The sequence below is a fragment of the Mastigoproctus giganteus genome, chromosome 2 (assembly GCF_048544385.1).
Source record: "Mastigoproctus giganteus isolate SK-2022 chromosome 2, ASM4854438v1, whole genome shotgun sequence".
Classification (NCBI taxonomy): Eukaryota; Metazoa; Arthropoda; class Arachnida; order Uropygi; family Thelyphonidae; genus Mastigoproctus; species Mastigoproctus giganteus.
In genome coordinates, this window is record NC_143576.1 from 213,211,109 (window position 1) to 213,485,184 (window position 274,076).

Consider the following 274,076-nt stretch of genomic DNA (forward strand, 5'->3'; position numbering starts at 1 on the left):
GAAGACTGCAAGTGGAAATGGACATCGTTGAGATTAGAATTGAGACCACGTATATTTGTGAAATGAATTAGGAAGTCCTTGGGAGGTTTAGATCTTTTCACAGATAAGCTTGCTCTATTATTTTGACAATTCATGGTGTATTCAATAGTAAGAAAAAGTGGGTGGGACATGCTGTATGAAGTAATGAAATTTTTGGATATGGCGTACATGTGGTAAGAATATACCCAGATCCTTGACATAACGTGGCCTCGACAATGCTCCCCCGCATACACACTACTCGGACTCCCTCCAGTCACTATCTGGCAGAGTAGAGGTAGCAAGATTATACACTAGCTGATCCGGAAGCTTCCTAGAGAGTTACCAATAGGTTCAGTCCGGTGTACTAACTAGTGGCCAGCCTGCGAACACCGTTTTAGAGCTGTACCCTCGAAATGTAAGGAATATTGGATCTCGCCACGACATTCATCATAACCTCAAAAATCATCAATCATACTGCATGATAGAAGAGATAGGGAAGGGTTGGCCGGAACGTAGCTCTAGAGACTAAACATGGGTTCCACCACTTCAAGCCTCCAATAAGCAAAGTGGTGGTATTTCACCGGTTGATGAGAGTCATCTACCACCTAGTACTGCCTGGTAACATAGAGGGGCGGCGTTCCTCCATGTGGTGTGGGCGCCACACCTCGACCCCTGCTTACGTTGGTTCACACCTGGGTGGTCACCCACCATGTACTTGTGCATGAAGGTTATACCCAGGGTTACTAACAGTCCCACCATCGTGAAGGTGCAAGCAGAGGATTTGGCTGTCATAGACCGTCCGGACTTCGCCGAAATTGGGTCCACTTTGACTTGAGTGTCACCCGAATATCAGTTCCATCGGCGTTTTAGACTCCCAGGTAGCAAGAACAGCTTGTCTGGCATATCTGAGAGAATGTCTGTGACAACCTCAAGGACTCCTTTCTAATTCTGACTCGGGTAATTCAAGGAATTTTTTTTGACTGGTGCAGCATAAGCCTTGGGCTTCTTTGCACCATATGGCTAATAATAATAGTAAGTGTCATATTAGTAAGTGTCATATATTATCTGTGATCTTTTAGTATTAAAAATTGTAGCTAGTCCAATGTGAGTGATTAAAACTGTTTTATTTATAAATATCAGTTATCATGGATGAAAAATAGGAAAGTAATAAATTCATCTAATTTTCCAAGCAGTTTATCTTTTATATAATAGTCATATTTCAGAATTATAACTGTATAATTCTGAAATTCATTTGTTTCAAGAGTGTAATGCAAATTTATTTATTTTAGTATACAATTTCATGGGATCGTTTTTTTTTTTTTTTTTTTTTGTATGTCGCATATTTGGCTTATCTGCTGAAAACTAAATTAATGAAAAGATATTTGATTTCTTAATCACTTTATTGTAAACAATTTACATACAATATAAATGCTGTACCCCATAGACTTGCATGTGTTCGAACAATTCTTAGGCATATAATTTCCTCTTGAATCATATTGTTTTAGTTGTTGTTAATGGCTTCCCTCAGACACTGAAACACAACCAAAATTATTGAATCACAAAACTGGCACTATGAGTTTGCTAAATAATTCAGTATATGAATTTAAGAGACTATCGTACTATATTCTGATCACAGCAAACAATTTCAGCATGATAAAATTATTTATTATTATTATTATTAGCCATGTGGTGCAAGGAAGCCTGAGACTTATGCTGCTCCAGCCAAAAAAAATTCCTGAGTTACCCTGAGAGAGAGAGAGAGAGGCAAAAGTAGAAAGGAATCACCAAGAAAGAGAAGAATGATGATATCCAGCTCAGGACCCTGGTTATTATGCAAAAATTATAAGTTATAATCATTGTAATTAATAATATAGAAATACTGGTTCTAAACAAATTCAGACAACAGTCAACAATACCCAGGCGCCTCCGTAGCCAGGTGGGAAGGAGCAGCAGTGTGTAGCACATGCTTCTTGATTAGACCGGGGTTCGAGCCCATCACCACCAAATACGGAGGATGCGGAAAGGTCAGGGAATGACCACCGCATATCCCGGAGCAATATGGCCTTAGTTGCTAATGCTCCTAAAAACCAAAAATAACAATATCAACAATACCCAGTTTTCATATGAAGCTGATAATCAAATTCACAATTCTCAGTGAAAATTCCACATCAAATTTTTCAATAGAGTTATTTCTCAGTTTACAAACTTGTGTTACTCAGAAGTGGTTTGTAAATTTGGAGAAATTTTCCTGTACATATCATGATACCAGTGCAAGTCATAAATAATTTTAAATTTTTACGTTGAAAAATTACACAAAAAATAGTGTAATTTTTCAACGTAACCACCATAAACATTTATATGCATATCCCATTACTTTATCAAATTTTGGGAACCCACTGTTTAAAAAGATGTCTCTTTCTGGCATAACCAGTGGCACGCATCACTTTTGACCTCTGCATCATCGAAAAAATGTTTGCTGCTAATCTGTTGTTCAAGTTAACCAAAGTTCGTTAATAGTCTTTTAGGTTGCATATTCTATATGTAGTTGTGAGTTGCCATGCAACAATAGTACTCCTTACCTCAGTAGCCCAGGCAGCCATTTCCTGTGAATAAGCCCCTAAGTTTTTTTCAGAAATGTAGTGCTCAAGATACAGTGCGGCATGGCATCTCCAGCCTTTGCACAAGTAGACTCAACAGTTCTGGAATTGGGCCATTAAATCAGTATGTCTTATAATGGAAAATTTTAAATTTCCATGATTTGAGTGGTATTTGTAGGTTGGTCACTCATACACTAACAAGACCTTTGTGGATTTATTGGATGATGTTTTTCTACAGCAGCATGTTCGAGAGTCAAAAAGGCCTCTCGAACTGCTCTTGATTTGATTGTCAGCAACGATTCTTCATGCAGTAACATTCTGCAGGTAAAAGACTCACTAGGTGGCAGTGATCTCAGTGTATTAATGTGGAATTTCTTAAAGATATAACTACAGTCAAGAGCAAAGAGAAGAGCTTTTGTAAGAGTAACTACAGTGGTCTCAGACAGTTTTTAAATTCTATACAGTGGGACACCAACTAATGATATTACTAACAGCAGATTCTAAATATGAAGCATCCTAGGAAATAATCATAGAAGCTACTAGGTATTTTCATACCAACTAAGAAATACTGTTCAAACCATCAAGTTATAGTTTACAAAAGCAGTTAGGCTGTTGTTGTTGTTATTTGGTTTTTAGGAGCATTAGCAACTAAGGCCATATTGCTCCGGAGATATGTGGTGGTCATTCTCTGACCTTTCCTCCATATTTGGTGGTCACGGGCTCGAACCCCAGTCTAATCAAGAAGCATGTGCTACGCACTGCTGCTCCTGTCCACCTGGCTACGGGGGCGCCCAAGCAGTTAGGCAAGCTAAGGCAAATTATGAAATGACTCTGGCAAAAAATGCAAAGGAACTGGATGCAAAAAATAATTTTAATATTATATAATTTTTATATAATATATAATAATTATATATTATATATTATATAATATTAAAATTATATAATAATTTTAATATATATAATTAGATTTCAGGAAAGCTTTCAATGGTTTGAGCAAACTCAGTGCTGATGGAGTTCTTCACCTTGCTCAGATTATGCACTTGAGGAGCATAATAGATTCAAATTGAGAAAAGACAGTTGCAAAAGAGATGTGCAGAAATTTTCCTTTAGTCAGTGAGTAGTTGTTTGCTGGAACAAACTTCCATCTGTCATTGTGGAAGTTGATAGCTTAAATAAATTCAAGGAAAAACTGACAAACTTTTGGAGTGAATGGATAGGTGAAATGGGAATTTTTTTTGGCTGATGCTGTATAAGCGTACTCTCTTGCATTATATGTCACTACTATTGCATAACTGCAACAGCTAATATTGCTGTTGCAGTTATGCAATCTTGATTTTCATAGTCTGAGTTCATATGGGAAATTAAAGCCACATTTAGTGTATCATAGTAAGAATCCAAGGCTTTAAAAAATGTTTCCAAGTCTTCACTCCCAGTGATTTGGAAAGTGAATAAGAAAGTATGGGTTACTATCCTTTTCCAGGACTGATTTCTGCACTATTCCATTCTAGAAGGAAAAATCTTTATTGGAAGAACATGACCCCCCCCTCAATCTAGGCAAGAAAAACTCCTCGTTGGCCTCTTCCTCAACTTAATTCTCACACCCAGGTAACCTGAACTCTGTGACTGGCTCTGCTATGAAGTGTTAACTTTAATTAGGCTTTACTTGATTACATGGAACAAAAAGATGGCTCTATTCTCTGATAAGATAATGCCTTAAAATTTACATAGTACCATTCACATGATGGTAAACCAAGAGAATAAGCAAATTTCATTGTTTTCCTTTTCCAGTTTTTGAAAATCAAAAATAATTTTTGATTTCACAAAGAAAATTTATTTTCAACTGCCCTTGTGAAATGTGATGTTAGTAAACAATTTATGGACCATGCATGGTCCATAAATTGAGTAGGAGACTGGCAGAATTACTTAAAAAGTACAGGTCGCTGTTGAAAAAAAGCCGTAAATTAGGTGAATTTGAAAGTGTCTGCAATTCTGCCCAGACAAGATAGGAGGGAGTATGTGATGAGAGCCTTGTTGATCAATTCGACCCTGGAATGATTGTGCAAGGCTCAAGGGGTAGAATTTTTTTCAGCCTGGTCTGTACTTGTTAACAGAAAGGACTGCTTCTACAGGGATGGGATACATTTAAATAGAAAGGGTGCAAGAATATTTGCTGATGCTATCGAGGCAATGTTAGGTGGGTCAGAAAACTGCTAGCTTGAGGGGATACAAGGACTAATAGATTAAGAGTAGCCACTGGCAGAGGTGAAAGTGATTCTTGCACTGCTTCTATTGGAATGAGCAGAAGCCTGGAAAACAAGATGCAGGATATTTCAGAGACTGCTGGGAGTCATTGCGGTACAAGTAAACACATGGGTTGTATTAAGGTAGCTAAGAAAAAGAACAGATGCATGTATACTTGCATGTACACCAATGTTATGAGTTTGGTAAATAAATTTGATGAATTTGAGGTATTGCTCAAAGCATCAAAGGCGGATATTGTTTGTATATCAGAGACATGGTGTCACACAGATATAAGGAATGCAGAACTGGAATTTGGGGAGTACAATGTCTACAGAAAGGATAGACAGGATAGGAAGGGAGCAGGGGTTATGCTATTTGAAGTTCTTGGAGCAGTGCAGACGGGCTGAAAGAGTAGCTCATGGAGTATTGTCAATGATATACAGGAATTTTTCCAGCAGGGATAAGGAGGTGATTATTCCCTTGTATAAGGCAATGGTCAGGCCACACCTAGAGTACTGTATACAGGTCTGGAGGCCTCATTTCAAGAAGGATGTAGAGCTGCTGGAACGAGTACAGAGAAGGGCAACAAGATTAGTGAATGGAACAAAAGGGTGCTCTTACGAAGAAAGGCTTAAGTTTTGCAAATTACAGTGTCTGGAGACTAGGCACCAGCGAGGTGATCTGATAGAGGTGTATAAAGCCTTGAATGGTTTGAGCATGCTCAATGCTGTTGGGATTCTTCCTCTAGCTCAGAATAATCACCTGAGAGGGCATACATTCAAATTGAGGAAAGACAGATGTAGGATAGACGTGCGGAAATTTGCCTTTAGCCAGCGGGTGGTTGGTTGGTGGAACAGACTTCCATCCCTTGTAGTGGAGGTTGATAGCCTAAATAAGTTTAAGGCTCAGCTGGACAGGTATTTTGAACGAACAGAGGGGTGAAGTGGAAGTGGGTTTTTTTTTTTTTTTTTGGCTGATGCTGCATAAGCTTGCTTTCTTGCATCAAATGCCTCTACTAATGCTAATGCTAAAATGCTATTAGTTAAGAAACACATAAAATTCAAGGAAGTGAAGCCAGTCGATATCGCTGGACAATGCAGTGCCGAGTCAGTTTGGTGTGACATAAGCATTGGGAGATCAAAATTGAGAGTAAGAGTGTGCTATAGGCCTAATGACTCTGATGAGTATAAGAAACTGTACAGGGAAATAGGGTGGGCCAGTAAATCAGAGTCTTATAATGGGGGATTTTAATTTCCCAGATATTGACTGGAATTTGTAGGTTGGTCACTCACACACTAGCAAGGCTTTTGTGGATTTATTGGATGATTGTTTTCTACATCAGCATGTTCGGGAGGCAACTAGAGGGAGTAATACTCTTGATTTGATTATCAGTAGTGATTCTTCATGCATTAAGAATCTGCAGATAGAGAAACCACTAGGTGGCAGTGATCACAGTGTGCTGAAGTGGGATTTACTCAAAGAGGTAACTACCATCAGGGGTAAAGGGAAGGGTTATTGCTTTCATAAAGGTGACTACAATGGTCTGATACAGTATTTAAATTCTATACAGTGGGACCAATTGATGATGTTACCAACAGCAAATTCAAAATGGGAAGCATTCAAAGAACTGATCTTGGAAGCTACTAGGCTTCACTACCAACTAAGGAATATTGTTCAAGGTTTAGGCGTAAATGGATGTCAGATGAACTAATGAGACATATGGCAGAGAAGAAAAATGCATGGGATACATATAAATTAACACGTGACACAGAAGCCTATGATAGATATAATTCGATCTGAAACCAAGTTACAAAGGAGCTAAGGTAGGCGAAAGCAGATTACGAGAAATCTTTGGCAAGGGATGCAAAGAAAAACAGCAAAGAGTTCTTTACTTATGTAAACTCTAGAAGGAAGAGGATGAATCAGATTGATCCACTTGATATCGATGGTTCAACTGTTGATGATACTGCTCGGGTAGCTAACAAACTAAATGAATATTTTGCATCGACATTCACACATGAAGAGTTATTCAGCAAGGGGAAAGCCAGAGGTGTATTCAACTCTGGCAGTAAGCTAGATAATCTTGTAATAACTGAGAGTCAAGTGGAGGAGAAATTGTTGAAGATAAACACAAGAAAGGCACCTGGGATGGATGGGATCTATCCAGTTATATTAAAGGAAGTAAGCAAACCCTTAGCCATAATTATGAAAGCTTCCTTGGATTCAGGGGAAGTACCCATAGATTGGAGATGTGCAAATGTGACCCCAATTCACAAAGGAGGATCAAAGGCTGACAAAAGTAATTATAGACCTGTGAGTTTAACTTCTGTTTCAGGAAAATTAATGGAGGCACTGGTTAAAGAAACACAACAGGATCATCTAGACAAGACTTCAGTTATAGCTCGGCCACAGCAAGGTTTTGTTAAGGGGAAGTCTTGCCTGACCAATTTGATTGGATACTATGATGCAGTCACAAAAGGGAATAACTTTGATATTATATACTTGGATCTTAGAAAGGCTCTTGATACTGTTACACATGGAAGACTGCAGCACAAATTGGAGCAGTGTGGCATTGGAGGCAAATTGCTGCTATGGATAAAGGGGTGGTTGAGGGGGGACTAATGAGGACTAATAATATTAGTCCTCATCGTGGACTAATAGTGGAGTCCCTCAGGCTTCAGTGTTGGGTCCATTATTGTTTTCTGTATTTATAAATAATATTGATGATGGTATATCGAGCTTAATCTCCAAGTTTGCAGACGATACGAAGGTTGGCGGGGTTGTCAAGGACACTACTGACACTATGCTGCTGCAACAGGATCTGGAAAGGTTGAGCAGATGGGCTGAGAGATGGCAAATGAAGTTTAACATTGACAAATGTAAAGTACTACATATGGGAAACAGCAACCCCAGAGCAACGTATCAGCTCTGTGGTACTACACTGACAGTGGTAGAGAATGAAAAGGACCTGGGGGTAATTATGCAGGTTGATATTGAAGTTCTCTGAGCAGTGCAGACGGGTGCAAGAGTAGCTCATGGTGTCTTGTCAATGATATACAGGAATTTTTCTAGCAGGGATAAGGAGGTGATTCCCTTGTATAAGGCAATGGTCAGGCCACACCTTGAGTACTGTATACAGGTCTGGAGGCCTCATTTCAAGAAGGATGTAGAGCTGCTGGAACGAGTACAGAGAAGGGCAACAAGATTAGTGAATGGAACAAAGGGTTGCTCTTACGAAGAAAGGCTTAAGGTTTGCAAATTACAGTGTCTGGCACTGGCGAGGTGATCTGATTGAAGTGTATAAAGCCTTGAATGGTTTGAGCGTGCTCAATGCTGATGGGATTCTGCCTCTTGCTCAGAATAATCACCTGAGAGGGCCTAAATTCAAATTGAGGAAAGACAGATGTAGGATAAAGTGCGGAAATTTGCCTTTAGCCAATGGGTAGTTGGTTGAGGGAACAGACTTCCATCCCTTGTTGTGGAAGTTAATAGCCTAAATAAATTTAGGCTCAGCTGGACAGATATTTTGAACGAACGGAGGGGTGAAGTGGAAGTTTTTTTTTGTTTGTTTTTTTGGCTGATGCTGCATAAGCTTGCTTTCTTGCATCATATGCCTCTACTATTGCTAATGGTAATCATTTGTTCCCCTCACCAACAAGATTGGTGAGGGGGAACAAAGGATTGCTGTTACCAAGAAAGGCTTAAGTTCTGCAAATTGCAGCTTCTGGAGACTAGGCATCTCAGAGGTGATCTAATTGAGGTGTATAAGGCCTTGAATGGATTGAGCAAGCTCGATGCTAATGGAATTCTTCCTCTTGCTCAGATTACTCACCTGAGGTGGCTTAAATTCAAATTGAGGAAAGACAATTGTAGAATAGATGTGTGGAAATTTGCCTTTAGCCAGCATGTGGTTGATAGTTGGAACAAACTTCCATCTGTTGTAGTGGAGGTCAGCAACTTAAATAAATTTAAGGCAGAACTAGACAAATATTTGGAGTGAATGGATGGGTGAAATGGGAAGGGTATTTTTTTTTTTTGGCTGATGCTATATAAGCTTGCTTTCCTGCATCATATGCCCCTACTAATGCTAATGTTAACAATGCATTTCCATTATAAAACATACAAATCATTGACAAGATGATGCGTGGATGGCAAAACAATGGCCAGCAAAATGAAAGAAAAATATTTACAAGTTTTCTTTCAGTTTGCTGATTATCCATAAGAATTTATTTTATAGCTACCTGGAGAATTGTAATCTTAGTAAAATCTCACTGAGTGTCTGACTGTACTTTGCACCAGAAACAAAATATAGTTCTGTATTTCTTTTACTTTTTTGTGCACGTTTTGTGATCAGATTTCAGCCTGATAAATTAAATATTATTTCAGTCATATTTAATTTTTGTCAGCTGGAGCACAGTATCCAAGGCAACCAACCACTGTATCTACCAGATATCAGTTAGATAGACCAGTGGTTTCAACCTTTTTGAGTCTGATGCTACCCCACCAAGTATGATTTTCTGATCTTCCTCATAGAAAACAAAATAATTTTCCTGTATACAGCTAGTCAAAAAAATATTTATTACATAAAACCAAGTTTGAAGTATTTTACGAGTAGTGTATCCAGTTACAGATTTAATCAGTGTGTTTATATTATAACTACAGAAGAATTATTGGTAAATAAAAATATAAAGTTATATTTGTAAGATAATATGTATTTATAATATAAATACACATACAGGAACTAAATTTTGTATAATATGAGCATATTTATTTTAAGTAATTCCAAGATCCCTGAACTTGATGTGACTCGGTTAATTTACTAATGTTGGGTTCTGTAGTTGTGCTCCTTATATCACTGTGAGGAAACCAAATGTCTTCCCTTCCTTAGAAAGTGATGACACTCCTGTTTAGGAACCACCAAGATGGTCTTTTGGAAAGGATAGCATCACACCATCAAAGCTATCCCATAGAGAGATTAGTAAACATGGCATGGGTTAAAATCCTTTTTGAATTGCAACCTATTAAAATTTTGATTAATTTGTATATATTTCTATTCATCAGTCCTTATTACTGCTTGTAATTCAATGTTAATAAAGTTTTTTTATATAGTATTGTATTTAATTGAAGAATGAGTAATAAATTTTACAGATTTGATTTTTTTAAAAGTAATCAATCAAATTTATAATAAATTCATTACATCAATATTGAAAACTGATTTCTAGACTCTAGGTTTTTAATTATTATTTTTAAATCATATTGTAATTTGAAAAAAAAAAAAAAAATGCTCACCCGGCACATCCTATCTATGGCTTCTATTTTAATTTCCTAAAAATTAAAAGAAAGTATTTTAAAAAATTTTGGAGAATAGTGTAAAATAAGAGAAGAAACAGAATCTATGTGCAAAAATGAAAATTAAATAAAAAGAAAAAATTTAGTTTCTTGGTAGCATTGACTTCTTTGGGCATCATGTTTTTTTTATATATATATGAAAGGGGTATAGTTACCAATTAAAATAATCTTACCAGAGCCACTGTTTTACTCAACACATCTACCTGATCACTAGTATTCAATTTCACTCAGGGGTAGCCTATCTACATAAGTGAATTAGGTGGCTGTCTAGGATTCAGAATTTTAGGAAAACTAAACTCAAAATTACACTAATGGTGAGAAAAAAAAAATACAAATAAAGTAGCAAAGGTGTCATTATCTCAATTTCTGCATGTGTACAGAGAAAATATAAATTATTATTCATTTCTCTACATTTCTGAGAAGTTATTAATTTGTGCTGTTTGTTTAAGATGAACCACTCCACATATTTCAAAAACAATAACTCTGCAACATTGATTTGCAAAATGTTTACCAAAAGTCTTAGCCTACATCTGCCCTAGAGTTTTGGAAAAGAGGTTACTGATTGCATGGTTTGCTTAGAATGCCAGCTGTATTGTTTGCTAAGGGTGTAGTTATTGCCAACTAGTTTAGGCCCATCCCTAACTCCATAAAAATTATCAGAGATAATTGTCCTCATGGGTAGCACAATAGTTATGATTGCTGTCCTTCTACACGGTGTGGAAAAGAACTGGGTTTGAATCTCTTCAAAATGGGAATAATTATTTATTTATTTTTATTTTTTTCCATTTTATTGCCGAGTTGGTCAGTTTCTGGCAAGGGTTACATGAGTACATCCCTTCATCCAACAGAACTGGAAACTGACCATGGAATGCATACAATACAGATATGCAGTGCTTGAAAGTTAACCAGCTCTTATTATTTGATCTGATCCAATACGAAATACCAGTAGAAATATTTTGGATTATGTTTCCAATAGCATTCTGCTTGACATGCAACGTTTTGGAGAATATTTTTAAAATGTAGTAGTGGCATGTGATGCAAGAAAGCAAATGTATGAGCTTATGCAGCATCAGCCAACAAAAAAAAAAAAAAAAAAAAATCACACCATTCTCTCCAAATGCCTGTCCAGTTCCTCCTTAAATTTATTCAACCTATCAACTTCCACAACGACAGATGGAAGTTTGTTCCAGCAATTAACCATCCGCTGGCTAAAGGCAAATTTCCACACATCTATTCTACATCTGTCCTTTCTTAATTTGAATTTATGCCCCCTTAGGTTCGTAATCTGAACAAGTGGAAATATCCCATCAGAATTCAGCATGCTCAACCCATTCAAGGCCTTATATACCCCAATCAGATCACGACGCAGGTGCATAGTCTCCAGCCACTGCAATTTGCAGAACTTAAGCCTCTCTTGGTAAGAGGATCCCTTTATTCCCCTCACCAATCTTGTTCCCTTCTCTGTACATGCTAAAGCAAACCTACATCCTTCCTAAAATGAGGCCTCCAGACCTGTACGCAGTACTCAAGGCATGGCCTGACCATTGCCTTATACAGAGGGACAATCACCTCCTTTACCCTGCTAGCAAAATTCCTATATATCATTGACAAAACCCCATGACCTGCCCTGGCAGCCTGTCTGCATTGCTCAGAAAACTTCATATCTGACTGCACAATTACTCCCAGGTCTTTTTCATTTTCTACCACCTTAAGTGTAGTAACACACAGTTGGTATGTTTCTGTGGGGTTACTTCTACCCATATGCAGTACTTTGCATTTGTCAAGGTTAAACTTCAGTTGCCACTTCTTAGCCCATCTGCCCAAATTATCTAGATCCTGTTGCAGTAGCAGACTGCCATTACTGTCATTAACAACTAACAATAATGCTGGTTCTTGAGGTTGACACAGACATTCTCTCAGATATGCCAGACAAGTTGTACTTGCTACCTGGGAGTCTAAAACGCTGATGGAACTGATTTCGGGTGACATTCAAGTCAAGTGGAGCTAATTTTGGCGAAGCCCGGACGGTCTGTGATAGTCAAATCCTCTGTTGGCGCCTTCACGATGGTGGGACTGTTAGTAATCCTTGGTATAACTTCCATGCACATGCATACGGTGGGTGACCAGTGTGCATGTGCATGCCCACACAGATGTGAACCAACGTAACCAGAGGTCGAGGTGTGGCGCCCACGCCACTTGGAGAAATGCCATCCCTCTGTGCTAACAGGCAATACTAGGTGGTAGATGACTCATCAACTGGTGAAATACCACCACTTTGCTTATTGGAGGCTTGAAGTGGTGGAACCCATGTTTAGTCTTCAGAGCTAAGTTCCAGTCAACCCTTCCCCATCTCTTCCATCATGCAGTATGATTGATGACTTTTGAGGTAAGATGAACATCATGGCGAGATCCAATCTTCCTTACATTTCGATGGTACAGCTCTAAAACGGTGTTCGCAGGCCGGCCGCTAGTTAGTACACCGGACCGAACCTATTGGTAACTCTTTAGGAAGCTAACGGATCAGCTAGTGTATAATCTTGCTAACTCTACTCTGCCAGATAGTGACTGGGGTGAGTCTGAGTAGCGTGTATGCGGGGGGTATTGTCGAGGCCACGTTATGTCAAAGATCTGGGTATATTCTTACCATGCGTACGCCATACCCAAAAATTTCATTATTTCATACAGCATGTTCCCCTCCACTTTTTTCTTACTATTAAATACACCATGAATTGTCAAACTATTAGAGTAAGCTTATCTGCGAAAAGATCTAAAGCTCCCAAACATTTCCTAGTTCATTTCACAAATATATGTGGTCACAATTCAAATCTCAACGATGCCCATTTCCACTTGCAGTCTATCAAACTCCATGTACTTTTTCTGACAGAATCTCAGTTATCGGTTGATTCAACTACTGCTCATCTCAGTTGACCAAACTATTTGCTGTATGATTCCTTTCGTCTCAATGGTGGTACTTGTGCACATGTCCGTTCCGATATTCCCTGTCAGAGACTTGACAATTTGGAATCTCCTCTTTTCGATCTTCTCTGGCTTAAAATCTCTCTACCTCATTGTGTCAAATTCATCTGTTGCCTCTACCCTTCTCCAAATTCCACCAATCACTTGGAGCTCTTTGACTTCCTCTCTTTGCAACTTTACTTTCTCCAGTCCAACTTTCCTAACAGTGAAGTCATTTTCCTTGGTGATTTTAATGTTCACAACTCCAGCTGGCTTCCGTTTTCTAGTCACACTGACCCAGCTGGTCGAGATGCTGAGGCTTTTGCGATTACTAATGACCTTCCACAGATTGTTCATTTACCTACAAGAATACCGAACAATCCTAACCATACAGTTAATATGCTTGATCTTTTTCTCCCAAACAACACTTCTAAGTATACCATCGAAGTGAGTGGTCCTTTAGGCACTTCAGATCACAACTTTGTGATTGTCCATTCTCCAAAGGAGGCTTTATCTCATGGCTATTTCCATCCTCGTATTGTTTGGCATTACAAGATTGCAAAATGGGATGACCTGCGAGATTTATTTTCTTCTTTTCCTTGGTCGGATTACTGTTTCAAAATTTCTGATGTCAATGTTTGCTCACATCGTGTCAGTGAAATTATTTTTATAGAATGGAATTCTTTATTCCATACTTCACTTTAAAATCTCGTCCCTTATCTAAACCTTTGTTTTCCAATAAATGTGCTAAGGCTGGTCAAGAGAAGAACATTGCATATCGTAATTGGCTGATTTCCAATTCTTCAATTTCAAATTCTCCCTACACCAAAGCTCACAACAATTGTAAAGCAGTTATTAATCAGTCCAAATTCGATTTTGAACAGGCTAAGAGTAGAAAACTTGCTTCTTGCCCTAATGGTAGCCGAGCATTCTGGGCTCTTGCCAAAACTATTGGCTGCAACTTTTGCCCATCTCTGCTCCCACCTCTTTCAAAATCTTATGGTTTCGTTGTCACTTCAGCCAAGGATAAAGCTCACATGCTAGCATCTCATTTTTCTTCCAACTCGTATTAATGATTTTCGTAAAACACCTCCCACCATTCCCAAAGGCTCCATTTAATGCCTTCTGTGGCCTTCCGTCAAAAGGATGTCAGAAGGATTTTGAGCAATCTTGATGCTAAGAAGATCCAGGGCCTGATGGTATTTGTCCACTTAATCTCAAAACCTGTGCTCCTGAACTTTCTCTTATTCTTGCCCCCTTTTTTCACTTTCTTATTCCAAAGTTGTTTTTCCTTCTGCTTGGAAATTTGCTCATATCCAGCCAGTTCCTAAAAAGGGTAACAAATCCCTCCCATCCAATTAACGTTCCATTACAATTACTTCTACTCTTTCTAAAGTAATGGAGAAATCGATTAACCGCCAACTCTTAAACTGCGTAGAAACCTTCCGTCTGATCAACAATCGCCAGTATGGATTCCGTCGGTGTCCATCCACTGGTGATATTCTGGCTTATGTTACCCATTTATGGACTAATTCAATGGAAAGGTTCGGTGAAACACAAGTAGTTGCTCTTGACATCTCAAAGGCTTTCGATCGTGTTTGGCACGAAGGCCTTCTAAACAAGTTTCCATCTTATGGTTTTCCAACTGTTTTTTGTAATTGGTTATCCAGTTTTCTCTCTGATTGCTGACTGAGGGTAATGGTAGATGGCTCTCTGTCTTCTAACTTCTCCACTAATGCCGGTGTTCCCCAAGGTTCAGTTCTTTCCCCTACTCTTTTCCTCTTGTATATTAATGACCTTCTTCCATTGACTGAAAATCCTATCCTGCCGATGACAGCACATTGCATTCCACTTTCCATTTTGAGAAATCATGCCCTGCTCGATCAGCTTCAACTTCTCGAATATCCGCTACCACTTCCTTATATGCCGATCTCCAGGTAATTCTCCACTGGGGAAAATGCAACTTAGCTGATTTGAATCCTTCTTAAACACAGTCTTGTCTTATATCTCCCAAAAAGGATTCTTCTGCTCCTATGCTTATCTTTAGTGACACTCCGATTTCTAGGCAAAATGGTACAGTATATCTCTTTTGGGGATTACCCTGACTTCTAATCTCTCTTGACACAAGCAGATTACAAATATTGCTTCCTCTGCAACTAAAAAACTTGGTTTTCTCTTTCGCTCTCGGCGTTACTTTTCTTCCAAACAGCTGCTCACTCTGTATAAATCGCAAATCCGCCCTGCCATGGAATATTGTTCCCACAACTGGGGTGGTGCCCCTAAAACCTCTCTCAGGCTTCTTGATTCCATTCAGAAGAGGGCAGTTAGGTTAATTAATGATTCATTTCTAACAGAGTCTCTCCACTCGCTTTCTCATAGACTTATTGTTTCTACTGCATACCTCTTCTACAGATACTTTCATGGGCACTGTTCTTCTGAATTGGCTTCTATAATTCCCCCAGCCAACATCCATTTAATGTCCAACTTCAAACTCACAGAACCAACTTTTCATCTTCTTCGTTTATTCATTCAATTACGATTTTCTGGAACAACCTTCCTTCATTCATATTTCCTGAAAATTACAATCTACAAAAGTTCAAGTCCAATGTCAACAAATATCTTCTTTCGTCTTCTCACCCTCCAACCCAAACACGGTTCTAAGTACTATAGGTTCTAATACCTCTCGTGTTTGGGTTTTTCAAAATAATAATAAAAAAAAAAAAAAAAAAAAATACAGATTCTAACAGAATGTGGAAGTTAGAGGTGAAAATTGAACACATACGAGATTTGTGCATGCTCTGATACGTACATGGCCGTGTGATTCAGTATTTATATAGTAGACAGGGAGATGAGTGATTTTGTGATAACTGAGAGCAAAGTGGAGGATAAATTGTTGAAGTTAAACATAAGGAAGGCACCTGGGAGTGGAAGGGATCGATCCAGTTATATTAAAGGAGGCAGCAAAGGAAGTAAGCAAACCCGTAGCTATAATTATGAGAGCTTCCTTGGAATCAGGGGAGATCCCCATCTACTGGAGGTGTGCAAATGTATCACCAATTCACAAAGGAGGATCAAAGGCTGACACAAATAATTACAGATCAGTTAGTTTAACATCTGTTGCGGATCAAATAGTGGAGTTTCTGGTAAAAGATGCATTGCAGGATCATCTAGACAAGACAGCAGTAATAATCCAGACACAGCATGGGTTTGTTAAAGGGAGGTATTTGCCTCACCAGTTTGATAGGATACTATGATGTGATCACAAAGGAATTGAATGGCAAAAATAATTTTGATATCATATACTTGGATTTTAGGAAGACTTTTGACACTGTTGCACATGGAAGACTGCTGTACAAATTGGAGAGGTATTGCATTAATGGTCAGTTGCTATAATGGATAAAGGGATTAGTTGAGTGGGAGACGACAGACAGTGGTAAATAATGGACACTGCTCTTCGTGGACAAATGTTATTAGTGGAGAACCCCAGGGTTCGGTGTTAAGTCCATTGTTGTTTTGTCTATTTATCAATGATATTGATGAAGGTATATCAGGTTTAATGTCCAAGTTTGTAGAAGATACAAAGGTTGGTAGGGATGTTAACGACAGTAAAGACAGTATGCTGCTCCATCTGGATCTAGATAAGTTGGCAAAATGGGTTGAGAAGTGGTATCCGAGTTTAACATTGATAAATGCAAAGTACTGCATATGGATAGCAATAACCGAAGAGAAACTTACCAACTGTGTGGTACTACACTCAGGGAAGTGAAAAGCGAAAAAGACCTGAGGGTAATTGTGCAGTCAAATATGAAGTTCGCTGAGCAGTGCAGACGGGTTGCCAGGGCAGGTCATGGAGTCTTGTCAATGTTACATAGGAATTTTGCTAGTAGGGATAAGGAGGTGATTGTCCCATTATTGATAGCAATGGCCACACCTAGAGTACTGTGTACAGGTCTGGAGGTCTCATTTTAGGAAGGATGCAGAGTTGCTAGAACGAGTACAAACAAGGCCAACAAGATTGGTGAAGGGAACAAAGGGGGTGCTCTTAAAAAGATTGGTTTTAGTTCTGCAAATTGCGGTATCTGAAGAATAGGCACCTGCGAGGTAATCTGATTGTGGTGATAAGGCCTTGAATGGGTTGAGCAAGCTGAATGCTGATGGAATTGTTCCTCTTGCTGAGACTAAGAACCTGAGAGGACACAGTTTGAAATTGAGGAAATATAGTTGCAGAATAGATGTGCGGAAATTTGCCTTTAGTTAGCGGGTAGTTTATTGGTGGAACAGGCTTCCATCTCTTGTTGTGGAAGCTAATAGCCTAAATAAATTTAAGGTTGAACTGGACAGGCGTTTGGAACGAATGGAGGGGTGAAATGGGAGGGGTTTTTTTTGCTGATGCTGCATAAGCTTACTTTCTAGCATCGTATGCCTCTTCTAATGCCAATGCTAAAATCAGAGAATGTAAGCTCCTACCAGGAAGTTGTACGCATTTTATGCGGTATTCTCACATGATTTTAGAAATTCGATCCAACGTGCCCGAATAGTAGGGAATATAGGCGGTAGGCAAATTGTTATGTGGGGAGGACGGCCTCGGGCTTGACGTAATCTCTTGCTCTTGTAGCAAGCACTTGTCTAATATATGGATTGGGTAATCACAATTGACCAGGTCAGTTTTTACTCTGGAAATCTTGGTGCATCTAGCCTCCTCTGAGCTACAACGGCTCCAAGCTCGGGAGAATAGAACGCGGCCAGTGCTGTTTCGATGACAGGAGGCATGGCCCGATCTGTAGTTAGTAAACTGCCCGCACCACATTGGTTTACGGTATACCGAGGTTTTCAGGTGTGGCCCCACCTGCTTTACCAGAACGTCTAAAAATGAAAGATTCATTCACTTCTAGTTCTAAATGAACTGGATGAATAGTGACAGAGAATTGAGGAACTCTAGTTCTTTAATTAGGCAAATAAATTCCTCGGTGTTGGGGACAGTGTGGATTGTATTTCCCACTAGAAGTGTAAGAGTCACGCGATGTACTTAGACATCTCATATGTGGGCGCGTTGCAGCAGGACACAATAGGCCGGAGAGGAACGCCTTGCTTGTGAACCTTAGGTAGACCATAAAACTGCGGAAGTTGACAGCCCATGGCATGCAATAGCCATCGATGCAGGAATCTTCCCAGATTTTAACCATGCGTAGACTAGTTTGTTGACGTTTGACTGAAGGCGTCCCAAGACCTTGATAGGTGGATTAGCCACAGGTTCATAAACATTGGAGTCCTATAGGATGATGAGGCCTTTCTCCAGATATTTCTACCGGTCTAAAATGACAGTGCGACGTTCCTTGTCTGCAGGAAACACGACGATAGTGTTGTCTCTTCTGATGGACGAAAGAGCAGCCTGCTGTCGACGATTGAAGTTGGAGTGGAGTTATCGTGTGTGCCGGAGGACGGAGGCCATTTTGAAGCGGATGTCATTAGCAGCTTCTTCAGGGAGGTTTGTTATGCATGTCCCTACTCCCATGGTGATTTTTGTGACCGGTGGTCTCAATGGGAGGACAGCGAACTTCATCCTGGAGGTAAGAACGTTTAACTGTTCTGAGGTTAATTTCTTGTTGCTCAACAAAACGAAAGTAGCGTTATTAGTGGGGCGAGTGTTTGCTCTCGAGGAGTTGGCTTCTCTGGTTAAATTGATAACCTTCCGTTGTTGTCGGAACAGTAAGCGTCAGAAACACGGTTTTCTTGGCGACAAAGAGTATGAATAAGTTTAGAAAATACCGTTGGTGAGATCCTATCGCTTAGTTCCTGTAATTCTTGTTTTGTTGAAGCCTGCTCTCTGAATTTCGGTGCGAAGGTGACCAATCCAAACTTTCAACATTTGCAGGCTGGAGTTGAAGCAGGCACGGTCCATGCGAGCGTTGTTAAATGGACCCTTATAATGGAAGCCTTTGGGAATGATGCGGTTGGATTTGCATCATGTGCAAAGTGAAAAGCTGTCTGTTTCGAGCTAGCGAAATGAAAGTCTTCTGGAGTTCCTTACAAGGACTATATACGTTGTGACCATAAAATGAATGTATAAATGAAAAAGGGTCTGTGGTACTGGATTCCTTGACTAAAAGAAAATAACGATACAGTATATATCCATTGACAAATTTTAATGATTAAAAATGGAGCTCTCAGGGTAAACGGACCCTTTCTTCACCATTATAACGTATACGTAAACAGAATATGGACGTTAGAGATAAAAATTTAACATACAAGAGTTGTGCATGCTCTGGTGCGTACCTAGCTGCGTGATGGAGCATTTATATACTAGATTGGCGTTCATTGTTGGTACACGGACGTGTATGGATTTGCTACCAGCATTTATCCAACTTCAAGACTGAAAGGGTAGCCGTGGGGATAAGCACCGGACCACCAGTAGCAACGACATGGGTTCGAGCCTAGGTAAAGCAAAAATAAAATTTATATATTTAATTTAATGTCGAAAATGAGTGGCGCCATCTATCGGGCGAAATAAGAACTAAAATATTTTTCAGGGAATAACTTTGATATTATATACTTGGATCTTAGAAAGGCTTTTGATACTGTTGCACCTGGAAGACTGCTACACAAATTGGAGCAGTGTGATATTGGAGGCGAATTGCTGCTATGGATAAAGGGCTGGTTGAGGGGGAGAAGACAGAGAGTGGTAATCAATAGACACTGCTCATCGTGGACTGATGTTATTAGTGGAGTCCCTCAGGGCTCAGTGTTGGGTCCATTATTGTTTTCTGTATTTATAAATGATATTGATGATGGTATATCGGGCTTAATGTCCAAGTTTGCAGACGATACAAAGGTTGGCAGGGTTGTCAAGGACACTACTGACACTATGCTGCTGCAACAGGATCTGGAAAGGTTGAGTAGATGTGCTGAGAGGTGGCAAATGAAGTTTAACATTGACAAATGTAAACTACTACACATGGGAAACAGCAACCCCAGAGCAACGTATCAACTCTGTGGTACTACACTGACAGTGGTAGAGAATGAAAGGGACTTGGGGGTGGTTGTGCAGGCAGATATGAAGTTCTCTGAGCAGTGCAGACGGGCTGCAAGAGTAGCTCATGGAGTATTGTCAATGATATACAGGACTTTTTCCAGCAGGGATAAGGAGGTGATTATTCCATTGTATAAGGTGATGGTCAGGCCACACCTAGAGTACTGTATACAGGTCTGGAGGCTTCATTTCAAGAAGGATGTAGAGATGCTGGAACGAGTACAGAGAAGGGGAACAAGATTAGTGAATGGAACAAAGGGGTGCTCTTACGAAGAAAGGCTTAAGTTTTGCAAATTACAGTGTCTGGAGACTAGGCACCAGCGAGGTGATCTGATAGAGGTGTATAAAGCCTTGAATGGTTTAAGCATGCCCAATGCTGATGGGATTCTTCCTCTAGCTCAGAAAAATCACCTGAGAGGGCATAAATTCAAATTGAGGAAAGACAGATGTAGGATAGACGTGCGGAAATTTGCCTTTAGCCAGCGGGTGGTTGGTTGGTGGAACAGACTTCCATCCCTTGTGGTGGAGGTTGATAGCCTAAATAAGTTTAAGGCTCAGCTGGACAGGTATTTTGAACGAACAGAGGGGTGAAGTGGAAGTGGGTTTTTTTTTTTTGGCTGATGCTGCATAAGCTTGCTTTCTTGCATCAAATGCCTCTACTAATGCTAATGCTAAAGACAGTTGATTCCTAGATAGGGTGTAGGCTCATGCCCTTGCAGCAATTCAAGGTTCTTGAATTGCATGATATATTTAACGATTCTAGCCAAAGGCGGTGGCGGAAGTGCCGGGATCGGTCGATCATTGTGTAATCGCGTTTAGGGTTAAGGTCATGGTGAGTCGACTAGAAATGTTCCGCGATTGCGGAGTGGTCAGTGTCACCAAAGCGAATCGAACTGTTATGCTCAGCAAGGTGGTCTTGAGGGAGTCTCGAGCTCTACCCTATATAGTAACTGCCATAATCTTTGCAAGTTATGCGGTATACCACTCCGCTACGCAAAAGAGGGGTGACTGGGGTTTCACATTAGAAATCAGAGAATGTAAGCTCCTACCGGGTAGTTGTATGCATTTTATGCCGTATTCCCTAAAGATTTTCGAAATCCGGTCCGACGTGCCCGGATAGTAGGGAATATAGGCAGTAGGCATATTGTCATGTGGGGATGACGGACTCTGGCGGGTCGTAAGCTCTTGCGCTTGTAGCAAGCACTTGTTTAATGTATGGGTTGAGTAACTACAATTAACCAGGTCAGTTTTTACTCCGGTGCGCCCAGCTTCCTCTGAGCTACGTTCGGCGATTTCCTGTACAAGCAGGTACTCGGTACAGCTATGAGTGACCATGTCAGCCCCGTCATTTCCAACATCACTATGAGGAATTAGAAGAACAGATATTCCTGAGCCCGCCTGTACCTATCTGGTGCAGATACATCGATGACATTTTCACCGTCATCCAATGTAGTCCGGAGACAGCACTGCTAGAGTACCTCAATTCTATATCGCTATTCATTCAGTTCACTTTAGAATTAAAAGTGAACAGGTCTCTTCCATTTTTAGATGTTCTGGTACAGTGGGGGTTCCATGCCTGGAAACCTCGGTATAATGTAAACCAATGTGGTGTGGGCAGTTTACTAACTATATATCGGGCCACGCCTCTTATCATCTAGACTGCACTGTCTGCGCTCTATTCTCCCGAGCGTGGAGCCATTCCAGCTTAGAGGTAGCTAAGCGCACCGAGAACTCCAGAGTAAAACCTGACCTGGTTAATTGTGGTTACCCAACCCATACATTAGACAACTGTTTGCTACAAACGCAAGAGCTTTCGACCCGCCCGAGTCCGTCGTCCGCACATGACAATATGCCTATCGCCTATATTCCCTACTGTCCCGGCATGTCGGACCGGATTTCGAAACTCCTCCGGGAATACTGCAAAAAATGAGCACAACTACCTGGTAGGAGCTTACATTCTCTGATTTCTAATGTAAAAATTCCAGTCGCCCCTCTTTTGGTTAGCGGAGTAGTATACCGCATAACTTGCACTTACAAAGATTGTGGCAGTTGCTATAAGGGGAGAGAGCTCAAGACGCCTTCAAGACCGCCTTCCACTGTATGGCAGTTCGATTCGTGACGTTGACCACTCCGGAACTGCGGAACATTTCTGGGCGACCCGCCATGACCTTAACTCTGAACGCAGTTACAAAATGATCGACCAATATCGGCACTTCCGCCACTGCCTTTGGCTAGAATCGTTAAACATGTCATGCAGTTCAAGAACCTTGAATCACTGCAAGGGCTCGAGACTACACTCTATCTTGGAATCAACTGTCTTAAAGTTCGACAAACGCTGGAAGCAAACCTTCGCACGTTCGTGTACCAACAATGAACGCCAATCTTTTATGTAAATGCTCAATCACGCTGCCATGTACGCACCAGAGCACACATAACTCTTGTCTGTTAAATTTTTATCTCCAATGTCCATACTGATGATTCTGTTCAGATAGCAAACAGACTGAATGAGTATTTTGCATTTACCTTCACAAATGAGGAGTTATTAAGGAAGAAAAATGCCAGAAGGTTATCAAACTGTAGCAGGGTTTTTTTTTTTTTTTTTTTTTTATGAGAACCCCAAACACGAGAGGTATTAGAACGTATAGTACTTAGTACCGTGCTTGGGTTGTAGGTTGTGAAGACAAAAGAAGATATTTGTTGACATTAGATTTGAACTTCTGTAGACTTTAATTTTCAGGAAATACGTATGAAGGAAGGTTGTTCCAGAAAACGGCAGTTGAAGGAATAAAAGAGGAAAATGAAAAGTTAGTTCTGTGAGTTTGAAGTTGGATAGTAAATGGACGTTGGCTGGTGGCTGCACGTGTTCGGACTGTTTTGAAAGAGCGAGCGGGAATTATAGAAGCCAAATCAGAAGAACAGTGCCCATGGAAGTATCTGTAGAAGAGGCATGCAGCAGAAACAATACGTCTATGAGACAGTGAGTGGAGAGACTCTGTTAGAGAGGAGTCATTAATTAACCTAACTGCCCTCTTCTGAATGGAATCTAGAAGCCTGAGAGAGGTTTTGGGAGCACCACACCAGATGTGAGAACAATGTTCCATGGTAGGGCGGATTTGCGATTTATACAGAGTGAGCAGCTGTTTGGAAGAAAAGTCACGCCGAGAGCGAAACAGAAAATCAAGTGTTTAAGATGCGGAGGAAGAAATATTGATGATGTGCTTGTGCCAAGAGAGATTAGAAGTCAGGGTAATCCCCAAAAGAGATATATTATTTTGCCTAGAAATCGGAGTGTAACCAAATATAAGCATAGGAGCAGAAGAATCATTTTTGCGAGATATAAGACAAGACTGAGTTTTAGAAGGATTGAAATCAACTAAGTTGTTTTTGCCCCACTGGAGATCGGCATTTAAAGAATTGGTAGCGGATATTCGAGAAGTTGAAGCTGATTGAGCAGGGCAAGGTTTCTCAAAATGGAAAGTGGAATGAATGTGCTATCATCGGCAAAACTATGGATAGGATTCCCAGTCAATTGAAGAAGGTCATTAATATACAAGAGGAAAAGAGCGGGGGAAAGAACTGAACCTTGGGGGACACCAGAATTAGTGGAGAAGTTAGAAGACAGAGAGCCACCTACCATCACCCTCAGTGAGCGATCAGAGAGAAAACTGGATAACCAATTACAAAATACAGTTGGCAAATCATTAGATGGGAGCTTATTTAGAAGACCTTTATGCCAAACACGATCGAAAGCCTTTGAGATGTCAAGAGCAACTGCTTGTGTTTCACAGAACTTTTCCATTGAATTTGTCCATAAATGGGTAACATAAGCCAGAATATCACCAGTGGATGGACACTGACGGAGTCCATACTGGCGATCGTTGATTAGATGGATGGTTTCTAGGTAGTTTAAGAGTTGACGGTTATTTGTTTTCTCCATTACTTTAGAAAGAGTAGAAGTTGGAATGGGACGATAATTGGATGGGAGGGATTTGTCACCTTTTTAGGAACTGGCTGAATATGATCAAATTTCCAAGCAGATGGAAAAACACCTTTGGAGTAAGAAAGAGAAAAAAGGCGGAAAAGAACAGGAGTAAGTTCAGGAGCACAGGTTTTGAGAACAAATAATGGGTGCTTAATGATTTTGTAATAACTGAGAGGAAAGAGGAGGAGAATTCGTTGAAGTTAAAAATAAGAAAGGCACCTGTGGTGGATGGGAAATATCCAGTTATATTAAAGGAGGCAGCAAAAGAACTAAGCAAACCCTTAGCCATAATTATGAGAGCATTCTTGGACTCAGGGGAATTCTCCACAGACTAGATATGTGGAAAGTTTCCCCAATTCACAAAGCCAGATCGAAGGATGACACAAATAATTACAGATCAGTTAGTTTAACTTCTGTTCCGGATCAAATAATGGAGTCACTGGTAAAAGATGCATTGCAGGATCATCTAGATATGACTGCAGAAATAATTGAGACACATCATGGGTTTGTTAAGTGAAAGTATTGTCTGACATATTTGATTGGATACTATGATGTGGTTAGAAAGGAACTAGATGCCAAAAATAATTTTGATATCATATACTTGGATTTCAGAAATGCTTTTGACACTGTTGCACATGGAAGACTACTGTACAAAGTGGAGCAGAATAGTATTAACGGTAAGTTGCTACAATGGATAAAAGATTGGTTGGTTGGGACAGGACAGGACAGAGGGTGGTAATCAATTGGCGCTGCTCTTTATGGACTAATGTTATTAGTGGAGTTTCACAGGGTTCTGTGTTGGGCCCACTGTTGCTTTGTATATTTATCAATGATAGTGATGAAGGTATATCAGTCTTAGTGTCGAAGTGTGTAGATGATACAAAGGTTGGTCATGGTTGTTAATGACAGTAATGGCAGGGTGTTGCTGCAACAGGATCTAAAAATTTTCGGCAGATGGGCTGAGAAGTGGCAACTGAAGTTTAACAAATGCAAAGTACTACGTATGTGTAGAAGTCACCCAAGAACGTATCAACTGTGTGGTACTAAACTTAGTGTGGTAGAAAATGAAAAAAAGCCTGGGAGTAATTGTGCAGTCAGATATGAAGTTTTCTGAGCAATGCAGACAGGCTCCAAGAGTTGGTCATGGGATTTTGTCAATGATATTCAGGAATTTTGCTAGCAAGGAAAAGGAGGTGATTATCCCTTTGTGTAAGGCAATGGTCAGGCCACGCCTTTTATACTGCGTACAGGTCTGGAGACCTCATTTTAGGAAGGATGTAGAGTTGCTAGAACGAGTACTTCTGTACGTTGCTAGAACGAGTACAGCAAAGAAGGGCAACAAGATTGGTGAGGGGGAACAAAGGGGAACAAGAAAGGCTTAATAAGAAAGCTCTTAACAAGAAAGGCTTAAATTCTTCAAATTGCAGTGCCTGGAGAGTAGGAACCTGCGAGGTAATCTGATTGAGGTGTAAAACGCCTTAAATGGGTTGAGCACACTGAATTCTGATGGGATTCTTCCTCTTGCTCAGACTAAGAACCTGAAGGGACACAGTTTCAAATTGAGGAAAGGCAGTTGTAGAATAGATGTGCGGAAATTTGCCTTTAGCCAGCGGGTGGTTAATTGCTGGAACAATCTTCCATCTGTCGTTGTGGAAGTTGATAGCCTAAATAAATTCAAGGAGGAATTGGACAAACATTTAGAGGGAATGGTTGTGTGAATTTTTTTTTTTTTTTGGCTGATGTTACATAAGCTCATACACTTGCTTTCCTGCATTACATGCCACTATTACTATTACTGTATTCTGTTCGTACGTTTTAATGCTGAAGAAAGGGTTCATTTACCCTGAAAGCTAGATTTTCAGTCATTAAAATTTGTGAATGGTTATATACTGTATTTTCTTTTAGTCATGGAATCCAGTACCACAGGACCTGCCCATTTGTATTGGCGTAATTTCCCCGTCCTCTTCTCCCATTGGTTCAAATAAATACCACTAGGAGGAAAACTTTTTTTTAATATATATAGAGTACTATAGACGAGCGGTTTCCAACCTTTTTTGATTCGCAAACCCCTTGCAACGTAATATTTTTCATCGCAACCCCCTTTCAACATAATATTTTTAATGCAATGCGAAACACTAAGACTATATTCTCTGAAATTGTAGCCGATTGGGCTAGCCAGGTGGGTAAATTTCCTGCCTGTCAACCCAAAGGTCCGGCTTTGAATCCCACCTCGGGCTTGGATCAGAATAAAATGCAAAAAAAAAAAAAAAAAAAAAATTGCCATGTGCATTATTCAGTCCAAACTATATTTCGAACAGGTTAAGAGTACAAAACTTGCTTCTTGTCCTGAGCATTCTGGTCTCTTGCCAAAGCTATTGGTCGCAATATTTGCCCATCTCTGTTTCCACCTCTGATAAGACCAGATGGTTCTGTTGCCAAATCAGTCAAAGATAAAGCTGACCTACTAGCAACCTATCTTTGTTCCAACTCATGTATTGATGATCTTGGTAAATCACTTCAAACCATTCTCATTACACTCCATTCAATGACTCCTGTTGTCTTCTGTCAAAAGGATGTCAGAAGGATTTTGATGAATCCGATGCTAAGAAAGCTCCAGGTCCACATGATATTCTCCACTTGTTCTCAAAACCTGTATCCCTGAACTTACTCCTGTTTAGTTTCGTCTTTTTTTCACTTTCTTATTCCAAAGGTGTTTTCCTTCTGCTTAGAAATTTGCTCATATCCAGTCAATTCCAAAAAAGGGTGACAAATCCATTCCGTCCAATTGCAATTCTACTTTTTCCAAAGTAATGGGGAAATCAATTAACCGCCAACTTTTAAACTATCTAGAAATCATTTATCTGATCAACGATGACCAGTATGGATTTCGTTAGCGTCGTTCCACTGGTTATATTCGGGCTTATATTACCCATCTATTGACAAATTTAATGGAAAAATTTGGTGAAACTCAAGCCATTGCTCTTTATATTTCAAAGGCTTTTGATCCTGTTTGGCATAAAGGTCTTCTAAATAAGCCTTCCATCCTGTGGTTTGCTAGCTGTTCTTTATAACTGGATATCCAGTTTTCTCTTTGACCACTCACTGAGGGTCATGGTAGACGGATCTCTGTCTTCTAACTTCCCCACTAATGCTGGTGTTTCCCAAAGGTTCAGTTTTTTCTACCACTCTTTTCCTCTTGTATTTGTTCTTGTTTATACACTGTTGCTGAGTTAATCAACAATATGCTGACTGATAGGCTGTTTAGAGTAAGTTTAATGAGCAAATGGAGGAAGCTGAATAATGGTTTGCCTTAGGGCTCAGTACTGGCCCCCTCTATTGTTTAGCTTATATATTGCAGATATGCCTATAACAATGGCAAGAAAATTTGGATATGCTGATGACTGGGCCCTGAATACGAGATATAACAAGATAAATCAAACAGAACAAATACTCACAGACGACCTGAAAATATTAAGTGAGTACTTTCGAAAATGGAGACTCCAACCTAATAAAAACAAGATTGAGGTGACATGTTTTCACCTATGTAATAAAATGGCAACAACAAATATCCGAGTGTTCGACGGAGTACTCCTAAAAAATAGTAAATACCCTAAATATTTGAGTGTTACTGTGTCACATAAACAGCATTTGGAAAAAACTGCAGCAAAGATAAGAACTCGGAATAACATTCTTCAGAAATTATGTGGTTCGACATGGGGATCGGGGCAGAGACACTCCGCTGTACCGCAATAGGCTTAGTGTTCTCTGCTGCAGAATACTGCAGCCCTGTTTGGATAAATAGTTCACATGTCAAATTAATCGACACTCAATTAAACTGTACTATGCGGTTGATTACTGGGGCAATAAGATCGACCCCGACTTTTTGGCTACCAATTCTAAGCCACATACTTCCTCCACATCTACGTAGATCTGCAGCTCTTCTCCGAGAATATAAAAGGATAATAGAGATCCCACGTTTACCAATCAGCAATGATTTTGCTGATACCATAATGGAAAGACCTTCTAGGAAACCTTTAGTCAGAACAGCATTGAAATTGATAAGTGCAAATTTTGACCTCATTACTGAATGGAAACGGAAATGGAACTCCTACCGATCACTAGATATAGCAGCCTTAACATGCATAACCAAGAAACCTGATGGATTTGATCTCCATAGAAGAATATGGTCAAAAGTGAATCGAATTAGGACTAAACATGGAAGATGTGCAGATGCATTGTATAAGTGGAAACGGATTGACACCCCGGGATGTGATTGCGGTGACGGAAGGCAGACCATTGAACACATTATACAGGACTGCCCCCTTAGGGCTTACCAAGGGGATCCGAGAGACTTCCTGGAATTAACGCCCATGTCAATATATTAATAACTTGGACATACGACTATAATAGTCCATATATATTACACATAAATTTTGTACAAATGTTATACAGTTGTTAATTTTTTAATAATTCTTTTAATACTATAAATATGACTAATTGTGAACTTAAACAAAATTGAGTAGACTCGTGTGGTTTGAGATGTGAGATATTATAATTTCTTCTTGATTGATGCAGTGGTTGTTGTGAGATGTAAGAATTGCCATACGATAAATAAATAAATCAGCCCATGCACGGTACTTAGTACTATAGGTTTAAAAAAAAATATATACATATACATAACAATGATCCTTGAAAATGAAAAAAAAAAAATAGTATGGAAAACATATTTATTTAACATGATATACTGTAAGATAGTAAACTGATTATAAGGAATTGTGGGAGATGTGGTTTCTTCCTTTGACAATTTAATAAAGTGTAGTAATGATGCCCTATGGCAAACTTCGTTTGCTCTTTTCATGAGTTTACTGCACTGCCCAAGTTCTAAAATAACAAATAAACAAAATTAAATTAAAAAAAAAGATATATATATATATTTTTTTTTTTTTTCTAATTAACAGAATACTTACATCATTATCAGCAGTTTTCAAATTATCTTCAAAATCTTCTTTACACTGCACGATGTAATAAAATTAATTTGATATATGATTACTGAACATGATCTCAATTGTGAAGTGTTCAGATTTATGAATTAATCACGTAAATTAAGTTCACATTAAATTTTCTTTCTATCCTTTAACCAATTCTAGAAATAACACTAAATAATAAAGTCTACTTACATTGTGGATTTCCTCCTCTTCAGCATTTTTAAAATCATGTTGATGAGATTTATTGCATTCTGGCCAAAGAAAACGTATTCTCGTTATTGGTTTTTTTTTTTTTTTTTTTTTTTTGCGCATTTATCCATATTAAGTTAATGATATACTAATTATTGTATATAATACAGTATTAACGATATTATTATTGATATTTAAAATATTATTAATTACATTATTGTATGAGATTAGTATATTAAGTCATTTCAGTGGAGTAATTTCAAATATAATAATTAGAATTGAAATTATTCCACCTAGAAGTCAGAGGACTGTTTAAAAATTTGCATGAATGTTGTGCGCAAAGGATTTAAAGCACAATAACATTTGACCCATATAATCAGTTATCTTTGTGCTTAGTGCTCATTACAGGTGTTTGAACAGGGGTTCACATCCGGTGAGTATGGGCTTGGCACACCCAGGGTCCTGAGCTGGATATCATCATTCTTTTATTTCTTGGTGACTCTTCTACTTCTCTCTCTCTATCTCACTCAAAGTAACTCAGAAATATTTTTTTGGCTGGTGCAGCAAAAGCCTCACGCTTCCTAGCACCATATGGCTAATAATAATAATAATAATAATAATAATATTGTGTACAAGACAAGCTGAATCGCGTGTCTCGTGAAAGCATAATGGTGTATGACACTAGTTTGCAAGGGGGGCGTCCCGAGGGTGAAGGGGTGCACTGTACCCGAGCGCCAACGTTCAAGGGGACAAGTACAAAGAAAATTTTAAAGGGGGGGGGGGCGCCAATTTTTAATCGGCATCTGGGCGCCACATACCCATGAACGCCCCTGTTGGTTTGGAGACGTGAAATACACAGTAACAGAAGCTAAGTAGTCAAATTCAAATTATTATATTAGGGCCACCCGTAACCTCTTACATATACATATGTATATGTAAGTATTATATATATGTATAATAATCCATATATGTATTATAACTGTAAATTGCTTAATCGGCATCTGGGCGCCACATACCCATGAACGCCCCTGTTGGTTTGGAGACGTGAAATACACAGTAACAGAAGCTAAGTAGTCAAATTCAAATTATTATATTAGGGCCACCCGTAACCTCTTACATATACATATGTATATGTAAGTATTATATATATGTATAATAATCCATATATGTATTATAACTGTAAATTGCTTAATCGGCATCTGGGCGCCACATACCCATGAACGCCCCTGTTGGTTTGGAGACGTGAAATACACAGTAACAGAAGCTAAGTAGTCAAATTCAAATTATTATATTAGGGCCACCCGTAACCTCTTACATATACATATGTATATGTAAGTATTATATATATGTATAATAATCCATATATGTATTATAACTGTAAATTGCTTGTGTTCTCTGATCGATTTGCCTGTTTTGCTGGACGAAAAAATCCCAGTTTATGGGGGAAAAAAACCTTGCTATCTACGCCTGAGACCGACTTAGTGAAAAAAGCCCAATAAAGTTCCTCGCGTCGTTGCTAAGTAGTCAATGGGAAAATCATTGCTCATGTGGCTTGTGCTGCCTTACCTGCAGAATGGTACTGTCAACAGTTCTGGAGGCATCAGATCTTTTAGCCAATTAAGTCCATTGATTGGTTGTACAGCGTTTTTATATGGTGTCGCATTCTTCTCTGGAAGCATATTAAGGAATGGTTATACCCAGAGGGGTATTGATAAAAAACATTGTACCGGTACGCTCGTTCTCCAGAAGACTATATGATAACGTCACATCGACTGTACAGTAACTGAATCAGACTTCGGACTCACGGTTCATAGAACAACCAGTTCTAGTGTTCAGCTCATGACGAATCGAAATGCAGCGTTCGCACGCATCACAGTTTATCTCATTCGTTGGATCTCTTTATCTAACACATTGTACTTTAGTAAGAAACGTTAAAGTTTCATTGCGAAATTTATATTTTTGTTTTTAAATAAATTTTTAAAGAAATCTATTAATTTTAAAGATTACTATTAACATATATATTTTTAGTAGCAATGGATAAAATAGATATTATTTCTCCTTCCCCTTTGTTTATGCCATTGTTTCATAATATTAGGTGTATAAATTTAATGATTTTCTATTATGACATTTAGAAAAATGTACCGGAACGTCGATCCGATGCGTTCCGGCTCGAATATACCATTGATTATACATCTGGACAGCCGGTGCAGAGGGTTAAATCATCTGCACTTGCCTGTGCTGTTTTGTTAGCAGTGAGTCACGATGTGGAGAACCGTCATCATCGCTTACAAGAGTCGCACACCTCTGGGTATTACTGAATGGGGTTACATTTTTAATCACTTCAAATCCAGGGAGAAAATTCGTGCAATATAAAATACATTTATATAAAAACTAAACGTACTATTATGTTGTTATTATTTTAGTGTTTAGGGTCTAACAGCACCAGGGGTTTTCCCCATCACTGCGTAGTATAAATAAAAATAAATTTTCTGTTTATACTCCAGGACGACCAAATGGTCAGAGGAGTTCCTAAGATTCACTTAACAACACCGGACCCTGTGGGGTTCGGTGTTGTTAAGTGAATGTTTGAATGTTCTCACACGCAACAGTGCAACGACCGAATGGTTCTAAATCTCCCGAGGTAAGGTGTAAGGTATATTGATGTCATGCGGCACCAGGGGTTCCCCCCATATCCGCGTTGCTTTCATTGTGGGTGTACCAGTTTGCTGGGAATGCCAGAGATGTCATGTACCGTTGTTCATCTGGTCATTTAGCCGCTGGACCCCTGCTGGAGCCAAACGTTGCCCCACCTTCGCCCGTGGAGGCAGACCAGGAACCCAGTAGACTTAGTTACTCTGGCAGGTCCTGCCGCTTAGTTTCCTGAGATTTCGGCGGCTACTACCTATATAAAAAAAAAAAAAAATCATAATATGTATGTGTATATACACATGTAAACAACTCATTTCACTTGTCTGCATACACCATGCGTTGTATGCCTATACACATCGCTGAGGGGTTTGATATCACGTAGATGGATAGGCCGAGACTGGGCGAAGATTATTTTGAGTGTTGCTAAATTTAGTGTGTGTGGCGTTCGCATTGTATATAGATAGAGTAGGAGGGGAGACAGAAGACTGGGGGTAAAGATAGAAATATGGGAGCGATAGAGGAGATGCCCCCAGTTGGTCAGTGAGGCATGCCCATGCCTCACCAGAGAGGAAAGGGGAGGGGGGGTTCGGCGAGGGGAAACAAGGAGTCTCCACCCCGCCGTAGTAGGGTTGGAAAAGAATCGAGTCAGGTGCTCGATTCTAGTCCCCAACGAGTCTTGATGGCAGCGAAGCTGCATGGTTCAGGTCCGTGTGACCCTTTTGCAGATTCAGGGTTCAGTCAGTCGCAGAGTTGTAGACCATGTCCTTTTATTCTCGTTGGAGGTATGGAATTTACTGTGGGAATAGTAGCTTGTCCCATTTAGTTTCCGGTTGTGTTGTTATTTGCTTGTTGGGCTAGTGTGGCTCGGCGTCTGTTAAACAGTTTCTGTGCAAATTCGAATGAATGAATTGCTCCTGGTCCTTGGGTGAATGTTGTAGTCTTGTCACCAGCTGGCAGCGGATGTCGTCGTATTGGTGGCAGTCATACATTAGGTGCGACCAAGTTTCTGGAACGCCACAAGTGCAATTTGGATTTTCAATTATTCCCAGAGTTGTTAGTTTGGCATTTAAGGCACCATGTCCTGTGAGTAGGTACGTCACAAACAGACCAGGTGCGTACCAGGTTGGTATTTTAGGTTGGAATTTATCTATATTTGGAAAGAATTTATTTGTTATCCGACCTTTGATGGAGACATCCCATCTCCCGAGGTATAGTGTATAGTGTGTTTAGGGTCTAACGGCACCAGGGGTTTCCCCCATCTCCGCGTAATATATTGTGGTGTTATACAGAACACTGTAGAGGCAAGAGGTTTAAAAGTGTGTGGATATTGTGGCGTTTAATGTTTTGTACCGTTGTTCATCTGGTCTTTTAGCCGTTGGGTCTCAAATGAGGCCCACCGTTGCCCACACTATACCTCGTGGAGGCAGACCAGGTACACCAGTATTTTAGAAATTTACTATTTACTCTGGCAGGTCCTGCCACCTAATTTCCTGAGATTTCAGTGGCTAGGACCTAAAAAAAAATAAAATAAAATAAAAATAAATAAATAAAAAAAAAATGGAGGGGGGGGAGAAACGCTAGAAATTGGGTCAGACCGAGATATAAGTTATACGGGTTAGAGTTCTTTTTTTTTTTTTTTTTAATTTTAGTGTGAGGCTTGTGTAGTTTTGGCAAGGGTCAAACGCTAGTCGCAAGATAGCTAGAGAGGGAAGGGAGACTGAAGACTGGGGGTTGAAAGGCAGAAATATGGGGTCAATAGTGAAGATAACCCCAAAAGTCGGCGGGGCAGGCCCATGCCTCACCAGGTGAAGATAGGGATGGCAGGGGGGGGCTACAGAGTAACCATTCCCTGCCAAGGGAAGGGAAAGAAAGTGAACCAAGTGAGGGTACCCGGTTCAGATCGCCTAATGATGTTTCGGCAGCAAACTGCACAATGTCTTTGTCATCTCCCGAGGTGAGAATCTATCAGATCTGCTCATTCTAGCGCATCCAAATTGTATATAAGTGTTATCTAAACCAGGCACGTTCTGTTGTGGAGGATCGCCATTTTCAACAGTTTGGATTTCTGCCTTCTGAATTACAGCCCTTCGGTTACATACCCCCAATCAAGGTCAGAGAGGAGTGATTCTCCCCCCCGCGGGGGAGTCTCTTAAAGCAAACCTCATTAAAGAACCCCGCCGCAGGGTGGTGCATCATACAGCGTTAGTCACATGGCCTTAGCACAGTGTGTGAAGTGCCTAATGGAAAAGGCGGCCAGTGTCCCTGGGAAGCTTTGACGATCCTCCCCCACACATATTTTGTGGTTCAAAATGTCGAACTATAGTGCTCCAATTGCCGAGTTGTCTAGTAAACTGAACTTTTCTGAAGTTCCGGACACGAGTTTCATCAAACCCCTAGTTATGTTGGAGAAAAACCTGGAAGGCAAATTTTCCCCTATTCAAGGATCTTTAAACTCTACTCATACTTATAATGACTCCCAAGACTCTGAACAAACTGGAAGTGCAGCTATTCTTGACTATCTCTTTCGATTAAAAGCAAATATGCTAGATGCTTTTATAGAAGAATACACTTTGACATCGCTTATGGTAATTGAGTTGTCCAAAAATTGTAACAATATGGAAAGGTTAGTAATAGATCTAACTATAGAGAACGAAAAGTTGAGAACAAAATCAAATGATCTTAATGTTGAGAGGAAACAACAAAATGTCTTGCCAACCGTTTCGGTTCCCACCTATGTGGGTATGGCTTGACGCTGGCAAACAATCTTAGAGTTAAAGCAAATGCAGATAGTAATTTTAAAACTAGCGAGGAAGTTAAAGCTCAAATTTCTAAAAACCTTAAACCTGAATTTAAAAAATTAAGGATTAAATCAATGAGAAAAATAAGAGATAAGGTAATTTTAATTGAAACCGATAACGGTAAGGGTCTTAATAAACTTAAATCATGCCCCAAGTTCAAGGAGCTAAAATGTTTTGTGGATTCCCCTAAAAAATTAAGCCCAACAATCATAATTTATGACATACATAAAGATGTCAATGACCTTGATTTTCTGGAGGACTTATTCAATAAAAACTTTGTGATCATGGGATTTCCAGGAAGATTTCGAGTCTGTTAAGGTTCTTTTAAAATCAGATCCGGAACAAAAACAATCAACATTAGATCCACGAGATTCCAAACAAAGCATCAAATTGCAGGGTTTTTATCGGATGGCCCCGTCCATGGTACGAAGGATTTTACACAGCATCACGCTGTTTCAAATGTCTTAGCTATGGACACTAGGCTAAAAACTGCCACCAGTCCGAGTTTACCTGCGGACATTGCAGTGACCTGGGTCACCAAATTCAAGATTGTCCTAAAATGGAGGAACCTGTTGTTTCCCCAAAGTGTCGACTTAAGAGAGGAATGCGGCCTATTCCTTCAAGGAGGTTAAGTGTCCTGAATTTGTGAAAGCCCCAAGAGCTAAAAAAATTCGGACCGACTTTACCTAACTCTGAAGTGTCGTGTTTTCATACTTTACAGTTAAATTTTCAACGACCTTTATCGGTTCTAAGCGACCTTTCTAAGATAATGGTCTAACACAAACTTCAACTTTTAGAGTTATATTCCTATAAGGAATATAATGGTCAGGGGCCCTCTCAGCTATCGAATTATTTCCTCAAACTCTGTTACAGTCGGTGATCGGGGGAATGCGACTACCAGGGTGTGGGCTGCCCTGGTGGTGGCTGACACCCTCATTATTGTAACAAAAATTTCGAGTCTTTGTTGCACTCATGCCGCATGTGCATGCGTGGAAGGCTGTTTCGGAAAAAAATATGTGGTTTCATTGTATGCTCAATGCAGTTAGGCCGGACAGGACATTGAGCCATTTCTAAATTATATGGAAGACGTTCTGATCAGTTTGTCTGGTTTTCCCGCCATTTTTATGGTGGATGCTAATGCCCACTCTCGGCTGTGGAATGGCCCTACTACACATTCTAAGGGGGACTCTTGGAAGAGCTTATCCAATCCAATAATCTCACTCTGTGGAATACCCCAGGACATCTGCCAACTATCATTGTGTCTCGTGGTCAATCCTATAATAGCATTACCCTTTCAAACTCTGCTCTTGGTAATGGCATTTCCAGCTGGCTTAGCCATACAACGTGGTGCTCGCGTGACCACAATGTCATCACCTTTACGATTAGTCATAACAACAATCCTAGGGCTATCAGGTGCTGTTTTGACTTCCTGCGGTTTAAAACAAAACATGTTGATTGGAATAGCTTTGGTGTAAAAGTTAGAGAGCTTATTTCTGAAGAAATAATCGTCCAACTTGGCTCGCTTCCTGCCGATACGCAGGTTACCAGGGTCCAAGAGATTCTAAACATGATGTGTGAGACCACTCTAAAAAAGAAAAAAAGGAAAAATGAACTGTGTTCCATGGTGGACCCTAAATCTCACTATTCTTAGAAGAAACTTACAAAATGCTTGTCGTAATTTTCAGAGAGCAAAGAGAGCTAACAGGCCCAGAGATGAGATTGACAGACTTGCCGAGTTGTATGGAGAAATGGAGAAATGATTAGGAGTACTAGGCAGATAAATACATAGGAATTTATTTGGATGACCGTCTTAATTTTAATTGTCATGCAAAATATGTACTTCAGAAAATAAAAGTTATAACCTATAAAATTATTGAAATTACCAAGAGTTATTACCATTATTGAAATTACCAAAATTACGTAGAGTAATTTTGGTGTAAAGAACTCTTCTATTAAATTATATTACCCTTGTATATTTATACCAATTATGTATTATGCGGCTGGGGTCTGGAGATATAGAATTGGTAATTTCCATGTTCAAAAATACCTCACTCAAGCACAAAGATTTTTTCTTCTCGCTCTAAGTAGAGCTTGACGTACTGTCTCTACAGCTGCTCTCCAGGTCCTCAGTCATCGATTGCCAATCCAATATGAGGTAATGTTTCACTATCTTTTATATTGTAGAAGAAAAAATGTTCTTGCGGTTGTGAATGGTTTTACTTATAATACTGGCTTACAAGAAAATGTAGATATTAAAAGAATAATGAGAAATGAATGTTGTAGAGCGTGGCAAAATACTTGGTCTACTTCTATCTTGGGTAGGGAGACTTTTAGGTTATTGATAATGAACGACTTTAGGAAGTCGTTCATTATCAATTAAGATTGCAGTAGTAACTGCCTCCAGATCCGCCCATAGACTATAGATGCGGTTAAAGGCAGACTTAGTTATCTTGCTAGAATCTTTTGCAAAATCTCCCCCAGAGTCTTCCGTATTTTGGTAACTGTAGCATATACAATAGAAGCGTTCAAAGACTCACCCAGATCCAATCCTTCTGTTAGAGAAAAATCTTCAGATGATTCCGTTTGAACTGAGTTACTTTCGGCAATAACTATCGGAGGCTCGGACCAAGCCTCAGAAGCCAACGAAACAGAGGGATCCTCCTCTACAAAAAGGTTTTATCTCCTCGGACTTGAGTAAATTTAGGAGCTTTGGGAGAAGGGGTGCAGGGGAGTTCTTCCTCCTGCACCCCTTCTTTTTTCTTATATGAGTCCGTGGACTCTGAGCCAGAAGAATTCTCAATGTCAAAATCTTGTGTCAGTGTCCTAACTTGGTCATGGTCCATGTCAGATAAGTGTAGGTTAAATATCATAAAACACTGTCCTCTATGCTCTTATTGTTTTCTCAGTCTTATTAATAAGATACTCACTAGTACCTTAAAGACAAAGTTAAGTCAATATGCCTATGATTACTATGTATTCACACTTTTCCAGCTTGATGAAAAGTGGAAGCGAAGTTTTGAAATCTTTAGAAAGCAGTTTCTACGTCTCGGTCCCTGATAGCCTGAGAGAGCCAGAAAAATTCTTGAAAATAAGTATTTTCTCAAGATCCTCATTTACTAATAATGGGGTCCCCAGGACCAATAGATGAGGAGAAATAACAACTTTAAGATTACGGGGATAAACCTTCCTCTCCTCGCGTGAACCGGCTAACTCTTCTATGAAGTGAAAAAAAGTTCACGAAATTTCCTTACGTCATTAAGGGTATTCGAAGTCGCGCCTTTTCCACCTGATGTGGGAAGACGGTGATTATAACCACTCTGCTACCACGAGCACACAAAAGATGGTATTATTGATACTAATGATAAAGATGGTACGTTGATACTAATGATTTAAAGAACAGACGATCTGAGCATTTGTATGAATGAGTAAATGGTAACTATGAGAAAGAGTCTTGAGTTAGAGTTAAATTTCAACTGTAATTCTTCCCAGACACGACACAGAGGGAATGCAGGTGGGACACACTTCAATAGACGGGGTGCAAGAATATTTGCTGATGCTAATACCCTTGATGATACCGATCAAAACACCATCTAACGGAAGCATCATCATTATTATTTATTTAAACTCAAATACTGTTATCTACATATGACATGCTGCTATGTACAAGCAACAAAAGATACATAATGCTCCCTTTGAACTTTGCGCCATAAAAACCTAAATCAAATCAACTCCCTTTAAACAGCATAACGCATCAAGGTATTAGCATTAGCACTAAAGAGGAAAGCCTAATTTAAATGACAGTTTTTGTACACTGTTATGTACATAAAATTCGACAGGCAAATAAGTTTATTATAGCATTGCTGTGTGGTATATATATCACATTTAACAAAGGTACAAGAATTTGTTTATAATTTTCTTATATAAGCGAAATTTGTGATAGAATGGTCAGCTAATGGATTGTTCATTGTCCAACTGAAATAGAAAATCGTGAGAAGCAGAGAAGTTATTTTTGTTGCATTCGGTTGTTTGTTCTAAAATATCAGCTCTTTAAACATTTCCAGAAAAGAATTTGAGTCTATTTGAAAACGATATAGGATATGTATTACAGTATATTCAATGGAAACATGTTATACGGAATTTTCTGGTTGGTCAAGAAGAGATGGACAGATGACATCCCCATATTACCTGTCCATCCCTTCTAACAGTTTATCTAGTTCTTCCTTGTAGTTATTCAGACTACTCACCTCTACAAGATCAGATGGGAATTTGTTCCTGATCTTGTTATAGTAGCGTACCCTGATTACTAAATTTTTCTTTTTTACATCGTATCATTATTCACCACCCTGGCAACCTTTGTGTCATCTGCAAGCTTAGACCTGATGCCTTCATCAATATAGTGAAAACAACAATGGACTCAGAACTGAATCCTGAGGCACTTATAACATTAGTCCAAGAAGAGCAGTGCCCATTGATAACCACTCTCTGACTTTTTAGTTAATACACTGGACTTGTTGTTTGTTTGTTTGAGTTAGTTGTTGGCGCATTGGCTTCTGTGGCCATAATGCACCTCCCAAGGTTTTTGAAGTACTCTGATCCAAGCCCGAGGCGGGATTCGAACCCGCGACCTTTGGGTTGTCAGGAAGGCACCTTACCCACCCGGCTAGCCCGGTCGGCACACAATGGACTTAAAGTTCACTGCAGAGTAAACTTTACCTTCGCAACGAATTGATGTTCTCTGGCAATATAGCGGTTATAATCACTGTCCTCAAACATGCTGAGTGGAAAAGGCATGAGTGAGTTCGAATCCCATCAATGACTTGAGGAATTTTTATGGACATTTTTTTCACGACTTATTTTTATCGTAAATGGATTTTTCATCCAGCAAACCAACAGAAGCATACACGCAATTACAGATACTGTAGTACACTGACACCACATAGCCTTAGTTTGTTTAGTACTCTCTCTCTCTCTCTCTCTCTCTCTCTCTCTCTCTCTCTCTCTCTCTCTCTCTCTCGTGTTTTTCATTGCTACACATGTGGCAATAGCAAATTGCTGAAATGTCACCCAACAACTAATTCTGAAAGTTTATAATCATCGTATCATTACTCATTATTTTCATTCGTGATATCTCTGCTATTGCCCGATCATTTAAACCTGCTGCGACTTTTTATACATCTAATTCGCACCGCTCATTTCTTTCGAAAAGTGTTTTGGTTGGGTAGAGCACTTTAATAATTCCTTGTTCACTAATTGTCTATTCAAGACACACTAAATGAATTGTAAACCTAACTTCATTGTCTCATGACGAACAGCACCAATAGATAACCTAGCCAACATGATTTTTACCTCCAAGAACTTGAATGCAATTTTTTAACCAATTTTTATGCATAGATTTCGAAAATCACCATCATAATTTCACATCACGTCGCAGTTATTAAATATAGAGGGAATTATACAAAAATATGCCGATTTTGCATAATCCAGCCAGTAATGCATGACATACTGATTTTAAGAGATATGGGCTCATTCTCTTAATTTAGCAATCGATTCTGGCCTCGATTTTCTTGCGATAAACATAATCAGACTTCTACCTATGGTTCTTAATTTAAAATTCCGATGCAACAATTTATAATTTGAAGAGAGCACACTTAGCATTTTCGGTGAGGATTTTTGTAGGCTGTGCCAAGGTTTTCCAAATATTAACTGATCGTGACATGTTCTCAGGGTTGAAAATCTATCCTCCAAACATATGGTAGAATGTATAATATTTTTTTCTACTTGAATTATACGTATATATACCTTTATTTTGACATTAAACGTTGGTACATCTTTTGATGTGGACATGATAGAGACTTTTTATGATGATTTTGGGAATTAGCGCGTTTATTTCTTCCAGAATCACATATTTTCATTGCGGGGGGGGGGGGTACTACGAAATATTTTTTGTTGGCTAGTGTAATTAGGAAGATTAATACCATATTCATATGTCTGCAAAAACCTTATGTGTCTGTTGGGATCCAATCTCAGAATGGCTAGTCTCAATCAATTAATCTATAAATATTCTAAGTGCTTTATCGCATTCGAAACATCTAGAAAGTAAATAAATAAATTAATAAACTTATCAAGAGATTGTAGTGTATTCTGCTACGTAGTTTTAGATTTGTACCACACAAATAACTGTAATCAGCCCTTCATAAAAGTGAACATAATTTTCACCATAAAAACTTGGAATTTGACTTACCACTCAGAACAACAATACCCAGTACCATCAGGGCCACATAGAACTTAACCATCATTATACTGGCAAGATGCTGAATTTCTAGAGAGAAACGAGGTATAGACTAATAGTCCGATCGAAATTTATGCTTTTCCCGAATAATTGAAACCAATCCGGTTTATTTTATTTTTTATAGTTGTTCTTAGAAACACCTTTGTGTGTGTTTGATTTTTGTGGTACAACCATAAGTAAGGGAAATGTTATCATTGTTACCCAGCACCTGTCTAATCGTACCGTGGAAACACCTGTCAGAAGCTAAAGAACCTCAATGATTCCTTTTGTGGCAAAAGTTCACTAGTATTACCCAAATTTCTAAAACTGAGTGGGTATATATTTGTGCTGAATAAGCTGCATAAAGCATTTCTATATAGGGCCTTTCTTTCAAATGGGTTCAAGTGAAAATATACGAACGCAGTTTTCACGATAAAATATTTGTTCAGTGTGGTGCAAGGGCTTTAGTCTATTCGTGAGATGTTCCATGCCACGGTTTACAACTGATTAAATAGAACCGCTTCTACTCTGCTATTCTCCTATAGTAAAGCGTGACTTCCCAAAATGTACTTTACTCTAAAGAAATAATGTTTGCATTACACAACAGTAATAGAAGGAAACAGCTTTAGGCCTATTTTTAATTTTTTGAAAACTTCTACCTTCATAAGTTTTTTAGAAACAACACTGGTTCTTCTGTAAATCCTTTTTATTTATCAGCTATTGCACTGGTATTAATTGGAGCTAATAAAAGTGTACTGATATGACACGCACTGACTAGTCACTTTATTAGGACCATGAACTAATAGTCTGTTGGATTGCTGTTGCATGAATCATTTCTCCGACACGACCTGCCATGGAGTGAACGAGGTGTTGAAAAGTGATACATTGAAATCTGGGCCATTCATGTAAAATAAAGTCCTCGATTCTTAGAGTGATCTGAACAGAGGATTATGCTGATGGACACGCTTTTCCAGTTCATCCCACAGGTACTCAACAGGATTGCGATTCATGATCGGGCTGGCTAGGGTAGACGCTCGGAACCTTCCTTATGTTTCTCAAACTATTCCTCCATGAATTTGGCATGGTGTTGGCTTGCATTGTTATCTTGAAAGTACTCCTGTCCATATGGGTAATCACGCAGCATTTTCAGATACTGGATCTACAGTAATATTCAAATACGCCCAGGCATTAACAGTGCCCTCAAATGGGATCAGGAGACAAAGGATATCTTCCTCACCATATTAGTATTAGTAATAAAATTAACTATATAGTGCAAGGAAGCTACAGGCTTTTGCTCTACCGACAAAAGTAGATAAGATATTGCAAATGATGTGCTTCCCTCCTCACGTAGATAACTATCCAGTTGACCTTTGAATTTCTCCAAACTGTCAGCTTCAACTACCCGCGGAGGCAAATTGTTCCAGTAATCAACAACTCATTGGTTAAAAGAAAACTTCCACTCTTCCCAGGTGTTTTTTGAATTTCTGGTCCCTAGTTCTGGAATTCTTTATAACAATGAAAATTCCGCCTTCATTCATGTTATTAACTCTCTGAGAGCCTTATAAACCTCCATCAGGTCCCCTCTAAGGTGCCTGGTTGCCAAGTTGTGTAGCCCACATAATCGAAGTCTTTCTTCATATGGTCCCCCTTTTGCCGATCAACGAGTTGCTTGTTTTTGAACCCTTTCAAGAAGCTCAGTGTCTTTTTAGTGTCCTTAGTCTAACGAAGGACCCTTATAATGTCACTCGGTTGTCTGTCTGTCCGTCCGTCTGTCACAGCATTGTATCTCTGGAACCACTCAACCTATTGACTTGAAATTTTGCATGGGTTTGTATATCATGTGGGCCAACATAACGACATATTGATCGTTGTTGAAAAAAATTTGTCTGAGAAATGGGGGGGGGGGTAAAATGTGGAGAGTTGTCGACAACTTATAGCTTATTATACACCGTTGGAAAGAGCGAATGGCGGCGCCAGACAGGAAAATGTGAGTATTTTCGTTCCCCCCTCTATTTCCGTCCCTAAAAATCACATTAGCTATGCGTTATTCGATGCTTATCAAGGGAAAACTATTCCGATTGAAATCTATAATTTACTTTTTGCGTTAAAATTAAAAAAAAAAAAAAAAATTATTGCACTTCGATAGCGCGCTTCTTTGTGCTAAATAACTCTCCTTTCGGTGACAAAAAGGTTGGTAAATAGTTAGTTAATAATTCTATAAAGGTCATTTATAAATTTTACAACGAGAAGTATTTTTTAACAATTTTCAAAGCTGGATTTGTCCCGGCAAGGAGGTACTCAGAGAGCCAGTGTTGAGGCGGTGGTGGTGGGGAGGCGTCTACGCGGAGTCTTGCACGGCCCTCACCTGCCAGTCGCTTCTCCTCCAAGGCTTTAATCGCTTCTCCAAGAAGAAATCGGAGTCTCTTCTCCCACCCTTGTCACAACAACTGGAAAGACTCAAACAGACAAAGTTTTCGTTAGTTCCTCAGTTTTAGGCCAAGACGGGGTTCTAGAAACTTTTTTAAGTTACCATAAAGCTCTCTATTTGAGATACTCCACTTCATCCTGAGTGCTCGGCACTCAGTAGGTCTTACACCTTATACAGTAGGATTATAACCTCCTTATTTCTACAGGATATTTTTCGATAAATCATCGATAGGACACCATGGGCTTTCCTGGCAGCCTGTGTACATTGCTCAGACAACTTCATATCTGTCCCTATCGTAACTCCCAGATCAATTTCTTCCTGTATTGTTTTCAAATTGGCCAGCACAGGCCACAAACATGTTCTACAGATTCTGTCGAACAGGGCCCCGCACTCAAATGGTCTAAATAATAATATCATCCGCGCGTCTTTTCCGCATTTCTATCAACGAGCATACCGCCGTCTTAATGTCTAGTTACCTACATTATCGTCACTCCAAGAGCTGTAAAATTTAAAAAAATTTAAAAATTCGATACTGTGAAATTTGAAAAAAAAATTTTAAAATCTCCATTACGAAACTATCCCTATATAAAGGGCCCCGCAAGTACTACTTGAACAGAATCTCGCAAATTTTAGAGCCGGCCCTGAGTCCCCACCAAGTGTATAAATTATTTTAGGGTTGCTATTCTTCAAGTGTAAGTGACCTTGCATTTTGCGGCATTAAAACACAGCTGCTACTTTCCTGACCATTCTTGAAGCCTCTTCAAGCCGTCCTGAAGCAGCACTTCTTGGCACTGATCATTAAAGACTCTCAATAATAATAGGCTGGTTCCGGTTCCTCCTGTAAGATCCTTCATATGTGATATCTTCCATCGGTGGTGAAATAATTTCGATATATTTAGACATATTTTTGTATATTTATTATGCCTTCTATTATGCTTTGGTGTCAGATCTTTAAAGATCACCTCAAGCCCATATGTCCTTACTGATTCTTTTATTTTTTTCGCCATCTTTTGTGTACGAGATGACCGCAGCTTTTTTTTTTTGTAACCCTTATTGCGTATTGTGCTATTGTTTTTGTGGTTAAAATATTTTTCTATGGTCTTGATTAATATTACTTGGATGCCCATTATTTAACAATAATTCTTTAATAGTGCTGATTTACTCAGCGATGATTTTTTAAAAATTTTTTTTTTGTCTTTGTCACAAAATTTCAAACGTCTGTTTCAAGCTTCTGTTCACAAATATTTTCGGGGCGTTTTTTATTTTGTCAGCGACTCGAATGTTAATATTCGCATCTCTGAAATTCTGATTTAGAAGTAGTAATAATGGCAAATGATACAAGAAAGCTTGCTTCCTTGCGTCATTTGTTCACCCATCCGTACGTACCCTCCAAGAATTTGTCTAGTTCTCCCTTGAATTTATTCAACCCATCCACTTCCATAACAACAAATGGAAGCCTGTTCCAATAATCAACTACCACCTGGCTGAAGGCAAACTCCTGCACATCTATCCTGCAACCATTCGTGCTCAGCTTGAATTTATGGCCTTCCCCATCATATGTGCAGTCTCAGAAAGTGGAAGAATACCTTTAACATTCAGCTTACTCAATCCATTCAAGGCTTTAAACACCTCAATGAGATCTCCCCATATGTGCCTAGTCTCGAGGGCGCTGTAATTTGCAGAACTGAAGCCTTTCAAGGTAAGAACATCCTTTTGTTCCCTTCACCAATCTGGTTGCCCTTGTCTGCACCCGTACCAGCAATTCTACATCCTTCCTAAAATGAGGCCTCCAGACCTGTATACTCAAGATGCAACCAAAAAGTTAAATTCAGACACTATCCGGGTCATACACACACACCATGCAACATATCCGATTTACATTTATTGCTGTATACGGTTGAAACCTCCATGGTCCTAATAAAGGTGCCAGGCATTGTATAATTATTGGAACTTCTTCGAAACCCTTTATAGAAGCTCTGTGCTGTTTTTCAAGTGTAGTCTCCAGACCTGAACACGATAAATGCGGTCGTATGCTCGTCTTTTATACTGTATAAATGGACAATGACACCTTTCCTTATTTGTGATGATCCTGTGTATCTGAAATAACACCATCAGCCTTCCTAGTTACTTGCTTACATTTCATGGAAAATTCCATGCCCGACTGAACTGCAACCCTTTAGTCCTTTTCGTCCTGGGTTTACTTTTAATTCCTTTCCCAGCGCTTATAAGCAACGCATGGATTTCTGTTCTCTTTGGTACAAAATCTTGCATATAGAAACGTTAAACGTATTGCTTTGTGTGGGTGTGTGTGGGTTCGCCGACTGATTTGTACGTTGTGTTAGCTGAAAAACCGAGAATAGTTTGCAGGGAAAAAAACCGACTCATTCTCTCTCTCTGTCTAAGATAAGTATTTCAGCTCCGAGTGAAGAGTCCTTTATAGTCACTCCAGTCTCTGACGAAATTGGGCTTGTTGTAAACTTTACAACAGCGCATCCGCGACTTAAACCATATTGCATCTGTAAATTGCATGCGTTCTGTCCTCGCATGTAGTACAGTTAGTAAAATCACCGTCCTACCCACACCGGGTGGAAAAGATCTGAGTTTGAATCCCGTCTATGAGGTAAGCAATTTTTACTTTTCGTCCAGCAAACAGAAAGTCGACCACAGGACACATGCAATTTACAGACAGCATATACGGGGTAATATGGCCTTAGTTGCCGATGCTCCTAAAACCCCATTACAACAGCGTGCTTTCTGTGGTCGATTTGCTGTTTGCCTGAAGAAAAACCCGAGTTTCCGGGAGACAAAATCCAGACTACTCTCTTATGAGACCTACTAACTCATCCACATTGTGTAAAAGACCCATAAAAATTCCTCGCGTCATTGACGGGATTCGAACTGAGATATTTTCAAGGACGCTGATTCTACCAACTGTGCTACACCTAGGGATACCGAAACTGGGACTAAACCTCTCTAAATTTGTAGCATTGTCAATAGAATTGGTGAAAATGAGTGATGTCGCTTTTCTTAATAATATTTTGTCAAAAAAAAAACAAAAAAAACAGCATGATTAAATTAATGTTTTCTGGTTTTGATTGAATCCTTCTGTTGTAAATGCGCAAATGGACCGAAATGTGCTTCTTCTTCTTTTTATAATTGTCATCAACTTCTTCCAAAAGCAAAGTAATCATATCTAGTTCACTTGTTGAAAATGCTGCCTTTTTTTAAATGAAAAGGTCACTAGTGTATGCATGAGCATAGGACTAGTGTCTTTTCATTCAAAAATTCATTCGAAAACACTGACATTGTACGGATATGTCACTTCTGACCCATGTATATCGAAGAGAGAGAGAGAGAGAGAGAGAGAGAGCACGCCTAGCACTGACACGCAACAGATGCTGTAATGTGTAAATCGACACTAACAGAAAGGCTACAGTCAGTCAAATAACAACCAGTTCAATAGTAGTGACCAGGAAGCGCAGCTGTTCAAACCTTGCCACTGATGAAGTATATCGCAGCCAATGACCAAACCGGGTTCGTCCTCCTGTCAGCAAAAACAAAGCAGGTACAGCTATTGTAGACTCAGGGACGCCAACGCTAGGCAGTTGATTGGGAACACATTGAAGAACACATTGGGAGCTGGTCTGAAGAATCCTGATTTCTGCTGGTTTTCATGCTAATGGGAACACCAAAATATGCCCAAAGCAGCACGAGTCTACAGACCCTTCCTGCCGGATGTCAACAACGCAGGTTGGTGATTTAATGTGTGGGAATTGTTTTTGTTGCCCCTCCCCCCTTGATACCAGCGGAGCAACATTTAGTCGCCACAGGTTATTTGAAAATTGTTTCTGATCGAGAGCATCCCTTCATGGCTGCAGTGTATCTATCTGGGAATGGACTGTTCTAGAAGGATACTGCGCCATATCGCAAAGCCAGAATTGTACAGAACTGGTTCCAGGAACATGAGAATGAATTCAAACTACTGTGGTAGCTTTCCCAGTTAACAGATCTCAACCCAACTGAGCACCTGTGGAACTAGCCCTTCAGATAAAGATCCACAACTAGTCAATTTGCAGCAACAATGTGAAGCAGTTGAGCCAACAACTACCAGCATTTCTGTGGTACGCTTTCGACACCTCGTTGAATCCGTGCCACAACGAATCAAGGCTGTTATGGGGGCTGAAAAGGAGACCTACTCGCAATGAACTAGGTACATTTAATAAACTGGCCACTCAGTTTATATATATATATATATATATGTTTGAAAATATATTTATGTGGTCCCCTAATCATAAATTACAACTTGAATGAATTCCTAGTTTCGAGACAGGAGAAAAGGTATCCTAATCCAATCAAATTACACTGCTGACTAACTTGAAGATTGTTCTTCATCAATATTTTAGTTTTAATATTCAATGATGCAATTATAATTTACTATATTCATAGTCATATTATTTTCTAATACGGAATTTTACATCAAAATTTTCGAATACTCAATGAAAATTAACTCAAATGCTTTGTGTCGTAAATTTCTGAAGTCTATAAAAAGACAATCTACAAACTCACTTCATAAAGTCATTTTTAGACTCAGTTTGTTAAGGCATCGGTTGCCGTTCCACCTAAAAATGGCAAACCATTTTTGTAGAAGACTCCTACGATAGAAGGTACCAAATTTTTGGCAGACGTGTAATTGGAGGATTCCCCGAAACCCTTAAGAGCTCTCCCCTCTCTGCAGTCTGTGGCGTGGAGGCTCAGGATTCCTGCCCATGGAGATGCTCCACAAGGCCCAGGAGATGGATGTTGACTACAAAAAGTTCACAGAGGACAAATCCTACAGAAGACACATCATGGGGGAACAGCTTTCGTCTTCAGCTGAGTGACTACCATCGTTTTTTTCATTGCGCTGTATAGTGTGTTTAGGGTCTAACGGCACCAGGGGGTTTCCCCCATCTCCGCGTAGTATACATTGTGGTGTGATACAGAACACTGTAGAGACTAGAGGTTTAAAAGTGTATGGATATTGTGGTGTGTACTGTTTTGTACCGTTGTTCATCTGGTCTTTTAGCCGTTGGGTCCCAAATGGGACCCGCTGTTGCCCACACTATACCTCGTGGAGGCAGACCAGGTACACCAGTATTTTAGAGATTTGCTATTTACTCTGGCATGTCCTGCCACGTAATTTCCTGAGATTTCAGTGGCTAGGGCCTATAAAAGGGGGGGGGGGGAGAAACGCTAGAAATTGGGTCAGGCCGAAAGAGATATAAGTTATGCGGGGTAGAGTTGAAATTTTTTTGAGTGTGGGGGTTGTGTAGTCTTGACCCTTGTCAAAACCTCTAGTCGCGATAAGTACGCTAGTCGTGGGATAGCTAGAGGGGGAAGGGAGACTGAAGACTGGGGGGTGAGAGACAGAAATATGGGGTAAATAGTGAAGATAACCCCAAAAGTCGGTTGAGCAGACCCATACCTCACCAGGCGAAGATAGGTGGCAAAAAAAAAAAAAAAAAAAACCCCAAACTATTATATTTATTATTATTAATAAATATGATATAATATTTAATATAATATAATAATATAATATATAATAAATAATAAATATAATATAATATATTTAATATAATATAATAATATAATAAATAATAAATATAATATAATAATATAATAAATAATAAATATAATATATTTATAATAATAAATATTTATTATATTTATTATTATTATATTCGGCCACCCGAATAATTAAATTCATCTGCCGTGCTGTGTCTTATGTCTGTTAATTGCGTGTGTTATATGGTCGATTTGTCTGGACGAACCCTTGCTATCTACGCCTGAGACCGACTAACTCAGCCACAGAGTGAAAAAAAGCCCATTAAAGTTCCTCGCGTCATCGACGGGATTCGAATCCGGGCCTTTTCCACCCGGTGTGGGGAGGATGGCGACGATACCACTGTGCTACCAGCGCTGACAAATAGGGGGTGGCAGAGGAAAGGGTACAGAGTAATCATCCTTCCCCTGCCAAGGGAAGGGACGGAAAGTGAACCGGATGAGGGTACCCGGTTCAGATCGCCTAATGACGTTTCGGCAGCAAACTGCACAATGTCTTTGTCGGGTCTTCCAATGCCATGCCTGGGACATGTTGTCCCGTCCGTGTGAGTGGTCAAGTTCAGATAATGGCTCCAGTTTAAGCCAGTGGTCAGATCCAGTTTAAGTTAACGATTTGTTGTTCTTCAGATTGCAGTTGTTAGGTTTTTGTTTGGTGCATCTAAGGATCTTTATTCTGGATGACGAGTGGTTGATTTGTAGGAAAATTCCTGCTAAGGTTGTGGGTATGTCCTTCTTCTAGTAAAAAGATCCTGGGCAAACTGCGTTAAGGCTTTATAATTGTATTCGCTCTCCAAGAGATTTCTTGGAGAGCAAAGACAATTATTCTTGATTTATTGGCGAGAAACATATTCTGGTTATTAAGAAGCAGCGGAGGGCTTCGTATAGTTGGCAGTGTACATGAGGTGCTCCCACGTCTCTGGCTGCCCCACATACTCTGAGGAACCCTTCATATAAGCAGGTCGCCGCAGATTAAAATTGCCGGTAGAACCATCAAACTGGCAACTGAGATGAAGTATCTGGGGGTAATTCTCGACCGGAAGCTCACGTTTTACCCGCATCTAGACTACCTTCATCCCAAAGTCAGGAACTACACCGCCATGGTAGTGAGGATCAACAGGTCTGACTGGGCCTAAATCGCCGCTCACTGCAAATGCTATACAAAGCTGTATTCATTCCCACTATAACCTATTGTGCAGGTGCCTGGTATCATCGTGCACTCATTGTTCGTAACCAAAGGAAGCTCACCTCCATTCAGCATAATATCCTTCTCACTATCACCCGTGCCTGCTGCACAGTAAGCAACCCAACGCTCCAAGTCTTGGCAGGAGGTCTCCCTCTGGACCTGCAGATAGTTTGCAAAGGCGTGCACTACCAGCTCGCAAAGGGACTCCCTACCACCATCCTGGATTTCACTACAAACCCAGCAAACACCATTAAAGAAGAAAAAAAAGCGCCTTGCAGTCTACCTTCTTAACGCCTGGCAAAACAGATGGAATACCACCCCCAAAGGCTCAATCACTAAAAAGTTCTTACTTCAAATAGCCCAGATCTACCCTAAAACTCCAGCATGGTACAACCCAGGTTTATACACCACTTTCCTGATTACAGGCCATGGATCCATAAATCACAAACTTTCCTCTATGAACATCGTGGATGATCCTCGCTGTCTTTGTGGTGAAAACGAAGACTGGGATCACCTATTCTATGTTTACCCGCTTTACGAGGACCTGCGACCGTTGCTCATATCAAAAATACATGCCTTGTCTCGAGGAAATGAACATTTTCTGATCAATGAGGAAGACCAGTATGCTTTCTCTGCCTTCGCCCAGGATCTCTTCACTAGAAGATCACTGGTGCAACGTCCTGGAACTAATGCACATTGATCAACACCCTTTTCTCATATACTAAACATCTCCACCTCAGATTCGTCCAGATTCGACTGTGAACATCTTCTCCTAGATTTTGCCCACTTCTAGCTACTGGACTTGACACTCAGGTCGCTTGAATTGTTTCATCCGTGTCTCTCTTGATACGTGACTGTCTTCTCACCCTCTCGAGGGCCCTCTTCTTCCACGTTGGGAGAATTCCAACCCAACCTGCGGATAATGCCTTCCCTTACATCCTCCGTCGCTCTGTCTATACCTCCTTTCCTTTACCCTCTCCAGTACATCCTGTACTCCCTGGAAAGCGTTCTCGGGGGTTGGCGAGCAGGGGGGAAGCCCTATAGTTATTATTATTATTTTGTTTATTTATTTTAGACTGATGCCAAAAAAGTTCTTTTTCGTGCATCATTCTGCTTTACTGATACCAATCTAATACTAAATTATTAAACAAACTGTAAAATTCAATTTTTTGAATGTTTAATAATTTCTTCTTGTTGTAGTTCGCAGCAATTTCACGCGTGGTTTATGAGTAGTGTAATTTTTAGACACCATTCTTTACATATATACATATTACGGGCCAAAAACTTTTGGGTAGTACTTCATATGTTCAGAATTATTAAGCAAGGATGTCTGGATGCGTTCCAGATAGGAGAGAAAAATAAATCAAAGGAAAAGAATAACGGAATAGTATTTTATTAATCTAAAATCCCTGTACATATATTTATAAGCTTTCTTTATTCACAAGTAAATCAACACAACTGACGTAAAGTTGTTAATTTTTATCTTTCAGTCTCTGCTTCGGTGAATTTCAAAGGAAAACATGGATTGTAAACGGCCCTAACACACCAGTCCCCAAATATCGAACTTGCATGCTGTAATATGGGAACTTTGTGGGGACAGATGGTCGAGAGGGCGATTCTCCTTTCCCACCCAAAATTCGCAGTGTTTGCGAAAATCCTCAAATCCGAAAATGTTTCTCCTTCCATTTTGGAGTGATTAATTATCTAGCACGTATAATGTTCCATCTTTCCTTTAAAATATTGTGGCCACTTTTGTATGATTGGATATAGTTTGTCTCCCGGGCATTCTGTACATCTGGCATCTCTGTGACCATGGAGTTGGTAGTCTTCAGTGATGTAACCCTACAACGAGAAATATCGAAGATAAGTTCATTCTAAAAGCAAATGGAACAACTGAGATGGATGAAAAATAATAAAAATAACAAATGCAAGTATAATTTTCAGACATAGTGAATTATTATGAGAATATTCACACGTGGGAGACTTAACACCCACATTTGAGTGCGTTGATTGAGAAATGAATGAGTAAGTAACTTCAAAATCATTTTGGTTTGTTACTGTCCATACAATTTCCTCCTTGAATATTAGTTTTTTGGATATCTTTGTAGTCCATTCTTAGTGCAGTGAATATTAAAGAGATTCATTTCCGTATCCCAGAAATCTTTTTCCCTGAATTCTGAGAGAAGCGGCGCCTTTTAACGACAGAAATTTCTTCTTTCTGTTTTATTTTTGTAATTTTGAAAATAGCAGTCAAAGTTGCGATTTGTGTCCGCCCTTGACTTCAGTCAACAAATCAACAACAAAAAATAAATAAATAAAATAAATAAAAAAAATGCGACCACGACCTGATTCGGCGCTATCTTGTACGTAAATTATATGATCTATTTTTGTCTATTATTTTTAAAATTTGCTTCTTGTTGGACCGTTGATCATTATTCCATCCCACACGAGAACATTTCTCTGTTATTGGAGGGATGGTACCGCATTCCTCATTGACTCCAGATGTAGAATCTGAATCTGTTTGTCTGATAAAACTAGACTCATCAGAGAAGAAAACTGTACTCCATTTGTCAAGGCTCCAAGTCACATGTTTGTGGTTAATGGGATACAAATCACTGGCTTCCTTGCGTACAGTCCACTTGAACTGAAGGTTCTTAACCCTGTCCGGTTGGAAATGTTTTCACCTGTGGCTGCAGCAACCTGAAGAGACAGTTGATGGCAGGATATCATAGGGTTCCGTCTTGCTGTTAGAGCCAGATAGCGGTCTGTTCTTGTTGATGTAGTCCTCGGCGACCTTGGCCAACTCTTGTTGTAATGGTCCCTATCTCCTGAAACTGCCACAGTGCTGAGACGAAACTGTGCGACACATTAAGTCAACGTGCTATCTATGCCTGTGACTACCCGGCTTCAAATTGTCCAACGGCCCACCATCTCAAAGAATCATCACGATGACTTGCAATCCTGACTACTGGAGATATGTCTATCCCACTGAGCAAGTCAAAAAGCGGGAGTGAAGTGATTGGGTCGCAACCCGTGTTTTTTATAGGCATGAATAATTTGCATAATGTGCGGCTCTGTAAGGTGGTAGTTCGATTTATATTGGACTAGCAGTATCCATTGCGAAAATATGTAACAGAGTTTTTCTCTAGTTGTCCTAAAGAAATGTAGTCGGTAGTCGTGTTTTGTCGTTTTTATTGCCAGATATTTTCCCAAAATGTTTTGGACAATTCATTGTCATATCTATAAAATACTACTGAAAAGGGCAGAATATTAAAAAGTGCACTAAAAACTCGCCTTTCACTTTAAAAACTCGGTCAAACTTTCATTATTAGTGTTTCGTTTCTTTCGTTTTCTTGCAGATACTTCTATTGTACAGTAACTCTTCAGTATCCAACAAATATCAGCCCTGATGTTGACATTTCAACTCCCCTGGTACCTCATCTCCATGTGTTTAATGTCCTGTTTAAACCACCCACCCTGTTCTTCACTTACACTTCCAAACGTGGAAGTGTAAAAATGTACAGTGACAATCATGTTGCGGCCCAACTTCTTGAAGTTCACCAACGTATTTTCAAATGTAGTCTGGTAGTTCGGATCTTTATTGTTCTCTAAAAAATTCTCAACCACAGACCTAAAACTAATGCATGCCTGAATTTCTCTTTTAAATTTCGTTCCCTCATTGGTATGCGAATTTAAAGTTTTCTCTAGCTGTTCTAAAGAAATGTAGTGCGTGTTTTTTCGTAAGCAAGTAAGCCAGTACGCGTCGAATCCTTTGTCATTTATTCTATCTGAGGAAACTTATAAGTTTTCTTTGAATTCATCATTTCAGACCGATTCTGAATGCATTTGCCGAAACACGAAAGGCGTGTACATTCAACACCACCGATCATAATAGCATGGCGATGGACATGTCTTCCTGACTGTGACATAATTCTAAATCCTTAAATTATTACTCACCTTAAAAACAAAAAACAAATAAACTCGAGATTGATAATGATAACGATAAAATGATCACTTCTGATCGTTTTAAACGTATTAAACGTGACGAATGGCAATGAATGTATGAGTTTGCGTGCGCAACATGGGGACATATAGTGAGCGAGCAGTGCAATGGAATCCTAACGATTAGTTCTTTCTTTTAAGGTAGGCAGCGCTAGTAGAGAATTTATCTCTTCCTCGATTGGAATTTATTGATTCAATTATGATATTTTGTTATAATCATTGTTGTTATTATTATTTTTATTAATTTATTATTTTCTTACTATGTCTTATTATATTGATCCATGTGAAACCCCTGCCACCATGCTCTGATGGATACATTGTATCTACCTTTATGTACAATAAAGATTAATTTAATTATTATTATTATTATTTTCAGAACAAAGGACACGATTGTGCGATCGTGCAAATTGTTAATTAGAAAAAAATGCCTTATCAAACTTGGACAACTGTTTGTGTAACATTTAACATCTTCCTGTGGCTCCATCTATGAAATGAATGTTGAACTATTCTCGTTTGTTCTACAAAACTGGCCCATTCAGTAGAATAAAACTATTCGGAATTTTTAAATTTTAACAACTTTGTGCGCACTTAGGAAGAAATAACTTCAATTTGAGACCACTTCCAGCCCGATCGGTTAAGCCTATCGTTCACAGTGACTGTCGAAAGACCACTTCCGCCTTCCATATTAAATATATAGATAGTCGGAATTTGCATGCGAGGATGTCTATTATATCAAATATTAACGAAAAACATTTTGTTCTGTTAATTTTGTTGAGCAGTGTATTTAAATAACAAATTTTACATGAATCTAGTCAAAAATAAACAGAAATTATTACCATCCAAACTCCGTAATTGATAAGTTTGCGAGTTGCTCTTAGCATCTTTTCGTTTGGAGCTTCCTTCATATAATTACCCATGAGGGAAATTCCAATGGATTTGGCATTATACTTGGGTGTGTGGGCTGCGACTCGATCCCATCCTCTTCCTTCATAGATTTCACCATCGCCTCCAATCAGAAAGCCATAACCAATGTCTGCCCATCCTATCGGAAAAGAAAGCAAAATATATAGATTATTCTATTTTCTGTAGTTAGCATTTGCAAAGCAAAAGATATCATCAAGATGACCATTGTAAGAATAATTCTTATGATTTTTCTTCTTTTTTTTTAGCATAACTAACACAAAACTGCACAGATAATTTCCAGCGGATATATTCGTGGTCGTTTAACTGCTTCGCCTCACCACAGAAAGTCGACTTTGCATTCACTACATAAAAATCACAATAAGGATAAGTCAAGAACTTTGTTTCCATAACAACATATGCAGTTGATGTACCCATCACATAGCAATGGTGAAACCGTAATCAAGCACTGCTTAGGAAATGGAACTCAATCTCAAGTCCATGCAGAAATGTTCAGGGGATGTAGCATTCTTTCGTTAATTACTGAGGAATACGCAACTCAATAGCAGACCAGTCCGAACCAACATCGTTAAGAAGCAAAGCAACGATTCGCTATCCTACCTTCGCCATGTTGTTTATATTCAATTCAGTGCAAGACTAGGCAAATGTAAAGATTTAAACGACTTTTCAATTTGTTATGGTATTCACTGCTACACGCGCCCTTGTGGGAATCTCGGAAGCTGCAACTCAAGCTGGAGTTTTCGCGTACACAGTGTCTATTCTATCGAGATTGGTCCAATAACCATACATCCATCTAAAGGCGATCCTGTGGTTAAAAATAACTCGTTTATGCTAGAAGCCAATGGAGGTTGACAAGACTTGTGCAAGATAACAGAACAGCTACTATCAGTCAAATAACAACCCAGTATAATAGTGGTAAACAATTTAGAAGTTTAGAACGCACCTCTCGTTGTGCCCTGTCACGGACAGTGATCAGCACAATCGAGAGGTCATGATCGGAATAATCGATTATGGCATTTCCATAATCGATTATGGGCTTTCGATAATCGAATTGAAATCCGTAACACATCGTTAATTCGCCATGGATTCGCCATGAAATGACGAATCCAGGCTGTTTTGAGCGCTAAAAGGACTTAATTGCTATTAGGTAGATGTTCCTAATAAAATGGCCACTCAGTGTATATTTGTATTATTTGATTTCAAACTCTACAAAAATTGTTCCTGCCATAAATGATATGGTCGTAAAGGTTCTAGATGAAATTCTAAGATTTTAAGAGCGTGTAATTGGACTGTGTGGCTGGAGTTTTTGAAGGATATGTCAGCGTTTCTCTGTTGCAGAATGTTTCCAAGGATAGACCCATTGCATTCTGATAATGCTATTACATTTGTGATAATATTTAGAATATAAAATTATTTAGGATTGCTGCAACTGTGAACGAAAGTGAGCTGCGCACTAGAAGGGCTTGCTCAATTGGAAGTTGAGAAATACTTCTCGTCTGAACAATAAGCATTTTCAAAGGGTGTTTGATACAGTGGCTAATTTAGGCAGTCTCAGGCGAGGATTTTAATGAAGTTTTTTGGTTTTAATTTGGAAAAACATTCAAATCGACTATTGATGCATAAAACTTGTTGTTGTTGCTATTGGGTTTAACGACACAAGGGCTGCTGTGGCCAAATTGTGTCTGTTCATAGTTTATGTAGGGGCAACTTATTGTTATGGATGTTAAATTATATCCTCCTGTACATTCCAATACATTTTAAATGCCAAAAGTTCGTCTTTATTTGCTTCATTTCCTATAAAATGAGATGGATCATGTAAGATATTCAACGTGGAAAGTGATTGAAAGGTGGTTGATCGGATGTTTAAATGTAAAGGACGATCAACAAGAAAATGACGGACTGTAAGTTGTCTTTGACAGCATGAACACTGCGGTGGATTTTCTACCAATAATAGGAAGAGATAAGCACAATGAGTGTGTCCAATTCTGACTCTTGCCAATACCATTTCCTCTCGTCTGTTTCATCGGAAGCTAGAGAGCCACAGCTTTGGTTCTTGCTTTATCTGGTAAAGTTTATTGGTGGTGTTACTTTTCCAGATCTGTGACCATTTATCGTAGCACGCTTTGCGTATTACAGACTTATAATCAGTGTATGGAACCTGAGGATGTGAGAAAGTCGGTTGGGGATGTTTAGCGGCAAAATCAGCACTTCCATTCCCCGGAATGCCAGAATGGCCAGGGATCCAGAAAAAATTGATTGACTGATTGGACACACTGCAAGAGAATAGCTATTGCTAAGAGTGAATGTGTTTCAATGTAGGATGACAGGAGGAGAAATTCTTTCTTATATAGCAGAGACAGCACTGAGGGAGTCAGTGTAAATTACAGCGGATGAGATGGGAAGCTCTATAATCTTACCAAGTGCTAACTTTATTGCGTATAATTCAGCGGTGAAGGCGCTGCAGGCTAGTGGGCTGAGGCTGTAATTGAAGGAGAAGGAAAAAATGCTGCAGCACCTACCGTAGTTGCAGTTTTTGATCCGTCAGTGTAGATTTTACAGGCATGCGAGTTTAGAGTAGAGTGAGCTGAGTGCCACTGCCTGATATTGCAGGGAGGTATGGCATTCTTTCCCAATCGAAGAAGATGTACATCGTAAAAGGCAGAAATGTACGTCCAAGGAGGAACAGGTGCGCTTGTGTCCTGAAAAATATAATTTAAGTCGATATCCCAACTCTGGACAAACTCTAATCCTGAGTGAGGCCGGTTTGCAAAAGTGAATGGCAGTGCATTTCTTTTCTGATAGCCGCAAAGTTCAGGATTCTATTTTAGTTATGGCAAGTTGGAGCTGCCGTTCGATGGTATTGATACTTTGCGACCGACAGGAAATGGTAAGGTCGTCTGCATACTTATAGGTTTTAACAGTTTTTGGGATGTCTTTGGTCATGCTGCTAATTCGGATTGCAAAAAAGTGTTGAATTAAGTATTGATCCCTGCGGGACTCCTTCCTGAATGTGAGAAGCAGATAGTAAGTTTTTATATCGTACCTGAAAAGAGTGCAACTGCAGGAAATTTTGAATTATTTTAGGCAAATGGCCGCCCCTAAGTCCCAGATGGTAAAGATTCATAATGATACCATGAGGCCAGGTAGTGCCAAATGCCTTTTCAAGATCTAAGTTGACCATGACTAGATGCTGTTTCCTGACAAAGACATTGCGGATACGAGATTCGGCCTTGATGAGCACGTCTAGGGTTAATCTGAAAGCCATACTGATGATCTGGCAAGAGATTCTGTGACTCCAGGATCCAAGTGAGCCTTGAAAGTACCATCCTTTCGAAAGTTTTTCCCAAGCAGCTCGTGACCATTTGATTAAAGTGATTAAAGAAAACTTTAATCACTTATCAAAAGCACTCTAGAAATCACAAGAATATCGCTTGGCACCCGGGGCTGCATAAAACTTACAGACATGATACGAATAAATGATACCATATTTTATTTAAAATGGTCAACTGTCCTGCTATTTGCCTCAGTTTCTTCCACTAGAAATGTGGAAGAAACTGAGGCAAATAGCAGGAACAGTTGACCATTTTGAACAAAATATGGTATCATTTAATAGTCAACTGTCTGAAATAATCGCTGAAAAGAAATGGAATGCCCCATCTCATTTTTGACATCCATTGATGAATACAGAGAAGGAGACTGCTATAGTTTGGCAGTCTTCTTTGTATTTATCCTCCTATAGAATTCCTTGTAGGCATTCTCTAGGATGCCTGTTGCTGGTAGGTTCTTATGTATGCTTTTTGTTACCATATCGGTGGGGGACACGGTGATCTGGATGGTCGTTACTTGAAAATTTTGCCAAATACATTATCCTAACAAAAATCATGACACCTCCTCCTAACACATTTTGATCCACACTCCAAATTCGATGTGCCTTGCATCATTACATTTGAAGGTGTGCATTTGTTTTTATCTTATCAAAGACGTAGGCTTCTGCAACCGTTCCTGAAAATTCATGGCAGGTAGGTGTCGAATAAACATTTGCAGATTTTCTTGTGGCCAATTGCAGTTCCAAACTCAGATTCTCATGGGTTTGATGGAGAGATGAAGTAACCAGCCGTCTCAAGGCACATCGATGTATTTCACAAGTGTATTTCTTTGGCTCAATGTAATCTCTAGACTTCCATTTCTTCGACTTGGGAATGTATTCCCAAGTCGAAGAAACTTCGATTTGTCGACTTGGGAATGTATAATTCCTGAGCTCCCCGCTAATCATACTTATAGGCCAAGATATTTTCGTATTTCATAGTCACAATATCCTGCAATTAGAGGGATGCTGCATGAGTTTTGGTAGGATAGTGTATAATTATCACTTATATCCAGCGCCAATTATGCATGATTCAGTATCGTGTAGATGTAGCTTCTTTTCTTTACTGAACCCAGTTCATGTTGCTCTTTAATCAAATATATTTTCATTAATTTAGTTACCTTTACTCATTTGGATAATATTGATAAAATATTGAATTCAAATCACTATCGTATTTTGAATGATGACACATACCATTTGTAATCATGTGCAAGTCCTGGATCTCTCTCATCATGGCACTACATGTCGTCAGGTTCGAGCACTGGTCCATTGCTGTATGATGAATAAATACGTGACTTACTGGCAAGTCCATATTTTGAAATGATGTCGCCGGTCTTCCACCCCAAGTAGTTCGATTTATAATTTGAATGTCTTTGCAACCTGAAAATAATGAAATGATTAACAATAAGCCTGTTATTATTAAATAGTTATATTAAATACGTGTTACTATTAATAATAAGAGCTGAAATTTGTTTTGTATATATCTTCGTATATGATCCTTTGGTTATATTTGAACATCTACTGATGAACCTAAAAGAGTCGAAAAAACAGCTAAAAACGGTCGCATTTTCCTTCTATTTTTAAAAACAAAAAAATGAAGCAACAAATTTTCAGATGCATAACTATTTTTACTTGCTAATCAGCTTTTAAAAGAATGAACAGCATGTCTATCTGACAATGACCCACAACATGGCAGGATTCGATATAATAAAGGAATTTTTTATATTCGATCCAAGGACATAATTAGGGCTATCAAGTAATTTTCTGTGGCCTCCAAAGTTTCTTATTAAATTGCAAGTGAGTGTATATATTATGCTGTTTGCTGAATGTAGATGCATTACTCAACAAATAGGTCTAAAATGGCTACGAGTATGGAAATAAATAATAAGATAGGAATGAAATCCTTACCTATTGTAGAATACTATACACGCAGTTTTTTCCTGTTAAGTGCCAAAGCAACTATAGCGCTGTGAGTCATCAATATATTGTCTGCAGTTTCGTGTATTCTTCGGTTTGGTATTTATTGGACATAAACCCAAGTTTCGAGAGGAAAAAAACATGCAACTCCTGCCCAAGACCGACTAATTCGGCCACGTAATGAAACAAAGTCCATATGAATGGTGTGTCAATGATGTGAGGACGTGTCATTTGACGAGATTCGAACTCAGGCTTTTTCCACCTGGTGTGGGAAGGTGGATATTATAACCATTGTGTTACTTGTAAGGGCATTTGGAGGCGTAGTTCGATTGCCATGGACGACTGAAGGAATTTCTAAAGTCCTCTTCAGTCGAGGTTGTAATTAGCCAATCTCAAGTGGGGTGAATTGGATTTTCATTGTGACTTATTCCGGGTTTTTCATCCTTCACAACATGTACATCGACTCCTGAATACACACTTATACAAATGCAGCTGTACAATGCAGATATGAGCGACATGCTCTGATGCATTATACTAATAATTTTTACGCAATTTAGAGACATGATATACTTATGCCTCGTTCAGAAGTTTGACCTTTGTTCCCTCGGCCAAACTTGTAGGCAGCTTTAAGTTGTTATTCGTTCCCTGAGTTCCGTTTTAAATAACATCCAACAAAATGTTGAATACATATCACGATCTGAGGTATGTGTGTCGCTATTTCTTTAAATTGCAAGCGATCCATGAAAAAGTGTTTAATTTTAATTTTTATTAAAACTTCAATTATGTAAAGTGAAGTAAAAATAATTACTTTTATATATAGTTAATTAATATAGTTAATTATCTTGTTAATTTAAGAAATAAAAATCTAACGCGCCTGACATGTAATGTCACTGCGTACATTAATTAAGTTGTTCATCGTTCCTGAAAAAAGTTAATCTTAAATATTTTATGCTACATTTATGTATTAATAATGTAAAACTATCTTAGCAAAAGCAGGACTTTTTTCCTTGAGTTTACATAATAACAAACTTTTCGGCATTGAGGGTTGGCAAGAGGAGAATTTGTTGCTTCTGTATCAATGGCTTTTGTATTATTAGACTTAGACTAATTCTTCTGATTACGAAAGTGCAAATACTTTATGCTTGTTAAATAACATTGTCCGGATACTGAAAATATAGTCTTTAAAAAAAATAATAAAAAAAAGGAAAGAAAGAAAAGACTGGCGCAAATAATAACTTTTGTTGTGGTAACTTAAAACAATTATAAGTTGCCGTGAACCGTAGCACAATTATCCTCTATTACTTATAATGGGCCTTTCTAGTTTAACCCAAGGTCGTTGTAGTAGAGTAACGTTGTACTGAACAACTTCTGTGTCATGCTTTATTTTCTGTGGCACTCCAGCAAATCAGAATCGAAACCTGCCCAGTTCGATGAATTCAAACTCGTAACGAATATGTAAAAGTAACGTTTGTGGATTTATCCTTGGAGAATTTCTAACAGTTCAAGTAACAGTGATGGGTATACATTATTGGTATTCGAGATATTGATATTCGTACATTATTGATTGATATTGAATGTACTGACATTATTGATATTCATAGAAAACTGAGATAGCTCTTTGCTTTTGGTTTAACTATTAAATTTTACATTAAACTTGTGATTGTACATAGTTCTGGCTGTTTGCATAACCTGATTTCTTTTGAATTAAGAGGACAGCAGCCTCTTCCACCTCCTTATACATTTATGGCTGCATGGTGTATAGACAGGGGTATGTTGTGGGGTGGGGGAAGTGTCTCGCGCTTGTTCCTTGTTAAATTTTTGGCAATTATCGAAGCCCTCGTTAAAAAAATCGGTTTCTTGAAAATTAACAGATCATTTTAACCGGAGATGACCTTTAGCTGAAATTCTTCTCGGGCAAGCCCCTATTACCAAACTGGCAGCACACCCCTGCGTTTAGAGCAATGCGACTACATTATTAAAAACAATCTAATCGCAGAATAGTCTCTAGATGCAGCGTTGGTGATATCAGTGACATGACTGGAATGAAAGGAACACAAATGGTGTTCTCATCTGGGATCCTACATCATTTATTTATATATAAATAAATAAATTCATAAAAATCATATATATAATATTTAAAATCTTATAATGTAGAAAAAATGGGCATTAAAATTAATTGCGCGCCATTCCATTATCTTGACCAACCACGATAGCGTATAACCACATTGTACAAATTTGCAATCTGATAACCTGTGGCATCCAGATGTTGTGTGCACCACGAAAAACACTTCCTTTTTAACTTCCCACACTGTTACCACCTTATAATTAGCTTCCATTGTACACACTTAGCAGAACGGGTCTATGGGATCACGCGGTTTTCGATAATTCTGGAGCTCTCATCATTGGGAAAAAGCAGGAAATGGATTGATCAGACCAAGCAAAGATTTTCAAATCTTACACTGTCCAGTGTTGACGTTCTTGTGTCCAATGTAATAGCCGTATACTTTCTTGTTTTTCGCTGACAGCAGCGTAACCCAGTTAAGCCATCAGCTGCGATGTTCAATCCCTGACATGGTACAACGAGTTATGCGTTCTGAAATGCCTCTTTGGTTGCCACTGCTGTACTAGGCTATTATTTGATTGACTGTAGCCTTTTTTGTTATCCTATTGTATGTAAGTAGAGGAGTGATTGTACTGGCGTGTTTGGCACCAACTACCAGGTCACGATCAAAGTCAGTTAAATCCTTCGTTTTACTAATTCTGACACTAAATAATGGGCATACGTCATCCAAGCTTTATATTGCCTAGTAGACTGCCCTCGTGAGCAGCACAGTTGGTAGAATCGTTGTTCTCTCCACACCGGGGGGCAAAGACCCGAGTTCGAGTTCCGTTGATGATGGAAGGAATTTTTTGGGTCTTTTTCACAACGTGGTTGAGTTAGTCGTCTCTCGGAAACTCGGGTTTTTCATCCAGCAAAACAGAAAATCGACCATAGAACACACAATTTATAGACACTATACGCAAGCAATATGGCCTTAGACACTATACGCAAGCAATATGGCCTTAGTCGCTGATGCTCCTAAAGTCCTACTGCCACAACAACCTGGTAGATTATTAAAGAATGCCCAATTTCATGGAAAGTATAGGTGTGCTTAGTTTATAACATTCAAGCAAATAAGGTTATCAAAAAATTGACAGAATATAACAAATCTAAACTTTTAGGACACTCTTGTCTTAATTACTATTTAAGCAGCCTTGTCCTTTCTGCCATGCTTATAGTAGTACGTTTTACTTGCTTTTAAAAATAAACTCTAAAACTTTAAAACATTTTATGATCTGTATTTTAGCATTTTAACATTTATACTCTTATCATTATTTGAGGGTAGCAGAGATGTAATTCGTTTTTATATTCTATTAACAAAGAAAGCCATTAAAGCTAATGCGAACAACGATTACATAATTCTCGGATGTATTATTATTATTATTGAGTCCAGATTTCCTGATACCCATATTTCTGTACACAAGCACACCAACGTCTAGCGCATTTCTGATTATGGAAGTGAACAGAAACAGGACATACTAAAGGTAAAAATACAGGGCAGTGTCACAGTTCGTTTTATTATCATTACAATGATAAAGAAAGGTTCAACTCTCGATGAACATACATTTTTTCCTTCATTTAGATAATAAAGCGGATGTGAATAGTGGCATTTATAAAAGAGAGAGGAAGGTCAGCATTGAAGTTTTTGAATGTATGCTGCGCTCGTGAGTGAACACTTCTTCGTTATCCGTGGTGTAATGGTCTAGTTCACGTTCACTGCTTCATCCTAGTGGAACTGGCTTGAAACATCACACGCATAGAGGTTTCTGTTTTTCAGGGATACAGATGTGATTATTCGAAATTGCACTACAGATGATATGTATGCTGAATTATATTATCACATAATTGTGTCATATTAAATAACCATATTATGATCGTTAACAATGTGACCACTGAATTATTTCCGTTTATTCAATGTATATGTCGTCGATGTGATGTCATTTTCCCATTTTTCTTCCCACAGTATTCTTGTTGAGGGAATACATAAGTTGGCGAGCTCGAGTTGAGTAATAACCACGAGGGAAAGTTGCTAACATCACGGAAACTGTCTCGAAGGTGATATCAGGCTGACATGGTTGCAGAAGGTGGAAGTGCATACTCAAAAAGTGTGATATACGGCATTAGTTCTGACTGTGGGACGAAATATCATCATAATCAATTTTAGCATCTACAGACCATACCAGTCCTTTGCTGATTTCAGAATACTTCACTCTTCTTTATCTTCTGCAGTTCGTTTGTCCCCAGTTTAAGATTCTAAGCATTTCTGCGTCATTTCACATTTCTTCCTGTTCTTTATCCCAAGTCTTCTGTCATCCCGTATCATCATGGAGATTCCCTTTGGTGTTCTGTTTCCTGGCAAGCAGGTTACATGACCCGCCCACTTGAGTTTGTTCTCTTTAATATACTTTAGTGTATTATGGTACAATTCGTGGATTTCTCTACAAATCAGTGTTGTAGTTCTCTGTGATATTTTCTGATTCTTCCTGAAGTTGCTATTTTAGATGCTGGTCCAAAAATCTTTCTTAGTACCTTACAGTATTTTCAATGTTTCTCTGATTGGTAGATTAAGATGGTTTGATGTTTTCCATTTTTCTCATTGGTGTATTAAGATGGTCTGAACATTTTCCAGATCTCTCATTGGTAGCTTAAGATGATCGGATGATGGTTGTATATAATTTAATTTTTGCTTTATAGATATCAGTTTGGATTTTAGAAGATCATTTAATGAGTTACAGCTTTGTTACGGATCTAGTAAACAGAGATAGATCGCTCTGCATAATCTGAGTCACAATCCGAATAATTTGTGTTCGAATCCTAAAATGCGATTTGTTAAATCTTATTCCTGTTATTGATGTTGGTTGGCGTCAAAAAATTTGAATCCTTTCACATTTTGAACTTGCAGTTTCCCATTTTTTTTTTACTGTTTCTGTGTTGATTTCTTCCACTTATTTTCGAATTTTCTTTTTTAATTCAATGATGCAATTCTCTCAAGCAAAACCAAACCATCTACATTGCAGATGACTTGGGTTACAAATTATTTGAATGACACATGGGGCGAAATGAGAGAAGTCTCGGGCGAGAGTTATTTCGACTGTTCTCTTTTTAGAGTTTAACATCCATCTTGAGAATTTTGTATCATAGAAACCAGAGAAGCAGTTTATGAACACATGCAAAGATGAGATATCCATTATAAAGCCAGATTGATGCAGAATGCTACGTTACAGTCCTGTATAATCACCAACATACCATGAAATGGCATTTTCTTTCTGGGAAGGGAATCTTTCAGGGCAAAAAACCTGAAAGAATTGCTGAGGTGCTCCCGTTCATGGGGAAAGTTCCAGTTTACCTGGAAAACTGACATATCATGGTCACCCGAGAACCAACTCATCTGCCCATAACTTGTGTGTGTTACTGAATTTCCGGAGGAGGGGAACTTTTCTGCTCACTCCTGAGACCGACTAACTCAGCCACAGAGTGAAAATGCCAGAAAAGTCCCTCGTTAAAAGTTATTCGGGGATCGAACCCAGGCCTTTTCCATCCGGTGTGGGGAGGGCAGTGATTATAACCACTGTGCTACCCGCGCAGACCAGTTCACCCAGAAATTTAAAGAAAAAATCATCCACTTTCATAGCTCTCCCAATCGCTGGATCTCAGTCCCATAAAGCAGTTCTGGAACAGCCAGAAATCCATTTACGACAGCCATTTCCGTTTCCGTTAACACGTCATGACTTCCTCATGGGAAACTACTCCTGACGAATAGTTTTTACGTTCTGCTTTTACTTCGCAGCACAAAATCCTGCTAAATTACTGCCTTTTGGGGTAGAGAATTCAAATTTAATTAAAATTGTAAACTCATTCAGTTTCAACCTCCTCGACTTTTAAACCACTGTAATACACATGGAGTTATCTCTGAAACAGTTTCCACCCGCTATTTATGTAAATAGGGGGTGGAAACTTATTCTTGCAGATAGCCCAAGAGCTTCTAAACCTCAATCCAATAGTTCCAAAATGTTAACCCCTGGCCTTGTGGCCGTGAAGGGCTTATTGCAATGTATCCATTGTATTACCATTATTATTATTATTGCAATAAAGATTTCTACTACTTCAACTAAGAAATTTATCTATTGAATTTCTCAACAAGTTTTAGTTGTAAGCTCGCTCGCTCTCTCTCTCTCTCTCTCTCTGTCTCACACACACACGCCCACACCCAAACACATAATACATACAGTACATATACAAACATATTCTAAATTATTTAAAATTTTTTGAAGGATAACTTACCAGGCATGCTTTGTATGTGAAGAATAAAAAAGAGACGATTTAAGATAATATTGACTACACTAGGTCCTGAATTAGCCATCACTTCTTATATCTGAAATGATATCAATATTTATTTTAAGTGATGATTGAAGAAGGCGATATCTGATGTATTTACAAATTCAGGTTGGTTAATTCGTATTTAATAACTGAGATAGTGCGAGTTCTGTTTATATATATATACACTTGTCTAAGAGTGTTTGGCAACTGGGAATCCCATTGCAGATAGCAAACTGTTCCTTCATCAAGTCTCACATCCTATGCGATTACTCAAGGTAGGGTGGTACTATCCACGTCATTCTTTCCATTTTTAGTGTGTTCCCAATTGCCATTTTTTTAAATTTTTTTTGGTATAATTATTAGTTAGGAAGGTGTCCCCTCGCAGACTATTTTCTTATGATGCTGTTCCTATACTGTATACGAATATATTTGTATATATTTTTATATATCTGTAATGATTTATAAGTGGGTATTAAAAATATACAATAACGATACAATATTTAAATATTTGAATACATATTTGTTTAAAATATGTATTCAAAACAGAGAATACTTTAGATTGTCGTGTTTTTTAGTTTACAATTACAAATAGTTATTACTGCTCCATAAAAAAATTAGGATTAGATCTGCTTTAGCAGAATAATCCGATTTTGTATAATTATAAAAACACATGTATATATTACAATTTTTCAGTCATACAGATGAAGTTTAATTTGTATTGTCTGGAGATAATATACATCCATGATTGTGAGAGTTTCTGTATGTTGTCAACAAATAGAGAACGTAATGCAATACCAACTAAACTCGTTGTGAAGTTTGAGAATATTCCACATAATAGTATTAGTGTTAGTAGAGTCGTAAAGTGCAAGGAAGCCACAGGCTTTTGTTGCATCCGCAAAAGAGGAAAGAAGTGAAAAGTAGAAAAATATATATAAAATGTAGTTCGAAAGTTTCTAATAAAGAATCATGTAATTTCAAAATCATTAATTTCATATGCTTCAGTCTTAGCCTTACTCGCACGGACTCTCCTCACCATGAAGGGTCTTTCGTCATTAAAGATCGATGTGAAGTACTTATTCAATCCACCAGCAACATATCTAAGAATTTCCCAACACCCAGTACACAATGGCCCGATCTGATTTGTTTTCTTCTTCTTTGTATTCACATACATGAAAAACTCCTTGTCCCCATTCTTTTCTCTCTCTCTTTTAGACTGACCAACTCCATATTCATCCATCTGAGCATTTTAACACAGTATTAATGATGTTAAGGTGAAATATATTTATCTATTCGAAGGTGAAGCACCAGTTGCGTCTGTCAATCGTGCGTTATATGGTCGGTTTGCCTATTTTCATCAGAAACCAGGCAAACTGACCACAGAACACACTTTTCTGACCTGATGAAAAACCTGCGTTTCTAGCGGTCAAGCCGTGTAACCTTCCCTCGAGACTATCTCGTATTTAGGTGGGGAGAACATAAAAATTTCTCCCGTTTTGACGGGATTCGAATCCAAGCCTCTTTCAACATTATGGAAAAACATCTATTGTAATAATGTGCAACCTTCGAGAGCATCAATTGTTCTCATTCGAAGAAAGTGCGTTATCAGTTATTTTAATTTCCTGTCATCTTTCTGATGACCTACTTTTCACTTTTCACGCAGGTGCTTCTAAAAGTAATGCTTGGTATAATTAGAAACGATTAGTAATACCTATACGTCACGACCTGTGGGTTAGTGTGTCACGAGATTTGATGAATTTTTCGATGAATAGTTTAAAACGCAGGGAGAGCAATGTATGCATTGCACTTGCTAAAGGGAACTAGCCTTGGTAGTGTGTTGTAAGAGTTAGATATGTCGGTTCAGTGTGTTGCCACAGGAAAATGATTAAGAAGCTCTGTGCTAAAGCAACAGGGAAATGCGGAACATTTCACTGATCCACCCCACCCACTCCAGAAAACTCTTTGATAATGAAACTAATAACGAAATATAGGGGAATTTATCCCTTGAAATTTAATATTACATCGCTATTTCCTTGAGAAAGCTATTAATTTATCTTATTGATATAGTCATATAAGTGTCACATCAGTGACAATTGATATACAGTTTGTCCTTATGTGTTATATGATTTTCTGGATTTCATATTATTATTTAAATATTAATTATATTTAAATCAATTATAAAGATTATGTCGGAATATGATTTTAAGTTGTGCAATATGTAAATCAAGTTATTTACAGTAGCGTACACTACAACAGGAATACTCATTTCTAAAGTAACACGGACCATTAATGCATCTGATTGGCTTGTGCCTTTCTGTAGAGCGAAATGTAGTTTTTAAAACTCGGCGTCTTAAATGTGTCAAGGATGGTAATCACCATCAAAATTATTAGAAGGTAGGAGAGGTGCCTGAATTCATTCTCATGTTCCTGGAACCAGTTCTGTACAATTCTGTTATTCTGAAATAGCTCATTATTTTCTTGGAAGAACCCATAGTAGTTGGATACACTGCAGGCATGAAGGAATGTGACTGGTCGGAAACAATTTCCGCATAATCTGTGCCATTCAAATATTGTTCTAGTATCAAGAGGCTCAATGTACAACAGGAAAACCCTCCCCGCACCATTATACTGCCACCAGTAGCCTTTATTGCTGATACTTGACAAGATTGGTCCATGAACTGATATGTTTTTGTTATATTCTAGTCTTTCTATCAGCGTGAAACTGCTGGAACCGGGATTTTCCAGAAAGAAACGTTTTTCTAATCTTCCCTGTTCAGTGTTAGTGTTCTTGAGCTGTACTGTAATTGTACCTTCTTGTTTCTTTCTTTTTCTTTTCTTTTTTTTTTTTTTTTTCTGATGAGAGTGGAACCTGGTTCGGTCGTTGGCTGCGATACCCTATCTGTGAAAAGATTCGACAAGTTGTATGTTCTGAGATGCCCTTTTGGTTAGCACTGTTGTATTGGATTGTTATTTGATTGACTGTAGACTTATGTTGTTCTTCCCAAGTCTTGTCAACGACCAGGAAAATTAAATCAACTAAAAAAAAAGTTCAGCAGATAATTAACCAAATACTTTTTGCAGTAGTGAAGGCAATGATGATTACTAATTTCTAATTTTATAATAGATACCTAGTGTAAATCATTACTAAGTGAATTTCTGAAATATCTTCAATGGAAAACGTTCAAGATTTCTCTGATACCAAACAAGCTAGCAGCAATACGACATCTTTCTTACTCAGTAGCAGCAATACTATTCTCATTATAACCTAAGCAGGCATTATTCAAGGAGATCTGTTGCCTAGCGCTGTATTTGCATCACCTTTACAACCGATAATGCTAGCTAATCCAAATCTTCTGGATTTTGTTGATGATTTAAAGTTCTTCATCAATTCAAAAAGATATTGTTTCTGGAATCACGAATTATAATTTCAAATGTCTATGGCCACAAGCGCTACAAAAATTTCTACAAGAAAAACTGTTAATTAAGCAAGAAACGGTAGCTATCCAGGATAAGAAAATAATCGCAAGCATCGCTAAGGTGCACCTTTCTCGTATTATGATATATTTCTGAAATTTGAGTGTGAAGTTCACAAGTAGCTATTAGGAAATAAATTTCTTGCTTTAAAATTTTTGGTTTTGAGATTGGCCAATGGGTAAGCTTACTTTCCCTAATGCTATATCTATATACAGCTTCACTACAACTTGAAAATGAAGCATCCAAAACAATCAGCTGAGCCTCGAATCATGCTCCTTGCCAAGCTAACAACTCTTCTGCGAGTGATTCTCCAAGCACAGCCAATATAATATCAACAAGAACAATGTGGTATTTAATTGAATTGAACAAGCTTAAATATTAAACCATTAGCTTGTTAAACAGATTATATGTATTTTTTTTTTTTACTTTATAACACTGTTTTATGTCATGTACTACCCTATCTTCCCCTCTGCATGGAGACTTATCATGAAAATGCAAGAAATGGCTGTACTCTTCCGCGAAATACTGGATGGAATTCCATTAAGATATTTTTATTTCTAGCACAGTTGGTAGAATCGCCGTCCTCCCCACACTTAGTGGAAAAGACCTGGGTGCGAGTCCCGTCGATGATGAGAGGGATTTTTATGGACCTTTTTTCACAACGTGGCTGAGTTAGGACGGTCTCAGGCGAATGTAGCATGGGTTTTTTTTCTCCCGGAAACTCGACTTTTTCGTCAAGCAAACAGAAAATCGACCTCAGAACACACGCAGTTTAATATATACGGAGCAATATGGCCTTAGTCGCTGATGCTCTTAAAACCGGATAATAACGAAAATCTGTCCATCCCATTTCGTATCTTTGTGACAACCTCATTTTAACTTTTAATAGACTTTCCTAGTGGAAGGCAAAATAAGAGACAATCAATGTACAACTGCTATGCAATATTGCAGTTCTTTTCGAACAATACTTTTCTTTGAATTATGATTTTATAATATACGTTTACGTGTAATTATCTTGTGTACCATGCGACATATATTGTGTACCATGCAATAATCTTGTGTATCATGCAATTATCTTGTCTATGATAATTGCATGATTATATCTTCATATTGTGTATCATGCAATATGAAGATATAATCATGCAATGATTATATCTTCATATTCATTGTGTATTCATTGTGTAATCTTCATATATATTGTGTATCATGCAATTATCGTGCGATCTTTTCCTTTACTTTTATATTTAGATTTCAATAAAGAATTGACTGTCCTGTATAATTTATTTTTTCTCTGAATATTAAAAATGATTTCATCATATATAATAGCTAGTTATTGTGTAAGCTCGCTGTAGTTTCCACACGTAATTGGATTCCTTTTTTTAGATTATTGCATTAACCTTTACCTGTTTGGTATATTTGTTTCATAACCTGTAATGTTATTTATTTTTTTTTATTAAGAAATGGTAAGCTATCTCTTTTTTTTTTACGATTAACACCGTTATCTTAGATGATAAGCATGGTATCTAATGCTTCAGCTACAATATACGGTACAATATATCCTTTAAAACGAGAGAAATATAAAATTTCATGGAAACTTTATATTTCGTTTATTTTGTCCATCTGTCCGCATGGAACAACTTGACTCCACTGAAAGTCGAATTCCATGCGAACGTATGGACAAATATATAATACTTGCCGGATTTCTGTTAGCTCGATTTTAATCAAATTTGGAACTGCCTGATAAAATTTTCACTGCGACAGAAATGTAAAATTTTAAGAAAATCCATCCAGTAGAGACTCAAGTTATTTCATGTGGACGAATGCGGACGTGATATTAGTATTAGTAGTGGCAATGATGCAAGAAAGCAAGCTTATAGAGCATTAGTAAAAAAAAAACAATCTCACCAGTCCATCCCTTCAAAAAATTTGTCTAATTTTTCCATGAATTTATTCAAATTATCCACTTCCAAAACAGCAGATGGAAGTTTGTTTCAACGATCAACCACCCGTTGGCGGAAGGCAAACTTCCGTACATCTATTGTGCAACCATGCTCAATTTGAATTTATACCACCTCGTGTGTAGTCTCAGCAAGAAGAAGAATGCCATCAACACTGAGCTTACTAAATCCATTCAAGACCTTAAACACCTCAATGAGATCTCCTCGCAGGTTCCTAGTCTCCAGACACTGCAATTTGCAAAACTTTCTTGGTAAGATCACCCTTTGTTGCCTTCACCAATCTAGTTATTATTATTATTATTATTAGCTATGTGGTGCAAGGAAGCCTGAGGCTTGTGCTGCACCAGCCAAAAAAATTTTCTGAATTACTCTGAGAGAGAGAGAGAGAGAGAGAGAGAGAGAGAGAGAGAGAGAGAGAGAGAGAGAGAGAGAGACAAGAGTCAGAAGTAGAAGGGAATCACCAAGAAAGAGAAGAACGATGATGTCCAGCTCAGGACCCTGGGTGTGCCAAGCCCACACTCACCAGATGTGAGCCCCTGAGGTTGCCCTTCTTTGCACCCGTTCCACCAGATCGACATCCTTTCTGAAATGAGGCCTCCAGACCTGTATGCAGTACTTAAGATGCGGCCTAACCGTGGCCTTATACAAAGGGAATCACCTCTTTATCCCTGCAAGCAAAGTTTCTACATATCATTGACAAAACCCCATGAGTTGTCCTGGCAGACTCTCTGCATTGCTCAAAGAACTTCATATCTGACTGCACAAACACCCCAGGACTCTTTCATTTTACATTAATCTGAGTGTGGTACTACACGGATAGTATGCTAATTTAGAATTATTTCTACTCATATGCAGTATCTTGCTTTTGTCAATGTTAAGTTAAACTTCAACTGCAATTTCTCAGCCCATCCGCCTAATTTTTCTTTGTTTCAGTATGTTATTTTGATTACTGCCATTAACTACCGTTCCTACCGTATCAACTCCAAATTTAGCAATTACGCATGATGTACTCTCATCAGTATCATTAATAAATATAGAAAACAAGGAATCCAGCACTGAACCCTGGGTACTCCACTGATAACATTAGTCCACTAAGAGCAGTGCCTATTGATAACCACTCTCTGTCTTCTCCCACTGAACTATTCCTTTATCGACAGCAGCAACTTGTCTTTAATGTCATTGCTCCAGTTTGTATAGCAGTCATTTTTTTTTGTGTAATCAAAAGCCTTCCTGAAAAGCCTTCCTTCCATAGCATTCCCTCACCAATTTCCTCTACAGAAATATTGCTATAAATTTGGAGCAGGAGCTGTGATCTATTTCAAAATTTAAATGCTTACTTAAAAGAATATTTTAGGAATCTTGGTAACAAATTTTCATGTCGATAGGTTTACTTATTTTTGTTATAAATCACGAATCATTTCTATTTGCCAGCACGCCCAAAATCTAACACACTGCGTACATTACCTAACTTTATTCTATTTTCTTCCCTTCTTTTCATGTATTATTCAATGGATTACTTGATGTACATATTTAATTTATTTAATGCCTAGCCTGTTAGTCCTCTTTGATTCAGATTAATTTTAGGTATATAGCAGCGAAAGAATTTTACTAATGGCGATGACATTTAATAAAGGCGATGAAGAGAAGAAAATCGGTATCATTCTGAGGTCACATTTTAGATGGGATTATTGCGAAATACCACAAATTGCACTGAGGGCAAGGATCCAGTGGAACAGGAGATAGATAGATGACCTAAAAGACTAGACTGGATTGGACGTCGAGAAACCGTCATGATGCTAAAAGGCAAGAGAAGCTTTGTGTTTTTTTATATATATATCTGTCGAATGAATTCTTGAAAACGCTGGTAAGGAAAGGATCGAGCGTGATAGATGATTGATTAGGATGGTGCGATTTTTTTTACATAAGTGAAAAAATTGTGTTCATTATTTTAAGCGAGATAGGGCAGTAGTTGAGTGGAACTGTTGGTTCAGATTCCATTACAAAAAAGTAAGCGTGATTTAAAAAGACTGTGAATAAACTTTGCTGAGATTATAATGGGTTTTTTATTCAGCAATTTTATATAGGTTTTACTTATCTGCATAAATACTAAACATAGTAATTAGTGTCTGCTCGGCTGTGTGACTAAGCTCTGGGGCAACTATTCATAAAGTAGAATTAAAGTATATCTACAGTGGCACATTTACATGCAGCGCTGTTGCCAGCTGTTTCAATACAAATAATTCTTTATTGTTCAGAATTCCACTGTCAGGTCACATACATTGAAAACAGGTTTCTCATTAATTTTCAACCCTGCTAACAAAGGTAAGTATAAATTTTAACCCCGACCTCCTGATATAAAATTATATCGAAGAATAGTGGGGTAGGGAAATAGGGGTGGGAGAGAGAAATCTCTGTACCAGACAATTAAACCAATGTTTAGTAGGATAAAAGATCTAGAAAGAAGGTTGAAAGAACAGGATGAAATATCTAAAGAATTCTTTGAAGTGGTAAATGTAAACGATGATGTGGATTCACTCAAAAATATTGCCAGACAGATGAAAGGCTTCTGAAATAATTTAAAGTTAAATCGGAGTCATCAGTCATTGTGGATGTTTAACTACTATAAAAGATTTTTTTTAATTTAAGAGAAGTTTCTTTAAGCGCAGTTGTGGCCGAGTGGTTAAGGCGATGGACTCGAAATCCATTGGGGTTTCCCCGCACAGGTTCGAATCCTGTCAACTGCGATTTTATTGTGTTAAGTTTTTGGTGTCCCTAATGAATGCTGCTTCTGCACCATTCATTTGTAACTATGGTATGGCGTATTAAATAAAAGTTGTTTATTTATAATGTATTACACAGGGCATGCGCAATCTGGTGTGGTCATAGGATAATGTACCTGGCTACCAGTAAGCATGTTGTCAGATCGGAGTCATACATTGCCACAAAATGTGCATGGACCTTTGTTAATTGTGATCCTTGTATTCGCTGTCTAACACTAGTAAAAATGAAAGGTAAAAAACTTATTTTTTCTATAACAATTATATTTTTTAAAAAATTAGGAAAAAGTTACAAATTAAAATGTTTCTACTAAAGTGTATTAGAATATTTTCTACTAAAGTAAAATAAAATAACAATTATTAACTTGAACAGTGTATTAGAATATTAAGTGTATTAGAAGAACATTAGAATATAATATTTTAGAATATTAGAATATAATATTTTCTACTAAAGTAAAAGTAAAGTAAAATACAACAATTATTAACTTGAACAGAAGTAAAAATAAAAATTCAATGATTTATATGAAATTTGCGTTGATCCATGTAGGATTCGTGTGATGATCATTCATATAATGATTAATGCTATAATAATAATCTATTATCAAAATGTCCAAACGCTTCTATTCTACTGTACGCCCTCTGGTAGGTAAACCGTTGGATAAATAAAATAGCTTCAAAAAATTAAGAAACAATACTGTAATACATTTTAAAAAATCAGAAATTAAAAGAAATACAAACAAAATTATTTAAAGAATAAAAAAATGTTTGTGATAGCCAAATAAAAAAACAAAACAAAACAAAAACTAGACAGGATTTCGGATTTATACTTTTCTATGTTTACGTTTATGAAAATAACAAAAATAATAAAAAATGAGAGCAAATTTCCTTTATTACGAATAGCCTGAAATCAAACTATTTGTAATAAATGAAACCTAATATTGTTTTAATTATTTTTGCAGTAATTTTTTTAATATACTAAAAAAATCTGAATACAAAAAGATTAAGTAAAAGTATCTTAGGTGGAACTTTTCTCTGGCATAAAAAATCATGTGAGAATATAAAATTGTTCATGTAAATAAGAAAAAGAAACAAATAAGATAATTTACTTGCATGTATAGATATATTGAGCTAAAATGCCATTATAAGTAAAATTTCATCTGGGTAAATAGCTAATTCATCCTAGATGAGCCTTCGTTGGGTAGCACACTGGGTGAAGACCTGAGTTCGATTCCCGTCGATGACGTGAGGAATTTTTACGCGCCTTTTTACAACGTGGCTGAGTTAGTCGGTCTCAGGCGAGGATATCATGGTTTTTTCTCCCTGAAACTGGTTTTTCGTCCAGCAAAACAGAAAATGGACCTCAGGACACAATCAATATACAAGGAGCAATATATGACCTTAGTTGCTAATGCTCCTAAAACCCTACAACAACAACAACATCATAGGTGCTAAACCATTGCTTGTTATGACTAATATTTAGTGTTTGCAATTATATTTAAAAGTTCCACCAAGTGACAAACATTTACAAATTTACGAAACCTCTATGCTAAATAATTCGGCTTTAATCTTTTTTACTGTAATATAAAGAAACGACTGCAACGCTTACAAGCAAAAATATATGTCGACTCACCTTGCTGAGTTAAGATGATCGTGTCCGGAAGTATAATGGGAGGAGGGCTTTTTGAGAGACGGCATAGTGCACGCAGCAAAATATATATCCCTTAACACAAACGCTAGTTGTGATGTAATGCAGTCTGCCATTGGCATTGGGGGAAAACGCTTGACTGACTTCATGCATCCAGTATTGCGACATTCTTTGGGTATTTTTCCTCTCAGACGCCACCCACATTTTGCATCTTTCCTCGTACTTATTACCACTAATTAAGATTTTTACACGAAATCATACTTTGTTCAGAATTTTGGAAATTATGGAAGGTTTTTTTCCCTTTTGATTTTAGAGTATTGTACAACTTTTGTGTTATTGGGTTCTTTAACTTTAGTAACCTCATGATTTTTAACAAATATGTCATCTATACGTCACTGCCACTACAGTTACCGTAAATAATAAAAAAGAAAATCTGTTCGAAGATGGAAATACAATCAATATTTGAGTGATCCATTTTTAAGCATTATATTCCTAAACTTGTTCATACTTCTTAAATTTAAACCATTAAAACATTAATAATATTTATTAATACTAACTAGTAATCGCTTAATATTTAAAAATATATATATATATAAATGGTAACTTATTGTTAATCAATCCATTAACCGGATATGAAGGTGTATAAACAAATGGCTGAACGGAAATTCATGCTGCTGATTACGGAATCTTTCTGATGTAAAATATCATTTTATTTTTGGGCTGATGATATGGATGTTTCACACCTCCTGTTTATTTTACGACTTGAGGATTATTATTTAAAGAATTTTCTTCAAATCCAAAGCACGTCTTTGTTTAATTAAAGACACCATATTTCTCTGAAATTCCATCCAGAATGGTGGATTTACTCTATGGAATAGGGGACCTCGATTTTGTCTGAAAACAAATTTCACAAAAAATATTTAAGTGAGAAATACGAATAGACGTGTAAGAAAAGTCTTCTAAAAAGATTCATATAAACATGTCCAATGCTAAGGTGATATCGCTGTTTTAATTGAAAACTGTCTTAAGTTTTGAATGATAAAATAAATAAGGGTAATAAAATGTTTATACTGATTCATATTTAGGACCCAGAATTTTTTGCACGTACTTTTGAAACAACCTCTATAACAAGTTACATATTGATCTACTAAAACTCTGTCGGGATAGCCCTCGTGGGTAACACAGTTGGTACGATCACCGCCCTATCTACACCGGGTGAAAAAGACCTAAGTTCGAGTCCCGTCCATGAAGTGAGGAATTTTTATGGGCCTTTTTCACAAAGTGGCTAAGTTAGTCTGGCTCAGAAGATGGTAGCATGGTTTTTTCTCCCGGAAACTCGGATTTTTCGAAAATCTACCCCAGAACTCATGCAATTTACAGACAATATACAGTACTGTACACCGAGCAATATATCTTAGTTGCTGATGCTCCTAAAACCCTATTTACAACAACATCTGTCAGGATGCTAAGTGCAGGTCCTAATGAACGCAAAGTTTAAATGTTTATGGCTTTTGCAAATGTAAAAGTTACACTAAAGATCTACATAAAGTCTGCATCGCAAAAGTACAATATATACTGGAATCGTACAAAACTTAATAACACGAACAGGCTCTCTGTAAATATGATTTGGCATTATGACTGTTCTATTCCAACCAAAAATCAAAAGTGAAAACAGAAAATAGGATGCCCAAGAAATTAATGATATTGTGCTAAATCAGAATTATGACATAATCTACCAGAGACGTTTTTTAATTCCCCCCAACAAACAGCCAACCTCACAGCCTAAAGTGCCTCGTTGAATGTTCTAAAAATCCATCTCGGTCAACGTTGCATTCATAATAAAAATCAAGCCGATCAATAGATTGATTAATTTTAAGGAATTCCATCTTATCGATATTGTTTTAATGCAGAAAAATGCACGGTCTTAAATTTGGGGAATAGCAATTCCAAAATAAATTATACGCTTGGTGGAATCGAATTAAAAACAGTAAAGTTCTAATAACTCAAAAGTTTAGAAATACGGCACTGTAAATATAATTTACCATTACTTTATGTCTTAAATTATTAAAAACAAAACTTTACGCTTTGTTTAACTTACTGTATCTTTTAAAAATGCCATCCCCCTCCCTTAAGTTGAATCCTTTCTTCTCGGTATTTACAATAAGAATGGCATTCATTTCCCCGTGCGTAAACCAATGGGCTTAGCTGGACTTTTCAAATTTGTTTTACTGAATTTTTCGCTAGAACTATTTCGCTTAAACGAGATTTACTGTTTTATTAACAAGGGAATAGTGTTAGTGAAAATTTCTTTAACACAGTATTCGTTTTAATGAAATTTTTAGCCGCGTTAGCATAAAATGCATAATACGCCTATGGTGTTCGCCACGTACGTCCGTCCGCATGTAATAACTCGACTCCCAGTAAATTGATTTTCGTGAAATTTCATATTTCGTTCTTTTAGAACGATTTGTCGATCCTTCCCAAATATCATTTAAATCAACCCAATAGAAATCTGGCAGTTATCATTTATATTTTTCATACATATCGCATAGGCTATCCATATACCGTATATTGTAGCTGAAGCACTGAAGGCTATTTGTTGCCATGCTGGTTGGAGACAATGTGGCGGATGCGCTGAAACGAAATTTTCTCAGTTAATGCATAAAAGTCTTTGCTTTTGCCATTTTTTTTTGTTATGAATCATGGCTAATTAGTATTTGCTAATTTGCCTGAAATGTAACTCACTGCGTGCATTAACTAATTTATATTTTACTGAACATACACTAGTAATATATACGTGCAAGCATAGTTTAAACTTGATTTTAATTTCCCATTAGCACATTGCAGCCAAGGTAATAAAGTAAGATGAAGGCTTAATTGATAAACCATAAACAGTTCATTGGTTAATTTTAAAACCACATTTCTGACGGCTGGAAAAGCTTTTGAATGGTAACTTAAATGAATAATGAAAGGCAAGTAATGTGCTTTACATCTTTATTTACTGCTAGCGTTATTTTATTCTGCATGTCATTGGTGAAGTTGTCCTTCGAGATGTGTGCGTGTTTTTACATTCTTTCAAAATGCCACCTTTGGTTGCTGGGTTTAGAAAGAGGAAATTATGCGCTGGGGGTTTCCCCTAGGGTTACGGTGATTGCACAGGGTCGCCTGCTGTTACATAAGCTTTGTTTTATATCGCATGAGATTTTCCTAACTAAGTAAAAAAAAAAGAAAAAGTGAAAATCAGTTTTGCATATCCATATCCCCTTAGATACATCCTTTGGAAGAAAACAATCTGGAACAGTGGAATTGAATTTGTTTACAAAAGGTCAGTGTCCTAATACATTAAAATGCTTACTGATTGTTAACTAATATTGGACGGGGCCGAAAGGATCATCTCGTGTCTATAGAACAAGCATTCAGACGCTAGTGCCCTCTTAAGGGGAAGGGACAGATGGATCTTGCCACTGGATCTCATTTTTAGAAGGAGACCCTCAATGAGAAGAGAAATTATAAGACAAAGTACAAATTAACATAGAATATGAATTGTTGAATTCCTTTGATTTCTCTGAATTAATAAAGGAATTACTTCTATGACATAAATTAACAAAAGACAAAAAAATAACGATCGACATCATTCTGAAATCGTTTTTGGAAATGTTCCTAAAACGTCTAAAAGCCCCTATTGTTGTTACTATCAGTCCGTCTGTCCCCATGTAACAATTCGACTCCCAGTAGACGGATTTTCGTGAAATTTTATTGTTGGATCTTGTTACAAGACTTGTCTAGCCATTTCAAATTTCATTAAAATTGGACCAATTTAAATTCGGAAATTTTTATCTTTTCGGACAATTTCGATTTATTTTTTTACATGAATAGAAGTGTATTTTGAATGTTTGTACACTACTCGATAAGAAAAGTCAAACCGACACCCAAATTTTCAAATTATGCTATATTAGTCTCTGAGAAGGTTTTGAGATAAGTTCCGATTCGACAGCGCGAGCATTACTCGAGAAAGAAAAAGTCGGATCAACACCAAATTTACATCACATTTTCAGCATGTACTTTTCTTATTAGACCACGGGGAAAGTTTTAGGTCCAATTTCGATTCAATAGCCGACCAGGAACTATAGAAACATTGCTGCTGTAATTTCTGGTGGCCAAATTTGGAACAGCTTCACATTCTAAGTACAATATAGAGGGTTTTAGACCTCACATTGTGGAGGCATTCCGCTACGAGTTGTCTTGATATTGCACTACTTCAAATAAAAACATTACCTCAGTAGAGAAATATTATGGCTTTAGCCATAAAATCACTTCGTTTTATTTCCTTATGTACTTAAAAACAGCCTACTGGATTTTGTACATTGAATTTTTGATAAAAATGTGATATGAGAACGTCAGTTTAGTCTTTTGTTTATTTTGTATTTTAATATATTATATATTATAATTCTTTAAGAAACCAGCTGGGAAATATTCATCTTAACATTTTACAATTAATGAGAAAATTTGGTACATAAGACACACGGCCTACAAATGGGACCTCCAAACTCCTTCAGATGGCCCATGCTGTGATTATTTTCGAATGTACTCGAGGAAGGAAAAAAATTACCCTGAAAAGTATTCCCCTCTTGTTAAAACGGTCAAGGGCTTACGTGGATTTTCCTTCTTGGAAACTGGGTTTTTCATTCAGAAAATCAGACAAACTCATCATAGAATACATACTGTTTAACTGACATGCATTGGTTTATTGGGGTTAGGCTTTTTGGCGCAAAAACAAAGAAACAACAACAACAAAAAACTTAAAAATGTATATTAAATACCCCTCATTTTAAAATTATTATTATTGTTTCTACTTTGATAATTGCATTTTTATAATTTCTCCTAAAAGCAGATATTATTCCCGGAAGAGTCTCCACCCTGAGATGAACGTGGAACTAGGGCCCATCGGTTTCACACAAAAAGGAAGCATTGCTAACGTCATGTTTCCTCTTGTAACCAGATTTTTTACTTTATTTTTGCTGACTAAGTTCCGAAGGGATATACAATGCACGTGTGTGCTTCTTATGCACCCGCTTAGTATAAGAAAGGGAATTCTGCTTGTGAATCATGGAATTTCAATTGCGATTGTGTTTCTAAATCTATTTATTTCTGCGATAAGTTACTTCCTTAGCTACAAAAGATGACCTTATAATTATTTAAATAACTAGGATCGAACTATATTTTCAACTAAACCAGGAGACTTTATCGATTAATATTAAATTCCCCAACATGGTGGAGCCAAAAGCGAATTTTCCATTAAAAAAAAGTAGCTTGAATTGGAGTATTTTGTTATGTAATAATAGAGAAGGTTAAGAAGGTCAAGGCTGTTGGGGAAGAGAGGGGGCTACATTTCTTGTCCACTTAATAAAGCGGTACAACCACTCAGTCGGCCGTTTCATTTGTTATTGCCATCTTATTGGTGGATTTCCAGACATTCCATTATACTTATGCTCTGGAAAATCACAAATCTTTATATATTCAAATAGCTTCATTTTTATAATTTCTCTCCGTGTCCCTCGAAAAATTTCGCTAGCCAAAGATGCTGCCCCTGAATTCCATCCCATTGTTCTAAATCCCTAATCACTTTTTACAGCAAAAAGCACCAGAAAATTCCAACTTGAAATTCTTAGATTTTAAATAATATAAGTCGAATTTTTGGCTCATTCCTGAGGTGTTTATGGACAATGCTACCAAGATCCAGTAATAGACTTTACCAAGTGATATCCATATCATAGCTTCTACATTCTGTTTCTTACGTCATAACCAACGAGGAAGTCTGAATTACGTTGTACTAAATTACCCCTATCATCATCATTAATTGGCTTCTGCAGGTACGAAGGTAGTCCCATGAAGTAGGATCAAAATTATATGGGATCCGATAATTGCAGTGGGCCCCACCAAAACTATAACTTAAAAAATTCGGAAAAAAATTGTACCTGCGCCTGAGACCACTGACAGGAATTAAACCTCTCTTTCCATATGAGCATTGAATCACAATGTTACAATTCGGTCAAGGGAAGAGCCTTAATTGCCTGTAATAATAATCAAGGAGATAAAAAACAAAACAAAACTTATTATTCCTGAGATTGACTAAACTACAGCTCTTGATTGAAGGTGCCTAAAGACTTCGAAAACACTTTTAATATCAGGAAGGAAGCTTTGCATATACAAGTTAGTTAATGTACCAGTGCGGTACATTTAAGGCTTGTTAGATTTTTTTCTTAAATTAAATGATTTTTTTCATTTTCTGTGATTAAGAGAAATGAAAAGTAAATATAGTTATCTCCTTATCGATTAATTATTAAGAATAACAACACTTAATAAAGCTCTATAGTTTTACGTTGTCTAAACTCTATCCATTTAGTTTAATTACAACTGTATAATATTTATTACTCTTCTCTTATATACTTTCAAGTTTCTTTTCTTTCTCTACATATGCATCTCTTCACAAGCGACGCCACGTTCAGGGGTATAACATAATACACGCGAAGGGTACACGGGTTATCTAAATATAACAATACCGCATTAAAACTACATTTAATCAAAGAATTTCTTTTTTTTTTCATATAATTTATATGGAAGAAAGAAAAATAATGGCCAGATTTCTATTTATCCAATTTGAAATTTGGAATAGTTCTACAAATATTTTAAGAGGCCAAAGTATAAAATTTCACTAAAACCGTCAAATGGGAGTCAAATTGTTGCATGCAGACAGACGGACGGACATGGTGAAGGCAATACACACACACACACACACACACACACACACACACACACACACACACACACACACACACACACACACACACACACACACACACACACACACACACACACACACACACACACACACACACACACACAGTTCTGGCCTAAATAGCAGAATAAATAAAGTTTCCTTCGTTTGAAAAGATTTTGTTTCTACTGGTCTTTCCTCGGTTTGAGAGGAAATGCAATGCTGAACAAAGATATAGGACTATAGAAAGGACAGTGCTGGGATGAAAAGCAGCATCGGTTAAGGAACCTTGGTGATTTACTGACAAGAAGCTGACTTCCGTGGATCAGTTGGTGATGACCTGTTCCGGAAAAATGGAAGGATCTAGCTTAGACTTTTATGGAAGATAAGGTGGAAAATTTTTAGGCACCTTAATTTGGTGTTATATTAGCAGTTTCAGTCAGTGGATAAATCAAAATTTTGCTATCAGACCAAGCGGGTTGCCTGTCGTTGAACCCTTTCAAGAAGCTGATTTTTTTTTTTTTTTTTTTAGGTGCGATCTCCATACTTGGATGCAGAATTCCAAGTGTGAGTGCGGTCTTACCAATGTCTTATATAGTGGGATTATGACATTCCTATTTCTGCAAGCAAATGTTTGATAAATCATCAATGGGACACCATAGGCTGTTCTTGCCGCCTGTATACTACTCCGCTAATCTGGCGAGAGGTTGGCACACGGTATCACCCCACAAACATTACTGAAAGGGATCGATATTGCGGTCGAGGTGGTCTCGTCTGGGGAGGCGTTATCTTGGATGGACGTACATAACTCCAGATACTGGAAGGCGGTACTGTAAACGGTGCACGCTACTATACTGAGGTAATCCTTTGCCATACGTCTGTTCCTAGGTGCCATTGGCCCCGAGTTCGTGTTTATGGATGATAACGCCACACCCTATCGCACTGCACTGTTGATATGCTTTTGGAAAATGAGTACATTGTTCGTATGGATTGGCCTGCCCGTTCCATCGATCTAAATCCCATCGAACACACATGGGACGCTCTGGGGAGACCCCTAGCGGCACGTCCACACCGACCAGAAAACGTTCACCAGCTGAAGATGGCGCTGATAGAGGAATGGACGATGTTACCGCAAGAACTTATCAACAACATTGTTTTAAGTATGGACAGGCGGCGCAAAGCCTGCATCGACATTAGGGGTGACCATATCTCCTACTGAGGAGATATGGTCTTCCCTTTGTTCCATCTTTGGCAGTGATGCATCTGTATTATGGCAGCCAGTGCTATTTTGCCATTTTTGAATAAAGTTCCTCTGTACCGTTTTGTTTCCTTCATCATCATTTCTGTACCTCAACAGGTTCCTTTGGTATGCTTTTTCCCATATCCAGATCACTTCTATATGAGAAGCTACAGGTGAAAACCTGACTGGTCCTTAAATTTTGCGTACCAGTGCATTTCCAACCGTTTCGTAACTTCCAAATCCCTTTCTTCCTCCAGAGAAGTTTTTAATTCAACTCCAACAATTGTATAAGTTATTTCGCATTTGCTGCATTACAACTTAGCTGCCACTTTTCTGACCATTCTTGAAGCCTAGCAAAACTTCATGCCGAAGAAGTGTTGCTGGGCACTGATCATTAAGTATTCTCCCGACCTTGACATCATCTGCAAATTTTTACATCACCCCCCTCTATGTCTTCATCAATCCCATTTATGAATATCAGAATGGACCTTTGGGAGGCCTCACTTCTAACGTTAGATCAATGTGAAAAGTGACCCCTAACCACGATCTTCTGCTTTCTGCCCAGCAGCTACCCTGCGATCCATCTTGGAATCTTATCCCATGGTCTCTCTGAAGTATTCTTTCGTAAACAGACAAAATCATCCATATGAAGACAGGCGATTTATCGACAATACACGTCACATTAAGGTCCCATGCTGGGAATCGGAAAGATCCAACTGATACAAGTCCAGGAGCGTAACTTCGGCGTGCAAGAAGGTAACATTTTGCTCTCCCTGCAGGGGTTACTCTCCACGCAAAGCAATAGATCCACGATTACATGATTCATTTTGGGGGGGGGGGCACTATTTTATTCATTACCACACTCCACAAGTATGGCTGTGGTGAGATTTTTCGGCCTTCTCCAAATCAGTAAGACTTTTGAGTATTTGAGCCGATTATTCAAATTACTTGAAAAAGGATTTTCACAAAAACCGTTAAATACGTTTGCCAATCCTTTACTTAATTTCAATAACTCAGTTAAGTTAATTTTTATTTTGACGTTAAAAATGTTTTTACTGGCGTTATTACAAAAAAAAATTTGTAACGAAAAACCGTCATGTGAAAAGCGTTACGAAAGTGTCATACTTGTATGATTGCAACAATAATTTATCTTCTAGTGGACCAAATTTAATGAAATTTTGCACGGAGCTTTATCTTAGCCCTATACTAGAGGAAAAACTTTGAAACCTCTGAAAATTGCAGTAGTTTTTCCAGGATAGTGGAAAATATGAACATGTGATCGAGGAAATTTTCTCGCGTAATAAACGGGATAAAACGTTTTTAACCTGCAGATGACCCTTAAATGTAAAACACGTTAAATATACTAGCAGCAGGACACATTATGTACCTGCTACAGAATTTTGTAATATTTAAATATATTTTGTTTTTAAGAAACGGTGGGTTCTCAACCGAACCAAATATATTAGCTATATAACTATTAAACCTCTCTAGTCGACAAAGGTTTAATGGAGTCTACAATGAGGTGGAAGAATTAGAAATGCAAAGAAGGAAATAGCCACGGTTTTCCTTCCAATTAGCCACTGCAGCAAAATTATTACAAGCGGATGAAATGTGAACAGAAATAATCAGAAAACTCCCCGTGACCGTTAATCTGAAATGTTCCCCGAAACGTGTAAAATATTTACCGGAAATTTTCCCTTTGATTACTGAAAGTGGAAGCAATCAGCAGGATATGGTAAAGGAAAATACTTGGAAAGACAACGAAAAAAAAGTTTAAGTCGTTTTGAATATCAATGGGATCATCCTTTAAAGGTCTTTAACTTCCCTTAAGAAAATTAAAGTTGGGAAACAACCTCACAGAAACAGAATCGGATTTCTTTTACCATTACAACAAAATCACCCAAATTTTAAGTTAGATTTCAAAATTCCTTTTCCCAGTTTTGGTGAATGTTTTGATGATCGTACAACATAATATGCTAATTCATGTTATTGTTTTGTTGAACACGTAGATAAAAGTATTTTAGTATTCATTCGCAGGTAACCGATGTCATCTAACTGAGTCATCTAAAATAGTGTTAAAACATACAGCTGTATTTCTTTCTATATTATTTCAGACCGATCATAATATGCTTTGGGAAAATTACACAACTTCGTGGAAAACTCTGAATTGTCTGTTTTGTTTCAGCAATAAATACTGCTATATTACGCATCAAAACGTGCATTTATAATATATATGAAATTTGTATTTCTGTGTACCGCACAGTATTTGTAATTCACAGTTTGAAATCGGGTTTTCCCCAACGCCAAGTGCTCTATGAATCGAGCACAAAATGTACAAATTTTTACATTCGAATTGTTATATTAATTACAAGTAATGATATCAGCTACAAGTAAAAAGTAATAAACAGCATATTAATGTAACAGCAAAAGCTATTTCAAGAAAAAATTATAATTATTTTATGTGATTTTGTTGTTTCGTTGTTTAATTAATACAGATTTTTTTTTTAAATGGAGGAACTGCGTAAAAATAATCAAATGTTTAATAATGAGAGAATTTTCTTAACTCTACTTAAACACCATTAAAAAAATTAAACCAACAAACCCTACTTAATTTCTATCTCCGATCGATTTTGAACCGGGGTCTTTCCAAAACAGTGCTAATTGGCCAACGTATATTTTCACGTTGGACTTTTTAAACTTGGACTATTTGTCCTATAGAAAGGTAACTTTCTATAGGATAAATAAATTAAAAAAAAAAATAAATGTTTACATAATAATGCGAATGGGGTATCGTACCCTTACCTAGAAATAATAGCCCTAGAAAGGTGAAAATTCACATGAATTTAATCCTTTTCTATGTACTCTCCATGTATTGTATAATAACACATTTCTCCCATCTATGGATCATTTGTTTAATGCCTTGATCATAGAAGTCCTCACTTTTTGCCTGAAACCACGATTCCACTTCATTAATGACTTCCTGTCGAAGTATGCTTCCACTGCTTTGACACGTCTTTAGTTTCCGGATCATATTGGTACACCTAGCATTCGCCATTTGTCACCAACCGATCTCAACATCCACATTACACGAATCCAACAGTTGGCGGGAACATTGTATTCGAAATTGCTTCTGCAAAGACGTCAGCAATCTTGGAACCCATCGTTCGAACACCTTAGACATGTGCAGATGATCATGTAAAATGCCGTGGGCAGATCCATAACTAATTCCTACTGCATTTTCGATGAAATGAATAGCCACACATCTGTTACTTAGCACCAGCTGCTCAACCTTTGCAACCATCTCACTGTCTGTGGAAGTTGATGACCTTCCTTCTCTTGGGTCGTCTAAGACACTTGTACGACCGCACTGGAACTCCCGTTTCTACTTTTTTACAGTGTCATAAGATGGACAATTCTGCCCATACACAGCTTTCATTTCTTCGTCAATTTCCTGAGTTTTCTTGCCCTGCAAATGCAGGAACTTGATCAGTACTTGATGCTCCACTTTATCAACCGTAGCGTCCTTCCTCACATCGTACACCAGAGGTGGAGCCTCTGATGTACCTACGGGAATGAAATTTCACACATTAGTTATTGAATACATACACAACTTATATTAAAAACGGCATCTTCCTACTGATGTATTATCTAGGAGAGGGTACGAACATTTCGATACCCCCTTGTAGATTTGCAGATTTAAATACGTCGATAAATAAATAATGTATTAAAAGATACGGTCCTTGGTCTATTAGGCTTATGCATTTTTTTATCCCATTTTTAACTGAGTTCATGATAAAGTTTGGGCGTAAAGGAGTATTTGATTGCAGACTAATGTATACCTACTGTAGGTTTCTGTATCCCCTGCTAATTTATATCCATGGCATGCATTTTGCTTCCTTGCCGCATCTTATCAGTTAATCTGCTTTCTATTTAGGTCTAAGCTTTGAACGACATCTCTCAGATGGTATAAAAAGACTAATGACTTCTAGGATTACTTCCCTGATTGCTTTCCATTTAGAATTTGTTGTTGGTAACATCATCAGTTGGTCCTAATGAATGGTTTAAGAAATGTCTGAGACCATTGTAGTCCCCTTTAGGAAAGCAAAAGCCCTTCACTAGACTTTAACAGTAGTTACATCTTTAAGTAAATCCCATATCAATACATTGTAATAATCACTGCCCCTAGTGATTCTTTTACCTGCAGATCCTTAATACTTTGTGCTCCATGTTGTGAACGAGGCTATGTCAGTTTAGTTTATGAAGCCGCCATAATTTCGTTTGGATATCACAAGCGATAATTCGTGTCTACTAGTCTAGTGAAACAAGAAAATATTAAACGGGAAAATTAAAATAAACATAATGAACAGGGCAGACCAATAATATGGGATTATATTTTAATGTATATTCTGGCGTATAAGTCAATCTTTAAAGTTTAAAAATTTTAAGGTCGATATATATAAATTCATAAGCTTGGATTAAAGGTACGTGCATAGTGATAGAAATACATGAATTAATCTCATATTAGTTCATTGAACGGAATAGGAGTTAAAAAGTATTTTTAAAGAATAACCCTTTTTTTTTGTCTCAATCGGGCGTTTTTATATTTAGTTATATAACCAGTTTTATTTGTGCGTAGTTTTATAATTTACTGTTTGTATTTATGCTTTTATTATATTCAGTGTTTTGTTACTTTTGTATTATTTATTTATTTGTTTAACCGTTTAGTCAATGTTAAGTGTCATCTACGATCATTTTGACTATGTGTATTACGTCTGCACAAATTTGTACACTGGCCGATTTGCATTTGATACAAAAATAACAAAATTTACACGAAATCTGATATAATACAAAAATTGAGGAATACTGGCAGCCATTTGTTGTTCGGTGCTGCCATCTCACGATTTCTGTGGAAACTATTTTATTCTATTTCGCATTAAGATTGCTTATTGGGTAGATTTAGAAGAATATAGATCAAAATAAGATAGGGAAACCGATATAAAATAAATACACTGGAAGATTCACTCTTTGCATTTATAAACCTGAGTTTTCTCTTTAACTCTTGGCGTTACTTTTCTTTTAAACATCCGCTCACTCTGTACAAATCTCAAATCCACCCTACCATAGAATATTATTTCCACATTTGGGTTGGTATCCCAATAACCTCTCTCATGATTCCAGATGCCTTTCAAAAGATGGCAGTTAGGTTAATTAATGACCCATCTCTTACGAAGTCTATCTGCCCCATAGAGGTCTGTTTCTGTTGCATGCCTTTTCTATGGATACTTCCATGGACACTGTTCTTCTCAACTGGCTTCTGTAATTCCTCCTCTCTTCTTCAAACCAATTCAAACACGGGCCGCAGCCAGTCAGCATCCTTTTACTTTCCAACTTCAAACTCACATAACCAACTTTTCTTCTTCCTCATTTATTCCTCATCAATATACGAAATTCAGGTCTAATGTTAACAAGTATCTTCTTTCATCTTCTCAACTTTCAACCCACGCTCCAGTACTAAGTACTATGGGTTCTAATACCTTTCGTGCTTGGGGTGTTCATAAAAAAATTATAATAACTACAAAATGCACTATACAAGTACGCAGTTTCTGTTTTGGGGTGAGTCTTATTGTACCTATACGAAAGGAAACGTGTTAGAAGATTATTTCAATCCCAATGCTTCGCTGGAGTTAACGCATTGCAAAAAACATACAAAATTACCCAAACATGTGAATGGTTGTCAGGAGAGCCAACATATGTGAAGCCTAAGCCACAACGAAGAAATCTTCTCTGTAACCAGATGAGAGTTCCGGGTCTTCATCATACATTTCAATGTGATTTGGCAGACATGTCAAGTCTTCCAAAAGCAAACAATGATGTTCATTTTTTTCTTGTTTGTATTGACTGTTTTTCAAGGTACGCTTGGATAATATCACCGAGAAGTTAAAAAACCGCAAGAAATAGTGAAAGCATTGAAATCTGTTTTAAAGAAGTGCGATTCAGTCTTAATGGTGACCAAGGAAAATGAATTTGCAAATGAACAAGTGCGTGCATTATTCAAAAGTAAAGCCATTCATTTTTTAAACTACTAAAAGTAAAAATAAAGCTGCTACGGCAGAAAGGTTTATTCGAACACTAATAGAAAAATATTTAAAATGGATTTCATATTCAAAAAATAGTAAATATATCCATGTACTGCAAAAATTAATAAAAAGTGTAATAGAACAGTACACAGATCTATGTTCTCTTGGAATGGCACGAGATGTTATGCATAATGAAGAAGCTGTATGCTAAATTATATAGACCCCTTCCAAAAGTCTCAGAACCCAACTTTAAAGTTGGTTACCGTATTGTTTTTAGTGATAGCCATAAATTTTGAAAAGCATTCAGAGTGAACTGGTCTGATGAAGTTTTTTTCCATTGCACAGTTGATCATAAGGGATCATGCAGTATACAGGGTGTTTCAGTTAAACGTTTCAGAACTTCTAAGAGGGGTAGGGTACATCCTGACAACTCGAAATCATATAGCAATGTGGGGTCGGAAATGCTTTCCTGAAGCGGTGTTGTACACAGAAGCACCATAAAGAAAAGAGACCGTAAGTGAGAAATCGGTTTAATAATACATGAAAAGAAGCAAAAGGTACATGGATTAAAGTAAGTGTTCGAAGTTTCTTCCACGGGCTACAATGCACGCCTCACATCTCCGACGCATGGACATCCGAACATTCTGGAACACTCCAGACGAATTTCGAATTTCTTGAACAAGAACGCCAAGTTAGTAGGATGGATGATTACACGAACGCAGAGTTAACCGATATGCATTTGGCGTACGGGGCTGCAAATTGTAGTGGGCCAGCCGCACAGCGTTTGTACGCGGAACGATATCCGACGAGGCGTATTCCCAGTCATAATTTCTTTGCAAGACTGCACCAGAGGTTAGCTGAGAGAGGTTCATTTGAAAGAGCTGACAGGGACAGGGTAAGAACAGCACGGACTCCAGCCGTCGAACAGAATGTGCTGCAGCATGTACAGGGGAATCCAAGAACGAGTACACGAAGTCTAGCAAACGCAGTCGGGGTTTCCCATTGCAGCGTCTGGAGGATTCTCCGAGAACAAGACATGCATCCGTTTCACGTGCAGCGTGTCCAGACACAGCAACCGGAGGATTATGCACCTCGTATTGCTTTCGCACAGTGGTACCTTGGAAAATGTGCTACAAATCCCCTTTTTCCTGCTGAAGTGTTGTTTTCCGATGAGGCATCCTTCACAAGGGAAGGAATTTTCAACACCCATAACGACCATATCTGGGCGGTCGAGAACCCGCATGCAATACGACGTCGTGCAGCACAGATTCGATTTTCGGTCAATGTATGGGCCGGTATTATGGGAGATCACCTCATCGGACCTCATCGGACCTTACCTGTTACCGTGTCGTCTAACCGGACCTATCTACTTGATCTTTCTGCAGCAAGTATTGCCACAACTTTTGAGAGATGAACAGATTTCTGCATCGACGCAACAGACAATGTGGTTCCAACACGATGGAGCCCCTGCCCATTATAGCGGAGATGTTCGTAACTACCTGGATGTCACATTTAGTCAACAGTGGATCGGACGTGGTGGTCCCGTGCGTTGGCCTGCTAGGTCACCCGACCTATCATGTCTTGATTTTTATTTCTGGGGTCATATGAAATCGCTAGTTTATGACACCCCTGTTGACAATGCTGAGGAGCTGGTTGCAAGAATCGCAGTAGCTGCCGAAGAAATTCGAAATTCGCCTGGAGTATTCCAGAATGTTCGGATGTCCATGCGTCGGAGATGTGAGGCGTGCATTGTAGCCCGTGGAAGAAACTTCGAACACTTACTTTAATCCATGTACCTTTTGCTTCTTTTCATGTATTATTAAAACGATTTCTCACTTACGGTCTCTTTTCTTTTCATGGTGCTTCTGTGTACAACACCGCTTCAGGAAAGCATTTCCGACCCCACATTGCTATATGATTTCGAGTTGTCAGGATGTACCCTACCCCTCTTAGAAGTTCTGAAACGTTTAACTGAAACACCCTGTATAAGGTAGAAGTGGACGGTGAAGTGGTAGAAGGTGCATTTTATGAGCATCAGCTGCAAAAGGTTAATTTTGATAATGAGTTTCCAGAAAATGTGTAATTATTCGAGAAAGGAGCGTACAGTTCGTGTTCAGGGTCAGTTACTTGTGGAGTGGCTCCAGAAATCTCAATTCCTGGATCCAAAGCGAAGATGCTTTTCCTAATCTTACTCAGTAGTTCAAGCATGGGATTGTAACCCGATAACACGTTTCAAAGTTCAACTACTCTGTGAAATTAAATTTAGAGGAAAGTGAGAAGTGGCACTTTCTGAAAAAATCGATCTCCAGTATTCTGGATGAAACGTTGAGTGCGTGTCCTAGTTTAAGTGGAAAATTGAATTCAGATGATACCCTGACTTTACGATACCGAAACCTTTTCATTATTATTTCTCCCTGATTCGTCGGGTTTAGGTCTTATGCTCGACTTTCACTAGATCGGCACATAGTTGAAAGGAACAGTCAGTGGGAAGTACCATGCAGATATAAAACGGAATGTCTCGGCATATTTTGTTTATTCCAACCTGATTCAAGACCAGATAGTAGATGATACCTGTGCTACTCTGTTAAGCGTTGTTCCATGTACTGAACAGAATACGTTTACTTATGAAAACCCTGACTATTATCCCATATTGAGACATTGTTTCCACACAGTATCCATTAGTATCTGTGGACAGTGGACAGTGTCTAGAGTTCAGAAGTGGGAAGACATTAGTGAAACTACATTTTCACAAGTGTGGAGATGACAGAATACATTGATTACTATTCAGTACAAGCCCAAGAAGGCAGCACATTTTCCGGACAACCTTTACAGAGTGGACATGGTCTTGGAAGCATTTTTCGTTCTGCATTCTCTTTTCTGACACCACCTTTATAAAACCCAGTGAGATTTAGGGAAAACAAGTTTTAAAAGCCAAAACAAGTTTTCAAAATGTGATTGGTAATGTTTTGGAGGGGGTATCCCTCAAACGATCTTTTATAAACAGCGCATTAGAATTCGGAAGAAAAAGGAAGAGGAATAAAGAGGAAACGTAGATGTATTTTTAAATTATGGAGCTTATGATGTCCGAACTAGATCCCCTTCCAGAGACTAGCAATTAATCTTTCTAGGGTAATTTGGTATGTTTTTATAATGCGTTAAGACTAGCTTCCTGCTAAAGTAAGGTTGTAATAATCTTCTAACATATTCTCTTTCTTATAGATAAAATAAGGCTGACCCCGGAACAGAAGCTGCTTACTTTTATAGAGTGCTTTTTATACTTCTTATATTTAGTGAATTGAGGGGTACCCTCAATTCACCAATAGAAAATTCTGATTCCCCACTGCAAAAACCTTCAAGGCAAAGGATTGAAACGCCAAAAAAGTGTCGTTGCAAGAAGGAATGTCTCACAGCCTTGCATCGATGATTGAAGATTAGGCACGTAACCTACTAATTCCTCTCTCAGGTCTTGATACATGTGGCAATAAGTGCCACTATTGCCACTTATTTTTCTGTCACCCGGACATGCTCACACATGTCCAGTTAGTATCACTTGTGCATCTACTCTCGCCTATTAATGGTAATGGGCATAACAACTACCCCACGCATCTGGTACCCCTCAGGGGATGGAAAAAACCCCCGAAGAGAAGAAGAAAGAGAATAAAAATCAGAAGAAAAATAATACTGGATTGAGTGATCAAAATTATAAGTTTATGATTATCTTTGGGAATATAAATCTAATAAGCAGACATTGACAACAATAATCTAGCAGGAACAAATATGATTAGAGAAACTTGTTTCTATATTTCGAATCTTATCTCGTCTTTAATATATACGGGTTGAATATATATTGCCCTACCATTAATATCCGGACAGCCCTCCATGGATGGGTAAGCAGGTCCTACGCATGCAACACGTCACAGAACCTGCTATAAATATGCACATTGGGCTTCAAACAGACAATTGCAAAAGAGGTGACACGTCCAAAAGAATTAATAGACTTCCAACGTGGAATGATAGTAGGATACCACATAAGTAAGCATTCTGTACGAGATATTGCGGTCACTCTGGGGATCCCTAGATCGACGGTTAGTGACGTCATATGCAAATGGAAGCGGAATGGGACCGAATCTGCCAAAAAACAGCCAGGTTACATCAATCACATTGTTGGCTTTGTAGCTAAGAAATCTAACAGAACGGGACAAGAGAATTCTGCGAAGAACTGTGCGCCAAATCGTAATGTCTCAAGTCGCACAAACCCTCTGTGAGAGTATTGGTATGAATAACAGCACTAGTACAATACGAAGGCACTCCATGGTATGGGTTACAATGGTCGTGCAGGTGTTCACAAGCCATTGATCATCTCAACAAATGCTAACATGGCATAAGGAACGCGAATCCTGGACTGTAGAGCAGTGAAAAACAGTCCTATGGACAGACGAGTCGAGGTTCGCACTCTACCAGTCTGATGGCTGTTCCTAGTTGTGGCAAATGCCAGGGAAACAGTTCCTTCCTGATTGTATCCTACCAACAATGATGTTTAGTGGAGGCAATGTCATGGTATGGGGCTCCTTTAATGGTTTGGCTTGGGCCCATTAGTCGTTATCGACAAAACCATGAATGCTGTTCAATACCAGGACAACCTGGACAATTATGCACTTCCAACATTATAGCAATACTTCGGGGAAGGGCTATCAGCAAGACAACGCGCCATGCCATACTGCCTGTTCCGATCGTAACAGAGTGGTTTGAGAACATGGGTATGGAAAAGTTGGATTGGCCAGTCCAGAGTGCTGATCTGAATAACCCTATCGAGTATCTTTGGGATGTATTGGATCGTCGGGTATGTGCATGTCGAGATCGCCCAAAGAAAAAGGCCGAACTGGTGGCTGCGTTAAAGGCCGAGTGGAGGAACATATCACCTGACATGTATACAAAGCTGGTTGAGAGTGTGCCGCGAAGATTGAAGACCGTCATAAAAGCAAAAAAGATTTCAGCACAAAACATTAAATGACACAACAAAAGCTCTTTATTTGTGTAAAGGCAGGTGTCCGAATATTAATCGTATATGCACATGAGTATTTCACGTCTAGGAGTTATAAGGAAAGACTCCTTGAGACTTCTAATTCCTAGTTGATGACAGGCGTCGAGATTCATGCTTCTGTAATTTTATCCTGTAATAATTATTTTTATTGCCTCTTTGCCAATTGTCAACAACCAATTGCCGACATTTAAGACTGGATTTACATGGATGCAGTTTCTCCAGGGCCCAAGGTCGAGGGAAGTCCCAGAACAATGCAATTATTGTTGATTTATGGCCATCGCGATCTTGTTTTGGATGATGAGGCTCCAGATTACATAAATCACATTGTTGGCTTTGTAACTAAGAAATCTTTATTGCAATAATAATAATAATAATACAAATCTATACATTGCAATATTGCCCTTCACGGCCACCAGGCCAGGGATTAATAGTGACAGTACAATATAATAACAAATAGAGAACATTGATATATCGAACATAAGGAAATACATATGTGAACGCATAAAAGGAAGTACAGCTCAAAACTCAAAGTATATTATTGTTATTTATACCACAATATTCAAAGAAGATATTTGTGGAAACATTACTCACTGCCATACGTTTTTTTTATTAATTATTATTATTTACTTATTTATTTTATTTTATTTTATTTTATTATTATTTTTTTAATTTTTTTTTGTTTTTATCATTGTTTTGTTCGGATTTTTTTTTTTTTTTTTTTTTTGGCTGTTGCAGCATAAGCCATAGTCTTTCTTGCACCATGCGGTCGTTACTAATACTACTAATACTACTGAAAAGTTAGTATGCCATCTTCATATCAGATGGTATTGTTGGCCTGTGGCATTAAGATTAGCTTCAAGGAGAAGGATCAGGGACAGGGAAGTACACTAAGAGGGCAGAAGTCATGGGATACCTACCTGATTCCTGGGCAACGCGACGCTGTCATCCCTCTCGCTAGTGGACGAACCCACCGCTTGGCAGGTATATAGGTACCCTGCATCATTGCATTCACGTGGACGGTAATTCGATGCCAGTATGGATAAACGTCGTGAGTTAACCAACTTTGAAAAAGGGATGATAGTGGGTCCCGACGCATGGGTCACTCTTCCGCGGAGGTGGCACAGAAATCGCACTATCTCCGTTCGATAGTATCAACAGTGTATAGGAAACACACAATTTCCGGAATAACATCTCATTGTGGAAAGCTCTGTGGGCGTAGAAAGTTGGTGGATGAAGGTGGCCGTCGACGTCTATCTTGCATTGTTTCAGCCAACCGGAGAGCGACAGTGGCACAAATCACCGACGAGTTCAACGAGGGAGGTGACAGAAACGTTTCCACTAAGACCATCAGGCGATCATTAGTCACAATAGGTTATGGGACCTGCCGACCCACCACAGTCCCATTGCTAACCACGACATAGGACTCTACTCATCAACTGAGCGAAAGAACATTGGCACTGGACCTTGGATGATTGGATACTGTTCAGGCAGGTGGACGGTCGGTAATGGTTTGGGGTGTATTCAACTGACACACGTTGGGACCTCTGGTACATTTAGACGCATCTCTGAGCGGTCCAAGTTACATGTTCATCCTTGCAGACCATCTGCATCCCTTCAGGGTCATCGTGCACCCACCCACAGGGAAATGGACTCTTCCAGCAGGACAATGTACCTCCCCACAGAGCTGTGGTGACTAGAACATGGTTCGAAGAGCATTCTGCAGATTTTATCACCATGGAATGGCCTCCCCGTTCACCGGACATGGACCCTGTGGAGCATCTTTGGGTTCTGTGGAAAGGTCCTTTCGAGCTTTGGATCCTCTACCCAGGAATGCGACGAAATTATGGACAGCAGTGCAGCAAGCATTGGTGGAAATACTTGTGGAACGCTTTCGTGAATTAGTGAAGTCAATGCCTCGCCGTGTGACTGCCCTTATCTGGCCGAAAGGTGGGCCTACTCGTTACTGGGTAGATATCTCATGATTTCTGTACACTCACCATAGTATTACACTTCGTTGTTGTTGAGGTAATCGGTATTATTCGCCGATTGAGATGTTCTCTAACTTTCCACAGGATTCTTCTGGATCTTTTCTTCGCTATGGCTTAAGTCTTTATGGCGTCTTTTCCCTCGAATTCTGCTAGGGCTTTCTTCCACTCTTTTTCTGTTCTGAATATCGCGATCTCGTCTCTTTCTACTTTGGCCGCACTGGGTATATATCTTGTATTTGCTCTTCCTCCTCTAGTTTTGATTTGGTTGGCTCCGTATTCTTTGTTCTTTGTAGTTATTCGCCTGTTTGGTTTATTATTAAGACTGAGTGAGCTATCAGGTTATTCATAACGACGGTGTGTCTTTACTCTGCAATTCGCTGTTGAGTGACCTGAACAGTGGGGAACTATTCCAACCACTTGATATGTAATAGTTCCATCCTGTACGTTGTTATATTGGTTAGGCTAGGTGTTTGGGCTGGGTGGCCCTACCCAGTTATGGTAGCCATAAGGGAGACAACACCACTGTTGTCCTAGGGCGACTCTCTCTGACTTTTCTAACCCACCCCTCTGCCTAAGGTCTGAATGTCGATGACTTTATCTTGCGTCACACTCGATGCAGTATATTCAATATTTCTACTTGTCATCTTCATCCAACTATGGGGAGGGTGGACCTGTTTAGCTTTGGGTTGTTATTGAGAACAACACCAGATGGCACTACTCTTTGCCAGAGTCATAACTTCTCCTCTGAAGAGGCAGTTCCGATGAAGCGACCTTCGCGATTTTTTCTCATTTTTTCCCTCCCCGCGATTATTATTATCATTATTAGCTAAAAATACTACGATATTTGTTTTTATTGACAAAATAGGGCCTATCGCTTTCGATAGTGGCGCTGTGACTCCTTGCTGAATACTGTGTTTTTTCTGTTCGCAAGTTTCAAAATTTGTTTAAAATAGATTCCTTTGATATTTCTTTGAATAATGTCCAGTAAGTATATTTTGCCACTACAACAGCTTTTCTCAAACTGTGTTCCGCGGAACACAGTTTGAGAACACAGTTTTAATTCTGTGACTAAAAATGTTTGGGAAACGCTGCACTACAGGATGTTTCCGTTTATTTTCAAATTTGTTTCTCAATACTGTTCATTCCTTCCTGTCAAAAGTTCCTTGTTTTTATGTTCACAAAAAAAAACAGAACTTACTTATTTCGACGTTAAACTGAATTTTTGCTTTTCTTAGATGTATTTATAATTTTCTAGGGTTAAATCAGTGGTATCGGCAGGAAAAGGGCGAATCCGAGAGGGGGAAATTAAGTGTGGAAGTACAGTGATCGCAGTGGCGGTCCCAGATTGGGACTAAAGGGCTGTAACCCGTGTCCAATGATAAACATTATCTTTTAACTACTCCATGATGTTTAAAACTAAATGATTCTTCTTTGGAACAGCACTTGAACTCCCTCACCCTTACTGAAAACCTTGGGACCACTACGTAACCACTGTCCCCTACTACTTCCGAAAGTGGGAGGTGGTAATGGGGTTAATTATTCTCTTAAGATTATTCCCAAAGCGTAATTTTGCGTTTTGTTTCTGAGTAATCTGTACACATAACAAGTTTCCTACAGTATTGCCTCCTAAATATGAAAGTTGGATCTGCCCTTGGCGTTATCCCGCCCCTAAAAAAAATTATTATTTCAGTGGTACCCGCGTTTGTCGCTCATACCCGCCCTCAGAAAAAGCGTGTGTTCATGAGTCGAGAAAAATCTACTCGTTCCACCTGAGATCGGTTAACTGCATCCTTGCTTGAAGAAGACTTTAGAAATTCCTCCAGCTATTCATGGGAATCGAACTCAGACCTTTCCAAAGGCTGAGGTGTGGAAGGGACCTTGCTTGTGAAAAATGTCGCTTTGGAATCAGAATTTGAACAACTTTTGAGTAGATCTCGAGCTTATGTTTGTACGAGAACTAAGTTTGGACTGGCGACCCATAAATTAATGATTGGACACTGGAATTATTATTATTATTAGCACCTCAATTTACAATTAAAAGAGAGAGTAAAAGTTGAAAAGGTAGCCTTTTGGAGGAAGATTTTTCCCATTGATAAATTTGGTGAAAATTTGCCATTTTTATTTAGTAACTGAACTATTATAAGGGTTGGGAAAATGCAATTTTTAACTGCAGCATACAAATAAAAAACTAATAAACTGATCACACAAGAATAGTCAGTTTTAAATGGAAAAGTTTGCTCTTTAAATTTAAATTTAACTTTATATTTTAGCCATGTAATGTCCTTTTCAAATAATGCTATTTTTCACTTCAAACAAAAATTACTGTTTTGTAAGACCCATCATGGCCTAAGTTTACTTATGTGCACAACTAATCAATCAGGTTTTTCGCAGTAGGTGTTCATTTATTCATTTCACCCATCCCACAGTGGTCAAAGGGATTCAGATATTTTCTGAATCCCTTTGAAGTGACCGGATTGTATTTAGAAATGTGAGCTTTTGAAGCCTCTACTTGAAATGGGAATACATATCCTTTTCCATTTATAAATTGATATTTTTTTCTTAAAATGTGAAATCCTGAGTTCTTTTCTAAAACATTAACGTATTTTATTTTTATTTCTTTCCCCTCTGCCTCCAGCACGGTTTAAATTTGCATCATTCATCATTCAGTAAATCCACGAGCGAAGTGTATCCATTTTTAATTCCTATTTTAAATAACAGATGGCGCTGCGATACATGGATGGCAGTACGGGGCTAAATGTTTCAGCTTCCAAGTATGGTTCTAAGGTACGATAAGTGTTTCTAGGCACGGTAAGGTACAAAAGTAAGATCATTTTATCTTTTTTTCGAACCTTGTTCATACCAATACAATTTTAGAAAGTCTCATGGGATCGCTTTGTTACGATTTTTCATAAGAAACTTTTCATCTTAAATTTCTAATTTCGTCAGCATCAATCAATGTTCTTCAGAAGCACTTTTCCCATGATGTAAATCAATTTTAACCGCCCAAAACAGATTTATCAATTTAAAAAGAAAAACTGTATTACAATGCAATTTCCATCCAGAAAGCTTAGAATTTTTTAAGTCATTTTGAAACCTTCACTAAGCTTTCAAAATGTCTTAAAAGACTGCAACATTTCAACTGAATGCTGTTTAGAACATTTTTAAGCCCTATTTTGATTTTAAAAAAATGCTTGAGATAGCTGCATTATCTGTCTGAAGCATTTTTAAAGAACTTTTATACCTCTGCAGCTGTCTGAAATATTTTAAGCATTTTTACTATATTTGCTAAATTACAAAAAAGATTACAAACAAATTAAAGTACGTTTAAGTATTCCCTGTGATATTCTTTCTCAGTATGGAAAAAAAAAAAAAAAAACATACTGTATCGTACTTCCAGCCTCGCATTATCATACAACTATAAAAGTGGTTCTTACATTTGAACGGCCATTAAATGCGTTATGAAATTGAACCCATTTGTATTACGCAATTTCAAAGATGCAATTCATTTTATTACGTAACTCAGCAATTAAGCAGAGTACATCGCAGAGTACATCGTACATCATGATATGTGAAACAGCTGTGCGTATATTAATAAGCAATGGTGGGGAAAATTAAGGTAAAAATCATAAATACCACAATAACTTTTATTTTTATTATTCTCCAAAGCATGTACAACAGCGCTCTAGTACATAACTGAATATTGTACATAATTTACTTTAAATGAGGAATAGCATGCGTTTTAAACAAACAGCAATATTTAATCTTGATTGTGTGACGTCAGTTTGACGTCACACAATTTTATTTATTGCTGGTGGAGATGATTCCGGCTCTGGTATTGAGACGGATCCGATTCAAACTGCCCAGTGCCAACAAATGAAATATTTTAATCTCGATAATTCCATTTCTGTCCAACGTGCAGATAAAGTTTTATGGCTAATAAGTCTTAATAGACAATATTCGGCGTATAAGATTATTTTATATAATCTTAGGAATTTATCGTAAAATTAAATTATATAGATAAAACTCATTTGTATTTATTTTTGATATATATTTTAATGCTTATGAAAGTTCTTTTTTATGTTAGTGATACAAGATTTATTGATAAACATGCAGTGAAGACGATTTTACGATTTTCCGAGTCTATTTAACATTACATATTGCTATGCTTTAGCAAATACTGGTGAAGCTAAGTTACAAGGAAATTTAGTATTACAAGGAAAATTGTAACATTTTCAGCTGTTGGGAATATAACTCTTTCAGAAAAGTGTTTATACAGTATATTTATAACTTTGTTTCCCAAAATGGCTTAGGCTATTCCTTCGGCTACAGGAAGACAAGAACAATGGTCAATCGACTTTTTTTCCTGCTTCTATAAGAGAGCATTGAGTGCCAACGCACAATAAGAAATGAAACACATAAAAGTGCATTACGAAGCAAAAGTTTATATTTACATTAGTCAATTTTAGCCAATGGGATCCTTTTTTATTCGAGAAGTTCGGCAGAATACCTTTCGGGGATTGCAAATTCCTCAAGATGAACATCTCCTCAGTTGGCATCTTTGTTACTTTCAATCTGACGTATTCTTATTGACAAAAGAGTTCTTAATTTCTAATTAAACTTGAGGACATCACTTGGTCTTTACTAAACCCACTCAACTACCTTTTATGATCAGTAGAATACAAAGTGCAGATTAGTTTTAAACTTTAGCCCAAGTTGTACGGATCTGCAGCAATAATCATGAGAAGGTATCCATAGGATGGTGAATTTATTAGAGTTCAAATTCAAAAATAAGAAAGATTTGACTATGGTCTCTATCATCGAAAATTACTGTCTACTGAGAACAGATGTAAATTTTCAATGTACAATATTTTTAAATATTAAATAAAAATAACGTGTTAGAGAGGATTAGGGTGTGGGCAGGTGGATGTACTGGTGGATGATGTTAGGCTTCAAAGAAGAAAGACAAAATGTATGGTAATGTTTCTCTTTTATTTCACACTATTGCTACATAGTTGCTATTATAAGCATGTAAAGTAATTTACAAAAGGATTCTTAGCTTCAGTGATTGAAAAAATTGGTCCACTCAACCCCATTAATAACTGATATACAAAGGCGAATCGTGGTCTGTACAATATGTCATTTGCTCTTTTTTTATTTTTACACTTCATGAAATGGAAGATCAAACAGTACGTACATGCAAAACAAGAGACGAAGGGACATATGCAACACTGGTATTGTCCATCATTTACCCTGGCTGTTTTGCCTAGTTTTGATTTAAAACATTGGTACCTTTGGTAACAAACAGACTCTTCTATTTGAATAAGGAATGGTAATCAGCCGGATGGTTAAACGGAAATTACAGTCCCTTTTGTCACATAATCAAAACTGAATTCTAATTTAAAATTGAATTTTACATTTATTTAAGACGACTCTTTGCTATCGTCGTAACAGTTAAATATTGCACATATTTCAAAACATTTTAACATTCCATTATATGCAACAGTTGGCTGTTTAAGCCTTAACAATAATTTTTTAATGGCTTTCACATAAAAGTCATTACTATACCTTGTGGAAAAATATATAAAACTTGACCGAATGAATTCTAGACAGTTGCAGAAATCTTTCTAAATATGCACAATGTCCATAGTTAACTTGTAACTCGTAATTGCAATTCAAATACTATCTCTAATACTTTCTGTGGTACAACAAGTAGGCCTATCAGATCCAAACTTCTGAGCTTCAAAGTTATAACTTACATATCGATTGCAATTTTAATGCGTAATAACTTTCTCACTCGTGTGATGCCTGTAGTATTACGAATATTTATTAATACTGCATAGCAGTCGAAGAACAACATTGTCTTTGATAGAAATAACAAAATATATTAATATTATATTTTTTTTCTATGACTTCACTGTGGAAACAGCATCATAGCTTAAAATATCCAGCTAGACGTATCTAGCTTTCGTTGACTGATCAAACTACAAAGATTAAATTATTTCTAGTATAAAATTATGTAAAAGAAAAAAAAAATTAAAACGATTCTTCAATGTACATTGAGGATAAACGTGGTCACTAAGACGCAAAATATTTCTTACTACGTTATCAAACACTAGCCTAGGTCTAACGTCTAGTTCTATAGTATTGGGAAACTATTGGATAGGATTTTAATCTAAATTCCGTTACGAATATTCTGAATTAGGTTATGGTGAATACATTGATTAGCAATGGATCTGCAATGACTACTGAAAGATGGAAATAATTAAAAGCCCTAACTATATTTGATTACAAACATTATCTCAATATTTATACGACTGTGGTGTCGAGTTACTTTTAATGTTATGGATTTTTTTAGAGAACGGATTTTTCATTACGGTTGTTTTTAATTAATTCCAAAGCAATTGAGGCAATAAGGCGTGATAGCATTTCGTTTTTGCATATTTCTTGAGATTTTGATTGAAATCAATGGAATTGTATCCTAATATACGGTTAGAATTGCAAAGGGTGTTGTACTAGCTTATAAATCTATTATCAATATGGATATTCTGTTTAAGGGAATGTACATAATAAAAAAAGTAGTAACACCGGTTAGTACTAACATATAATTCTGTTAACCGCATTAACAGAATCATATATCCATGTACATTGGTTCCATATAGTCATGATAATTATAACTGACCATTTAGCGATTTTTTCTAACTACAGCTATCGTAGAATGACAAGAGGAAACGAAAAAATATTTTTAGAATACTAATTAATACTTAAATAAGTATTAAGTATACCATAAAGCGCGAGTATAATTTCACAGTTAAAAGATTAAGCAATGTAAATTTAAAATTATAAACATTTTAGAATTAAAAAAAATTAAACTGTAAATAATTTTAAATTTATTTAAAAATTGAAATTTTCGTGACATTTATCATCATATTAGTTCAGGTCGCATTAATATTTACAATGGTAGAAGTGGCTAATGAGTTCTGAAACAAAATACATCTAAGCAGCCATTATTTTGTACACAAAGTAATTCCTTGGAATTTTTTGTGGAGGTCTATGGAGCTCAAAACCCAAATATCCAATTTGTATTACCACTCAAGGTATAAAACGTCATAAAGATATGTAATTATCAACGATTATGAAACTGCATCTCTTCAAATGCTTAAAAGGTCAATGTCTATTTAACAAAACACTTGGGACTATTTATCTTCGAGCTGATGCAATAACTGCCTCTTTGGACAAACTGAGCATAGTTTATTTGATGCATTCAGGTGGGTTACAATTTATCCGTTTTAATTACAGGTATTGAGAGGAGTGAAGCATTCTTGCCTATAGTCCAAGTAATATCTGATTGTCTCTTCACAGTGGACATCACTGGAAGCGGTAAGGCACTGAAACATGGTCCATCACATGATAGTTATTACTGGCCTCATAATTGCAGAGGATGATTGGTAACTGGTCTTATCGACTAGTGTCAGTAGGATTCCGTTCCTAGGATATGAAGGATTTCTAAGAAAGCAACTTTGAATTCTTAGTCAAAGTGGACTTGAGTTTTCATTGCAATACGGGAATGGATTTCGCTGGAGAAAGAAGAACCTGGGGATCGAAGGGTGAATACGGATGTCCCAAAAAAGGACTTAACGGTGGAAATGATGTTAATCCAAGGCTAGCCATATGGGACGGAAACTGGAAATGCGTCGATGCAGCACTGGAATATCGGGGACTGGGTAAGGCAAATGGGCTCCAAAAAGGTAGCGTCATGACAGGGGTCTTGCTTTGTGGTAAGAATGGGCTAGCAAAGGTTACAATTGGTGTGTGTAGTGGAGGAATAGTTGTAGAAGTCACTCGGGGCGTTGTAGGAATTGGTGAGATTGGGGGAGGCTTCGGTTTTGGTCTAGTTACTAAACAGAGACTGGATGTCGTTGAAGAACCACCAGATGGCGCCGGACTGTTACAAGAACACGCAGAAACAGCAGGAGAAGGACAGGAATCACTCTCCGGTTCCGTTTTGATTCGTTTGCTAGGTGTGGAGACTAGACTTCGAGGTCCATCGCTGTCTTCTTTGACCGATTCTTCATCGGATAAAGACCTTTTCGTCTCCCGACGCAAATCTGACGGGTGAGTGGGTATCATCCATAATGCACCTGGTGTTCTGTCTCTGCCAGAAGATGGAAGGTCAAATCTTTTTTCTTCAGCGTCCTTTTTCGGTGACAGTTGCTCGGATTTCGAATGAATCACTAAGGAAGTTGGTGACAGGGATTGGTTCGATGCTATGTAGGCTTTTGGATTCATGTTTAAGTTCAAACCTCCAGACTTGTTAATGGTTTCCATCTTTACGTGAAAGGGAATCTTATTCTCTGTCTTTATAATCTCGGGGAAAGATACAAACCGATAGACGAATTTCTGTCCGAGCACTTTCCGGATAATATTTTTGTCATAATAATAACGTAAGGCACGACTTAATTTGTCGTAGTTCATGTTGTGTTTGTTTTTACGCAAACCCCACAGACGAGCTACCTCTTCAGCATTGATTAACTTAAATTCTCCATCATTGTTGGTCCATGTTATGATGTGATTGTACTGGTTGCTTAGCAAAAGTTCAAGCAGGAACTGCCAAAGCGTAATGTTAGTTTCCATGCCTGAAAAAAGAAAAGAAATCAAATTGGATTGGTTTTAATGATTATAATAAGTAAATAAAATAAAAAGAAAATTCTAGAAATATTAATTTCATATTAGATAAATGGAAAACGAAGTTTTAAAAATTCGAAAACAGAAACTAAAATAAATATTAATATTTTCAATGAAATTAAAATATAAAATAATATATTTCACCATAGAAACAAAGTTCTGCATCTCAAACTTTTCAATAGGGTGATTATTTTAATTAATAAAAAATGACAAGCTCTTATACATTGTAGTAGGGTTGAAATTGCAAGTTTTGAAATATGGGGATTGAAATTTGGAGACATATCTGAGTAGCGAAACTATTCTGCAACTGCCCCAAAAAGATTCATGTACGGGATTTCCATGCTCTTTAACAAACATGCTCAAAACAGCGTGTGAGTCCCCTTAACTCTTTGTACCCCTGCAATGACGGACCTGGCGATATGGTAGTTTTGCCATTGCAATGTCTGTATCGTGGCATGAGAAAGCGAAACCACGAACAGATGTTAAGTAACCAATTACTAAGAGAATCGACAGTAGGAGATTGAATTGGCTTGGTTATACGAAATCGAAGACGATCAGTGGTCCAAGAGAATAATTTTGTGTTCATCAGGTGAAGGAAAGAACAAGAAGTCTCTTGTTTGTTAAATGCAGAGTCCGAGGATTTGTGTACAATTGCATCTTTTCATAGGTGGGTAGGTCTTGGATTCTATAATGGTAAATATGTTTCTATGGTACGCCACCATAGAAACCATATTTTTTTTAGCGATCAAGAAGCTGATCGCTAAAATAATAGGATAAAATAACCAGATTTAAATCCACCTAGTTGTGACATCACGCGTATATCAGTATTAACGATGCAGTCATCAATCACGACACTTGGTATCTACTCTTAAATATGTAAATGATTGACTATTAAACCAAAAGGAGGTCTTCATTTGTAGTTGCAAATAATAGTTCTTTTATTTTAAGGGCAAAGATGGTTATAGAGTTATACAGCTTGAATGTAAATACTCGTTCAAGTAGTAACGTACACGTAAATGTATTGAACAGGTTTTTTGTTAATTATCCAAACTTATTGGGCAATACAGACAACATGTCTAGACAAATTTCCTTAACCTCATATCTAATTATTAAAAAGCTTTTTAGTCAGTCTTCCGATTATCATGCATTGCGCTCTTTGAATATTCGCCTATCCCTTCCAAACCCCTAACGATTTCCCCAATCTGGTCACGAATCACATACGACGGAGGAGGGACTTCCATTCGTGTTAGTCACGAAGATGGAACTTCAATAAGTTTCGAAGTAGTTGCAGAGAAATAAATCATTTTGTGTCAACGTCTGGTGCATTGAGTCTCCGCTGTGAACAGGCCAAAATATGTAATTGATTTGGATTGATGCCAAACTTCATGACGAGTGGCACTGTTTAATTGCATTTTCTGCTCGTTAGTATTCACTAAGGGACCACATCATTTGAAAGATTACAGGCAATCTTTTAATGCTATTCATCCATATCGTTGCTCATTGATGGAATTTTTCTCTTCAAGTAGTTGGTAAATGTACTGCCCAACGTATCTGGAAACTATCAGGGAAGAGAGAGAGGGAACACAAGGAGACAAGGGAGCGGGGGATAATCTATCTGAGTAGACCATCCAGATCTTCATACTGAAAATGGTTTGCAAAATACACATTTTGAAGACATTTAAGTTCAAACAGCTTACTTATGATTAGTTTTTGGTGTAGAAAGTGTATTCTACTTGCTATTCATAACTAGTACTAAATATAAGTTTCGTGTAGTGCTAGTATTAGTCTCTGGTAATAAACAAATCAAGAATTTAAATATCATCCGATCTATTGATATTTAAAAATTCCAACGATTTATTAAAAAACCAAATAGCATGTTTTTTTTTTTTTTTTTAAGTTTATAACGCTTAATCAGCAGTCTGTTCTTTCTGCGTATGTTCCAATGTAGCTTAAATTATTTATCAGACTGCTGGTTACGTGTTATAAACTTTTAAATTAAACGAAGATCGCACTGGCAGAGATCTTTCGCTCAGGGTGAGGACAGAAGTGGTACGACGAAGCGAATAAAAATTATTTGCTACGATTTGTCAAGATGATTTACGAGGGTCCAGTAACCTCAGATGTGGAAACACGTTCATTTCCTTTCTGACCAATTTATTAGCAGATAAAGAGAAAAACCATTCTCAGGAAACGGGTGCACCCTCTTCTTCCGATGTCCCCCAGTCCACTTTCTACTCTATCAAACCATCTAAAAGCACGCTGAATGACGTCAAACAACCGGATATTGTTCATATATTCAATGGAAATTGTGGATATAGTGTCTGCTCTATTATTGCCCAGTATACACGCGTCTGATTGAGATGGCTGACTATTAACGGCTCTTGCCATCCTGTACGGAACACAGCTGCATAACCGCGGAAACGGTATACGTATGTATGTGTGGAGATGTCCGAGGTGTCAGGGTTAAACAAGGCCTTTTCCCATGCAATCCTCACCCCGAATATCAGGGAAGTCCCATACAGACCAAGGAAGTCCACTTAAGTCAGTGCAAGGGGAAATAGCCAATTACCCTCCGCTTGACCTACTCAACAGATTGGAGGTTCAGAGAAGGGGGGTTTCGTCGGCAGGGGGATGGCACAGATCTGCGACACAGGCAGACTGCTTGTCGTCATGCAGATTGTTATTCTTGACAATGTACTGCGCCATTTCTTTATCTCTGGTCCATATTCGGTACCGAGGTTTACAAAGAGATAACAGATCACGGTCCCACTCTCGAATCGCTTCTACATTTATAATTAATTAATGAGACAAATTAATAGTTGGAGAACAATTTAATAAACGAAATGGAAATTATAAACTGGGGATAAACGTGTTAGTTTATGATTCACATTGTATTGTAATTCTGATTGCCCTGTTTAGGCATCGTGTCTTGCCTGTAGTACATTTGTACAGATAGTTTTTGGGCATCGATAAACTTAGATAAGAAATGGAAGCTTTTGTCTTTTCTAAAATGGTGCTTCTATGGAACATTTAATTTGCTGGTTGTTAAAGGTTGGTTCATACATTTGAATGAGCCAACCCTTAACCACCGTTCGTTTATATTATAATTCAGCAGTAAAGATAATGATTTATAATATTTGATATATATTCTGAGGATTGATATAGATTTTTTCCTGTTAAACTTCGGGAGCGAGTTTGGGAGGATCATTGATAAAGAAAAAAAAAAAAAAACTCTGGCTAATATGGATCCAAAATTACTTCTCAGTTAAATAAAACTCGTTAAAATTTTTCTGTTAAATTTAAAAGCGATTAAATAATCTTTTATTCGATTTATTTTTATATTACATTTCTTTATTAATCCATCTTTAGCCAAATTATTAGAGTGCCTCAATACGTTGAGGTATACACTTCAAAGTACTCGTACCTCAATTTATAAAACCTGATTCTTGATTTATTTTACCGCGTACTTTGGCTTTAACTTTTAAAGTTGCGAGGTTAGTATTATTGAATATCGTTGATGCTACAAATATGGAATGGAAAAGAATCCCATTTTTATATACTCTTCTTGTGGCCACAAAACAATGTAGATATTCCGATTGAAATATGTGGAAAACGTGCCAGATTCGTCTCATAGTAAACAGTATGACTCCAGAAGAATCCAGGCTGAGGAAATAAACCTAGAAGTACAACCAGACATGCCCTCAACATCCACAAGGTGTTACTGTCAAAGAAGTGGGAGTTCTATGTACTTCTCGCAGTGCATAGAACTCTCTTTAGAAAAGCCTGATAATCCAGGCTTCAGAAAAGATTTACGAAAAGATCATCAGCAGCGACACATTAATCTCCTTTGAAATTAAAAAAAAATTACAACAGAATTCAACAAATGTATTCGTCTACCGAAGGAATACAAGAAGAGGAAAACGGCAATCGGAAAGTGTGCATAGTCACTTGTTTGTGTGGATGACTCAAGCATTCCTGTTCAGTTCATGATGATTCATGAACTGAACAGATTCAAGTAACAGAATTTGCACTTCATGGTTCATCATGATTCAAGTAACAGAATTTGCACTTAATGGAAGAGTTCCAGCTATGAAGTAGTTCTATTTCAAGACGAAAATTCTCCCGGAATATACGAGGTGAAATATGGAACCAGTGTACGAATTGCAACCAATGTCTCTCTGAGTATGTAATTTTTCATATGGGATTTCGACTAAAAGGTGTTAGACTTAAAAAAATGACAATTAATTGGAAACTTGGAATGAAACTTGGAACCGCCTGCGCCTCAGCACCAAACGCAAAAGACAGAGACAGCTGACAGGAAGAATAGTCCTGATTCATAATAACGCATGCTCACATGTTGCCAACCGGATTCATGCGTTGCTTCAAAAGATGCAACGTTGGTTACTTACATATCCTGCGTACAGTACAGATTTGTCACCACGTGACTTTTATCATCACTGTGAAGAACGATTACATTAAGAGAAGAAATAATTTTTCGAAGAATGTACAGATAAAGTATTTTTTTATTTTTCAAAAATAAAATTATTTGAGAATTCCTATTAAGCCGACTAGTTATCAGTAAAAATGTGTTTCTTTAAAATTACGCCAGACGGCATCATCTTCGACACACAACTCAATTAGCAGGACCTTAATGGCTTTTCTAAATGATGTTTAAATAACTGCAGACGCGTTCATTACCAACAAGTTATATTCGTGAAAAAAACGCCTGAAGCTAAAAAAAGAAAGTGTAAAACCTGGCTTCGTGAAAGTATTAGCAGATATTATAGCACACGCCTCTCGCAGAATTTCTTAAAAGAAATATTCATACGAAGGAGTACAGTAATTAATGGAGAACAGAATGACAGCAAAAATTTCCCTGCCCTTTAAAGCGTATTACTGCGCAGGAAAACTTTTTTCTTTTTTCAAAATTGCATTTTACGTAGGGATCTCACTATTGTGTGCTCGATACAGGAAACACAGAAACCTGTGTTGGATGTTAAGTTGCCATCTGTTTGACTGGAACACTTGCGCCAGGTGTCCACTAGAATTTATATTCTGAACCATGTTTAAAAGAAATAAATTGAACTTGACAGAACAGACAAACGAGGAAACGTACGGTAGTTTTGTTCGCTATGGAACACTCTACACGAAAGTCAATTTATATTTCACTATTTGCTATACTCACTGGCCAAAAAATGAGAAGAATTTTACAATTGTCGTCAACAGATGATTAAACATGCAAATGTAAGTTGTCACGTGGTATGATCACAAGTTCTTTGATATCAGATGAATGCTTTATATGTTTTCCTGGGGCTTCTTAGTTGATCCAGTCATGGAGAAGACTTTCCGATTTTCAGAACGGTGTTATTGGTACACGTTTAGCTGGAACCACAATTTAGAAATAAAGGAAATCACTGCTGTGTCGAAAGAAACTATCTGAAAAGAAGTATACATTGGATGGATTCCTGCAGTCTCGTTACCAAGAACGAAACTACAGGAATTTAAATCGAATTACGTGTCAGAATAGAAGGCCCGATGTGTAGAAAATGATTGAAACATTCAATTTAGGCAAAGAAAGACCTATTTGTAACCGAACTATGTGGTGGGAGTTGAAGATGCTGAATTGTAGTAGTCGTTGCCGATATGAACTCCAATTCTTTCTGTAAAAAATCTAAAGATTCGATGAGTGGTACCGCCATTGCCAAGGACTGTGGAACAGTTGAAAAAGATCATGTGGAATGACAATTCTCGATTTACACTTGTTTTGTACCAACGATAGGGTGAGAGTGGCGTGAACCTCATGAAGCCATGCATCCAGACTGTCTTTTGTCCACCACTGGAGATGGTATGTTCTGTTGATATGGATTGGATCCGTTCATACCATTAGTACCTCATACCTTTTGAATATTTTTCAGTCGTATGAGACCAACTTCGGCCTGAAATGCTTCATTTTTACTCGGATTGCGACGAATTCTTTCAAAAGGACAACGCAACCATCCACTGTACAAAAAATGTATCTAAGTGGTTCAGGGAACGTTCCCAAACTTTTGAAAGTCTGCCCTGACCACCTAACTTTCCAATCTCAATCTAATTGAGAATGTCTTGGATACATTGGAAAGAGCAATTCTGCTTCGTAGTTCTCTAACAATCACAATACAGTAGCCAACAAATATCCTGATGGAAGAATGGTGAAATGTAGATCTAGACTCCTTCAGACAACATGTACAATCCTTGCCATAACGTGTGTGGGCTAATTGGGGTAAGAGGAGGCCCTGCTAAATGATGAATAAAGGTTTCTCCTGGATAATGCCCAATTAGTAGAACTCCAACCCAAATGATTCAATGAGAATGCATCAATCGTATGCTCGCAAACACACCTCTGAAAAGTCGTGAGCCACTCTACTACGTTATTTACTTTAAACGTTACTTTTCTCCCACTTATTTGTTGATAAAATCATCCGACAATACAGGTAACTGCATAATCTCCTTTCATGCGTAAGGAGTACAACAAAAGTCAATTATATTAATTAACCAGAAACTTTCCTTTATCTTTAACAATACTTTACAAGAACGGGCTTGTCTGGGCTCACGTGGTAGCTTATCATTAACACAGACCTCTCCGTCAGTGTTTGTAGTTTTAATAACTGCGGTAATGATGTTCCAGCTGGGAACATCGCCCACGTTTTAACTGGGCCTTTTTATCCCACCTACACAGCAGCGGTTTTGGATAAAATGGAGAAAGCATCCAGCCTCGTAGACGGTATCCTTGTTGCCGCACTTCTTTTTATTTCTACGCTCGTACAGTTCCGTCAAGGAGTCGGGGATAGGGGGGGCGAGGAAAACATGGAACACACTGGGCTATTGTTTTCTAAACTGCCGCGTGGTTGGGCGGTAAAACCGCTTTTAACAAGCTAATGAATAGGCACAAAAAAAAAAAAAAAAAAAAACCATGTTTCCTATTATTTGTTCAAAGATTACTCATAAGAGAAAGTTGTTAATGCAGATAACTGTCTGTAATAACTGCTTTATTGCAATGTGCGCGCATATTTTAGTAACAGGTGAATCATTTAAGGCACAACGTTTCGATAATGGAGCCATTTTCTTTATCAGGTGTGTAGTAACAATGGGCTGCTGGAAGTAGCTGAAACATTCTGATGAACAAAGATCGGTAAGCTTGATCAATCAAGGAATGTTCTGATATTAATTTCTTCTAACAGTAATGTTCCACTTTATTCTAATATTTCGAGCTGCCATCTTGAAATAAAGCAGAAATGTCCTCACCGTATTGAAAGAAATGGAAAAACAGCTTCCGTTAATACTTATTATTTTTGACCAACCAAGGATCAACATACGTATTTGCATCATTGCTGGTAGTTGATGAACCATCTTAATACGAAATAAGAGAAGGTAAGAACAGTAAGTCTACTTCTTGCCCTCGTGGGTAGCACAGTTGGTAGAATCGCCGTCCTCTCCACACCGGGTGGAAAATAATAATAATCTTTATTTGTCCTACCAGAAAAATATAGGTGTACATTGGTAAGTGACAAATTCCCTTCACGGTAGAAAATGCCAGGGGATTACCATAAAATTAAAATAAATAAAAGAATGGCTAAAATATACGAGAAAAGGTAAAATATAAACTGAATTACTCATCACTATATTTCTGTCTAGAGTCCTGGCAATTGTAGTACAAAAGTTCATCTTAACATCACATCCACTGAAAGAACTTGTACGAGATATACACTTGTTCAATTGCGTACACACAGTTCTTGACAGAAATTCACACAACTACTAGGCAACAGTAGCCTCAGCGAGCCACACTGCGGTTTGTTTCCTATATTCCGGATCTTCTATGAGCCTTTGTAGGTCAATTCCAAGATGTGTTAAGCACTGAATTGATTCCAACGCACTGGCGGGTATAAACCTGTCGGCCATCTTCAGTCTGTTGGTCTTCATTCTCAAGGATTTGGTGCCTCTTAAGGCAGATGGCGGGATGTGCCACTCACAAAACTGCCAGAATCATGGTGATGATATCATGCCAGTCATCATTTTGATTGTAGTTATTAATCGTTTCCAGGCAATGATGCTATAGTTTAAGCTGTTCAGAAAGCTGCGTGGTCCTTAACTGTTGAGGGAGATGGTGTTTATGGTTTTTCCACTTAAGCAGCCAGAATTCACTCGCATATATTCTCCTAATGTGGGTAGGGATGGCTGACGCCCACAATTAGGCGCCATACAATATGGCCAAATACACTGTGGTTCTTAAATATCGCGCGATTGTTGTAGTCTGTTTCACGTGCAAGACGTGCTGTTTGGTTGCCCAATGTAAGTAGTTCATTTTCTTTACACAATCAGGTCAATATGCGACTTGAACGTAAGTTTGGTATCAAATGTTACTCCAAGATCTGTATGCGTCTCGACAACTGGGATTGGTTTGCCATTTAGTTCTGAGTATATGAGCGTGGGCGATTTTTTGAACGAATACACCATGATTACAGTCTTCTGCGGATTTAGGGTCAAGCCAAATTTATCTAAGTACAGGACTAAGTTCAGAAGCTTATGATTAATCTGGTCACACAAAGCACTATTGTTCATGGATGGTTGCCTGGACGTTAGGATCTTAATATCGTCTGCGTAAGGGGATACAGCATCCCTACCCTTGCAGAACGGGATCATCATCATGGCGGTAAAGAGGAGTCCAGATAAGACTCCACCCTATGGAGCTCCTGCATGGATTGCGGCGTTAGAGGATTTGATTGTCTGTATGGCAATAAATGGACCGACAAGTAAGTAGGGCCTGTAGGAACTTCAGCAAATTTCCTTTTATTAGTAAGGCATGTATATCCAGACTATCGAAGGCTGCTTTTATATCAGCATATATTATTGCGATTTCCTTTCCGGCTTGGAAAGCATTTAGTATCGCGGCTTGAACTGTGAGAAGGTCAGTAATTATTGATCTTTTAGTTATTGAATAATGAATTTGTTGAAAGACCTGAGTTCGAGTCCCGTCGATGGCAGGAATTTTTATGGGTCTTTTTCACAACGTGGCTGAGTTAATCTGTCTCAGGCCAGGATATAATGGTTTTTTCTCCAGGAAATTGGGACTTTTCATCCAGCAAACAGAAAATCGTCCTCAGAACACACGCAATTTACAGTCAATACACACGGAGCAATATGACCTTATTCACTGATGCTCTTAAAACCCTTCTACAACAACAATTATGATGAGCTTTCTTTATCGTAAAGTTAAAATAAAAAAATATATTGGCTATAGTTCTCAATCTGCTATATACAAATTTTGTACACTCAACGTCGAGACAAAACGCTTGAGACAAAAGATTATAATTCTCAATTTTAGTCAATCAGTTATTTCAAGAAGGCACTGAACTTATCAATCATTTATATATCACAAGCACAGACCATTCTCTGCGCATTGATACGTACACGAACGATGTAAATAGGTTCTTCCACCGAAGTAATGGTGACTCTGGAAGCACTCGCGAATATGTGGGTATCGCTTCATGACTTAAAGACCTATTTTGCGGTGTTCATTCTCCTAGCAAGGTTGTTTGCCGATTTCTAAAAGAATATTTTGAAATCGGCAAATTGATTTCGTCAGTTCAGTGATCTTTTCAGATTAGAGATGTAGTGGTAAAAACCCCAGCGGGGGATCACCGAAGCAGAAAAATCATCTTTCTCCCAGTGGGTGACGGTCGAAATTTTATATGCAGATAGTTTTGTGAGATAGTTGGCAGTTTTAAAAACTTTCCAAGTCCGTCTAAGTTTATTTATTTAAACTTTGGACCACAGTTTCTATTGTTTGGAATTTGCATTGCTCATAATTGGTTGTGCAATTCAAAAGGGCCGGGTTATTAAAAATCTCAATGGCACATTGATCATAATGAATAAAATTTTGCCTTCAAATCTTCCCGTTCCTCTACACTCCTGGTCTGATAAATTCAGATTTAAAAACTCTTTCTGACTGATCAGAACATTGAAAGAATAAAATGGTAGTAATAAATGAAAAACAAGATTTTATTTTCATTAGAACATGTAAAATTTGCAAACCCCTTAAATACATTTCTTTCACGATTCACCATCAGTATGAAATTTGGATTCTCTTTTAGAGTAATTCAAATTATCGATGATATCTTTCAGTAAGTCCAGGAAACATTGCTTCTTGGAATAACTGTCCTGATAATGATGATGGGAGCGTCTTTACTCTTCGTTCATAATATGTTGCAATTTATGAAGCTGAAGGGATCTGTTTACTCTCTCTCTCTCTCTCTATAATTCTGCTTTCCGATGACAGAGGATTCATTCGGATCTGTCCATAATCAATTGAAATATTAACAGTGAAAATACCAGTGCTGCAGCGAAATCAATTTAACTTTCTGCTTTGGAATTACCACGGTGTCTGTCTACACTATAGATGGACAGTTTAGACAGACAACGAGTCTCCAGCCCTACCAGTCTTGTGGTAAAGCTGGAAGCTTCTTGATACTATTAAAAAAAAGAAAACAAAAATCGAAGTTTACTTCAAGATCTGGTCAACAAACTATGAAAGTTTTCTTTCGTTTCATTTTCTTCGATATAACTTGAGCTTTACAATCACCATTGCAACTATATCCAGAGTCTGTAATTGACTATCTTCTATAATCCCCAAGGTAATTTGGTGTTATAATTTCTATAGCTGTTCAGCCTTCTGATTTCAATGATGATAAAGTACAATCAATTGGTTAACAGCAAATGACTTTCAAGACTTCTCTTCTTTTTTTTTTGTTATTCAGAATAGTTTATTATTGTCCATTCTCGATTCTTTAAATGTTGGATATATTTTTTTTTACTGCTGAATTGATGACACAAATAAAGATTATCTCTGCGCTGGCTCCATGACATAAATCAGACTTAAATCAATAGACTCTTATTTATTAATTACTACTCTCAACACTCCTGTAAAGTATCGGCTAATTTATCCATTTCTAATTAAGGAAACCTGAATAAAGCTCATCGCACTAATCACAAATTCAACAGGTATCCATGCCTTAAGACGGGAACTCTTTAATTCACTAGTCGTGATGTACTACAAAAAGGGAACACAACCTTTCCTCCCCACCTCAAAAAAACAAAACAAAACAGTTTAATATTTCTCTAGCATGACACACGTAGATAAAATATAAACAAAATAAAGTAAAGTGAGGCCTACCTGTTTACACACTACACAGCCCAGCATGCTGAGTACGGACGAAGCCTTAAAAAAGGAGATAAACCCCGAACTTTCGCGGAGGGGTTTTAGCCTGTCTCCCAGGGCGCCTTGACTGCCAATCGCTCAACATGCTAGCGCAGCTCGTGTTCCACCAACAGATTATCAGTTCCGGCTTCCCATCAGGCCAGAAAAAGAGTCTCTGCTACCGCCATCAACGCAGCATGCCAAGCGATGACCTCTCGTGACCGCGTGTGACTGATGATTGCCGGACTCCGCGCGCTGTGCAACTATGTGCTCGCTGCTCACACTTGCTGCGCCGTAGTCCTACGTTTCGAGCTTGTTTTCAGGACGGTAAAGCGCTACACTGCGTGTTGTGTTTAGGATCTGGCATTCAGTTTGGCCTCGGGGAGTAGTCGGGGTTCCGGAGGTCGTTTGTAGAACGGGAAGGGGGGAGGGGAAGGGGAGGGGAAGTATTAAAGACGAGTGTCAGGCCAACGGCGTGGTTTGCCACTCTTTTGACTCGCCCCTTCCGTTTTGGACGTCTGAGGTGTTTGGATTGTCTGACATCCCTAACTGTTCCTTTGAATTAATAACATCTTGCCGGAAGCGGCCATAACTTCTTGTAAGAAAAGTGGCTTTTCTACCACCCCCTCCCTCTGGCGTTCAATTCAGCCATCAACTTTTCTTGACGGCCAATTTTTGTTTTTCTTCCCTCCCTCCCTCCCCCCCGTAACACTTATTTGACCCACTTGGGTTCCTAACCCGAAGATTTATTCCAATTGGTAAACGGGAAATCTGTGTTGTGCACTCTGTTAGTAGTTAAATAAATAACTTGTCCACCCATCCCTCCTCCCTTTCAAACGAGTGGGGTTTGTTTCTGGGATGAGAATCGATTAGTGTACGTGATTAACTGGGGGGAACAGGGAGAGAGGGACCCAAACGCAAATTTTGACAGATAGAATACTTATTAAAAAAAAAGAAAGGAACCGTTGCAAAACTGAACAGTTAAAATTTCGGACAAGCTGCCACCAATCGAGAATAAATAAACACACGGAACTCCGTATATTTATTTATCTCCGATAGACGCGACGTGTTTCAATTTTCAACTTTCAACGCCCACAGTGTCTCTCTTACTATCTGTAAGTAAACTACCGCCTGCAGTAATCTAGTTTTCCTTGTAATGAGGTGTGAACATCCGCAAGGCTTATCTTTCCTTGTTTTTTTTTTTTTTTTTTTTTCTTTTTCCAATTACAAGAAAAAACTGTTTATTTGTTGGTTGCCCACGACGGATAGTAAAGCGCCCAAGTTTATTGGTTATAAATACAAAGTACAAGTTTATTTCCAAAACTAAATTAGTCATTTTCTTGCATTTAAAAGAATTCGGACACGAAGACAATAAATATGAGCCTGATATATCTGGACATGCAAATGAGCGACTAATTATATCAAGATCATAAGCAGAGGAGGAGGAGGAGGAGGAGGAGGATAAAATCTACCCACCCGAGATAGTCTCCCTATTGTAGGTTGTAGTTTTCAATTCAAATCACCCCAAACCCAATCATCTTTTGATTACACGGGCATTCAAAGTAAATGTAGCCATGTTCCGGAAGGTCTCAGTGAGGGTATTTATCAGACAGCGGGGAGTTGAGTTTTCAAGGAATGATGGATGATGAAGGGACAAAAGATGTTATGTGTGTGGGCATTCTTCATCTTTTAGAATTTCAGGATTTTGAAGTCGAAAGGGATGAACAAACTTGACGCTCTTCTTCTGGGGGAAGTTATCTTCAGAATATTCTACAAATGAACCTGAGGCTATCTTACAAGTCTTTCTAGCCGGCGAATGGATTCTGCAGTCTTCAGTATATGCTGTAAGGTCGTTAAAGTAAAAGAGACTTTTTGGGGAAAAAAAAAAAAACATCTCAGAGACGGACGTGGTTAAAAATAAGCACCCTTAGCGTTGAGACATCGGTCCCATCGTGTCACCAGCGAGACACACCCTCAGAACTCTGTTAGCTGGTGGTGATACCAATGTGACAGTCGCCTTCACCCCGTCGAAGTAAGATGACTACGTTTCAAGATATTTTTAAGGAGAGAAATAATGTAGCAGTCGCAAGGCGACAGAACAAGGTTGTAGGCTGGGTGTTTCAGCACTTTCCAGCACCAGTGCAGCTGAGAAATGGTACCGGTAGTTTCGCGTTTTCTCGGATTAACAGTAAATTTTGCATTGTGGTGGACCAACATGGTCCACGCATTCAGCTGCCTAGCATCCTTGTGTGAACTGTGGATTTAGTTTGTTACTTGGTCTCTGTCAGGAACCTCAGGAGACACTGGATAGCTAGAGTATGATGGTCAGCCTGGCTTACCTCCCAGCGGTGGTGGCGGGCAATGTAGGGTCTCATTAGGTGCCCTGTGGCGAAGTAGCCAGAGCCACAACAACAGAAATAGAAGATTTAGTAAGGAAGAGATTGATGAAGAAAGTAGGTCCCTCTGAATAGAACAACCATAGTACGTGGGACAGAAACTAAAGGAAATTTTAGGAAGGAGAGATGTTTGAAACCGTTTTACCATGATGATGAAATTCAACAAGACGCTGATCCTTCAAAATGTTTGTATTAGAAATATTTGGAACGAGAAAGATTGAATGGTTTTACCAAGGGAAGAGGAGACATTTCTGATAACCGTCTGTTAAAGAGAATAGATAGGAATCAACCACATATACACAAGACATTTTTAGGACAAAATCAGGAATCAGATCAGCCCTTTGTGGATTCTGTTCTGGTGCCACTGCCCAAACAAAATTTTTATGCTCTTTCTATTATTATTACAAATTACTCTAAACTTTTTTGGTCATAATGCAGATAATATTGGTTTTATCTCGTCTTCCAAGAACTCGACTTATTATTAAATGAATGGTAAAGTGGCTTCTGAGAGAGACCTTGAGGTTATCACAAACTTCTCTTCCTGTTAAGTTCCAACCCCGGGAACGTTTTGGTTTCTTAGGTAGAACTTGTTGCACATCTGGTATAATTGTAAATTATATTAAACCTCATTTTCTGATCTCTCCATTGTATAGATCAGAAATATGGTTGGTTGCTTCGCTCAATATTTTGAAGGGTTTACTTTGGAACAGTCCTTGCAAAAGGCTAACGTTATATGCGATTTCTCTTATTCTATTCATAGGCCAGAGTTGTGAGTAACCAGTGCGTCACGCACACACAGCTCTGTTACTTTAGTTTCAGGTTGCACAACAACAGCATCGTTGTTTAGTACAGCATTTATTAATTAGTATTAGCAGTGGCAAACGATGCAAAAAAAGCAAGCTTATAAAGTATCAGCAAAAAACCCCCACTTCCATATCACTGTCCATCCCCCTCCAATAAATTGTCTATTTCTAATTTGAATTTATGCAAACTGTCCACTTCCACAAAAACAGATGGTAGTTTGTTCCAACAATCAGCCACCCTCTGGCTGAAGGTAAACTTCCGCACTTCTCTTTGCAACCACCCTTCTTCAATTTGAATTTATGCTCCCGCGTGTGCGTAGTCTGAGCAAGCGGAAGAATCCCATCAGAATTCAGCTTGCTCAATCCAATCAAAGTCTTAAACACTTCAATCAGATCACCTCGCAGGTGCATAATCTCCAGACTCTTCAATTTGCAGAACTGAAGCTTTTCTTGGTAAGAGCCTCCCTTTTTTTCCCCTCAGCAATCTCGTTGCCCTTCCCTATACCCGTTCCAACAGCTCTACATCCTTCCTAAAATGAGGTCTTCAGACCTGTATGCAGTAATCAAGATGCGGCCTAGCCATTGCTTTGTACATGGTTAACCAACTGTTATTCCCGCTAGCAAAATTCCTGTCATTGACAAGACCCCAAGAGCTGTCCTGGCAGCCCGTCTGTATTGCTCAGTGAACTTCATACCATCCCTTTATCCATAGCAGGAACTTGCCCTTAATGCCATACTGTTCCAATTTGTACAGTAGTCTTTCATGTGCAACAGTATTAAAAGCCTTCCCGAATCCAAGTATATGATATCAGAATTATTTTTTGCATCCAGTTCCTTTGTTACTGCACCAGAGTATCCAAACAGATTGACCAGACAAGATTGTCCCTTAACAAATGCGTGCTGTGAGTGCAGTATAATTACACCCCTCTCTAGATAGTTCTGCATTACTTCTTTAACTGGTGACTCCATTATTTTTTCTGGAACAGAAATTAAGCTAATGTCACCTTTCGGTATTCCTTTGTGAATTTGGGATACATTTGCACGTCTACAGTCCATAGAGACCTCTTCTGAATCCAAAGGTGCTCTCCTAGTTAAGGCTGAGAATTTGCTTGCTTCCTTTTCTGTTTCTCTCGATACATATAATAATATTTCTGTTTTGTTTTTATGTTTTGAAATTTATGGTTATGTTTAATATCTCGGAAATAAATACTTTTGAGGTATATGTTTGTTGGACCTTTTTTTCTTATTTTTAGCTGTAGAATATGCTGCATTTTTTGCGTGAAATTTTTAAACACTCTATATAAAAACATCTGGATCTACCTCTGCAGTTTAAGGCGGTGCACCCTGGAAAGCAGTTCTAATGTACTGGGATTTTCCCCTGAATATAGAACAAAGTTGGGTGGCGCGACCCAATGAGGAACACCCGCCTTTAGCCCTCCCTAAATCCTGTTAGTAATAGGATTTCCGCTTTTGACAGGTTTTCCATTTCCCTTTCTGAAACTCCGCATATTGATTATTCTTGGTTGGCTGATGACAGGAATTACTTCTGTAAAACAGAGTATAATTTCCAATATAAAACTGTGTTCACCCAAATCTTGTTATTTCTTCAATGTAGGTGGGACGTTTCTGTTAGAGTTTTTTTTAACTTGTTTATGTTCATTAAACGTACCCTGCACAGATCTACTGGATTTGTGCCGGAGAAGCCGCTTGCTTAGTGCTCGACAAAATTACAAGAGGAGATGAACAAGGTCGCCCGAAGGCTACGTCAACCACAACAGACCGCTATCTGGTGCTAACAGCAAGACGGAACCCTACGATATCCTGTCATCAACTGTCTCTTCAGGTTGCTGTGGTCACAGATGAAAACATTTCCAACTGGACTGTGTTAAGAAAGCTCAATTCAAGTGAACTCTACACAAAGAAGTCAGTGGTTTGTATCCCATTAAACCCAAACCACCACAGAGCTTGTTGAAACTGGTGCCATGAACATGTGACTTGTAGGTCTGACAAATGGAGTACAGTTCTGCTCTCTGATGAGTTCCATTTTAGCCTACAAACAAATTGTAGACGTTATATCATCTAGAGACAACGAGGAATGTGGTAGCATCCCTCCAACATCAGAGAAAGGGACATTTACGGTGGAGGCGGTGTTCTTGTGTGGGGCGGAACAATGATCAACGGTCGCACCTCTCTTCTTGTTTTGATAGGGATACCGTAACTGCGCAGAGGTACTGAGAACAGATGTTCGAACCCTATGTGCCACTTTTTAGGGGTGCGGTTGGCCCATTTTCTTTTCATGCATGATAACGCCACTGCACATAGAGCTCAAGTGGTGGAGGAATATCTTGAAACTGAATATATCCAACGACTGCCTTGGCCAGCACGATCAGCACACTTAAATTCGATCGAACAGGTGTGGGACGCCCTTGGGCGTCGCATTTCACGCCGACAGCGAACTCCTTGGTCACTTGGTGAGCTGAGGTCTATGCTGGTGGAAGAATGGGATTTGCTGCCACAGAATCTTATAGACACTCTTATATTTTCCCCCCAACTTCCGTTTTCTGTATAAACCTCCCTTCACACGTATTTACTGAGAACTGTCATCTGCAGAAATTCAAATCTAATGTGAATCAGTATGTTCTTTCATCTACTCAACCTTCAACCCATGCACCGTACTAAGTATTATGGGTTCTAATATCTTTCGTATTTGGAGGTTTCATGCAAAAACCCATATTGATTTCATTTATTTATTATACTGCCATTTAACAAACTCGAAAGTCACAACGTATTCAGCCTTTAATAAGTGATGTCCAATTTAACTGTGACAGAACTTCACGCGAATTTGCAGTATAGTCGTAAATGACCATCAAAGCTTTCTTCTAAAGGACCCATAAGGAAAATGCGTGATCTTCATGTACATTAAAGGACTATACGTTCATTCTCGAGTCTCCTGGAATTTCGCATGATGCACACAAATTCATATTGGCGCACTTTTTGAAGTTCAGATTGGTTAGGGTTGTCCAAGTCAAAAGTCAGAGCAACTAAGTATATATTGTGTCACTGAATACAGAGTCTGTAAATCGTCCAAGTATACTGTATACAATGTCTTTGAACTGCGTGCGTCAAATTGCATGTGTGAGTGGAGAAAATTTCCAGAAGTAAAAGCCTGCATCTCTTTATGAGATTGACTTAGACGTATTCAATAGTAATGTATTAAATACGTCTAAGCTACGTATACAAGAAAAAACAATCGTAAAAAACTATTATTATTGTATAATTTTAAATATTTAACAGCATGTATAGTATATGATACATGTTCTCATGAGATTGATGCTAAATAAAATAGAACTGATGTGAGAGCACGTGATATCAAAATTTGCAGATGATGTAAAGATCGTGAGAGTAGTTAATGATCAGTGCTCCTTCAAGATGACTTGGACACACTTCAGGATGATTGGTCAGAAAAGTGTCAACTATTGTTTTCATGCAGCAAAATGTATTACACTTCAGGAATGCCAACCCCAAAATAACTTAGACACTGGGTGGGGCAGTCGGCAAGGAAAGCGGACAGTGTCCTATCGATGGTTTATTGAACATTTGTTTTTAGATGGGAAGGTCATAATCCCACTGTATAAGACAATGTAAGATCACACATTGAATATTATGTACAAGTATGGTGGTGACCTCACCTAAAACAAGACATTGAGCTTCTTGAATGGGTCTAAAGACGGGCAGCCCGATTGGGAAAATCATCTTTTATCACTCATTTTAAACAGGATATTTAGTAAACCGCGAGCTCACTGTATTTACAAAAATGTATTAATCATTATTTAAATTGGAATTAATTATAATTTTAAATTGTAAAGTATATCCACGAGAATTTTAAAATGCACTTTTTATCGTTTTGACAATGAATACAATCATTAAACGTATTTCGCAGTCTGGGCTCGAATCATGGTCAACTCAAAACACATGTGGTACTGCCCCCCCCCCCTGCATTAATCATTTTGCAATTAAGCCTAATAAGGTTGATGTGAATACTCAAAAATCTTTTAACAACTGCCATAAAAAATGAAATGGGTTAAGGTTTGGAATTCTTTGGTGCCCATAGTCTTCAGTGACATCCCCAAGAAGTCTCATGTAGATTGCCCTATAAACGTATCATCTCTCACGAGGATTGTATGTTGTATTGTAATTCGTTCTTTAAACCCATCTATCATAATTTGCAACGTTTGGTCATTTTTTGGAGATTTAAAATACTGTATGGAAAAAAGTATAATATCATCGGCAGACATCAACAAGTTCCTAAGTGAACAAAGAAGGCCATGTCTGATGTAGATTCTCAAAAGGATCATCTATGTTAGCAATACATCCAGATTTCGCATCATGCTCTATACTTTCTGTTTGTTACAAAATCAAATTTCCACTCTAACAAGGGATCTTGGATGCCATAGAAAATCTTGGTACGCAGAATCAAAAGATGTGGCTTTTGACTTTTGATCAAAAAAAAGATCCGAATACCGTAAGCTAGTACGGATGAGGAAACAACGCAACACTAAACACAGCACAGCTGGGCGTTCTGTGAAGTCCCCCTCCTCCCCCCAGGTGTAATTCGCAGTGCGTGTAAGCCACACGACACACCTAATTTTAAAGCATATACGCACTTTTAACAAGGTGGGTGTGCTCTTTCATATTCTCCCTAGTAAAAGACGGAACTTGGAATAAAGAGATGTGTTGCTCTCCTGTCAGATGATTCACGACCCTGCCGAAGAATATACGGCCATAAAGGAAGTCCCCTCGTAAACTTTATTACCCCTTTATGGCAAACATGCCGCTCATTATATACAAAGGGTATCTGGGCAAATTAAATGCCAGCCATTGGTCAACGAATTCCCTCAAAAACCTCGCTCTTCCCAGAACGAAAAAAAAAAAGGGGGGGGGGGGGAGGTGGATTAGAGCGAAGCCATTCGAACAACATGTTGCATTGACCTGGAAAGTGACCCGGATATTGTATGCAACGCCTGGCGCCAATCCAAGACCGTTCCGTCCAGTCTTTCCGCGTCCACGTGCATCGTGTCAGACAGGCCGTGAAATAATGGGATGTTTATGGTTTTTGCTGACGATGCCGGCACCACCTCCGGCAACAACTATAATACTATAATTAGACGGTTGAGGTTTGACACGCTGGCTACGTGTAGTCTTTGGGCAATGGTGGTGGTGGTTGTGGGGGAACAACTGTGGAAGGGTTGAGGTTTATTCACTTCATCAGATCGTTCGTTAAGAGAGTGAAAGAACGCCGTGGTATCCTTTAGCATCATTCACAACATTCCCCCAAGATTAGGGACCTCACGAGACTCAAAAGCACCTGTATACTTCATTCCCACCCCGCAGAGACTTCGGTAGTCATAACATCGCCAGAGTTGTTCCGTAGGGGAATGCGTTCACAGGTCACCCGTGAGCACATTCATCCCATTATTTTTTACATTGTAATTTTGGTTTTAACCATACGAGAATATCCGCATTACATCCTCCATTATTCACGTATTTACTTCCATCAGTGGATGGTGTATCGCTGATCATCCTTGGCAGGTTTCTCTTGATATTCTCTCAGGGTCTTTACACTGTATCCGATGTCCTTATATCATTAATTGCTGTCTGTTCACCATAGCCAAGAGACTTGTAGAGGACGACTCACTTGAACTCATTGACGGATTTCCTGTGAGTCAATGAACATTTTAACCACAACCCCTCCTCCATCACCCCCCTTCCGGAGTGCTTGACAAGTGAGTATCATCGAGGTGATCGCAAATCACCCGGGTAATAATCATCTGATCAAAGACCTGCTTCAAGGTAACGTCTTATAACGGTGCGCGCGCGTTCTATTCACCCTGACACTTTCTCAGTGGACTACGTGCGAATCAACGTCAGCATCTTATCCACTTTTCTCTCGTTGGTCAGTTGGAACCAGGGAGGGGGGAGGAGGGAAGAACTGTTCAATATAAAACAGGTCCACGTGGAAGAAAAGCAAATGTCTTAGCACGTATTGGTATTTTATTATAAATTTTCCAACCATCAGTACAATGACAGACTTTTCGCGTTCTTCCTTAATACCGAATCATGAATTCCCCTCATCTTTTTCTTTATTATAAACAACCCAACCGAATTGTTTTTAATAAGAAATATGCACATTCTCAGGTGTCAACCTTGGATAGAATTTGGCTGTTTAGAAGCATAGATCTGGGCATCAGCTGCACCGGCAACCATTAGACCTATCTACTGGAATAAGTACTGTCTGCTTAAATCGATTGCATTTAAAATTGCCTCCTCGAAGCCGTTCATATATTACAATTCATTGCTCGACTTTCCTTTGTATTACTGGTGAATCCATTTTTGATTGATTCATGGATAGCAATCAATGCACTTTGCCAAAACTTTCTTTTACGTCAGACTGGACAAAAGTTTGCCTCAGCACCCCAGTAACTAAATATTTAATCAGGTCGCCTTTATCTATACAGCCAAAAATTCTTTTGCATTTGGCTCTGGTTGTCCAATGTATCGATAGACAATTTTTTGTAATTCATTGCGGATATATGAAAAAAAAGAAAAGAAAAAAGTCGTTTACTTATTGTAAGCCCGTTGCATTAAACAGCCAGGCTGACACTTGTAATAATATGCTGTTGACAAAGACGGTTGGCAATTTTATTTTTCACAGTAATCGCCTTCAGCAGCTATATACCTGCGATATCTCTCGTAGAGCTGTTGGAAACATTTTTAAACTCATTTGGACTTACTGCAACCAATTCCTTTGTCATATTTCTTTTAATGTCTTCCATGTAGTAAAATCTTGACGTTTTCAATGTGAATTTGAGATTGTGGAGCAAGAAGTAGTCTGGGAGAATATTATAAACACGTTTTGGAATGTTTAGTTAAAAGAATTCACCAAGGCTCCAGTTTAATAACAATTAATAATAATCTTCTTCTTCTTCTTCTGGCGCTATAACCCAGAGTGGGTCTTAGTCTTCTAAAGGATGTTTCACCAATAAGTCCTCCCAGAAGTCAAACTTCTTCAACGTCTTATTCTCATGATCTTTAAGTCCTCTTCTACGTTATCAATCCATTTTTTCCCTGGTCCATCTTTTCCGTGGTCTTCTCCTTGCCCTCCTACCGGTAGGTTTCCATTTCATTATACTCTTGGTTGTTCTGCTGTCATCCATTCTCATAACATGCCCCAACCAGTCAAGTCTCTGGCTCTTTACAAATCTGACGATGTCCACGCCCTGAATAAGATTGTCAAGTTCACGGTTCATTCTGATCCGCGAAGATCCGTCAACATCTTGAACGGACCCAAAAAACTTTTCGCAAAATTCCGCGCTCGAACGCTCTCAACAACTACTGTCCAAGCTTCACAACCGTATGTCACAAATGATCTAATGAGGCTTTTGTTTATTCTTAATTTTAAATGTCTGTTCAGTACTCTGGACTTCATTAGTTTTTCATGCCCATAGAGATATCCGTTTCCACTCAGGATACGGGACTTTATTTCATTAGTAATAGAGTTGAACTGGTTTATCTTCAAACCTAGATAGGTGAAAATTTGAATATGCTCAAAGGAGAAGCAGTTGGTTCTTAATTTTTCCATGTTATCTACCTTTCTCTGAACTTCCATATATTTTGTCTTCGCTTCATTTATCTTAAATCCTCTTCTTTGTGCTCCACTATCCAGTCTGGCCACTGTTTGCTCCAGTGCTCATTTAGTCCTACTGATAACTAACAGCGACATCATCAGCATATGCAGAGATCCGCACTGTCTTTGTGCCTATGTGTCCAGTCACTTCTAATTTCTAATTAATAATAACATTTAATAATCCCAATTTGAGTACATAAGATCTCCCGGGAGATCCCAGAGACCAGAGGAGTCTTCACATATAATCAAATGTATGTGTACTTGCGTGATTCAGAGCTATGCCATAAAGGTAAACCGAAGCTCGCTTTTGTCCAACTTTCCTGTAACAGGGAAGTCATGGTTACCGCTTTTCAAAGTTCCAAAAGACTTCCTACACAAACATTATCCCTCTAGCGGGATTATAATTTATTCAGAATTTATGTCCGGAAAAATGAGCGGCGCTAATGCATGCTCCTTATAAAGTCGTTTGGAGACTTTAAAGAGAGACGGTACAAAGTTAAATCTTAAGGACTTTGTGGTCTTTGGTAGCGTCATGCAAATCGGTTCTGTTGTCCGTTTTCCCTGCGGAGTTCACTCGCAATTAGACTTTACCACTTGGCCTGCGGGAAACCATTTTATCACGCAAAACCGTGAGGGAGACGCTCCAACGCTCGTGGGCCGTGGGAAAACTACGAGCGAACAGAGCATTCGAAGGACTCATCCAGTGACAACGTGCATCTAAGGAATTTGCACAGGAAGCTGTTGAAGTGGTGCAAGAGAAATTCTTTGGAACGTGTAATTTTGGTGACGATTTCGCATTTCGAGACGACAACGAAGTGACGGAAGACGTGACCTGTACGAGATAAAGGTTAACTAATAGCGTATTTTTAATTTTTTTTTTCCACCCCTAAAAACTTTGGAAAACATGTTTGTATCGTCTTACTGGACAATAACGAAACCTGCATGCTCTTGGAATTCAAGTAGCTAACATCGATGCTCTTGATAAACCTATTATTAAGATGTTTTTGCTCTAGGATTTTTTTTTAAAACCTAGGTTTCTACATCTAGGTTCCCCCTCACACCTAGGGTAATCCTTGCATTTAGAACGTTGCGTGACGAACTCGTTCGGTTTGTGGATTGACTTTTGAGGACGTAGCCGAGTGAGTGGTCAAATGGTTAAACGCGAAGGTACATTTGGTCCAAGCACATTTGGAGCCGACCGTGGTTCAAGCTCGCGTGACTGCTAAATATGGTGACGTTCTTGTATTCGATATTGAATCATGATGAAGTCAAAACATTGCTAAAAGCTTTCTTTTATATATATAAATATATTTTTTTAAGACAGTGCGTAAGAGCCCGCATTACAGCCTAAAACTTAAGCGTTTACTGAATTGGTAATAAAGAACTATAAGGAAAAGTGGATTGAATTAATCAATAGCAGGAACATGATGAGGAAAGTTAACCTCACAATGGCCTAAAGGAAAAGCTGACACGAGGAAAAGTTAATATTGGAGAAGATGGGGAAGCAATAAAAAGTGCTACTGGATTAGGTCGTAAAAGTCCAACAATGTTTTTTTTTTTTTTTTTGGACCTTTGAGAAATTTACCATTCAATTGATATTCGTGTTTTTCCATAGATGGAAAATCAAAAGAAATTAAAATACCGTACCATTTAAAAAATAAAAAGAGGGAAAAATCTAATTGCATTTACAGTGTTTTTTTAGCATGTGCATCGTACTTCAAGTGTCAAATGAGCCATCCAAGCAGTAACAAAATGCAAGATTTTGTGCTTTGGAGAATCCGTTGTAGTTGACAATACATTTCACGCACAAAGGGACACTGTGTGGTGTGCACCTCGCATTTGGCATTTTTGGGTTTGCCGATAGAATCATCACAAATTATGTCTATCTCAGACGTGAATGACAATTGGTTTCAATAGGATGAGGTCCCACACTGCAAGTGTTGCCCTGGATGAAATTTTTGACAACGTGGTAGTTTCTAATTGCTACCCTGAGGTGTACGGCAAAGGACCAGCGCGGCCTTCGATATCCTCTGATTTAAATCCAAATGATTTTTATTTCTAGGGTTATTTCAAAGATGGATTGTTTCAGAAGAATCCACGAATCATTCCTGTTCTGAAGAAAGTGATTGATAATGTTTTGCATCGGAGGAAACGTCGGCTCGTGCTCTTCGAAACTTCACAAAATTTTATGTTCTTCAGAAGAACAAAATTTTATGAACGTTGTAAAAACGTTCTTTGTTGGAAATGAATGATTTCCCAACGTCTGTCCGTCTTCAACATGCAATTGAGAAACAGGTTCTTTGACAATAATAATATCCTTCGCTCGTCATTGGACAACTATAAAACTGTCGCATCTTTTGGAAAATTCGGCTCCCGATAGCCACTAAACTTCGTTCAACGTGTCACAATGTACAATAGCGACACCAGTCCCTCTATCTAACGTTCATTGGAGTTAACAAAGTGCTGCCAATGAAATCAAGCGATAAAATCATCCTATTTGAATTAAAGTGGAAAAAGAGAGTTGAAACTAGAGGATATATCCGTTAGATTTTTACTTTGAGTCAGACAAGCTGACCTTAGAACGCGCGCACGCAAATTACAGTCAAAATAATACACTGACGCCCCGCGGCACTCTTTATCGTCCATTCCTTCCTTGTCGAAGGGAAATCTAATCGTATCGCGTGCCACATTTCGAGTAAACATAAGAAGAGAATTGTCAAAATGGTGGATAATTTTTACGGAAATTGGCATCAGATACACGTTATCTTGCGACAAGACACGCGAAAGAGGAGGAAATCGTTTCGAAGAAAACACAATAATGCGTGATAATTGTCCGATGCTGGAGGGTCTAATTGGGCTGCCGACATTTCTTCAGGAAAAAATGCGAATTTTGGGAAATATTTTGAAAGGGACGATGCATGCCAACAACGTGATTGCTACTGGAAACGAATGCATCACGAAAGCCACAAAAAATGAATAAATGATCCGTCATTATTAGACCCAAGGTCGGGCATTTAATGATATACTTCTGTGAAATGCTTGACCAATAGGCGGAAGTTTTCCTGTCATCAGGATTTCCTTAATTGCGTTGTAAGATGTGAAGAAATAGTGGAAGCATAATCGCCATGAATTGTTTACATTTTTTTTGTAATTTCTTCACGTTGGAATTGAACATTTCCTTGTATATCATTATTTTGTATAATTGGAGTCGCATATTTGTGTTATCTTTGACTCTATGTGCGATGAATACCAATGTTGTAGCATCTGTTCGCACTACTACTGTTTTAGCTGCATTCCCTCCAATCGCAAGCTAACTAGAAAAGCCTGCAGCCGTTGAACGTGTGGGGGACTGCCTCCCCATCTCTAAATCTTCCACCTACTCTTCCAGTTTTCGTTCATCTAATGCTGATATCACTTCTAAGGATAGTTCTAAAAGATTTAGTCAGTCGCATTGATGATCTGAAGCTTGTCTTTAATGAACTTAATTCTATTAGAGAACGTTGTGAGGCTATAAATGCTGCATCCAGCAAACAATTTCTAAGCTTGCAAGATCAACTAACAAAAACGTCATCTGAAATGCTGTTCTTACAGCGTAGTAATTCTTTGTTATCTAGCCTTCTCGAACGGCAAATTGTTGTAACGACTAATCTCATGGGTTCAATGAATAGTCTACTATAAAAAGTAGAAAACCTATTCCAAATGCACAGTAAGGATTCTACGCATGATGCTTCGACTTACCCACAACTTATTTCCAGTTCTACTGTAACTGAAGACTGTACATGTGTCATTTCATCTCGTGTTTGTGTCTGCTGTTCTGACAATGTTTATACTGCAGTCCAGTGCACACTCTGTAAAAACTATATATGTCAGCGTTGCCTCAACTTTCTTCCTGACGATGTTCGTACACACCAGAACCCTGGATCTCACATTTGCCTTAAGTGCTATTTTACTTCTCCGTCTACTGTTTGGTCCTCTGAGTGTCTCCCATTCAGCACCAATCTCAAATCAATCGTCGTCTCATCTTCAATCTGTATCAAGTTCTAATGGGCCTCCTGTCTCTACAATCTCATCTGTCTCACCCCAGCTTAACAGAATTGAGTATCTCTGCAAAATTCTTCTTTCCAGGGCTCCCAGTAATGAACCAGCAACCAATCCTGAAATTATGCAAGCTTCGGTCTCGTCCTTTTCCTGCACAAACTGTCACCCTTCAGATTCTTCTATGCTACAGTCTAACACCGTGCCCACTGGAAAATCCCAAAGGCCTTTCTCCACTTCATGATATACAACGTAGCGTTCCTAGCTCGTTCTTCACATCCTTCAACTGTGGGAATACTGACGTTCCTAAGCCTCGACCAGCAAATACTACCAATCAATCTTCCATTGCTGATGCTTCTGATTGTGAAATTGTGAAAGAGTTCATCCAGAATGATCGCACAGAACCTATTCCTGTTCCTCCTGTCTTACATCCTAAGCAGGTTTCCTTCAGTGATTCTCATCAATCAGCTGAATCTATAAGTCCTGTCACGTCATTATCATTGCATTTGGATGGTAAAGCTACTTCCAGTCAAGTTGCTCACCTGTTTTTGGATGCTGCACAGTTTAGTTCTCTGTCTGACAATGTCAATTTCTCCACTACGCCTTCAAATATATTTCTCGATTCTACTTGCTCTTCTGGAGTACACATGCCGAATAATGTGAATGTCCCTATAAAAGCACCTCAGCCCGTCGCTTCGACAGGTCAGTTCTTGTCTTCAGCGCCTGCGAACAGTCTTCGCTCCACCAATTATAATCAGCGTCTATCTAATGAGCAGTCCACAATATCAGCTGACGTATCTCGTTCTTCATCTAACGGAAGTAAAGCGCCCCTATTTGCCTTCGGAACTAATAAGAGCTCAAGATTTCAAGCTTTTTCTCTCCAGGCTCGATCTTTCGTCAGTCCGCGTCTTCCTTCCACAGATCCTTCAGATATTGAGGATTTTCTCAACATTGAATTAGGTCTTCACACCTCTGTGAGGAAGTTATCCACCCGTTATCCAGACTATGCGTCGTTTCTAATCTTAAGTAATCCATCTGAGCAAGCACATATATTAGATGCCGATATTTGGCCAGTCGATGCTATTATTAAGCCGTACAGGCCGTCTTCTGGCATTGCTGCTCATCTTGTCAGATCTAGTCATACTAGCTAGCAGTTATTTTCCTGATATTTATCAAGGTCGTCATCATTATTGTTACTATTTCATGTAAATTGTAGAAGTGTTGTAAAAAATATCACTGCTTTTCGTCTCTTCCTTCTGCAACAAACTTTTGCTATATTCGCCCTTACTAAAACTTGGTTACATCCACATACTTGAAAGTGAAATTTCACCTCTCTCCTATTCTGTCTTTCGTTTGGATCGAGATTCGAAGGGTGGTGGCGTTGCTATCTTTGCCCATCACTTGGTCAAGTTCACTAAACATTCTTCCATTGAAGGTATCTCTTTATTAGTTAATCATGCAGGAAAGCTTCTTCTGCTTATGCTTTTTTACCTTGCTCCCCCAGTTTCTTTAGCCACCATTCAACAATTAGAGGACATTATAGATGCAGCGATATTTTTGAAACCTCCGAAAGCAACACCACTTATTCTGGGTGATTTTAATGTCCCAACTGCTTTTGACTCCAATCGTTCACCAAATTCAGTGGCTAAGTAATTTTGCAGCATTTGGCTTAGTAATGCCCTAACTTAAATCTGTAACTTTTCCACCCGGAACTCCTCTTACCTCGATTTAGTTTTTACTCATCAATCAATTCTCTTCTCAATTTCTAAGGGTGATAATTTCATCCGATCAGATCACTTCCCTATTGTCGTAGATTTCCTTTCTTTTATTTCTGAACCTTCCTTTGACAGATATTTTTTTAGCTTTAGGCACACAGACTGGACTTCGTTAAATCAATTTCTGGGCAATCTTGACTTCCATAATTTTGAATCGATCGATCATCACGTTGATTATCTGTACTTAATCCTCATTTCTGTAATTTCTGAGTTCATTCCCATCAAATTCTCTTCTGCTAATCGTAGTAACTTCCCTCACTGGATGTCGAAGAAGCTTGTGTATTTAATTGTCGCAAAAATTACCTCCACAAAAGGTATTTAAAACTCAAAACTAACTTCGGCTACTTTTCTTCCCTTAGACGCCATGTTAAGAGAATTATTAAATCTCAGTATTTTCATTATCTTCGCACAGGTGAAGCCGAACTTACTCTGAATTTCAATTCGAGACCATTGTGGTCCTATCTCAAAAGGCTATCGAGATCTTCTAGAATTTCTATGCTAATTAATGATTCAAATATCTCTATCAACTGTCCTCTTGGTATTGCTAATATTTTTGCTACGCACTTTTCGAAACTTTGTTCTTCCAAACAACGTTCTATTCCCTGTTATCCGTTTGAATATAATAGTAATGACAGTTTTGATAGATTATTTCTCACTACTGTTGACATCCAGTCAGCCATTTCTCGGCTTAAAGATTTCACTTCTCCTGGTCTCGATACCGTCCCTGCTCTTTACTTCAAGAAAAGTAGTTTGTCTTTAGCTCCAGTTCTTACAAATCTCCTCAATTACTGTCTTCTTCATGGCTGTTACCCTTCATCGTTCAAAGAGGCTTATATTATCCCGATTTATCAAAAACAGGGTGCTCAAGCTAAGCCTAATAACTACCGACCTAATACTATACTGAATACAATTGCCAAATTTTTTGAACTCCTACTTTATAAATACCCTAGTTCCTATCTTCACCCTTTTATCAATAATCATCAGTATGCTTTTCTTCTCAGGAAATCAACTGTTTCAAATCTTGCCCTGTTTTCTCATTTCCTACAAACTAATTTGGACAAAGGAAATCAAATTGATTCGCTTTTCCTTGATATTTCACATGCATTTGACTCTCTCCACATCGATCTTTTGCTGTTCAAGCTGTCATCTTATGGTCTACGATTCCCTTTACTAGATTTTCTTGATTTACTGCTTAGAAATCGTAAACTATCCGTAATAATTGATGGTACTTCACCAACTCCGTTTACTGTTTCGCAAGGTGTTCCTCAAGGCTCACCATTGGGTCCGCTCTTCTTTATTGTTTATACTAATGATCTGTCAACCTTATTTCAGTCCGTTAATGTTGAGTGGCAACTCTATGAAAATGATATTAAACTTTACAAAGTTATTTGTTCTTCAACTGACAGCGATGAACTCCAGTCCTTGTCTTGATTCCCTCTCACTCTGGCTCAATAAAAATAACTTGTTTCTAAACCCGATAAAATGTAAATTATATCGCTTTCGCTCGAATAGTGTAGTTAAACCCTTCGTCCTTATTGATTATTATATTGGGAACTCTTTAATTGAAAACACTGATACATTCAAGGATTTAGGTGTCCTATTTCGATCTGACCTTCATCCCTCTTCCCATGTTGATCACGTAATATCTCACAATTCTAAACTTCTTGGATTAATCAAGCGTTCTTCCTCTATTTCCAAGAGTGACAAAGTTATAATTCTTCTCTACAAGCAGCTTATACTTCTCATTTTGGATTATTATAATATTATCTGGTCCCACAACAGGAATATCTTTCTCACAGACTTGAGAGAATTCAAATTAAATTCATTAAATTCTTATGCTATCGAAATCACATTGCCTTTCAGCGTCGAAATTATGGAGCTCTTTGTGGTCGCTTCAGAATCATTCCTCTTCACTCTAGACGAAAACTCCATGGGTCCCTTTTTGTCTACAATATCATAAACTCTGTTATCGATTCTCCATCTCTTCAAGAAGAGATGGAGAATCGAATCCATCGCTATACCCCGTTTTATTAATTATAAAATTAATTTCTCACTGCTTCGTCCTCATCACTTGGTAGACCTCTGTTTCGTTTCCTTCAGGTAATGAATGACTTCAATGTTGATTTTACTCTTAATCCATATGTCTATAAGAATTTACTCCTTACTCTGCTTTCTTAATGTAATTTTGTATATATATTTTAATTATAGTTCTGTATTGATTATTACTGTTTTGTATTGTCTGTAACTCCTTTCGTGTGTGACTCAGTCAACAAGCAACGTGCATGGTGCACTATCCAGGCAGGTAGGTGGTTGCTTAATATGGGATGTGTTTTGATAGCAAGAACTAGGAACCCTGGTGCATTTGGATCAACGTTTAATTGGTGAAGTCTACCAGCAGCTCTTAGGAGACTACTATGCATCCTGCCATATTGCAATTTTTCCTGGACAGAAACGGGATCTTCCAAGACGATAATCGGACATCGGACCCGCACTGTGCATGAGTAATTCAATGAACACAGTGAAGATATCACCCATCTTGATTGGCCTCCAAATTCGCCTGACCTCAATCCAATTGAACACCTGTGGGATGTTTTGAAACGGGAAGTGAGGCGTACGGACACGCAATCGTCATCTATTCCGACGCTGTGGAAAGCCTTGCAAGCGACTTCAGATCCCTATGGATGTCTTCAGTCATCTAGTGGAGTCAATGCCTAGGCGAATTGCTGTTGTTATCCGTGCGAACGGTGGCGCAACACGGTATTAGGCATGTGGTCATAATTCAGTGATCACTGAGTGTAGTTTAGGACCATTTTTCAAACATTATGCTTCTTACGAGTTCCATAAGAGTTCTATGTTCTGCAAATGTTATTTACTGAAAAAAATGCATATTGCAATTATTCGCAAAAGGAAAAAAGAAAGATATCATGGGAATTTAACTTACCCCTCAAAGTAGACAAATCTACTGGTTTAGACTGATGTTCTTCGTGTTGCTCGAGCGCCATTCCTGACAAGCGATCTTCAGCTAAGAGGGAAGAAAATGCACAAATGGTTAGAACAATAAAATTGTAACCATTTAAAACGTTTACCTTGGCTCTGTAATAACAATCTTATGAATTTTTTCCTTAAACTAACATGCAAAGGGAAAATTAGACAATGTACCCTAGATTAGGGAGACGCCTGGTGGTCACATATAAAACATCCTGGTGATTGGCAACTGCCAGAAATGAATTATTTGCTTGTTCTACACGGTGGAATTTCTTCCTGTAAATGCTTTATTGGCAATACTTATTCGTCTTTGTGGATGGCGATTAAATCAACAAATATTGTTGTCAGAACAGCTCGATTACAGCGCAAGAAGATAAAAATGAAGATTTAAAGTTAAAATATATTTGGAAATTTAATAAAAAAATTATCGAAAATCGGGGAGAATATTTAAAAACATTTTTCTTTTAATCTTATGGTAGCCACGAGTTTACTGTATTTAACGAACAGTTCCTTCGTAATTGTTCATCTCTTAAAGGTTACCCTTCATTTTAGGTCCAAAACCAAGGATATCCGGTTGGAAGCAGTGAAATATAGAGGTCGCGGCTTAAGTAGTTATAAATTTTCCACGTGAGAGCGATGAGTATAATAATGGGTCGTTGTTAGAATGGACTTAATGCGGCTCCCCCTATCCGTCTCACGCATGAATTTCCTAACATCTTCATCAAGGTATTAAATGATTGACCTCTGTTAGGACACCGCAGCAATTGGCACGGCGACCCTAGCGAGGCTTGTCACGATGTACGGTGAACGCGTTATCACGCCACAAGAAGGGTTGCACTCTTTTCCCACCCCTGATGAGGAACATGAAGGGTAACCAACCCCTCGACAACACATCGGCATTAATCTTTTTCTATCAAAATATAATTTTCGTGTGGGGAACTTAATGGGAGGTGGACTCTCAGCTCGTGCAGCCCTTATACAAAACGCCGAAGTTAGGAGGGATTTTGGACGTTGTTATTATGACTATCTTTACCAACTTGATGACTCTATCACGACTCCATTGCAAACTACACCAAAACTCTTACTACTGCGCAAACTTTGTACTCAGATATACGGATCTTATGTCTTTGGTACCATCTGGCTTCGTATTGTTCTTGCATGTAGACGTTTACTTTTTTTACACAGTTTTCCGATTCCTTATGTCAATACCACGTTAAGATAAGAAGCATCTGTGACGGTTTGCTTCATTCTATATCCATAATTCTTGAGGGAAAAGACGTTAAATTCCTTCTGACGATGCACTAAATTAATACAATAGTGCTTTATGATGAGCATTGGTCAAAAGACGAATTTTTTTTTACAATGTAAACTTTCTCTTCAGTAGTATTAAAGACTATTCCGTGTAAAGGTTGTTTACACTTGTAGTCAGACTTTAAAGCGTTAACTAGGACCGTAGGCGATGGTAAACATTAACGTTTACAATACCAGAATAACTTTTAATCGCAGTAGAGACTATGTCCAGATGGACATAGTCTCTACTGCGATTCAAAATTCTCAAAATTCATTAAAATCTTCATGAGGTCTTCATGATTTGAACCAGATGAAAATCTTCATCTGGTTCCAGTCTTCTGTTATTCTATAAGATTTGACTTAGAGAGCAATAGAGAAACCCTGTCTCATCTTGTCTCAAGATTACAGCCCTTACGTTCTAAGTCATTCCTCACATGGACATTAAACAGAACTTTTCACCAATCTGGTATTCATCTCTGAATCCTTTCTTGAAGTTTCACTGTCCTTTTTGTAAATGTGGCCTCCAAACCTGAACAGAATATTCCAAACGCGGTCGCACCATCTTTTTATACAGAGGGACAATGACAGTCTTCTTCCTACTTGCAAAGGTCTTAAAATCATAGACAGGACACCATGTGCTTTCCTAGCCGCCTGCTTACACTGCATAGAAAATTTCATATCAGATTGTACCATAATTTTAAATTGTCCTGGACCACTTTTAACCCATCTCCCTCTATCTAATTTTCGAACCACGTCTGCAACTGATATAAGCCACTTTGAAGTAATATAACCTGGTTATGGTCCTCATTCTTCCTATCCATGACTTTAAATGAGTGTCTCCTTCGCGGGTTATTTTCATTCAGAGATAATTACCAACTGAGAGACTATTACACAGAGAATATAAACTTTGTTAAGTTCTGCAACCAAGTCCCTTGGTTAAGTCCCTTGGTTGCCTGCATTACTCCATGAGCAGGGCACGCAACCATTTCTCACATCCTCACTTTTGCTTCATACCCTTCTCACCTTGAAATGATCAGTAGACTGACATATATTTCTGCATTCCCTCGTCATTGTCATAAAGGAAGATCAAAAGTAGGAGGAGGGGGGTTCTCAGAGCTGATCCACCTAAAAAAGTGATTCTATTTAAAGGATAGAAATGGTTTATTTCTTAATTTTCGAAATAACGTTACTTAGGCTGTGCCTTTTCAACCTTTCCAGTGATTCAACTTACTCTATCACGGTACCATGGAATTGTTTCCATCAGAGATGGTCCCAGGAATTTCTAAAGGGAGGGATCATTAAGTTTTCATCGTGTAGAAGTAAAAATTCAACATTATTTTGAACATAAAGGGTGTTGTAGGCGTTTAGCCACCTACCTCGGATCGTCCCTGGTTACCAGAACTATACTCTGTTCACTCTACTTTAATCTTCGCATAAACGTATATGCTGTCATTGATCAGTTGCCAAAGTACGAATATATTGCTTAGCAACTGACCAATGAGAGCTATCCTGGATGACATAAATGTTATGTCAGAATTTAAAGTTAGAGTGAGCAGAATATAATTAATCTCTGATTTAAAATGGGAGTTCCCTTATTTTTAGTGAATAGAAGTAGGTCTTCTGTGTTATATAACAGATTTTGGGAGATGGGGTGGAAGGGGGTTTCCAGGTTGTATGCAGAGAAGTGGGAGTAATAAATCTACTCAGAAATATTTTCCAATTGTTCGCGATCGCCTTTATTATTATTATTTATTATTTTTTTTAGTAATGTTTCTCCTAACATTACCAGATCTTCTGTAAACAAGTATAAGAAGTGGCGCACTCACTGTATTGTCATGGAAGGCTCAATGAGAATACAAGCGAATGGTTCATAACACTATAATGGTGCTTTTACAAGATTGAATGCTTGATGCACATAAAATCCAAAAAAGATTAACTGCAAAGGCATTGCAGTTTTAAAAATATGTTCAACGCATACCAGAACAAGAACAAACAAAATCCCATCAGTTCGCCAATCCAACTGCTTGGTAACTCCAACGTAGAAAGAGCATCTGGTTCTTGCGGCAAAAATTTACTTGTGGCTAAAAGGAAATAGATGGCCTATTCGTAAATCTCTCTCTCTCTCTCTCTCTCTCTCTCTCTCTCTCTCTCTCTCTCTCTCTCTCTCTCTCTCTCTCTCTAAGAAGGCCACGAGATTCTCCACTGCAGTTACGGTAACCCTGACATTATAATCCCATCTCGGAGGAGGCGTGAAGCCTCACAGGTGAGAGTCGTCACCTGGCAAGTGCAGTGGCAAGGGGCAGCGTGTACTTCACGTTCCATCTAGCTACAACCACTAGTATGCACCTGACAACACTGACCTCGTCGTGGGTTATTCGTCTGTGTCGACAGGCTATTTGCTTAAAGTGTACTAAGAAAAAAATCTCTCTCTCTCTCTCTTTCTTGGACATTTCGTGTTGTTAGAGTAGCCCTGAGGGAAGGACGAGCTTCGTGTCACCGTCGCTCGGATAGAGTGTTGTTAGAGCTGAAATATCTGCAGGTGTCCTTTAGCAGCACGTGACCTTGAGGCTACCCTGACCGTGGAACCGGTTTAAGCGTTATTCATCTGATGCTGGTAGACGGCTGGAGGTGTTTCTCTTCCGGGCTGCTTCTCATCTCTCTCTCCCCGTTCTGTCATTCTCTCATTTATTCTCTCTCTCTCTCTCTCTGTTCTGTCGTTCTCTCATTTATTCTCTCTCTCTCTCTCTTTCCATTCTGTCATTCTCTGCTCTTTTATTCTCTCTCTGTTTTTTTCTTTTAGTCTCCCTATTTGTCTTATTTCATTCTTTCTTTCTTCTCTTTCTTTTATCCCCTCTCTCTCTCTTTATTTATCTTCTTTCTTTAATTTTCTCTCTCTCTCTCTCTCTCTCTTTCTCTCTCTCTCTCTCTATTTTGGTCATTTTCTCTTTCCTCTCTGTTTTGCTTCCCTTTCTTCTTTCGCTATCCATTTATCTATCGCTTTCTGTGTTTGTGAAACTGAGTCAGAGCAGAGAGAGAGAGAGAGAGAATAAGAGGAAGAAAAATAGAAAGAGAGAAGATTAATAAAGAGAGAGAGAGAGAGAATATAAGGAAGAATAAATACAGAAAGAGAGAAGATAAATAAAGAGAGAGAGAGAGAAGAAAGAAGATAAATAAAGAGAGAGAGAGAAGAAAGAAGATAAATCAAGAGAGAGAATAGAAGAAAGAAGATAAATAGAGAGAAAGAGAGAGTGGTTGGTTGTTGTAGGGCTTTAGACGTGTCAGGCTATATTGCACCTTGTATAATATATTAGTAAATTGGGTGTGTTCTGTGGTCAATTTGCTGTTTGCTGGATGAAAAAACAAAGTTTCTTGGAGACAAAAACCATGCTACTCTGGCCCGAGACCGATTAACACAGTCACGTTATGAAAAAAAGACCCATAAATATTCCTCACGTTATTAACCGAATTTGAACTCGGGTCTTTTCCATCTGGTGTGGGGAGGACGGTGATTATAATCACTGTGCCATCCACGGGGGCAGAGCGAAAAAATATAAATAATGAGAGAGAGAGAGAGAGAGAGAGAGAGAGAGAGAGAGAGAGAGAGAGTTATTAATAGCAAGAAGATGACGATGATGCAGAACTCAAACCTTTCTAAAGACTTGAGAAAATTTAGATAGAACATACTGATCACTTGAAATGATTTGACTTTTGAATTACTGATCAATCCCTAGGACTGCATTGCCAACAATTAAAATAAAGTTTTCGCAGTCTCTTGCAGATTTATTGTATCTGTGCACTCCTCTGCATTCAGAAAACCACCTCATTATTCAGTTTTATTGGAGATTCCCCTTCCATTCCCTACAGAAAATATTTCGAATGGCGCTTCAGACTGCATGCAATGTAAATATCGTCTACTTACAGAATTTTTCCCAATTGGCCATAAACAAAGTGCCTTTCCATTAATGTCTGGAATCACATTCGGAGTCGAATTCTTGAAGTGTAGACCTACTCTAAAAGATGCTGAGGTGCTGTTTCCACTAGTCAAAGGGTCAGATGTCAATCGTTTAAAGGGTAGTGACCCTACGATGGCCTTGTCCTGTTTTATAGCAACGATGTCAGTACTTTAGAATTGTCTTCAAAACCTACACATGACCTTGAGGCCATCTGGCAATCTCGGCCCGTGATTATCTCGCTTCCTGCTTGCTCCTCATCTCGATGAAATCTGATAGACAGTGTCTCTGAAACATTCTTCAGATTTCTTTTATCTCAGTATTCATAGTTATCAGTAATTGCCATTTTCATTGTCTTATCAATCGATGTATAAGATATTTATCTAATAGAATCAATCAGCCAATTTTCATTTTTCAATCAACAGGGAACGTTATTTTAATATACATGCATTACAATTATTATTATACATTATTATTAAGTGGAATTATTACACAAAGTAAATATATTTTTTAAATTACCTATTTAAAATTTGGGTCCTCCTATGGTGACTTTTCATTGGGCACTGTCACAAACATGCTTAGTAACCGAATGTCTGTGATTAGAAGGTGTGGATTGCAAAGTTTGGGAACTAGGTATCTTAGGGGAGATCTGACTGGGGTCTATAAGTTGGGGACACCTAATTAAGGTGTATTTTACTGTCCCTCCTCTGGGCTAGGTAAATGAATGAGGGGCGTATGTTCTCATTAGTTAGTGAGACAAGTTCAGGGGTTGGAAATATAAAATCTTTGGGTGTAAAAGAAGACTGGATCTTATGAAGAAGTTTACCTTCGAGCAGTGCGTTGTAGAACATCGGAATAAGTTACCTCCCACCTTGGCCAAGATGGAGAATTTAGCAAATTGAAGGCGAAATTGGATGGTCACGTTTGGTGATGGAAAGATTATGAACAATTGGGGAATTTTTAATCGACATTCGTAGAAAACGTTTGCTTTGTTTTATCATTTGGCCATTCTAATACCAATATCGTGACATCCTCAGTAACACATTAATATTTAATCCCCAAACTGGTTGTCTTAGAGTCCCAATATTTTTCTTTAAGAGAGTGTAGACATTTAGATTTTTCTCCTTAAATTGGCTGTTGATAATAGACAGACGACCGCAGAACACGAAAGTTGGTAATTTAAATATCTTCGACCGTGTCCCGCTCTGTTTTATTGACAGAGAGTGGAGAGAAAGAGAAGAAATATTTCAACCGATGTCAATATTTTGTGTTTTCACTTGTTGGAAAAGACAATCAGTGTCACTACCGGATGTCTTCATGCCCACATCTTCGTCTGACTGTGACGAAAAGTGGCGGGGGGGAGAACTTCCCAAACTTTTCTACAGGAAGTATTTGTCATCATTCTGTTCCATGACTAAGCTCATTGCTCAGGGCTGGCAAAGACATCCTTCCGATGGGAGTACAAATCTTAGTTCACTATCCTGACAGCTCGATGACTCAGCACCGTGGGATGACACTCAAACAGCGTTTCAAATCAACCATGTCTAGAATCCGTAATATGTTACGTGAGCCGTCAACATTTGGACTTTAAACTGCTCACAAGAGTAAACAAGCACAATGATTACACTTTTACAATATCATCGATGTTTTTATAACAAATGTGACTTGGGAATTTAGAATTTCATGGGCACTTAAAGTTAAGCCGATTCTTGACAATTTCATCCATTAACTAAACAGTGCCTCTTTGTTCCTGATAGCAAATATCCTTGTAAGAACCATTTTAGAAATATCTGTTGCATTATATATTTGACTCATGAAAATGAAAGTAGTAATTGCAGCAGTAACACGATGCAGCAGTTCAAACTGAATTTTATAAGAGATTGTGAAATCAAACCCGGAACTTTTCAGTTACTGTCAGAATAATGATTCATTTGTACTCCTTTTCCTTTAGATATGCGATTTCATCCTTGGTTATCGATAACCAGTTCAGCAAGGGATCTTCAAATCGATACCATTAATTTCTGTGTTCGGTTTCTTTTATTCTTATTTATGATAGCTTATCGAAAACAAACTCAAGTCAACATTGAGGAACTTCAAAGTTCCTAATACCAAATTTAAACAAACGTGTTTCAAACTGAATTATAGCGCATTCATCACCAAAGAATTCCATCGTACAGCGGCGAAACGAGATTACAGAGGTAATATTTCCGTGTTTTTAGCGGGTTTCGCGATCATACGAGTATGATAGTAAAGAATAATTCATAAGCTTATCTCCTGATTGGTGCTTGGAGGGTTGTTACACAACTCACATAAAACGATAATTGCCGCATGTCCAGTTGAAGCGTTGGGCTAATTTTCTTAAAGAGATATTCGACCTACAATATTCTTGGACAAGTACTGCCGTGTCTTGTCCATAGACATATTCTTTAAAGAGTTCGATGACCAAGGAAATTCTTTTATTATGCATTCGATTTCAGTGTGGACAGGATGAATTGTTTGCTTTCTTTTTCTTGCCGAGAACTGTACGGTTCCCTCTCCAGAAATTTCGGCTTTTCATCCTGCAAATATGAAAACTTACCACAAAATACTCGGCACTTATCGAATAGCTGGGCGTATGAATAAACAACTCAAACCCCAACTCTTTTGCAATACTCTGCCAAGAAAGAGGATACGGACACACATATGACACTAACATCCGATGACATTGCATTAAACTCAATGTACAATGTAGTTTTTTCTTTATCTATTTACATCCATCTAGATAACAATTTTTATGTCTCTATAAAGTTTTTTCTTTAATCAGAGACGTTTAAGGGTGGTATCCATCAAGAAATAAACTGTTCCAACCTTTCATACACCACGATAATCAATGGTTAGTCGAATAACTGTCTAATTTTCTTCCCAAAGCCCATGAATACCTCAGCATGTAGATAGACTAGATGGAGAACTTTTCCTGATTATTGGAATATATATATAAAAAAACAGCGAATTTTTTTTTTATATCTCCTGGCTCCATCGTTTCTTATGTAGAAACGATGAGAATGTGAGATCTTTATAAATAACTTCACAGCCCTCGCTCTTCAACAAATCAAATATTTTCTTTATGAAAATATTTGATTTTTGTATTTAATTTGAATGCCAGTTTCGGAGGGATTGTATGATTCACTCAAAGAGAGATAACTTTGTAAGGTTCCCTGTTTTATTTACCTTTTTTTCTTTACCCTTTGATGAGTTTGTTTTAAAGAAAAATGGCATTATTTGACTACCTTAAAACCTTTTTGCTTGTAATTTTTAAAAGATGGAAGACGACAAATAGAAGGTTAAGTTCAAGTTAAGCAAAGTTACTTCTTGTCATAGGCAAAATCCTACCTCCAAGTAGGTGCCGAAAAGCAAGGAGTTATGAATAATCGTTGGAACTCGTTTTAGGCCCGTTAAGCAAAATTACTTTTTACTTTTGAATTTTTTAATCTTAATTGAAACTAACAGAAGGTTGCCGGAAAGAAAGAACTAATAAATAATTCTTGAAATTGATTTTAAATTTCTATCCTTTTGGAGTTCTTTTTATTATAATTTTTTTAAATTTTTGTGAGCAATTAATAAAACAAAGTAAACTCTTAAAAACCGATTAAATAACATTTGTATGTTTTTGTATGATGAAAATCCATAGAGAAGATACTAAAGATGCAAAGCGGATAAATTCCTAAATGACGAATATCCCATTGTAGGAATCTATTCCGGGTTTTAATTGAGGGAACCGTAAAGGCGTTCTGACCAGGAAGGCGAAGATCAACAGCCTTTATGCTCACCGCTTTTTATTAGCAGAATAATCCTAAAACGGAAGTTACTGGAGAGAGGTTCGAAATCAAGTTACCGAAGCCGAGAGGACCTAAACAGGTTTAAGATGCCATTTTGGGCTTTCTTGGAGATAAGTTTCCAAAATCGTCTCCAGGACCAGTGAAGCTTTACCTTTAAGTAGAGAAAACTTTCGTGAGTGAAGAGAAAAGAGTCATTTTAAGGGAAGGGGGAGCGGGGGTAGTTTCCGGAACGAAAGCAACCAGCCATCGTCGAAATAAACTGCATGGTAAACTTATTTCTTCCCCTTCTCCAATCTTTTCAACATCTTTCCCCATTTCCCCCCCCCCCCCAACTTATATCTTCAGCAAAAGCTCACTGCGTAACTAATACTGTGTTAGACCAACCAGAAAAATCCTTGAGCTGGGACGGTGACGTTTAATTATCCTCTGCATCGACGAAACTGCTCGCACTTGTACCCGTCAGGTGGAAGGAAGGCTTTCCGGCCCAGTGATTGAAACATTGCCAAACGTTGACAATTTCTCAATATTTGCTGAGTTATTCTACATCGATTCCTGCCTTGAGGGTTTCAGATTATGTTAATAAGTGGGGAGTCACACAGGAACATCGGATTAACCAGGGAGATCATTGGAGATTATTTCGTGATATGTTTCAACAAATGAAGAAAATCGTCCTTGGGCATTGACAAATTGCAACTTCCATTTATTTGGGCTAAGTTCTTCGGAGAGAATAAATACTGACTTCTTATATTCGTCATATTGTGTTTTGTCTAGTTCAGTGTTCGTGACCGCTCTCCTACCAAATCGTATGGAAAAGGTCTGGGTTTGAGAAATAGAAGAGTTTTTATGGACCTTTTTAATTCACACCTTGACCAAGTTAGTCGGCCTCTGACTTGTGTATGCTCCCACTGGTTTTTCATACATAAAAACATTCAAACCGACCAAAATATACTCATTTTACAGACATTATATATCGACATTAATTTCCTTGGTGCCAATACATCTAACTTCCAGTAGATGCCATTATGAATTCGTTTTATGGAGGCATCCTTAGTCCTTAAGATTTACCATATTTCGACTTTCGAAATTTCTTAAGTGATTATAACTCCCTGTATTGGTAAAATAAGGATTCGTGTGTAATCGTCGATATATTTTTAAATTGACTTTTATTCTATTCCAGCCGAAAAGTCCGAAACTGAGTTACCAAGATTTTTTATTTTATTTTTAGTATTGAAACCTTGCTAGATAGGTAACGAGTCTAACTGTCTTAAACGAATTCTTAGAACTGGCAATATCTAGGTCAGTCTAGCGAGAGATCTCGTTTTGATATTAAGAGAATGTGAAAGCGAAATAATGGATCATATTTGTTGTACGGATGTTTCCTACAAAAGAAATTAAGCATGCTCTGGTTCTGTGCAATGCGAGAACAAATACCGAATTTCTTGTATTGTCTGCACGTGCAATATATCATCAAAGTAGGATTTGTGTTTTGTCGGGTGGAACAACTGGAATTTCAATTAATAAATCAATCTGTTATATTCAGTCTTCAAAAATCATTTAATATTTCACCATTTCCTTTTTATTTTCCAAAAGAAATAAAAAAAAAATTTAATAGAAAAATGGGGCATTTTTAGAGTATTTTTTAAATCTGGTTTTGAATGTTCAACCGTCTTTTTTCCAGTACCTTTTCCAGATATTTCATATTTTAGTTTCCACGTATACTTCGATTTTAGTATATCTGTTCATATTAGTTGGACAGTTGACTGGAAATTTCTGGAGTCAGAAATTTTTCCAGATTTGTTGCAGTACTCATTTTCCTGGAGTTTCTAGACTACTCTGCTCACACCTATCCTTTCATGTTAAACGGCTATCTAAAGAAAACCTCCATCAATCACTCGGAATTATAAGTGTGTGAGTTGATGCTGATATGTTAATGAACTCATACTTCGGTCCTCGTGGGTAGCACAATTGGTAGAACGCCGTCCTCCCCACACTGGGTGGAAAAGAATTGAGTCCGATAAATGACGGGAGGAATTTTTATGGGCCTTTTTCACAACGTGGCTGAATTAGTCGGTCTCAGGAGAAAGTAGCATGGTTTTTTCTCCCGGAAACTCAACCACAAGAAAATCAACCACAGAACACACGCAATTTACAAACAGTATACATGGTCTTAGTCGTTGATGCTCATACAACCCTACTACAACAACAACAACTCGTGCTCTTTTCATAGTTTTTGGTGTGAATTGAAATTAAACGTGCTTCTAAAATTGTCATGTAAGTGCGCCGATTCACTAAATAGCTTTTGTTATATGTGCGGTGATTGCACATTTAAATATTACAGATAGTCTCTAACGCCCCTATTAAAAAAAAACATGTGAAATTTGTTTTGGTTGCAATTAGATGATCAGGACAAGCAATGAGCGAATTTCATAAAGGATATGGACAAGAATGGAGATGACTTTCATTATTTAAAACTAAATTTTCCAGCGTTACTAATGCCAAAATCAAAGAAGGTGTATTCGTCGGTCCATACTTCAGATAAACATTTAAAGAGGGTTAAACCGTTTGGAAATAGGAGCTTCGAAATCCTTCAAGAAAGTTGAGAATATTTTTAAGCAACAGAGCAGACAACTATAAAATATTTATTGAGAATTTATTACAAGTCTGCCAAAATTTTGATTGCAAATATGTCTCTAAAAATAAACTGCCTTCATTCCCATTTAGATTTTTTTTCTAGATAACCTGTTGATTGCTGGACTTGAGTAGTCGAGACCCGCTAAAATCAGAGAGACTCGTGAACATTACAGAAGGAAAGCAAACGGGAAAAAAATAAGTTTTTTATTCAGTTTTTATTGTAATACTCGTTCAAATTTTATTAAAGTTCAATAAGCGCGACTGCATTCGCCTTTAGATCTGTAAGTGGTATTCGATAGTTGACCTCGGATTTGGATTCAACTCGTCAGCATCCATGAAGTGTACCAAATTTTGGAAGGAAAAATCAACCTCTGACCTTAGGTGGAAGTACCAGAAACAGAAAAATATGTTTATTTATTTATGTGCTGTTTATATCGTAGTATGCACTAGTGTTCAAAAGTTAAGTTACGGCATAGTGTAAAAAAATATGGAGTCCAAAATCTCGAAACTTTATTAGACAGTTGGACAGGCAACTTGAGTAGTCGAGACCAGCTAAAATAAAAAAAAACAATTAGCGGGTCTCGACTACTCACGTTAAGTTACAGATGAAAAAAAAAAAAGCAATAGTTTGCAAACTAATTGGTAGGGGTCACTGAAATTGATATGGAATCTGTTATTACGTTTGACATAACAATAATGTGTCTGTGATTGTGCATGCCATTTAGAAAATATAAAAATTAGCTTATGCGCATCCGAAAATAAGTATCCTGCAGAGTATCACCCCTGTTGTAGATCACAACAGGGGTGATAAGATTTTTGCTGATGAGCAGGCAACATTCACAATAATTTCATACAGTTAACGAGAGTTTTCAGGTATGTTCTTGTTATTGAAGCGTGTTCTTTCAGAAAAGATATCGTGTAAGGTTCTGGGAGACGACTCACACTCGAAATTTTTGTTTCCCCGGAGCATCCCATATATACTCAAGAGGATTCCAGTCTGAGGACCTTGATGAGTACTCCATTCTGGAAATATCCACAGTCCGAAGAAAATCTCCACTAATTGCCCGCTATAGTAGTTTCCGAAATTCTCTTCTGGTACAATTGGAAGAATTTCTGAAACTCGTTTACTGATGTCAAGTTTAGCGTCCCTTAGGTCTACTCCTGGAATTTCTTCAAAGACCTTTCAGCCAAATTTTGATATTTATAAATAGAAATAAATCAGATGGGGCCAGATTGGAAAGGGGGAGGAAGTATGGAGGAAAAAACAGATCCTTCCATCTGAAGGATCTGTTTTTTAAATCAGAAATTTCTTCACCGATAGAGTAGTATCAGCCGGCGCATGGTTAAGGTAATTTCCGCTGGAAAATTGGTTCCTTCAGATGGAACATCTGAAGGAATTCCTTCAGATGTTCCATTCCTTCAGATGGAACATCTGAAGGAACCAATTTCTATTCTCAGTGAAAACTTCGCTGAGAGGAACACATTTTAGTCTTTAGAGGAAGTCCAGCAGCGTACGTCGAGGGCGCTAAAGTCGACAACAATTAAATAGTTCCAGAAATGATCCCACTCATGGCAGAAGAGGATGGCTTCGTATAGAGCTGCCCAATGGAACTGCTTCGAAGAAGATAAAAGCAAATAATTTGAACCTTCACTTTTAATTTACTTATAAAGTCATCCCTGGAACTTTCTAGCCACATCTATTAGATAAAGCATTACCATACATTGTTGAACATTAATTATTTCTGTCTGTCTCCCTCTCTTCTCCTCTTTTTTCTCTCTTTCTGGTTAATAATTTACTTTACAGTGAAGGTATTTCTTGGATGGAATGGTCCCCGTGGCAGTCAGACCTGAATCACATTGAATATATAAAGGATGTTCTAAAAATGCAAATTTAGATTAATTAACTCCTGGAACTTTAAATGAATTGCAAACGGCTTTCCTGGAGGACTGAAATTTAATGCTAGCAGAACTTGAGGGAGTCGTACTTACCATTAAACATATTCTGTTTATATTCCCGCACAACGACATAGGTCAGCAGACTACGACTAATGATTTTGCGAGCATACAATCAATAACTGTATTTATCAGTCACTTGGGCAATAAATCCGTCCAATTCAAACGCTTGTACTACTGCACCCCGCTTTGGTCATCCGGCTACGTCAGGCCTATTAAGATGCTCTCCTTTTCTGGATACTTATTTTCAGCTATGCACGAGCTAAGCTGAGTCTCAGAAATAGCGTGATTTATCCATAGGCTCTCACATTGCCTGCTAAAACAGTAATAACTTCCATATGAAATTTCATTGACTTCTTATTTTATTAGCTGTTGCACTTTTGTTATTGATTTGTTTTTGCCGATCACCTTAAATTTTTCTACCTGCTCATTCTATTAACCAATTATATCCTACTTCGAAAAAAGCCTTCTGAACTAGATGTCAGTAAGCAATCTGTTCGTTAATCGGGCTCACTATCTATTAGAAGGTTGGCAACTTCAGAGAATCAGATGTACTGAGGTTCAGCTTACACAGTTCTCGAAATATAGATCTGATCACCTCTAAAGCACCAACGCATTCGTAGCATTTCACAATAACGAGAAAGAAACAAGGTCCAAAGAGCATTCAAGGAAGTCTACAACATTATGTCGATATAAATTCAAAAATATTTCCTAAATATTCTTCACCTTCACAATCGGCTCAAAGTAAGACTTCGTGGGAACCACACTCCACGTTAATCGTGTTAAAAACATTTATATCACGCACATTCTGCGCACGAGCAGAAAACCTAACAGTAGGAGGAATGGCAACGTTGTATTTCATCATAAAAAGTAGCATTTCCTGAGATGGACATGACATATTCCAATTACACCCATGTATTCCCCCCGTCTGTTTTCTTATACCTTGTATCTGAAACTATCCCACATTAGCTTGCGGAACGCGCCACATCACACACGCCGGAAGTCCTGCGGTGCAACTCTCAGGAATCACAAACATTCACCTGCAAAACAAAAAAAGAAAAAAAAAAAAGAAATAACAAAAAAAAAAAAAAATCCCTAAGCAACAACCGCAAGTCACTGGCGCGTGCTAATGTAGCAGCCTTGACCGTTTCGGTTTTCTGAAGATCAGAGCAAACGGCGTGGCTTTCAGGGGAAAGAAAGAAAGAAAGAAAGAAAGAAAGACGGAGAATAGTTTCTTTCTTGGTTAAAAATCCCAGAATGAAGACGTGGAAAGAAGATAGAAAAAAGTTCCTGTTAGGAAAGGCGTGTTCGGATGCCACAAAATGAGGAAAAAAAAAAGAGAAGACATTCAGTAGCCTCCAGCAACCTCATTAAAGTCGTATATGATTGCGACACTATTTATACTGAGAAATTGCGGCTTCTGGCACCAATTTAACAACTTTTCTTGTCATTGACTTTCTCGACAACAAACAGAACCCAAGCATAGCAATCATCGTGCCATTACTACTGAGATTTCATATTTTATCATGGAATTAACATTACTTTTAACTGAAGTAATGGAGGTCAGAGGCGTAGCTATGTCGCTGCAGTGGGCCCTGGTCCAAAAAAAGGGATACGAAGCATAGATGCAGCGGCAGTGATTTGTTTTTAGCGTGGGCCAATTTTATCTCTCTATGGAACTCATAAACTTAAAGCAGCATTGATACTCTGATTCCTAATCTTATAATCAATATTCAGTTTAACATGGAATAGTGCGTGATATTTTAAAACTGATAAGAATAAATTTGGTTCTGTACTTGGTTTTGTCTTAGGTGTTTGTTGTTGGCAGTCACTGACAAAGTCACTTATGGAGTGGTCAAAATTCATCGGTTCTTTGACCCAACAAGGACCAATACATGGTTGTTAAGATCTCTGTCTAAATATTTATCTACACCCGTGGTTCCCAGCTGGTGAGCCCCGGTACTGGTTGCCACAAGATTAGGAACAACTTCATTGAGTTCAACGACAATCACTGTTTAGCCATGCCATGAATATACATTTTTTAACTTCAAGTGTGATGTGAGTAACAAAAGAATGTAAACCACTGATATCTGTATCATCTGTAGAATTCATTAAAGTATTTTAGTGATTTTAGGATTTTATCTAAATTTAGTGAACTTTATGAAGACCTTTGTCTAATCTGTCCATAATCCAATAAATGTACATTTAAATGTTATGTTATTGTATACATTCCTTGTTGGGATTCATCTTTGTGATAGCCGAGAGGGTACCAATAAATAAATAACGTTATGTTCCATATTAGTTCAAGCATTTCAAACTTTTTGATGGATCAGAGAAATGTTGACATTTAAGTAAAAGGAATGGACTCTTGCATTCAGCAAACCTCCGTTGTTATTTTATATCTTTGCGAGATGATCTTTTTAATTTTTCTCTATAAAGTTCAAAACTCAAGGCGTGCTTTGTTACGTTTTGTCTTCTTCGGCCACTTTGAGATGGACAATAAAGATGATATAATATCATCTTTATTGATAACTTCCCTAACTATAACAATAAACGTTACTATAAACACGTTATTGCGTTGAATATAGTTGTGGGAGTAACTAGTGTGATCAGTCTTATTTTTGGGTTTTCTTTTTGTTTTTTTTTTTATTTTTTTAATACTAGAATTATACGCGAATGAATCTTCTTAAATGCGGTTGGGTAACAACCACGATGAAGGACGGCAGTTGACCAAAATGCTAAGAGGGAAAGAGAAACTATATTTCTTTAAAAAGGAAGTATGAATAACAAGTGGAACGCAACAGAATCTTGTAATGATTTGGGAGTAAAGTTATACTGACATGGATTCTGTTGCAACAATTTAATAGTTCTTTGAAGTGTTCTACTAGATTGAGGTCAGGCGAATTTGAAGGCCAATCAAGGTGGATGATATCTTCACTATGTTCGTCGAACCACTCATACACAGTGCGGGCCTGATGACACGGCGCATTATGGAAGATCCCGTTTCTGTCCGGAAAAAAATGGCAGGGTGCACATGGTCTCCTAGGAGCTGCCGGTAGACCCCACCAGTGATATGTTTGTCCATGCGCACTAGGGGTCCTAGTTTTGCCGGCAAAATATTCTCCATATTAAGCAACCACCGCCACCTGAATAGTGGGCACCACGTATAATGGGTCCATGGACTCGTGTTACTTGAACCACACACGAAGGCGCTGGTCGAAGTGTTGCACTAGGTATTTGGACTCGTCTGACCAGCACACTCGCTTAGAGCCTTAGAACATTCGTCGTAGACGATGATCAGCGGTGAGGAGCGTATGTCTTTTGGGTCGTCTGCTGAGGAACCCCCTACATCTGAATGTGCGACGCATTGTCATTTGGGATATTGTTCTTGCATTCCTATATTGTATTGTGATGTGAACTGTCGCACAGTAACCTGCAGTTCAGCCCATGCAAAGCACTACACCCTTCGCTCAATACGTACATCCACCTTGAGCAATCCTTTACAGTTCTGTTAGTGGTTTACCCGTTTGACACCATTCTTTGTACACCTTAACTACAGTGGTCCGTGAGCAACCGACAACCGACGCGGGCTTCCAGAAACATGCCCCTCTGAAACTCTGTGATATCTTTCTACGTCCCATAACTGCTATTTTATCATTTTAACTTACACGATCATATGCAAATTACCACTGCTCTAGCGGAGGAAGCTATTTGGCTTTTTATGCTGCAAACTATGTGGCATAGTCCATTACGGATGAGGTGGTTATAATTCAGTGATCACTCAATGTAAATAGCTTCGTTATAAATGCAAATGCTAAAAGTTTTTCCCTACTTGGAGATTTTTGTGGTCCTTGTTGCAGGGTTTTAGGTGCATCAGCTACTTAGGCCATATTGCGCCATATACATTGTCTTCAAATTGCCTGCGTTCTGTGGTCGATTTTTCCTGTGTACTGGAAGAAAAACTCGACTTTTCGGTAGAAAAAACCATGTTACCCTCGCCTGAGACCAACTAATTCAGCTACGTTGTGAAAAAGGCCCATTAAAATTCCTCACGTTATCGACAGGATTCCAACTAAGATTTTTTTTTCACCCGGTGTGGGGGAAGGACGGAAATTATACCAACTCGGCTGCTCCCGAGGGCGAATGGTATTAAAATAAAAAGAATAATAACTGACTATGAATTCACAGAATTTCTGCATCCTTTTATACCAGTCTGTTTGGATATTGTCAAAGCATTCATCCAATGGGGCGAAAAAAATTGAAAGTAATGCGTTTTCCAGTAGTTAATAGCTTCTAGTTAGTTCATCTATAGTAAGTTTTTTGTTTGGTTGTTCGTTTACAAGTTAGAATGTTTTAAATGGTAGCATATTTGAACTCAAACAATGACGAAATATTGATTTTTTGACTGCTGAAAATGTTAGACAAATCGGAATTCATAGACGATTACAAGTTGTGTATAAGGATGAAATTGTTGATGTCAGCACTGACTGTCAGTGAATTTTATGACCCTTGGGTAGTGAAGTTGGTAAACTAGTTGTAAATGATCAGAGTCGAAGGAGTAACGTCCACTTATGAAGAGTTATAAACAAAAATCAGATGAATTTGTTCTTGGTGATCGTCGGATCAAACTGTCTTTAATCAAACTATAACTTTGGGGATTTCTAAAGAACATATTCAACGCATTCTGTCCAAGTTAGGGTACAGAAATATGTGCGCCAGATAATAATCCAGGAGCCTTTGCGAAGAAATGAAAGGACAACGAAAGGAACTCTGTTACCGATTCTGTCCTCTGAAATTCAAAGATGATGTATTTTTAAACGTTATTGTGAGTGGGGATGAATCTTGATTTGCCACACTATGATTCGGAAAATAAGGAACAGTCTGTGGAATATCGCCGTATAATATCTCCATGTCCAAAACAATTCCAACTCCAAGCATCCAACAAAACGATAGTTTTTGGTACTATATGGGTATTATCTATGCCGATTTTTGGCAGAAGGGGCAACAATAAAGTCAGTTGGGTATTACATTCCTCGCTATAGTTCAGATTTTGTCCAAAATGTTTCCAGGGAGTGGTGCCCAGATTTACATGGAGGATCGATCTGGAAATAGTAAGATGGTTGCCCACCACCATTTTCATCCATCTTAGCAACCAATATTGCAAACCGATGTATTTTTTTAGGTAGGAGGCAAGAGCATAGGACCAAATTTCAGAAGCGTAGAGCGGTATAGGTGTAATACACTTCAGGATGTACTGACAAAGCAGCTCTGGATTACACACACACTCACGAGCTCCTGTTGTACGGCTCATAGTGCTACGGTCGTCTTCTTTCTCATCTTGCCAAAGTGAGGTTGAAAAGTGAGACCTTCATCCCAGATGAGGCCTAGGTCTATCTAAAGGTTAAGTTATGTTCGTGTCAGACGGCACCTGGGATTTCTCCCATCTCCGTGTTTGCCTTGTTCCGTGTGGAACGTCCACCTTTGCACCCGTTCACTACCTACAAGATGTGGATATCGTTTCTAACTCTTTTTTTTGGTTATCAGCAATTCAGCTGACTTTGAAGGGTTGAGATGCATCCTAATTGTTTGAAGATATCTTTATAGTCTCAGTATCTGCCTAGAAGCATGGAGATTTATATTATGATCCTGATGAGGATTATTTGAATTCACGTAGAACTTCAGGTCGTCGGCATAGGTAACAAATTTGAATTATATGCTAAAAAAGGCTCCAAAACTTCTGCAAAAAGGATAGCTGAAATCACACTCCCCTGCGAGATGCCTCTTGTGACTTCGAAGGTTACCTAGAAGTTGTCAAAAACTAACAGATGTCTTGAAAGTAAAATTGACTTCAAGATTTGTAGCATAGTATCTGATAAGCTAAAGTAGTGTTTCAGTATAGTAAAAAGAGCTGTTAAGGTATATTCCGTCATATGCCGATTTAATGTCCTGGAAGATAATATCAATCTGGGATTTGCTGTTGAGGACCTGAAGAGGATATTCTGTAGAGGATGTCTAGAAGATTAGTAGTTGTTGATCTTTTGTGTATAACGGTATGTGTTTAAAGCATTGCTGGCTGAATCACTTTTTCAAATATTTTGAGTAGAGAACAGCTGATGAAGATTGGTCGCAGGACTTTAGGAGATTTTGGCTTCTTAATCTTTGAAACAGGCTTGACGTGATATGATCTCAAAATTGATGGAGCGATTCCAGATTGCAGAGTCTGTTTGAAATTGTGAAGGAAAAGGTCTACTATGTATGTGCTGCATATATAGTTGCTTTGGCCCTTAACAACAACGACAAACAATAAAAAAAAAACCTGATTTTGAGTCCCGTTGATAAGGGGAAGAATATTTATGGGCCTTTTTCACAATGATATTATATATCAGACGAGTTTATAAAGGATTATTTGACAAGAATATTATCATTAACCGTATTTGGCGGTCTCGTTAAGTCGAATCATGATCAACTCAAACATGTATACTACTGCACTCCCAACTGACCACTCAACCACGTCATTTATTAGTGCTAAATATTTATTTTACGAATTTTGCAGCTAGTTTATATTCTTTTTTTCTACTTACAGATAATTTCGTTAATTCCATAACCAGCTTATGAAACTTTTCTTTTCAGACCGTTGCGCAAAACTTCACTTTACCATTCTCGCGGTCTTTGATTCATGAAATATGACTTTGCGCTTTTATCCGAACGCCATTCGAAAATACTTTGCAATCTGTTCTTCCTGGCTTCTTGTAGGTCTCACTTATGTGATCTTTCATTTCAAAATTCGCCTTTCAGTCAGATAAATATTTTCTCACCAATATGAGAAATTATTCATCTGATGAATATTTTCTCTTATTATTTTGTGTCATATCCACATCAAATACCAACGTGAAATCATGCCTATTACAGTTTGTTGAAAATACAGAGCTATCTGTGTCCTTGATCAGCAACCAGAATGACTTCTTCGACAACTCATAACTCCTTAAGGCGAATTCTACCCAACACTACCACAACCACATCGTCTCTGCAGTCTAAATTTTGAAAATTAGTAGATGTATTCTTAATTTGATTCTGTCTGACTTCGTGACAATGTATGTAGGAAAATAATTGCAGACTCATTCATTTTAAATTTTTGACTTTAGCAGACCTGATTGTAGTTTCAACATTTTTTAAAAATTTTGTTTTATTTTATCTTTTTTTTTTTTTTATATCCTCATGTACCTATTTTACATGCTATTGCTGATTCTTATACCACATCATTGTCTGTACCAAGATATTACCCCTATCTCGTTTGGGTGCTAGCAAATGATTCCATATACTGACCTACCATTAATATCCGAATATCTGCATATCTACAAATAACCTTTTTTTAAAAAAATAACCTTTTCCTGTAAATACAGGAAAACTAATAATGCGTGCTGAAACCTGTAGCTTTTATAACAGCCTTTAGTGCAGTGGAATACTCTCCACCAATTTTTTAAAAATATCCTTTGATATTTTCCACCAATCGCTCTTCAAAGCTGCGATCTTGGGCTCTGGGCTTGTCAAGCCAACTTTTCGACGCTCAGTCCTCAAACCATTCCCCACAACGCGTGCAGCATGACACGCAGAGGAGTTGTGCTCCTGATACAGGTTATGCCTGCCCTGACGTGCTGCCACAGTTTAGGTAATACTTTATTGTCCAGGACGTCTACCTAGACTTTATGATTCATTTTTTTTTTGTCCAAAACAGCCAATGGTTCTAGGTCAATCCAGGAAAAATAGCTCCAGACCATCACTCTTCTTCTGCTAAGCTTCATTTTCTGGACAACACAATCCGCAGGTATCTTTCTCTCGGCATACTCCACACTAAGGTATGACTGTCAGATGGGTAAGCCACAGCTTTCTATTGGTCTACGGTCCAAGAACCGCGAACCTTACACCAAACTAAACGACGTCTGGCATTAGTCGAGGTTATTAGTGGCTTTTGTACAGCTGCATGACCATGGCAACCCATATCATCCAGCGCCCTGTGCACTGTACTGACACATGCTCCAATTGTCTCACTTAGGGCCTGTTCTTGCTGTGTCAACGTCAACTTGGATTCCGAGCGGACGATTCTTTGCAGGGTTCTCCTGTCACGTTCCCTAAGCTTCGGAGGTTTTCCAGATTGTTTCGGGACAATTTCAGCAATTGTTGATGAAGATCACATCAACAGTCGTCGATCTAGGGATCTTCGGGGCTGTCGAAATGTCGCATACAGATCAATTGCCAATGTAACATCCTATTATCATTCCGTTGATAGTGGATACCCTTCCGTTGACAAATTATCAACGGAAGGGTGTCCAGTTATTAATGGTAAGGCAGCGCATAGTCGACTGAAAAGAAATGGAAGAAACCGAAGTGTTTTTACCTTTTTGATCCATATCTTAATCAAAGAAGGCAGAAGTCCTTTAGTGAAACTTATCTGCAAACAGAACAGAAGAGAACATATTAAAGCAGACCCTCTCTGGTAACTCTATAATTTTAATAAGCAATAAAGATTAATGATAGTGATAAAAAAAAAGTCAATGCATAAAAAATCGAGTTCATAATACGTAATTAATTATATATTTTTACTTGCTAACGGATACAGAAAGAGCAGCGACACTGTTTATGAACGATACCTGCAAATTACAGGTTTCACTATCCCGGCTAGTTAAAGTAATAGACGCATGCGTCACTTAATTGCAGATGTAATTAATATTCATCTTCCCGACACCGGCCTTGTTAGTACATAGCGACAACATCATTACTGCGTTTTAATAAGAACAAAGGGAGCGACCACTCTCTTTCTCCTTCCCTGCTGAGGCTTCGGAAGTTCAGACATAAATTATTTCTGTAGCAGTTAAAACCTTCGGTAAATGTCTTTTTTCTTTTTGTTAGCTTTTCTCGCTCTAAAAGACATTTGTCGACAGAGGGCGGGATGGTAGCTGCTATCATGCATCCTTGTCTGAAGGAGCCCATCCTACTATTATTGTCATTGACAGTAATTGAATGTAATGTTTCTGTTCCCGGAAGCGAGTAATTTTAGTTAAAATTACTGGACATCACGGGCGTTGGAGAGTAACTCTCCCTTCCCCTGTTCTCCCCCTTTTCAAAATTCTTCCCCTTGATTTTCGCTTTCCCTTCCCTTTGTCTGCTGTTTATATAATGGGGTGGGGGTTAAAAATCGGTCTTCGGGGCAGTAAGAGACAGAGTCGCCGTTACAACAGACTGAATTTCATTCTTGTTTTTCCCACCAGGAGTCGTTAATGTGGAAACTATTAACTTAAATGTTAATTACAACGCATTTGCTGTGGGAGAATTTTGCTAATAGACTTGTAATAGGCAGATAATTCATATGAGTGTTGATATATCGTCCTGAGAAAGATTATAAGCTCTGGGTGTATGTGCCTGTGTTTTTTTTTGTGGGGGGGGGGGGGGATTTATTTTTTTATTTACTGAAAATAATGTTATAAAATATAAACAAAACTGAGGCATCTTTGAAGCTATAGCGAGCATTTGCCTTTGGCCAAATTGTCTAGCGTCATTGGATTATTATTGAGTAATAACATATTTTATGATTAATTCAAAGTTATTGTTGTTTTTGTGTGTCTTTAAGTGTTTAAATTCTGCGGTAGAATAGCTCTTTTGCATTGAGGTCTCTTTTATTATACAACGTTTATATTAATTGTAATTTATATTGATCAAGTCAAAGCTTTTGATTCTGTTCTCACTTTGCACTGAGTGTAGCTTAATGAGCTCAATGACTCTCGATGATTCAATGACTCAACGGTCAATGACTAAGCAAAATCTGTTGACTTGTACTAGAATGGTTAACTAACTTTTTAATGGAGGGAACTATTATAATGTTTAGCTCTGGATATTTTTCTTCCCATTTACCATCAGGAGTGGTGCCCATCGAGGCTCAGTATTCGGCTCATCACTTTTTATAAATAATATTGCTAAATTGATTTACAGTGATCTACAATTACTGTTCTACTCAGATGATCTAAATTTGTACAAGATAATAAACAGTATAGCGTCAGTTTGGAAAAGTAATGGATAAAATCCACCACTCGATTTATAAGCTTAGATTAACAGTAAAGGTAAATGATTGTGCTATAAATACCTTTACGGACTATCACAAAAGAGGGGTTTTACACTATATTTGCAAACTTAGTTGAAATTGGATACTTCGAACAAATAAAGTTACAGATCTTGGAGAGAGATTTGTCAACTACGCAACTACAGCTGGAAACACAAGCCAAATAGTCAGAAAGGCCTCAAGGATGCTATGAATTCTAATAGTAGAGACGTCATGAAGATGATGTAGAAGAAATGATTAAAGAGGATTTTCATAAAGGAAATGAGGATGAGGGAATTGAGTCAGTATTTGGGAAGCCTGATGGTGGAATAAGCAAAGAGCAGCAGAGAAATAAGAATAAGAACAGTAATATAGGTAAAAGGGCGTTTTGAGAAGCGAAGAAGAAGAATATTACTTGGGAAATTAGAATTTGGTTTGAGGAAAATATTGATACGATGTCTGGTATGGAGTCAAGACGTGGACATTGTGAATGAATGATGTTAGAAGATTGGAAAATTCTGAGATGTGGTATGGAGGAGGATGCAAAAAAAATAAAGGGTGGGTTGATAAAATGAGAAATAAGGTTTTGAGAGTGAGCAGAGATGTTTGGCTGAAATAATCAAAAGGCGGAAGATAAACAGGATTGAACATGTGTTGCGAGGTGGAGGGTTGATGAAGGTTGTGATGGAGGGAAAAGTTGAGGAGAAGAGGCTCAGGGGGAGATTGAAAAAAAAAGTTGATAGATGGATTGAGGGGGGGGGATGGTGAATACGGAGAGATAAAGAGGAAAGCAGGATAGGGATAAATGGGGAAGTAACTGTTGAGGGTATGCGTGGGTCTGCCCTTTAAACAGATAAAATTTTCACATTTGAGGGAAAAAATAAAATATTTCAGGAAACTTTATTTCCTTGTTCTTCTACTCTTTACATCTTAACTTAGATTGATTATTTGAAATAAATGAAAATTTAAAAATAATAGCCTTTGTAAATGAACTGGCGAAAATAAAAATTTTGTAGAAAATATAGAATTTCAAGTATTGTTTCAATTTATTAATTAAACATTAAGTTTAATTAATTTTTATATTATCGAAATAAAATGAAAAGAAAAGTTTTTCGTAGACTGTTGGGAGTTTGTTAATAAACGATCAAAACTTGAAGTTTCATGGCATCCTTCAGAAAAAAAAAACAAAGTGGAGGAATGTCATCGAAGCGTTTATATTAACTTTTAATAATAAATAAATGTAATTTTTAGTCTGTATAGCCAGAAGAGTGAACAACATCATTGTAATTGCTGAAGGTAGCAGATATGACAGGGACACAATAATAAGTTGTACATGCTTTGTGGCGGCGTATTGATTCAATCTTGAATCCCTATGCTGTCAGCGGTCACGTGCACTACTCTAAGGTAACTGCATTATCATTATCAATCCACTGCAGGATGGAAGCCTCCTCAACGACTCACGTTGAGGAGGCTTCCATCGTTGAGGAGGGAAATGGACCATAATCTGCCACGCTGGCCCAGTGCGGGTTGGCAGATGGATCGTATTTAACAGTCAAGGGCTTGAACCCCGGTCTACTCAAAGAGCGTGTGCTACTGCACTCCCGCTACTAACCACTTGGCTACAGAGACCTTACAATTCTTGTCAATTGTAAAGTCTAAAATCTAAAGACCACAGCCAAAATTCAGTGCAATACTCAGTCAGCTAGCGGTAGACTATCGTAAAACTTATGCCTTGTAATTTTATATTTCAATATAACGATATTTAGCGACAATTTTTTAACAATTCAACAATTTTTAACGATATTTAGCGACGAATTTTGAAATAAGATCTCTAAAATTTGAAATGTATCGATTATTTTTATTCTAAGCAGATCGTGGATTTCTGATATCTAGCCATTCTCGAAGCCTTGACCAACTTTTCTTATCTTAGTTAATGAATGATCACAATGGATTTAATGTTGGGGGATGTTAGAGCTTGCGATATTTTTTCCTTGTTTGTGTACGATTGGACATTAATCAATGAGATAAGGATACCTGCTAAAGAAAATTGACCTTGAAAGAGCGACAGAGGTTAAGGAGGGAGAGAAAAATGAGCAAATGATAGCGGCGGATTTAAGTGGAAGCTGGGTAAAGTGCTTTGGACTCAGAATCGTAATTACGATTCGGGCTAGAAATTACAATGTACTAAAGCCAATTCATTGATAAATTCAATAAATATCTTATTTATTTATTTAATTTTATTTTAATTAGATTTAACGGGTGGATCCCGTTGACATTACTAAGTTAAAAGTATAAAAATTAATAAATACAGAATACCAAAAAGTACAAGAAAGATATGGACGAAATAAAAAAAAAAATTCTGCAAAACTATAATCAAATATAATTAAAATAATTAATAATAAACACATATACATTTGCAGTTATAAAAATACATAATAAATAAAGTTAAACTAAATTCAGATACTTTAATAAGTATTTGAATTTAACTTAACTTTATTACTGGATGAAATTTTATGCACTAGATGAGAATGACTTAAATATTTATTAAATAAATAACAATATTTATTGAATTTATATTTTTATGAAATAAAATATTTGTTTAAATTGGTAAAATGAAATATTTCCCCGATAATAAAATGAAATCGAATGTTATTGTGCAAATTTTCATGTTCATCTTTTGTGCACGTACGTTGAACTAGTTTAAGTTTTCCTTGTGGACAGCGAATATAATCGTGAGATGGCACACCAAAAACTACCACCAACTGCTGGATACAATGAAATCAGGGATGGGGGAAATGAATCTCTAATTAATGGCTCAGGAATCTCTCGAAGTTGAAGCAATCTAACTAAAATGCATGGAGGTATACAATATCCACTACATTTTCTAAGATCATATTGAGATATGTCACCTTTCACTAGCAGTAAGAGACCATATATCTCAGTTTGATCTTAGAAATTGTAGTGGATATTATAAACAGTTTAGAGATGTATCTGGTTAAAAGCAAGCACCTACAATGTTGAGACATTAGGTACGTAAGGATCAGCCCATCTCTGCAGCTGAGCCTAGAGATCGAAAAGCTCAACGTTTGGTATGGTATTGCTCCACAAAAACGCGAATTTCATATAGCTCTGAGATCTCCGGACTCAGCTGCAATGATGGGCTGAGTCCGGAGATCACAGGCCTTCACAGGCCTGATGTCTCTACATCGTAGGTGTTTTCTTTTAACCAGATGCGTCTCCAAACTGTTTATTCAAAAAGTTTTATTGGAATGACCCGTATCAAAACGAAAAATAAATTCACAAAGGAAACTGTTACTGGTGAAAAGAAGCAGTTACGATTCTGATGTAGATTTGTCTTTCTTTCTCTCACTCTCTTAAAAAAAAAAAAAAAAAAAAAGAATGCAGAAATCAAAGGCCCAGAAACCGTTGTCTATTATATCTCTTTTAGTTTCTTTATATCAAAGAATGACCTATTCTCAATCTGTAAGCTTTAGAAAATCATTTCTCAAAATGTGTTAAAGTCATTTTATGAATGGTACGCAAAATTGATCAGCTAATATTCGAAACAGAACAATTCTTTGTACACAAAAATTGAATTGAAACTATTGTGATGTATTTATAAACGCAACGATTATAATGAAGTTCTTATTATTATTTGTAACCCAAATATTAAAATGAAACACACGCGGTTTATTTGTAACTCAGAGATTAAAATGAACCACGCGGTTTATTTGATACAACGATTAAAATCAAGCGCATGCGGTTTTTATATTCATCACCAAGTTCAGCTACCTAATTCCCCCCACAAAAAAGTAGCTGATCTTCGTAATGCAATATAAAACAAACTTGGAAGAGGTGTTGCCAAAGAGTGTGAGAAAACCAGTGAAGCACTACAACTTTATCGTGGTGTTGTATGGCAAATTGGCTGGCAGCGACAGTAGGCGGTATGAGGAATTTTTACTTGTAAACAGTTGGCACACAGCTAAAAAAAAAATCGAGAATCACTAGTTTAGGGTATTAGGGATGATCTCACCGATTTCCCATAATTACCCGCATATCTACAGTAGTGACATTAACTTACTTCAATCTTAACTGGTTTGTTGTTCCATTTCAGTGTGTAATCACCTTGGAAGTCATAATTCATTAACAGTACGTAATTACTGAAGTTTGCCAATAAAAGTAGTCTCTGCTTCATCTTAATTTTCAGGTAGATACCTGAAAATTAGTGGTACTATCGGAAGGGAGAAAGGTTGGAAATCGCGCGATTAAAAAAAGAAGAGAATGAGCTTAAAATTGTTGTGTTTCTTAAAGTAAATATCCTTTATATTTCAGTGAAGTTAATTAGTCCAAAGAACAATTTTGAGATTGGAAGCGGCCACAGAACGAAAAGTGGAGTAGGCCAGATTTATCAGATAGAACTGGGTGAAGTTCACATATCTATACACTCTCACATATTTATAAAACTTCATTATCCTGTTATTCGAATCTGGTTTTCATCCTTGCATCAGGTATATATTTTATGTTGATAAGCGTGGGTAGGTAAACATTAGTATTAACTGTGAATCCCTTGATATTTTATACTCTTTCTCCCTGGCTCTTATCTCATCTATGAGGGAAAGCAGACCTCATATTAATTAACTCCTTCAGCGCGTTATATACCTCGATCAGATCTGTCAAATTTGCAGTCCACACCTTCTAAGCCGTTCTTCATATGTGCATCTATTTGCGCGCATCAATAATCTCATCGTCCATCTTTGAATCCTCTCTAGAAGTTTTATATCTTTTTCAGGTGCGGTCTCCAAATCTAAATACAATACTCCAAATGCGATCTCAACATATCTTGCATAGAGGATAATGAAATCTTTATCCCAACTAGCAAAGGTCGTGTAAATCATGAACACCGTATGTTCCTTCCTAGCCACATGTTTACACTACATGAAAAATATCATGTCCGAAAAATATTTGTTTGCTGACGTAATATTCAGATAATAAAAGGAAAAAAATTAAATTCAGAATGTATCAGCTGTATTAGGCTTCATTGGAAAGTGCCTTTTGTGAACGTGATGTTTGTAACCTTTTAATTATTAATTAAATTATTAATTATTATTAATAATTTTAATCAAACATATTCTAAGGAAACTTAACTACAAACTCAGGTACTCCACAATCTATAAAACCATATATAAAAGGTTTAGGAATTATGATGTTGTCATGGAAACAGAAACAGACGTATATTGACACTTCCTTAAAGCGACCTCTACAAATTTTGGAAATAATAAAAATATAATTATTAAAAAAATATATATTTTTTTCATAAAAGAAGAATTGCTATGCACGTCTCTCTCTCTTTCTGGAATCCTTTAAGAGGGTATGTTCTAGGAACCGTTAAAAACTTACCCTGTTTGCCGAAAGTTTCACCGAATTCAACCTTCATTCCGTCAGCGTCGAAGCACGTTAAAGCACCGTCAAAGGGAAGATTTGTAGCATTTCCATGTACTCGCGCACCGTAATTCCATCGTTGCAGAGCGCTTGGGACACGAGTGAGGCTTCTCTGCCGAAAGTAGTTTGGCGTTTTGATTCTGTGGCGGCGCTACCGACACACACACACGCACGCACACACTCACTCACTCACTCACACACACACCATCACCACAGAGATGAAATCCGTTTCGCTCGGTTGAGTGGCATCATGGGAAATCCGTTTGACGGGCGTCAGGCCGGATATAGTTTGTAAGTCTTCAGTAGAGGGCAGGAAAAGACAATGAGCAAAGCCTCGCGCATGGCGAACTCACCACAAAAGGGCAACCCGGGGACGGAAATTTTAGTCGTTGCACAGAAACAACTGACGAGATTGAGTGGGATGGGTGGGGATCCGTTATGAGGTGTAGAACTCGTGACACGCTCTGTGATCATTGATGGCACATTTTTATCCTCTCTGTACTCGTTTTTAAAAGAAATCTTCTTTATTTCGCAAGTCCTTTAAACAAGGAACGTTTGTGTTTGGGTACTTGGTAAGTCCGCATATATTAAGACCGTCCATATGTGTGAGCGCATGCGGTGTCAGAAACCGGACGTTTATCCTACCATTACACTTAAGACAGTCACTTAGACCTAATTATTCTTACGACTGGAAGCGTAATGCACATAATTAATGATTGCTAATTATATTAACACAAGTTAAATCGAGTCAGTTTTTTGTACTCTTGCCTTTACGATGTCCATTGTTAGACTATAATCATATTAGAAAGGCGAAGGAAGAATGTGATTCATCTGTCTCTCAATTCGCTATATATTTTCGAATTCGGACATTAAAAAACAGTTTTATGAGTTTAGATGTTGCTAACTTTTAATACGTGCAGTGATAATTCACCACCGATTGCTCTACTTTTACAAAATATTCCCTATACTGATGGAAAGTAAGATGGCAACTCAATAACCTTCTCCTCGTAGATTATATTGATTCTTACAAGTCCCAGTGTGTCTACGTGCAGGTGTTCCTCGAATTACACGAGTTAAAGATACGCGCTTTCGCATATACACGATTTCTATTCTTAGGAAAACAGTTTTTCGAAATACGAGACGCATTTCGAGTTAACCAGAATCTTGAACTGACTCGCCACTAGGTCTTTTTTAGAACTAAGTCAACCACACTGTACGTATTTAAATAAATACAGTTGCACCTGTACAATAGTTTTAGAAATAGATATTTGTGTAAAAGGGCAAGTTTAAGTGAAAACTTTCCTGCTACAAGACAGTGTGATTATCACGTGATAAACTGCGCATTCGCAAAAAAAGGCTGCATTTATCCATGTTTAGGCAAACAGAAATGCACACTGCCCACTGGCATGGTGCAAGGCACCATGCCAGTGGACAGTGTGCCAAACCAGGACTGTGAATCACTGGGAATTGGTCTTTTGCAACGACTGGTCCAGAGGACCTATGGTTCTGCATTGTGGATTACACACACATTCTGTATTTGCAACATCAGATCAGTTATTAGCGTCGAATACGCTATGTACATACTTATGCACATAAACTTTGTACATAAGTAGAGTATATATAATTACAAAGCAACAAGTCTCGGTTGTCTCTAGGTTCTAATCCTGTCGCAGACCAATGAAATTCTTTTTCATCAGTCCCTGAGTGGATTCGGACCTAGTCCTCCAAAGAAGACAAAATCATTATACTATCACGGAGAAAATATGTAATTGGAGCTTGTTCTGGAAATAATCGTCTTATATACAGCTTACATATATATATAAAGTTTAACTCAATAAGTAATAAAAAAGACATTAGCATTTTTGTAAATTTATATTTCTTGGTATTATGATTAATTAGCATTTTTTCTAAATTATTTTAAGAGAGAATTTCTTCTGCAACGCTCTTTATTTCCATTTATCCCACTTCCTTTTCTTCTTTTGTTGCTGTGGCTACGGACTGTTTGCTTTATGTTTTAATTATATCTATAATTTTTGTACTAATTTATTCTATTAATATATTCTGGTAATTTATATGCTCTACCCTGTCAAAAGTCATGTCACATCCTTCTGATTTCAGGAAACTGTGTGTGACTACGAACCTACGCAGCACTCTCTGAATATCCGCCAGGAGCTCGTCGGAATCAGAGATAGTAAGTTGATCTCCCAATATATTAAGAGATGCCTCTTCCTTGTCCATCTTTATCTGAGAGCAATAAAGCAAAGGAAAGTTCTTTTCCATAGAATATTGGATCTTGAGATGAATGAACCGGATCTATGGTTTTCCGCTCATTATCTTAAGAGCTACACTTCTTGTAATTCTAGGTCTACAATTCTGGACTCATAAGACAATAAACAACATGATGCACTACAACTAATCATTGGGACGATGAATGCTCTCTAAGAGATGGAAATCACTAAGGCGTCTGAAGAAACCAGCAGAAACTCCATTAGGTGTCATCCACCATTCAGCCTCATCTCTTCAAACCTCGCTAGCATTAAAGGAATGTTTCCAGAAAACAAGTGGTTAATGCAATGAAAATAGACCTATATATGTATACCAATACTCAAGAATTATAACCGTGAACGTCAAAAAGAGTACTCTGACCAAGTAGAACTCACGGGACATATGAATCTTTATTATATTAACGCTCATTTCTGAGAAAAGTTCTTAACACTTCCATTTATTATGTTTGTCTCCTGAGGTATTCTCACTCTCTGAATACAGCAAATTAATTGAAATGATGTATATAGCATTTCATACAGTTTGTAGGTATGTCTAATTGTATATTATGCATTGGTCTCATACTGACTTGTACAATACTGCATATGCATCTATCATAAAATTTATATGTATATGTCTGTTTGCATATGTACTGTACCATTCCATTGCCCTGCTAGCTATTGCTGTTCAAAGATATGTACCAGCTATTAAACTGAATAAATAAAATATAAAATAGTTTGCATGTAAATGTGATCAGCCAGAAATTCATTTCAAATGCGTATGTTTAACGATGGGCACACCATAAGATTCATGTGGGGAAATTTCAGAAAATAAGTATTACAGTTGGAAACATAAAAGAAATGGAAATCTAGAGGTGAGTTTAAAGTACTGACACGCCTTGACACGGCGGGTTACTTTAATATAGCGATTAGATTCTAGAGAATTTGAGTTTTGAAATTCGAGCGGCCACAGACAAACCACCAAGTTTTTTCAGGAGACGCGAGAGCCGTATGCCACGGATTATCACTGGAGTTGAGGACCACTAGAACTATAACGAAAAGAAATGCACACTGTCCACTGGCACACCAAACCTGGACTGAGAATCATTGGGAATTTGTCTTCTGCAACGACGGGTCCAGAGAACCGAAGGCTCCAGACAATTTTTTATACCTCACACTTCGACAATTATACCTTCAACACGATAATGCTCGTTGTCACAAAGTAAGGATTGTGAATGTGTAGTTTAAAGAGAATAACATCGGAAGATTGCACTGGCCAACACAGAATATTGATCTCAAGCCAACTGAACGGCTTTGGGATGATATGGAATGAAGAATCACGGAAAGTTGAAGATGGCGCTTGTAATTAACCAAGTTCACGATGGTTTAAAGGAGTGGAGCACAATTCCGTTGGCTTCCTACTAGTAATTAGTAGAAAGTCTTTCAGGACGCAATGAAGCAATCATTACGATCAAAGCTCAGCAACACACTATTGATTTCTTTAAATAAATATATACTTTATTCATATCTACAACTGTCCCTTGCCTTTCGGCAGGAGTGTGCATATATCCTATGATCCTCCTTGACCCTGAAAGCGTTTACCAATATAATTACAAAACTGAAGATTTTTTGGTAGGTTATTGGGGCTTTAGTTATACAATCTCAAGCAGAGGAGACTGTACTCCTTCAACTGAAATCCTGTTTGCGTTTTTAATATTCAGCCTAGAGAAAGATAAAAATAAACTGTGGATTTATACTCCGGGGTGGTCACATGATTTTGCGAAAGATGAATTCGAGCTTTTATTACACCTATAGATTCTAGCTATGAAGGAATTAATTGGCTTTTACTTAATACAGTGTATAATGACGTACTGGAATTATAATGCTTTGTACAATTAGTTTACATCCTGTATCTTCCCTTTGGTGAATACATTATCGAGTTTATTCAAACCTTTGTTAGAATCTGCATAAGTCAAATTGTTCACTATATAATTGGTTTGGGAAGTGCTTTAGATGGCGCTGTAGTCGACGCAGTACGGTGTAATTTAAAACCGTCATTAAATGAAAAGTACAATCTGTGTTCCTGCACGGATCTGCCCTTCCACTATTTCCTCTGTTCGCCCTGGTCCACAGTCATCATGTATTTATTCAGCCCTACTTCTGTAGAGACGTCTGATTGTGAAAGGAAACAGGATCTCTTAAATTCAACGCTGCTGTCAATCATGTTAAAACTCAGACATAAGTTAATAAGGAAGGATGTAGGCTATAGTCGGGCATATCAGTGCATGTGTACGTGGTAGAGACAGAGACAGAGCGAGTGTTGGGCATCTGTGCTGATTTAACGCCATTCTTTTACAAGGGAAACGTTCACAATTATGAAAGATTTTTTTCTCCTTTTGTTTTGGTTTATCTCTTAGCATTCAGACTTTGAAATCTGTTTGAGACTTCTGTTTCCAAATGTTTCCTTCAAAAAATCCAATAGGATGGTTATTAGAGTGAGTATCGGATTTAGTAAAGTGCATGATGCTTGGTGCTATCTTATTGAAATCAGGTTTCACTAGCATCAAGTCCACAAACCAAGAAAAGTCCAATATGTCCTTTCAGCTGATAGCGAAAGAAACTCGTTTTTCCAAACTGCTAAACTAAACTCCGAACAATATATTTTTTTTTTGTAATTCTGAGAATTTTGTTCTTTTGAAGATGAAAATATAATAAATTATTGACACAACGAACATATAACATAGAACTCATTGAAACACTCGCTAAGTTTATACCAAGACATCCATCGCGCATCAAAAATTTTCTAAATACTGAAGGCATTTTTCTTTTTTTGTAGAAGAAAAGGCACGACCACCAGAATTTACAATAAATCAATCAATACAAATATTAATCGTATTTAGCAGTCACGGGCTTGAACTCTGGCCTACTCAAAGAGCGCATACTATTGCACTCGCGCTTCTGACCACTCGGCTACGTCATATAGTCTGTCTGTAAATGAAGCAATATGATCTTAGTTGCTGATGCTCTTAAAACTCTACCATAACATTTGCAGACACACGCCACTAGATTGCTGAAAATATTTAGCAACTGACTTCGATATTTCATCATTCTTTTTAGCACTACAATGGCCAGAGGCAATCCGGCATTGCATGGTACTATTATTAAACAAAATGCATACCTTTTCAAAGGATAAGGAAGATAATGTTAAACTTGCAGATCTTGCAAAAAAGAAGAAAAAAAAAAAAAAAAAAAGAGCCTTTATCGAACTCATCTTTCCATTTAATAGGAATCTGGACTTCACTGGGTGGGATTTAGTCTCCAGTGCAGTTAAATGATAATGATAATAATACTTAGACATTACTTTATTTCGTTTGTCGCGGTTTCATCATGTGGAGTTCATTCGTAGTGTTTGACAAGTTAATAAACGACTTGTAAATAGCTATAAAATGAGCTGAACCTTCAATAAATTCTATTTATTAATTTAGTGGTGGATGCTCTTAAAAGGTACCACTGATTTGAAATGAAGTATATGTGCAAAATTATATTATTGATATGACATTTCAAATTGGCAAAAAATTATTATTTATTTAGTTTTATTTGCCTAAAAATTTCATTTTAGAATAGCTTTCATTTTAGTTTCAAATTCAGTTTCTTTTCGGTTCCTTTTCGTTTCCAAATTCAGTTTCTTTTCGGTTCCTTTTCGGTTCCTTTTCGTTTCCAAATTCAGTTTCTTTTCGGTTCCTTTTCGTTTCCAAATTCAGTTTCTTTTCATTTTCAAATTTCATTATTTAAACTATAAAGAATTTCATTCATTATAGTTTGTTTGGGGGGAAACTAAAAAGAATTTTAATCTTTATAGTTTCAAATCACCCCAAACAGATACCCATAATAAATGAGAACACTGCATGGCAAATGCTAATCCTAGAAAACTATCTGGAAAACATCAAGTTGGAATTAAACCAGCAAAACCAACACAAATATCCTTCAAATACAAAATTAAAAATAAAATCAATGTAATGATCAACAAGAGTCTGGTGCAAAAAGTCAGTTCATACAAGGACTTAGGCCTCCCTCGGGTTGACGGGCTCACTGAGAGTTATTGGTGGAATTGCGTCACCCAAAACTCACACTACAATATATTTAGCCATACCTCATAACAGTCTCGATGTATATCGCAGTGCTCTGGTCATCAGTACCCTGTACGTATTTAAATTTCCAACGTTAGAATATTGGATCCTGAGGTGATTGAAAAGAGCCACAGGGACACATGAACCCAGGCGTTTCTTCTTGGAGACAACTATCCTTTGCACTTCTCAATCAGTCTTTGCATCCTATTCTAAAGTAAACCTTACCGTAAACTTTTACAAATGGATTGCTGATAGCGAATGGCTCCATAATACAAACATAATTAAGGTTGCTAGCCAAAAAGCGTTATAGTGGAGTGGTTACTAAAACATTGGCTATTATGATCAATATTTTCTTTGACTGTTAAGACCTTTTGCATTTAGACTTTAAAGAACCTTAAAACGATGTGATTGCAATTTGGACACTGAAGTCAAAACAGTTTTCGAAGAATGGTTCTATCGACAACCGATTTTTGAATGACTATGCATATACCGTAGTTTAATCATACAATGGAACCCTAAATGTCAAAGGCGACTTTGTTTTCAAATTTCAAAAACAGAATCTTTTAAAGTCCTAAACGTACTTTGATTGAACAACCTTCGTATATTTTCAATTTGAATGCGTTAGAAACATAATGTTCTCTATTTTCATGAGATGTGGTAGCACAGTGGGATGCGATGCACGTCCCCGAGAGAGAGAGAGAGATTTTAGACCCTTGTTAATATGATACACATGTTCACGATGATTTTGTCTATTACCAGGCGTGTCACAGATTTGAAACGAATTCAACTCTTATAGAGATTCGACAAATTATTTTAATACAAAGAGGCCTCGCGAGAAAGTCAAATGACCACGTGCAGCGGAGACATTAGCTGTGCTCATAAATAGCACGCGGTGGGCCAGACTAAGTAGAAGGCAATGATTCCATGCTAAGTACCACTTGGAAGGGCTTTCGATAGCAAATAAACAAGATGGAACCCTCGGGCCCGGCCACACAGCGCTATTTGTTTGGAACGCTCACGAAACGCTCCTATGCGTCGTGAATCGTGCGTGGGGTTGTTAAAAGACTGCATGTTGATATCTGCGATTGTTTGTCGCGATAACCTCCTCTTGAAGGCGTGCGAGGAACTCCTGTAGAGTAGAATAGGTCACGTGTTTGGAGCAACTGATCATCTAAGAATTCCACACGCGCTCTACTCTATACAAAAGCATCCGAGTCACTTCCACATTTTTGAGGATATTTTCAGCTCTTGCCAAATGCAGGGACTCTCGAGCAAGTTCGCTTTGAACACTAACCCCCCCCCTCCCCCAGACAGTAAGTGCGTGTCGATAGAAGTGCCTATTTAAATCATCTTTCTATACTCTCTAAGTGACTCTAACAGCAAATATTCCCAAGGTCAATGAGTAGGGTATGACATATTGTTACCATCACGGAGTATTTTCTGCATTTCTAAATCACAGATCATCTTTACATCAGCATTAGCCAATTTACGATTCTGATCATGCGCAATCCAAAAAATCGAGACCTAAAGATTATAAGTTTCCTAATTTGAAGATTTTCCAGACCATTAATTAAATACTCTTCATGCGCTTTGCGTAATGAAGAGTATTTAATTAATGGTCCATTATTATGCATCATAATTCTGAAAAAGCTGTTTTAATTTTTGTTTATATTCTTTGGTAATTTCGAATTTTGTTTCATCAGGTTCGAAACATTAGCGATTCTTCTTTTTTATTAACCACCGTGGTGACGTTAAATTCCTTCTTTCAAAACCGGAACTAGCTGTGTGGCACGTGGCAGTCACTTGTATCACCAACAGCTGCACGAGATCTGAAGTTTTTCTTCTGTTCCGGAAAAAAGTGCCACATGTTACGCATTACATGCAAACACGTCGATGACGGACGAGGTCACTCCATCTGGGGTCGGCCTGCGATCCGTATTTGTTTCTTTTGTTTTTGCTTTTCGCTACGATAGATCATTGCTGATGAATTCTGTTGTGTTCAAGCTAATAAAATCGAATATTCCAAGAGAAACTCGATCGGCTATTAAGTCTAATTAATTGTTGTAGACTTTAGGCTTAATGAAGGTTGATGGCTAACAGCATTTAGAAATCATATATTCTGGAATATTTGCTATTGAAGTTCATCTTATTTATCGTCACCCCCTTTTTTTTATTATTGCAGTTGGTTGGTTTAATTATCTGATTAATAAAGCCTATCTGGTATTCCATTTACAGCTCTTTAAAGTGCGCGGCCTGTTTTCTTGCAGAACCTTATTCATTGATGGCCGATTATGGTACTTTTGCAATTCTGACCAGCCGCTAGCAAAATCTTCGCTGTTCATTTATTGAAGAGATGTTATCCCTCCTCTCCACCAGCTAGCAATATTAGTCCCTATTAGTATTCTTTATAGAGTCTACGTATTTGCCGAGGTAAATCGTTTTAAGTCATGTAGCAATCAAAGGGTCCTCTCCAAATAGCCCATAATCTGACTGGCAGATTACAGCCATACAATACAGTCACGCCCAACTCCTGACATGCATATTCAATGAATGACCTTTCATTAGTTGATTAGCTCGTATGCATACTTGCTACAGTAGACTCCCCATGTCCGGAAACAAATGATAAGATAAACAGTACATAGAACCGGATATGTACATATTCCAGTAGACATTACTTATCTTGGCTGTTTATCGGCATTTAGCGGCGGAAGATTCAACCCCCAACACCCCTTCTTCCTTCCCTAGGGCATTACACAATTCTTTGTATTAATCGGCACAGCTTTGTAATAATTAAGGTATCTTAATGCAAGTTTGGCTGAACCATTTTTTTTATCGTATATCTGCAAATGTTTTTATTATGAACATGGCATATTCCTGTGTGAATATTTGCTATTAATTCCCCTACCAGTGGGCCAATTAACAGAAAACACAGCCCTATTGTACATCAAGTGCCGTATCCTGCTTGCCTGGGAATATGACATCACATCTGCAAGTACTGCTGACGTCATCCTTGCGACTGACGGATAATTTCGGGTACAACAGCTTGTATCACAGCGGCCTCTGGGAGCTTATCTAGTAAACATCCGTGTGAGGATCATCATTTTTTTTTTTTTTTTTTATCTATTCCCAATTTTTTCTTTTTTTTTTTTTTTTCCTTTTAAAAAACCAGAGAACGGAACCAACAGAGAAACAGTTATTTCTGTTTTCGCTGGCCGTGTTTATACACAACTGGTGGTTTTATACTGTTCACTTCATATCAAGGTCATGATGAAACGCTCAAGCAGGATTTTCTTTTTCCTAATAGAATAAAAAATCAGTTGTTCTTATAAGCAATTTACTATATAATGCTAACACTGACCTAAATGTTCATATAAAGAATGGGATCATGCTAATTCAGTAATATCCATTAAAAAAAAAAACAATCAACTTCTAGATTTATTTATATAAAAGATAATTTACTACTTTCCATATCGTTATTGAAATATGCAATCGTCTGATGACGCAATTGTAATCAGATTAATTGTTGAGTGATTGTTAGAGCAACTACAATCAGATTTACTGTTGACTGATTGTCAAAGAAACTACAATCAGATTAATTGTTGAATGATTGTTAGTGCAACTGCAGTCAGACGTATTGTTGAATGATTGTTAGAGCAACTGCAGTCAGATGTATTGTTGAATGATTGTTAGAGCAACTGCAGTCAGATGTATTGTTCAATGATTGTTAGAGCAAATTCAGTCATATTTATTGTCGAATTACTGTAAACAGAACCACAACAATGATGTTAGAATCAGCAACGATATCAAAATAGAACTGATACAGAACAGCAGACATCTTAATTGTACAATCTGAGTAAACGTTTATTACATTTTCTGCAACGTAGTTCCAAACATACGTTCTTATTCAGCACCTGGTGTTGATGTCAGATGTTACAAAACGGAAGACCAACAAGCGGGCATTATTTCGTGCCGCGTAAGAGTATCCTCGTATTTTTATGTACTATAAGCGACATTAAAAGGTACCTGGTTGTGCTGCTGCATCTGCCAGATAAGAAAAACCACACTTTCCAGAGAAATATAAGACTTCTTTTCCGGGTGATGTTCTCAGAATTAAGCGCAACAAAACCGCAGTAAATAGCCTCGTTCTCAGCTTACAGGAACAATCAGCAGAGCACTTGCATAATGGAGGTTGTCATATACGTAAGGCTTGCTACTTTAATACAGAAAATGAATATCATTAATGGACATGGAAAGTGAGAAAGAAAGTTTTACAATTTTCGCCTGAAGATTCCTCTTTCTATATTTCTATTGTATGTTTAGATTAGGAACTCATTTAAACTGTATCAGAAATTGAATCCATCAGCAACAATTTTCGTGCACTTTCAAATACGTATTGCTAAAATTCTTTTTTTGGCATTTCACTTAGGATTTATCTGCAAGAAGGCAGAGTCTGCTATAATCAAAGCGCATTTACAGTACCGTTAAACATATTAGGATATCTAATCGCAGGGAAGTTGCCCAGGCAATCAAGGACAACAGGCGTGGGAAGCTGCGACACGATGAACTTTTTTGAATTCAACTTACCCCTCCTACACGTCTTCAATTTGAGTGACCTTCAGAGATACGAGGTTCGAACGCCCACTTTATTTTGTTTGATCTACCCCTCACCATCCTCAGTGACTTCTGTTTGTTTTCAAAACTGAAGGTTTCGAAGGCGCGTGCTCCGTGTGGAGGTGGCCCTTTATGGACGATACGTTGCAGTTAAGACTTTTGGTTTTCCATACTGAACGAAACAGTTGCGATTGCTTATAGAAGGAAAGCACGCTGCAGCTGAAAACGTTGCAGAAATGTGAACCCTTAAGAAAAAGGTGAAGGTTATGTTACCGGTTCGCAATATATTGTTGGATAAAATATATTTGTTACGTATTAATATATTTTACACATTTTTGAGCGACCATTAATTTTATGTTGATTGGAAGTACAACTAGGGACACGTGTGCCAATATACTGTCTGTAAAATGCGTGCATTCTATTGCCGGTTTGCCTGTTGGGATGAAAAACCACACGACTCTCCTAAATCAACTCTGATGTGCAAAAATCCCATAAACATTCCTCTCTTCTTGATGTTTCTAGGCCAGCTGTTTCCTGGATGGTTTGGAAGAAAACTGTCTGCTAGAGTGAAGTCATTACCAAGCTTTTCTTGTTTTTAACATAAGTACAGCGGCAGAAATGACACCACATTTTTCACAACTTGTCACTTAAGTTATTAGTGACAGTACACTGATGGAAAACGCAGTTTGGTTTTTAAAAACATCATGCGAATGAAAAGCAGCCTACAAAATTCATTACAAGTCTGTTCTATATTCAGAATATTCAAACGATGTCAAATTTAAATGTAACTTCGAATTATTTTCGTATCAAACGCCCCAGGAAAATAAATCCCCTATTATCATCACCATCCTGCGGAAAATAACCCCCCATTCCGCTTTAGAAGGACATTACTTCCAGGCTTTTGGTTAGTCTCACTATTCACTATACATTCCTTCCAATTTTCTGCAGCCTTCACACGAGGAATACTCTTACACACCTTCTGGGGGTTATTCTAGCAGTTCTCTAGTGACTTCATATGGCATAAACATGTCCTCCTTCCTCACGCAACTTAAGGCTATTCAAACATCGTACAGGTTTTTCCTTCTCTGTCTATCAACTTCGTAGGACTTTAATTGATTTATATTTCTTTGCTGATACCTCCTTCTCGGGGCAAAACTGCGATGCGTGAAATTGGACGTTTACATTGGAGTACGTCTGTTTACCAGAGGATGTTGGTTCTTTACGTGAGTGACCTCTTATTTTGCGTTTCTCATAGAAAGAAGGAAAGAAGGCAACTTTATTTTACAACGAATACTTACAATGTTACAAGCTTCATCAGCCACGCTATTAATACTTAGAAAAATTTCTGCAATCAAATGGAGTCTATTATATAAACAGTACTTTTTACTGTAGCCAGATCCCGGTTCAGTACTGATGTGCAGGATATTGTTCCTTGAATTGAATAGCTCCATCTGACGTCCAACTTTATGCAGGGGATGAATGTGTCCCTAGATGTTGTACGTGTAGTTATAACCTAATGCAATAATCATATGCAGTGAACAGGAAAAATCAACTTGAGCCCAAAGGTCTCTTATTATGAGTGAGGGAGCTTTTTATAAGGCAATGTATCGTACATCTTTCAAAAAGAGTGAAATTGTGTTCTCAAAGGTGGAGCATTCTGAATCACCCTTTATATTAAAAGGAGCCCAGGGATCCTTCATGCTAATGCCAGGCTTCATGCTAGGGATCCTTCATACTGTTCAGTTAATTATTCCTTCCAAGAATTAAACTGGAATAACATTTATTTAAAACTGTCTTTGATATAAAGGTTATGAATTCCTATAGAGAGAGCCGTGGGCCCTGTATTCTCTCGGGAAAAAAACTTAAGAATTAAGCATAAAACATTATTGAGCTCTACTCACCTGTTTGGAGCAGTCAAAGAACAGAATTCTTTACAATGGTCCATCACATGCAATGCGATATCGGTAGATTTCTTTACATTTCCAGTATCGCATACCATTATAAAAGTGGGTGTGTCCTTAAAATGCGTTCTAGAATAGTATTTCTTAACCAGTGGGCCATGGCTCACTGGTCGGTCATGAAGGAATATGAGACGAATCCCGAAAAGTTATAAGATTGGCGTTTTTCATTTTTTATAACTTCTGTAACTTTATACTTTTTTCTTCAATATATGCTGTAAACATATTCGGCCACAATAAATTTCTTGGTGTTTAGATTATCCGTGGTTTTCAAAAAGGTTGAATTACGCTGGTCTAGATGATACTGTCGAAAATTTAAAAATATTCAAGATTAATTAAACATTGATTATACATGATGATTATAGATAGACGCATTTTTTATTCTTTTATTTTTCTTGGATCAAATTTTTGCTTACGTCTCTGGTAACCAGACATCTGGACTTGTAGGGTGATGGGTAAGGGGTTAATTCCTCACGAAATTTAAACAGTATTTTTTAATTTAATCTCTCTTGCCTCTAAGAATGAAATTTCTACTTACTCCTAAAAACAACGCATCTATACTCGAATCATAATGATCAGGGAAGTATGCAGGGGCATAAATTCTCCCCCAATTCATAAAGTTTGGGAAGCTTAAGAAGAAAGTAATGCTTCTTAAATATATACTATATGATGTAAGATGCTTTGTTTTTCATCTGATTGGAACATTATCAATGATCTTTTACATTCCTTCACAAGTAGGTTAATGGGCATTATATAACAGTTTTACAATCAATTCGCGTTTTTATAGAATTTGTAATCATTCACGTATAAATTTTTTGACTATTAAAGGATCATCACATTAATAATTCAAATACTAGCCTTTATTGGCTGTTAATTTTAGGTATTTTGTGGGATGCAGACAATTTTGAAAAAATTGAATGCGTCTCTTCAAATACTAAAATTTGCGAGTATTGCCTTACTTTAATTCGTCTGTCTCCTGTTCACTTTTCATCACATTCAAACCTTATTAAACATATTTGGTATCCTCTATGGATGACGCATCAACGATTTTTAACTTACTTTTAACCAGAATGGCACACACACACATAGAAGCACGCACATGTACGGTACCTGTTAGGTGTTTCTGTTAACGCTAGGGTTTCTGAGGTCCATGAAATTTCGTCCTTGTTCACACCTGGAAGGAGGCATCGATAAAGTGAACGGTGTAAAGTTCAACACTTCCGGTTTCAGGTTCCTAGTTCGAGAGGTATCATGACATCCGAAGCTGCAGACTTGTTTTATTCTGGACAGCAACACGTGTGCACCCCTTCGAATTCTGCCGTCTTCCCACGAAAGTAAATGCTTCCTGGAATGCGATGGTCTTCGAAGAAATGTGGTTTTGATAAGCGCACACACAATAAGAATTGAGCAACATGATCGCCGACCTGCGATATGGTCAGGATGACTATTCTCCGCGTGCCAATGACGTCTAGGCGCTCACTCGAAAGATAGCCAAGTCCAGCCGTAGGCGTATAATCACTCAAAATCCAACGGTTTCATAGTTCAGATTTTAATTTGGAAATCCGCGGGCATAAGTGCAACAGATGTTTATCAGCAACATTATCAGCACGTGTGCATGCGTGCAAATATTACAGAAAAATGGAATAAGATAAATTTTATAGCAAAAAAGGAACACCAATATACCACGAAACTGCTACTTCTTTTTTTATATGATTTCATTTTGTTTTGAACATCACGTATAGAATTGAACCTTGTCAAGCACAATCCTAATTGTAGTATTTATTTTCAGCATCTATTTGTGGTATAATGACGTTCCCTTTTTTCCCCCTGCAATAGTCTTGAAGACATAACCACGTGTGTCTTTATAAAGTTGATTTATTATAATTTTTTGTCTTTGTTATTCTATATATATATATTTTTTTTTTTAATATGGTATGGTTTTTTCACGACAATTATCCACACCAAATATATCAATGAAATTTGAATCGGCTTTTGTAATTTTGCAGCAAAAGAACGATGCCCAAATATAATTCTCTCATAATACTTCTAAACCAGGATTCCCCAAAGTAGTTGATATCGACACCCAGGGCTCGAAAAAAACTGTTCAGGGGATTGATAAATGCCTAAGGTTTATAAGGAGTCGATCTAAGGTCTAGATTTTAGACTCTTATCTTGGGATGAAATTTCGTCAAGTCTTTACAATGGTGAAATTCCTCTACTGTAAAGATTATTTTATTATTTTTATATTGTGAAGATTATTCCACTAGCCTTAAAAGAAGCTCTAGAAACGGTCATGAAAAAGGACAGGAACCCCAAATTTAAGTGTATTTCACTAACAGTACACTGCAATGTTATTGATCACATGGCAGTGGATTTTCCAAAAAACATTCACTTCAGAACTGCACCAGGGCAATTGATGAATTTCTATTTGCCAGATTTTAAAAGCTGACTCGAAGGGTGAGTCGATTTCCACTTGTTTATAGTAGTATTTAGAAAAATATGGCGGTCCTCTTAGTAATACTGCGACATTTGCTATTGATGGTACTCTGGTAATAACTGCAGGTACTGAAGATTTTCAGCTTTCCTAAACCAAGAAAGTTCCTAACGGGTGCACTGTGCATTGTCTTTTACTCAGAAAGAACCTTGCTGCAAATTAACTTAGTGAAGAACTTCACGATGCTGTGAAAGGGTGTATGAAAGCAATAAACATGACAAAGGCAAGACAAAGACGTTGATCTTTTTGATTCAGCTGCAGAATTTTTAAAAGATATGGAACCATCATCTGCTTTATCTGGCCGACTCATATTCTAAATTCCATGAAATATAGAAAATATCATAAGAGGAAGAGTCTTCGTGGGTAGTAGAGTTGGTATAATCATCGTTTTCTTCTACACCGAGCGAAAAAGACCTGAGTTCGAATCCCGTCAATGACGCGAAGAATTTTTATGGGCCTTTTTAACAACGTGACTGAGTTGGTCAGTCTCAGGCGTGGGTAGCATCGTTTTTTTCACCCGAAACTCGGGTTTTTAGCACGTCGACAAAGAACCCACGAAATTTACAGAAAGCATGTTATTTACTGTGCAGCATGGCCAAAGTCGCTGATGTGCCCAAAAGACAACAACATAAGAAAAAGACGTTGTGAATGTTTAGGCTCGACCCGTTATATTAGGGTTCCAAGCAAAAATTGGCCTGTACAAGTGTGCTCTAGGTTGCCAACTTTTTACGAGTTTGTCGCGTCTAAAGCAAGAAACGAAAGGAGATATTTTTGATAGCGATTTGCTTATCTATACAACCTACTTTGAAAACTTGGAGGAAAATTTCAATGCTCGTTTGAAGATCTGGAAAACATGGTACTTTCTGACTAGATTCTCTCTCTCTTTTCGACGTTAAAATAAGAGTGCAAATTTGGAACCTAATTTACAGGAAGGATTAATCTAAATGAGCCTGGATCTTGTGGCGAAATCAATGTTCAAACATATGGCTTCCGTGATTAATAGAGGTGTGGAAACCTGCTACTAAAAATCCAAAGTTTTGTGCAACTGTTGATCCATTATTGCAGACATTTCCATGGTCGAAGCTGTATTCAGTCATGTGAATGCAGCTTCGACCATGCAAGAACTTCGAAGTGGAAGCATCTTTATTCTCTTTAACAACTATGCCATACTACCATCGGGACTCTTCTCGATGGCAGACTGGCAGCGCAGTAATTTAGCCACTGGATTTTAATAAACAATATAGAGTTTTCATTTTTTTTTCTTTTTCAGATGGGACTCTGTTTATCGCTGAGCTTTGCTTCCTTTGTTGATATTGTGATAAATTTTGCCTAACACTATTGTATTGTATAATAATGCTGCAGATGATAAGAGAAGTCAAATATTAGTTGGCTTGTGGCTGAATTCAACCCCAAACTTCCATCTTAGGGATTAGAACGAGATAGAATTTATAACTTTCTAGCTACAATTCCAGCTGCATTATTGTGGACAGTCGTAAAGCATTGGATCTCCCCTTTCCCCAAATTATTTTCGTCCTCATCCCCCATCCCGCAGTTCAACTCGTTGGGTTCTACATTACAGCTCTAATTAATTTTTATATCCCATAAAAATGCTGGATCAAGGACAATGAGAATGAAAGAAAGGATTCATGTCAAGTGGAACAAGTCGTTTTCAGATCACTAGAACTGCCTGCAGCCAACTGACGATTCCCTTTTGAACCAATCCTATTATTTTATTCATTGAGTGCATGTGGAAAATTTGTTTAGATCCAGCTAACTTTTATATAGAGTGCTGCTTCGGTGATCGGTGGCGCCTCCTGCCACCTAATTTTGCCAGTTCATTTCTGTGGTTTCAATATCGAAATAACGAAAAATAAATAAACAAATATAGTATAACAGCGATAGTAATTGGATACAGTATATGGCTGTGAAACAGCTGTTATTTTTCATTACAACGCCATCTTTAGCCAGTGCTTGTAACTAATGCAGCACAAACAAAAGCGATGCAATTAAAATTCGTGCTACGTAAGATATCTTCCATCCAGACATGAGAACTCACTCCCTCCTCCACTTCCCTAACGTAATTGTCCCTTTCGGAGTATTTAGTGCTATTTATAGTGGTCAGATCAGGAGATAATTCGTTTTTTTATTTTTGTTTTTCTTCCTAACACGTGTTTTGTCATTAGTTGAACTGAAACCTAATCAAGGAGTTCCACGGCTGGAAAGAACGATGGAGTGAAGCAAAATGAAAAACGAACAACTTGTGTGAGGAAGGAAGAAAAGTAGGTAGAAAGGGGTCGGAATTGAGGTAAGAGGGAGAATGAGAGCGGGACAGGAGAGACTGAAATCCAAGGCCGTCGACACCAAGGTGCAAGGAACTTCAATTCCTTCTAAAACCTTCCGCACGTCAATTCCGCTGGCGTTAGGACGATGCACTGTGACACACATAAACACTCCATCGCTAGGCGTGAATGTCTGCAATAGGAACCATTTAGAAGTCGCGTGCGGCTCCCGAATGCCAAGGGTAGTTCACTTATCGGAAACCCGACATGGGAGACGAAGGCATATTTTTATCGCCTGCTGTCGCTGACACCGTAAATAACCGTTTACTGACCCCCGTGTGAGGTGGTGGTGATGACCTACTTCGGTTTCACAGCGGACTTCGTTTGTATGTCACTCAGACAGACGATAAACAGAGCATTGTGTGTAGCAGGCGTCACGGACATCAAAAAATCACTCGTTTTCAATGCCAGCTGTTTAGCAGTTGGCGCGCGCGTGGCAAAACTGCCCGTGAACGCCCAAAGTATCGGTAGGATGTGCGTGCAGACATCTCTATGCGTGTGTTATGAAGCTTTGCAGGAAACGACAACTCCCCCACCCTACGTATTTTTTGGTCCTCACGCCTAACGCACTTGTAACGGTTACCAACCCACAGCGGCCAATGAGGAAACCCCCTATGAAGATGTCACGGAAGACAGCAACCAACACCTTCTATTGTTGGCAACAACGGAAACAAGTCATCCCTGTTCTACTGACACAATAGGAGATTTCAGTGGGTCAGAGACGTGAGGAGATTTATTCCTCCCCCCCCCCCTTCTCAAATACTCGAGCCATCCCAACTATAGCGGAGTTATCCTTTCCCTGAGACTGGTCGCGATGCACCTGCGAAGTGTCTATTGAAACACCTGGGTGCAAAGGTTTGTTGTCGAATGTTCAATACACACGCACACTGTGGAACAGATATTGACACAAGTGTGTTGACATTGGTCTGTACCACGGGGAGTAAGAAAAGTATTTGACACCTTTGCTTCGTATTGTAAGCCAAGACAATGGTATCAGCTCACACCGATCTCAAAATTCCCAGAGAACTAATTATTATAAAAATAGAAAACTTTACATCGCATCAGATAAAAAGAAATAGATACACCTTAAAGGATGTTACATACAGGTTTTTAAATACAGGTGTTGTGTACGTGTGCGCGCACGAGTACCATGGATGTTCTACCGATGATGGTCTTTGAGTTCGCAAAATTAAAATCGAGATTTTAACTTTCGCCCATTTTTATATCCAGTACTCAAAATACTGACCGATGATTAAAATACAGACGAGTAAAATATTACAGGATTTCGGTTATTTGGGTTGGATCCAATTCGAGTAATTATTTATGTAAGAGTAGATGATATGAAACAAGATTTATGAGGCTAAATTATCACGCTGAAGGAGCTTAATGAAAGCTTCTTAATACTAAATACTTCAGTGAGCTATCAGCTTGCGTATAAATTCTTACATCATCCACTATGTCACCATACAAAGTTATGTAAGCAAGTATTTCTGATAATAAACCGAGATATAAAACTCTACCTTGCAGAAAACTTACTTTAATGATTTCTTAAGTAGTTTGCACTGTTATTTGTTATGATTTATATCAGGTGATTTGAATAACAGAATTTCAATTTATTTTCGTTTTATCTAGCTTTTCTTTAATCTTTTATACATACAAAGGGCAAATTTATTCAGACACCTTTTTTCCATTCTACATGGAACAGTTAAAAATGTAATTGTAAATGGCTTTATTACTTACTTATCTGTTGTCGTTCCAGCTTCTTGCCGTTCGATAAGGTCTCTCTCTCTCTCTATACCCATCGCCCTTCACATCTTCTTCTCCTTGACCTTCCACTTGATCTTTTACCCTGCATTTTTAATGTCCTCTTTTGGAAGTCTATTATTGTATCTCTTTGTCTCCTCCACCCAGCTTTCCACCTGCCCCCATAAATCAACAATCCATCAGCAAACATCATAACTTTCATTCTTTCTGTCCCAATCCTTTGCTCCACAGCATCCTCTCTACAGACTTTTAACACTCCCTCAACGACTTTCCAACTCCCTGTTTCTTTAACACTTCCCATACCTTTCTTCTCTCTACTCTATCATACGCCTTTTCAATATCCAATAAAGCCATGCCAGATCCCTTCCATACTCATAATGTTTTTCCATCATTTGTCTCACAGCAAAAATTAGATCCGAGGTCCATCTACCTTTTCTGAAGCCACTCTACTTTTCCCCTATTTCATTTTCAACCTTTCCCCGTACTCTCCACTTCGCTGTTCTTTCGTATAATTTCCCTATGTGATTATTCAGGTTCAACCCTCTATAATTCTCTCACATTTTCCTACTCCCTCTATTCCAGTCTCTCGCTATCCTTTTCTTCTCCCATGCTGCTTTCAATATTCTGTGTATCCATTGCAGCCCGGCTTGGCCAGTACCAGTGCATTTTACAATTTCTATAGTCACTTCACACCCTGCAATTTACCTCCTTTCATATTTTCCATCGCTGCTACCAGTGCTACCACTTCACTTCTTGATATCCCTCTCTTTCCCTCCTCTCTGGCCCTAGTGGCTAGCACAGGTGGTAGAATCACTGTCCTCCCCACACTGGGTGAAAAAAAAAAAACATTAGTTCGAGTCCCTTCGATAACGTAAGGAATTTTTATGGGCCTTTTTCACAACGTGGCTGTGTTAGGCGGTCTCAGGCAAGGGTAGCCAGGTTTTTTCTCCCGAAAACTCGGGATGTTGTTGTAGGTTTTAGGAGCACCAGCGACGAATTATAGTCCGTGTATACGCTCTGTAAACTGCATGTGTTCTGAGGTCGATTTTCTGTTTGCTGGACGAAAAACTCGAGTTTCCAGGAGAAAAAGCCATGCTGCCTCGTCTGAGACCGACTAACTCAGCCGCGTTGCGAAAAAGGCCCATAAAAACGGGATTCGAACTCAGGTCCTTTTCATCCAGTTTGGTGAGGATAGCGATTCTACCAACTGTGGGTAGAAACTCGGGTTTTTCGTCCAGCAAACAGAAAATCAACCAGAGAACACGCGCAATTTACAGACAATATATATGGAGCAATATATATAGCCTTAGTCGCTGATGTTCCTAAAGCCGTACAACAACAACAACCCTCCTCTCCTTCCCCTACATCTTCTTCCATTGTATCTCCTTTTTTCTGATGTTCAGTAGGTTCCTAAAATACTCCTTCCACCTCCTCCTTATTTCTTCTTCACCTGTAATTATTCTTTCCATCTCATTACACAGGTAATATTGTTGCTCCCTGTCCCTCATCCTACTCTTCACTAATCCATATAACACCTCTCTCCCACTAATAGCATCCCACAGATCTTGCAACCAACTCCCAAACTATTTCTTCTTCTCTTCTTTAAATATTCTCTTTGCATCCCTTTTTGCTTCTTTATATTCTCTCTTTCTCTGACTCGTCCGCTGACTTCTTACAACTCTTTCTAAAAGGCCTATTCTTCCTTAGTGTAGCTCCTTTGCTCTCTCGTTCCACCTCTGCGTCTCTTTTCATCTCCTCAAACGCTTATCCTCCCACACACTTTCTCCGTACTCGCGACCAAAGCCCTTTTAAATACTTTCTACTGCTCCTCTACCCTTTGTACTTCTTTATTCCCGTCCTCCATATCTTAATCCTCCTCTTTTGTCTTCTTCTTCTTCTATTTGTCTCTTTCACTGGTGCTAAATATAATCAAATTTCACTAAATAGTCTATGATCACTGTCCATCGCTACTCCTGGCAGTACCTTAATATCCTTCACATTCGACATCAGTGAAATCCATTCATCACGATTAAGTCCAACATCCTTTCACTTAAAGTTAAAGGGGGAATGAACTACTACTTTATTAGGTGCATCTAATAAAGTGGCCGCTCAGTGTGTATACTTATATATAATGTATATAGTAGCTAGTGCCATCTATGGACAGATCTTAATTAAATTATATTAGTAACAGACTAAATCTGGCAATTATTTATTTATTTTATGTTTACTGTAGGTTGTCTTTCATGGCAATATACTGGACTCGCCACCTGTCACTACTTTGGAGAGGTCTGGGTCCAAATCTTGTTGGAGAAATTCTTCGAGTCATCTTCAGTCGAGGCTATAGTTAATCGATCTGAGGAGAGGAGTAATATTTTCTTCCGCGAGCTATATTGAATCTTCAAGGTTTCTCAAAAACAACAAAATTCTTTTTGGTATCTATGATGCCATTACTGTAAATATATTGTTTGATGGACGTCCATCAGCGATGGCACGTCCATCAAACAATGCATTTACAGCATTAATTAGTTCGTCCATCTTACATCTACCTCTGACAATAGGGTTCATGAGAACGGCAACCGAAAACTATATGTCTAGTATTTTTCGAAATGGTGTGAGCTTAAACAAACACATAATTAATATATATGTATATAATAAAAATAGTCACAGTGGTTTGTAGATAATGACAGTGGAGGAGGTGAAGAGTTCCTTCCCTTGTATTCTGGGTTTTTCATCCCTCAAAAGTTAAAACAGGCATAGATTTTATATTGTAAATAATAATGTTACAATAATATGGGGTCTATGGATGACAATTGGAGGGACTGCTGGATGGGAAGTGAGGTACGAAAGTCCATCATCTGTTTCACACGAGCGTCAACTTTGACACGGATTTGCTGTATTGAGCCACATTTCAAAATTTGGATATATCACTTTCATTTTGATTTGCATTAAAATGAGGATGATAATGAAGGCCAAACGAGGTTTAATTCTCATCAAAAACGTCTCTACAAGACTTCATTTTTAATGCATCAAAATTTTCGACAAGATCGTTTTTATTTGCATCACAATGAAGTTCTTCCCGAGCATAAACATTGGGAGAAATTGTGGTCAAGTTCAAGATGGTCTTGAGTCATTGTTAGGGCTGTTCTAACACAAGAGTATCGATCAATCCAGAGCACACTATTTCAAAGTGACCATCAAGCAAGTAATCAATTCTTTACGCAGTGGGACGTAAGAGAGAGAAAATATCGTTTCAGTAGTGTGTAACATGGAACACAGACCATGCTCGAACCAGTCATTTAATAAGCCAGTACTCTCCAGATTGTATTAGACGAAGGGAAATGCCTGCTGCCAGATTTCAGCACCGTAGAGGATTTGGGGTTAATCACAGAGGGCACAAAAGTAACGGAGGTATCGAGGCAAGTGTTTTGAAGCCCTTGAAAGTTTAGTGTTTACTGCAACATTCTGTTGGAATTGGAATTTATTATTAAGGACCGTACCAAGGTCTTTACGATGAGAGACAGGTGGTGGGATATCGAGAAACACAGGCTCAAGAGAGGAGGGATTATTATTTAGAGAGCGCATCATGAAGGCAGTCTTTTGAAGGACATGATTAACAAGTTTTCAATACTTATAGTTCGTATCTTGTGAACTCCTCTGACAGTGTGGTTGTCCTGGAGTAAAACAGAAAATTAATCAGTGTCTCAATGTTTCATCTCACGAAAAACTGAAGGCTGGTTCCTATAACTAGTCTCGAATAGTGTTTGGGAATATTTTTAAAAAATCTTATTGTTTTATCTGTATGCTATTTTTAGAGTAAATCCGCGTACATAAATACACTCTTGAACAAAATATTCTTGTAAAGTTTTAGAAATGAGAATTAATAAAAATATATTTTATACCTAATTTTATTTTCTTAATTAATTAATTAATTAATTCCTAATTAGTGCAAATGCATCATTTTAACATAGTATCTACCAAAGTAGTTTAATTAATTAATTAAATTAAATACTTTAATTAATTCCATCATTTTTGAAGTAATAAATCATTAAACTGAAGCTTTATAAACAATAATAATTTTATTAATTCGTTTTGTTATTTTAAACAGATTATTTAAAAGTTAATTCTAGCAATCGAAAGACCTCAGTCAGAGATAAAAAGAGAGAAAAAAAATAATGCATTAATATTATTCGTGCATTAAAAAATTACACGAATAAAATGGCAGCGGTGCAATTTTATTTTTTTTTAATTGGAGCAATCTAATTAGTGTTCTCTTGAATCGGCTATGACCTTACATGGCTATGTCATCCTATTTGCAATATTTATATAGGTTAATAAATCATTCAGAGAAGTGATGGCTTTTAGAAAGAAAAACGTTTTAAAATGAAATAAATATTCTTTAAATGGGAAAAGGAACTTGACAAACGTTAGACTAAAACTTTAGTGCCATCCAACGACCATTATTTCGATTTCTATTGTAAGACACGCGAAGATAAAGTCATCAATCATGACGTCATTAATCCCTATAAATTTTAATTTTGGCTTTTATTGCAATGTGGTTATATTTGCTTATACGGGCGTCTGATTTATTGATTAATTTGTTTAACATGCAAAATGTATAAATCACTTTTAGGCCCTGCTGGGAGCTTGAACTGATACCATGGCAACTCAAGCCATAAGGTGTGGACGTGTTTGATCCTGCTACACCTCTTTCCTCAGCCCAGTTGAAAAGGTCCCGACATAGTTTCGAAACCAGATCTTTCCACACTAGTTCCAAGTGACAGTCACGGAGAGGGCAAGGGGTTGTTACGGGATTGTTGTAATTTAGTGATGGACACAATCGATTATTTAGATTATAGCAAATCATTCGATTATTTCCATTGTATCCTATATCATTCGAATGATTCAATCGATTATGAAAAATTTTACGATTTCGACAAATCATTCGATTATTTAGATTATTGAAATTTCTCGAATAATAATCAATCGATTATGGAAATAATTCGATTATGCCCATCACTATTGTAATTACGGCAGGATATTTTGATTTATAATTTAAGCAAATAATAAACGGATTTATTATTCTGAGCATCTTTGATTTCATTTGGGTTATTGTTAAAAATGATCTCATCAATCTTCCCTTCAATTAATGTCCATTAATGGTCGATTACATGATTAGTTTCTGTAAAAGAGTCTCAACAACAATCATCATTACTGAACCAACAACAACAACAACAACAAAAAAGGGCTTTATTCTAAATGATCTTCGTTTAACACCTGTGTTGGTACAAAGATAATGATCCTCCCACTTTCCTTTCATGGTGTTCGTTCACTATGTTTATTAGCGCTATGGCTTATATAGAGATTAACGCTTCACACACATTAAGTTATTTCACACGAAGCTGTTTACCCGTTGAAGGTCGTTAAACCTAATCGCTATACAGGTAAAACATATCCTACTGTAATGGACCGAGCAGCAAAAAGTTAGCGTGTCGTCTGTATACAGTCTTACTTTACCTTGAACGATCAGAATTTTTCTAGTGAACACTATGCGTGACTGCTCAAGTATTCTATGTCCTATCTGACCAAATACACACACGTACGTTAAGAAAGAAGGAAAGAAAAAGCCATTGAACTTCATTTCAGTGTCAACCTCTTCGTGTACAATTACTAAACACATCGGCAGAAGCGCTTCTTTATCGGTATCAGAAAATAATGCATGGGGGATTAAATCATTAGATGTCTTCACTGTTTGGTGCCTTTTAGTTTTTATATGGATAATAGGTACAATTCAGTCTGGGACTGGCACGTGTGACTAACTAAAACTTGAACGTTTTTCTGTTTTTTTTTTTTTTTTTTTGTTTTTTTTTGCTATCCCACGAGACACATTTTTTATCAGAAGTACTCGCGATACCTCTGATAGAAAATGCGGTCTCGATTTAGAAATCATTGGTTAACGTTAGCTCTATCTAGAAATCATTGGTTAACGTTAGCTCTATCTAGAAATCATTGGGTTGATGTTAATGTTGATGTTCACACATCAAGCTCGAGATGAAATGTAAATTGCTTACGCATCAAGCTAGAGTTGAAATGTGCATTGTTTGCGCATCAAGCTCGAACTGAAATGTTCATTGTTTGCGCATCAAGCTCGAGCTGAAATTTCATTGTTTGCGCATCAAGCTCGAGCTGAAATGTGCATTGTTTGCGCATCAAACTCGAGCTGAAATGTTCATTGTTTGCGCATCAAGCTCGAGCTGAAATGTGCATTGTTGTCTGAATACGTCAGAACAGAGTCAAATTGCAGTCTGGTGAACTTTTCAAAATACTTAGCATGATTAAAGGCACAAGAAAATAGGCCTACGAACTTTGTGTATTAAAATCATATTTAAACTGCTCAACGTTTAATCATTCGACTGATTGCTTCTGTGTAAACAAAACTATTGTTTTACTACGTATTACTTTATCAACCTAAACTTGTCTATGTTGAACAATATGGAAAATACTTTTAAGAATATAGGCTCCTTACTCCTCATTTCCGTGTTTTGTTTTGTTTTTTTATAAATGGCATCTAAGCCGTACAAAACTGCTATTCCTCTCCCTGCACTTCGTTATCTACTGATGGTTGTATAACATTAAGAAGTTTTGGCCAATCAAAATCTCATAACTTAGTGCTTATCAAGTTTTTTTTTCTTTTTTTCCAGGTGAGTTAGATAAAATCTATCTTGAGACTTGGGCTATGACTCTTGGAACACCGTTATTGCTCAAATGTTTTGCAAACAGGACGTTGATATGCTCTTTGATTGCATTTTGGTGTTCTGCAAACTGAATTGAATTTGCGGTTTCTGATTATATTTCGATTTTTTTTTTCCCTGTGAACCATTTCCTTCGGATCTTCATATTTGCCTTATTACTACAAGCAGAGGTAAGTAAGACCGGAACGAAAACTGCCATTTATGGCAGTTGTCGTTCCGGTCATAGTAGCCTGCCTATTCGTGAGATTTTTATTTCATGCGGTTTATTTTGATATATGTCTGAACAAACGCGTGTTCATGGTTGATTTGCAATATTGTTCGGAATGAAAAACCAGGAATGACGGTCGTGGGAGAAAAACTCACTCTCTCCGCACGAAATTGGAGAAGGGAGTAGGTTTATGAGTACAATTTAACTAAAACATTGGCACAATACGTACTGAGCTGGGTACGCGTGAAATTTAAATGACTGACCTGTCAGGAATTATAATAAATTTTATTCGTCAGAATGATTGATGTAAACTTTGTTCATTCTGGAATTTTTTTTTTTCTTTGTTCGTTCTTGTAAGTAATGCTGACGATGAGATTTTTTTTTTTTTTTTTTTTTTATAATTCTTCAAATGTCAATATTAAAATTTTAAGTGCACCTAATGTAGTTTGTATTGCATTAGTTCTTGGGTTAGTAAATGAACCTTTAATTGTACCTGAAATGATCATATAAGCAATAACAGTTTATAATTATTGGAAAAAAAAAAAAACTCCCATTAAATACAACTTTCTCGTTAGTCGGTAAAATCCCATGAATATTCTGCTTAAACTAATAATTTATTGTGGCAGTGTCACTGAAGGCGAATATTTGATAGGAATTCTGGCACGCAAATTCCCAGATCCAATAGAAATCGATCTATCACGTTACAGAGCCGCACATTACGCAAATTATTCATATCTATAAAAACACATTAAGGGATTGCGACCACATCATTTTGGCTTGCTCAGTGGGACAGCCACATCTCCAGTACTCAGAATGGAAAATCATCGTCGTTTAGATGTCTCTTTAAGATGGCAGGCCGTTGGACGACTTGAAGCCCAGCAGTTGCAGGCGGAGATGGCACTTTGGCTTAATGTGTCACGCACTGTCGTCTTGGCACAATGGAAGTAGTTTCAGAAGACAGGATCCATTACAAGAAGATATGGCCAAGGTCGCCCGAGGGATACGTCAACCAGAACAGACCCGCTATCGGGCTCTAACAGCAAGACGGAACCCTAGGACGTCCTGTCATCAACTGGTTCTTGAGGTTGCTACGGTCATAGGTGAAAATATTTCGAACTGGATTGTGTGAAGAAGGCTCAATTCAAGTGGACACTACACGAGGAAGCCAGTGGTTTGTATCCCATTAAACCTAGACCAACCCAAAACTTGTCGAAATTGGTGCTATGAACATGTGACTTGGAGCCCTGACAGATGGGGTTCAGTTCTGTTCTCTGATGAGTCCCATTTTAGCCTACAAACAGATTCCAGACATTATTTCATCTGGATACAACGAGGAATGCGGTGCCATCCCTCCACATTAGAGAAGGAGACACTTACGGTGCAGGTGGTGTTCTCGTGTGGGGCGGAATAATGATCAACGGCGCACTCCTCTTCGCGTTTTTGATACGGGTACTGTAAATGCGTAGAGTTATCGAGAACAACTTCTCGAACGCTATGTGCGACTTTTTAGGGTTGCGGTTGCCCCGGATTTTCTTTTCATGCACAACAACACAACTGCACGTTGAACTCAAGTGGTGGAGGAATATCTTGAAACTGAAGATACCCAACGATTGCCGTGGCCAGCACGATTATAGATTTAAATCCGATCGAGCATATGTGGAACGTCCTTGGGCGTCGCACTGCACATCGACAGCCAACTCCTCGGTCACTTGGTGAGCTAAGGTCTTCGCTAGTGGAAGAAAGGGATTTGTTGCCACAGAACCTTATAGACACCCTTCTATCGAACATGGTCCACCGCTGTCAGGCCGGTTTAGCCTTTGGAGGGGAACATACGCCGTATTGACACCATATTTTCGAGCATCTTGTATCGACTTCTGTAACGTGGCCTTTTTGGTAATTCTTATGCAACCCCTATAAATATCCCTTACACCTGTCTGAAGCTTCTCGCTGTCTCCTCCTTTCATCCTTTTTATATGGTACACCACCATAACAAATTTTGTCCCGCTTCATCGCAAACTGCACAAGTTATACCAAGTTTTCTACGTGTTCTGTTAAATTTGTCGAGCAGTGTACTTTCTACATTATAATATGTATTTAATAAATGTTTTTAGGCCTACTCCAAAAGTGGGAAGAGATTTTCGTGACCATGACAGAAATAACAGCGTCAATACAGCTACAGTCTATAACCAATCAAAGCATAAGAAAATATTTCATCCTGGCTCTCCAGTTTGATTCCAATTTTGCGCCGTGTTTCCTTCGTGACAGTTCGTTTTGTACTAAATTTTAACCCAGAAAGTAAAGACACCCCATCATAATGGCACTGGTCTCTGATATGTGGAGTCATTGTCGTGAGTTGCCTTGGTATTGACTATCAATAAGAGGCAATTTTCTTTTCTCCTCCTTGACAGCTGTTTCAGTGATATTACCGTCTCATTAGTGGGAGAAGTTTTTCATGTTTTTGTAACTCGTACGTGTTCTGTTACAAGTCAGTGGAATTGTCTGATAAGTGTTTTTCAAAACAGTTACAAACTTCTTTCTGTTATTTTTTTTTACTTATTTTGTCACGTGCGTTTCAGTGTCCCATAATACCTTCACATCTGTGTCCTTTTAATGGAGATTTTATTTTAACCCTCCTATTGTGTGTTCGGGTCAATATGACCCGATGATCAGTTTTGTTAAAATTTAAGGAACTAGAAGCGAATTATTATCGTAAATGATCGTATTTTATTTTAATCGAAATAACTTACATTACCACGTTTCTTGAACAAGTTTCAACATGTGCGTTATGTGCGCGCGGTGAACGACAAGTTGGTGTCTGTTGACGCTGGTGGGAGCTTGTTGGTGCCTTCTCGCATATATCTGCCAGTGTGCACTTGTGTGTCAGTTTCTTGGTAAACATCAAGCTTGGTGCCACTCTAAGAGACAACAGTAAGAAGAAATTGTTGAAGATGTGTACTAAGAGATCGTTAACGGACACTGAAATTGAGAATCTTTTGTATGCTTCTGATGGTAACGATAGTACTTCTGAAGTAGAGGACCATTTTTCTGAAGCAGAGGCGCATAGTGAATTGGATGATGAAGTGGAACCTACGATTTCAGACGAAGCTGTTGTGGCTAATTACGTAACCTCAAAAAATGGCAATATAGTGTGGAACTGCAACACACCTAATCAACAAGGAAGATTTTTGTCAGAAAATATTATTACGTTGAATCCTGGACCAACAAGGTACGCTACGTCTAGAATATATGATATAAAATTCTTCTACTTACTGCTTATTTTTTATGCCAAAAATTGTAAACTTAATTTTGAAGATGTCAAATTTTAGAAGGAAAAAGAATTTATGGTGACCAGTTGCAAGAACTAACAGTAGTTGAATTAGAAGCATATTTTGGCCTACTGTTTTTAGCTGGAGTGTATAAATCTCATGGGGAGGCAACCTCCTATGGGATGGAAATGTAGGCCGCCCTATATTCAGGGCAACGATATCCCTACAACGATTCCATGTAATTTTGCGAATAATTCGCTTTAACGATAAAGGAACTCAATCACAACGGCGCCAGACTGATAAATTAGCTGCCATACGGGACTTGTGGGATGAATGGGTTGCAATTCTACCTACGGTCTATAATGCTAAAGAAAATGTATCAGTAGATTGAGCAACTGGTACCTTTTAGAGGCCGTTGCCCATTTAGGCAGTATAGCCAACAAACCAGCCAAATACGGAATCAAGTTTGGACTTTATGCGATTCTGTAAACGCTTATGCATGTAATATGCAAGTATACCTCGAAAAAAAAGAAGATGAACATCCAGAAAAAGGCCAAGGTAAAAGAGTTGTGCTAGACCTTACTTATGGTCTAAAAGAGCAAAATGTAACGTGTGATAATTATTGTACATCTTACGAACTGGGGCAGATGCTATTGAAAAGAAATATTACCATGCTTGGCAATATTCGAAAAAACAAGCCTGAACTGCCAACCGAATTGGTCTGCAACAGGGAGGCAGTCCTTTCTTCAAAGTTCTACTTCAGCAATAACACAAAGGTAGTTTCTTATATTCCGAAACGGAATCAAAATGTGACATTCATGAGCACCTTCCATCACGATTCCGGTGTGTGTGATAAAGATCATAAAAAGCCGTTTATGATTTTAGATTACAATAAAACCAAAGGTTTTGTAGATATTTTAGACAAGTTGGTTATAACATACACATACAGACGACAAACTAAAAGATGGCCAATGTCTATCTTTTATAATATCATGGACGTTTCTGCTTACAAAGCCTAGGTTCTGTGGTACGAAGTAAATCCAAACTGGAATGCTGGCAAACTTACAAAATGTCGACTATTTCTTGAAGAACTGGGTAATTCCTTGATCACTCCCTTACTGCAAGAAAGAAAACACCTTCCTCAAAGTATTCCTGCTGCTGAAATGGTTAGAAGGGCACGACCATCAACCAGCACTGCCAAAGCAAGGGAACAGCCTACCACAAATAAGCATAAAAGATGTAATTTTTGTTCCTCTTCAAAGGACAACAAAAACCAATATACTACGTTGAAATTGCTCAAAATACGTATGTATTTTCAGATGTACATGACAATTGTTTATCCATTACTGCCGTTCATAAACAAACTTTTGGTCAATAAATGCTACATATATTCTTACTTCTTTTATTATTTAGCAAACACATTACTGGGATATTAATTTAACACCAACAAAACGACTCCCTTAGAAGCTCGGGTCATATTGACCCGAACAGAATAAGTGTAACCAAAATGCGAACACATTTATGTTTATTGAGGGCATTTATTGAGATGCAACCATTAGGAGAATCTCATTGTAGTAGACATGAAAAAATTCCTAACCCTTCGATTCAAATTCCTTTAGAAATTCTAAAAAATCCTTTCAGCATCATCGAGCCTTACAACGAATAATCTTCCAGGCCAAAAATCTTGAGCATATTCTGCAACTGAATACAGTATTACGAATCGGTTTCAGTGATGATGCAATATTTGTTAAAAGACAGTATCAAATCGATTATCGTCTGCATATAAACATATCGTCTGCATATAAACACAACATGTTTATACATGTCAGAACTTTTTATGCTGTATTGCCTTTCTAACGGTTATTTACCTATACAGTTAACTGTGATAACTATCCACTATTTTGCGCATATTCTAAGAAATTATTTGTTATATTTTGCATAATCATTGAATTCCATGATCTTATTAACATATATCTTTCAGCAATTAGAATAAAAAAGTAATTTTGAAATGAGCTTAAACTGTCATCGAGTTATAGGATGGGACACGTTTGAGTGACTTAAACGTGTCCTATCCCATAACTCGATAACAGTACAATCTGATATCATGTTTCAAATTAAAAGAACACGAGAATAATTACAATTTATTATTAATCAATACATTAAAATACAAATTAATTAATATTTAATACTGGCTGGGCAACACTGTTAAAGAATTCAAATACAGATCAAAGGCTTCGGTTGAGTGTGTAGATCAACGATTTTGTAATAAGGAAATAGTTCCTAACATACAGATAGCAACTACCTTGGACCTTGCACTTGAAAGTGCCGAATGAACGCTTCCATGCCCTTGTATATATGATAATAATACTCCTACTACATCTACAAAATATTAAAATTACAAATCAGTTCAATTGAGTTTAAATTTATCATTCTGGTGACTTGACCTTCCATAAACCTTATTTTCGTTACCCATCGAACACAAGAGATTCAATGGACCCGTGTAGAAACACGACAACACTTATATATCTATACAGGGGATATTTTAAAGATGGACTCGATATATTATTGAGATATTGGAAAGACAAATGGAACTATTATGGCACAGGATGAATGAAAACAATTCTGAAACAGTTTTAATAATTTTGATGTAGGAATCCATGGATGGCAGGTTCATTGTTGCGTCAATACAAAAGCAAACTTGCTTTCTAAGACAATCTTTGAGATCTACAAATTACAAAAGTCGAGTGATATTTTGTAACATTACGATCATAAATCTAATTTTGTTTTTAAATCCAGTTATTGAGCAATGCAGAAAATCTTACCTGTTTATTAGCCGTATATAAAATCAGTCCCAATCCAAAAATGGAAGTTTCATCAACCGTCGTTCTTTGAAAAATTGTACGGGTTGTATTTTGCAATGACAAGAAACCTTTTGGTGTAGATAAAAGTCCACTTTGGCTCACACAGGTGTCGGAAATAACCCTAATGATATCAGCTGCAAGTCGGCGCTTAACTAAACACGTTGCACGAGATAAGCAGCCTCCCCGATACGAGGTCACTCGCTCTCTCTCTCTCTCTCTCTCTCTCTCTACTGTTACCTTTCTGAGATAATGGATTACAGAAAACGGACAGTGCGGTAACTTGGCCGACAGTATTTGTCAATATACAGAACCACCCCCCTTGAATGAGTCAGATGTTTAGTTTAGGGTCGGGCACTTACGACACCACCCTCAGATGATGTTCTTAACAGACTCCTGGCGTTCAGACATCCCACAGTTCTCTCTACGTATAGACATTACGAAGATCTCGCCCAAGCAGCCAATCAGAAAAGCCCTTACAAATTGCAAAAAAAAAAAAAAAAAAAAGGAAAAATGATTTAAATAATAATAAAAAAAAAAAAAATGGAGAGCGCAATTCACACTTTACCTGGTCACGTGGTCTGGCTATGAGCTTTCGAATGAGCGGCGGGGGTTAAGACCACTTGTCGAATTTCGTTCCACGGCATCGCACACACGCACACAAAACCGGCGTGCTGCACTAGCTGGATCGCGAGTACACGGACAAAAGTTTGTCAGTACTCACGGAACAAGTGCGTGTGTGACGTCATAATGACGCAGTTACTTCACTGTTGAAAACTAATCCAACGCGAATAGTTGAAAGATAAGCTGGTGGCTTCGTGCTGGGAAACTGGAATCGTGATTTTATGCGGATGTTGTCAGGTTATTGATGTAACGCCAACGATCCTGGGAGCGCTCATACACACACAGACAGACAGACAGACACAAACACACACACACAAGTAATAATACATATCCGATTACCGCTGTAATGCTATTTGCACTGCAGTACTTTTCCTGTTGATTCTCGTTGACAGAATTGCACAAAAGCGGTCTGTAAACGACCCATGTTCCTGTTTTATCGCGAAGGGGTTGCCACTAAATGGTTGTCGTTGACCTTCGTGCCTCTTTCTTTCTTTCTCTCTTTCTGTGATGGACGGAAGTAGCCGAGAAGACATGCGGACTACAGACTCCAACTCTGGAATTTCAGGCTAACGGTTTTTCACTTCGCAGAGTACTACAATGGTATCGGATTTCTGAGCCTTTTTGTAGTTATGGCCATTGCAGTTTTAGATGCCAAAAAGAAAAGAAAGATTCTACCGCTTTATAACATTTTTCCGTATTGAGTAACGACCACAGAGAGAAGAGGTTACCATTTTAAAATGTACCATTATTGAAAACCACAATTGCGAGCCATAAGTCGTATCCAGCAAAACAGATCAACTGACTACAGGATACATGCAACACAGGGACAAAATATGCCGAAGCCTCATGGCCTTAGCTACGATAGGAACTACAGATATCTACTCGTTCTGTAGAAATACAAATTCCCAATCATCGTCAATTTCTTTCCATATATTCTTATAAAACTGTGTTCTAGAGCTGGTTTGACGACCACACTCCTTTTTACAAGATAACACGGTTTTTGGAGCTCTAATTTATTGCTATTAAATATATATAAATAAAAGTGATAAATTAACATTTTATTTTCGATTTCAGTAGACTTCTGTAGCCGAGTGGTCAGGAGCGGGAGTGCAGTAGCACACCCTCTTTGAGTAGACCTTTGATTCAAGCCCTTGACCTCTAAATACGGTCGATCTGCCAACCCGCACTGGATCAACGTGGTAGATTATGGTCCATTTCCTTCTACATGAATTGTTGAGGAGGCTTCCATCCTGCAGTGGATTGATCAGTTTGAAGTTTATGATGGAGTTTTTCTTTAGACGAATATTAGTGTTTAGAGAAATATTCGAAGCAAATGGAGAAACTTTTTGTTGTCTGCAGAAATATAAATAGATACATAAATCATCTTTATTGGTAATATAGAGTACCAATACAAAATTAAATTACTTCTTTCGTGTATTGGATGTTTTTGAATGAAACGAAAATTGGACTATGGTAACAGCAAAGGTTAACAGTTTTATTACAAAGAAGTAATGGAAATTTACAAAATAGTCATTTGAAGTGGTCATCAAGATCTGTGTTCTTCTTATCTTCAAATATGTGCTTGCTGTTAGATTCCCTTATCTAAGTCGGTTCGCTCCTTCTCACTTGTTTGAAGTCAGACCTTTCCAAAAAGAAAGGTCTGGTTTCAAACGTTATCGGAGAATGAAAGAATTTTAAAAGGCTATTCAACTGGGGGCTGAGTTAGTCGACCTTAGACAGAGGAAGACTACGAGAGAAGTCCTATGAGAAAAGTAGTCGATGAGATAGTGAACTCCCAAACAGCAGTTGTTCCAATAAATCCATATTGGTTGTTTTAGGGTCAGGTACTTCAAAATTTGCAGGTGGACTGTTTTTGATTGTCAAATGTTGTCACTGGTGAGGTGAGAACTGGAAAATGATTATCTATAATTGAATCTTCTGACGCGTCCTTTCATTCAGTAGGAAGAATCCTCAACAAATTTTTCGGAGAAAATTTTGAAGATGTCTAGAGGATTTCGTTGGAAAGGATCTCACCAGACTGTTATTGTTTAGGGTTGGTCGAAGTGGAAGGCCAGAATTTGTGGCGTGACTTCTTTGGTTTGTGATTGAATAATGCAGTTCACCATAATTGTTGAATCGAGTGTCCCAGTGATGCATTATGGCTCTGGAAACTAAAGTGCGTATTCTGTGGTCGATTTTCTGTTTTATGGGTGAAAAAACTATGCTACTCTCGTCTGTGACCGACTAACTCACTTGTGAAAAAGGTCCATAAATATTTCTCACGTCATCGACAGAACTCGAACTCAGGTCTTTTCCACACGGTGTAGGGAGGACGACCTATACCGAAATCTCATGGTTTTAGCTACCTTGGCCCTTCGTACACACAATACCACGACTTCATATCCGATCTGTTTCTCAATTACATCTCTCTCTCTCTCTCTCTCTCTCTCTCTCTCTCTCTCTCTCTCTCTCTCTCTCTCTCTGTGCCTTTCTGATTTGTAGAAAATCTTTTAACTTGAGTGTTCTGCGACTGACCTGTTTGCTGTATGGGATGAAAAACTCAGTTCTCCCCATCAACATCGAATTCGAACCCAGGCATGTAAAAAAGGAGAATTTATTATAATCTAGGAAATATGCCAGGTTAGAATCAATCAGCATCTGTTTTATTGTTATATCACAATAGTGAAACAGTGCCCTTCAGGCATTTGCTATATGACATCGCTCGGTGCTGTATCATGTTTAACTGAGGACGATGAGGGGCGTTTTTAGTTCTTTTGTTTTCCGTTGTGTTCCAGCTGTAGATTAAGCCATACTTTAGTCACTTCTCTTGATTAATTCCTCATTACTGTTTTGCATTTCCGGTGAGTCATTTCCTGCTCTTTGGTTCCTTCCACCAATTCTTTAATCACTGTTTAAACGCACCCAGTTGTTTCCCCCTTCTGTTTGGGGCGATTTTTCATATAATAACCCGGGAATGTTTGCGGCTTCCTGTCTGCGAATATCTTTACAGAGATATTTTCCTCGTGATCTTGTGCAGAAATCTTCCAGTTTTGAAACTAAGAAATTGCAAAACTCGAATTCTTAACTTAATTAAGAATTTTATATGCTGTAATTTTAGGGTGATATTATTCGCAAGATGGAATAGCAAAAAAAAACTTACAGTAAAAAACGTAACTCATATTTTAATTAAAAATATATTCATTATACTTTTTTTGTAGATACGACAGTATATATTGGGGAAACAAAGTTTTAAATACCTGATGAAGGTTCCGTTATTTAATTTCGATAGCTGGAAAGCAGTGAAGGCTGGTTAAAATGTACAATTTTTTGATATTATTTTAGAATATTAAAAAACTGTACTTTTTTTGTAGGTTGAAAACCTTTCATCTCTAAAACCAACCTTTCATCCCGAAATGAAAAGCTTTCAAGGATGAAAGCCTTACCTTTTCTGGTACCAATACTAAATAATGAAATATAAGTACACTGCCTTCATTTTAATAGCCATTAAGCAGTCCACGTGGGTAGCACAGTTGGCTGGATGGCTGTCCTCCCCCACACTGAGTGGAAAAGACCTGAACCAAGTCCCGTCGATGACGTGGGGAATTTTTATGGGATTATTTACAACGCGGCCGAGTTAGTCGGTCTCAGGTGAGGGTAGTATGGTTTTTTTCACCCGGAAACTTAAGTTTTTCGTCCAGAAAACAGAAAATCGACCACAGAATACACGCAATTTACCGACAATATACAAGGAACAACATAGCCTTAGTCGCCGATGCTCCTAAAACCCAACAACAACAGCTATTAAGCCTTAGCAGTGCTTTAAACGCTTCGGTTTCAAAGAATGAAAGTTTTATTGGCAGCCGTAAGTACGAGGGGGAGGTGGAGGAAGTCGGCAAATAAGTTAGAAATAAAAAAAGGAAAGCAGGAAACCCTCTGCTTAAGAAGATAAGTATTCAATAAATATTGGTTAGTTTTGGTCATAAAACGTAATGAATGCCATTTTCAACTTCCACGTCATTAGTAAAACGTTTTCCACCAAGCTGTTTTGGACAAAACAAATGGGAATCCCTAGAAACGAGCCCCGGACTGTACAGATGATGACCAAGAAGTTCCATCCTAAATCATTAATGGTCTCTTTGGTTACATGTGCTGTACGCGGAGTATTGCTCTTGCTTTTCCATGCACGTGTTAATAGTCCAGGCCGTTTACTGCCAATTGATTCTTCATTCGTGAAGAACTCAATTGGCAGTAAAGCATTCGCAGTTTTATCTTCTTGTGCATTTAAAAAAATGGACCATAGCAGTCCCAGAAAATATACCATTACCTTCTGTCTGGCGTCCCAGCTCTAACCTTCTTTGTTTGGGTGAACCACACTGTTTCTGTTACGTTGATGCATGTTTGTATGCCAATGGGAACGTTGTGCCAACAATTGATAAAATTCTCACTCTCGTTCATTTAGCATTTATGGATCTAAATTTTCTGTGACTTATTAATTATATAACTCCTTGTCGTAATATCAAGCAAAGGTGGAAGGTTAGATATGTGTTAATTGAGTTAAAAATTTTGATGTTGGTCCCTAATGCTTCTCACAAGGCTGCCGTAGTCGAGTGGTCAAGCGCGCGGGTGCATAAGTAAACGTGCCTTGAGTGACCGGGGTTCAAGCCCGTGACTGCTAAATACGGTGCTGTTTATTGTATTCTGTCTATCTTGCGAACTCCTCTGACCGTTTGGTTGTCCTGGAGTATAAACAAAAAATTTATTTATTTATTATTCCAGATATGAAAGTTAAGATTGCTACCCGATAGTCTAAAACGTTGATGGAACTAATGTTCTGGTCTCACTTGTGAGCAAACTGCACCGAATTTCGGAAAAGTCCGGTCGTTCTGTGACGAACAAATTCTCTGCTTAGACCTTCAGGATGGTGACAGTGTTAATCACCTTGAACTTGGCTATAAAGTCGTGTGCAATGCCAGAAACATTGCATTTAGTCTACTGGAGGTGACCACCCAATGAAAACCAAAGGAACCAGGGGTTGACGTGTGGTGCCCACATCATACAGAAGAATAGCCGATTCTCTGACTTACCAATCATTGTTAGATGGCTGATCATCTGGTGAAATACCATCACTTTGCTTATTGACGACTAGAAGTGGTGGAAATCAAGTTTAGTCTCTAAAGCCTTGGCAATCACCATATAGTAACCTTTCACCATATAGTATGAGTGATGTCTTTTGAAGTTACTATGGGCATCATAGCGTGATCTGATATTCCTTATATTTCGAGAGTACAACTTTAAAACGATTTTCTCAGGCCGGCTACTAGATAGTCCATAGGAACGAACCTACTAGTAACATTCTAGGTGGTATCCGGATCAGCGTGGGTATCACAATTGGTATAATCACCATTCTCCCCACACTGGGTGGAAAAGACCCGAGCTGGAATTCCGTCAATGACAGGAGAAATTTTTATGGGCCTTTTTCACAACGTGGCACAATTAGCTGGTCTCGGGTAAGGCTAGCATGGTTTCTTCTCCCGAAAACTCGGGTTTTCGTCTAGCAAACAGAAAATCGACCAAAGAACAAGTAATTCACAGACATATTATAAATGGCGCAATATGGCTTAAGTTGTTTATGCATCTAAAACCGAGAACTGACCAACTAACCGGCTCAGCTAGTATACAGTCTCGTTTCCTCTGTTCTGCCAGACAGTGACTGGGGAGAGTCCGAGTAGTGTGTGTGTATACAGGATGCACCATGAAGGTCACGGTATGTCAAGAAACTCGATCTATTTATGTGTACGTTATACAAATTTCATTAATTTATACAGAGGGTGTACAAAAACAATGGAAACACCTGGGATAAGTGTTATAGGTATGCATTAATGTGGTGTTAGGCCACCCTTCGCTTTTAAACCAGCATGTATTCTACGTGGAATAGAATCAAATAAATCTTAAACTGTCTTAAGGGGAATATTGGACAATTCTTAATGGAGGAACGTTTCACGTTTCGGTGTTCAAGGTGGAAGAAATTTTCTTCCCGCTCCTCTTTAAATGTACACACAGTGACACAAAAACGTTTAAATTTGGTGATTGTGCAAGCCATGGAGATGACTAGCCTGTTTCATTCTCCTCAAACTAAGACTGGACACATCTGGCTGTGTGTATTGGAGCATCATCATCTTGAAACATAGCATCGTTCGTGGGAACCAATGTTTGCACCATGGGATGAACGTAGTCACTCAGAATATCGTGGTAATTAGTGGGAGTAATTCGCCCGTTCTGGGTGATGATAGGATTTCAAGAATTTCTGCCCAAACCATTGTTGATCTTCCTCCATATCTGACGGTTGGCACAAGAGAGGCAGGATGATGATGATGATGATGCGCTTCCTTTGGCATTCGCCAAACGGCGAATGCCAAAGTTTAAAGTTGATACTTTTGCAATATGGCTGCTCTGATATTCCCTATCAGAGACTTCTTAATTGGTATTTTCTCTTTTCGATCTCCTTTGGCTAAAAATCTCTTTACTTCTTTCTGTCAAATTAATCTGTTGTCTCTATTGTTCTCCAAACTCTATAAATCACTCAGAACGTTTTGGCTTCCTTTCTTAAGTGAAGTTGTTTTCCTTGGTGATTTTAATATTCATGGCTTGCTTCAATTTTTTAGTTGCACAGATCCAGCTTTTAAATGCCGAGGCTTTTTCAAATATGAGTGACTTTTATAACTTATTCATTTACTATCAGCAACCAGAATACTGGACAGTCTTAATCACACACTCAACACTCTTGATATTTTCCTCACCAACAAACTCTCAAAATCTCACTGGTCTCTTGGTACATCAGATCTCTACTTGTTAATGGTCTCTTGGTACATCAGATCTCTACTTGTTAATGGTCTCTTCCTCAATGAAGCCTCTCTTTACCGTTCTCAGTGCAAAATTGGATTCTATGAATGATTTATATTCTTATTTTCCTTGGTTAGATTGCTGTTTTAAATCTTCCGATCCTGATGTTTTCTCAGATCGTGTCAATGAAATTATTCTTGTAAAGATGAAATCCTTTGTTCCTCCTTTCACCCTAAAATCTCGTTCTTTATCTAAATCTTGGTTGTTCAATAAATATTCGAGATAATAATATAGCATATCTACATTCTTACCTTGAAGTGCATCATTACATATTATCTCGAATTCAAATTGGTTTATATCATTGGCTTGTATCCATATCGCCAGCTTTATTTTCTGCCTTCATTGATGCTCGCTACATTTGTAAAATAGTTATTAATGAATCCAAACTTGATTCTGAAAAGACTAAGAGCAGAAAACTTCCTTCCTGTCCAACCAGTAGTCGAGCCTTCTGGTCTCTTGCCAAAGTTATTGGCCACAATTTCTGTCTAACTATACTCACACCTCTGTTACAATCTAATGGTTCTGTTGCATCCTCAGCTGAAGACGAAGCATACTTTAGCACCCTACTTTTCTTCCAACTCTTATATCGTTGATCTTGGCAAATTACCTCAATACCATAACGAACACACTGAACGCAATGTCTGCCGTGGTCTTTCGACAGAAGGATGTTAAAAAACCCTAGCTGCAGACGGAATTTCTCCATTTGTAAAAATAATTAACAATAAAGTTGTTCCCGTTCGAGCTGACCTTGGTTCAAGCTCATGTGACTGCTAAATGAAGTGCTATTCTTGTAAAACCTTTGTGACTCTCCTGGAGTCTAAAGAGAAATTTATGTTATTTATTTAAGGGGAGAAAATTCACTAAGATAATTCACAGCTCAACAAAAGATTCCAACAGAACAAATTCCCGTAAACGAACACTCTAGACCTCGTGGGTCCACTGCCACCATATAAACGCTAGACTAGACCCTTGTCTCTTAAATTTTATTTCTATCTAATTTATTTATTTATTATTAAATCTTTTTAATACGTTTTATTAAACGCCATATAAATGATTTACGAAAGCAATCGAACATTTCCACTTTCGTACAATTTATTAGTCTTAAATAATTAATTTACGATCAAGGGCAAGTGCAAGTCCACATATCTCATTGCATCCATCACAGACACTCTAAAGTGATCTTTTTCTTAGCGCCTGACTGCTGTTTGTTTGTTTTTCCTGCTGCACGGTAAGCAGAAACACATCATAGCAACTGTATCTCTCTTGTGTGGTCCAACTGGAGAACAAGTAGAGATACTTAGCCATTTAACTGACTCTTGAGAAAGATTAAGTTTCTGTAGACTTCTGTGAAACTCTGTTGTTATGCATCTTTCTTCAGCAAACAAGAGACCACATTTATATTAAGAGCGACGGGCGGTATTTGGAAAAACCTCAAACCTAAAGGACTGGAGACAAGAAATTAGGGCCTTTGTTAAGAAGTGGGGAAAAACAGAAGGGTCGAATGTAACGAAATCTAACATTTCTACAGCCAATAGGTTAGTGGTGGAAATATTAGAAGATATCAGAAGTATCTCTCAGAAGTTATTAAGATTTGTTTTGGTCTGCTCTCTAAAGATGCCATTAAAGAAATTCACTTCGTCTTTACTTTTGTCTGCTTCACCTCCTCAAAGAGAAATGACTTCATCTCGAGTGGAAAATCTCAGAAAACACTAGAGAAGATAAAAGATTTCACGAACTTACATACACTGGAGAACCCGGTATAAACCACTCCAGTATTAGATTTGCAGGTCATGTCCGCTAGTCTATGTTTTGAAATGACTGAGAAATTCTAAAATTAAGAAAATTAGGTTGTTCGTGTTATTTTTAAATAATAAAAACAGTTTCACCAGAGGAGGTGACACGTGTATCGGTACAGACTATATCAAGGGTTTATAATCAGTAGTCACAGACTTATGAAATCTTCAGTGACCCAAGGATGTCTGGGGGAAGGTACTCACAATCGCGACTACCAAGTTCGTTTCAAAAAATTGTAAGGCAGTAATAAAAATCTAAAAATGGTTCAGCAGTACGGTTTTACGTAGACACTCAGTACGTAGAACCGTTACTACTGAACAAGAGGCAATAGTATTGACCTGCACTGAACTACCGGACCTAATAGCTTTGGTTTACACAGCTGTACTGCATTCTTTAAGCTGAATTAATAATATCCATTTATAATGGTGTCATGAACGGCGACAGTGGTATCATGAACGGAGAAAAAGCTGTTTACCACTGATGAACGCTTACTCACGAGTCTATAGTGCATTGACTGTCTCGTCTTCTGGTGGTACTGTACGGATCTCTTATTGTTATTAAAGGTTCTGTCTGAAGAATATTCCATGGTGAGTCATCCTGGATGACTGTGTGTATAGACCAAGGATTGTATAGAGGCGGCTTGAAGAGCATTCCGAATATATGGTACAGCTCTCTGTGTCCCAATGGACAATGATTATAACCGTCCATTGGGATCCAGTTGTAATCGCCATCTTCCCCACACTGGGTGGATTAGGCCCCAGTTCGAATGTCGTCAACGACGAGATGAACTTTTATGGGCTTTTTACACTCCGTGACTGAGTTAGTCGGTCTCAGGCGTAGATAGCAAGGTCCCCTAGAATGATTGGGGAAATACCTTTCTATCATGGACAGACGAATTGGTTCTCAGGTGACTCAAATACGACAGTTTGTTTTTTATTGGATCCCCAACTGCAGCCCCTTGGATTTGAAACCAGTCGAGAACCCGTGGAATTATCTGGAAATATGTAACTATATATCAGAAGAAAATGCAGGAAACTCAAAGAGCATTCAGGTATGAGTTTAACTGGGGGGGGGGAGGCTGTGTACTTCCACGAACATCAATGGCAAGGAGGATTATTGCTGGAAGGAGGATCAATCGCTATTAAATATATATATTTGACAATAGGGCTGTCTATTATGATTTTATCCTTTTATTTTATGTTCACAGTGTACATGGCAGAAGTTTCTGGAGAGGATTACTTTTTACGCTTGGAATTAGCGATTGCTGAGCACACTAGAGAAACCAAACGAATCATTCAGGAAATCATGGTGGGTCCTCTAGTATCAGATTACACCAATGTTCCTTTGATGCTACATATTGTTATCATTGAACTCTTTCGAATATAGAGCTGAATTCAGACATTCTGGATTTAGACATTCTGGATTCAGCTCTATTTCTGGATTTAGACATTCATTCTGGATTAGACATTCCTCTTGGTGTGAGCAACTGTTTAGCAGTTACTCACACCGAGAGGAACCTCTTATTCCCCCTGTGCCCGAGAGGGCAGAAGAGGAATAGAGAGTTTTCCATTAGACCAAATGCTCTTATTGAGTCCTCTTATTTCAAAGCTAAAAATATGCCCACAGATGCGCCCACGGCCTAATTGATGCCATCGATTGGAACGAAACCGCCTTCCTTTGATACCGAAATTCAAATTCTCACACGAGACTGAGGTCTGAAGAAGAGAACTGGAAGAAAACGAAGGGGCAAAATAAGAAAGTGGTAATAACCGCTAATTGGGTTAGTTCGGTGTCGGCTGAGTACACAGAGTGAATGCACTCGACTAATGGAAACTGAAAGCCATCCATCCCTTTGACACACGTGCCGGGTTTTGACCTAGTGGGAACTCCTTCGCAGATGACTGATCGGAGGTTGGGATTAGATTTCTTTAAAGCTGCAGGCTCTCCCAAGGAGACGGTATTTCCAGTTTTTCTTTGTCGTTCGGGAAACTGGAGTGATTTCTCGTAGCCCGCCATATCGGGTCATTAATCGTAGCGTGCAGGTTGAGAATATATCTCGGCCGCGGGCCATGGACGAACGGAGGCGATTTGGCCCAACAACACCTTCTTGTCTGGGCTCGCAGGTGCCGCAAGGGTGAGGAAATGATCGATTAAAATGTGGCTGCCATAAACTGTTCTGCAACTCCTCGGGGCAGCGACCCCTTGTGATAAATTTGTCGTGACAAAGCTATAAATAACAGGCAGCAAGGCTTGGATAGTTAGCTGGGCCAAGTCCATATCTCGCCTCACTAATTTAGGCTTTGCTTCGCCATACGAGAACTTTTGTAATCACTTCAGCCTTTCCGTGTGGCTTTTTCTTTTCTGCCAATTGCGTCTTCTCCATTATTATTTGGCGTTTTTTATTTTGTGCAAGGCCATATTTCAGGACTTCCTCGACAAATAAAGCTGCCCTAAGCGAAATAATATAAATCGAGGATATTATTCCCAGAATTTTTGCCTTTGTTGTTGTTGTTGTTGTCTGACTCCTGCAAAACAGGTTTGTTTATTAAAAATATTGACATCGGTTTCCCTGACTTGGGAATTCCTTCTCTTCTGATAATCTTCATCACTCCATTTCTTTCAGTTATTTCTTACCACTGCTTCTATTTCCATCCATTCATCTGGTACTTTCCTATGTCTTATGTTTATTCTTTCTTGTCTTGCTTTCTCTTTCTACCTTTTCGATATTTTTTTATCTTTTTATTCTCGCCATTTCCATTGCTGTGCTGTGTATTTCTTTAAATAACGTTCAATTGTTATTTTTTCTTCCTTTTAATTTAAGTACTCGTCTTCCCCTTATATATTATAAAATATTACCGGAATGATTAAGAACTACTACATTACTATGTTTTTTTTTTTTTTAATTATAACTCTCAATTGACTGTTATACCCTTCTTTACTTTCTTTCGTTCTCTCTCTCTCTCTCTCTCTCTCTCTCTCTCTCTCTCTCTCTCTCTCTCTCTCTGTTTTGTCTTTTCTTTTTCGTTTCTCCCCTATTTTACTTCCTCTGCTTTTCTCTATCTGTCTCCTTTTCTCCTTTCTCCCTTTTTCACTTTTCTTTCTCCTTTTGGCTTTTCTTTTCTCCGGTTCCTTTTTCTTCTTTTCACTTGTTTTCTTCGTATTTTTATTTGAACTCTCATTTGAACTCTTTCTTTTCACCAGTTCTCTCTCTCTCTCTCTCTCCTGCTCATATTATCTCCTCCCTCTCTGTTTGTTTTTCTTTGTCTATTTATATTTCTCTTTCCTCCCTCCCAGTTTTTTTCTTTCTCTTTTCTTTTCTACCCTCTTTTACTTCTTCCTCTGTTTATCTCCTTCTCTGTTTCTATTTCTTTACCTCCCTCTTTTTCTTGTTTTCTTTCTTTCTCCTTTCTCCCCCTTTCACTTTTATTTCTTTCTCCTTTTTTCCCTTTTCGCTTTTCTTTCCTCTGGTTCCTTTTCTTCTTTTCACTTACTTTTGCTGTATTTCTTTCTCTATTTCTTTTTATCTCTCTCTCTCTATCTCTGTCTATCTCTCTCTATCTCTCCTCCATTCTCTTCCTCTCTCTTTCTTCTCATTTGAACTCTTTCTTTCCACCAGTTATTTCTCTCTCTCCTGCTCATATTATAACTCCTCCCTCTATGTTTTTCTTTCTCTGTCTATATTTCTCCGTCTCTTCCTCTCTGTTTTGTCTTTCCTTTTTTTTCTCCCCTCTTTATTCCTTTCTCTGCTTCTCTATTTCTGTTTCCATTTTCTTTACCTTCCTCTTTTTCTCGTTTTCTTCCTTTCTTTCTCCTTTTTTCCCTTTTCGCTTTTCTTTCCTCCGTTTCTTTTCTTTTCTTATTTTCACTTACTTTCTTTGTATTTCTCTCTCTACTTCTTTCTATCTCTCTCTATCTCTCCTTCTCCACTCTCTCTCCCTCTCTTTCTTCTCATTTTAACTCTTTCTTTTTCCCCCAGTTCTTTTTCTCTCTCCTGCTCATATTCTAACTCCTTCCACTCTGTTTTTCTTTATCAATCTCTCTCTCTCTATCTCTTTCACTCTTTTACCCCCTTTGTTCTTCTTTCCTAGCGGGATTAGCACATTGGTTGCGACTGAAGTCCTTCCAAAATTAAGATCTTTCGTCTCAAAACGATTTCGATCTCGAGCAACGGCTGCATAGTCTGTACATCTGCAAACTCATGTTTTTCATCCACCAAAACTGACCATAGAGCACATGAAATTTACCGGCACCATACACTAACGCCCTAACGCCTCATGGCTTCAATTGCCTCAGCGTTAGTTGGAATTCCACCATCCCTTCATTTTCCATCCTTTCGTATTACCTCTACAAGTTCGTTATTAAGAGTACTCCCAACGAGAATTTCGGTTTCACACTGCATTTCTCGGTTTCGTATTTTGTCTAATAAAGTAGATCATGTTTCTTTAAAAACTTTTCCCCCAGTTAAGATAAAAGCACTATTCAGAGAATGGGTTCAGTCCCTTAACTTTTGCACAGTTGTGTTCATCAGTATGAGGGGTCGATTACGGTGCCGTGTGACGATTCTTTTTTCACTCTTATGGACTGTTTGAAGCATTACACGATTCAGTGGTGGGGGTGGTAACCCTTTAGGATCGAGACCACCGTATGTGGGTCATGTAGCAAGATCGTGTGCGTGATATCGATAGTGTGGAAACATCTCGGTATACATTTTGCATAACTATGCTCTTTAAGTGTGATAATGCTGTAGTATCAGACCGTGCAAGTTCAGTGTGGGTGTTAAACAGAGCATTTGAACTCCTGGCCCTTAAGATTAACGTCCGTTCATCGTACACTTAAGGAAAAATCACTTTGCTCAACCACAAACAGTCTTTCGTGCAGGCAGTGTAGCAGTTCGTTTATGCTCAGAGTGCCATCTCAATGTTTCCTTCAGGGGTTTTTAACAATCCCCCACCAACCCACCCAACCGGCCAACCATCTCTCGATGCAGTTGACAAGGTGAAGTTAAACAATATTTAAACAGTTTCCTGAAAATAATCAGGACTCTCTGGTTGGGTGATTCTGCAAAATGGGTCAAAGGAAAAGTGTTTTTAAAGTTCTGCACGAGAACCTATTCCTCCTGCCATCTATCGCACTTTATGAAAACTAAATGAGCAGATTGGTACCTTTTGACTTTTATTTTATCTCTATTCCTGTCTGTATATAGATAAAAGTAGCTGCTTAGGTTAGAATAATAGCAATTTATCTATTATATAGCTTGTTTTTATTTTATGATATAACATAAATATATAAAAAATGTTTCTTTATTTATGTTAATAAAAACATAAAGATCTATTGCAGGAAATTCTGAGGCTCTTATTGGGCATTGCATTTCTTGCAGTGACCCACCGAGAAAGAAACAGATATGGTGCTCAGTTAATGGTTGATTGTATTAAAGGTATTTTCCTGAAATTAACTCAGAAGACTGGTTATTTTTATAAAGATCTCAGCTGTATCAGAGACCACACTTTTCTGTTTATATTGCCCTCCCGAAGGGTTGTATTCTCATGAACTGGTTGAGGGGAAAAAGTAGTGGAATTAGTAAAGGAAAAAAAGTAGAAAAACCTTACAGGAAATTATAATTTATTGGTTACATTTCCGGTAACACAGATGTACATCAATTATATTATCATTGTCCTTCTGGATATCGTAATGCTCGAGCCTGTAAGCACAGATTCTGCTTAAGCCCCAATACTGTCTGTAAATTGGATGTGTTCTGTGGTAGATATACTATTTTCTGGATGAAAAACCTCAGTTTCCAGGAGAAAACTATTGTACCCTCCAAATGAATAGAACTATACCGTCTACAGTCACGAAGAACATTCCCTGGGCACCCCTATGCCTGCTCATTGAAGGTAGACGTTGTAAATAATATGATAAAACTGTGGCTGCAATTTGGACTCCGTGGTATCTGTCGTGGTCTTGCGGTTAGACTTTTCCAGCTGGGTTTGTTGGAGAGAGCTTATGCACATGTGGTCAGGAGGAGACTTCTTGTAATGTCACGTTAGAGTATTATATTTATTTAGATTTTAGATCTCGTTTAGAGAGATTAGTTGGAATATTTTGAGGGATCAGCTCTGGGTACTGTTTACTGATAGGCGATTGTTTTCATATTTTAATGATTTCGTGGCTAAAGTGTTTCGAAGAAGAACGCATTTGAATGCTACACACCTCCAAGGGGTGGGATGGAAGCCAGGCTCACTGGGATAGATGGTTTAAATTCCAAAAGCTGATTTCATTTAACCTGGGCTGCTGAGTAAATTGCCTTCCAATTTTTAATTATGCGCGTCTATATTATTTCATGTTTATTTTAATTATTTTAATGTTTTAAAACAACAGCTTCGGTTTGACAGATGTTGAGAATAAGCTATGTATGGACTTCGGTCCTGATAGTGGTTGAACTGGTACTTCAAATGATTCAACTTGAAGTTGTGAAGACGATTCTTAAACCGGAACGGAAATAAAATAAAATGCTTTTGGCATTATTCCGCTTAAGGATGAATCAATTTTCTAAACCTTATTATTTTCACTTACGTGCGTCGACTTATATGCTAATGCTTTAGGCCATGCTAACAGTCAATATGAACGCCCTGTTATACTTATTTTATCGGCAGCCAGAGTGCAGGTGCAGTCAACCACCTAAGAGAAAACGAATGACAGGAAATATAGAGCAAGGAACAGTTAAGAATTATACTGTACAGGAGTATATACAAGTCTTCAATAAAAATTAAAATAAAATGCGTTTTTAGTTAAACTGTAGATGCTATTTTTGAAGAAAATCAGAAATATTCGTTGTTTGTTTTCTTGAAATTTTTTATACACCTTTTTGGAACCTTTTGATTCGCGGGGTCCCCTAAGGAGCAGCTGATACTTAGGTATGTGGTCACACTCGAGGGTACAGTAGTTCGCATGTTTGAGATGACTGTGGTTCTCGCCCAAGTGACTTTTTAATACGTTGCTGTTCTAGTTTTCTAACTTGTACCCTCCTCTGATCCTATCTAGTTAACTGGGAGTAAAGAGAACATTTATTTATTTAAATCCGTCGCTGATCGAGATGTCCGAGTATTGCACCAATATTTTGAACTACTTAATGCAAGCATTTTGATTTCAGCTTCGAGTTGCGTGAGCTGTAGTTCATAACATGATGTTCTAACAAAAACAGGAGTTGGAAAAGTAAAAATTCTGTTTTTTTCTGTTCTTTGTTTTTAATACTTTACTGCGTTTAAAGATTTATGATGTTATTATTACTTAAAAACATGTTATTCCTCTTTTAATACTTAGTTATTTAAATTGATTTTATTTTAAGGTTGTAACATGACGAAGTATTTTGTGTCAGTGATCGCGTTGTGAGATCAGTTGTAACGTTTCAAACATGGAGTTTGTAGCATGTTATAATTGCTACCAGCGAGTTGGGTTTTATAGGTCGACTTTTATGCAATGTTACAAAATACTTCATCATAAAAAATTGCTATTTTTCAATATGACTTTCAACGAAGTCCTGGATGCAATCAAATAATAATTTAATAAACACAGGTACAAACATTTTCCTGCTCCATGGCACCAATACTGCTTGGATCCTCTTAAAGTGAGTATTTTGTTTGTTTTTTTTCATCATATACACATCAGCCATTTAGTTCCTCTTATTGGGAAACGCATTTTGTCAACGACTGTAGTCACTATACTGGACACGCAGAGTTTACTTTCTCTTTCCTTCTGACAGTAAAAACTGAATGGCTTCGTTGAACTGAACGACAATACATTCTGAAAACACGACCGCCATTTTGAAAATTATGTATTCTTAGCACAACAGTTGCTTACTTTACATCGCGGAAATTGCAAAAACATCTAAAACTTGCAGTAATAAAGCACATACTAAAAATAAATAAGTAGTGGGCACTTATATCAACTTAAAAAATGCAATTTCTCCTTTATTTATTCATTCGCATTCGTCTGTGTGTGTTTGTCATGCGCACATGTACACGTGCGCACATGTACACAGGCTAATTTCCCTCTGTCATTATATTTGTAATGTAACATTGTTGGAAAGAATTCATGTAGAAATTTGAAAGGCACTTCCTGTCTGCAAATTGAAGGAAATCTTTGTGTTTTTATATCTTTTCATTATATGTATTTTGCGAAATAATTTTCTCCACTGATTCAACTTGCACCTCCAATGGCGAGGAACCTTTTTGTGCTGTATTGTAATATTTTTGTATAATGATAAGCCTTAACTTATTTAAAATCCGACATTAAATTATTCCTCTCATATTCGCAACGTTCTGCGTCAGCACTGGTACCGACACTACCAGGTTCTTCTTAAAGTGAGTATTTTTATCATATATACATCAGTCATTTAACATTTAAGCGACTGCCATTTTGAAAACTGGTACTATTATTATTAGCATTTTTTTCCAAGCAATATTATCTCGAATTAACAATAAATAATAGGACGTAGATCTATTATTTAGATCTATTAAAGCTATTAAAATGTAACTTGAGACAGAATTCGAAATTCCTCCATCCATCCACCCCCTCCGCTAGAAAGAATGGTCCACCTTTATTGGTTTTGTATTTCGTTTTCAATAAGTCAGGTTATCCCTGGCTGCATACCCTGAATAGGAATCATGCTTCCTCTCTGTCTTTCTCTCTCTTCTAGCTTTCTCCCTATCGAAGATAGGTCAATGTTTACCGTCACACTTATCAAAAAGGTCATTAAAGGCGGGTGCCCTTGTCCCAGTGTTTGATTTTCACTGTGCGAAGAACCCATTTAATTTGTGCTAGTCTGTTTCGCACTATGCAAAGGCTATGTAGGTTACCTAATTCGGACATTGGCTATCTAAGGCAGCTTCACTGTTTGCAAGGTATTTTAAGTATTTTTCCCTTCTGGATGTTTATTAGACTCTCAGACAAAGAACTTTTAATGATTCTTAGGAATGAACAAATTATCTTCGGAAACTTTGAACCAAGGATAAAAGGATGCATTTTATTGGTTGAGAACAATAGAGTTCAATTTACTTTAATCGATATGATGAGCTGACGTTTAGATATTAGTAGAAAGACCCACTATAGCTGGTTTTTTCTGTAATTAGTCTGCATATTTTATTTTCACGTTATGTAAACTTGAACTACTTGTTACAGTTATGATAATTTTGATCGATCTTTTTAAAATTTTCAATGGCCCTTATAATAAAACTTATTTATTTATTGTTTAAGTTTGATATTTTTGAATAAAATGCTCTATTCATAGAATTATGGACCTTTTTAGAATGTTATCTGCAAGGTAAAAAGCCATCAGATCTAACTTTTTGTTGTGTGTGATAATCGTATCAGCAAAGCTCCCCGAAATGCTGTGAACTCACTGCCTAAAGATGATAAACTGCTTAAACGAAGCTAAACTATTCACTTTCAAACTTTCATGAGTTTCCTTTTCGATATTTTTCTGGGTTCAAAGCTGGACTTCAGCTTGTACTAGTAGATTTGGTATTTAGGCAGCATCTGTGAAAAAATAAGTAAATAAAAACACCATTTACAGGCAATTTACAGGCTCGATACCTCAGAGATCCTCTGAGGTATCGAACATGTACCACTGCACATGTTCTAAACAGCTCAACCAACCAACCTAAAATCAAGGAATGTTATCTATAAATCTTATTTTGAAAATATTAGGCGCATTAATGATATTGCAAAATCGGTGAAACAGAATTTATCGTATTGTTCTTTAAAAGTCGTAATTTGAGATTTGTTAGTGTTTAAGGGTCATTAATCATTCCCCAGCAGTGTTTCTTGAATTCCTTTTCAATTAAAGCTACTATTATTTGTGACATACTATTACACATTTATGAAGATGTTTCAGAGTTTCTAAACGTAGCATCTGAAGGTTTTAAAGATATCTTACCCTCGGGGCCATGTCAAGACTTCTAAATATCTGAAAGCAAACAAAAAAAAAAAAAAAAAAAAAAATGCAGCCCCTAAAATAGAAAAGGTCTTAGTTCTTATTTTGTTGTCATTCCAAATATGAAATGATCTGTTTATTTTACAGCCTTTGACTGCTGATACATGGATGTACGAGCAACTCGTAGCGACTTCCAGGCTTCTATGTTAATTCCACATCGTCTTTTAGAATCATCGCTTAAAAACATGGATCACACATTTTGGTGAACATGGCTTCTTTTGGGAGAGGAAGAATACAATTTTTGAATTTTCTTAAAAACTGGCAGATGCATTACAGTCAGTTTTTTAGGAATCCATAAGTAAATCTATTTAAATAATTTTTGGTTATGGATAGTTTTGCAAAATAAGCATAATTGTGAATAGTAGTTATGCTGAACGCTGGATTTGTACTGAAATATTAACCAAGAATTTTTGGAATTCTTGGTTAATATCTCTAATTCTAAGTAAGAATTTTTAGAGTTTTTTTTTCAGTTTATTTCATTCAATCTACTCAACATTATTACAACCGATCAAAGTAATACAAAAACATTCGTATAATGGCAAACTTGCGTGAAGATAAACTGCCTGAAATACAGTACTTCGATAAGATAAAGGTTGGAGGAAATCATTTGCACTAGATAAATTAACAATGAGGGATAGAGATATAAGGATAAACTATAATTATATAGTAATATCTCTTACAGTAATAGATGCGTAGTCTTATTTAAAGATTTTCTAGACGTCAAAGCTTTAAAAAAACCTAATAAAACATTTTATCTGGCTTTTTTAATTATTAATAAGTGTATGCCGTGTTGTAAATAACTTTTAAATACGTTTGTAATATTTATGTATCTATTCGACTCGCTTTGAGTTAAAATTAATAAAAATAAATAAATACAAAATAATTAATAAAATAAAATAATTAATATATGTCTCAACTAATATCTGATATCAACCAGAGAGGGCGCTAAGTGTTGCGAAATGTGTGTTACGTGTTATGGTTTATCAATGTATGGCAGCTGAGTAAACAGACAGCACAAAATAATATTTTTTACTTGGATATTGTCGAAATATTTGGGTTTTCCCCTATGCGTCCAATCACTAGAATATGTTACACATATATTAGGGATTATGTTATGATTATTATTATTTTTTTTTTCAGTGTATTCACTGCGAAGTTTGATGCATATTGTATTGAACTTCGGAGTGGGTTATATTGTATTTATTCTGCAAAGAGTTTAATTTTAAAAAAAATAAATAAATAAAAACTTTAGTTGGGCATCAAACCAGGATTTTATTGCACTGTCATAGGCAATGCAATAAAACGTTCTGTTATAATCTTGTATATAAAATAATGTCGATAAATTTAACATTATACTGTAGCTCGCTATTTATTATTCTGGAGAAGTTTATGAACGTTTTTTTGAACTAATGAATGCTGCGAATCGATTATATCGCCATCTAGTGACACGAGTGTCTAGATCAGTATTTTTCAACCTTTTTTATATATATATATATAACGAAGGTACTGTACTTTTCAAAAAATAAAATAATAAATATATGTTCCCGGTGTGTCTCCAAATGTTTTTTTTTCTTTTTTTGGTTCTATTATTACTTTAAAAAACTTAAATTATACTTGGTTGGTTAGAAAAAAATTGCCTCTAGGCAATAAATAAACTTGCGATTGTAGTCACCAAGCCCACATGGGCAACACAGTGGTTATAATCAATGTGTTTTCACATCGGGTGGAAATACGTTCACGATAACCGAATTCGAATCCAGTAAATGAAAGAGAATTTTTAGAGTTATTATTATTATTTTTTTTATCTCAGAGTTACACAATTTTTTCTCCTAGGAACTGAACTTTTTCTTCAAGAATACAATACAGCAGAGTGGCAGAAGAATAAGTATTATTATTATTTTAGGGTTGCCCGTAATTGAATACATTGACTCGTATGTAAATTGCGTATGTTCTATGGTGGATTTGCCTGTTTTGCTGGACGAAAAAAACCCCAATTTCGGAGGAGAAAAACCTTGCTATCTACGCCTGAGACCGACTAACTCAGTCACGGAAAAAAGCCCATTAAAGTTCCTCGCGTCATTGACGGGATTCGAACCGGGGCCTTTTCTACGCGGTGTGTGGAGGACGGTGATGATACCATTGTGCTACTGCGCAGACTGAAGAAGAATATGTATTTTTATATTATAATAATAAGTGCTAATATTTGGTGTCATTAAAATTTCAGTTGTGTAGAAAAAGACTTCTCTTGAGTACCGCCGATTAAGAAACATTAGTAGCCTAGGCTAATCATCCTCTCCCTCTCTCTTTCATCATTTTTGAGTTCCTTCATGATCGGGATATGTTTTTACTTTTCAGCTTTAAAAAAGTATAATGGTTAATACAAATTTCAAAGAAAAAAATAAAATAAAATGATAAAATTAAACAATACAATATAAAAATAATATATATATATATATATATATATAATCTATATATATAATCATAAATAAATAATAAACGTATATATCAATTAATATAAATTTTAATTTGATAAAAAATAAGTAATTATAATAATTTATAATTAAAATAACTATAAAAATAATTTTATGAAATAAAATAATATAAAATATAGTATAAACTAATGTAAAGTGAAATGAAAATGAAAATAATAAAATCTTCTAGAGAAAAAAAACTGTGAAATTTTCTCTTAATGAGCCTCGAGAGATTGGTTTTTATTGCACTGTCATAAACAGTGCAATAAAAGTCAATCTCTCTGTTTCAAGATAAGTTGAACTTAGATGACTATTGGAGCATGAAGAATTCATTTTGTAATTTTTAGGATTAGTATGGGTTGATTGAACAAGACACGCGACGATCCATAGTATATTTTCAGTTTTATTTCAATTATTATTATAAATATAGTTATTATACAATTTACAATAAATTATAGTTAAATTATTATTGAAGGGTATTCAAAAACCTTTACACAACTAAAACGTCATTATGTGATTAGGGGATGGTACACGATATAAACTCAAATTATGTTCGGGTGGCAGAGGATATGGACACCTTTACACCTTTAGTTACTCTTCAGATGTCCATCCTATAATCCAATTCCTTCCATGTTTGCCACGCATTCTTATCGACGCTGCCGATTGCTTCAAATATTCGTCAAAAATCGTGGTGGGGGACACGATTCGTGGTGTAAAATGGCGGAGTTCCTTAATGTTGGAAAATCAAATCGCCATCATTGTCACATCCTGCAGTTCCAGCATAAGGAAATTCTGTAACATGTCTAGATACACGATGCTTCTGATGGCAGCTTCTCAAAAAAAAAAAGAAGAAAATAAAAAGGTCCATAGACTTTGTGACAACTCATGTGACAAAAGGCCAAATTCCCCCATGATAGCAGTTTTGCAATTATGTGGCATCTACTGCAGTGTTCACAATTTCCGGTTGGTGAATAAAAACTTTGAGATATGAAAGTGGTTTTCAAGTTTATATCATGAATCCTATTTACATTTACATAATCATGTTTTAGTTTTGTAAAAGAGGTTTACTGGCACCCTGTTTAAACGTAATTATAACAAAGATTGCAACAAATGTCGAAAGTATCATTCTTTCCAAATATAAGCACAAACCCTTTTCACCATTTGTTGAAACTTACTATGAATATTGGAACCGTTATCGTTGAGATTTCTCATTCAATATTGACTTTCAATTCTTCCAATATGTGAGAGTTGTTAGTGTATTCTTTATTACTTCTTTTAAGTAGTCGGAAAGATAAAAGTTCGAGGATCATGGAAGTCCAGTGCTGTGAACATGTGCTGTACCTGGAAAAATGACATACTGCCTTCATTGTAAACAAAAATATAGTATTACTGGTTAGTTACCTGAAAGCCAAAATACAACTATTGGACATCTGGCGATGATCAGTCCTCGTATTGCAGCAATTAGAATCAAATTCGATTAAGTTGTCGATGATAAATTAACACTTTCAATTTGGGTTGTACGCTATATTGCCCTATATTATAACGGCGAAATAATGCAAGGAAGGCCCTCGCGTGTAGTGCAGTTAGTCCAATCGCCAACCTCCCAACACAAGGTGGAAAATACATGAGTTCAAACCCGTCGATGACGTGAGGAATTTTTATGAGTCTTTTCACTAGATGGCTGAGTTAGTTGGTCTCAGGCGAGGTTGTCATGGTTTTTCTCCCGGAAATTTGGGTTTTTCGTCCAAAAAATAAGCAAATAGACCACGAAACAAATGCAATTTACAGAAATAATATATACACACACACACACATATATATATATATATATATATATATATATATATATATATATATTAGGCGCAAAATGGTCAGAGTCGCTGATGCCAAACGTTTGGCAAACAGAAGAGTTTGGCAAAATTTCTCTTCTCTCATTGATTTAGTGTACTTTTTGGCTGATAATGAGTCCGATTCTCCTTTAAATTTCTCTGCGCTCTCAGCCAGTCAATCTAACCTTTATCAACAATTTACCAGTGCCATGATGCCATTGTGAAACAATTTTTGTTAATTTGTTTTTCTACTAGAGGAGCTGTGTAACATGAACTAGCAGACAATGTGGGCCAGCAATTTCGTTTTTTCATTGCCTTTGCAGTGATTGTATTCTAATTACTCATATTAAATCTGACCAAGCTTAATGATCCAAGAAGCTGCCAATTTAAATCCATGAATCAGCATTAGAAAATATATCATTCAAAAATAGTGCAGTTGATAGCCAATACGAGGTCCTCTGTTTGGTTGATGACCGACAACTTTTTCCTTCTAAACCGAGGTGTACCGTAATGTGGCCCACTAACACCAGTAGATATTTATCTGGCTGCAAACGCTTATGAGTTTGTTCTACCTCATTGCACGAGATGCAATGTGGTAGAGCGACCGTTATCAGAACTTCCAAGGGTACAAACAAGCGAAGATTGGTTTGAATAAAGTCTGGGGAGTGTTAAAAGCATGGAGTGACTTCGACAGACTGGCCCTTAATGACAAATACTGTCGTAGATGGCTTGTGGGAGGTGGCACATTATCAAATATCGAAATCCACGGACAGAAATGAGCAGTGTTTGTTTCTGAATGACTTCAGCCTGTTCAGAAACTTACTATACCTCTCACTATTCTTTCTTCTTGGGGGGTCTCTTTCGTAAGAAAATCTTCCAATATAACGATGTTCATACTGCTAAAGCAATCAACATAATTTTAAGTTGATAATGCTGAAAGAAACTTTTTTTTTTTTGGCTTCGGTAATAATCGATTGTATTACATGAAGAACTTTGCACTCTTCGGAAATATTAAAGCTTGCTGAGAATAAAAAAGGGGTTAGTTAATATTTAGCAACTGTTATGAAGTAAAAACGAAAAAACCTTGTCGTATTAGGTCCATTTAAGAACTAACTTATATGCCCGTGAATTGAGTGCATTTTGTGGTCGATTTATCTGTTTCTCTAGGCGAAAAACCCTAATCTCTGAGGAAGAGGTGAGGGGAGGACCCCCCTTGATATCCACACCTGAAACTGACTAAATGAGCCACGGGATGGAAAAAGCCCATAAAAGTTTCTCGCGTCATTGAGAGAATTCGAAACTATACGTCTTTTCCACTTGGTGTGTGGAGGATACTGATTATAACCACTGTGTAACAGAGGGAAAACTCCATATCAGTAAGCCAGTAAATCCCATGTTGTCTCAGAAGGTTGCTGTTGTTGACTATGTCGAGTGTTCTGCTGAAGTCCAAGAGTAAAATTCTTTGAAACTATTATTTACACTGAGTGATCACTGAATTATAACCACCCCATTCGTAATAGACTATGCTGCATAGCTCGCAGTATAAAAACAGAACAGCTTCGTACGCTAGAGTAGTGGTAATTTTCATTTGGTTGTGTAAGTCAAAGTAATAAAGTAGCAGTTATGGGACGTAATAAAGATATCACGGAGTTTCAAAAGGGCATGATTGTGGGAGACTCTTGGGCGTCTGGTGCTTCCATATTGAAAACGGCATATCTTGTCGGTTGCTCACTGTAGTTAAGGTGTACAATGAATGGTGTCGACTGGATCAACAAACTCCCACCGAAAGACCTGTAGAGAATTACGCAAGGAGGACGTTCTTGGTAAGCGAAGGGTGCAGCGCCTTACCCTTGAAGATGTAACTACCATCAAGGGCAAAGGGAAGGGTTTTTGTTTTCGTAAAGGTGATTACAGTGGTCTCAGGCAGTTTTTGAATTCTATACAGGATCACCTGATGATGTTAAAAACAGTGAATTCTAAATGGGAAGCCTTCAGGGAATTAATCTTTGAAGTTACTAGGCTTTTCATACCAACTAAGAAATATTGTTCACGATTTAAGCCTAAATGGATGTCAGATGAACTAATGAGGCTCGTCACTAATGTCACTAGCTGATCTCCCGAAGAGGCAGGTAGAGTTTAATCATGTAATTATTATGGTATTTCGATTGCACAACTTGTAAATGAACACACACGCTTGTACAGACATAATCTATTTCTTTGTTTGTTTGTTGTAGGTTTTTAGGCGCATTTGGGACTTAGGCCCAATTGTGTCGTATATATTATGTTTGTAGATTGCGTGTGTTTTGTGGTGGATTTTCCTGCTTGCTGGACGAAAAACTGAGGTTCAGGGATAAAGAAAACCAACGCTACCCTTGCCTGAGACCAACTAACTCAGCCACGTTGTGAAAAAGACCCATAAAAATTCGTTATGTCATCGAAGGAATTTAAAATAGGTCTTTTCTACCTGGTGTGGGGAGGACGGCGATTCTACCAACTGGGCTGCCTACGAGGGTGTCATAATATACGACAAAATCGTATGAACTAGAGCAGTAAAAGAAAAGGTAAACGTTGTTTGTAGGGAGAGGAGGGATTAACATTTTCTACATCAACAACTACTTTCTGATAATAAGTATATATTACTAAATTACGCGCACCATCGTAATTGAAGATTAAACCGTGAAATGTTGCAGCTGGCCGAGATGAATTTGATTACCACTTCCTGTAAATAGCGGAACAACATTGGGCAAGTCTTCCTATCGCTCTTGTAATGGGTTTGTCCCACATGACACCTAGTGCCGGAAGAGAGGCCTACACTTCCAGTTGGCTAATTCGGGACAACGTAAAATCTTACCATTTATTTTTTGCGTTGGATCATTAGGGTAATAAATTTTCTACCCCTTCTGTTCATTTTTTTATCTTTCTTTTTCTTGATAAACAGGTCTGGAAAGGCTCCAAGAGACTTGGAAAATCCCAGACCATCAGCTTTTCAACTAATTCTCACTTGATATCGCAAGATGTTTAGAAATTAAGCAATCAGGCTTAATTTAATCAGTTTTTTTTCTGGTTTATCCATCTCATGTGCGAACCGCACATGTGTACTGAAGATATAAATAAACATATCCCGCTGAACTTGCACAGTTCCAACTTTAACCATTAGCAACCTCCTATACTTAATATTAAATTTTCATCCCAGGTAAGGAGTTATAACGGTCCCTATAATTATAATTTTACCCATATATAATATAATGATATATTACCACTTTTAAAAAGCTTTAATATCAATTTTATTTTGGCATTTTCGAATGCATGGGTAACTGGCCGAAATGAAAATTTCGCAATTGTGAAAATGAACAAAGAATGCATTGTGGAAAATGAGAATCTTCGTTCCATTGCACATCGCTGCTCCTTAAAACTACCCCTTTTTGTTTACGGGTGTCATTAGAATATCCTCTGTACCTTCACTCTCTTTCTTTGTCCATCAGTTTTCTCATGGTACGAGCTTTAAGTAATATTCTATTTATTTTTATGAGCGTGCCGAGTAGAAAAGTTGTAGAAGTACCACTAGCGAGATAGACTAATAGATAAATAGAACTAAACGGGATAGTTTTCTTTTACTAAGGACTGAATATTTTTCTTACTTTACAGCCCAAGAGATTCCCTGAGCTATGCATCGATTAATGTATCTTTGTTCTGTGCTGTTCATGCTCGAGTTGTGCGTTGTCAAAGGTAAGTTGTTGGTAATTATTTTTGCGCGGTAGAGGGGTTGTTAAGCAAGACGTACAGGAGCTTATAGCGTGGGTTTAACGGGCATAGTGAAGTAGATAGATTAATAGAGAAAAAAATATTTCAGTTACTAGATAAGCTAGAAATTTGTGGTTCTTGCATTTCAGATACGTTATACTTTACATGCGGTGGGTTGTGGGTCTTCATTACTGGAACCGTGTTCGGACCGAGTTAGTTGGTCAGGAGTCGGTTTTATGCTCTTTCCTGCAAAAACCTCGGGATTTTCTTCCCACAAACAGTAAAAACGATCTGATAACAAATGAAATATGCTAAAAACTAATCGAATTCAGGACATTTCTGGAAGCATTTCAAGAGTAAGTCGAGTTAGTGGGTCGTCTACTTGGATATCCAGGCTGCATTTAACTATATCAACACCTACCCCCCCCCCCTGCGGTGTTATGTGAAGAAGAATAATATTAAATCAAAGTGGCGAGTTTCTCGTTCCTAAATTTCTTTTAATGTTCAGGGCTCTCCTAAGCAAATAACAGCTCTTATATGCGGACAGTTATTTTTTTAAATTGTATAGGCTGTTATGATAGATTCCTGCAGCTACTACCAGTACCTATAGAATCTAACAACATACCTCTCACATTCTCTTTGAAGATAAACTAAGCAAAATCTGCAATAATAATATTCTCTCCGAAATTACATCCAATCCAACTGAACCTGAAAATTAATGGCTCTCAAATCCATTAACTGCGTGCATATAGATCGCAGGTCTTTACCAGAAGCAACCTCAAAACTATCAAATCCTATTAATATTGGCTAATTCGATTGATTCTGTACATGCATATCATTCCCCAACTCATATAATAACTCACAGATAGTTGAAGTAATCAACTTCAGAAGAACTTCTGAACTTAAGGTACCTAAGGCTATGAATCATCAGTATATTCTACAGTCGGGTTGCATATTTTGCGAGATTAAAAACCCAAGTTTCCAGGAGAATAAAACAAACCGGGGGTGATGGGGGCGAACAGTGGTTATAGCCACCGTGCTAACGGCGAAGGCTTTAATTCTGTTAAATGCAGAATTACAGCTTTTCGATGAAATTTAGAGTTACTTCGCATTGTGCGTGTGTGTTAAATGAAAAATATTTCATGTTTTCAGTTTCCGCCACGCTCCACTTTGTCAGCAGAGAAGGATGGAATGCCAGACCCCCGAAAGAAGTGGTGAATATGTCTATACCAGTTCCTCATGTGTTCATCCATCATACCGCTATGGCTGAGTGTTCTTCATTAGCCACCTGCTCCGAAGAAATGAGAGTGATGCAGAATTTCCACATGGACGACAGAGGTAAGCATATTAACGAATAAATTTCATGAAATATCGGAATAATTATTGCTAGCGTTGTTTTCTATTGCTACAAAAACATTTTGTTGATGAGAGCTAATTTAATGCTATAAAATTTGTCTAGTAATTAACTATTTGCCATCGAGCTTGATTCAACGTGAAATATTTGATCTAGGGGGCTAACAGCTTTCCAGGACAACCGATCTAACAGTTCAGGACATCCAGAGGATCTCTATCATTGGAACAGACCACTCTGGAAGTCACAAAGACAGCAACAGTTCTTAGTGCAGTTCAATTGAGTTCAGTTACGTGAAATTCTCTTTGTGCACGCAGACGTGAGGACAGTTAGTATCCTCTGAATGTACCTAAGCTTAGAACTAGTGAAATTAATCAAACCATTAGCAGGAATGATTAATTTACGTTCTACATCATAGATTATTAATAAAGACAATAGATGCATTGGCGAAAGACGTCTTACACTAGTCACAGCGTAGTCCTTTGCAAATGATTCCAGTAAAGCGATGGCGTCCAGGATAGCATTTAAGTATAGAAGAACGCCATTTGCCAATTTCAGAGACAGTCATGCAGTCGTTAACAGCATCGCTTGTGAATTATACCTTCGATAATTGTAATGATCTCCAGTCTTCAGATTTTAGTTCTATTTCAACATTTGTGGATATCTTTGGAATGCCAAATGCATGTGTAAAATCGGTCGCTCTGTTCATTGAAGGAACTGGTGGAGTTTCAGTGAAGGAAATATTACACCGAACATCTTTTGAAAACACATAGAATCCATAATATGATGAAATTAAGATATTATAGAGATTTTCTAATATTTTCCCCATTAATGTACATATAACCAATTACTAGAAATTGTTTTATAAGGCATTAATTGCATTCGAATTTGGAAATTGTTTTATAAGGCATTAATTGCATTCGAATTTGGAAATTGTTTTATAAGGCATTAATTGCATTCGAATTTGGACTCATCGTTAGCTTACCTAAGAGGATTACTTATTGAAAAATGACTTTGGGTAAACGTTTGAAGAATACTTTAGCAAAAGTGCTGAAGGAGAGTGAATGCTGATAGTTTCCTCTCCTTTCCTCTTGAGGTATTTCAAAACCATTTTTATGGCGTTACTTTGTTTTCCTCATTATGAGTGGTAATTTCGTGCACAATAACAATGTTCTTTTCACTTGATGATAAATAGTGAAGCCTTTATTACATAGTGGAGATCTATTATATATTGGTGTCCTTGGAAAGAGAACATGGGGTTGTTGATAATGAGGGTATACCGTTGCGTCCCTAAGGATTATAGTCTATGTCTATATTGCAGAACCATATCATTTGAGGTGCACTTATCGTAGATCCTGTTGAGTCAGTTCGTACTGTTATGACGTCGGGTTTCGCAGATTATCTGTCCCCATCCTTCTGGTAGTCTAAAGAGCTGTGAATAACTTTTTCCTTTAAGAAAAAATAAAAAAAAACCACATTACATTTAAAGAAATTACATTAAAATTAATAATTCTGTACGATGAAAATTAATGCTTTTCAAGACCATTGGAGGGTTTTGTTGGGGTGGGATGGGGAGACGAAATTTTTAAATTTTAATGTCTATTATATACGATTGTGAGTGTACTATAATCTTATATTTGGCACCTGTTATATAATCCCTTAAAAGGATGAACTGTACACCTCTTACGAATAAAGGGAAAACAATATGGACAAGGAACTGACGTTTTCCCCCAAAATTATCCTTTCATCATGTCAATCAATCCAAGCTGATGGAATACGATGGTCGGTCGTGCAATGTCATAGTACAAGACCTTGAAGACGAATATTTGGGTTTTAGACGCAAATGTAGAGATATATTTATTTATGGGCCAAATCTAACCCTAGTGGGTTAGATTTGGCCCATAAATTAAGTTAGACGTACATCAGCAGTGCTATCAGACAATAGACAAATTTAAACAGGGAGTTACTGAAACTTTTACCAAGAAAATGAAGGATTATCTTAGCCCTTGAAAAGAGGAGGCCTGTACGCTGAGATCCTCGGTAATTTGTTACATAATCATAACATATATAATGGTATTTTATTAATTATGTTTCAAAAACCAGCTTTAGCGGGGACACAAGACGTTTGCCCAACCTATGGACATAATTACTTATTTATATTTTTAAATTAAATCCCATTTTAAAATAGAGAAAATATAATAAATTATTTAGTATATTTTTTTCTCTTTTTGATAATTGTAAATCAATCATGCCTTCTTTCTTTTAGGATGGTTTGATCTTGGTTACAGTTTCGTGATTGGAGGAGACGCCAGAGTCTACGTGTCAAGAGGCTGGAACCGAGAAGGTGCCCACACTCCAAAGTACAACAACATTTCCATTGGAATATCGGTGATGGGAAATTATATGGAAAAGCTACCGAGTCAGGACATGATGGATGCAGTGCAAGAACTTATACAATTTGGCGTTGATGAGGTACGTTTTGAAAATGATCCAGTGAAGCAAACTTATACGGCATCTGCCAAAAAAATAATTGCCCACCTCAACTGTTCATCCCCTCTAATAATTTGTTTAATCTTTCCTTAAATTTATTCAAACTGTACCCACTCTCTCAATGCCAGATGGAAGTTTGTTCCAACAATCAATCACTCTCTGGCTGAAAGCAAATTTTCGCACATATGCCCTGCAGCCATTCTTTCTCAATTTAAGTCCATTTCTCTTTATCGGCCATAAAATTGGCAACTTTTGGAAAGGCTGAGTATATACTGCCAGAAGAGTTATCGTTATTCATTAACTATTTATGTTAGTTATGTACAACAGGTGTCAATCTAAAAATATTGTTCTTTCATTCTAGGGTTACATTGACACGAACTACGAATTGCACGGTCACAGAGATGCCCGATGTACGTTGTGTCCCGGTGATAAATACTATGAGGCTATCAAGGAATGGCCACACTTTGTTGGAAGACCTCTAGCGTTTTATGTCTGTAATAATGCGTAACTGTCAGAATCAGATACAATTGGCGAAATAAATACTTACCATGAGCATACGTGTAATTTTTTCCAAACATACATGACTGTGCGTTTAGACAATATCTGTTTGTGTTTATATCTAAAAAGTGCCTGAGTTATTTTCTGTAAAACAATTTGCTGGTAAAATGTACACTGAAAGGTGAGAATTCATGGAATACCTGGTTCCTGGGCAACGCGACGCTGTCACCGCTCTCGCTAGTGGATGAACCCACCGCTTGGCAAGTATATAGGTACACTGCATCACTGCATTCACGTAGACGGTAATTCGATATCAGTATGGATAAACGTTGTGAGTTAACCGACTTTGAAAGAGGGATGATAGTGGGTACCCGACGCGTGGGTCACTCTATAGGTGGTACAGAAATTGCACTATCCCCGTTCGAAAGTATCAAGAGTGTATCGGGAATAAGCCATTTCCGGAATGGAAATCTCATCGTGAACAGTGCTGTGGGCGGAGTAAGGTGGTAGATGAACGTGGTCGTCGACGTCAGTCTCGCATTGTTTCAGCCAACGGGAGAGTGACAGCGGCACAAATCACCGCTGTCTTCAACGATGGAGATGCCAGAAACGTCTCCACAAAGACATTAGCAGCAATAGGGTATGGTAGCCGCCGATCCACTAGAGTCCCATTGCTAACACCACGGCACAGGATTCTATGCCTCAACTTGGCGAAAGAAAATCGGCGCTGGACCTTGGATAATTGGAAACGGGTCTTCTGATCCGATGAGTCCCATTTCCAGACGTAACCTGGACCGTTCAGAGATGCGTCTACACGCATCTCTGAATGGTCCAGGTTACGTGTTCATCCTTGCAGACCATCTGCATCCCTTCATTGTCATCGTGTACCCACAGGGCAATGTACTCTATCAGCAGGACAATGCGCCTCCTCACAGAGCAAGAACATTGTGGTGACTAGAACATTGTTCGAAGAGCATTCCGCAGATTTTACCACCATGGAATGGCCTCCTCGTTAACCAGACATGAACCCTGTGGAGCATCTTTGGGATACTGTGAAGGTCCTTTCGAGCTTTGGATCCTCCACCCAGGAATGCGCGGAATTATGGAGGGCGCTGCAGCAAGCGAGAATAGAAATACCTGTGGAACGCTTTCGTGAACTAGTGGACTCGATGCTTCGCCGTGCGACTGCCCTTATCCAGGCGAAAGGTGGGCCTACCCATTAATAGGTAGGTATCCCATGATTTCTGTCCACTCAGTGTACTATTGTTGCGTTACGTGCATCCGTGATGATGGTCATAATGACTTAATATGTTATAATAACCACTCTTTGAACAGCATGTAGAAAAGAAACAACATACTTCTTTACGTGAGGGACCTTCTGATCTCTCTTTCTCTCTCCCTAATTTGGAAAGCTTGGGTTCAAATTCTGTTGATGGTGCAAGAAAATTATTGAAGCATTTTTAAGCTGAAATTCAAGTAGAGTTATGTTTTTCTCCAGGATTTTCTTTGCTTCCTTTCGTTTCTTTTGCGTAATTATTCACTATCTATAAAACACAGGATTTAAAGATTAAAATTTCAAACATAAATTAATGCATATGACTTGAATTACCTTAGCGCTTGTTCAAAACAACTCAATCCTTCTCGTTCTGTTGCATCCATCTGTTTATGTTCCCCTTCCCACTTTCAAATGTTTTTTTGGGTTTGTCATAACGCTAAATGCTTTATGAACTCAGAAATAATAACGAAAAAAAAAAAACGTAAAATTTAACCAGGGATATGGAGCACCATATCTGCTTGACCTCAGGAAATACATCCGGCGGTAAAACAGGCGGATGTCCTTAATAGGCATTGTGTAGAGTTTCATCTTATTTAGTTTGCTGCTATGCTATTCTGGTTGGTTGTTGGAGAGTTTTAGGCGCATCAGCAACTTGGGCCATATTGCGCCGTATATAATGTGTCTGTAAATTGGGAGTGTCTTGTGGTCGATTTGCTGTTTGCTGGAAGAAAAACCCAAGTTTCCGGGAGAAAATACCATGCTGTCCTAGCCCGAGATCGACTAACTCAGCCGCGTTGTGAAAAAGGTCCATAAAAATTCCTCGAGTCATTGATAGGATTCGAACTCAGGTCTTTTCCACCCAGTGTAGGAAGGACGGCGATTCTACCAACGAGGGCTCTAAGTTACACAAGATGACCATTAAAATATCCCACACAAACTAGCACGCACAATGGTGGAGAACGAACGTTTTTTTCCAGCATAACAGAAAATGAGCTGAGCTATGGCAGTCAGTATAAAGGCCTCCGTAGCCGAGTGGTCAGGTACGAGGGTCACAAGTACACGTGCCTCGCGTAACCGGGGTTAAAGTCCATGACTGCTAAATGCGTTGTTGTTTCTTGTATTCTCTCTCTCTCTCTATCTTGCGAATTCCTCTGACCGTGTGGCGGTCCCGGAGTATAAACAGAAAATTTATTTATTTATTCACAACATGTCCAGTGCTTGCAAACCCGTGCTTGTACAGAGTATGGGAAAACCGTAGGATTTGCCAGAGTTTGAAACACGGTTGATTGTTGGTGTAAAGAGGGTAGATTTCCTCTTCTCAGAAATTAGTCCACGCGTGTAGTTATAATCACCGTCCTTCCCACACCGGATGGACAGGATCCGGATTCGAATTTCGTATTGACGCCGGGATCATTGATGGGCTTTTTTTTATTCCGTGGGCTGTGGTAGTCGGTCTCAAGCGTGGACAGCAAGATTTTTCCCCACGGACACTCGGATTTTTTGTCATATTGGACATATCCAATATTTTATTGTCATGTCCAATTCAATCAAATATTGGATATGCAGAATTAAATTTGGCATTGCGTGTATTCCGTGATCGGTTTTTCTCTTCACTTGACGAAAAATAGTAATTTCCCTGAGGAAAAACCATGAAAGCTTCACCTCAGGGTGTCTGACTTAATGGTGAGGGGAATATTTTGTTAGGATTCTTCAGTCCTATGAAACAGAAGCAACATCTACTGGCTGTGGAATATCTGAATATTTTGTTGCTCAAGTACACTCTTCAATGCTTATATTCTTTCCCAACTTTGGGACACTTTGACGGTAATCTTCCAAGATTCTTCCAGTATCTCGGAATTCTCTACCGGAGTCTCAATAAAATAAATAAATAAATAACTGTATTGAAAATAAAGACTCATTATCAAAAATGTTTGGATTACCAACAGTATAACAAGCCTTACAATCTGTAAAATTTGATTCTTATGTTGAAGAGTCTAGGTTCTATTTGAAGTATCCCTTAATACGCTTACAAAAATCTTTAAACCTATTAAAGTTCTTCCAGTCTTATTCAATGTGTAAAAAAAAATAATTAGATAATTAGTAAATGTTTTATTTGCAGTTTTTATCGTTTCATATACACTAGATAATCTTGTTAATACGAAACTAATAAAAGCTATATTTGTGAGATCTCACTGAATTCCAGAGGATTAAAAATATTACTTCATAATACAATATAAACTTCAGAATGTTTCTTATTGGTTACTCACTAATGACGTAAACTGCAAGTTTCAGATCGTTCGCCTGTTGCGTTGGCATATTTCCAGCGTCCAGCAACGATGATAGCGTATAAATCACATAAACTTGATTCTATTCACCACAAAAGAGCAAACTCACGTGTCCACAGCTGTTTAGATGAACTGACGTCTCGCAGTACCCGGAAAATTTTTTTCCCCCTCTCTCATCCTATCTTTACCTTTTCGAAGTGAACTCATCGACTTCCTGTTGAATGAAATTGTTTGTTTCTACTCCAAGTGTAACCATTTAAGAAATGATAAAGATCAGATGCTCCTCCTTAGTCTTCTGACAACTGAAGAACATCCAGGTTGTGATTTCCATTGAAGACAGAGCAGTCGTTAAGTTAAAAGGTTGGTTTTTTCCACGGATATGCATAGTGAAATGAAGATTTAATGTGCAATTTGCTTTCTAAGATTTCGATCTGTTATATATTGCAATTGTCTTCAAAGGTAAGTTTTGGTATCGTTTATTCGAAGCAACTAAATATCTACTCTCGGATTAACGGTTGGGAGATATTTTTGATATTTTCCGTTGAGCAATGTTAAAAAAAGTAAGCATGGTCACTTTATAGTGACTCTGCTTACGATATTCTCTGGTTAAGAACACTTCTAGCACTATCTGCGTATCAGTAAAAGTAATGGCCACAAATGTTCGTATGCAAATGACACCCGACTATCAAAATCACATGAATGGAGAGAGAAACATTTAGTTCAATTGATTGGTCAAATAGAACTATAGGCTAAATGGAGCTACTATTTAGCTGTTATTAGCAGAATAGCCAAACTAGCAGATCCTTGACTTCGAAATGGGATTAATTGTTGAAGTAAATAACTCCAAATAAATAAAATAAATACTTCTGAAAGAACTTAGGGACTCAGTTCAGAGAAAACATTTGGGCTGTTTTCTCTGAACTGATGTTGAAGGACAGTGCAGGACCGCCTACTGTGTGTGCAGCCCAAGATATTGTTATTGATTTGGGGCGGGAACCTTTTGATCATCCTCCCTACAGCCCTGAGCTCGCCTCTAGAGATTTTCATTCGTTTGGTTCACTTGAGCAACAGCTTAGGAGATAATATTTTTCTGAAGATGCAGAGATTGTTGAAAATGAAGTACATCACTGGTTACGAAGACAACTGACGCGTTTTGCAGCTGGTTTTCAGAATTTGATACGTATTAATTTTTTTGGTGACTATGTTCAGAAATAAATTGTCATTCAGGTTAGTTCCTTCTTTTTTTCCCTACTCTTTAATTTAATTAGGTTAGGTTATGTTAGGTGTGTGTGTTAAGCTCCAAGGCAAAGTTCCCTAACTTCCACCTTCTGAGAGTGGAAGATTTGGAGTGGGGTGAGGGGACTGATGACATAAAATTTGGCATAAAATTTATGTGGGAAACTCAGAATTTGTAGTTGCTCCTTTGGTTCCTGATGCTGAAATAATTGATAGATGTCTAGCTCACAAATAGCTGGGTCACTCAGGAGCCACAGGGAACAGAGAAGAGTAACTTTAATGTTAGAAGCTGTGTCAATATGCCCGACTGTGTAATCTGGGTAAGAGTAAACTCACGTGCATTTGCTGGGAAAACCCACGAAGCGAAGGTCTGCCTGTTATGATTTAATATTGGACTTTGAACCATTCTTATGTGGAGAGAAAACATTAGCAGGAAATTTCTTGATAGAACTGATGTTCGACTCGTTGAATGGCAGCCAATAGAATCCAATGACTGACTGCACTGTATCCGGTGTAATATTTTAGTTTTCTCCTTCAAAGTCATCGCTTATTTTGTTATTTTAAGTGCAATTCATTTGCCGAACTGGTGTCGTGTTTTGAAGAAATAATGAATAAATATCTCGTTTTAGGAGTATTAGCGACTAAGACCATATTGCTCAATATATAATCTGTCTGTAAATTGCGTGTGTTCTATGGTTGATTTTATGTTTGGTGGACTAAAACCCGAGTTTTCGGGATGAAAACTCGAGTTTTAGTCCACCCTCAGTTAGTTAATTGATCTCAGACGAGGGTCTGAGATTGACTAACTGAACGAGTTTTCGGGATGAAAAACCAAACTACCCTCGTCTGAGATCGACTAACTCAGTCACACTGTGAAAAAGCCTCATAAAAATTCCTCATTTCATCCACGGGACTCGAACTCAGGTCTTTCCACCCTGTATGCGATGGACAGCGATTCTACCAATTGTTCTACCCACTAGGGCAATAAATGCAGTAGTAAACAGTATGAAATGTATAAATCAAATTTCGAGTGTGATTTTTATCGATTATTTTCTTAAATAGAATTTTATCTTAGATTGAATTTTAAGGAAGATTTTAAAAGTTTGGGGGCGATTCGCAGAATCTGGATAGAGACAACAAATAAGTAAGGTAAAGAGATTTTGGGCCGAGGGTGATCAGAAAGAAAAGATTTCAGGTTGGTAAGTCTCTGAAAAACAACCCCAAAGCAGACATACCGCTCGAATACCACCTTCACATCGGAAGGAATTATACGATGAGTAATTAGGATCTCTAACGTATCCAGGATTTAGTGGGCCTCAATGCAAATATTTTGATAGTCACTTCATTGTAAATTTTGTTGACGAGAGCAGATCTCTGTTTTCTGAGTGTGTGTGAAACGCCAAAGATAATAAGGCTATTAAGAGAAGTGACTATATAATGTGTCTGTAAATTGCACGTATTCCTCGGTCGGTTTGGTGCTTACCTTTTTCGCCGACTTGAATTTCCGGGAGAAATAACCATTTCCTGAGATGGACTAACCCAGCCACCTTGAGAAAAAACCCCCTAAAATTTCCTTGCGTCACTGAGGGGATTCGAGTACAGGCCTTTTCCATCCGGTTGGGAGAAGACAGAGGGCTTTTTGTTTGGTACAAGCTGCTAACAAGTTGAATATCTATCAAGAAGAAGGAACAAAAGTCCACCAACCATTAATCGTTGTTTGGTAGTATTTGATTTCGGTATTGCGCTGGCAGCAGAAAATTGTTCCACGTTGCTGGGTGAAAATTACAGGAAATTCGTTGGTTTCAGACATAGTGTGTATCCGTATGTATTTTGCAAATTATAGGAAAGTGATTATTGTTGTGAATGCCATTTAATAACATCCACTCAATGATAGCATAAATGGCAGGATCATATGGATAGGTTTAGAGCAGAGCTAGATCTTATGGGCAAGTGAATTCAATAATGTTAGCTGATGGTCATCAAGTACGGTTTGGCTTATTTGCCCTTGCCCTCTATGATCCATGTTTCGAGAACCAAACAAAGGGTAATGAGCATTTAGTTCAACTAAAAGACATACGAGAAGGGACAATTGATTTAGTAAATAGTAAACCGTCAAGTTCTGCGATGAAGCATGATATATTTGGTGGAATATAAATGGAGATGAGAGTGAGAGTAATGCCAAGAACAGTGCTAACGGCTGTTGCTTCTAGATAGGTGAAAAGCTGGATAGGTTTGAATGGTACATTTCTACAAACTAAAATTTCTGCTCCTCCTCCTCCTCTTGTCGAGGATTCAAGACATCTGTCACGTCTGTATAGGACATATCGTGAGAATTGGGGAGCATAATTTAAAGATAAATATGTTTCCTGTAGACAAATGTTTGCAGTATCATGCTAGTATATTAAATATTTAAATTAATCTAGGTTGCTTCTTAGGCCTCTATAATTCCTGTGATTGAATTTCTGCATTATTTGGTTTTAAATTTAGTAAATTGGTCTGACTGCTTTATTTCCCTCCGATCCTGTTTAAATTGTCTCGTTTGGAAATGCTGATGACGAGATGAATGAACCAATATCCATATTTCATCAACGTATAGTAGGAGAACTTTATCCTCATTATGTGATTTCTCATCAATGACCATATTTCGATATAATTATTTATTCCTTGCTGGATTTGGATCTTTCTCCTTTGTCAACGATTCTGACTTGAGGGCATTCTCAGGTGGCTTGATATTAGTAAAATTTGTGGTACTCTGTTTTTGTTGTCAGTATCGCGCCATCCATGAGGAATGATCTAGTCCATTGAGAAAGAGCTGTTTTAGTAGGAATTGTGATATCTATCTGTGTTGAAAATTCCGTAGTGCTTTTGACTGCATTGGCAAATGATTTGGAAGGTATCAGGTTTAAATATGTTTTCGTACTTCTTGCTATGAGACATTTTTCCCTGCCTTTTACTTTAGAATTTTCTTACTCATTTTCTAAGATTCATAAGCTTTGTAATATGCAAGATGAGAACTCTGACAATTTGAACAATGTGGTGTTGCAGCACTGCATTGAGATTAGGGGGTAGCGTTTGAGCCACGCAAAGGACAAACACTCATATCTTGACGTGCTGTTTCAGAATGTCCATACTTCTGGCATTTGAAGCATCTAAGTGGATTTGGAATGTCCACTTAGATCTTTCAAGGGCTCTTACAAGATTGGTCCTTACGGATTTTACAAGATAGGTCCACAAGATACAGCTTTAATTGGTACAGAGAAAGTTTTAGTGCTGAAAGTAAGAGTAATGTTCCCCATGGGGATAAGAACACCGTCCTGTTTGGTCGCTATTCTTTTGGCATTAATAAGTTGTGCTTTAAGTTCTTCAGTAATTTCTTTCTCGGGAATATTAAGGAGGGGAACATCCAATTCGGAAATATCCCATTCCGATATGATCCCTTTAGAGGCATCCAAAGTTCTGTGCTGGGTTACAGAAACGGAAAGGTCTCCAAAGATCGTTTGCTTCAGGAACTGTCTAAAATGATTGGCATGAGATGTTTCCACAAGAAGATCTCCTGGGCGAAGTCGTTTGACTATTTTAGGAGTACCTCTATGCTCTTCTGTACAAGAAATGGAGATGAGCTGCTAAGGGATTTCGTTGCTAACGAATGTATGATTAGGAGAGTAGGTAGGTCTGGTGAAGAATCGTATTTTTTGATTGTTTATAGTTGAGATGATTCATGCTGAAGATGCGAGCTTATAAGTTCAAAAGTCTCTGAGATTAAAGATCCAAGTTTGCTCCTTTTTGCTCGAGTATTGGATTTATATTCAGGTTACTGGCCCAAGTGGAGGCAGGAGTGGTGCCACCAGTGACCAAGCAATGGGTTTGGTGGTTAGTGTGTCAATGAAGTTAGTTATATGTACAAAAAGAAATGTGTCTTTCTGTTTTTGATAGGAAGTGTACTTTTTTATTTGAAAACAGCTAAAAATAAAATAACTTTGTAAATTAAAAGACTTTATTATTCTCTTTAATCAGCCGATTGGAGAGAAGACGCTTTCAAATTGTTATGATCACTCGGGGTCTGGGCCCTCGTGGACGGCACAGTAGATATAATCACCATCCTTCCCACATCGGGTGGAAAATAATCGATTTCGAATTCTGTCAATGATGCGAGGAATTTTTATGCGCTTTTTCACAACGTGGCTGAGTTAGTTGGTCTCAGGAGAGGGATGTATAGTTTGGTTCTGAAACTCACATTTTTTGTCTAGGAAACAAGAAAATTGATCACAGAATGATCTCTAGTCCCAGTGGATTGAGTTCTGTTCCTCAAAACGAAACAGATCTTGAAGAGATGCAAGTTCAAATCTGCAGATGATATGGAATATGGTAAAATGGAGGCTCCAAGGAAGATCGAGGAAAATGGAGAGTCCAACGCGAAACGAGTTCCAACAATGACACTCCTGCTGATAGATGTATGGGAGTGGATACTACTTCGAAGGTGAAGTGCTACAAAATTTCCCTCGCAACAAGTAATTCTACACAAGCCCCAGTTCTGAAAATTTTTGACTTGGGCCTGTGTAGAATTACTTGTTGCGAGGGAAATTTTACAGCATATTTACATATTTAAACCACGTATGTATAAACATTCAGTTATGCAGTATCTCTCTAACTAAAACCATTATACTCCAGCGGTAGTAGCTATATTTAAAACTGAATTTCTAAACCCATTTTTATAAACACCAGTTTGTCCTCCATAAATTTACATTACCAAGTAATTTCGTTAAGTAGTCCTTTTTTCCAAAAATAAATAATTTTGACATTTTTAAAACAGAAAGCGCCGTGTCAGCTTAGAAGTGGCTAATTTCTTTGGAAAAAATAGCACGTAATTCCCTTTTGTAAATATTTACATTTCTATAAACCAATAAATAAATAAATATCTTTATTTTTATTCATCTTATTTGTTTATTTATTATTTACATTTATTTTTTACCGCTATTTTGATCAAATTTCAGACTTTTGGGTCATTGGATTGAGTTGAATTGTTTGGATTAAGCAGCAAGGGAGCTAAGTCCGTAACATCCAACTTCCTGTACTTATTACAGTGCAATATTAAATGTTTGGAAGTTGGTTGTCTGTAATACAAACAAACTATTGTTTAATACAAACTGTTGATATAGACATACTTGTTTGTATTACAGTACAGGAAGAAAGAAGTCCGATTCCTCCAAAGCGTATAATTGAAGGCCTGAAGATGGTCATGAAACATATTTCAGTTATCCGTTTATTTGTCTCACAGTGAATTTCTAACTTTTCTTGCTTTCTGTTAATCCTAAAGTCATCGTATGTAAAGCACTACTATAAAGAACTTTTCGAATGAGTCTCTCGGAATGTGCAGGCTACTTACCTTTTTGAAGAGACACTTTAACACAACGAAATGGAATTTGTGACTATAGTTAATCAAGTCCCAATAATTATGTTAATTATGGTAATTCAATCTGTTTAGAAAGTACAGATATTCGATGGCCCTCAAAAGTTAACCACTTTTTCTTTTAAAATTGCTTTATTTGTTGTGCTCTTTTACTTTCATTGGAGGCATTTGCAAAGATTTGGTGGGTTTCCTGCCGAGTGCTCTAAAGTTGTGATCATTTCCATTCCAGCAGTCAAGGATCTTATAAAGAATATGGGCACCTTCGCACCACTGCCACTGTTTTCTTTCTTACTTCTTTTGGCCACAGTTGGTAAGTTATATTTCTTGTGTGTGCTCACGTCAAATTGAAGTTATTTGCAATTGGTTATGTGCATTCGAAATTAACCCATCAATGTATATATCTCTTCCAGAATGCTTTCCTGATATCGTTACTAGAGAAATGTGGGGAGCCAGAGCCCCTAAACGTACTAAAACTATGAGGACGCCAGTAAATCATGTGATCATCCACCATACTGCTGGATCCATGTGCAGTGATGTCATCGCATGTATGAATATAACAAAGAGCATTCAAAACATGCACATGGACCGCAATGGTAAGTTGCTATTTGTCATTTCCACTCTAGAAAATCCAAATTGTAGTAAGAAACAAATCCTAGAAATAACAAACAATAATTATTAAGCATTTACTTGAAGAATGAATTCGTAAAACATCTCAGATTCAGAAATTTCTGGTCAAAATGAGTTATCACTATAACTCATTTTGATTAAGGTGTCAGATTTTGCTGGTATCTATGCAACACAGTTTTCAAGTGCAGAGGGCAATCAATGAAAAAATCTATTACACAATTCAGACAGTTTGTGACAACTAATGAGAATCCAAAACAACCATAGTGGACTGATATTGATATACGAGGATCTGTTGAAGATATCGCGTTTGACCACAACACCCATCAGTATAGCCGATGTGGTAGCAACAATATGTGCTAACAAGATTATACCCATTAGGGTCTTCGCAGAGGAATTAAACGTCAATGGAGGATTTGTGGATTACGTCATTCAGGATGGAGGGCGTTGTGTACCCAACAGATGATGCTTAGCATCTTTAGCAAAGTGATGGTTACTGTTTTTTTTTGATCGTCAAGAACTCATGTTTTTGAACAGCTGGGCAAAAAACCCTAGTTTACGAAAGAAAATGATGCACCCCTGAAAAAAAATAATAAAAATAAGTTCTTCGCATTATTGACGAGATTCTAACTCCGCTCTTTCCACTCGACGTGATAAGACGATGAGTACAACCATTGTGCTGCTTACTAAGGTCAGCGATTTGTATGAATCCTTGTATAATAATGAACATGTGTACAGCAGACTTGGAGAAGTCATCTCACTCATTCAAAACAATGCTCTTCTAGGAAACAAATCTCATCAAGACTGGTACGTTGAAAGCAATGACAGCTATTGGAGAATGCAGTTTATCGTCTGGATTCCACATGGACAGTAACAGTCATAAACAGCCATTACATGATTGAAATGGTTTGTTTAAAGCTTTAAGGTCTGATTTATGGGGTCCTATAGAGTCATGTCTTCTGGGCTTTAAAAATGGAGTTTATATCCGTTTCACTCTAGTATTACACTTGCCACACTTCACTATCCAATGTAGGACTCTGAAGTGTCCTACATTGGATAGTGAAGTTTGCTGACAGTGATCGTTATCTATGATGTCTAAGTGGTGTTCCAGAGGCAATCAAATAAGTTATATTGAATCTACTTTGAGTTTATATTGGATTTACAAAAACAATCACGCAAAAATCATTAGAATACTCTTAATTTTTTTCAAAAATGAAAAAATCATTGGAATACTCTAGTTTTTGAAAAAAAATGTAAAAATACAAATAAAAATATTACCTGTTGAATGGACTCAACCCACTTAACTTTCTGCTAAATGAATTTTCCAAATAATATATCAGTTGAGTATCGAATTTCCAATTTTCTTTATCAAAATTTTTGTTTCAAAGAACAATAATTTTTAATAAAATATATCACTAAAAGAATCAAATAATAATTCTCTACTTTTCTGAAGGTTGGTATGACATTGGATACCAGTTTCTGGTTGGTGGCGACGGACAAGTTTATCAAGGAAGAGGGTGGACACTAGTTGGAGCACATTCGCCTAACTACAACTCGAAGTCTATAGGGATCTCCCTAATGGGAAATTTCGAGGAAAATGAACCGCCAGAAAATATGCTAGAAACTGCACAGAAGCTGATTGAATGCGGGATAGAAAAGGTTAGCACAACAGTCATTTTATATTTAGTATTTCAAAATAATATTTTATCAGATAGTAAGTTATAAATGCAACAAATCAGAAATAAAGCAGAGATGGAAAAATAGAAAAAAAAATATATATTGTATAAGTAATTATTAATTTTATTATCACGTAGAATTACGTAGAATTTCAAAGAGAGTTGCAAATGGTATTTGAGTAACGCACAAACATCGTTAGAGAGAATAAAGGTATTTCACTATCCTGCCAAAAGGCATAGCATACTTCTGATTTTTGGTATGAAACCTGGGGCGCAGGAACTAGGGTCTCCCGAGGCAGGAACCTCATCAGGGAAACAGTTGTCCAATGCAACCCATGACCTTTGATAGGCTTTTGGTATGCCTTTTGGTATGTTCAATATGCGATTTCTCTTTATTTTCTTTCAGGCGATGGCCAATACAACGTTATGGTGAGAGTGAAATTGGTTGAGTTCAGCAAGAAGAGAAGAGAGAATCATTGAATCAGAAAATAAGTTACTCAAATTTTTTCAAGAACTCCTTCTTCCAGCCGTTCAACTAAAATGATCAAACGTTACAGTTCACCAACTCGCCAATCACAAAATGCGGCGGTGCTCACCTCATGGATAATTATATTGAACGATGGACACCCTTTATACTTTCCTGATTTTTTCCACATGTGGTTAACGATAATCCATAAATCTTAAAGGTCTTTGCGAGCAATGTTTTATAACACGCAAAACTTCTTTCAAATTACAAATGCTTGCATATTATATGACGGAATATAAGAACATATTACCCTCAGATTCTTTTGGAGGAAACTATAAAATAGAAGCAACGAGAAAGACTTGAAAGTAATGTATCGATTTAATTTTCTATTTAAATCTGTCCCATTCTTAAATAAGTGAGCAATACTCAAAATATAAAAGTAAATATATAAAAGGCTGTGTGTATTTGTCAAAGCACTGATTGTATGTCTTTTTGAAGAAAAATATATCATTGACTATACGCCGTACTTTCTGTAGTAATCTTAAAATGATACGATACCAACCTGTTTAAGTTTACAATAGTGGACAAGAGGAAACATGTCACACTCTGGCTACTTTTTTGAGACCATTAAGACCTTAATAATACTTATTGCAGATATTGAAGGATTTTACACGGATATCCTGAGGTTAAATATGAGTATCGAAAACTATTGCTATCTGAACGATCAAAATTCATTATTGATCTAACACAGAAGCAGAGACTCTGAAGTATTGAACACTCTAAACTTACGCATTTCTCCAATAAACAATTTTTTGTGAGAGGTCAGTCTAAAAGTCTTGTTATCCCGATCCTTAATTTCAGTTTTGATTTTGTTGTTGAGGTAGTAGCAACATATTTTCAATGACTAAGGCCATTTGCTCCATGTATACTGTCTGTAGATTGCGTGTGTTCTGTGGTCGATTTTCTGTTTGCTGGACGAAATGCCCGAGTTTCCGGGAGAAAAGGCCATGCTACCCTCGCCTGAGACCGATTAATTCAGCCACGCTTTGAAATAGACCTATAAAAATTCCTCCAGTCATCGACGGGACTCGAACTCATGTCTTTTCCACCCCGTGTAGGGAGGATGGTGATCCTACCAACTGTGTTACCATCGAGGGCCTTTCTGATTTTGTATAATTCCTTAATTTCATTTCTTCTCAAATGTAACTCTCTTTCCCTAGATATTTAAGAAATTCACAGTAGTTACCCTCCTGTAATATTCCGTTCAACGCGTTGGATTTTGATCGAGGTATCTCTTTGTGCTTCTTAACCAGAGATATTAGATAGCCAATTTCGTCCTTAATATCACCAAGCCGGAAAACTAAGTTGTTTTTCAAGTAGATGCTTTTTTTAGGTGGCGAGCAATGTATGAAAAATTCCAGGAGTGGGAGATCAGGATTACCACCTGAAAAAAAGAAGTGTCAGGCAGATGTCTACAGACGAAGCTTGAGTGACCTCGTTTACATTAGACTGGACAGTCAGTTTATGGAGTTTCAATCAGAAACTTGTTACTAGTTACTGTTACCATCAATAAAATAAACTGTTACAATCCACAGCTTATTTACAGATGGTTGCGATTTTCTTGCTTTACAATAAATTCTCTTTCTTTTGATGTTGGAATAGCCCTGTGACTCAGCATACTCACTCTAAGTTAAGGGGGGTGTATTGTAATTCATTGCGTTATTTTCCTGCAGTCAGACAGGTAGGACAGACATACCAAGGCTTATGGAGAAAACTGTGATTAAGCGATGAAACTATGGGGTAAGCCTGAGAGTGAAGACACTTAGACAGTAAAGAGCGAGTCATCAAAGTAGGGGAAGGTCAGTGAGTGCAGGAAAGCCATAATCCTGTAGTCAAGGCTGTGCACTATGCAGGTCAACAATAATGGCGACATACTACAACGAACAAACTGAAAAAAATGAAAGACAGAATTTCCTTAGTTGAAATCCTTCCAAACAGGTTCTTCGGAAGTCAAGAGCACGTTTGAACATCATCCAAACAGGAGACGTTTATAATATGCGATCGTTCTTCACAATTTTTTAAAAACATTTTAAAAGGGCGCACAAAGAGAAGCAGCCTTCACCTTTTTCACCTATAACCATTAAGACCTACTGAAGAAACTTAAAAAAATAAATCAGTTCTAGTTAGAGATTTCCACGTCATTCGCCCATCAGGACGCACCAGACTACTTGGACAAGCAGAGGAAAATTCTGCTTGTTAATGGAACGAAGTCCAGCATCACTGGATTGGTTTGGTGCCACTTTTTTTTCAGCTGTTTAAACAAGAATATACCTGTATATATTTTGCATTTAATTTTGTAGTATTCACGCATCGATAATATGATTTATAAACATCTCTTGTTTCTTCCAATAGGGGTATATATCTGAATCCTACGAGCTACATGGACACCGAGACGCTAGATGTACCCTTTGTCCTGGTCAGTATCTCTACAAAATAATACAGACGTGGCCCAAATTCAAGTCCGGACCACTTCCTAATTACTATTGCGAGGTTACTGCCACCACTACTACTGGACCGTCCTAAATATCACAACGATAACTAGAAATAAATCGAATATAAACTAAATGATTTCTGATAATGCGTCATCGCAGTTCCTAATTCATCTTGAAGGATTTGCTATGTCGTATACGACCATTTACAATTAAAAAGACGTCTCTCAGTTAAGTAATGATAATTATTGTGATGTTAATGGCAATGCTAATAAGTTAAAGGAATGAGTATTGTACTCTTTTTATAGGTATTTTTTGTATAGGTACTACCTCACTTGTTGACCCTTTGATAACCAATTTTATTTACCTGTCTTATTGGCATCTTCTGCAAATTATTTCCCGAATTTCACTACTTTTAAAGTGGAATGAGCATATTGTGTACCTCAGTCACTGAATAAAAATAATTATACCATTTCTTTCTGCTAGCTTTGTCAACTTATTTAAGCACAATGTCTGGTGGAATGAACGTTTCCTATTTGGATGGACTGGAATGACATGGTATTAAATAAACATGGACCTGGAAAACCCTAACTGCTATGGATGATATAATAGTTACTAAGCAACGGCTCATTGACGTGATAAATGGCCTGCCCAAAAAGGCTACAACTGGACCTGACGGCTTTCCATTGTTTATGGTCAAGGTGTGATCTGTGTATATTGTGGATCTCCTCCTTAACATCTTCCAGAAGATTCTAAAGACAGGCGCCATACCTGAACTCTGGAAATCTTATTACGCCAAAACTAGTCGCTAAAATTGGAAACCCAAAGACTCCTAAAGACTTCCGTCCAATTGTCATAGGACGTACTTTATTAAAAATTTTTGAAAAACTAATACATTCAGTAATGATCCAACACTGTTTTTCTCAACGATCACCACCTTACCTCAGTCTTACACCACATGTCCACTTCCTCAAATCTCCTCGATACTCTCTCTCTCTCTCTCTCTCTCTTCAGAGCACAAAAAGCTCTGAACAACAGAGATCAACTGGACATTATATTTTTCGATATTAAATCTGCTTATGATACTGTGTCTATTCCTACTCTTTTATACATCCTAAAAGAATATTTCAAGCCATCAAACCAAACAGTCAGCATCCTAGAGTCTACTACAGCAGAGAGAGTTAATTATAAAAAATGGATCTCACCAGAAAACTATCTATGCAACGAGGGGAGTACCTCAGGGTGGTGTGACGTCGACCACTCTCTTTGCAATTCTACTTGAACCATTCCTTGCAGCACATTTAAATTTCAGTTCCTTGAAAATGATTTTAATTTTTTTTTATTATTTCAAAAAGACCCGAATCTGTCGTGAAGCATATGTTTATGCTTCACGACAGATGGGTCGTGAAGCATAAACATATAAGGGGGGGGGGGGTATCATTTGAAAATAGTGAACTAGATTCGCCAATCTAGTAGGCCCTATATTACACTTTTAAGAAGAGTGTAGGAGAATACCACGCATAATATTTTAATAGAAAAATGGTAGCTTTTGAAAATTCTTGCTCACACTTGACTCTTGGGTGGTGAGGGGAAATTTGAATTGGCAAAGTTCCAAAGTGAACTTATGGTAAGGTCATTTCACGTTCCCGGAACTCTCGATTTTTTTTCACGTTTAATCCTGTCTGCACCCCTTCGATTTCAAAGCATCCGCTTCCTCTTATGCGAAAGTCTTTGATGCTCTTAGTATTGAGAAAGAAAGAAGGCGTGTACAAGATAAGATCAGTTTTTATGGGAAGTTTGTAAAACGTCGTTATCTCCAGTCGTTTGACAACTGAAGAACTTCCAGGTTGTGACTTCCATTCAAGATAGAGCGTCCTTGTTGAAAGGTATGTGTGTTGATTGAGACGTTTTCAAAGTGATGTTTATGCTTCACGACAAGTAGGGTTAATATAAATCTTTGTTTTAATTTTTGTGACCTGATATTGCTCAATAATATAAACAGTGCAGAAAACAGTTTGGACGGATCAGTTTATACATTATTTATTCAAAATACTGTCATCTATCATCTCAAAATATGATGGAGAGTTTATCGTGTATTCGATTTCTTTTCTCGTTGTGCGCTGATAAAGGGTTTATCCTCTGATAGTAACATAACCCTGACTTACCACTTTCTCTATCTAAGAATGCATCCATCTTCATCAACAGACAACATATTGTCAAAATATTAAACATTTGTGAACAAATGTTTAATATTTGTGACGCGCCTGATAGCATATGGGGCATGTTACATGGTAAGGGAGGTTTGGGTTGAATCCAGTCGATGAATAGAGGAAGTTTCTGATAGTGTAACTTCCTCTATTCATCGATTCATGAGGTTAACTTCCTTTCAGCCCTTGGAGACTGAATTAAGTCTTAAACAGAAGCGAAGAATTTCTTTGCAATTTCTCTTTGTTTTCATCTCACAAAGAAACTGTCTTTAGAACACCCTCAGTTACAAATGTGACGCCCAGTGACATCTCTTAGTCATAGCCTCCTTTGAGCTAATTGAAAAGTTTCAAATTCTCTTATTACCAGAATAAGTAACGCTGAATAATTTTGATTTATAATTGACACGCAGTTTGTAAGTTGTATATCTGATGCAGACTTTTTAGCAAAGCCTTCGACAATGTTCGTCCTCTGAATGTAATTGAAAAACCGAATTAATATTAGGATTCAATGAAATTTTATCTGGATCTCAAATCGTATAGGACACTAGTGAATGAATGTAAATCTGAATCTAAGAGAGCCTGATGTCCCACAGGGTTCTTCGCTAGATCCCTTGTTTCTTTTAATGCTTATAAGCATTAAAAGAAACAAGCCTATATATCTAAATTTAATAAGAAAACTTATATAACTATCAGCTGACGAGAAAGTTGAGCTGGCTTTTGTTTGGCAACACCAATTATCAAAGCTAAATTATCACGTGACGTGTTTTTATTCTAGTATAATAAATAGAAACAAAGAAAGAGGAAATATAAGTTTTTCACAGGATCCACTGTACATACATAGACAAAGACCTAAAGAAATTCGGTAATATAGAAATGAAATCTTAGAACCCACACGAGGCTGTTCTGGACTGCAATTGGATCTCAGTTCCTTTTCAACAATAAAGCACTTCCCCATAGGGCTCATTTTTTTGGTGGAAAGTGAAGGTAGACACAGAATGGACAGGATGACTGCCAAATCCGTCGTTACCCTTTACCAGAACCATAGATGAGCTAAAATCTAAAAAAATAATTTATTATTTCAATAAATTTTCAAGAAATTCTTAATCTACCACGTGATTTAACAGTGTAGTATCTATCACTTTATTAACATAATAATGAACAATGACGTAGATCCCCTCTTCCAAGTAAATGAGATTATTTTTATATATCAGTACGTTCAACTAATTAACATTCAGTCAAAGGCCCGGACCCTGACTGGGCCAAGCAACATCAGTGAGCATTTTTGTCTACTTCATTTGATTGATACAAAAATGGATTTTGTTATTACAATTTTGACAAAATCAGCATATTGTCTTCGTCATTGCTTTCAATAAGCAGAGAAAGAGTAGATATTCTCTATTTTAAAAACACTTTAATCTTGAAAATTCAAGAACTTTTTCCTTTGTCTTTTAAATATACTTTCACTTTGTGCTCTTTACTTGTATTGGAAACATCTCAAAATAGCTCCTTGGTTTTCCTTGGTGCGCCCTTTAACTTTTCGATCATTTCCATTCCAGCAATCAGAGATCTCATAAAGCTCATCATGTGGAGTTTGATAGCTCTACCATTAGTTTCTTTCCTGCTTCTCTTGGTTACGGTGGGTAAGTAAATATCCCTTGGGCGAATCCAAAACAAATTTGCATTGATTCAAATCGGTTAATGCACCCATAAACTGTCTGTATCTCTTCCAGAATCCGATCTTGACATCGTAACCAGAGAAATGTGGGGAGCAAGACCCACTAAAGTTACTGCCTTAATGAAGATGCCAGTAAATCACGTGGTCATTCATCATACCGCTGGAAGAATGTGCAGTGACGTGGACACATGTATGAATATAACGAAAAGTATTCAAGACATGCATGTGGATCGGAATGGTTGGTGGAAATGACATAATTATAACTCAAAATGACATAATTAGAGATAATTTTAAAGATTTTATTGTTGATTGAATGAAACTATTGAGCATTTATCTTACTGCAAAATGAATTTTAAGCTATGTTTTATTTTAACGATGTAATTACTATGTATAGTATTTTTAGGAATATAAAAATTCGTTAACCTAAATCAATAATAAATTTATGCTTTTTGGTAGGCTGGCCTGACATTGGATACCAGTTTCTGATTGGAGGTGATGGACAAGCTTATGAAGGACGGGGTTGGACCCTCATTGGAGCTCATTCGCCGAGATATAACAGGAAATCTATTGGGATATCCCTGATGGGAAATTTTGAAGAAGAAAAACCACCTAAGAACATGTTGGAAGCTGCACAAAAGCTAATTGAATGTGGCATAGAGAAGGTAACGCATAACAGTCATTTGTCGCATTTAATATAAAACTTAACGGTGTAAACCCCAAGAAATGAAAGAAGATATATAGTAATAGACAAATGGCACAGAACAAAGATGCATTAGAATAACGTATAATTAGAAATATTCCTTAAATCAGTATTTTGTGCCAAAAATCAGAACATGTACTAGACAGAGAAATTGTTATTATTAATAGAAATTTTAATAGTTACGTGGAAGCAGGGGAAAATAACATATGGAAGAATACATGAGGGAATAGCTTTGAAAAGATAAAAAAGAAATACTCGGAATTAGCTGTGGTTTTTGGTTTGGAAATTGCCAATACTTTCTCTCAAAATTAGAATGAACATTTATATTTAGAACTGTAGATCAAGAAGGTCACAAATTGTTTATTTACTGAAGAGGTGAAAGGATTTTTCAGGTTGCAAAAACTGTATGGTTATTTCAAGCGAAAGTCCAACCACAAAAGTACAGGGTATTTATTACTGATGGATGGTTTTTTGGGTTTTCTCAATTGCAAGAGAGTTTGAGGTGAGGATAAAGTGATGTCCAAGATTTCCACTTAGAAAAAGTACTGTGGATAGAATTATTAAGATATACAGATTTTTAAATCTGTATATAACAAGAATTTAATTCCTACGCGGAAGGCTACAGATGTTATCATTAACGTAAACATTGGTGCAAAATGTTTAATATTAAAAATGCATTTTGCGCACAATCGAACTATGTGATTTTATAGTTCGATTGTGCCTCTTGTTAGAACAACAGAATTTCCCTTATGGTGTTTATGAGAAAGTCTGAACAAATAAAGAATGAATGGAACTTTATTCTTGTTCCTTTCCAAGTTTCCTTGACACATTTTTCTATTATTATCCAATTTTCTAGAAACTTGAATACTAAATGGGAAATTGTGTTGGATAATGACATTGTACTCTTGAGCCAATTAATCTTCTGGAATAGCCGTTATTTTAAGAGAAATCCCTGCATTTATTTCATTGTTTATAAGTGCTTATCAACCGCCAATAGAAAATAAACAGTCGGATTTAAATAAAGAAAGAAATTGGATTTTAAATACAAAAAGAAAAAAAGCAATATTCGTAAGTTAGCATTAGCACATAACATCATCATTCCATACATTGTTAATGATTATTTTAGCAATTTGCTTACATATTTTGCAATGTTTATAGATATTTGCACTTAAGGTACAAATGGCCCATGATTAAATATATTCAATATAAAAGGCGTCATGTGTGGTGTGCTGCCATCTGTTGGTTATAATGAGAGTTACGTTATATTAATAAGCATTTATTTCCATTTTATGATTGGTAAATCCAAATCGAATAATGGTACAGGTGTTTCTTTTTAGCAATTTTTTAACTTTAAGAATTATACTGTATTGCCTTGTTCAACATAATATAATAATAATAACAATATTTTATATTTTTTTCTCCCAATAGGGATATATATCGAAATCGTACGAACTGCATGGGCACCGAGATACAATTTGTACCCTTTGTCCTGGTCAGCATCTCTATGACATAATAAGGACATGGCCTCGTTTCAAAGGTGGACCTCTCCCCGATTATTATTGCCCTGAAGCATTGACCACGAAGTAAATTATTTCTGATAATCTGCATTACAGTTATTTATTCATCTCATACGATGCTTGAGATGCGTTGTTTGAAGAATACAATTTTCACTTTAGGCAGACATTGAATCCCACAAACATGACTACCCCTTCTTCCCTTGTCTGCTCTTCTTACTGATAACTCGCAGAGTTCACTCAGCTGGTTAAAGCATAACAAGACATTAAAATGAATGTAATCCTAAAGCAATTTTTTCCTTTTTTTATATCTTCCGCTCCACTTTTCTTTTGGTCTCAAATTTTTAATAAATATAAATAAACACTAGAAAGACTGATAAAGTATAAAATAAATGGCTATATTTTTTTCTGTTTTTACTTTACCAGCTTGGGATAGTAAATGGGGTTTCGTAATCGCAATGAAACAGCACAAAACACACAACTCTGCAAATTTTCATAACGTTAGCAATAATTACTTAAAAGATACGTATACCTTCTCGAAAATAATGCTTGACACAACTGTATGATAGGCTGAAGAGAAGAAACATTACAACAAACAATGTGCCAGTCTATAAATAAGGTATATTTTATTTATTACCACATATTACTACATGTTACAAAGTGTACAGCGTCATTAGACTTCGGGAGAATTCCCTTGGACAGGAGAGATGCTCTATCTCTAGTCCATAAAAGTAGTACTAAGGAGAAGTTGGGTAACTATAGGCCAGTGAGTTTGACTTTTGTGGTAGAGAAGACCGTGGATTCTATGGCTGGTTAAACGGCGCCATTCAGGATCATCTCGGACCATTCAGGATCATAGGATAAGCCATAGGCTTCCTTGCACCTTGTGGCCATTGCTAATACTAATCTCAACAAGAATAGTATCTTCAACAAGCCTAGCATGGAGTTGTTAAGGGAAGGCTGTGCCTTACCAATTTGGTAAATTGCAGCAGTATAATGTAGTCATTAAACTGTTAAGTACGTAACAATTTTGGCATTATGCATTTAGGCATTAGTAAATCTTTTGATAAGATCCCCCACGGGAGACTGCTAAACTAAAACAAAGTGAGATTATTCGATCCAGGCCGAAAGAGAAGAGACAGAGTGTTGTTATAAATGGTCAGTCTTCAGGGTGGACCAGCGTAATAAATGAGGTCCCTCAAGGATCAAGGTTGGATCCCCTCTTATTTCTGTTTTTCATAAATGATATTGACAAGGAGTATCCAAGGTGTATTTAAAGTTTGCTAATTATTTCAGAGCGTGAAGGTTGGTTGACAGTTCGAGCCAGGCCACATTACTTCTAAAAGGCTTGGATCAGTTGCATATATGTTCTAAAAATGGCAACTAAAAGTTTAATGCTTCTAAATATAAGATTGTGCATTTTGGGAACAGAAATCCTGGAGCAGTGAAGCCTCTGAATGAAGAGTGCATACTAACATCTTTTGATGTAAGTAGGTACTCTTCATTCAGAGGCTTCACTGCATTTTATCAAACATATTAAAATTTCCCTTAGCTAAATTTATTTTTTTTGTTGTTTTTAAAGAAACTCGAAAGCGTTTCTATAAATTTGGTATTGAAGTTTATTTACACAATACTTATTCCAGCACGAACTTATTCGCAATACAAATTTGATGGAAGTTGTTAATGAATTTTCTAACAGAAAAAACCGAAGAAAGAATTTATCTTGGAAATCTCTGTTTAAAAATTGGTTTTCGAAATTTTATTGTTGGAATAAAATCGTTTAATTATTTTTTTCGAGTCCTTGTTATTTTTTTTTTTTTTTATTTATTTTTTTTTTTTGCAGGACCTAGGCACAGCGCCTAAAGTGCCTAATGGAAAAGAAACAGTTAAAATGGTTCAAGAAGAAGAACACTTAGGAGTTATGTTTCAATCTGACATCGAATTTACCTTGTAGCGTAAAAACGTAACTAAGAAAGAACATGGTATCCAATCTATGATTGATAGGGCTTTTACTAAAAGGAAGGACATCTACAAGGTTTGAAGTTAAACCCCATTTGGAACATTGTATTCAAGTCTGGAGATTGCACATAAAAATACATAAAATTTTACATGGAGAGAGTTCATAGAAAGGCGGCCATATTGGTGCAAATCGATGCTTATATGAAGAACGGTTTAGAGGAATGGACTGCAAAGTATGTCAAAATTGGAGATCTGATTGAGATTTATAGGGCGCTGAAGGGATTGAATAAATTGAATGAGTAAGATCTGTACTCCCTCGTGGGACACAAATATGAAATCTGAGGGAATAACGGAAGACTAGTTCACCTATGGGCAGCGGATTATCGAACACTGGAATGAGTTGCTTCCCAGCGTGTTAGAGGCAGTGAGTCTGGCTGAATTCAAAGTACAATTGAATGGCTACTTGTGCAAAATGGAATGGCATGAATACTCCATTTTCAAAATGATTACCGTACTTTTAGTTGTCCTGCTGTTCAACAAAGAAGTGTCATAAGATTGTTGTTGTTGTTTGAAGGAGATAGTCGTCCGTGACAGCTTAGTCGGCAAGAAACACCGTTGAACAGCATATTACTTGCTATGGACTATTCTAATGCTTCCGACCCTGATGGGCAAAGCAAGTTTGGATTTCCTGTAGATTTTTAAATATTAAATATTACATTTTACAAGCTCGAAAATATTCAAAAAAGAGACCTTCACAATGTTCATAATAAACGTCCACTAATATAAGAAATGATACGGAATAAAACAATTTTTAAATAATGACAGCAAATTATGAATGAAAAGCAACTTCCTCTGTTTCTTTGCACACATAGGACAGGCACAGGAAGGGAAATCCCAACAACACGGAAATCCCAAGGAGTTGTCTGAACTGGATCTCTTTCAGAAGAAATAAAAGAGGAATTAGAAACAGAGGCAATTCTGCTTAAATATAAAATATTACCAAGTGTTAATTTAAATTTCATAAATTAAACCATATACAGTACAAATTTTTTAAACCTCGTTTTACAAACTATATACAATCAAAAAAAAAAAAAAAAAAAGAAAAAAAGGAGACATTTTTACATTTTTGTCAACCATGTCATAAGTCCCATTCTCACTCACCATTTCAAAAAAAATTCTCTGTTCATTTTTAATTCGTAATCTGAAAAAATGCCAAATAATTCATTCAATCAGCATTGATGTGCTTGATGCATTTATCAATAAAATTATTGAAATAATTAGTGAAGTAATTAAAATGTCATTTTTCATTATGTAATTAAAGAAAAATGCCCAACTGCAACCAATAAGTCATCTTTTACAGTATATTTCGATATCCCACCATTTTAAGAAGTCTGGGCTCGATTCAGCCGATGACCGGTAGAATTTCTAAAGGTCTCTTTAATCGGGGCTGTAATTAGCCAATCTTGGGCAGACAGAGCGAGATTTCTCCGTCTTATTCCTAGTGCTTTACTCGCAACATGAAAATCGACCCTTGAACACATTTATACAAACATTAATTATACAATGGCACAATATGCACCTAAAAACCAACAATCGGTGAATGACTATGTATAATTTTTATCTGAAATTTTAATCCTTTAAAAAATAACAAAAGGATTAAAGCATTTCGATAAAGACATGCTCTGGTGGCTCTGTGCTGTTCAACATACTGTAGAAAGCCAAAAACCCTGTGATCAGCATGATAACTGCTGCCAATAGGTTTGACGCTCACGGATCTTACAAGAACCTTTGATTCTGTTTAGCCATCTTAAAAGAACCTTTGGTTCTGTTCGGCCACCTTACAAGAACCTTTGATTCTGTTTAGCCATCTTATAAGAATCTTTGATTCTGTCTAGCCATCTTACAAAAACCTTTGATTCTGTTTAGCCATCTTACAAAAACCTTTGATTCTGTTTAGCCATCTTACAAAAACCTTTGATTCTCTTTAGCCATCTTACAAAAACCTTTGATTCTGTTTTGCCATCGGGTTTACACAGTGGTTATGTTTTCGAAGACGAAAACGGTTGATGCAAGTTTGTCATTTCGATTCTGAGCAAGCTGTCGGCACAAAACAGTTAATTAAATCTTACAAAAATGTCTTCTGGATTGTTTCCAAGAATTTTACAATGGCTGGCAAAAAGGCTTCGTTGCTCAAGAACGCCCTTCCGAAGGGCGAATTGTGCAAAAGTGCAACGTTCACTCATTTTCATCCAAACATCTTTCTCTTTAGAATATCATTATTCATAAGCGTCATAATATGTATGCAAGACAAATAATATGCCTTATAAATGTTATTTGGTTTTCGTCAAGTCATTATATAATCATTCATGTATTGCCACACTACTGCTATGTAAAATGTTTGTTTACTTCTGACAAATATGCAGTTTTAGTCTTGTATATACGGGTATTAGTATAAGGGGCATCAAATGTCCTGTTAGCTTCGTTACCATTGTAAGTATGTTCTATATTTTCTGTTATATTCGTTTTGGCTTAATTATAATAATATTAATCGTGTAATAATGCGTTTTTGGGGAATTATTACTTTAGGTGTATTACTAAACACGATCGGATAAGATGAACTCGAAGAGGTGGTACACAGTGCGTCTCTTAAAATAATGTGTAATGTTGTTTACAGAATGATTTACAGATCTTCGCAGAATGATGACGCATTAATCTGTGTCGAAAAATGAAGGTACTCGCATTGAAATTAATACATAATGTGATCCGAAAACAACAACAAAAAACCCCTCTACATTATAAACAGTACAAATTTTATAAATCTCATTTTACAAACCATGTACAATCAAAAAAACAGAAGACATTATTAACAACCCATAAGTTCTTTCAATAGAAGTTTTCACATTTGTTTTATTTCCCTTGCATTCGATACATACCGCACTATATAACTGAGATTAATGGCTTTAGGTATTGTACGTTGTTTTTAATAAAAAATAAAACTTAGAAGAAATATAAATTAAATACACTGAGTGATCATTGAATTATGATCACCTACCTAATATCGCGTTGGGTCACCATTCCCAAGGATAACAGCAATTATTCACCTAGCCACTGACTCCACTAGACTGGGCAACTAAACAATTGCGGCACCATTTTTCTTCAGTTGATCTTCTCAAATTTGAATTCATTCGTCCACAGTACGTTTTAATACTCTTCAGTTGTCCAATGCTGATGGCCCTTAATCCAAGCCGACTGGTTCTTTCGATTTTCTGATTTTAATATAGGCTGTTGGACTGCTATACGACCATGAAGTCCTTAAGACGAAATTTTACAGTGGATGTTGTAAACATGAGAGTTTCGCCTTTCCTGTTGAACTCAGCTCGGATTTCAGGGCACTAAGTCGTCGATTGCATTTAGAAATCAGTGTTATGGTATTGTCTTGTCGTTGTTACGCGCGGTCGTCCCTTAAACTGCCAATATTCTTGAATCGTGGAATGGTAGCTTGTACTCCTTTAAATGAAAAACCTAGTTTTTTCCCAATACTTCTCATGGAATAACTTTCTTTATACAGAGCTATAATAGCACTTCTTTTTTCAACGCTCAGTTCTTTATTTCTTACCATATTTATCACGAAGCACAAAAACATCTACACCAAACACTCTGAATGAAGAGTGTTCGATTTTATAAGTTACAGCTCTTACTCCTAAATTTATATTACTGAAAAACGCTCTAGAATTATCTACAATATTCTATAATATTGAAACAACACTACCGCTTTCTAGAATATTCTAGGATCATTTACGATGTTCTTCTTCCACATTCAGGAATCTTCTGAAATGTTCTACCACATTAAAGAGTTATCTACAACTTTCTGGAATAGAGTCGAATAATTTAGAAATTTCGTAAATATTTCTTAAGTATTATTTCAGCTTTTTTGATTTTTATGCATAACAGAAAATATATTAATAAAAATTGGTAAACAAGTTGGTCCTATTTTAATAAAATCTTTGAAAATTAAGAAAAATGAAACATGATTCCAAACTTTTAGGCCGAAGTGTTCCTGCGAAAAAAGTAGGAGGAATTCGACCACGTCAAGATTACATTCTCCCTTTAGCTGCTACAGCAGCTAAAGGGAGAATGTAGTGTTTTGATAATCCCTCAACCCAGCATGGTCTATTTGAGCAGCTATAACCCAATAAATTGTACACACGATAGAGGAAAAAAGGATGATGGGGATTAGATTTGTTCATCTTTATTTGAATTTGTCAAGTATTCAGTTATTAGTAATAAAACATCAAATGCACTTCCTTGACCAATGACTGAGTGACACTCAGCCATTCAAGGAATTATATTTATGATCGAGAAATGGCCACTCCATATCCTACCAGCTATCTTGTCGCTTCCTTACTGCCTGTTTATATAAATATAAAATCCTCTATTGCCAAACAAATATACAAAAAAAAAATAATAATAATAATAATAATACACAAACAGAATAACATTAGGCTGGTTTACAAGACATCTAGTTATTATTCCCTGCATCAGCAATCACCAACAACGCGATGTTCCTCTGATAATCAGGATTCAAGTCGCATAAGTGAGAATCAGTTGTAAAAGTTTAATTAGCTCGGAAATAGCATTTGCGAAGTATTAGTTGCATTTCTTCAGTCTATGAAGTGGTGACCAAAGTATAACTTCGCATTTAGCAGGTTTTAGTTTTTGTTTATTTGTTTCTGGTGCGTTGAGCAAACAGTTGTCTAATGTCTCCATAATATCTTAAAAGCATGTTAATAAGTCTAATTGATTATTTGTACGTGTGGGAGAAATTGACTTTGAAATCACCCAAAATAAATGCTCACGTGTCATACTCCTGATGCAACATCTGATCAGTTATTAAAGCTACTGGACTCTATACTTATGTTGCAGTTAAGATCATGGAGAGGATGGTTGAAGCTAAGAGAGAGCTGAAGTTACGTGTGATTTCTATTTCTGTTTAACGGGTATATTTGGATTTTCTTCAAAGTCGAAACATCACCTGAAGACAGACTTTGAAAGAAGAAGAATAATCCAGCGATGACTCGGACAGCGAGCATCTCAGTTTATGGATCTGGACTTTGAGCCATCTACATCAATTATACCTCACTTGATTTTACATCAGAATTAATTCATCTTGTTAGAGACCCAAATTTATCAAAAACCAGGCCAAGCTCGCGGGTTCCAGATTGCAAACCTTCTAATGGTACCAAGGTAACTTTATTTCCTAAACGTACGAAAAGTTTGACCTTAATTTTCTATATGGGTAGTGAGTCACTATTTTGAAAAGAAACTCATGGGCTACGAAGTGGCAATTGAAGTTTAACCTTGACAAATGCAAAGTACTGCATATGGGTAGAAGTAACATTAGAGAAAAAAGTACCAACTGTGTGGTACTACACTTAAGGTGGTAGAAAATGAAAAAGACCTGGGAGTAATTGTGCAGTCAGATATGAAGTTTTCTGAGCAATGCAGACAGGCTGCCAGGGCAGGTCATGGGGTTTTGTCAATGATATATAGGAATTTTGCTAGCAGGGAGAAGGAGGTGATTATCCCTCTGTATAAGGCAATGTCAGGCCACGCCTTGAGTACTGCGTACAGGTCTGGAGGCCTCATTTTAGGAAGGATGTAGATTTACTTGAGCGTGTACAGAGAAGGGCAACAAGATTGGTGAGGGGAATGAAGGGATCCTCTTACGAAGAGAGGCTTAAGTTCTGAAAATTGCAGTGGCTGGAGACTAGGCACCTGCGCGGTGATCTGATTGAGGTGTATAAGGCCTTGAATGGGTTGAGCACGCTGAATTCTGATGGGATCCCTTCCACTTGTTCAGATTACGAACCTAAGGGGGCATAAATTCAAATTAAGAAAGGACAGATGTAGAATAGATGTGCGGAAATTTGCCTTTAGCCAGCAGGTGGTTAATTGCTGGAACAAACTTCCATCTGTCGTTGTGGAAGTTGATAGGTTAAATAAATTTAAGGAGGAACTGGACAGGCATTTGGAGGGAATGGTGTGATTTTTTTTTTGGCTGATGCTGTATAAGCTCATACACTTGCTTTCTTGGATCACATGCCACTACTACTACTACTTTGGACTAGAACATGAACCAGATCGATGTGTTCAGATTAATCAACGCTAAACTGGCGGTGCTTCTACATAATGGAAGCATTTACATATCTATCCAATACAGAGATACTTTTAAAAGCAGTGACTATGATTAATAATTGTGGAATATTTCTTAGAAAAAGAGATTCTTTTCTTATTTTGTTATTCAGTGTAATTGAAACACTACCCAGAACTACACTACCTAAGCCAGGAATACTCTATGAAGACGAATTGCAATGGGTGTCTCCGCATAACATTTGCTCAGAAACGTCCAACAGTGCAGCTTGACAAAAAATAAAATTAAATAAATAAATAAAATACCTGCACTGATGATGTCCCAATAAGGGAGGATGCGACTGTCCTGGGGGGGGCGTGTCATCACAAATAAGAAACATTACGCTTCTTTTTGGAGAAATAAGTACGTAATGTTATTATTTATTGGTTGTGCAGCACTGAGACAAACCGTTGCCATAGCGCTTGAGAGGTTAATGACACTGTAAGCCTTTTGTATTTCACTGATAAACAACCTGAGACAAGAGCAGTTGTGGCCGAGTGGTTAAGGCGATGGACTCGAAATCCATTGGGGTTTCCCCGCGCAGGTTCGAATCCTGCCAACTGCGAGTTGCATAAGCAATATTTTTAACAACAGGGGTTATTGTCTTGAATGTGTTAGATGAAGGGATTGATACGTTTTCCTCACAATCATTATTTCTTTTTTTTTTTTTTTATTTTGCGATAAAGATCTCGCTTTCAACTTCGCCCAGTCTATTTTTAAAAAAATTGTACTCAAAATGCTGCTTTAATATCTAACTATTCCTTTAAACTTCTTTGTGACTATTCTGGTGTATAAATAAATATATTTTATTTTCCATACTTGAAAAATAAAATATTTACTTTATTTTCCAACTGACTTCTTATGTTTAACGGTTAATTGTCGCGCCACATGCTCATTGATAAATAACGTGAACTGAGATATCACCTTTTTTGTGACCATTGCTTAAGTTTTGGACACTAATATAATTACTTATGACTTATGATAAGTAACTACCTCTACAGCACGAGATAGTGAGGTTCACACAAGACTGGTTGATGGACTAGGTCAGAGCTCGGAAGAAATGGAGAACCAGATTAGGCTGTGGTCAAAATGGTGTACGTTACAATGACCCTACCATTCAATTTCACAGTATGTCCTTCGTTATAGCGGATTCGCCATTTATTTGAACATCGTGCGTATAAGTCTAGGTTCGAATCTCGTCAGAAAAAGGAAAGATCAATAAAATCCTCTCAATCGAGGTTATATTCAGCTGATCCGAGGAGGAGGGAGCTGGGCTTCTCCTTGTGGGTTTTTCATCCCTCACAGTACATAATTAGGCTTGTGAACACACTCTTGTACAGACATAATATTCCTCCTGAATCATAGGTATCGATTCAGGAGGAATGAAGAATGAAGAAGAGAAATAAAATATGAAAAACTCAGCTAATGAAGAAATCCTTACACCGTAGGCGAATTAGACCCTTGAACTTAATAAAAAGACTAATTACTGGATTTTCCATCGTCAGAGCTATTGTCCCTTCATATCCAGTGAATGTTTTAAGTAGTGGATATCAGTCAATGATCTCTATCCCGTATAAGGAAAGTTCAATTATATAATACTCGACTTCATTACCGGAAGTACTGAACAGTATTTCGTAATAAAATTCACATAATATCGCTGTAGTCCATGAGTTTTTAATATTAAGCTTTCCTTCCCCAGCTCTTAAACAGGTCTGGTTGAGAACTGCAGACACTGGGGATTTCCCAATAGCGTGATATCAGCGAAGGCACTCTCGACACTCGAAGTACTTTCAGAAATCTCTCGTGCGAATACTTAGCCGAGCATCCCTAGACAAACGCTGTCCTTTACAGTGAACTGTCTCTTGCTTTGTGTGATCGGTTTGGGAGTTGCAAGATTGTTCCAGGTAACGCTATGTTTACAGCCTTCTTCAGGTACGTCGAGCGCGCTGCTGTAATTCCCAAGTTATTTCACAACTCTGGTGTTTACAATAACACTCGAACCACTACATATCAGCACCTCTAACTGCGACCTCTAGTGTTGACAGTTTCCACTACCAGAACCTCATTAGAGAAGTCTTTAAATCTCTGCTGGTCCTCATCATATTTGTTTCCGTTGTTTCATCTCTGAGGTAAGTGTTAAATATGTGGATAGCAGCACAAAAGATGGACGTGTTACTTCTTTATTTTTAATTAACATAATGTATAATAATAAAACTAATATATTAATAATTTTAAATTAACCTTTTTCCCCCTAAGTAATCAAGCCAACTAAATTTATTGTTTTTTAAGTCAAGAAAGTTAAACGAATAACTATTACTTATTAAATCAATTGTTAAATTATATGCGCGTTTTGTTTGAGATTTCTGAAAATGGATGATTTTGAAAAAAAAAGCAATTGATCTTCAAAATGGAGCCAACTTTGAGCTTCATGTTGATGCGGATGAACATTATAACGAGGAAAAAAATGCGAATAATTATTTTGATCGATAACAGTTACTGAAAATCGATTTTTGAATGTTTAAATGATGATGATGATGAAGATGATGATCCAGCGTCTCCATTTGAATCCTTTGCACAAGTTATGAAAAGAGAAATTAAACCAGATACTGGAACAACACTCCTGACAAATCCACTATAGTTTAAGTTGAATATGATTTAATTTGATCACATCCATTATAGTTTAAGTTGAATATGGTGATATCATTTTTGATTCCAGTCGATTGAGGACTCGACATTTTAGAATCCTGTTAGGTGACCAAAGAGCAGTTCCTGGTCTTGATGCATCAGTTATGAAAAACAAAAAGTGTCAGAGTTCCTTATCCGTCCAAAATGTGCTCCGGAATAGGTCTGATGTAGCCAGTGTCGATATGTCAAGGTGCATGAGTTTGAGTTACCGCAGTCCAATCTCACGTGACTGCTAAATGTGGTAATTATTTATTGGTATTGTGTTTTAAATAGATGATATAACCTTTCCTTAAGGTACCTTAAGGTATCATTTATTTTATAGGTCAAGAAATTGATTTCATAATCGATGATGAGAAGATTTTTGGTTGTGTGTGGTGCGTCCGTAGTGTTTGGATTTCTCTGTAACAAAGGTAAGTGGAGTCTCCTTTTTATTTTTTAATTATTTATTTATTTTTTGTTCTTACAGAAGTGATTATGGCACAAAAGCCATATTTCTGGTATCTTGTTGAATGGTGTCAGAGAAATGCATTCTATTGTGTGGCTGTTTATAAATACAACGGCCATTCAAATGAAACAGAAATGAGTAAGCGTCACAAAACATATGATAACTTCTCCAGAAATGGTGTGTTCTACTCGAGTAGCTGTATTTTCTTTTGTGAACAATCAGAACCGTGAAATGATATCCTAGGGACCCTGGAAGCATTGTTGCCTTAGGGAAACCACCCTCTTTTGTGATAACTGTATTATACTCATTTAAGAAACTGTTAAATGATTCTGGGCGGAATATTTCTACGTCGGGACCCTAGTGGATTGTATCCAGTGCACTTCCCCTTTCACGTGGGGGAACAACATGAGTGCCACTACCAAAATAGATTTTTTTTTTCTCGTTCTAAGAGGGGAAGATGATGTCAACATTCTTTTTTTGATTTGGATTATACTTTCACCCTAAGTACAGTCTCAACCCATTTCTTTGCCACTACCATATTTTGGGCCCTCTGAAGAAGCTGCTCCAAGGAGGGTGTCACTTTCACTCAGATGGTAAGATGAAGGAGATCAACATTGGTTTTATCAGCAGGCAGCGAGTTCTACGCCAAGAGTCGTGATCAGATCGGATCAGTGTCTTAATGTTATAGGAGCTTGTTCAAAAAGTCTCTGTTTCATTTGGAACCCTTATGTTATTTTTGTAACTGTAGAGGTCACTCAAATAAACATTTTATCTGGAAACCAAATCACTAATCAATGGGACCCTGGATGGGGGGGATTCTAGCGATTTGGTGTTTTGTTGTTCAGTTAATTTAATATTCTGCATTTGAGATCCTTAAACAGTTGCTTTAACATATCTACTTGATCTTCCAGCTTTTGCTACACTCCATTTTATGCCCAGAATTAAATGGGGTGCTCGAAATCCCATAGATGAGGAAAACATGACTCTACCGGTCCCTCACGTTTTCATCCATCACACTGAAATGGCAGAATGCTTCTCTTTGGCTAACTGTTCGGAAGAAATGAGGACCATCCAAAATTTTCATATGGATGACAGAGGTAAACACGTTTGTTTTTTGTTTTTTGTGTGTGTGTTTATGAGAGAAGGACCGTATAAAAATGTATGGACTCATTACAATTGAGTAATTCAATTGTAATGAGTCCAAATGAGTTAAATGCGTCATTTTATTAATTGGAATATTTTTTTCAGGATGGTTCGATATTGGCTATCAGTTCCTCATTGGAGGTGATGGTAATGTGTATGTGGGGAGAGACTGGAATCATATTGGTGCGCATACTCCCTTTTACAACAACATTTCCGTTGGCATATCCCTAATGGGAAACTACATGGAAAAGCTCCCCGGCCGTGTAATGTTGACTGCAACTCGCCAACTAATTGATGATGGGGTGAACAAGGTGAGTTTGCAATTACATTTTAGACCTTAAATCTTCCCTATGGAGTGGCGCATGCATTGCAAGCAGGTTTTGCACTTTTGAACTGCATAGATTTTTGGGATGTTTAGATCAATTGTTTGTAAATTACTGTTGCCGAAATAAATGTGCCAACCGCAGTCAAACGCTTATTGAAGGTCAGTAACTTTTATAATCTAAAAGTTACTGACCTTCACTGCGGTCCTTTGTGATGATAGTATACACTCTAGAGGGACAGATGAAATATCAAGAGACACAATTTACTAATGGGTCATATCCTTAGTTGTCTCTGCGAAAAGTTTAAATAATCCAATCTAACTCGTTCTCTTGCTAAATGGAGATTTACAGTTATGATCAACTCTAGCTAGTAACACATCTTTGCTAATACTACTTATTAATTTTATTCGTAAAGAAAACGAAATGCAAATTCAAGATAAAATTACAAAAATACAATTATAGTATACAAATTATAAAAAAAATTAAATCGAAAAATATTATAATTTTAAAGATTTTATAAAACCTTAATAATCTTAGAACCTTAATAAAAAAAGGCAAAGTCCTAACATGGGACTTCCGAAAGCATTATTTACGATGAGTTGAGCTTCCATAATGCTTCTGTGATGCGCCAATTGGAAATCAGATATGGTTCAACTGCCACATCTACAAAAAGCTGGTTGAAAACATTAAACTGTTCACTGTTTGTTGAATAAAGAGAAAACTAAAATAATACCTGTGCTAAGAAAAAAAAAATGTTTAAGACGACGGGCTAACTGGTGGTAATAAGGAAGAATTATACCTTGCGGAAGAGACTGCTTCAATGTAGGAGTGTTTTCAAACCTGTTTTTTACTTCTGATGTAGTGTTACGAATCAGCTGAGGCAAGTACTTCCTCTTAAAAGAAGTATTAATTAACTACTGTAGTTCGCCTTCTAAATTATCTGCTTTAAAACATTGTGATGAAGTTTTTTTAACGCTGTACAGATGATGCGAATAAAAGTGGAGAAATTTATGTGTGTAGTTTTCCTTTAAACGCGAGTTAAGCTGGTAATTATACTCAAAAATATGAAGATTTAAAAGATAAATTTAATTTGTTTTCGTATTAATTATCCCAGCACTGAACTCAGCCAATACGAGCACTTTTCTTCCCACCTCCCCTTAGTTGAATTCTGCTGAAATTCTGATAAAGCTAAAACCAAGTCACAAGTTGTTAATACATGAAGCATTAACTATTGGAGGTTTCAGCAGAACTCACCATTTAATGTTCTCATGGATGCCCACATCTTAAAAATAATGTTTTCTTTGCGTTCACACCATTTGAATCAACTGATGCTGCTTATTAAAAGCCCGGACTCTTGATCGCTTCACTCTTTCACATGTTGCCCTCGTGGATAACACAGTTGGTAGGCTCGCTGTCGTCTCCACACTGGGTGGAAAAGACCTGAGTTCGAGTTCCGTCGATGATGGGAAAAAAAGGGATGGGCTTTTATCACAACGTGGCTGAGTTAGTCGGACTCAAGTTAGAGTAGCATGTTTTTTCTCCCGGAAACTCGGGTTTTTCATCCGGCAAACAGAAAATCGACCTCAGAACTCACGAAATTTACAGATAATATACACAGAACAGCATGGCCTTTTTCCCCCATTCTCTTTAAAAACTCAACTACTTTCATATGTTTTAAATAGTATTAATTTTCGCAATAGCGAGTCGTTTCTTCACTAATCTTGTTTTGCACCAGGCTTAACTACAAGTGAGAGTCTTCTATAATTTCAGAGGGAGATTAAATTTTAAGAATAAACGGGTGTAAAGTGATAACCTTATCAGGAACTAATTATGTCTATCTGAATTTTAAAAAACTTATTATAGACGTAATAAAAATAATAAATGAGAATAAATAAATAAAACACGCATCTAGTATAATACTCATTTATACTAGATACGCGTCTGTTGACTCTTATTTATTTTCTATTATTTTTATATTTTTTTATCATTCAAAATCCATCAGCCGTTTTTAAAAATTCAAAGAGCCATAGCTAAGTAACCTTTCAAAATCGGGGCACGTCCTTATACACGAAATCTTTTATTTTGGCTCGTGTAACTATCCGTATAATGTTGTCTGTATAATCGTCATAAAGATTCTTGTACTGTAATATCTGTATATTTATAATCGGTATTGAATTAGGTGTATATTCAGGACCGGATTTAAACTTGCTGTGGCCCTAAGCTATAACATGTATGAGGCCTTCTTCTCTTACTGTTCACTTGTGACAATATTAAAAAAGGATTTTTTAAAGCTAGAACGAGGCCCCTTGTAACACGAGGCTCTAAGATTGTTTAGCTTATATGTAAATCCGACCCTGTGTATACTTAAATATTTCAGTTATGAAATAATTATACATACAAGTTCAAAATGTACTGTAAGCAGTTTTGAGTAATAAACAGATAAAATATATCAGAAGTTAAAATTGAAGCCGAATTTTGTATATCTTTTCTGTTTCTAGGGTTACATTTCCTCAAAGCATCAACTGCATGGACACAGAGACGCCAGGTGCACCGATTGTCCAGGTGATAAACTTTACGAGAAAATTAAGAAGTGGCCAAATTTTGTAGAAGGACCATTGCCCAATTACTATTGCGAGTTGTAATTATCAAACATCCAAATTCATCGGCAATAAACAGATTTTACAGTCCCTATGCTGCATTGTTTTTCTCACATATCCTCATACTTGACCACAGTAGGAATACGATCATTATCTTGTTTTAATTTACCATTTCTATTAACTGAATAACTCGAGGTCTACTACTTCTCTTTTCCGTTCTTTCCTTCTCAAGATCGATCTCCCTTCTCTGTTGTTGAAATATTCCATTCTGTTTCAATGCCTTGGTTGTCCCAATCTCAGATTTGTGGTGTTCCTCCTACGTGTAGTTTACCTACCTAGGGAGGTAAACTACATCTCTCTTTCTCTCTCTTTCTCTTCCCTTCATCGCGTCCCTGATTCAAGAGTGTACCACGTCGAATGTCTAATTATAGCCTTGTACAATTTGTAATTTAACCTCACTTTTCCAGAGTTAACTCTGGGTTAGATATTTTACCAGAAGAAAAATTATTATGCTAAACTGAATCACCACAGGTATTTTAATTCCATTGCGCTGAAGGAATTCTTAAAGGCATCTTCAGTTGGGCCTGTAGTTAGCCGATCTCAGGAGGTTAGAGTAGGCTTTTCAGGTTGCATAAATGCAAATCTTGCAGTGAATATCCGAGTTATTGTTATGGATAAATGGGTGGCTGACTGGGAGAAGACAGAGAGTAGTTATCAATGGGCAATGCTCTTCGATGACTGTGTTATTAGTGGAGGTCCACAGGATTCGGTACGTCGCCCATTGTTGTTTCTGTATTTATTAATGATATTGATGAAGGTATATCAGGCTTAATGCCTAAGTTTTCAAATGATACGCAGGTTGGCAGGGTGGGTAATGATAGTAATCAAAAGGTACTGCAACAAGATTTAGAAAATTAGGCCGATGGGCTGAGAAATGGCAACTGAAGTTTAACATTGACAAATGCAAGTTACTGCATATGGGTAGCAGTAATCCCAGAGTAATATATAAACTATGTGGTACTACACTCAGAGTAGTAAAAAATAAAAAGGACCTGAGGTAATTGTGCAGTCTGATATGAAGTTCTCTGAGCAGTGCAGGCAGACGTCTAGGACAGCTCATGGGGTTTTGCCAATGATATACAGGAATTTTGCCAATAGAGATAAGGAAGTGATTAGCACGTTGTATAAGGTAATGGTTAGGCCTCATCTTGAGTACTATATGCTGGTCTGGAGGCCTAATTATAGGAAGGATGTAGACCTGCTGGAACGGGTGGAGAGAAAGGCAACAAGATTGGTGAAAGAAACAAATGGGTGCTCTAATCAAGAAAGCTTCTCAGTTGTGCAATTTGCAGCTTCTAGAGACCAGGCATTTGCGAGGAGATCTGATTGAGGTGTTTAAGGCCTTGAAAGGATTCAGCAAGCTTAGTGTTGATGGGATGCTTTCTTTTGCTCAGACTACGTGCAAGAGGAGCATTAATTCAATTGAGGAAGGATAGTTGTAGGATAGATGTGAAAAGGTTTGCCTTCAGCTAGCGGGTGTTTCACTGTTGGAACAAACTTCAAACAAAGATTGGAACAAAGATTTTTTTTCCTTCTGGTATGTGGAATGATGGGCTATTTTCATATTGAAATTAACGGATAAGTTGAAATCTATAAGACTCTGGTTCCATAGAGGGGACACGAAGTGAGACTTCAGAAGGTAGGAAGAAAATATAAAGGATTGCCTGTGTATTAACAGTGGAGAAATCAATGTGAAGAAGTGGGTAATTCGTTAATGAAATTCCTCTTTATGACGGTTGATTGTTTTAAAATTAGCGTCGAAATAGCGAAGTCCACGAGTTGTCGGTATACAATGTTCAATAAATTTTATAGGTTCAATGGGCAAATTTGTCTGGATGATAAATCCGATTTTAGGATAAGAAAATACATGCAACACTCACCATTGTTGACTAATTAGGCCAGCGTGTGGAACAGCCCGTGAAATGTCCTTCCCTGTCTTGACTGGATTTCAAAACGAACCCTATCCCACACGGTGTGAATGCCAGCGATTTCAATGACCTCATTTGGAAGATGCAAACAATTTTTAGAAAGGCCTTGAGATCTCCTTAGAGGAGAAAACAGTAGTCTGTTATAAGACGTCTCGGATTTTTGTAAAAGTAATAATATTCCAAAAGAAAAACAAGTTGGCTTTTTTATTCCAAGACAAGTTAAAAATTAAGATTATTCAAAAAGAAATCTGATCTTATCTAAAGATCAAATTATTATTTAAATAAATGACAGTTGAACAAAATATTCTGAAAAATCAGACAGGACAAGTTTTAGAAGTCAACTAGACTGTCCACATTCCCCCAATCTCCCTTTAGAGAATGATATGAGGATTGGCATTTATGGACCTAGCGATGGATATTCGAGTAGTCCTGGCTGTTTATATAGTTAAAAGTAAGAGAGGGTTGTAGGGTATGCATGCTGCCTGGGCACTTTATTAGGACTATAAGTTAACAGCATGTTGGACCTCAGTTCGCTCCAGTCATTGCTCCGACACGATTCGGTATGTAGTTTAACAAGGTGTTGAAAAAGTACATGAGGAATATGTAAACATTCATGTAGAAAATCTTCCCAGTCCTGGAGTAATGTGGCAGAGGAGTGTGTGATATCCACACCTTTTCACAGATGCTTAATAGGATCGAGATCCTTGATTGGCTTGTCCAGAGAAGATACTTGAAATCTTTAACGTGTTCCTCAAATCACTGTTTCACACAGTTGACGCAGTGAATGATTACAATATCATCTTTATTATCCCTTATCCAGAGATAAAATGCAGGTTACCTGATTGGCGTGTTCAGATATGCTTTGGCGTTCATGGTGCATTCCAGAGGATCAGGGGTACCAATGGTCTGTCAAGAAACCATGACTCCAATACCTTCTGTGGTTTGCTCGCTGAAAAGCGTATTTTTGCATGCATTTTGCATTTAGCCAAACTCCTCCGTGCTTCCAATTAAATTACAAGGTTGTCTATTATAATCCACAAAACTACGGATAGTAATTTCAGTTATAAACGTTAAAATCATCAAAGAAATTACTTCGTTGCTGAGAAAGTTAGTCAGAAGAGAATCACTGTCCGAAAGTTAGAGCGCTAATGGAAGGTTGTAGGCTGGTCAATCACAAGCAGAAGCAACCAAATGGATTTCGTGACAATTAGAATACAGATTTTTCCATCTTCAGTGAGGCCAAATAGCCTGTGTTGTCAATGTGCTTATTTGTTCCCCACCAGAAATTCTTGACAGAGTTACGTCAGACTCTGAATCTGACGATGATAATGTGGATGATTTTATTATTATCAACCAGAAAATCTCAGTGATTAACCAAATATTTTCATAGATGCACGCTAAAAGATTCTGACTAACAACCGACTAACTCAGGGTGTAATAGTTATCAGTTCATGGGAATACATTTAAATGTGTTCGAAATGTCTGTGCGTTATCAGATGTCTTACATTTACTAGCTTCTGTATAGCAATGAAGTGCGCATCAGGTAATTTTATATAACCCAACCCTTTAAGAGAATGTTTTCTCTTCTCCAACAGTACATTTTGGAATGAATCCTATTCATTCCAAAATGTCTCGCACCTTTCACAGTTCTGAAACTCGAGCAGGTGTTTATCGAAAATTTTTATTTTGCCTAAGGCGGAATTGAAATATCGCGGATGAAGAACATTATCTTGTATGGTCAGAAAAAACAGAAGGAACAGATGTAACGAATAGCTTAGAATTTTAGAAGCTGTTGCAGAATCTCATGGTTGTCTCAACAGATAAAATTGTTACGGTGTATCCCGTATCTTTTCTTATCACCGTATGAAAGAAGTTGTAAGTAACCTTTTTGGAAAAAAAAAAGAGAAACTCATTCATTTGGTGTGACACTTGTGGTGAGTTGGACAAGGTGATCGATTCAAGGTGAGTGTATGTGTGCCTTTTACATTGACGAATGACAATGTCGCTCTTTATGATTGGAATTTTTGACTGGTTTTGCCACAACTTCGTCTCAAGGGGGAGATGTTAGAGTATCACTGGAATATCAAAAGCAAATATTCGATTAAATTTAACGTTTTATCAGTGTTGATATTTAATGGTACAGTGTGTTGTTGTTTGTTTGTTTTGTTGGTGCATCGGTAGCTAAGGCCATAACGCACCTATTACAGTGTCAGATGATGGGTATATTTGGCAAGTACGATGGAAGAATCCAAACTTAATATAATTGGAAAAGCGTATTATAAGATACTTTAAATGTTTAAATGCTTTTGAAATAGCAGCTTGTGTCAGGTGATGTGAGTCAGTCTTTGATAAGCTGATGGATTCAAGTCGGGGGATGTATGCTGGAAGACCCAGAATTTTTACTTGAAATTTCACAGAAGGTTTTTTGTGACGTATGCTGTCGGGCAAAAGAATCGCGTTGATTCCTTTAAGGCCATTGGCCTATAAATCTTAGATTTGTGGCCGATTATAACCGAAAAATATTTCTCATCTCTTCTGGCATTTACACTGTTAGTTAAGTTGAAGTTTTTAAACAGCTGTCAAAATAAGTCAGACATTGATCAGTGCTCTCAACTAGCAATGAACCCAACATACAACACGTTTCAAAAGTGTCGTTCTGTCATAGTATTTTATTACCGAAACAAATATTTAATGCTAATTTCCTCAGTAAATGAATAGTATTATATCCGTCTAATATAGCTAGATGAAGAACACCTTCTTTTCTACTTTTGATGCAAAGTCTTCTCTAACAAAATTCCTGTTACTTAATTATCACACCTAGTGTACATATCCCCACACCGGGTGGAAAAGACCCGAGTTCAAATCCCATCAATGACGGGAGGAACTTTTATGGGCTTTTTTCATAACGTGGCTGGGTTAGTTGGTCTCAGGTGAGGGCAGCTTGGTTTTTCGTCCAGCAAAAGCAAATCGACCAAAGAACACACGCAATTTACAGACAATATGGACAAGACAGGCAATACAGCGCAATATGGCCTAAATTGCTGATGCACCTAAAATCCTACAATCCATAATGTATATGGCCGTCACGGGTAGCATCAGCGTCCTTTCCACACCGTGCGGAAAAAGAGACCGAGATCGAATCCCATCAATGACGAAAGGAATTTTATGGCTTTTTTTTTCACAAAATGGCTGAGTTAGTTATTGCATGACTTTTCTTCCAGATTTTAGTGATTTTCCTCCAGCAAATGAATTTCCTCCAGGCAAATGAACCACAAAATACTTACAATAGACATAATATAATGATGCCTCATAGCCTTAGTAGCTTTAGCGCACAACATCCACCTAATATAGTTTATGTAATAGAACATGTTGTCCAAAAGCTACCAGTGTAAAAACAAGTTGTTGTCGTTTAACATTTCGTGTCTGTCTGCGTTTATAATCACCGTCCTCTCTATACCGGGTGGAAAAGGCTCGGGTTCGATTCCGTTAATGAGAAGGAAATTTTATGGGTTTTTTTTCACTCCATGACTGAGTTTTTCAAGGGGCAGGCGTCGATGGCAATTTCATCCCACCCGAAAACTCCAGAAAACCGGCAAATTGATCATAGACAACCGGGCTTATAAACTTGGACTTTTGTATCCCTAATAAGACAGTTTTATTTTTTTAACCTTTTCTGTCTGGGGTTTTCATATAAAAAATCCGAAGGGGAGGAGTATCTTGATTGGAATAAGAATTTATAGTACGGGTACCGTGTAGATGTTGAACGCCGAGAAGACAATAGATCCTTGTTGGCATGAGACGAATTTCTGTAGATTGAAATATAGGTAACACAAGTGAAGGAAGGTTGCTCCTGGGAACAAAAGTAGAAGGAATAAATGAAGAAGAGAAAAGTTGGATTTGTGGGTGTGGAGTTATACAGTGAATGAATGTGAGCTAGTTGTCACATACACTGAGTGATCACTGAATTATGACCACCTACCTAATACTTCGTAGGTCCTCCTTTTGCCCTCAGTACAGCAGCTATCCGACGTGGCATTGATTCAACAAAATGTCGGAAGCGTTCGGGAGGTAGGGCCAACCAAGCTGCGTGTAATGTGGTCAACAATGCAGGTATGGAGATGATTGATGTATCCAGACGCCTGATATGCCTTTCTATAGTGTCCGAAAAATGCTCTATGGGATTGATATCGGGGGAGTTCGGATGTCAATTGATATGCTGGAAGTCAGAACTGTGTTCATCAAACTATTCCT

At 37.6% G+C, this 274,076-nt stretch overlaps 5 protein-coding genes, 1 long non-coding RNA gene and 2 other non-coding genes across 18 annotated transcripts; 5 read left to right on the forward strand and 3 right to left on the reverse strand.

The window, feature by feature from the left end:
- Positions 1–1,451: 1,451 nt before the first annotated feature.
- On the reverse strand, positions 1,452–41,101 carry LOC150090043 (uncharacterized). The gene is made up of 5 exons (XR_016546693.1): positions 41,032–41,101; positions 29,347–29,405; positions 29,137–29,181; positions 10,146–10,181; positions 1,452–1,549 (listed from the first exon to the last, which is right to left on the reverse strand). It is a non-coding gene; the product is annotated as an uncharacterized LOC150090043 (long non-coding RNA).
- Positions 41,102–51,684: 10,583 nt separating this feature from the next.
- LOC150090044 (peptidoglycan-recognition protein SC2-like) lies at positions 51,685–76,801 on the reverse strand. The gene is made up of 5 exons (XM_090368949.1): positions 76,729–76,801; positions 66,857–66,947; positions 59,752–59,937; positions 55,109–55,314; positions 51,685–52,112 (listed from the first exon to the last, which is right to left on the reverse strand). Exons 2-5 carry the CDS (start codon positions 66,933–66,935, stop codon positions 51,975–51,977), a joined length of 609 nt encoding a protein of 202 aa, XP_090225075.1. The 5' UTR covers positions 66,936–66,947; positions 76,729–76,801; the 3' UTR covers positions 51,685–51,974.
- On the forward strand, positions 74,984–75,065 carry TRNAS-CGA (transfer RNA serine (anticodon CGA)). Its single transcript has one exon. It is a non-coding gene; the product is annotated as a tRNA-Ser (tRNA).
- A 27,969-nt stretch (positions 76,802–104,770) lies between the features above and the next one.
- Positions 104,771–199,943, reverse strand: LOC150090046 (uncharacterized). Of its 6 annotated transcripts, none has more exons than XM_090389722.1 (4): positions 199,823–199,943; positions 159,486–159,539; positions 137,411–137,491; positions 104,771–106,497 (listed from the first exon to the last, which is right to left on the reverse strand). In XM_090389722.1, exons 2-4 carry the CDS (start codon positions 159,496–159,498, stop codon positions 105,413–105,415), a joined length of 1,179 nt encoding a protein of 392 aa, XP_090245848.1. In that variant the 5' UTR covers positions 159,499–159,539; positions 199,823–199,943; the 3' UTR covers positions 104,771–105,412. The 6 variants fall into 6 exon arrangements, with proteins under 6 accessions (XP_090245848.1, XP_090245849.1, XP_090245847.1 ...); XM_090389723.1 differs by lacking the exon at positions 199,823–199,943 and adding an exon at positions 199,219–199,436; XM_090389721.1 differs by lacking the exon at positions 199,823–199,943 and adding an exon at positions 166,578–166,798.
- A 16,891-nt stretch (positions 199,944–216,834) lies between these two features.
- Positions 216,835–230,989, forward strand: LOC150090047 (peptidoglycan-recognition protein LB-like). Of its 3 annotated transcripts, none has more exons than XM_090368950.1 (5): positions 216,835–216,929; positions 226,506–226,586; positions 227,754–227,939; positions 230,219–230,424; positions 230,804–230,989. In XM_090368950.1, exons 2-5 carry the CDS (start codon positions 226,526–226,528, stop codon positions 230,948–230,950), a joined length of 600 nt encoding a protein of 199 aa, XP_090225076.1. In that variant the 5' UTR covers positions 216,835–216,929; positions 226,506–226,525; the 3' UTR covers positions 230,951–230,989. The 3 variants fall into 3 exon arrangements, with proteins under 3 accessions (XP_090225076.1, XP_090225077.1, XP_090225078.1); XM_090368951.1 differs by lacking the exon at positions 216,835–216,929 and adding an exon at positions 225,705–225,739; XM_090368952.1 differs by lacking the exon at positions 216,835–216,929 and adding an exon at positions 226,008–226,053.
- Positions 230,990–234,606: 3,617 nt separating this feature from the next.
- On the forward strand, positions 234,607–246,830 carry LOC150090048 (peptidoglycan recognition protein 1-like). Of its 4 annotated transcripts, none has more exons than XM_090389726.1 (5): positions 234,607–234,960; positions 241,374–241,454; positions 241,555–241,737; positions 243,222–243,427; positions 246,323–246,830. In XM_090389726.1, exons 2-5 carry the CDS (start codon positions 241,397–241,399, stop codon positions 246,491–246,493), a joined length of 618 nt encoding a protein of 205 aa, XP_090245852.1. In that variant the 5' UTR covers positions 234,607–234,960; positions 241,374–241,396; the 3' UTR covers positions 246,494–246,830. The 4 variants fall into 4 exon arrangements, with proteins under 4 accessions (XP_090245852.1, XP_090245853.1, XP_090245854.1 ...); XM_090389727.1 differs by having other exon boundaries at positions 241,377–241,454; XM_090389728.1 differs by having other exon boundaries at positions 234,607–234,861.
- A 1,321-nt stretch (positions 246,831–248,151) lies between these two features.
- LOC150090049 (peptidoglycan recognition protein 3-like) lies at positions 248,152–267,927 on the forward strand. Its single transcript, XM_090390159.1, has 10 exons — positions 248,152–248,285; positions 250,163–250,246; positions 250,337–250,519; positions 250,738–250,943; positions 252,410–252,564; positions 253,927–253,985; positions 263,796–263,912; positions 264,686–264,871; positions 265,023–265,228; positions 267,739–267,927. Exons 2-10 carry the CDS (start codon positions 250,189–250,191, stop codon positions 267,880–267,882), a joined length of 1,314 nt encoding a protein of 437 aa, XP_090246285.1. The 5' UTR covers positions 248,152–248,285; positions 250,163–250,188; the 3' UTR covers positions 267,883–267,927.
- TRNAS-CGA (transfer RNA serine (anticodon CGA)) lies at positions 261,128–261,209 on the forward strand. The gene has a single exon. It is a non-coding gene; the product is annotated as a tRNA-Ser (tRNA).
- Positions 267,928–274,076: the final 6,149 nt, after the last annotated feature.

Bases quoted from the DNA above. Each gene is read 5' to 3' on its own strand.
- LOC150090046 (XM_090389720.1), bottom strand. From the start codon at position 166,614: ATGAAGGTTGAATTCGGTGAAACTTTCGGCAAACAGG. The intron at 137,492-166,577 runs GTAAGTTTTTAA...CTTCCCTCTTAG, and splicing joins TGAAACTTTCGGCAAACAGG to CTGAAGATCGCTTGTCAGGA. The intron at 106,498-137,410 runs GTAAGTTAAATT...TTCTTTTTTCAG, and splicing joins AGATTTGTCTACTTTGAGGG to GCATGGAAACTAACATTACG.
- LOC150090047 (XM_090368950.1), top strand. From the start codon at position 226,526: ATGCATCGATTAATGTATCTTTGTTCTGTGCTGTTCATGCTCGAGTTG. The intron at 226,587-227,753 runs GTAAGTTGTTGG...TCATGTTTTCAG, and splicing joins CGAGTTGTGCGTTGTCAAAG to TTTCCGCCACGCTCCACTTT. The intron at 227,940-230,218 runs GTAAGCATATTA...TCTTTCTTTTAG, and splicing joins TTTCCACATGGACGACAGAG to GATGGTTTGATCTTGGTTAC.
- LOC150090049 (XM_090390159.1), top strand. From the start codon at position 250,189: ATGTGGAGTTTGATAGCTCTACCATTAGTTTCTTTCCTGCTTCTCTTG. The intron at 250,944-252,409 runs GTAACGCATAAC...TTCTCCCAATAG, and splicing joins TTGAATGTGGCATAGAGAAG to GGATATATATCGAAATCGTA. The intron at 252,565-253,926 runs GTAAATTATTTC...TTTTGGGAACAG, and splicing joins CCTGAAGCATTGACCACGAA to AAATCCTGGAGCAGTGAAGC.
- LOC150090044 (XM_090368949.1), bottom strand. From the start codon at position 66,935: ATGGCTAATTCAGGACCTAGTGTAGTCAATATTATCTTAAATCGTCTC. The intron at 59,938-66,856 runs GTAAGTTATCCT...CATTATTTTCAG, and splicing joins TCACATACAAAGCATGCCTG to GTTGCAAAGACATTCAAATT. The intron at 55,315-59,751 runs GTATGTGTCATC...CTTTTCCGATAG, and splicing joins CTTGCACATGATTACAAATG to GATGGGCAGACATTGGTTAT.
- LOC150090048 (XM_090389726.1), top strand. From the start codon at position 241,397: ATGGGCACCTTCGCACCACTGCCACTGTTTTCTTTCTTACTTCTTTTG. The intron at 241,455-241,554 runs GTAAGTTATATT...TATCTCTTCCAG, and splicing joins ACTTCTTTTGGCCACAGTTG to AATGCTTTCCTGATATCGTT. The intron at 243,428-246,322 runs GTTAGCACAACA...TTCTTCCAATAG, and splicing joins TTGAATGCGGGATAGAAAAG to GGGTATATATCTGAATCCTA.